Consider the following 288358-nt stretch of genomic DNA (forward strand, 5'->3'; position numbering starts at 1 on the left):
GATTTTTAAACTCCTTTGCCGTAATTAAGGTACAACAACCTGCAGGATTATGCCAAAGATTTGCCAAGCCCACCTTCAGTAGGGAGTCTTTGACAAATGTAACCAAGGGGAATTTTGTCACAATCGAGGATCTAACAATTTACTCCAGCCCGCTCCAATAGAGCATAAGTTCGGGAATTGCCCAAAGGTGAATCCAAAAAAGTTAGCCGATGGAGTTCAAGCTTATCGGAGATCTGTCTGAGGCTCGAGTCTAGCCTCAATGGTACTAGGGGATTGCTGATCGGTAAACACAAGAGTTGCCTCATAAACCTGTTTTCTACCATTACCGATGGCTTTAAGTTTTTATGTCCCCAATGCTCCGCACCGTAAAGGGCAACAGCGAGTGCCTGATATGTGTAAAGTTGAATGACTGGTGATACAAATCTGCAGTGGAACCCCTTATGCAGCTTCAACAGCCCCCAACTTTGTTGTTCCAGTTTTAATCTTCTTGATTCAGCATGGTGGGTCCAGTCCGACTTTTCGTCTAAGGTAATCCCCAAATAATCATAAAAGTGTACTTGTTCTAAGGGGACACCATCTAATGTGGAGTTTGGGCGTGTGGTAGGACAAGGGTTAAAGTCCATAAACTTTGTTTTATTGATGTTAATTTCTATTCACCTCTTCACACAGAATCTACTAAAAAGGTCCAGTAATTTCTGATGCCAGTAATTTCTGTAGCCCGATTGGTGATTTTGACAACAAAAGCGTATAATCGACGAACATGAGGCTGGAACCCTCATGCCTGCCAGTCGAGGGGCGTCATTGTTACAGCTATTTAAAAAATCAACTAGATCATTTAAACAGGGTAAAAAGGATATCTTATGCCATGCTGTACGAGAAGGGGTTTGGTTACTTCACCAAGCTTTCCACATCTCACTTATGCATAATTGCTCTGGCGCAGTCTCTCAATTATACTGCACAGGTAAGCTGGGATGCCATTTCAGCTAGACATTTCCGCAGCAGGGTTCTGGGGACCAAATTGAACGCTGCTCTGCAGTCAACAAAAATGGCATAAAGCATTCCCTTCTCAATACTAATGGTCTTCCAATATATCGTCTACATTCTAAAGACCTGATCAACAGTGGAGGTATGAGGTCAAAAACCCACTTGAAGGGGGCAAAGTATGTCCTTCTCTGCAAGCCAACACTAAAGCCTGCTGAGTATAACTTTGCAAAACAATTTTTGAGAGGTGTCTATTAGACTAATAGGGCTGTAATTAGATGGATCCAGAGGACTCCCCTTCTTATAAAGAATTTTGGCCCATGCCCACGTTTTGGGGATACTTGATCTATTTAAAATGGCAAAGGGTGTCCAAATGTCTATTTCTAATAAAAACAAATCTCCAGGAACCTTATTAATGATGGGGGCTTTACGAGGGGCTATCTTCCTGATGGCCGGTTCTACCTCCGTACACGTTATTGGGAGAAATCCTCCTGGGTCTCTCCCTGGTACGTTGTGAACAGAAATTATTGGAGATACTGAGAGTGTGCCATCATCAGGCTTTTTTTAATATAGGTTAGTAAAGTGGGCTATCCAGGCCTCAGCAGCAACATTATTTTCAATTTTAGATGTCCCTTCCCTATTCCAGGTAGCAATTAAGTTCCAGAAAAGGGTTTGGTTATTTCCCTTGCAGCTGCTAAAAGGAGTCCCCAGTTTTGACTGTCCCATTCCCTTTTTGTCAATGTAAGTACATTCTTGTATGCGGGTCTCTTAACTTGAATCTCTGCCCTCCTGTTGTTCTTGATGGAGTTAATTAGAGGGCATTTGGCCAGTCTACATTGTTTGTTGAACCAGGATGGCACACTACTACTTGGCCGCTAGCTTCTCTAAAGAAGTCCATCTTTAGGCTATTGAAGAGGGAATTATGTACATCTTCGACCTTTTGTAACACGGTCTCCTCATTTGATACTAAGACTGTAAAATATCTCCAAAGCAGAACCCACCTTAGTATATATGGATTTTAAAGAGTTCTCCGACCTGACAACTGTGGTCCAATAGATTCTGCGTTTGTTGTGAGTAAACTTACACCTACCGTCCAGCAGCTGGGACAGAGCTAGGTGGGTTTGAGCAGTAGGAATCTCCAAGCCCATCGTGAGTGTATTATGGTCACTGTCTTGCCTATGCACCACAGCCATGTCCGCTAAGAATGGGCAAATCCTAACATCTAAAAGAATATAATCAGGGGGCGTGGCCTGAAGCATCAAGATGGCGGTCACACAGTGCTCCGGACCCCTCCGTCATCCGCTTCATATCCCACCACCTTTGGCTGCCATCCATCTCCCGAAACTCACCGCCTCTATCACCCGTAGCGGGTCCTGTGCAGTGACAGTGCGAGTTGCTGTCTTGGTGAGCGGAAACGCCAGCTCTGACATCCGGACCCTGAGGCCTGTAGGCCACAAGATGGCAGCTCCTGCTGATCAGGTCATGGGGCCCTGACGAGAACTGTTTGCTGGATACTTGCCAGCGGTGCGGCTCCTACTGAGCTCGGAAGCCCCACCAGGGAGGAGGCCGTGAAGAGGTGGCATGTTCCCCAACTCCTCCGGTCCCCGGACAGCCTAGCGCAAGGCGGCCTCCCTCACTGCTGGAGGCGGAGTCTCGTCTATCCGGGATGCGCCCTGAGGCCGCAACAGACTCCCCCTCTGCCTGATTGGTGAGTTGTGAGGGTGTTGGGGGGTTCGGCTGTCGCATCCGGCAACAGGGGGAGGCTTGTGGCTGGGCCTTCCCCCCTGCTCATCTTCACGCCAGGGGCTGGATGTAGGGCCAGTCAGCTGCTTGGGTCGGGCAGCAGGTGTCTCAGGTGAGGCTCTCTGGCCCTCACCCGCCCTCCTTCTCATCTGGCCACGTCCCTCGTCTGTGCTGCTCCTGGGGGCTGGGCCATTCGGCTGCGGATGTCACGCAGCGGGGGCCTCATGAGCGGTGCCCCGGTCCCCCTTATGTGAGGCGCAGAGCCACTGGTCACCATGCCAATCTGCGGACGCACCAGACTGCCTGCCTTTGGGGTCCTGGGATCCACGGGCCGTTGCGTGCTGAGACTGGACTGCGCGCGGGGTGTTGTCCCCCACCCACCTACCTGAACAGTTGAATCCCCAAGGCCAGCTTGGAGGGAACTGACCATCTGGCCCCCTGGGATGGCCCGGCGGCCGTGACCCCCTTGACTTCCCTGCGGGATTGGGAGTGGTCCCGCTGCCGTCTCCACCCCGGTGGCTTTCCTGGCCCTGAGCCCACTCACTGGGGGTCCTGTGGTGGGCAAGGAAGGACTTTGCTGAGTCTTGAGGGGCCTACCGGCGTGTTGCTCCCCTGTTGGCCGGCCTGTATTGGAGACGTCTAGGACTGAGAGGGCCTGCCCGGGCTGGACAGCTGCTGTGGTGGTCTTGACCATGCTGTGTCGACTGCAGTGGGGGGCTCGGCTGCGGGGTCCCACAGCGGGGGGCTTTTGTAGGCTCCTGTGCCCCACCAAGATGGGCCCTGTGGATCCGGAGTCCTTAGGATCCCCAGAACAACTGTAACTCGCCGCCACGAGGCGGACCCCTGCACTGGTGCACCCCGGGCGAGGCTTGGAGGTCACTCAGAGGGAGAGACTTGGGGGCAACCCCCGGGTTCCAGCGCAAGCTTTCAGCTGGGAGGGTGGTGTGACCCCCCCCTGCATTAGGCCCTGGGAGTCAGCTCACCCTCGCATGCACGGACACAATTCTCCCTCCCTCTTTTGGATTCCATGATGGGGAGAGGCCGTGTCCCTAAATCAACCGCGGCACCAACGCAAACTAAAATGGTTCAGTTCACCATGGCTGACCAGGGCCTGGTAGGAGAGGTGCTTGGGCTCCCCCCCTTCAGTGGTCAGACCTCCCGACTATCCTACAAGCCATCGGAGCCTCTCAGACCTCGGTGGAGAATAAGATCGGGGAGGCCCTGGTGGATATGGCTCTCATTCGTCAGGACTTGCGGAACGCCACAGCTCGTATTTCCGAAGCAGAATCCTGAATCCCCACCGTTGAGGACGATCTTAACCAGCTGAAAGACCAAGGAGGCCACCTCCAAACACACACTAAGGAGCTACACCGTAGAGCTGAAGACGCGGAAAACCAGTCACGTTGTAATAACCTCCGCCTTGTGGGATTTCCAGAGGGGGTCGAGTAGCTGCCCTCGTAGAAACCTGGCTGAACTCCTGGATGCCCAAGGAAGCACTATCACCCTGGTTCGCTATCCAGCGCGCCCACCGCTCTCTTGCCCCTAAACCGCCTCCTGGTGCTCCACACAGGCCCATTATTACCATGATCTTGAACTTTAAGGACAGGGATGCCATCCTGACAGCGGCCCGGGCCCAGGGCACCTTGAAGTTTCAAAATCACAATGTGATGCTCTTCCCAGACTATACTAAAGAGGTGCAAGCACAACGTCGCTCTTATAACGAGGTCAAACAGAAGCTTCGTAACCTGGGCCTGAGGTATGGACTCCTCTTCCAGGCCCACCTCCGGGTTGTCTTCCAAGACAAGGCGCTCTTCTTCGAGACCCAACAGTCCGCATGGACTTGGCTGACCGAGGAGAGGCCCCTTTGAATCCGGTCCACATCCTCGGCCGGACCCTCCAGAGTGATGAGGGCTGACCCGCTCCCCCCAGGCAGCAGAGGAGGCGCACGCAGTCCTGCAGGGGGAGTGGACCGTATGAGGGGTCATCTACATCGCTTGTTTGAAGAGCTCGAGATATCACAGCTGAGGCGGGCCCCCCGTCTTTGCAGGACCGCAGCAGGGACAGCTACGTGGAGGCCACGCACCGTGATCCTGAACTGTCCAAAGACCCAGATCCTGCGGCCTTAGACACTGTGAAGTACTGGGTTTTTCGGAACCAACCCAGCGGTGCCAGGGGACACACCTGAAGACTTCGAGTTCTTCCTGTTTTAGACTACAGAAACACAGAGTCTTCTAGGTGAAGTCAAAGATCGTATTTATTCGCTGCAGACCAATCACAGGTATCCGAGAAGTACAGCACGGTGTATGTTCTCAGGAGACTGCCCCTGAACCAAAAACCAGTCTTTTCTTATATACAGAATATTACGCTCTGGGCAACACCGCCCCTATTTTACAAGTGGTCATTCACATATTTTCGCTTCAAAGAAAGAGCAAAGTCATGATGATAATCCCACATTTCAGCTCGGTCAGCCCATAATTATTTACCCAGCGAGGCTCAGAACCCTCATCAGATATCAGCAGACCCCAATAAAAACGGGCACCCCCTCCTCGTAAAACAAGCCATAAAGTAGGAAACAGAGTCAGATGTGAAAGAGATTAGTCAGGGTTCGTGTGGGATGCACGACTTTATGATGTGTCGGGCCCTGATGTTCTGAACAGACAATCATGCTGTTCAATCTCATCTGTGTCTGCTGAAATCAGCAATAATGTAGCTGGATTCAACGTGTTGCACCTCTTTATGTGCACATGACTCGCTAACAGTGTTAACTCATAACCTGACAATCGAGCACTAGTTAAGTGCTGTGTCTTGGTCCTGTTTAGCAACGTGTCCACTGCATGTGGAACCATTACAATCAACGTGTTATTCATTACTAACCCAGCAGACTGTCGAATAGACACAGCTGCTGCCACTGTGGCTCGCAAGCAACTCGGCAATGCCTTAGCTACCGGATCCAAAGTCGACGAAAAATACGCGTTTGTCTCCAAAAGACTGTGTCAACACTGACAATGCGCAACCTTCCTTCTCATAAACATACAATGTAAAGAGTTTACTGTAGTCGGGGGTACCCAACACAGGAGCTGAACATAATGCATTACGCAATTCCGAAAAACTTTTCTGACACTCTTCAGACCACGGGACGGGATTCGGTGTATCTTTACATGTTAATGCTATCAAAGGTTTTGCCAGCAAAGAAAAACTCGGGATCCACTGCCTACAGTATGAAGTAATACCCAAGAAAGCACGCACTTCTCTCTGTGTTCTTGGCACGCTCAATTGTGCAATGGCCTGAATTCTTTCTGGGGTCAGTTTTCTTCCCTCTTTCGACAAGAGATGACCTAAGTAGGTCACTTCTTGTCGACAATATTGCAGTTTTGAGAGAGACACTTTGTGATGAAAGGTAGACAAATGACGGAACAATGACAATGTAGCTTCTTTACAAATCTCCTCAGTATCCGCGGCGATTAGTAAACCGTCAACATACTGAATAAGGGTAGCACCACTAGGTAAAACAATTGCATCAAGCTGCGCTTTTAAAGCCTGACTGTATATTGATGGACTTTCACAGTAGCCCTGTGGAGCGCGTTTAAAACGGAAGCTTCGACCTCCTAGACTAAAACCAAAAATATCCCTGCTCTCCTCTGCAATCGGGATGCTAAAGAAAGCATTCTTTAAATCGATCACTGAGAACCAAGCAGCGGAAGCTGGAATCATAGTTAACAAGGCACTTATATCAGGGACAACTGGAAACTGTGGCACAACTATCTTATTGACCTCTCTAAGATCGATCACAAACCTGTAAACAGGTGGCTGAGAAGGGTCAGTACGTTTTAAAACAGGCAAAACAGGACTATTGCAAACGTTGCCTCTTGTCTCTTCAATTACATCCTTTTCAATCAAATCATAGATGATCGCTAACAATGCTTTCTCACCTTCATTAGAGATCTTGTACTGGGGAATGCGTGGCAATTTAACATTGGCTTTCAAAGTGACCACATATGGCGGTATTTCCAAAAGGCCCACATCATTAGGACCAGTAGCCCAAAGGACATCCGGAAGAGACGACAATTCAGCTGGCAGTTTATTCTTCGACAAATACATTGGAGAAATCACTTCCCTACCCAGTGTAAGTTGTACTCCTGAGGGAGAACAATATAATGTCGCATGTAACCTCTTTAACAAATCCAATCCTAACAGGTTTTCACCACAACCTGTCGTTAGGATAAGGGGTGCTTTCAGCTCACAAGGTCCAACAGAAAGAGGCATTGGACTAGAGATCGGGTTCCTAACCGGGGCGCCAGAAAAACCTACTGAAACATTCATTTCGCCAGACAAAGGCGCGCCAGGGAGTTTTGAGTGCATAATAGAACTCTTTGCAGCACCAGTATCCAATAGAAAAGGCTCTGACACACCCGCTGTAGTCACCTTGACATACGGTCCACTCTGATCCACTGGCACTGAATCAACTCCCTCTCTTTGTCTATGGCTGTCCTAGTAATCATTACCTTCCGCATTTTCATCTTCTGCATAATAGTCGTTATTATAGTACTGAGCCGTCCTACCAGTTGCATTGGCTTGCTGATCAAAACTATTCATCGTATTTTGAGGCGGAAAAGGACGCGCGTTCTGGGGAACATTTCCACGCCCTCTACCTCTAAGAGCTTGCTGACCACCTCTACCTCTTGTGCCATAAGCATTATTCGTACGCTGCAACAATATAGGACAACTATACTTAAAATGACCTTCTTCTTTACAATACGAACATTGATTGGGACCTACAGGAACACGCGGTTGGGAATATTCGAACCTTTGCATGTTTCTTTGAAACTGTTGAGGTTGCTGATAGTTACTCTGACTACCGCGTGGTGGGTAGGCCTGCTGTAACAGAACCTTCGTCTTTAATTCTTTTGTTTTCTTGTCTGCTCTATCCTTCTCATCTTTATCCCTATTTTCGTAATACTGTGCAGTAGCCAGTATTTGCGCTGAAGAGGAAACGGCCCAAGAACTCTCTGAATCTTTTAATTTCTTGCACAACTCAGGAAGCAAATTATGCACGAATTTATCAACATATAACCGTTGACCACTTTCCGTACTCATGTCTTGACCACTGTGGTCGATAAATGTTTCTTCAAACCTGGTGAAGAAATCAGACACTGACTCATCTTTCTTCTGCTTGCATGCGGATAATTTATCCCAATTCACGCGCATCGCGGGCATTAAAGTTTTCATGTAGGTAATAATTCTAGCAGGGAGTTGTGCTACTAAGGGCTCAGGTTTCGCACCACCAACTTGTCTAGTGTCTGCAGCAATGATATTAGCCCATGTGTCACCTAGTTCTGCAGCATGATCTGCATTATGAATCGATCCCCATAAAGGCTGCGGAACAACATTCCCGAACAACATATCTATGTCAGCTAGATTCATGACACACGATTCTGCGGTCTGTGATAACTCCTTATAATATCCTGCAGGGTTTTTACGGGGGTCAGGCAAGGTCTGCTTAAGGGCTAAAACTTCAGATCGCTTCCAAGGAACATGTACCCAAACACGCTGAAAATGAGCTGGCACAGCAACAATACCTCGAGCGGCATCAGCTGCAACAGCGTCCTTCCATACCGGAGGGGCTTCTCTCATCGGGTATTGTTTAACCTTTTTATCAGAGGAGTCATGTTCAAACAGTGACTGAGAAGGACCCTCTATCCTGAAAGACAATAAAGTCGCAACTGCTTTCTCAACATCTGGACCCACAATCATACCTTTTTCAAAATCAAACCGTACATGACACAACTCCTGCGGGCTTGAGTCTAAACCATGATCTTCCAATTCCTCACAGAGGAATTCACACATTTTCTAGAAAACGTATCTCTGTTTTGGTGCTTCCCATTGATGAAAAACATTTACAACAGACCTTACATCATATCTTGAAGGATAAACAATCCATTTATGTGCCATGCGGTCTAATACTTCTTTCTCTTCAGAACCAGGCAGCTGACTACGCAACTGCTTACGTTGTGAACCAGGGGTCGTACTAGATGACCCGAAGAGAGGCGATATAAAACTAGTGACCGCACTAGCTATTCGTTGTCGTGTAGAAGGTGAAGTTGAGGCAAGAACAGGGGGAAAGACAGAGGGAAGAAAAACGGGTGCAGATACAGGTACAGGGGTCGTATCAGGAAGAGCACCGAGAGAGGCAGCTGATGTACTAGGTAAAGTCGCAGGAAGCGCAGAAGTGATAGGTAGCGAAATCGGCGGCCCGTGAGAGGGCTGCGCTGTAGGGATAGGAGCCGGCTGAGGAGGAGCTGGCGGCTGCGGAAAGGCTTGCGGCAAATTAACTGGAGGCTGTACATTTAAAGGTTGCGGAGGCGCTGTAGCACTCTGCGCATACGGGGGTGGCGAACTCAGCAAATGTGACATTAGGGGATCTTTCTCCTTTTCTTTTGACGCATCTTGCTGAAGGGGCGGCAAAACTGGGTAACGTTTATCAATCACTAATTTACGTTGCCTTCGCAACTGCTCATTCATTTGTTCTTCTTCATTATCTTTAACCTGCAAAGCTGCTTGCATTATCGACATACCTTTCTCTCTTTTATTTTTCTTCGCTAATTTGATTTCTTTCTGTTTGGCTTCCTTTCGCCATAGGTGGAAAGAATCAAACATCGCCGGCCGGGCTTTCTTTTTAATTAATTTAACCTCTACATTATCCAGAATCTCTGTGTCAAAACTACCATATTGGGGCCATTTTAAATCACCATCTTTCCTGGTGTATCGGATCCATACTTCATTGTCCGTAATGGGACCCACGCCATGTTTCACATAAAGCTCATAAGTTGGAGTTCCAATTGGAGGAACCGGACACGAATCCTCTAATCGGGAGTCCTTATTACAACCCAGACAAAACAAATTTCCAAATATACTAGAACCAGGCATCTTCGCTCACTAGTCTAGTTTCAAACTTCAAAGGATTATCGAATACGATAGTCTCGTGAATACACGAGTCCTTCGGCTTTGGCACTTGCAAGTTCCAAATCAAAGCGATCCCAAAGGGATACCAAACTAAAAACCAAACTAAGGACTGGGAGACGCTCCACTTATACTTAACTGAGGTATCGATGACGTCACCAGAAGACTCGTTAAATCGTTTCGCTCTACCAAATCATCAAGGGTCCAAAACAGGGCGATAGTCAGGGCAGCAGTCCTTCGTAGCCGTCGGGACGCGGAGAACCTCGCAGTAAAGACTTTCGGACCACGTCGACATGCAGGGGTCGATGAAGTGGCAGCCTTCCTCCAGAATTTTCACACGAAGCTCCTCACGAACCTCTGGCTTGGACCGGTACCGCTGAAATCGCCCCACGTGGGGCGCCAACTGAAGTACTGGGTTTTTCGGAACCAACCCAGCGGTGCCAGGGGACACACCCGAAGACTTCGAGTTCTTCCTGTTTCAGACTACAGAAACACAGAGTCTTCTAGGTGAAGTCAAAGATCGTATTTATTGGCTGCAGACCAATCGCAGGTATCCGAGAAGTACAGCACGGTGTATGTTCTCAGGAGACTGCCCCTGAACCAAAAACCAGTCTTTTCTTATATACAGAATATTACGCTCTGGGCAACACCGCCCCTATTTTACAAGTGGTCATTCACATATTTTCGCTTCAAAGAAAGAGCAAAGTCATGATGATAATCCCACATTTCAGCTCGGTCAGCCCATAATTATTTACCCAGCGAGGCTCAGAACCCTCATCAGATATCAGCAGACCCCAATAAAAACGGGCACCCCCTCCTCGTAAAACAAGCCATAAAGTAGGAAACAGAGTCAGATGTGAAAGAGATTAGTCAGGGTTCGTGTGGGATGCACGACTTTATGATGTGTCGGGCCCTGATGCTAATCCCATTTGGCCGCAGTAAAAGGAACCGGCCGGACAGGACTGACCTCGGGCAGTGGAGTCAGTTTGCACAGGTCACAAAGAAGTCTCAGAAAGATTGCGTGTCCTTTAGGCCTAGGCATGGCCTTAGTGGGCAGCCTATGTGAGGGCAACCACAAAATGGTTACCGTTCTAAAATGGAACCCGAGGGTTTAATATGTAGTATTGTATACACGGTGAATTCATCGGTGAAACATGACAAAAACACTCATACATACCGCATTAGTCATTTGCGGTTCGCTGATACCAAAATCGGCATGGTAGGACCATGCTACCAACATGGTTCCGAAATTTACAGTGCCACAACTGATCTCTCCAAAAGTCTAACAATCTAAGGACTGGAACTAATGTCTTTAAGCTGAGTTCCAGATGCTCTTGACTGGCTGAGGTTGGAAAAGGTATATCCCACGGCCCATGTAGCCCATGGTGGCAGGACACAAAGACTGCAGTATCCGATAATGTGGAGGGGTCCACTATTGCCACACAATCGGTTAGGCGTTTCAGTCTAGCTTGTAGTTGTTGTTGTTAATTTTTCCTTTTCAGGGCGACAGATGCTTCAGTTCCGGAAGTGTAGGGTGGGGGTGAGGTGAGAGGGAAGGTGGGGACCATTGTCCTCTGGGTTGTTTTAGGTTTGGACCTGCCAGGGTCTCCTTTTCTAATGATCTGCAGCACTTCGGCACTTGTTCACTGCTCTGACACCGCACAGACACGTAGCACCCTACTCGCACTGTGTACACATGCAGGTGTTGCACCGCCCTTACATTGTTGGGGTCCACCACCATTGGTCTGTCTGAGTGTCATTTACACTCTGCTTTCAGCCATGATAGTGTACTGCATGGGTAGTGGTTCAGTCCACATCACTGGCTCTCTTACCCTGTTAATGCTGACATTTTCTGATCCCATGTGCACATCAACTTGAAAATTAGTGTACTTCAATGTCAGGGCTGGTTGGCCAGTTCTTTAGTTTTTAATTTTCCTCTTTTATAGTTCCCTTTTCATTAATTTGCTTTTCATCTTTTTATTTTAATGTGTCTTATGAGGTTACTACAGCTATCCATGAAGTGCCAACAGATCACTTGCTTGCCAATCAGTTCATCTATAGTGCGCCACATCCCATGTGGTCACTTTCTCTAAACCAGGAGACCATTACAGAGCACTCTAGTCAATAGTGTATGATTATGTTACCATTCCAAGATGTCCAACATGTAGATTCTTAATGTGGATGCTATGCTGGAACTTTAAAACTATAGATATTGTTGGAGACCTGCTGCTATGTTTAATTTCGTTATTGTGCAAGCATATACCCGTCGTATTTAGAGGGCAGTATTTTTTTTGTTTTTTATTTGTATTGTTTTAATTGATCTTGCATATGTTGTTGAGCTTGTGTGTGTTATATTGCGGTTGTGTCACACGGTGAATGCAAGAATGAGTCAGTGAATGGATGAATGGATGCCTCAGTACAAAGATGAGTGACAGAGTGCATGCATGATGACTTATTGAGTTCCTAAACCTATCATTGACACAAAAGGCCCTTTCGTAAGCCAAACCTATTGGCATTGCTAATGCTTTCTATGACCTGCTGTCACTGACTGATATACGTGGGTTAAAAATCTCTTTGTGAAGAGCTCTTAGAGGGAGCACTTCTGGGAATACATTATTTACACAAACGTTATTCACTTATTTTGAATTCTCAAATAGTCAAGCTGAAGGGGAGAAGTGTTCCTGTACTCTGTTAATAAAGTCGGGCACATGTGATAAATTGTATTCAGAAGAAGTCGGGTGCAGGACCGAAGGTAGACAGAGAAAAGTGAGAAAAGAAAAGGGATGCGCTTCAAGTGCGCAAATGTTCACAGGCTTTGTGGCAAATTGCCAGATAAAAGAAGTGTTAGCCCAGTGACATTACTGATGATACAGAGACAGGGTGCAGAGGAAAATGATAAGCACACATGAAAACTGTTATTTTGTGCATATTTTCGTGAATCCAGTTATAGACACTCTCAAATAAAGGAAAATGCAGTACCCTGTGAACGAACATTTATCGACAGACATTAGTCCAATGTTTCAGACAAAATGGAGGAACAGGAAAAACATCTGGCGGCGAAATCAGGTCAAAGGAATGTATTTTATTTAGGTCGGCGAAACCCAGGAGGGTTGGTCATGGCTGTTCTGTAGCCAGACACGAAATGAAAGGGAGTTGCTCCCCTTACAAAAACAATTGTATTCCAGTGGATGATACAAAGAATTTTGAAGGATTTGAGGTTCACTGTTAAAAAAAGTCAAATAATCGCATCCTGTGTTTGTATCAAGTCCATATAAACTGGCGCGTTTATACTATTGCAACAAAATTCCCATAGGGCTTAAATCGAAACTTAAAAATCTGCCTGAATTTACCCTCACTCACGTAAATGTGACCTTATGAAGCCAGCTTTGGAAGCGCTTGCACGACTTCTGTTAGATGCAAGCCCCAAGTCTCAAGTTCTCTGCACCATATTTAAGGCTTTTTCGGGCATAGAGCCTGGATACCTATAGGCCATTATATGCCAAAGGTGAACCTTTGCTCAGCACACAGATATCTATTCACCCAAGAAGTCTTCGAACAGATGGAGCATGGATCTCAAGACACTGAGATCTCTGGTACGAACAATAGAGTACAATGACTCCTAATGTAAGGACAGAACCGAATGGCACGCGCTTTGCTGAAGGCCTTAATCCCAAACTGGTTCAGCTCACTTTACAACAGAACCCCCCAAAAACTGGAGTCATGACTGAAGAATGTTGGACTGGGAGCCTCATTTCCCCGAATGGAACCTGTCTCACAACATACAGACTCTGGCATACACCGGTGCTCTGAAGTGACATACATGTCACTCACAGCACTGCACAACAGGGTATTTGTATGCATATAAAAAGGTGAAATTATAACTTTATTGTTCCCATTACTTTTATTTGACTCTGCATGCCATTTTCTATATTTCAGACCCTGTGCTCAACCCACTGCATTGGGTCAATATTCGTCCTTCACCCAGCCCACCGTAGGTGGCCAACACCTTCTACGTGGTGCACCTTCGGTCAATCCCCGCTGCCCACAACCTTTGTGGAGAGTGCCCTGTTTTTTTCGAATTTTATTTTACATTGGTATTTTTTTCAATATTTTACATTTTTTGTGCACTCGTGATTTTAATCATGTTTTTCAACACAAAATGGTGCCTTTTTGCTCTCTGCATAATGGTGGCAGCTGAAGTGTGATTTTACTAAAAATCCATGATTTTTACACCTAAAAATCTGTTTTTGTGGGCACATTTGTCCATGCCTCTGTATGCCCACAGCATTCACCCCGGTCTGGGACCCCTCATGGTGCCTGGCTCCTACCATGGCTCTGGAAATAATTTATCCAAAGCAGGAAACTTGAAATGTGTTAAACAAACGTGAATTTCAAAATGGTTAAACAATTATTTTCTCAGCACTTCTTCTTTGACAGTGTGGGGACCCTGGTTAAACAATTATATTCTCGGCACTTCTACTTTAACAGTGCGGGGATCCTTGTATCTAAGTCTTCGGGTGTAATAATTAAATAACCTCTGCCACTGGTTGTATTTTCCTTTGTTCGTCGCCAAGGAGAATTTAAAAGGAGCAATCATTTACATCAAATTTACGAATACAATTAAACCCACATAGCCTTTATAATAGTCAATAAAGAGAATTGGTGTGAGTTAAAGGGTTTTATTAACAATTCTAGTAAGTTTAAATTGTTTTATTGAGTAAATCTTAGTCTTTAATCATTATTACAAATTCAAATAATCTATTAGCCAGTATTTCAAAACAAGGCAAAATATCAAATTAGTGTAGACTACAAATAAAATAGAGATGATACAGCAAATGTGTACCATAAAGGAATTTCCCTAATCTAGATTAGGTTTAAGAATGACAATTTCTTATTTAAACCAAAGTAAAGGTGTCAGTTCAAAGACCCAATAAAGAGTTCTGAAGAGTGAATAAGATATATAAGCGTAAAGCTTTTGCATTTGACCAAAAGAATTTTCAAGCTGCAAAGTATTCTCAGCTATAAATCAGCAGACATCTTTTTGCAAGGAAAGGAGCTCAGTAAAGAGTCCAGAGTGCTCTCCAATGCTAGAAGCCAGGGTGCCAGCCTACTCTAGTAACACATACTAATATAAATTTGTTAAACAGAAGTTGAAACAATTGACATATTCCCTGTCTTCAGATCCCAATCAGATTTCAACAAACCCCGGCAGCAGGTAAACTCCCACGTTTCTTAGGTCTTTACAATAGACTACAGAACCAAGTCCTTTAGAAGGTACTTTGTTCACATCTCGCAGTTCAGACAGTTCTTACCATGAGTGATGCTTCCTGGCATCTCCTCTTCTCCCGGTAAAAACCTCAGTATCAGTTGCCTAATACAGAACAAATGTCTATTCACTAATTAACAGATGGATTCTGGAAAGTTACAGTATTTGCAGTGGAAGAGAAAAATATCTCGAACAAAAACTTAACGAATCCCCACAAAACTTTCCTGCCCTGCTGATTTTTCTACATTGGCAGAGACTGAAAAGTTTCATGGATATTGGTCAATGGGGTGTAAAGATAAAAGGGAGGTTCCAAACTGCGTTTTCAATAAGTACATTTTTCATAGACTTTTCTATCTTGTGTACCGCGAAAACAGCTGAACGGAGTTACATTAAATTAAGCAGTATTAGACTTTTTTTTTTTAACAGATTTTACTGCAAACAATAATCACACAATGTATACATTAGCCAGAAATCTCCTCTTGTAGCAGGATTAGACATTATGGTGTTCAGATGACCCTTTTAGGTACAACAAGTAAGTAGATTAAGTATTTTTAAGTTACAAGGCATTTTAACTTAGTGATATCTGTTGTCGCTGTATTTTTGAACTATTTCGTGGAAAAACTACGGTAGATAGCAATAACAAGTGATTTTGTGTTTGCTAATGAATGCAGCCATGTTGTTTTTAGGTACCCTTTGCCTGTGTTCTGCATTTCACCCTGAGATGTAGGTAAATATTAGATTTGATATTTCCAAGTTTCTATATATTTTTAATACTAATACTCTATAGTAGTTGACAAATATAGGGTACTACAGTGTATTTTCTTTTTTTAACATATTTAAATCTTTAATAATAGTCTACGGACTACCGCAGTAATACTTACAAATTACTGCTATACTAAAAAAAAAGAATTTTACATTTTGTGCAGTTCTCCCTAAACTACTTTAAAAATATATAGAACATTATAAAAACATTTTTCGACCTTTTAACACTTTGATAAAGTGGTATTATGTAGGAAACAACAATAAAACCTAATTCTTACCTAGATCTACGACCCTAACCCAGAACGCAGCAGAACGTAGCCAAAATGTGCTGAAAACTACATGGCTTCCTTTTACGTTCGGTTAACAGAGCCATTAACCTAACACATACTGCCTTATCATGAGCATGTACCGTGGTATACTGCAAACTTACTGCAGTATACCACAGCACAACAAATAATTAGGCAGAAATACCAAGGTCCAGGGATCCCAATTCTGGGGAAAATTGCTCAATTTTTTTTTTTTTGTAACTTATTCCTTGTGGAGGATGCCTCAAGACACTGGACCTCTATGGTCTCAAAAAAATTCTTGCATTCAGTTGTGAGTCAATTCACTCCTTCTCAATTAGGTTTAAAAGACAGGAAGCCCTGGCCCGATACTGAGCCATAAGGGTGAAACACGTGTCGGCTGTTTACTTCTGCTTCAATGTGCTTGTTCGTTTTTTGAAAAACATAATCCTGAATGATTGGATTACCTGAAACAGAAGTTATAGTTAGGAATTAGCATTTAAAAAACCTTGCAAATTCACTTAAAAAACCATAGGTTTCACACATGTTATAGTTAGGTGGACATTTCACTCGTAAAAAACCAATGAAATTCCCCCGTTATAGTTAGTTCAGATAACTATAACTCACGCACCCGCAATCCACTGCTCATGACGTCACATATTACATCACTCATGACATGGTCAGTGGCATCACTCAAGACATCACTGATGACATCATCATTTTGATAGAGTGGCGGTCGCGCGAGTTATAGTTATCTGAACTAACTATAACGGGGGAATTTCATTGGTTTTTTACGAGTGAAATGTCCACCTAACTATAACATGTGTGAAACCTATGGTTTTTTAATTGAATTTGCAAGGTTTTTTAAATGCTGATTCCTAACTATAACGTGTGTGAAACCTATGGTTTTTTCAGTGAATTTGTACGGTTTTTTAAATGCTAAGTTATGTATTTATTATTATATTTTTTATATATTTATTTTACAATAAACTATGTATGAAATGTGTTTTTTTTAATGGTTTTTCACAGTGCACGCACGGTGTGCACACCGTGCGCGCACCCCACGATTTTTGTAAAAAAAAATTTTAATGTTTTTTTCTGCCTTCGGGGTCCTTCAGGGACCCCCTGACAAAGGCTAGGGGGTCAGGAACTCTCTACCCTGCCCCCTTTTCACGTTCGCCACCTTCCTTTTTCACTCTCGCACTCAAAACAAACAAAATGGTGGCCGACACTTCCTGATTTCGACCGATTCGAACGTTGACTGACATGTAACCACCAATCAGAATTACGCTCGTGCATGTTAGGGTGCGCGCACCGTGCGCGAACGGAGCGCGCATGGTGCGCGGCTATAGATATTTATGTACTTTAACTGCAATTTTCTCAGGAACTACTGAACAGATTGACTCTATATATGCAAAAGGCACATCCCTGACCTGAGGACTACCTCTTTGCCAAATTTCAAGTAATTCTGTTCAGCCGTTCGGGCTGTACCTTCGACTAAAGGTCCTATGGGAAAATGCATGGGGAAAACGCGTTTTGGGACCCCCTTTTTTCTCGGCCCCCGCTTGATGGATCCCCCCGAGACTTTCAGGGTAGGAGCTGAGCGGAGCGCCCCATTAGTTTTGAAAATTTCACGAGGATTCGTCAACCGGCACCAAAGTTGTTCAAAATAGAATTTTGAGATTTCCTATGGAAACACGGTCCTAACAATAACTATCTACTGGCGACCGCCAGTAGATAATATATATATATATATATATATATCCAAACACAAAGTTGCCTGTGAAGAGATGACCACACTCAGGTAAGTTTCTTTCTTGCCACCATTTATTGAGCAAAGGCAGATGCAGCAGCAAACATTGTTGCACTTCAATCGTCCATCCCGACGCGTTTCGTGCGTACGAGCACTTCTTCATGGGGTTCTGGCGCTGCAGTGAATGAAACAGGCAATTTCCAGCTCTACTTTTCTATGATAATTCTCCCGCCCAGATGGGCGTGGCCGCCAGTGTGGCCTGATGGTAGATGTAGTGCTGATTTCTTACTACAGTGAGTTTGCCAAGCTTCAGTCCTGTATAATGAATTAGTCCCAAGTGGGTGTGCATACTACATGTCACGCAACTGAAATGCCGTTCATTTTGCTCAATCGCACTTGCCTGTTCCTCGTGCCGAATTGCCGGTTGACATCTCAGCAGGACTGCGACCAGTGCAGCGGGGTCACCTCGCGGCTCAGGAGGTGCCGCAAAATATCCAAACACAAAGTTGCCTGTGAAGAGATGACCACACTCAGGTAAGTTTCTTTCTTGCCACCATTTATTGAGCAAAGGCAGATGCAGCAGCAAACATTGTTGCACTTCAATCGTCCATCCCGACGCGTTTCGTGCGTACGAGCACTTCTTCATGGGGTTCTGGCGCTGCAGTGAATGAAACAGGCAATTTCCAGCTCTACTTTTCTATGATAATTCTCCCGCCCAGATGGGCGTGGCCGCCAGTGTGGCCTGATGGTAGATGTAGTGCTGATTTCTTACTACAGTGAGTTTGCCAAGCTTCAGTCCTGTATAATGAATTAGTCCCAAGTGGGTGTGCATACTACATGTCACGCAACTGAAATGCCGTTCATTTTGCTCAATCGCACTTGCCTGTTCCTCGTGCCGAATTGCCGATTGACATCTCAGCAGGACTGCGACCAGCGCAGAGGGGTCACCTCGCGGCTCAGGCGGTGCCGCAAAATATCCAAACACAAAGTTGCCTGTGAAGAGATGACCACACTCAGGTAAGTTTCTTTCTTGCCACCATTTATTGAGCAAAGGCAGATGCAGCATCAAACATTGTTGCACTTCAATCGTCCATCCCGACGCGTTTCGTGCGTACGAGCACTTCTTCATGGGGTTCTGGCGCTGCAGTGAATGAAACAGGCAATTTCCAGCTCTACTTTTCCATGATAATTCTCCCGCCCAGATGGGCGTGGCCGCCAGTGTGGCCTGATGGTAGATGTAGTGCTGATTTCTTACTACAGTGAGTTTGCCAAGCTTCAGTCCTGTATAATGAATTAGTCCCAAGTGGGTGTGCATACTACATGTCACGCAACTGAAATGCCGTTCATTTTGCTCAATCGCACTTGCCTGTTCCTCGTGCCGAATTGCCGATTGACATCTCAGCAGGACTGCGACCAGCGCAGCGGGGTCACCTCGCGGCTCAGGCGGTGCCGCAAAATATCCAAACACAAAGTTGCCTGTGAAGAGATGACCACACTCAGGTAAGTTTCTTTCTTGCCACCATTTATTGAGCAAAGGCAGATGCAGCAGCAAACATTGTTGCACTTCAATCGTCCATCCCGACGCGTTTCGTGCGTACGAGCACTTCTTCATGGGGTTCTGGCGCTGCAGTGAATGAAACAGGCAATTTCCAGCTCTGCTTTTCTATGATAATTCTCCCGCCCAGATGGGCGTGGCCGCCAGTGTGGCCTGATGGTAGATGTAGTGCTGATTTCTTACTACAGTGAGTTTGCCAAGCTTCAGTCCTGTATAATGAATTAGTCCCAAGTGGGTGTGCATACTACATGTCACGCAACTGAAATGCCGTTCATTTTGCTCAATCGCACTTGCCTGTTCCTCGTGCCGAATTGCCGATTGACATCTCAGCAGGACTGCGACCAGCGCAGCGGGGTCACCTCGCGGCTCAGGCGGTGCCGCAAAATATCCAAACACAAAGTTGCCTGTGAAGAGATGACCACACTCAGGTAAGTTTCTTTCTTGCCACCATTTATTGAGCAAAGGCAGATGCAGCAGCAAACATTGTTGCACTTCAATCGTCCATCCCGACGCGTTTCGTGCGTACGAGCACTTCTTCATGGGGTTCTGGCGCTGCAGTGAATGAAACAGGCAATTTCCAGCTCTACTTTTCTATGATAATTCTCCCGCCCAGATGGGCGTGGCCGCCAGTGTGGCCTGATGGTAGATGTAGTGCTGATTTCTTACTACAGTGAGTTTGCCAAGCTTCAGTCCTGTATAATGAATTAGTCCCAAGTGGGTGTGCATACTACATGTCACGCAACTGAAATGCCGTTCATTTTGCTCAATCGCACTTGCCTGTTCCTCGTGCCGAATTGCCGATTGACATCTCAGCAGGACTGCGACCAGCACAGCGGGGTCACCTCGCGGCTCAGGCGGTGCCGCAAAATATCCAAACACAAAGTTGCCTGTGAAGAGATGACCACACTCAGGTAAGTTTCTTTATTGCCACCATTTATTGAGCAAAGGCAGATGCAGCAGCAAACATTGTTGTACTTCAATCATCCATCCCGACGCGTTTCGTGCGTACGAGCACTTCTTCATGGGGTTCTGGCGCTGCAGTGAATGAAACAGGCAATTTCCAGCTCTACTTTTCTATGATAATTCTCCCGCCCAGATGGGCGTGGCCGCCAGTGTGGCCTGATGGTAGATGTAGTGCTGATTTCTTACTACAGTGAGTTTGCCAAGCTTCAATCCTGTATAATGAATTAGTCCCAAGTGGGTGTGCATACTACATGTCACGCAACTGAAATGCCGTTCATTTTGCTCAATCGCACTTGCCTGTTCCTCGTGCCGAATTGCCGATTGACACCTCAGCAGGACTGCGACCAGCGCAGCGGGGTCACCTCGCGGCTCAGGCGGTGCCGCAAAATATCCAAACACAAAGTTGCCTGTGAAGAGATGACCACACTCAGGTAAGTTTCTTTCTTGCCACCATTTATTGAGCAAAGGCAGATGCAGCAGCAAACATTGTTGCACTTCAATCGTCCATCCCGACGCGTTTCGTGCGTACGAGCACTTCTTCATGGGGTTCTGGCGCTGCAGTGAATGAAACAGGCAATTTCCAGCTCTACTTTTCTATGATAATTCTCCCGCCCAGATGGGCGTGGCCGCCAGTGTGGCCTAATGGTAGATGTAGTGCTGATTTCTTACTACAGTGAGTTTGCCAAGCTTCAGTCCTGTATAATGAATTAGTCCCAAGTGGGTGTGCATACTACATGTCACGCAACTGAAATGCCGTTCATTTTGCTCAATCGCACTTGCCTGTTCCTCGTGCCGAATTGCCGATTGACATCTCAGCAGGACTGCGACCAGCGCAGCGGGGTCACCTCGCGGCTCAGGCGGTGCCGCAAAATATCCAAACACAAAGTTGCCTGTGAAGAGATGACCACACTCAGGTAAGTTTCTTTCTTGCCACCATTTATTGAGCAAAGGCAGATGCAGCAGCAAACATTGTTGCACTTCAATCGTCCATCCCGACGCGTTTCGTGCGTACGAGCACTTCTTCATGGGGTTCTGGCGCTGCAGTGAATGAAACAGGCAATTTCCAGCTCTACTTTTCTATGATAATTCTCCCGCCCAGATGGGCGTGGCCTCCAGTGTGGCCTGATGGTAGATGTAGTGCTGATTTCTTACTACAGTGAGTTTGCCAAGCTTCAGTCCTGTATAATGAATTAGTCCCAAGTGGGTGTGCATACTACATGTCACGCAACTTAAATGCCGTTCATTTTGCTCAATCGCACTTGCCTGTTCCTCGTGCCGAATTGCCGATTGACATCTCAGCAGGACTGCGACCAGCGCAGCGGGGTCACCTCGCGGCTCAGGCGGTGCCGCAAAATATCCAAACACAAAGTTGCCTGTGAAGAGATGACCACACTCAGGTAAGTTTCTTTCTTGCCACCATTTATTGAGCAAAGGCAGATGCAGCAGCAAACATTGTTGCACTTCAATCATCCATCCCGACGCGTTTCGTGCGTACGAGCACTTCTTCATGGGGTTCTGGCGCTGCAGTGAATGAAACAGGCAATTTCCAGCTCTACTTTTCTATGATAATTCTCCTGCCCAGATGGGCGTGGCCGCCAGTGTGGCCTGATGGTAGATGTAGTGCTGATTTCTTACTACAGTGAGTTTGCCAAGCTTCAGTCCTGTATAATGAATTAGTCCCAAGTGGGTGTGCATACTACATGTCACGCAACTGAAATGCCGTTCATTTTGCTCAATCGCACTTGCCTGTTCCTCGTGCCGAATTGCCGATTGACATCTCAGCAGGACTGCGACCAGCGCAGCGGGGTCACCTCGCGGCTCAGGCGGTGCTGCAAAATATCCAAACACAAAGTTGCCTGTGAAGAGATGACCACACTCAGGTAAGTTTCTTTCTTGCCACCATTTATTGAGCAAAGGCAGATGCAGCAGCAAACATTGTTGCACTTCAATCGTCCATCCCGACGCGTTTCGTGCGTACGAGCACTTCTTCATGGGGTTCTGGCGCTGCAGTGAATGAAACAGGCAATTTCCAGCTCTACTTTTCTATGATAATTCTCCCGCCCAGATGGGCGTGGCCGCCAGTGTGGCCTGATGGTAGATGTAGTGCTGATTTCTTACTACAGTGAGTTTGCCAAGCTTCAGTCCTGTATAATGAATTAGTCCCAAGTGGGTGTGCATACTACATGTCACGCAACTGAAATGCCGTTCATTTTGCTCAATCGCACTTGCCTGTTCCTCGTGCCGAATTGCCGATTGACATCTCATCAGGACTGCGACCAGCGCAGCGGGGTCACCTCGCGGCTCAGGCGGTGCCACAAAATATCCAAACACAAAGTTGCCTGTGAAGAGATGACCACACTCAGGTAAGTTTCTTTCTTGCCACCATTTATTGAGCAAAGGCAGATGCAGCAGCAAACATTGTTGCACTTCAATCGTCCATCCCGACGCGTTTCGTGCGTACGAGCACTTCTTCATGGGGTTCTGGCGCTGCAGTGAATGAAACAGGCAATTTCCAGCTCTACTTTTCTATGATAATTCTCCCGCCCAGATGGGCGTGGCCGCCAGTGTGGCCTGATGGTAGATGTAGTGCTGATTTCTTACTACAGTGAGTTTGCCAAGCTTCAGTCCTGTATAATGAATTAGTCCCAAGTGGGTGTGCATACTACATGTCACGCAACTGAAATGCCGTTCATTTTGCTCAATCGCACTTGCCTGTTCCTCGTGCCGAATTGCCGATTGACATCTCAGCAGGACTGCGACCAGCGCAGCAGGGTCACCTCGCGGCTCAGGCGGTGCCGCAAAATATCCAAACACAAAGTTGCCTGTGAAGAGATGACCACACTCAGGTAAGTTTCTTTCTTGCCACCATTTATTGAGCAAAGGCAAATGCAGCAGCAAACATTGTTGCACTTCAATCGTCCATCCCGACGCGTTTCGTGCGTACGAGCACTTCTTCATGGGGTTCTGGCGCTGCAGTGAATGAAACAGGCAATTTCCAGCTCTACTTTTCTATGATAATTCTCCCGCCCAGATGGGCGTGGCCGCCAGTGTGGCCTGATGGTAGATGTAGTGCTGATTTCTTACTACAGTGAGTTTGCCAAGCTTCAGTCCTGTATAATGGGCGGAGACAGTGTTTGAACTGGTGTCTTAAATAATCAACATGCCTGCCTTCATTCTCAGCCAGTAGCCCATGAAGAAGTGCCGAGGGGCACGAAACGCGTCGGGCTGTCCTGGAGATCTGGCAAGAACAGTCAGCTGTTTGTTTTCACGGCATCTTTCAATAAATTAACGGCGATACTTACCTCCTTGTGTGGGCCCCCCTCATTGCAGGCAACTCTTTGTTTGGAATTTTTGCGGCACCCCCTGAGCCGCGAGGGAGGTCCCGCTACACGTTGTGCAGCCCTGTCACAGCGCCAACCGACGCTGAGATGTAAGGACAAGGATGCCATTGAAAGTATTTACGGAAGTGGACTGGCAGCTGCTCTGCACTCTGCAACCCATTGTGGATTTATTTTATTTAAAGATTGATGCGGCATTGTAACTCACTGGAGTAGGACTTAAGGCACCACATGTACCAGCAGGCCACGAGGCTGGCCACGCCCACATGGGCGGAGACAGTGTTTGAACTGGTGTCTTAAATAATCAACATGCCTGCCTTCATTCTCAGCCAGTAGCCCATGAAGAAGTGCCGAGGGGCACGAAACGCGTCGGGCTGTCCTGGAGATCTGGCAAGAACAGTCAGCTGTTTGTTTTCACGGCATCTTTCAATAAATTAACGGCGATACTTACCTCCTTGTGTGGGCCCCCCTCATTGCAGGCAACTCTTTGTTTGGAATTTTTGCGGCACCGCCTGAGCCGCGAGGGAGGTCCCGCTACACGTTGTGCAGCCCTGTCACAGCGCCATCCGACGCTGAGATGTAAGGACAAGGATGCCATTGAAAGTATTTACGGAAGTGGACTGGCAGCTGCTCTGCACTCTGCAACCCATTGTGGATTTATTTTATTTAAAGATTGATGCGGCATTGTAACTCACTGGAGTAGGACTTAAGGCACCACATGTACCAGCAGGCCACGAGGCTGGCCACGCCCACATGGGCGGAGACAGTGTTTGAACTGGTGTCTTAAATAATCAACATGCCTGCCTTCATTCTCAGCCAGTAGCCCATGAAGAAGTGCCGAGGGGCATGAAACGCGTCGGGCTGTCCTGGAGATCTGGCAAGAACAGTCAGCTGTTTGTTTTCACGGCATCTTTCAATAAATTAACGGCGAGACTTACCTCCTTGTGTGGGCCCCCCTCATTGCAGGCAACTCTTTGTTTGATATATATATATATATATATATATATATGTATATATTACCTACTGGCGGTTGCCAGTAGGTAGTTATAGTTAGGAACTAGTTTCCATAGGAAACTCGTTTTCTTTCCCAATAACTTTGGCGCCGGTTGACGAAATTTTCAAAACTCGTGAGGCGCTCCGGTCAGCTCCTATCCTGAAATGTTCGGGGTGATTTGGTAAGCGGGGACCGAGAAAAAGGGGGGTCCAAAAACGTGTTTTCTCCATGTTATTTCCCATAGGATACTTTAGACAAAAAAGTAGCCCTTGGTTCAGAAAGAGACCTTTTTGTTAAATGGTGTAAATCTGTTCAGTAGTTCCTGAGAAATTCAAAAAATAAAGGTACAAAAAGGCATTTCCCATATGAAACTTTAGACACGGCTACAGCTCGAACTGCTGAACGGAATTACACCAAATTTGGCAAAAAGGTAGTGCTTGGTTCAGAAAGCGCTCTTTTTTTAATATGGTGTAAATCCGTTCAGTAGTTGCTGAGAAAAAATCAAAAAATAAAAGTTTCGATATTTAGAGGCACGGAGGATCCGCGCACCCTCCCGACCATGAGCTTTGTTCTAATTGGCTGTCAACACTCCAAACCAGGAAGTGTTGGCAGCCACCTTGTGACTCGGTAGAACGAGTCACAAGAAAACAGAAAAACAATTGCGTAAAACAAGAAAAGGGTGCAGGGTAGAAAGCCCCTGACCCCCTAGGCCTTCTCAGGGGATCCCACAAGGACCCCCAGAGCCCAAAAAAGCATTTAAAAAATCCGGAAGAATTTCTTTTTTCAAACGAAGCACAGGCTCCCGCGCTTTGTGGTATTGAAGCCCCCGGGTGAGCCAGGTCCCGGGGGCAGGAACAAAATGTGTAGGGGGCCCCAATCCCCCCACATTGCCCTGGGGACCGCCACCTCACCGGGACTTGATTACATATTGCAGGGGGGAACGCAGCCCCCCCAGCCTGGGGGACTGCCACCCCTGGGGCTTTTATTAATTATTTGGGGGGGGGTACACGGCCCCCCACTGCCCTGGGGACTGCCACCTCCCCGGGGCACTAAAATGCAAATTTGGGGGTCTGTTACGGACCCACCGAGCCCCGGGGACCACCACCTGCTCAGGGCTGTGCTTTGGATGGGAGGGAGGCCCCCCTCCTGGAGCCAGTGATGGCCCTGAGGACTGCCACTCCCCAGGGCCTGCTCCTGCAGTGTCCCGGGGTGCCCACCCCCAGGACACTGCTGTTTGCTATGGCAGGGCGGGAGCCTCGCGGCTGCCGCCCTGTCATAGCAAACTGTGGTTTGGCCTTTGGAAGTTTCCTGCTCTCTCTTCCAAAATTCTAACCAGATTGCTTTTCCACACGGGGAGCTGCATGCTAGCAGCTCCCCATGTGGAAAAGCAATGCTGGCTCCCGCAGGAGGCGGGGAGCCGGCTGGGACCGTGGGGGCATTGGGGCTCCCCCCACGGTCCCCAGCGAGAGTCCAGGCCCCGGGGGATGGGGTCCCCGGGGCAAGGTGTGGCCTGAGGAGGGGGCCACGCAGCCCCCCTCCATAATAATAAAAAAAATGTGTTTGGCCATGCCCCGGGGGATGGGGTCCCCGGGGCCGGAATTGGCCACGGGAGGGGAGCCCGCGCGGCTCCCTTCCCGTTAATATATATATATATATATTTATTTAAATGGGGGTCAGGCCCTGGGGGTTGGGGTCCCCAGGGCCCAAAAAATATAAAAAGAAGGGGGGCCACACAGCCCCCCTTCCCAAAAAAATAATTATAAAAAAAGACGCGATCATGTCAGAGACCCCGCGCCTCTCTGCAACACTCTGCAAACGCGCCCTGTTGGGCGTTTTAAGTTGGGGAATTAATTCCCCTTCAATCCTGAGGGTGCCTGGGGGCCAACTAGCCCACCAGGTACCTCCAGTAAGCGCCACAGGACTGCGTTGCAGAGAGGTGGTCCAGGCCACGCCCCTTTTTACACCTCTTTGCAATGCAGCTCTGTGGCGCTTACTGGAGGTACCTCGTGGGCTAGTTGGACCCCAGGGACCCTCAGGATTCAAGGGGACTTTATCCCCAACTTAAAACACGCCATGGGGCGCGTTTGCACAGTGGTGAAGGGAGGGAGCGGGACCTGAGGTGACATGTGTGCAAACACGCCCTGTGGTGCGTTTTAAGTTGTGGAATTAATTCCCCTTCAATCCTGAGGGTCCCTGGGGGCAAACTAGTCCATCAGGTACCTCCAGTAAGTGCCACAGGGCTGCGTTGCAGAGAGGTGGTCCAGGCCATGCACCTTTTTACACCTCTCTGCAATGCAGCTCTGTGGTGTCAGTAGTGATGTCATTTCAGATGTCATCAGTGATGTTATCAGTGATGTCACTGACCATGTCATGAGTGATGTAATATGTGACGTCATCACCAGTGCATTGCGAGCACGTGAGTTATAGTTAGCTCAACTAACTATAACAGGCGAATTTCTCTGGTTTTATATGAGTCAAATGTCCAACTAACTATAAGGTCCCTGAAACCTATGGTTTTTTTCAGTGAATTTTGAAGGTTTTTTAAATGTTAATTTCATATTTTAATATTTATAAAGCCTATATTTTTTCACATTTTTTTGTAATATTTTGTAACTCTATTATTTTTTGTAATTGTTTTTAAAAATTATGTAATGTTTTATATCTTCAAAAAAAATATGTATATCTTTTTTTTTTTAGAAAACTGGAGTCCCGTACCGGTAGTGTACCAAGCTCCATCAGCACGCGAATCCTATCCGCCATATTGCTAAACTCGTAAATGATGCGCATTTCGTATCCGACACGTTTGTGGCACCGCGTAACATCATATCCGTATGAGGTCGCGCCAGCTGCTACTTTGGTATGTGATGGGTATGCAGTACCAATCCGTGCGTTATGACATGTACGTATGGGGTCGCACCCGCTGCGCATTGCGTATGCGACGAGTGCACGCTGCCAGGCTCTGTGTTCATCATAGACGTATGGTGTCACGCCGGGTACGCCATTCCCTCATTTTGTCTCAAAACTATATCTAAATAAGTTTCAAGTGTATATGAGAACAAGCGATAATCTAAAATATTTTTAACATTTATATATTTCTAACTGTAATAAACTTATATTCTGGTAAATATATTTTCTCAAAATCGCGTCGGGTGCGGACTCCTTGCGCGCTCGATGCACGATAGCCATGTGACCTTAAAGAAAAGTATTTGATTGGTTCAAAACATTTCCCATTGTAACAGTTGGAGGATCCCATCCATTCTCTCTACAGCGTTTGATGAGAGACTCCTCTTCTGCTTAGAGAGCTTTTTTGAAAACTTTTTGCTATGTACACATATCTGACACTACACACAACATGCATCCATCATCTTCATCAATATTCATGCTCTGTAAAGTAGCCTTCCACCTGTGATAGCCATGCATCTAAAAGTTACATACCCAAAGTTTTCCCCACTGCCAGAGGTAACATGGTTGCATTCGGTGTCCACAGCACAAGGTAATGTGGTACGGCCCAGGGGCAGTATCATGCATAGATAATGAACACACGTACACAGATAGATAGTGAAAGTGGGTACGGGCACGTGCGCTCGACTCCTTTTTATTACCAGGGTCACATATCCAGTGACGTCTGTGCTGGATGTGTGTGGGGTGAGTGTAAACCAGCTCTCAGGGAATGGTTGCAGCTAGCATCAACTACAACAGTAATCATTGGATCACACACAGAGATTCAATAATAAAAGGGTCAATAGTTTGTGCTTCAGTAAGGTAGGGACACTAGATGTGAAATTATACACAAAGGATTCTATCGTAAAAGAAGCATAACTTGTGGTATACTGAGATACAGGCAGTAGATCTGAAATAATACACAAAAAGATAGTATCATAAAGGGTCCATCAGTTCTAGTGCACTCAGATAGCCACATCAAAAGCATTCAACATGTGCACAGCCAGCGATGATCCGTACTGTGAGCGGGTCGTACTAGGAGCAATGTCTGTTGCCTACAGGACTGCCTCATCTGCAATAGCGACTCGATCTAAATTGTAAACACTGCTGTCTGCAGTGTAGGCCAGAGAGCGGTCAGCAAGGGACCACAGCCACGTGACATTGACTTGAGCTGTCCTGTTTGCAGTAAGCAAAGCAACAAAAACCGTGTGCAGACCATGCGGTGATGCATATGTGTAGTGCAGACAGAGCGCACTGGAGCAATGTCTTTTGCCTACAGGACTGCGTCATCAACAATAGCAACTCGATCAGAATTGTGAACACTGCTGTCTACAGTGTAAATTGAAGGCAGTAGTCAGCACAGTCATCCATGAATATTTTTTCTCACTCCTCTTCACAAAATACAACAACACAAATTACAAAAAACTCTGCAATAAATAAATCAAAACAATTCGAATTGCGATCTCTGCTGTCCACAGTGTAGACTGTTATTCAGTGTTCTTTTCCACTACCAAGAAGAATTTGGTCATTGTACTAAACCTATAGCTCATCTAAAAAAACTTCTTCAAGCAAGTATACTAAAAGGCAGTAGCGGTCCGTGGAGGGAGTGACGGTGGGGCAGTGAGGCGGGGCGGGGGAGGGGCAGGGTGGTGAAATGTAAACACCGGAGTATGGATGAACGGAGGTAAGTACACATTTAAATAAATAAAACGAATTCCTTTACGCGCGCTGCATCGCATTTTGCGATGCAGCGCGCGCAACGAAATTCGTTTTTTGAAAACCATGAACTTGAGTATTCGAGCAGTGGAGCAATGGCAGATGCAACGCAAAAAGGTATCGTGGCGGAATGGGATTTCTGCGCAGCCGCGAAAGATCTCTTGCAACGTGCGACCTTTGACAACATCGCAGATTGCCTGCCAACTCAAATTGCCGCTCCAATATTCGAGGAACATTACTGTCCCTTCGAGGATGTGAATTGGATCACTTTGCTTTTCTCACACGATGGCAACAATCACCTCTTAGAACATTACGCATCTCAAGCCGCTGAAGAACTTCCGGACTGCAATCTCCAAGACTTGTAAGAAATTCACTTTATTCTTGGATTGATTTTTTCCAACTTTTTTTACTTTTTCCTATAAAATGTTTTAATACACTTCAATTGAACTATTTTTATAAAATAACTTTCTAAGTATGCTTAGGCATTTGAACTCTGTTTTCATTATTGCCCCTTACCTCTCCAGACTAACCAGGGATGGGTGATGTATGGCCTATGCAAATACGCTATTTACTTGCTAAATTAGCCTAAACCCGACATCCATTTTGAAACCATGTCTATTCTTTCTGCACACGTCTCTCTGCCTGCCTGTTATCCATGAAGCCCTTTCCCACAAATTACCTCAGCCTCTGCTCACAAGCTGGCGATCAAGATAAAAAAACACGGCATTGTTTAGGAACTGGTTGGCACAGTGTGGTAATCGTATCCTACCTTTATTTTCATTATACAATTTACAGTCATTCATGTGTAATATGTATTGTTTATGTCACATGGAACTGTAACATGTAATGTGGAATTTACTGATACAGGAGCTTAGGTTTGAATACATTAGAAGCGGTTGGAGTTTGCCTCAGCTGGATGCCTTAGCTCTTGCACCAGTGGGTCCATTAATGGCACTTAAATAAAGACACTTTTTATATAACTTGCAGACTCCATCGCTTTATTATACACTGACACTTTCTTAAACACACCTGATTTCACCATTTGTCTTCTGTGGCATTGCAACATTCTACATTATATTCTTCACGATTATTTATATATTCCTGCTTGCTAAAACACTCCATTTGAGTCTTCAGACCGGTAGGGGTGAGTAGTTTGCTTCCCACTCCCGCTATATTCTAAACCCATACTAACACCACTTGCACAGCTATGCTACAGCGGCCAGTATGCTACAGCACCCAGAGCATATCAGTTTACAGCAATCAGCTCACGGTTTCATTCCCCGAGTGTACCGGCACCTCACCTCAACACCATCTCACTCTGGGCAAAACAGCACTTTAACACCGGTAACGATTAATACTTCGCTTAACACTCCCTGTATAGCACACCCTAACCACCTCACAGAGCTCACAGTGCTCCTACCCTCCTCTTTCCTACTTTTTTGCCCTTTTTTCCCCTTACCCGCTTCAACAGAATCACAAAATGGCTGCCAACACTTCCTAGTTGCAACCGTTCGCAGCAAATAACCAGCAAGCTCGTGCTCGTAATGCCTCAGCCAATCAGATGGCAGAATTCCCAAATATCAATATCTGTAAATTTCGATATTTCTCCAAAACTACTGAACGCATTCACACCAAATAAACAAACGTGTGCTTTTTAGACCAAGACCCTTCTCCCTGCTAAATTTGGGGTAATTCCGTTCACCTGTTCGACCTGTAAAGTTTCCTATGGAAATTGTATGGAGAAAACACGTTTTGGGACCCCCCTTTTTCTCCGTCCTCCCTTGATGAATACATAGGAGCTGATAATAACAAAGAATTAGTTTGTAAAATTTCATGAAGATTCATCAAACGATGCCAAAGTTATAAGCAAAACAACAAATGCTCTTCCTATGGAAACTTGGTCCTAACTATAACTACCTACTGGCGACTGCCAGTAGGTCATATATATATATATATTCACTGAAAAAAACATAGGTTTCAGGGGTGTTATAGTTAGCTGGACTTTTCACTTGTACAAAACAATTGAAATTCCCCCGTTATAGTTAGTTCAGCTAACTATAACTCGCGCGCCCGCAATGCACTGCTGATGACGTCACATATTACATCACTCATGACATGGTCAGTGACATCACTCATGACATCACTGATGACATCTCAAATGACATCACTGATGACATCACTGATTACTTCATTCAGTGAATGTCTGTTTTTCTGAAAATTAAATATATTTTATATATGTATATCTCAAGGTCGATGGAAGAATAAATGGGTATATAAGTGTCTAAATGGATGATTTGTTTTTGAAAAATTGATTGTGTAACTGACTGATTAAGTGTATCATAGTGAATACATGGCTTAGTGAGTAATGTTTAAATATGTAAATATCTGTATCAGTCTCTCACTTTGTGTATAAGTGGCTGCATGGGTTGGTGAGTAGCTACATGGGTGTCTATATAGGTTATTAGTTGGTTTTTTGAGTATCAGTCTGAGTTTCTGCATGGTTCGGTGGGGGGTATTACGTAGTGCATAGGTGCATGAATGAGTGACTCACTGTTTGTATGTGTTGAAGACAGCATGTGTGCAGGACTGTATGGGTGGATGAGTGTGTGTATGGGTGTGTTAGTGAGTGAATGACTGTCTCAATAGTGTCTTTATGAGTAACTACATATGTTTTAAACTAGTATATGTGACTATTGGTGTATATAAGTGAGTATATGTGAGAGTGAGAGATTGAAATAGTTCCTGTATGAATAAGTATGTGTTTCTATAAGTGATTGTTTAAAAGACTAAGTATGTGTAAGTTTCCGTAGAAGTAAGTGTGGTGGTGTGTGTATAACTGTATATGCAAGTAAATGTATGTTTGATTCTTTATTAGCATGAGTGACTATGTGTGTGAGTGACTCTATGGATGAGTGGCATTGTGTAACAGGATGTATAGGTGTATGAGTACATATGATGAGTGAGTACATGTATGAGTGACTGTATAGGACTGTTGGTGAATGAGTGGATGTGTATGTGGATCTTAGAATTACTGAAGAGGTTGTTGTAACTGGTATTGGTATGTCCATTGTTTTGAAAATTTTAGTCTCTATCTTTGAATGTGTGTATCAAAGGTTATATTAGGGTGAGAGGAGGTCTGCCACTCTATCACAAGGATGATGTCATCAGTGATGTCATCAGTGATGTCATCAGTGATGTCACTGACCATGTCATGAGTGATGTAATATGTGACGTCATCAGCAGTGCATTGCGGGCGCGCGAGTTATAGTTAGCTGAACTAACTATAACGGGGGAATTTCAATGGTTTTGTACAAGTGAAAAGTCCAGCTAACTATAACACCCCTGAAACCTATGGTTTTTTCAGTGAATTTCTGAGATTTTTTAAATGCTAATTCCTAACTATAACGTGCCTGAAACCTATGGTTTTTTCTGAGAATTTCAAAGGTTTTTTAAATGCTAATTTCTAACTATGCCTACAGAGATAGGACATGTGAAGAAAGAAGAAAAAATGCACAGAAAGAAAAAAGAAGTGCAGAAAGAAGCAACAGAAGTCCTCAAAGACGAAGAAAAGTGCAGGAAGAAGGATAACGTGCAGAAAGAACAAAAAGAAGAGCAGAAAGAATTCTTGTTGCAAAATCATCCTGTACCCTCAACTTTTTCAGACGGATACTGGTGGTAACTGAGTCTGACTAACCAGTCCTAGAGCCAGTGCTATGTTAAAAGACACTTAGAATACAGTGAAAACACCTACATACACTAGGGAACATTATGCGTTGGGGTCCCCCTGTGATTAGCATGACCTCCTCTGTAAGCCCCTAGTATATAATAGGGCAGGGGGAATAAAACTACCTCTTAAAACAGGCCACAGGGCGTTTTTGCACACGTTAACTCAGGCCCCGTCCCCTCCCTTCACCACTGTGTAAACATGCCCTGTGTCCGTTTTTAGTTGGGAGATTAAGTTCATTTGAATCCTGAGGGTCCCTAGGGTCCAACTAGCCCACTAGGTACCTCCAGTAAGTGCCACAGAGATGCGTTGCAGAGAGGTGTAAAAAGTGGCACAGCCTGGACCACCTCTCTGCAATGCAGCTCAGTGGCGCTTACTGGAAGCACTTGGTGGGCTAGTTAGCCCCCAGGGGCCCTCAGTATTGAAGGGAAATTATATCCCCAATTTAAAACGTGCCATAGTGCGGGTTTGCACACGTCACCTCAGGCCCCGTCCCCTCCCTTCACCACTGTGTAAACGCGCCCTGTGGCTGTTCTAAGTTGAGAGATTAAGTCCCCTTGAATCCTAAGGGTCCCTAGGGTCAAACTAGACCACTAGGTACCTCCAGTAAGCGCCACAGAGCTGCGTTGCAGAGAGGTGTAAAAAGGGGCTTGGCCTCAGAACACCTGTCTGCAGCGCAGCTCCCTGGCGCATACTGGAGATGCCTGTTGGGCTAGTTGGCCCTCAGGGACCCTCAGTATTGAAGAGGAATTAATTCCCCAACTTACAACTCGCCAGGGGGCGCGTTTGCAGAGTGCTGCAAGGAGGGGGCGTGGCCTCCGGCACGATGCCAGTCTTTTATTTATTTTAATTTTTTAAGAAGGGGGCCTTCTTATTCTAATTTATTGGCCCTGATGACCCCATCCCCCAGGGCCTGTCTCCTAATTATATTTTTTTACCCCAATCCCCAGGGCTGGCCACTGTTTTTTATTATTTTAAAAAAATATATATTTATAGACACACCTAGGACATGCTGGACAAACCGTACGTACCTATCACCATGACGATTTGACTGATATTCATTAAAAGGCGACTATGCATACAATGAATCCACGTGGAATGTATTTACACCACTAGTGAAGCTCTGACATGTCTGATGCCCTACCGTGCCTAATCCCGGTAGACACCCTTGTCGTTTATTTATACAAACATGGGTAGCTATTGACGGGCACATTTAATACACATGCACACCAAGCCATTCAAAGGGGATTCGACAAAAATTCGACCAAAACTATGTAAGAAACCCCCCTCACGGTTAATAAAACACACATCCACTGCCGGATGTGTAATACTTTTTATTTTACTCTCTGGAAAGGGGACGAACATCACTTGAGAGTCACAGCGCGCTCCTGGCAGAGCCCAATGCTGTGTTACACCCACCATTGCCTGCCGAGTGCCACACACCTCTGTGTTGTATTCCACCAGCTAGTGCATATGCTATGACACTCTCTAGCCCATGTGCACTGTAACACCACCCCGTGAATATGTCATGCCACACTTGTCTTTGCACGGGTTATATTGCCCCATCTAACGTGCCTTCCTCGATGCCTATGTTATAACGCACAGTGCTATGCCATACATATTACAATCTGGGATCCATATCTTTGTCACAGTGCATATGCAACGTTACACTCCCCAGCACAAATTTTATATTACAACTTTAGAGACTAGTTAGGTTACACAACACTGCCCTGTGCATATTACACTCCAAGGCGCACATCGCATAGCATGCGCTAGTGCCTGTGCTATCTCGCGCTCTCCAATGAATCTGTCATTGCGCACAATGTATTGCATATTATATTTCACGCCCGGTTCATCTTATATCACACTTTTTGGTGCATAGTTTATACCATACACTATATCTAGTTTTCATTTTCAATCGTGCTCTCAGGACTATGTTCTATATAACACTGTGTTCACCTACCCTTTTCACGGGCATTACATTTTGCGATGGGGGTGTGGAGGGTCAGGGGGTGTTTCTGCCAAGTGAGCCCGGAGTCACAGTCACAAACGTCCTCTTCTTCCTGAATAAAAGTGAGATTATGCTGCATACTTGTTCATATTTTAAGTAGTTCGTACAGACACACATTTTAAAAACAATAAAGTTCCTAATACCCACCTTCTCTGAACAGTTAGCTTGCTGCCCCATCCACCTCCTCCATATCCTCTGTTGTCTGAATCCATGGACTAGCCTCCTCCCTCCTGCCATGCATGGTCTGATGTGCTGCCACTGCCCTCCATTTAGCATGATGTACCAGTCCACTCCTCCTGCCCTCCATTGCCCAATTCTATGCCCCATCATTGACCTCCTGCTTAGCCTCTGTGCTTAGCTTGCTGCCCCTATTCTCCTTCCCCCTGCCCTCCAATGTCTTTGTGCATGCCCCTGCTCCATCCTTTTTGCCCACCATGTTCCATGGACCTGCCACTCCTATCTACTCTGAGTGTTCTGTTGAGCTGCCACTCCCCTCCCACCTGCCTAGCATTGTCAGATGACTGTAACCTGTCCCTGCCACATCCACCCTGCCTGTCCACATGCCATGCCCCTATCCTCTTCCTCCTGTCCTACATGGTCCATTGTACTGCCACACCCTTCTGCCCTCCCTGGTCTGTTGTGCTGCAACTGCTCCTCCTGCCTGCCCCGTGTGGTCTGTTGTGAGGCCCCTTCCCCTGAACTTTCTTGTCTGTGCACAGGTCCTCACCCTCCCTTCTATCCTCCATCGTCCTTTGTGCATGCCCTTGCACCCTCCTTCTTGCCCATCATAGCCATTGTGCTGCCACTAACCCTCCCACTTGCCATGCATGGTCTTCTGTGCTGCCATGGCCCCTCCCACCTTACTTGTGTGGTCAGTTAGCTGCCCCTGACCCCCTCCCACCTTCCCTCCCTGGTCTGTGTGTATGCCATCACAGTCTCACTGTTGCTCTTCATGGTGTGTCTTGCTTCTAGTGCCCATCCTGCCTGACCTCCATGGCTATCTGGCTGCTCCTGCCCAGCCCCCTTGCCCCCAGCCCTCTGTTTACATGTGCAGACCCCTACTCTCTCCCTCCTGGCTTATCTGTTCCATTGTAATGCCCCTGATCCGTCCCTCCTGCCCTTTATGGTCTGTTATGCTGCAGCTTTCTCTCCTGTCTGTCCATTATGGTCAGCTAGCTACCATTGCCTCTTGCCCCTCTGTTCTCTGTTGTCCATGTGCATGGTCCTGTCCCCTCCCTCTTGCTTTCAATGGATTGTTGTGCTGCACTCCCGTCCCGCATGCCCTGGGTGGTGTATTGTGCTGCTGCAAACCCTGATGCCTGCCATGCAGGGTCAGTTTGGTGCACCTCTCCATGTCCCTCCTGTCCTCTGTTATCCAAGTCCATGTCCCTACCACATTTCCTTCCATGGTCCAATGTACCATACTTGCGAACATTTTGAACTTGGTAAGAGGGAGATTTTGAAAAAAAACTGGGGTATTGATTTTCCCCTTTGAGTTACATTGAAAAAGAGGAGATTGTAGACAGGAGACAGATCAAATAAAGCCCATTTGAGCTTAAAAACATTGGACGTTTCCTGGCTGAATCGGGTCTGTTGGCATGTATGGTTGTACTACCATTGCCTCTTCCTTCTGCCCACAATGGTCTATGGTTAAATAGTTGCCTTTGCACCCTCCTACCTGCCTTCAATTTTCAGAGTCCGTGCCCCTGGCCTCTGCCTCTCAACAGTATCCTAATGAACAACTAGATTGCTAACATTCTATATTTATTACAAAAGTGTGGAACGCCTGACGTCATCTTGATGTAATCAAAACTGTAATACCTAGAGCATTTCCTTTAGAAATTACATATATGAGAGGGTCTTATTGGCATCAAAATTATGGTTAGTGCTCTAAAAAACTAAAATAAGGACATATTTTCTGAGTTTTCAAATAGCGACAAAGCACTTTTAAATTATTTGTTATCTTTATGTTTTTTTATCCAGTTGACCACTTGATTAAATGTTGTACTTAGGGGAGAGGATGTGGTGTTACTTCCAGAACTGCAGACTTTGCAACTGGGGAACCAGGTTGGAGTTTCTGCTTCAGCTCGACATTCTGTGATTCTGGTCAAATCAATTAGTCTCCCCATGTCTACAACCAAAATGAATTTGTTCTTGTGTGATGTAACCAATGCTCATGTAAAGCACTCCAATACCTGACAAGTCTGCACTATATAACACTGCAAAAACACAAAATAATAAATGTTTTGCACACTTCTGTCATTGGGCTATACTTGGGCTACATCTGGGTGATATTTGGGCTACATTTGGGCTCTTTTGTCTCTGGTGGCCATCTTGGGAGACTTATTTGTTATGAAGTTTCCTAATTTCCTCATTTACTGCAGTCTCCTCAGTAGGAAATACTTTCAGCTTTTTACTTTGATTCCATCAAGAAGGCATTCAGATATGTCACACATTTGCCATAAATTCAGAATGTTAGCACTCTTTTTGCTCATTAGATCACTGTAGTAAAGCTACTGCTCACCAGGGAAAACTGCTGCTGGTATTGAAAGTGCATGTTTCAGTCTGCATGTCAGAATTTTTTCATGAAATAAAAGAGGATTTCAGAAGTCAAAATGTGCCCTAGTTTTTCTTTCTGCAGCACTAATCATACTTGTTATGGAAAAATGAACCCCCTCATTTTGTTCCTTTTTAAATTAAATGTTTAAGAGTTACCACTTTAATCCAAGCAAGATGGCTTCAGGTGTGCCATACGTTTATCATAAGTAGGACTGTTAGCGCTCTAGTTGTTCTTTGGAACACTCTGGGAAGCTGCAGTAGAACACAAAGGAATCAACTGACAGTCTCTGCCCTTGTTGGATGTACATGTTTTACTGAGAATGTCAGACTTCATTCTCACATGACTGAGAAAGATAATGTGAATTTACAGAAAATAAGCTCTCAGTTTAGCTTATAGATCACCTTCCAAACCTCTGTGGGAAAAGCATGAGAAAATATTTTTCTCTCAATCATGATATCCCAGCAGAAGGCTTTTTCACATGGTGAAATCACCTTAGAACATACCACAATTCCTAAAATGAGTATGGTACCATCAACAAATGATTTATAATGTAACTAAAGTCTTAAAACCTTCTATTAACTGCAATGATTTTTAATGAGGTGCTATCATGTATATTGGTCCCAAGATGGGTGCCAACACTTCTTGGATGAAGTGCTGACAGCCAATCAGATCTCAGGATGAGATGTGTGGTTAGGCTCCGCCCACATATATATATGATTTTACTTTTGATTTTCTCAGGAACTACTGAACAGATTAACACCAGACCTGCAAAAGGCACTTCCCTGAGCTGAGGACTACCTCTCTGCCAAATTTCAAGTAATTCTGTTCAGCCGTTCGGGCTGTACCTTGGACTAAAGGTCCCTATGGAAAATTACATGGGGAAAACGTGTTTTGGGACCCCCCTTTTTTCTCAGCCCCCGCTTGACGAATCCCCCCGAGACTTTCAGGGTAGGAGCAGAGCGGAGCGCCCCACCTATTTTGAAAATTTCGCGAGGATTTGTCAACCGGCACCAAAGTTATTCCAAATAGAATGTTGCGGATTTCCTATGGAAACACGGTCCTAACTATAACTATCTACTGGCGACCGCCAGTAGATAATATATATATATATATATATTCACTTAAAAAACCATAGGTTTCACACATGTTATAGTTAGCTGGACATTTCACTCGTGAAAAACCATTGAAATTCCCCCGTTATAGTTAGTGCAGGCAACTATAACTCACGCGAACGCAATCCTCTGCTGATGACGTCAGATATTACATCACTGTATTTAGACACTTATTTACCCATGTCTTCTTCCATTAATTTTTAGCTATACATATATTACAAATATTTTTTTTTCAGAAAGACACATATGTCATCAGTGATGTAATATCTGACGTCATCAGCAGAGGATTGCGGTCGCGTGAGTTATAGTTGCCTGCACTAACTATAACGGGGGAATTTCAATGGTTTTTCACAAGTGAAATGTCCAGCTAACTATAACATGTGTGAAACCTATGGTTTTTTAAGTGAATTTGCAAGGTTATTTAAATGCTAATTCCTAACTATAACGTGTGTGAAACCTATGTTTTTTTCAGTGAATTTGTACGGTTTTTTAAATGCTAAGTTATGTATTTATTTATTTTTTTTAAGGTTTTTCACCGTGCGCGTACCGTACGCACACGGTGCGCTTCGTTACGCAGTTCGCGGAATTTTTCCGTTTCTACCGTACGCACACGCTACGCGCACTCCGCGATTTTTCGAAACAAAATTAAAAGAAATGTTGGCCCTTGGGGTCCTTCTGGGACCCCCTGACAAAGGCTAGGGGGTCAGGAATTGTCCACCCTGCCCCCTTTTCACGTTCTCCACCTTTGGTTTTCACCCGAGCAGACTGCGAGAGACAAAATGGCGGCCGACACTTCCTGGTTTCGACCGATTTGAATGTTTACTAAGATCTAACAACCAATCAGAATCGCGCTCGCACTCGCGCACGGCAGTGTGCGCGTACGGTAAGTTTTACCGTACGCGCACGGAGCGCGCCTATAGATATATATATGCTTTTAAATGCTATTTTCCCAGGAAATACTGAACAGATTTACACCAGACCTGCAAAAGGCACATCCCTGACCTGAGGACTACCTCTCTGCCAAATTTCAAGTAATTCTGTTCAGCCGTTCGGGCTGTAGCTTGGACTAAAGGTCCTATGGAAAAATGCATGGGGAAAACGCGTTTTGGGACCCCCCTTTTTCTCAGCCCCCGCTTGACGAATCCCCCCGAGACTTTCAGGGAAGGAGCGGAGCGGAGCGGAGCGCACCACCTATTTTGAAACTTTCGCGAGGATTCGTCAATCGGCGCCAAAGTTATTCCAAATAGAATGTTGCGGATTTCCTATGGAAACACGATCCTAACTATAACTATCTACTGGCGACCGCCAGTAGATAATATATATATATATATATATATATATATTTCCACAATGTTTGCGAACAGCCACCACACTCCTGATCAGCGGGCGCGTCGTCGAGCAGACCTCGCAAGCTGGGTCCGTAATATAAATAAGCACTCCTCACTCAGAAAAGGAATGACGACGCCACATCTTGACAATCTATATCAGATTTTAATCTTCGGCAGTGTCGGACGCGTTTCGCCTGAACCAGCAGGCTTGTTCACCAACGTAGGTGAACAAGCCTGCTGGTTCAGGCGAAACGCGTCCGACACTGCCGAAGATTAAAATCTGATATAGATTGTCAAGACGTGGCGTCGTCATTCCTTTTCTGAGTGAGGAGTGTTTATTTATATATATATATATATATATATATATATTTTTTTTTTTTTATAAATAAACACTCCTCACTCAGAAAAGGAATGACCGCCTCTGGGTAATAAAAAATATTAAATGAAACATATATAAAAGTGGCTAAAAGAAGAAAAAAATTACAGGTGAAAGGAGGGCGCTTATATATATACATATATATATATATATTTGATCTTATACCAATGTATATAAGAAACGGACATTTTTTGCGGATATTCATCCAATTAGTAAACATGTTTTGGTATTTTTTATAAAAATCAAAATGCAAATGTTGTTTGGTTCATATCAACACACAAACCTAAGTCTGTCTTCCTTTTCCATACCCTAATGATATCACGTGCTATACAAGGTTCTTCCTATTTAAGGAAGTGATGTATTTTCATTAGTTGTCTTGTGATCAAGGCTCAGGGAGAGCCGAAACGTTATGACGACATCGAGCAGTTGAGCAAATAAAACTCTTTGCACTACAGAAGGTGGTCCGTGTTTGTGTTGTTGCGCGGGGGCCACGAGGAGGCTGCCCTGCCAGGGATTCAACTGAACTAACATATATATATATATATATATATATATAGATATATATATATATATATATATATATATCTATATATATATATATTATCTACTGGCGGTCGCCAGTAGATAGTTATAGTTAGGACCGTGTTTCCATAGGAAATCCACAACATTCTATTTGGAATAACTTTGGTGCCGGTTGACGAATCCTCGCTAAATGTTCAAAATAGGTGGGGCGCTCCGCTCCGCTCCTACCCTTAAAGTCTCGGGGGGATTCGTCAAGCGGGGGCTGAGAAAAAAGGGGGGTCCCAAAACGCGTTTTCCCCATGCAATTTTCCATAGGGTCCTTTAGTCCAAGGTACAGCCCGAACGGCTGAACAGAATTACTTGAAATTTGGCAAAGAGGTAGTCCTCAGCTCATGGATGTGCCTTTTGCATATATGGAGTCAATCTGTTCAGTAGTTCCTGAGAAAATCAAAAGTTAAATCATATATATATCTGGGCGGAGCCTAACCACACATCTCATCCTGAGATCTGATTGGCTGTCGGCACTTCATCCAAGAAGTGTTGGCAGCCATCTTGGGACCAATATACATGATAGCACCTCATTAAAAAGCATTGCAGTTAATAGAAGGTTTTAAGACTTTAGTTACATTATAAATCATTTGTTGATGGTACCATACTCATTTAAGGAATTGTGGTGTGTTCTAAGGTGATTTTACCATGTGAAAAAGCCTTATGCTGTGATATCATGAACCATGTTTTAGAGAAAACTATTTTCTCATGCTTTTCCCACAGAGGTTTGGAAGGTGATCTATAAGCTAAACTGAGAGCATATTTTCTGTAAATTCACATTATCTTTCTCAGTCATGTGAGAATGAAGTCTGACATTCTCAGTAAAACATGTACATCCAACAAGGGCAGAGACTGTCAGTTGATTCCTTTGTGTTCTACTGCAGCGTCCCAGAGTGTTCTAAAGAACAACTAGAGCGCTAACAGTCTTACTTATGACAAAAGTATGGCACACCTGAAGCCATCTTGATTGTAATAAAGTGGTAACACTTAAAACATTTAATTTACAAAGGAACAAAATGAGGGGGTTCATTTTGCCATATAAATTATGATTAGTGCTGCAGAAAGAAAAACACATTTTGACTTCTGAAATCCTCTTTTATTTCATAAAAAAATTCTGACATGCAGACTGAAACATGCACTTTCAATACCAGCAGCAGATTTGCCTGGTGAGCAGTAGCTTTACTACAGTGATCTAATGAGCAACTAGAGTGCTAACATTCAGAATTTATGGAAAATGTGTGACACATCTGAATGCCTTCTTGATGGAATCAAAGTAAAAAACTGAAAGTATTTCCTACTGAGGAGACTGCAGTGACCTTAAAAGAACCTATCATGACAGAATACAAACTTGGCATGATAAAGGCCTACTTTCATGGGACGAGAGAAATTTCCTCACAAATAATACCCCCACAACTCCGACACTTTACCTTCTTCCGAAGGTACACAAAGACATGATTGAACCTCCAGGGAGACCTATCGTCTCATCAAAAAACAGTCTGCTTGAGAACACGAGCACATATGTAGATCACTTCCTTTTTCCCTTTGTCAAAGATCTCTCATCCTATCTTAGAGATACCACCGACTTTCTACTCAAAATCAAGGATGTCAAACTAGGAACAAATCATTGGATGGTTTGTCTAGACGTAGAGGCATTATACACCAGCATCAGACATGACGATGGTGTAAAAGCCTGTAAATTCTTTCTTAAAAAACGCAGAATAGAACTGCTAGAACACACCCTCATGCTTTTGGACATGATTAACATCTGTCTAAAGGAGAACGTTTTCATGTTTGAAAAAGAATTCTACAAACAATTGCAAGGCACTTCTATGGGCACCTGCTTCGCTCCCAGCTATGCCAATCTGATGGTAGGCTGGTGGGAGAAGCAGGTGCTCTGGAACGAACAAACTGAACACTGGACCCTCTGTGTATCAAAATGGCTCAGATACATAGACGACATCTTTTTTGTGTGGGAAGGAACTGAGGCAGAACTCAATCTGTTTATTAACTGTCTCAACCAGAACGATGTCAACCTTAGATTTACCAAACACTACAGCCAAGAATGTGTCGATTTCCTCGATCTGAAACTCAGTAATGACAATGGCAGAATCAGCACTAATCTTTTCAGGAAAAAAACAGCAGGAAACTCTATCCTGCATGCTGCCAGTGCGCATCCACCGAGTTTCAGGTGGGGAATTCCCTATAGTGAGCTTCTTAGAGCTAAGCGCAATTGCAGTACCAACCTGACATATGAAAAAACGAAGCATGAAATGAAAATGAGATTTAAGGAGAGAGGATACCCCAGAAAAGCGATACTACAGGCAGAAAAAAGAGTGGACAGTCAATCAAGGGAAGAAATTCTCAACAAAACCAAGCAGACTGACATCACTCTGAACACTCCCAAAAAAACAGTGAGATTTATAACGAAATTCTGCAGTCAATCCAATCAGATGCGGAGTATCCTCAAAAACAGATGGGACATCCTTAGACAGGACCCTATTCTGAGAAATGAAATAGGGGCTAGCCCGTCCATCACATATATGAGAAGTCCATCTCTCAGAGACATGCTGGTACATAGTCATCTACAAACAAAGGAAACTAGCTGGCTTCAGCAAATGAAAGGTTTCCGGAAATGTGGGAATTGTAAGGCCTGTAGAAACAGCAACAATGTATCAGAAGTCACACTAAAAAGAACGAAAACTCTCTGGAAAATACCAAAACTCATTACATGTAATACTGACTTCGTGGTATATGCAATAGTATGCCCCTGCCAGCTATGGTATATCGGATCAACCACCTTTCCGATTAAAAAACGTATCCTAGAACACTGGCGGGCAATCACAAATTGCGACCAAACTTACAGTACGGCTAGACACTTCTTGAAGGAACATGGGGCGGACTGGACCAAAGCCAAATTTTTTGGATTGGATACAGTCAAACCCAATGCTCGGGGTGGGAACCGCATTGCATCTCTACGCAAACTCGAATCACGTTTCATCCTCCTGGCAGGCACCAAATTCCCGGATGGCCTGAATCAGGACGAGGAACTTTATTCCCACCTACAATGAAACACCATGTGATACTGAAATAGTTCGACCTTGGTGGGCTACTCATGCCCTGCCCATATCTCTCTCCCCCCCTTAAAACCCCCCCCCTCCCTATTAACATGTGCATTTTTTGTTTTTTCTGATTACAATTTTTGAATGTACAGCATTGATGCAATTACTTGTGACCAGTGAATGTGAAATATAGTTTTGTCCTAAATTTATGGTTTTGTTGAACTATGGCATTAATTCAAACTGTCTCTTTGATTCTATACAGGAACATCGTTCTGAATTCACCTGTATCTCACACCAGTGATAGAATTACGAGCACCGGAGTTCTTCCGACTCCAAGTCACCATTTGGATAAGATGTTCAAAGGGCACTAGACCCTCCATCACCTTTTCGCCATATTGTTGTGAGAACTTGTCTCCATCACATGATATTGAAACTACACCATACGTGGGCACTTGGTTGTAACAACCGGCACTAGTCCTTTATGACATACACCTATGCACACTCATCACATGGTCACTGTTACAATCGTACAATGAATGAAATTGTATCATTTAATTATGTCCCTCACTTCTCTGAAATTGCAATTACGTTCAATCTGTAACTATTCAAATTTGTTATGTATTTCTTTTATGTCTATACTTTTAAAAAAGTGCACTTACCCTATTTAACTGGTGCAAATGGAGACTATGGTCATGTGACCAAGACCACGGACGTGGTCGAAACGCGTCGTCCTCTTCTGCCCTGTGAAGAATAAAGCTGCTTTTGATGATCGAGTGGGCTCGCGTGGATTCTTTTCTGCTTTTGAATCAACCTCTGTGAAATATATATATCTATATATATATATATTATCTACTGGCGGTCGCCAGTAGATAGTTATAGTTAGGACCGTGTTTCCATAGGAAATCCACAACATTCTATTTGGAATAACTTTGGTGCCGGTTGACGAATCCTCGCTAAATGTTCAAAATAGGTGGGGCGCTCCGCTCCGCTCCTACCCTTAAAGTCTCGGGGGGATTCGTCAAGCGGGGGCTGAGAAAAAAGGGGGGTCCCAAAACGCGTTTTCCCCATGCAATTTTCCATAGGGTCCTTTAGTCCAAGGTACAGCCCGAACGGCTGAACAGAATTACTTGAAATTTGGCAAAGAGGTAGTCCTCAGCTCATGGATGTGCCTTTTGCATATATGGAGTCAATCTGTTCAGTAGTTCCTGAGAAAATCAAAAGTTAAATCATATATATATCTGGGCGGAGCCTAACCACACATCTCATCCTGAGATCTGATTGGCTGTCGGCACTTCATCCAAGAAGTGTTGGCAGCCATCTTGGGACCAATATACATGATAGCACCTCATTAAAAAGCATTGCAGTTAATAGAAGGTTTTAAGACTTTAGTTACATTATAAATCATTTGTTGATGGTACCATACTCATTTAAGGAATTGTGGTGTGTTCTAAGGTGATTTTACCATGTGAAAAAGCCTTATGCTGTGATATCATGAACCATGTTTTAGAGAAAACTATTTTCTCATGCTTTTCCCACAGAGGTTTGGAAGGTGATCTATAAGCTAAACTGAGAGCATATTTTCTGTAAATTCACATTATCTTTCTCAGTCATGTGAGAATGAAGTCTGACATTCTCAGTAAAACATGTACATCCAACAAGGGCAGAGACTGTCAGTTGATTCCTTTGTGTTCTACTGCAGCGTCCCAGAGTGTTCTAAAGAACAACTAGAGCGCTAACAGTCTTACTTATGACAAAAGTATGGCACACCTGAAGCCATCTTGATTGTAATAAAGTGGTAACACTTAAAACATTTAATTTACAAAGGAACAAAATGAGGGGGTTCATTTTGCCATATAAATTATGATTAGTGCTGCAGAAAGAAAAACACATTTTGACTTCTGAAATCCTCTTTTATTTCATAAAAAAATTCTGACATGCAGACTGAAACATGCACTTTCAATACCAGCAGCAGATTTGCCTGGTGAGCAGTAGCTTTACTACAGTGATCTAATGAGCAACTAGAGTGCTAACATTCAGAATTTATGGAAAATGTGTGACACATCTGAATGCCTTCTTGATGGAATCAAAGTAAAAAACTGAAAGTATTTCCTACTGAGGAGACTGCAGTAAATGAGGAAATTAGGAAACTTCATAACAAATAAATCTCCCAAGATGGCCACCAGAGACAAAAGAGCCCAAATGTAGCCCAAATGTAGCCCAAATATCACCCAGATGTAGCTCAAATGTAGCCCAATGACAGAACATCCCAGAGTGTTCTTAAGATCAACTAGAGCGCCTACTGTCTTACTTATGACAAAAGTATGGCATACCTGAAGCCATCTTGATTGGAATAAACTGGTAACACTTAAAACATTTAATTTAAAAAGGAACACAATGAGGGTGTTCATTTTGCCATAGAAATTATGATTAGTGCTGAAGAAAGAAAAATTAGGGCATATTTTGAGTGACTTCTCAAATCCTCTTCTATTTCATTAAAAAATTCTGATATGCAGACTGAAACATGCACTTCTAATACTAGCAGCAGACTTCCGTGGTGAGCAGTAGCTTTACTACAGTGATCTAATGAGCAACTAGAGTGCTAACATTCAGAATTTATGGCAAATGTGTGACATATCTGAATACCTTCTTGATGGAATCAAAGTAAGAAACTGAAAGCATTTCCTACTGAGGAGACTGCAGTAAATGAGGAAATTAGGAAACTTCATAACAAATAAATCTCCTAAAATGGCCACCAGAGACAAAAGAGCCCAAATGTAGCCCAAATGTAGCCTAAATGTAGCCCAAATGTAGCCCAAATGTAGCCCAATGACAGAAGTGTGCAAAACACTTATGTTTTGTGTATTTGCAGTTTTATATAGTGCAGACTTGTCAGGTATTGGAGTGCTTTACATGAGCATTGGTTACATCACACAAGATCAAATTCATTTTGGTTGTAGACATGGGGAGATTAAGTGATTTGACCAGAATCACATAATGTTGTGCTGAAGCAGAAACTCCAACCTGGTTCCCCAGTTGCAAAGTCTGCAGCTCTGGAAGTAACACCACACCCTCTCCCCTTGGATGCAATATTTAATCAAGTGGTCAACTGGATAAAAAAACTAAGATTACAAATAATTTAAAAGTTCTTTGACGCTATTTGAAAACTCAGAAAATATGTCCTCATTTTAGTTTTTTAGAGCACTAACCATAATTTTGATGCAAATAAGACCATCTCATATATGTAATTTCTAAAGGAAATGCTCTAGGCATTACAGTTTTGATTACATCAAGATGACGTCAGGCGTTCCACACTTTTGTAATAAATATAGAATGTTAGCAATCTAGTTGTTCATTGGGATACTATTGAGAGGCAGAGGCCAGGGGCACGGACTCTGAAAATTGAAGGCAGGTAGGAGAGTGCAGAGGCAACAATTTGACCACACTAGGCAGGCAGGAAGGGCAGTGGCAGCACAACAGACTATGGAGGGCAGTGGAAAGGGGGGCAGGAGCTACAAACCAACAATACAGGACTGGCAAGAGAGGCTGTGGTGATATAATAGACCATTGTGGGCAGAAGGAAGAGGCAGTGGTCATACAACCATACATGCCAACAGACCCGTTTCAGCCAGGAAACGTCCAATGTTTTTAAGCTCAAATGGGCTTTACTTGATCCGGTTCCTATCTACAATCTTCTCTTTTTCAATGTAACTCAAAGGGGAAAATCAATACCCCAGTTTTATTTCAAAATCTCCCTCTTACCAAGTTCAAAATGTTCGCAAGTATGGTACATTGGATCATGGTAGGCAGGAGGAATTGGGGTAGGGACATGGACTCGGATAACAGGAGGACAGGAGGGACATTGAGAGGTGCACCAAACTGACCCTACAGGGCAGGCATCAGGGTTTGCAGCAGCACAATACACCACACAGGGCATGCGGGACGGGAGTGCAGCACAACAATCCATAGAAAGCAATAGGGAGGGGACAGGACCATGCACATGGACAACAGACAACAGAGGGGAAAGAGGCAATGGTAGCTAGCTGACCATAATGGACAGACAGGAGAGAAAGCTGCAGCATAACAGACCATAAAGGGCAGGAGGGATGGATCAGGGGCATTACAATGGAACCGACAAGCCAGGAAGGAGGGAATAGGGGTGTGTATGTAGGTGTTTTCACTGTATTCTGAGTGTCTTGTAACATAGCACTGGCTCTAGGACTGCTTAGGCAGACTCAGTTACCACCAGTAACCGTCTGAAAACGTTGAGGGTACAGGATGATTTTGCAACAAGGCTTCTTTCTGCTCTTCTGTTTGTTCTTCTGCACGTTATATTTCTTCCTGCACTTTTCTTCGTCTTTGAGGACTTCTGTTGCTTCTTTCTGCATTTCTTTTTCTTCTTTCTGTGCGTTTTTCCTTCTTTCTTCACATGTCCTATCTCTGTAGGCATAGTTAGAAATTAGCATTTAAAAAACCTTTGAAATTCACTGAAAAAACCATAGGTTTCAGGCACGTTATAGCTAGGAATTAGCATTTAAAAAACCTTAGAAATTCACTGAAAAAACCATAGGTTTCAGGGGCGATATAGTTAGCTGGACTTTTCACTCGTACAAAACCATAGAAATTCCCCCGTTATAGTTAGTTCAGCTAACTATAACTCGCGCGCCCGCAATGCACTGCTGATGACGTCACATATTACATCACTCATGACATGGTCAGTGACATCACTCATGACATCACTGATGACATCATCCTTGTGATAGAGTGGCAGACCTCCTCTCCCCCTAATATAACCTTTCATACACACATTCAAAAATACAAATTTAAATTTTCAAAACAATGGACATACCAATACCAGTTACAACAACCTATTCAGTAATTGTAATATCCACATACACATCCTCTCATTCACCAACAGTCCTATACAGTCACTCATACATGCACTCACTCATCATATGTATTCATACACCCATACATTCTGTTACACAACGCCACTCATCCATAAAGTTACTCACACACGTAGTCACTCATGCTAATAAAGAATCAAACATCCGTTTAGCTGCATATTCAGTTATACACACACCACCACACTTACTTCTACAGAAACTTACACATACTTAGTCTTTTAAACAATCACTTATAGAAACACATACTTATTCATACAGGAACTCTTTCAACCTCTCACTCTCACATATACTCACTTATATACACCAATAGTCACATATAATAGTTTAAAACATATGTAGTTACTCATAGAGACACTATTGAGACAGTCATTCACTCACTAACACACCCATGCACACACTCATCCACCCATACAGTCCTGCACAGTGCACACATGCTGTCTTCAACACATACAATCAGTGAGTCACTCATTCATGCACCTATGCACTACGTAATACCCCCCACCGAACCATACAGACATCAGACACTCATACTGATACTCAAAAAATCAACTAATAACCTATATAGACACTCATGTAGCTACTCACCAACCCATGCAGCCACTTATACACAAAGTGAGAGACTGATACAGATATTTACATATTTAAACATTACTCACTAAGATACACTTAATCAGTCAGTAATACAATCAATTTTTCAAAAACAAATCATCCATTTAGACATTTATATACCCATTTATTCTTCCATCGACCTTGAGATATACATATATAAAACATATATAATTTTCAGAAAAACACACATTCACTGGATGATGTCATTTGAGATGTCATCAGTGATGTCATGAGTGATGTCACTGACCATGTCATGAGTGATGTAATATGTGACGTCATCAGCTGTGCATTGCGGGCGCGCGAGTTATAGTTAGCTGAACTAACTATAACGGGGGAATTTCTATGGTTTTGTATGAGTGAAAAGTCCAGCTAACTATTTCGCCCCTGAAACCTATGGTTTTTTCAGTGAATTTCTAAGGTTTTTTAAATGCTAATTCCTAGCTATAACGTGCCTGAAACCTGTGGTTTTTTCAGTGAATATATATATATATATATATATAAGCGCCCTCCTTTCACATATAATTTTTTTCTTCTTTTAGCCACCTTTATATATGTTTCATTTAATATTTTTTATTACCCAGAGGCGGTCGCCACTGGCCAGTTATAGTTAGGTCAGCGTTTCCATATGAAATGCGTTTTTGTGTTGCTAATAACTTTGGCAGTGATTGACGAATCTCCACAAAGCTTTCCAAAAAAAGTAGGGGCCAAGACAAAAGGGGGGTGGTCTCAAAATGCAAATTCCCCTGCATTTTCCATAGGCTTCTTTGAGAAGCACTACCAAAAAAACCTCTAAATGGAATTGCACCAAATTCAGCAGAAAGCTAGATCTTGGTCCACAGATTGTGCTTTTTGTGGTTGAGGTAAATCCGTTCAGCAATTTTTGAAAAATTACGGTTCAAAAATAATTGTATATCTGGATAGTTGGGTCCTCAAGATCCTCGAGAGAGTCTAGCGGGAGCTCCATTTTATAACTAGAGCACTCTGATTGGCCCAGGAAGGTTTTTTCCCCTTGGCCCATCTCTCTCCTGCAGGAGCCAGAAGCCTACGGGAGTGAGCGCTCTGATTGGCTGCCAGCAACATCAGAAAATTTTATTGGCTGACATTACAGGACTCAGGGACTGAAGTATAACAGAAAATAACATAAAAGGGGAGAGTACGTATACCCTGCCCCAAGACCTCTGTAGCGGATCTGTATTGGCTGCCTGCCGTCATTGCTGCGGTTGGTGTGGATGCACAGGCTGAAGCCCTTCTTACGGAACACATAAGTTAGCGAGAAGGACGGTTTTACTCACCTTGGCATACTGTCCCCGCTTTGGATTACCTTGGAATCCTTACCATAGGAACGCTACACCTTAGAAATTCTTTGACCGTTTCCTTAATGAGAGAGTAGATTAGGTATCCCGTGCACCCCGGTCCTGAGAAGACGTATGACACCCCTTGGGGTGTGTGAGGGCCCTTGCTCCTATTGGACTTCTCCCCTTCCCTACCCGTGTTCCTTCTCCGACTTGTTGTCTTCCTTCCCCTTGACCTCCCATTGCGCCCCACTTAGGAACTGCATATTAGATTGTTGAACCCATTCCCCGGGGCACAGCAGTTTCCCAGCCTGCCCCAGCATGGACAGGGAAACTTGTGTTTGCTCCTGCCTGGCAGGAGCTTTTTTAAATCTCCCACCGAACTGTAGCAAACGCAAAGTCGGCTCCTAGCCGAGAGATGCTCCTGCTGGCTGGAAGAAGACTTGAGATTGCACCGATTAGGGCAGGGAAACAAATCAATGGATTGCTCCTGCCCGGAAGAAGCAACATTAATAGCTGCCCTCTATGGGCAGGAGTAATGTCAGCTCCTTCAGCATGGAAGGAACTGACTGAGGCCACTGGGGCCGTGGGGCTTCCCCCGCAAAATCTAACATTGTGCATGGTGGGTGCACTGGGTGGGCACTGAGGTAGCCACCTCTATTAAATGCACACCCAGGGCACTTTTTAAAATAAGGCCTCAGATGTGCACATTGCAAAGGGGCTCTCGTTACCGCCTATGTGTTTTTGACTTTTACTGCTAATGTATAATATGTTTATACATGTGTGATATTGCTTATATTCTTGTATATGGTATGTCCCTTTCTCCCCCATTTCTGGTATTGTACTATACCATTCTGATTCCTATTTTGAATGTATTCTTCTAATTTGATGGGAGTTGAAGCTCGTTGTAAATGGGAAGAGAAAAGAGTTTCTGTGTAGCTGTGGCTGGAGTTTCTTCACTGCCAAATTAAAGGATTCAACCAGTGCTCGTGTGCTCGCACTTTGTCTTCATCGCTTCATGTCAACAAGGCAACATCACAACAGACTATGCAACAGTAAGATAAAATAGAAATTCCATGACTTTGCAAATCATAAGAGTCTTTCTGATTTGTTGGGCAGGATGCTTTGATAAAAGCATGATATCTTTGAAAATTCTTCTCAACCCTCCACTAACAATAATATGTCAGTGGGTAAGGAGTACTCAAACTCTTGAACTGGGACATCTCTTAAGTGTAAGAGCTTAGGCGTTATAGAATAACGATTGTTTTGTGGTATCTGTGCTAACAGCACCAGAGGGCACCCGCATATTTTTTCCCAGGAAGCATCCTCCTACCATCACCAGGCATGTCGGAGCATATATTGTATGCTAGTTGCTCATACTATAACAGTATTCTAGTTGGCTCTGATTGGTTGGCCAGAAGACATTGGTGAATGAGTGAGAAGAAACATTTGTATGGCCCTCTCTCTGCATGTGTCAAGGGTTACAAATTCCCTTCAAGGTCACATGGAGTTAGACTTTAGTTAGGAAGTACGTGGTTGTAGAATTCCTAATATGATCCCAGTGAAGATGCATGCTGTGTCTGACAGGTTGAAGTTTTTCTGTGTCACCATTGTAATGACAGTGTTAGTTCGATAGGTTGACTTAGGTACTTATTTCACCTGTCTTCTGAGAGTCCAGGTGCAAGACGTATTTGATTTTGGTTAGCGAAGGAACATGTATTTTAATGGCATATGTCTGTGTTCACTCATTTTGTAAAACAGCAGGTGGTGCATAACCTATTTGTTAATGAAAATTGACCTGGTTTTGCTTTCATAGAAACGCGTCTATGATTTTTTTGTACCTCACTATATGTATATGTATTATGATCTATATTTGTTTCTTAAGGCATGTTTGTCTGTGGGCATGTAAAGCTGAATGTATCTCTGTGGTCCTCTGTTATACGTTCTCCGTGGATGCATCAGTTTGCATTTAGGTGCAGATCATCAAGTATGTGATGGATTTGGCTACTTTGGTTTCACAGTGATCTGTGTGTATAGGGATCTGTGACAGAGGTTTGTGGTAAGATGTCATTTGTTAGTTGTCAAGGGTTAATGGAATGATCGTGCGTGGAGAAGTATTTGTTCCACCTGAGAGTTTAAGGCATGAGTTAGTTGAATTGGCTCATCAGGCACACCTGGGTATTTCCAAGACCGTTAACAAACTGAAGCAATTTTATTGGTGGCCATCTCTAGATACTAACGTTAAACAGATGATACATAAGTGTCCTGATTATTTAATTTCAGACAAACTTCGTAAAGTTAAGGGGACACCATTATAACCTGTCCCATTTCCTGCAGCACCATGGGAAAAGCTGGGTTTGGATTTTTCCGGTCCCTTTTTAGGTCTCGGCTGCGAAGGCTGCGCTTGCGCAGTCTCGCTCCGAGATTTAATGACTTGGAGAAGAGGGGCTTGAACCCGCCCCTCTTCTCCCCTGTTCTCCATTGGCTGGCCTCGTAAATGCTGGCCAGCCACTGGAGAAGAGGTCAGTCACTCCCATTAGGCCCCGTCCTTTTCAGATCGGGGGGCGTGTTTTTTAAAGAAAGTCTCATTCTCTCCTCCAGCCAATGGCTGGAGGAGAGAAAAGACAAACACGCCCCCGAATCCGAAAATGCCACTGCCTTTCTCCGAGGCATTTCTTCTTGACCTCGGAGAAAGGCAGTGGTGTGCCTTTTACTCTGCCTTGTTTCTTCTATTTCATAAGGCTGAAAGACTGAACTGGGCATGCTAGGATTTAATCGAGTGACTGGTGGGTTACCCCAGATCCCGGGAGCAGGCTTCAACATAATGGGCCATATGTAGTGGTATGTGATCCTTAAGGAGTCGAACTTATGAAACAAAGTGCACCTTCCTGATGTTTTTGGATTTAAAAGATGGGAGACAACCTACTGACTTAGGGCGGTGGGAAACTCCGAGTCCTGGGATTTGAAATACGCGACGCTGGGCCCTTTCAAGAAGGAGCGGATGTGGCACCTATGCCATTTCCGCCTCTCCCTCACAGAACTCCTACTAAAAAAAATCTCACGGCTCTGCTTACGGAGAGTCCATCACCACCTCGTCTTTACCTACTAAATCGCCTTTACTCTTTGCTTCCCAAGTGTACCCCGAATAAAACGTCTGCTAATCCCCCCAGTGTCTGATAAAGCGTCCAATAATGGGGCTTATTAAACCCCTCCCAGGCTCGGCCTCTTCTCTTCTCACTGCCGCCCGAGCCCGCCCCTCTCCCTTGGTGCTGCTCCGAATGGCGCTCCGTGGCTCGCGGGACCCCGCTGAGAAAGTTACATCTCCCGGGCTCCAGGGCTGACCTGAGGAACTGAACTGATAGGAATTTCAAGGCCTGGTAGGCCTGCAAGGCCCATGCTGGGCACCTTCGGACACAAGGGCGATGCATTAAACTCCTATTTGCTGCACACCCGGGGAGGCCATGATGACGGTGAAAGGGCCAAGGCTTAGAATTGACCAAAAAGCAAAGCAAATCAAATCAGCAAATGGTAATTTACGGAAGGCAAGATTCGACGCACGAAAGCACAACTCAACCGACCACTAAAGGGATGTTAAACATGTTTTAAAAACATCTTTCGGATGCATAGTAGATTCATTTCATGCATAAAGTGAGTGGAAGCTTTGTCTACGCGATAGAGGTGGGCGAGCCAACAAGCAGGGGGAGCCAAGCCAGGGTTCTGGCTTAGTTAGGTAACCTAAAAATGTCTGTTATAAAAAAAGAATACAGCGGCCCCTACCCCCACACACAACCTTCCGGTGGGCCTATCCGTGCTCACCCCTCCCCGCTGCAGCCTGGGCGGACCTGGGGCCGCTCCTTCCTTCTCTCCTCCCCTGGCCCGAGTGTGTGCTGCCAGCGGCAGGAGGAGCTGCAGCATGGCGGCCGCGGAGAGCAGCCGAGTGTGCGAGACGCAGGGCTGCTGCAGCCAGGCCAAGCTGCAGTGCCCCACCTGCATCAAGCTGGGCATCCAAGGATCGTACTTCTGCTCGCAGGTAGAGGAGGGGATGGATTCGGGCCTGTGGGGGAGCAGTAGGGTGCGTGCATGTGAAACCCAAGCGCCGGCACTCACGCTGTCAGCAGTGAACACCCTGCCGGGGTTTGATTTGGCTGATATGCCCGGGCACGAAGCTTGCCTCGTCTGTGTAAGAGGGCGGCACCAGCTCCACTTTGAGCCGGGTCCTGCTCCTGTGCAGGTGCAGAGGGGCCTAGCCCGTAGCTGCGATCAGGTGGTGCGGGAGTTGGAATGAGTGCCGGCGTTTATTTATATAGCCCTTGAAATATGGGGTTTGACAGAGCAACCCTACACCTTTTATGCAGTTTGCGAGTTGCACATAAGCTCGCTCTTCGCCTTAATCTTTCTTAAAATGTAATTTTGGTTCACAAGTTTCTTTTAGGATTTTCTGCACATCTCTGATTCTCTATAAACCTCCATCTTTTTACAACTTTGTCCTGCTCGCCGCGTTGCCACAACCTCCGCTATCTGCAAGTCAGTCTCTCTGCACGTGGGTCCCATGCCTTTCTCTCCGTTTCCTGACTTTATTTCTACCAATCTTATTATTCTTTTATTTTTAGTGTATTTCAAAATGACCTTGCCCTAAAAAATAATTTGATATGTTGTACTGTTCTGCGGGGGGTTAAGTTAATTTTTTTTTAATTTTTATTATTTTTTATTGACCCTTTCCCTAGTCGTTGCCCGTTACTTACAGGGACGCTCTGTGCCACTGGCATCATTACGAAGATCTTTAGGTCAGCAGTAAAGTAAAGGACAGCCTTTCTTTCGGGTGTGTTGCAGGAGGTTTTCAGGCCTTCAGTAACTTCTGAGATTGACACATGACAGCACTTTATGCAGGGTTAAATATAGTTAAACGCACCTCCGTGTCATCACGCACTACATGAAAGCACTTCCCACATATGCTTAAAACAACAAGCATTTACAATGCAACGGTCTCGGCATTGTTAAAGTTAGAGCTATTGGCATTGCTCATGACAATGCCGTTTCTTTAAATGTTTTAGAAACAAAAACATAAACAAAAATAATGTCATGAGCAATGCCAATAGCTCTAACTTTACCAATGCCGAGACCATTGCATTGTAAATGCTTGTTTTAACTTCCATCTGAGATGAGATATCTAATTGTGAGTTTACTGAATGCCCCTCTACCAATGCTACCATTATGTTTTTGGAGAAAGTTTTAAATTGGAAGGCTCGCCTAAGGAGATTGTTATTGAAAATGGTACTCACCTGGTGTCTGAGAGTATACATTTGTTCTTTCAGCATCATAACATAAAACATCACAAGGTTGCTTGTAACAGGATTATGAAAGAAGGAATACAAACTGCAATAACTTCTGGGCAGGATGTAGGCAGATTTTTGAAAAACAAAGTGTGGAGTTATAGCATCACTCCCCATAGTACTACAGGGGGAGTTCTATTTACTTCATTGAGAAGAAGCAAAGTCCATACAGATTTGTTTCCTAGTTGGTTACAAGACAAAATGGAGAGAGATAAGATTGCACAGTCTACCGGGTGCATTTCACCGTCAGTTGCATTAAATCAAATTGAGATGAAGGAGCGCTTTTATTCAAAAAATCATCTCGATAACAAAGATTTGAGCATAGGACATTAGGTTACAGTTAGAAATCCAAGAGAAGTTAATAAATGTAATTCGAAATGTTCTCTACCAGTGCAAGTTGTGAGAGTTACAAAAGGTTCTATCTTATGGGAATGTAAAGGTTGGTGGAATAGAAAGCAACTGATCCAAATTTCCTCTGCACAAGCTATTATTAAATGTAGGAGATTCGTAGACAGTGATTCTGATTGGCAAACCTGGTTGCAATCAAACATGGAAGTGTGCAATCGTGATTTTAATGCTAAAGTACCTGTGATGACTGCCAACAATATATCTGGCATTATGAGTTTTTCTCGTTCATGGGCGGTCCGACCGACATCTGGTGCAGTAGTCCAACTGCTGAATCATGATGCATGGTGATCGGAGGCAGCGGGCTGAGGGACCGACTGGCGCTACCAACGGGCTCAAGGAGCCCGTCCGACGTTCAAAATGTAATATCCTATAATCGCCATAGGGATTACAATGTCCCTTTCATACAGCCTTTCAATGGAGGCCCGACCCCCATTGAGTGGCTGTCGGAAACCCGATTTTGGGGGCCTATAGCATACCCCATGTGCCAGGCACCACACAGGGCATGGATCTTTGCAAGCATCCATTTTTCCAATGTGGCTTGTGCTGCAGCCTTTTTCCGGCCGCAGCACAAGCCGTAGTGAATAAATTGATATTTCTGACCACCACATGGGCGGTCGCATCATAATTTGTCCAATGGAACCACCGATTACTAGTTGGTCGGTTTCCATTGTGAAAGGATGTCGGCCGTAATCAGGGCCTATGCATCGTATTAAGAGAATTGTTTCTTTTGGTGGGAGGGTTTGCTATAAAAAGGGAGATACTGCCAGAACATCAGGAGAGTTGGATGTGCTATGTTGTGGGACCTACATGTTGGAATAAAACGTACATTTCATGTGGCTGCGGCGGGGGATGCTAAGGACCAGTCTGGGCGTGGTGTTTTGAATGTTCTGCAGTTTCTTGAGCTGTTTCTATGTGAAGCCCACATAGAGTGTGTTGCCGTAGTCAAGTCTGCTGGTGATGAGTGCATGGGTGACCGTCTTTCTGGATTCTGTGGGGATCTATCTGAATGTCTTTCCAAGCAGACAGAGAGTGTGGAAGCAGGCTGAGGAAACTGCATTGATTTGGCTGTTCATTGTGAGCAATGAATCTAGTATGATGCCCAGAGCGGCTGGCCACTAGGAGTCATCCTAGGCTTCAGGGCAGCATGAGCACTTTCGTCTTGTCCAAGTTGAGCTGACACAGTTGCCTTTCATCCAGGTAGCAACAGCCTTCATTCCATTGTGGAAGTTGATTCTGACAGTTGTGGGTTAGTTGGTGAGGGAGAGGATCAGCTGGGTGTCGTCAGCGTAGGAGACAATGTTGATTCTGTGGCTTCTAACAATGGCTGTGAGGGTGGCCATGTAGACATTGAAGAGAGTGGGGAACCATGGGGCACTCCCCAGCTGATTTCTGTGGGTTCTGAGAAGAACGGTGGTAGTCTAACTCACTGAGTCCGTCCAATGAGGAAGGAAACAAGAGGTACCTCACAGCGCTAGGCATTCCCTCTGCTTACCAAACATTTTCAAAAAGTTGAAACATTGGGGCAGCATTGTGAGAACTGGGTCCCGGGCACTGGGACTTACACCAGCAGTTTAGGCCCTGCTCTACGGGACATGCTGCATACGCCACTGGCACCCCTCTCATGTTGCACCTGGGGCAGGTGCTGCATGCACAACCCTCATAATGAGCCTGTGCTCACAGACAAGAAAAGGTGCAGCTTGTGCCAGAGACTGGAGAGGTGGATGTAGACTGGTAAAAGTTGTTACATTTCAGAAAATAATTCAATGTTTGCCAAATGTAAAGAATGTTTTAAAATATATGAACAGTTAATTAGATCGAGAACAATTGGTGATACATTTGGCTTACTTGAATTTCATCCCAGGTTTTGAGGTTATTTCATACAGAAAATGCCAAGACAGTTAAATTGTCCACTGCAGTAGGAGGAAGTGAAAAGTGGACTGTCAAGAAGAAGTTAAAGGGTCTACCTTTTCCATACCTTGAAGGGGCCCAGAAATAGTCAATAGCAATGTTTAAGAACTCAGGGTTAAAGGTCTGTAGCTTTTTCTCTTGCATGTTCCATACAGCGTGCTCATAAAACCATAACCCTCAAATGTTTTCCGATGGATTTTATTCAACTCAGTCATGGACCTTTTATTAGTTGCCTGATAGGTACTTCAGTTTTTATAGCACATTAAGAAAGGTAGTTATGCAATAAAGCTACGACTATTAGATGGAGTTAAAGGGTTTTATTACAAACTCAGAAACAAGCTAATATATATCAGTCTGAAAAGCATATACAGATATAAAATGACCAGAAGAAATCCAAATCTTCTGATGAAATTCAGTCTAAACAATAGAATGCACACCAAAAAACTATGTGGTGGCGATACAGAAAATGAGAAAAAGAATCTGAAGATTTATTTGCAGAATTCGATACTCTTGCGTATTCATTAGTATCCATGATACAAACTAACTTATCCTACCCTATACTAACTTCGGTAAAACCCTAATCAAGCTAAGGGAAGCAAGGAACAGGTGTCAGCATAATGGAATCTTTTGTAAAAGTACTCCCAGTTTAAAGAGTATAGCACGAAGGCTCACAGTGAGAGGAATAGTCTAAGAGGTCTGCACCTCGTGAAATCCTAAGGGTCTCTGCTTTCTCGCTAACAATACAACTTCTATTATCCAACAAAGTGTTCAAGGTAACCAGTATCATCGTTCCCAGTACATTTCCATCTTTCTTGGTAGAAATTAGCAACATCCAGCTCTTCGCCCACACTTTCAATTGGGCATGTTCGATCGACCTTGAGCATCCCCTCTCAACCATGAAAACGCATCTCCCACTTTGTTAGCGCATCTTCTTGCCAGAAGGTTGCTCCCATACCTTACTATCATTACAATAAACCATTTCTTTCACTAACTAACAAAACCTTGTATCTGCACCTAGAAAGGAGAGAACATGCAAGCGAAACAATTCTCTCATGAAAGTTAAATATTGAATCCAAGGAACTTGAGGCCTGTAATTATACTAAGTTAGCATAGCAGTTAAAATGTACTTGACATTTTGAATATAGGTGCATGAACATTCACAATTAGTACATATATATGGAATATCAGGTGTAATAACTACATATGATGGTGAGTTACATCTTAAAACATTTGTATAACTATGAATGAGAACTACAATTCTAGTAATATCTTCAACATAAGTATGCACATGTTAAAAGATTCCATCAAGGTTTTATCATGGAGCATTTCAAAAATACATTCAAAATCCTATTGTTTATTAGAATGTTCGACCACATGAAATAAAACAATTGCCAATCTGCTCTAGTCAACGTAAATCAGTGATGTGTAAGAGTGAAACCAAAATTAAGCCGTTCCACCTATTTCCCGCTAAATTTGAACATACTGAGATTTTTCAGAACAGTTTGTTTTAAAATACCTGTCTATGTCACACGGTGAGGCAGAGATAACCAGAGTCTCATCCTTACTGCATTTTGGATGCTTTACAAGTGTTGCATGACGATGAGAAAATGTATGATCCAAGATCTCGTACTAAGTGGCATTCTATAATTCACCATACCAGGTTATTAAGAACCCTAGTGTTTGACATAAATGTATTTATACTTCTTATGTCCCCAGAAAAAACATCTAGAAATCCTGACTACCTGCGTTCATGAATGCTTCTCTAAGCATGCACACACACATTTTCTAAAAAAAGTTTTATAATTTGTCTTTCATTTTATTTTATAGAACACATGTTTTGTTAATATCTAGATTTCTTTTATTATATGTTCTCTCTTTTTAAACTAAGGGGTAGATTTACAAGACCCTTGCGCCACTTTTGCGTCACTTTTAACGTGGGAAAAGTGATACAAAAGTGGCGCAAGGGGCTTGTAAATCTGCCCCTACATGTGTAAGTTTTTTAATAAAATGCTAATTTGAGTTGTGTGGTATGTATTGTGTTATTCTAACTGCAGACATAGTAAAATTTGGGGGAACTGCTTGCAAACAAAATTAGGAGAAGTCATATAATTCCAGTAAACTTTGTTGACATGCAAAAACTCTTGTGATGCAATGATAAAGCACCTGATAAGGGGCAATATGTCACTTGCTTCGAGGGTAATAAGAATGTTGGTTCGGGTGTAAACTAGTCTTAAATCAGGATTCAAAGTTTTGCAGTAATTGCCACAGAATGCGATTTTGCCCGGACACATTTTAGCAGGAAAGATCTGGCAAAATGTGTCCAAATAAAATGTTTTAAGAACAGGCAAAAGAAGAGGCAAGTGGATGTGAAAACTACAAAACTTCATATTATGCCTCATTCTATCCTGCGGATACAAGAATGGCTGGATATAACCACAACTACTAAATACTACATCCTGTTGTGGTGTTATTCATTGTGAGCGGTACCACTACCCAAAATATTGGGCCACTCGGAATAAGGCTTATGCGTTGAACAAAATCTAGGACCTGATTTAGCGTTTGGTGGAAAGGTTAATCCCTAATAAACATGACAGATATCCTTGAATTATAGCCTATGGCACTTTTACTAAGGCCGATAAGATATATGTTTGTAACAGAGTACCCACCGCCAAACTCTAAATCAGGCCCTCAGTGTCTTGGATTTTGAATATGTTTTTAAATATTTTATTTCATATTTTAATGATTTCCATTTCTCGTGATCATTTTTTCCCATTTCAAAAAAATATCGTGTCCAACATACAGAAACACAAATATGAAACATTAACTAAAGCACATTGAAAGGCACGTGTTAGAAGAAGCCATTTTGCTGTATGGAATTAGCCGTCTATAGGTACACTGACAAATTTTCTAAATGCATCAATCATTTGAGAATAAAGAGAAGCTAAATCCCCATGAAGCTTAGTTGTCCACATTTTAAAATGATTCTGTCCTGCATTTGGCTGCTATTAGGAAAGGCAAAGGTGTTTCCGAAGATAAGGATATGTTATGGGCAATTCGAAAAGCAATGCATTTTCAAGTCAACACAATTATTTGCTGGTGGATGGGCATTGAAGTAAGAACAAACAAGATGGGTCAGCATTTTTCATGATAAAGAAAACTATTGGGTACCCCAGTCCCATAAATATTTTATTTCTACATATATTGGAGGCTACGAATGCAGCAGACTCCTCTACAGCACAGCAGAAACACAGATTACAGCAACTCAGGGCTAAAAGGCTGGGGGAGGACGCAGCCCAGCTGAGCGGTAGAAAAAGTGGAGACGATCGATGCTGCAGGGCAAAGATTTAGAAAAATCGTTTCTTTCGAGTTTTACGGAAGCATAGCCCAGGATGAGTGATCCAGACAGTACCCTCCTTTCTTCTGTTCTTCACATCACATCATGTATTTGTTCAAATTCATTGAGTGCACTTCAAAGTGTAATACAGATAGCAATTTTTATTTGGCCCACTTCTCTTGCCGTTTTTTGCTCTTCTGTTTCGTTTGCCAAACGAGACCTGCCTAACACAATAAAAACTGTTTTTACTGGATATAAAGTAAAATGTCATTGTTAAGTGTAGGCCCGAATTCATTTAGCAAATTCCCAGCATGCAGAACATTTCCATTTAGTGACTACTTGGTGACTAACTTGAATAGTCATTTTCAATTGTTGTCTTTGCTGTGACGCAAGGAACGCTGCCATCCTCTGTTTACAGAACCAAGGGGCATATTATCAAGAAACGGCGTTAAAATTATCGCCGCTTTAGCGGCAAAAAACTGCCGCTAAAGCGGCGATAATGGGCTTGATAATATGCCCTTGAGAATTCCCATAGAAGCCCATGTTCTGTTGTCAATATGGGCTTCTATGGGAATTCTCTGCGGCATATTAACAAGCCCATTAATTATCGCCGATTTAGCTGCAGTTTTTTGCCGCTAAAGCGGCGATAATTTTAACGCAGTGCTTGATAATATGCCCCCAAGTTGTTCAGATTGTTTACTTTAAAATGAGACCACATAACATTCCTCGTTTATAGTTTTTATTTGTTGTTTCGCTGCAGACAGCTTCAGCTGTTTGAGAGACCTAATGTAATCCGTAGCTTAAAAAAAAATACATTATATAAGAAGTACACAGTGTGAGTGAACTTTGGGTCAGTCACTGACTTTCATCTAATTTTTAGGATTTGGCCTTAAGCTCATGGCATTTCATGAAAGATTATAATGTCCTATTACTGTTACCATTACATTTTCATGATAGGGCTTTAAATAGTCTTTTATATCTCACTTGCTCCTTATCCTCGCCTACTCTTCATTGTGGGATACACCCAAAGAAACCGTATGTAAAATCTCCGTAGTGAACTCTCTTTTCATCCTCCCGAGCAGCGCTCCGCCGCCTTATTCTGCCACCTAAACCATGGATTCTGCAACCGGAACACAGACGGGTCCCCTGGAGCTAAATTCTGTCCTCCAATCTATCATCGCGGAGATATTAGTGCTGATGGCGTATCGACTTCACCGGGGCTCGTTTTGTCCCGAGCTAAGGGAGCAACTGGAGCACAGCACCATCGCTCTCTATTGAACAGCCGACTACCAAAGAGATTCACGGCGGAGGCACAGTGAGAAGACTGCCGGTAGGTTGGGGACGCTCACAACGCAGAGTGGAGACAACACCGATCCCTTGAGGATCCCGCCCGCCATTTCTAACACTCACCGCGAGATGGAAGACGGTGAGAGGGGACATTATCAACATCACTGGGAGCACTGAGAGTCCAGATGGTGAGGCCCGGAGGCTGGGGCTCCTGACCTTGTCCTCATTAAGAACTTTTGGGCAAAGTATTTTTAATCGAATGCCTCTTTTGTATCACGCCTGCCTCCAAAATGGCGCCTGCAGTCGATCGTCGGCAGGGGTCATAGCAACACCCGAGGGAGACCCCCCCATTTCCTTCTATAGCATAAAGGCTGCAAAATTGAACTGAAACTGCAACTATTGCTCTGACCTTTGGGGATGACCCTGATTAGCGCTATGAATAAGCGAGAAAGACACCGGTGGCACCCCACTTGACCTGCTAATGGCGGCTGTCTCTTCCACGTGTGGATATTCTCGACATCACGCGCCCCCTCTGAAGACATGCGGACCCTGGCTCTGTCCCCTTGTCGATCCACTGCTTAGCTTACACCCACTTTCCTTCTGGGTTATAGAGAATAATGGGGACAGACTGAATTGGAACTTCAAGGACTCATACCCCTTGCCTGACATCAAGATGGCTGCCTCAGTGGGACTCTCCTCGATGCTCTATCTCTCCTGGTCTAAAATCATTGGTCATCGTCCTGATCTTGATCAGCCCTCACCCAACCCTGTTCCTGCTCACCCACCAGGACATTTACTCTGAGAACTTTCCCTCGACAGCTGAGACCTAGCCATTTTGACTGATGCCCGGTGGAGCTACCTCGCGAGCTAAAGGGGAGATGGGCTATGGATTCCCTCCTTGACCATCACCTACCCAGCCGGTCTTTGGGCAAACTCTCCTGCATCTCTCCTGACCTTATCTCCCTCCTCCTTCTTCACCCTACCCCATACCCCTCTCCGCTCTACTCCTCCTCTTTCCAGCTATTGACCCCTGCCCCCACCCGTCCTTGCTCATAGCTCCCACCCTGTTTATCCACTGGACTTTCTTCTGTGATCTTTCCCTCGTCAGTTGAGACCTAGCTATTTGACTGATGCCCGATGGAGCTACCTTGTTTAGCTATAGGGGAGACGGGCTGTGGATTCCCTCCTTGGACGTCACCTACACAGTCGGTGTTTGGGCAGACTTCCTTTCGTCTCTCCTGCCGTCTTTTCCCTCATACTCCCCCTTCACACTTCCCCCTTCCCCCCTCCGCTCTGTGTCACCTTTCTTTCCTCTCTCAATGTGTTGCTTATTTTTGATGTAATTTGTAATTGTTATCATTTTCTGTAACATTGTGTAACCTAATGTAAAGCCCTCTGATACCTACGGGTCTAGCCAGCGCTATATAAAACTCATTAAATAAATAAAATAAATAAATATGTACTGTAGCCGTGAGCCACGAATGCCAGAAAGAGCCCACCTTTCGGTTATATATAAAACATATGCCTCATAGTCGAGGTTCCATTACATGTTTAGCTCGAAGCCGGGTTGTGAAAAGACTTCTTGTGGCATTCTGAAAGCTTCCCTGAGAATACATTCAACCGATTGCTTACCATTTGCTTGGTGGTTTGTAACTCACATTTTCTGTCTTTCTATTTGCCTGCTTTATTTGTTTTAGGCTGTCCAGCATGTCTTAAACCCTCCTGTAGAGCAAAGCCTGTTCGCCATCCTTGAATTTTTCATCTAGTGCTCTCTCTTTGTAAACAGGCTTTTAAATCTTGTTCTTATCTTTTCACATCTGCTTTGCATTCAAAGACAAAGGTCAAACGTCAGGCTCTGTCTTCCAGGGTGCTTGGTGTTAACTTTTCTTTCACTGCATTCAAAGTGAGAAGATTTATGTGATAATCTTGCTGGGTGCTGGGAAAGGAAAGTTTATTTTCTAGCACATAACAAAATTTACGTTTCTGTAAATGAACGATGCATATATTTCTGAATATATCTGAATTAGGAAAGGACAAATGAAGCACATTTTTGTAATAATGAAGTGTGGTGGAAACAAATATTTTAAAATGATCAAAACAAATCAGTACACTATGTGATGCCATTTTCCACACATTATTATTTGTGCCTTGAGTAGTTTTATCAGTAAACCCGTATGTGCACACTTGTGTTGGTGGGCCAAAGGCCTGTGAATGGGAAGGGCCAAAAACATAGGGATTAAGGGTATAGCACCGCAAATTACTACTTTTAAATTAGAAAAAAGTTTTTAGCTGTTTCTGCATTGGACAGCCACACAATCAAGGTATTATTTTACTTGGGAGACCAGGGGGAACTCGGGGTGGTAGGGCATTTGTGCCGGCACAGTGATCCCACACAAAAATGTGTGGGAAAAGTGATTTTTTTTCAGCTAAATTTGAGGTTTGCAGGGGATTCTGGGTTGGACAACGTTGGGGGATCCATGCAAGCCATTCTTCACTGGACTCCCTAGAGTGTCTAGTTTTCAGAAATGTGTGGAATTGGTAGGTTTCCCTAGATGGCCACAGGCTCAGGGCCAAAAAAACAGGTGTCCCCCCTGCAAAACCAAGTAGTTTTGTGAAAGGTAATTTTGAAATCACCACAGTACGATTTGGGCTATTTCCTGTTGCAGCCACTATGCCTACCCACACAAGTGAGATACCATTTTTATTGGGAGACCTGGGGGAACGCTAGGTGGTAGGAAATTTGTATCAACCCTGTGATCCCACAGCTTTCCCACACTGAGAAGTGAGTAAAATGTGATTTTTTCAGCTAAATTTGAGGTTTGCAGGGGATTCTGGGTAGGGTAACGTTGGGGGATCCATGCACGCTATACCTCACTGTACTCCCCTGGGTGTCTAGTTTTCACAAATGTGCGGGTTTGGTAGGTTTCCCTCAATGGCCGCTGATCCCGGAGCAAAAAAACAAGTCATTTTGTGATAGGTAACTTTGATGTCTCCACAATACGTTTTGGGCTCTTGCCTGTCGCGGGTACTTGACCCACCCACACGAGTGAGGTACTGTTTTTATCGGGAGATTTTAGAGAATGTGGGGTGAGTGGAAGTTTGTGGACCAACGCAGATTCTGGAACTTTCCATCACAGAAATGTGGGGATAATGTGTAATTTTTACAAAGTTTGAGGTTTGCAAGGGATTCTGGGTGACAGAAATTAGTGAGACCCACACAAGTCACCCCATCCTGGATTCCCCTGGGTGTCTAGTTTTCCAAAATATATAGGTTTGCTAGGTTTCCCTAGGTGCCGGCAAAGCTAGAGTTCAAAATCTACAGCTAAGCCCTTTGCACAAAAACGTTCAGTTTTTACAGTAAAAATGTGGTGTGTCCACGTTGTGTTTTGCGCCATTTCCTGACGTGGGCACTAGGTCTACCCACACAAGTGAGGTACTATTTTTATCGGAAGACGTTGGAAAATGTGGGGTGGGTGGAATTTTGTGGATCCACTCAGATTCCAGAACTTTTCATCACAGAAATGTGTGGAAAATTTGGTTTATTTGTTTACAAACTTTGAGGTTTGCAAGGGATTCTGGGTAACAGAACCTGGTGAGAGCCAGACAAGTCACCCAATCCTGGATTCCTCTGGGTGTCTAGTTTTCGAAAATGTATAGGTTTGCTAGGTTTCCCTAGGTGCCAGGTGAGCTAGGGTTCAAAATCCACAGCTAGGCACGTTGCGGGCACTCGGCTTACCCACACAAGTGAGGTACCATTGTTTTTGGAAGACTTTGGGGAATGCGGGGTGGGTGGAATTTTGTGGATCGACGCAGATTCCGAAACTTTCCATCACAGAATTGTGAGGAATATGTGTTTTTTTTTTACAAAGTTCTAGGCTTGCAAGGGATTTTGGGTAATATAACCTGGTGAGAGCCACACAAGTCACCCAATCCTGGATTCCCCTGGGTTTCTAGTTTTGTATAGGTTTGCCAGGTTTCCCTAGGTAACGGCTGAGCTAGGGTTAAAATTCCACAGCTAGGCACTTAGCAAAAAAAGGATCTGTTTTCACTGTAAAAATGTGGTGTGTCCACGTTGTGTTTTGCACCATTTCCTGACGTGGGCACTAGGTCTACCTAAACAAGTGAGGTACTATTTTTATCGGAAGACGTTGGAGAATGCGGGGTGGGTGGAATTCTGTGAGCTAGGGTCCAAAATCCACAGCTAGGCACTTTGCAAATAAAGGATCTGTTTTCACTGTAAAAATGTGGAGTGTCCACGTTGCATTTGTTTTCTGTCACGGGCACTAGGCCTACCCACACAAGTGAGGTACCATTTTCATCGGGAGACTAAGGGGAACACAGAATTGTAGAGCAACTGTTATTACCTATTGACTTTCAATGGATTTCTACCTTCCAAATGGAAGACAATGTGTAAAAAAGAAGTCACTTTGAAAAATGTCCTATAATTCACATGCTAGTATGGGTACCCACAATTTGGAAGATGTGCAAATACCTACTGTTTCAAAACTCTATATTTTGTTCCCATTTCGGAAATACATGGGTGTCTTTCATACCAATTTTTCACAGTTTTTATTTTCCCAAATGAATTGCTATATACCCGGTACACAATAAAAAACCATTGCAAGACGCTGCGCAGTTATTGGCTCTAGGTTCCTCAGGTTCTTGGTGAACCTACAAGTCCTATATATCCCCACAACCAAAAGGGCCCAGTGGATGTAACTGTATATTGCTTTCAAAACTCTGTCTTTCTTAGAAGAATTTACAGATGAAAACATTGGCACAAATGGCTGTTTTTTCAACTCATTTTCAATTCTTCCTATATTCAGCTGTTATTAAAAAACCTGGAAGGATCTACACAAATGACTCCTTGCGGAATGCAGAATTGTGTCTAATTTTCCGAAATGTATAGCTTTCCACAATCCATTATTGCTTTCATACCCCATTCTACCATTAACTGGAAGGAGGTTGAAAGCACCAAAAGTAGCAAAAATAGGCTATGTCCCAGAAAAATGCCAAAACTGTGTAAAAGATTTTTGGTTTTCTGACAAACGTCTGTCGGTCCCTGAAAGCTGGGAAGATGGTGATTTCAGCACCACAAACCCTGTGTTGATACCATTTGCAGGAAAAAAAAACAGACATTATCTTCTGCAGCACTTTTTCCCATTTTTCCCCAAAACAACTAAATTTAGCTGTATTTTGGCTAATTTCTGGGTCTCCTCCAGGGGAATCAACTAACCCTGGGTACCTTTAAAATCCCCATGATGTTGGAAGAACAAGGACGCAAAATTGGCGTGGATATCTTATGTGGTCAAAAAGCTACAGGGGCGCGAACTGACCCAAAAAGCCCAAAAAAAGGTTTAGCACAGAGGGGGAAAAGGCCTAGCAGCGAAGGGGTTAAATGAGACAAAGGCTTTTTAGTCTGGTGAACCCAACTTTAGTATCTGAATTCAGAGCACGTGGGTCTTCTCAGAGGCCATACATTGCTCCTGCTGAGAGGGGAACGGCCTATTGAGGGCCACATTATCTGACTGGTTGAGTTAGCAGAAAGCTGGTGTATGTTTTGGAAACATAGTCGCAGCTCATTTAGAAAGATTTTAAAGGACTATGTGTGGCTTTGATTTAATGGCGTAATGTGGCAATAATTAGGAATTCATGTCCAATGATAACCAATGACAGAGTTATTTCGTCACAGTTAAAGATGCTATGAGCAGGGGACTTTCGGATTTGGTCATGTACCACTAAACTGCAGCAAATGCAGACAGTATGTGGCACATCAAATCTACTGCAATCTGCTCAAAGCGCGTGCAGATGTTTTTAGCACCCATCTGGGAGAAATAAGCATTTAATGTATTGATGTATGAATATTGGAATTCCCTACCCCCTATGTAATATACAGTGCTCTGTTGCTTCCTAGCATGGCTCGCACTAATTAAATACCAATACATACATACTTCAAGAACGTCCCACATCTTGTGCCCTGACACCCTCAACACCAGAATGACAAAGAGGTGTCCCAGAGGCCTTGAATCTGACCCACAAGAACAAACGGCTTTATTACAGAAACCTCTCCTGTAAGCCATTTCATTGAATTAAACTAATTAATATGAACAATAAAGACATGCATTTAGTGGGTGGTCTATTAAACAAATGTTGTTTATATCAAATTATCTCTTCATTGTACCATCTGGACAGTCTTATCTGCTTCGTTAACGAAATAATCATTAGTCTGCGGTTCTGTTCTCCACAGGTAATTACCTTACATTGTGATCTAACAATATAACATACTTTCATAATTATCACCTTTACTAATGAACAGTGTTGGAAAAAATAGCTTTAACTGAACGGTCTCTTGGGACTAAGCTCATATGTTAATAGTATTTAACCTAGCAGTTAAATCCGCTTTAAAAAAATAACATTTCTGGTCTACCACTAGGATTAAACATTTTGTTCAGAGGGTTGCACAGAGATCTTTGCAACAAGGGCACTAACCCGCTGAGATTACAATTTCTAACATAAGCACAATAACACTGTGATGCTAAATGTATGAACAAAATGAACATTTCTATTACCCCAGCACTCTGATAATGCCTATTTGAAAATATTTAAACTTGAGTGGCCTTAACTGTTGGCTATACTTCCTGTATATGATGTGGTGGGTTGGTAACCAACATCCGGATAAAATTAAAGCTACCACTATTCTGATATTTATTGGTGCATTGTGCATATGTGGCCATCTCTCGAGGCCTCGGGGAATCCCAGGGCGTCTCCTGACCTGATGAGCATCCATGAAAGGCAGGTCGGGGCAATTGTCAAGATTCCTTGAAGCCTAGGGACAAGAAGAAGACGGTCTACTCTCAGGTGAGTGCTGGAGGGATCCACAGCCCTCTCTTGTCTCCCTGATTCTCTTCATGCCATACTTTACAACATGTACAGCTGTCGCAGCATGGAGAGATGTGGCCAGATGCAGGGATGCTGCCAGTGGTTTAGCATGATCGCTGCCTCCTCCCAGCTCAAATTCAGGTAGGTGGACGGAGTTTGGCTGGTAACTCTAAACCTGCCACATCATTTCCAGATACCCTGATTGCAGCAGGAAAAACAAGTGATATACACTGATTAGTCAGTCTCTGGTCAGTTTAACTCTATTGCGGCATTTAATGAAAGTTCTTCTCCGCGAAATCTAGCTTAGGTGGCAGCATGAGCTTTAAGGCCGTATTCAACAAAGTACTATCAAGCTGTGTTTTTGGGCCTGCATGGTGCAACATACTGTATACTTCTTGTTTATGGACCAATGCAAAATTCATGACGATGATTGCCAGCCACAAGTGTTATGGGTACACAATAACACCGTTAAACCCCTAGCATTGGATATGGGATCAGTTGATTCTAATCCCCACAGGAAAAGGCCCAGGGGGCCCCTTTGAACTCACCCCCATCCCCTTCAAATTCCACTTAGCTAGAATGGTATTTTTTAACATGGTGTTTCATGTAAATATGTATCGCCAGAAGATGCTTGGAGTTAATTTTGGGAGAGAGGGGCTTACATTTGTCTGTGCAATGGTCTTTTCACTGCATTTCAGGGACAAAGAGTGTGATTTAGACCCTGGCGGACGACTTGCCAGCGGACCAGGCTGGAGGCCTACCTGCTCAAAAAGCATTACCCGCTTCCTAGAGCTTCATTTCTAATGAAAATCCATATATTGTTCTTATACATAAATACTGTTCGTGTTGGGTTACTGGTTGAAGGGGTGAAACCCTACTCAACCAGCAACTACAGTATCCTTGTCTGGGTGAAACACAAGCAAATCCCAAATTAACCTATGTTCAACCCTTTGGTAGCTTGACACAAAAGCAGTCTGGCTTAACTCAGAGGCAATGCGTAAAGTATATATGGCATTGAAATAGTTATAAGGTGAAAGTACAACACAATAAAAATCACACACCCAAATATAAAAATAGAGTAAAATTTAGAAAGTATTTGAGAACAGAACAACAAAAATCCAATAAGTAGATTCGGAGATATGTAATATTAACATTTTAAGTGAAAATAGTACAAAGCGCAAACTTTGGTTATCTGATTGCACTGGACTGGGACAAGTTGAGAACGACCATGTTGGAGTGCAAGCCTGATAAAGGGACCAGGTTAGGCCTGCTGAACAAAGTACATTAAATCCTGTATTGTGGAGAATTGCAAGATCCCTCGCCAAGGATGCGTAGCGCAGCAGTGGTTCCGAAGAAGCTGTGGGGCTGCATTTCAGAGTCCTGTGTTGTCGTTGAAGATGCCATTGATGAAAGGCTTGCAATGGAAGGCGTGCGTCGAGGATGTGTTGCTCAGTGGCCGTTTTGAAGGAGTGGTGGGGCTGCGATGCAGAATCCTGTGTCATCATCAAGGATGCCGTCGACAAGGGGCTTGCAACGTGAAGGACTGCATCGAGGATGTGTCACACAGCAGCAGTTCAAAGGGGACTGTGTGATGTGATGCAAGGCCTTGAGTATGCATCGCACTATGCTGGTTCCAAGTGGAGCTGAGAAGAAATGCATCTCACTGGGCTGAGTCTGCCCACAGGACCAAGCTGAGCTGATAGAGCATACTTCCAAGGGTCCAGAACTTGGGTGACACCTCTTAGGGGAGGACTCACAGCAGACAGAGTCCAGGTGTTGGGCTCAAGGTGGTTGGGGCTTTTTCTGTCTCTGAGTCTCTGATCAGGAAGTCAGCCACCTAGCCCTTGGAGTCTCTCTGTTGGTTCTGGGTTCACGATGCAGGTCCAGTCCTTCCCTCTTGGGCAGCAGAGTAGCAGTCCTTCTTGCAGAGCAGGACATCAGACCTTCTGAGTCTTCCACAGGTCCAGAGGCATACTGAAGAGTTGGATCCGAGGGTCCAATATTCATACCTGGTGCCCACTTTGAAGTAGGAGAAGGTTCTGGAGGTGTCTGCCCCCAACGGTGTCTGAACGCTCCTGTCTTTTGCTCCCAACAGGCATGACCTCAGAAGGAAGTTATGATATTTCCCAAAAATAGATATAACAACTTGTTTTTCAGTAACTCTTAATTCCACACATCTGTCTTTTGTAGGAGTTGAGTTACTATTATCAAATGTATTGATACTCATTTTGAGCATGTCAGTGGGGCGGAAGGCTCAGTTGGCCTTGCTAAAGAATTTAGGGGCATATGCATCAAGCATTTTTGCCTTCGCAAACGGGATGATTCGCAGAATCGGCCCGTTTGCGAATGCAAAAATGCTATTCAGATGCAGCAAACCCCAATTTGCGATTGGGTAACCTGTTACCCATCGCAAAATGGGTTTGCGATTCGGTATTTGGAAGGGGAGTGTTTAGGGCGTCCCTTCCAAATACCGAATCATAACGGTATGCATGAATGTTTTGTGACCATGAATGCGATCGCAGAACATTCGCATATTACCACCTACTTCAAGTAGATGGTAACCCATTTGCAAATTGTAAGGGGTCCCCAAAAGATCCCTTCCCCTTTGTGAATGGCTGTGAAAGCATTTTTAAGAGTAGGCAGTGGTGCCACGGACCACTGCCTGGTCTTAAAAAATGAAAAGAAAACTTTTCATTTTACTTTTTGTAAAGCATCTAGTTTGCCTTTAAGGAAAGCGGGCTGCTGTATATAAAAAAAGTTTGCTTTATTTAAAAGCAATCACGGACATGGTTGTCTGCTGACCTCAGCAGGCCAGCATCCCTGTGATTTTTGTGATTCCTAGAAGGTCACAAATTGCGATCTACCTCATTAATATTAATGAGGTAGAGCGTTTTGCAACCCCCTAGGAATCGCAATCTGAAAATCTTTACGTTTCATGCATTGTAAATTGCGTTTACCTAATTGCGATTCTTAGGAATTCACAATTAGGTATTTGCAATTTACAATTTTGATACATGTGCCCCAAAGTCTTCACCCCCAGATCACCACATATATTAGCGGTGAGCATTTAACACAATGAGCCATCTTGCCAGCATTTCTTTTACCCTCGTTCAACAAATGGTCAAGAGTTCAGTGCCTGAGTGGCTCATATTTTCTTACAGATAAGATCCATTAGTGATTTTGTATATTCAACACTTCTTTGGAACTCAAATATGGGTCTAGACATTTTCAAATTCTACACAACCTATTACATCCTTAAAGGTAGTCTGTGAACAATGGCATTGAACCAACACTGTACTCTGTTAAAGATATATCAGTGGATTATCCCAAGGCACATATACGGGGGGTTGGTAAAGAAGCATTTTTGGGTAAGCTTTGTACAAAACCAACATACAATTCTATTTCAGATCGGGCATGCATGTGGGCTGTCATTCATATTGTGCATGTATGTATGCATATATGCGTGTAATTATGTGCACCCAGCCTAAAAGCAGGGCAGCACTGAGTCAAATTCAAGCATACAGTCAACGATTGATAGGAGAGATAGCTGGGTTCTGGGAGCAGAAGTTACATTGTGATATGTTTTTTTTAAGTGGTGTGATTGCAGATCTTTCGGACATTGCAGCAGTGTTGGGAAGTCCTGTGGATATAAGGATGTTGTTCCAGATCCTGGGTACTAAGATGGAAAAGACCTGCTTGCATGTTTTTACTTTTTTACACTTCTTAGTCTCCAGTCTGAGGGTGTCCTGGCTGCAGGTGTCCCAATAGTCATCAGAGTTGATGAGCTTGTCTGAAAGTTGTGCTGGTTGTAATTGCTCTGCAAATGTTGCAACTGGTTTTGTAAAGGGCGCAGGGCGTAAAGGGAAACCAACAGAGTTTCACCAGAATGGGGGTAATGCGGTTATATTTCTTCAGGCCTGATGAGACTTGCTGCAGGATGTAGGATGCTGTTAAGGGGGTAAAAATAGGAATTGTGGGAGGCCATGGAGGGGCACGTTACCACAATTTAGATGTAATAGAATAAGGGCCTGAGCAGCACTTCTGAATTTGCTTTCTGGGAGAAATGGTTTCACTTTCTTTGGAACAGAAAGCTGGCATCAGGCCATCTTCATTTTTTGGCAATGTGGTACTTGAGTTTGAGGTTGGTTTCCATAGTGACTCAAGTGGCTTGGCATGCAGTGAAAACTGGGGTTCAGAGCCATCAATGTTGATATAATGAACCAAGTGGGTGGAAACTGATTCACAGCGGTAACTGACCTTGTCATGAAGATGTATGACTCTCTCACTCAACCAACATTCCACAGCATCACACACACCAACATTCCACACCCCAGTCACACTGGCTCAACAGCAGGTATAACACATGCGTGGTTCTGTGCAATTAATTGGTTATGACATGTTACTTATTCAGTTATGCATCATGTATGCAACATGTTCCACCTGTTATTTCCATTCACTTTTATACCTTTATTATCTTTATTTGCAGTGGTAACATACATGGTCCTTTGCTTTTATTATCAATCAATCAATCAATCACATTTGTAAAGTGTACTACTCACCCTTGAGGGTTTCAAGGCACTGGGGGCGGGGGCGGTGCTGCTACTGCTTGAAGAGCCAAGACTTGAGAAGTCTCCTGAAGGTCAGCAGGTCCTGGGTCTGCTGCGAGTGGGTGGGGAGGGTGTTCCATGTCTCGGCGGAGAGGTGGGAGAATGATCTGCTGCCGGCGGTTGTGCTGTGGATGTGTGGAACGGTGGCGAGGTCGATGGAGCGAAGCTGGCGGTTCGGGGTGTAGAAGGTGAGCCGTTTGTTGAGGTATGCTGGACCGGTGTTGTGGAGTGCCTTGTGAGCGTGGGTAAGGAACTTGAAGGTGATCCACTTGTTGATGGGGAGCCAGTGCAGGTCTCTCAGGTGGGCTGTGATGTGGCTCTGGCGGGGGATGTCGAGGATTAGTCGAGCAGAGGCGTTTTGTCTGCGTTGAAGTTGTTTCTGGACTTTGGCCGTGGTTCCTGCGTAGAGAGCGTTGACGTAGTCCAGTCTGCTGCTGATGAGGGCCTGGGTGAGTGTCCTTCTGGTTCCAGTGGGGATCCATCTGTAGATCTTGCGGAGCATGTGGAGGGTGTTGAAGCAGGAGGAGGAAACGGCGTTGACTTGCTGGGTCATTGATAGTGATGAGTCTAGGATGAACCCCAGGTTGCATGCGTGGTAGGTGGATGTCGGTGCGGCTTCCAGTGTGGTCGGCCACCAGGAGTCGTCCCAGGCAGAGGGGATGGAGCCGAGGATGAGGACCTCCATCTTGTCCGAGTTCAGTTTCAGGCGGCTGTTCTTCATCCATTCGGAGACGTCCTTCATTCCTTCATGGAGGTTGGCTTTGGCGGTGGTGGGGCATTGGTGAGGGAAAGGATCAGCTGGGTGTCGTCGGCGTATGATATGATGTTGAGGTTGTGTGATCAGACGATGTTGGCGAGCGGTGCCATGTAGACGTTGAACATAGTTGGGCTGAGGGATGATCCTTGGAGTACGCCGCAGATGATCTTGGTGGCTTCAGATCGGAATGGAGGGAGGCAGACATTCTGGGTTCTGCCGGTGAGGAAGGAGGTGGTCCAGGGCTTTGTCACGGATCCCTGCGTTGTGGAGACATGTGTGTAGGGTGTGGTGGCAGACCGTTTCGAAGGCGGCCGAAAGGTCCAGGAGGATGAGGGCCACGGTTACGCCGTTGTCCAGCAAGGTCCTGATGTCATCGGTGGCAGCCATGAGGGCAGTTTCGGTGCTGTGGTTGCTGCGGAATCCAGATTGTGACAAGTCCAGAGCGTTGTTCTCCTCGAGGAAGCGTGTCAGTTGCCTGTTGACAATCTTCTCGATGACTTTCGGCGGGAACGGGAGCATGGAGATGGGCAGGAAGTTTTTGATCTCCTTAGGGTCCCCCTTGGGCTTCTTGAGTAAGGCGTTGATCTCGACGTGCTTCCAGCTCTTCGGGAAGGTGACGGTCTTGAAGGAGTTGTTGACGATTTTCCGGAGATAGGATGCGATGATGGATCTTGCTTTGTTGAAGATGTGGTGCGAACAGGGGTCGGATGGTGAATAAAATATATATCCCTAGGCAATGTGATCTAAACGTATTTAATCTTTCTATATTTATGCTCATCTAGTGCAATTTTGATTCCAAAAAACTGAGTGCAACCATTATGAAAACCAAACACTTATCATAACTTAAAAACATTCATTTAATGACATATTAAAAAACATATAGTAATATACTTTGGTATAGACTCATATATGAGATTTATAAAAACATGAAAATATTAAAACATATTATTACTCTTTTTTTATCAGAAAACACAATTGCAATTGAGAGCATTTCTTTGTGGCAGACAGGTTGAATCTTTTCGATGAGCGTTTCGACGCAAACTGCGTCTTCATCAGGAAAAAGCCACACGTAAACCTACAACATAATGTAACAGTTTCACTCCAGTTTATGATATTGTCTAAAACAATTTGACCTTCACCTTCACCTTAGTGAATTCATACTTTGATTAAGGTGATTCTGACATTTCCAATTTAGATAAAAGTTAGATAAAAGAGTTTCATTACATATTTGACAATGATTTATCTAGGGAAATCTTCTAAGTACTCATTGCTTACTTCTTATTTGTATCTCTTCTATCTTTCCAGCAATAAAAAATGTATTTCCTTCAGTATGTGCATCAATGTAATTCAACTGATTACTCGTGCTGAAAAACAATGGTATTTTATTTAATCAAACAATGATATTTTATGTAATCGAATTCCGTTAATTACTCCTTAATATTTTATGGGGAGTGACTTAGGCCTAGATCATTACTTACACTTTTATTAAAAAAGGTTGTAGATGTATTACTTTTTATTTTATTTCCAAACAAAGGTTTGTTATACGGTATGCGATCCAAAATATAAAGTACTGAAAAAGATAAAGAACAAACATCGTGATGTTTGATTCTATTACAGATCACCCTAATCCTTATTTTAATATGTTTGCGAATGTTGCCTGTTTGTATACGTTCCGTCTTTCAGTGATAAGTTATTTTATGATGCAACTCATGAAGAACGAGGTTTTAAATGGATAGCGATCTTTTGGACATAGCTGAAATAAATCACAAATGTCGATATGAGTTGTTTCTGTCTGACATCTCAATATAATGCCAATTAAAAGACAGTTTGGTATTGTACACTATAGATTTCTGATGTCAATACCTAATCATGGCTCGTTCTACGCAACTTATAATTATACTATCTTACTAAAATTCTCTAACATAGAGACCCGCTGTGCCAGTGAAGTTATTAGATTTATAAAGACTGTGTTATAAATCTGCCACGGTCCCCTAACTCCTTTGAGATGTTAAGATATTATCTTTCCCCAAATAGCATTCCTTCTAATCTAGAATGGAAATACTCGCTTTGAAATTTACCTTCGTATTTTCCCGTAGATACTAATACCGGCGGCGTCTCTGCGTCCTGCTCAGTCGTTTCGGGAATTTTTACGCTATCTTTAGGTTCATGCTTTTTAAACACTTAACAGCCATGCATGGTATCTGTCCTGCTCTAGTATAGGCTGAATTAAGTCATGTGATCGGGGTATTCTCGTTAAATTCCTCTTGTTCCGCTAAAATTATCTAACAGGGACTGTGATTGGACTTCCTGGGTCACATGAAATGGGCTTTCACATCCATTTCTTTTTTTTTTTTTTAAATGTTTTTTTTATTGAGCAGAGCAGAGCAACGACATAGCATCCATACAATTATATTGACAAGGTATTGCAAATACATCTATGTTCCTTCCTTCCTTCCTTTATGTTACTATACGTACTAATCAGAGAACTCAGCCTTGTTTTAGAAGGGACATAATATACTAAACAACAACAATAAAGTGCTATAGGGCAAGATATAATATCTGTAATAGTATGCAGCAATTACATAAAGAAAAGTGCTAGTGCTTCTCGAGTATAGTCATTAGAAAAACAAAAAGTGCTAGTGCGTTCATTTATAAAATATTGAATAACCTTCCCATCTATATTCCTTCCTTCCTTCCTTTGTATTACTAAAAGTAATGATCAAAGATCTCAACCAAGTTTAAGAAGGGACTTAATATCCTAGACAACAGCGGTAAAGTGCTATAGGAAAAGACATGACGTCTATCGTAGTGAACAACGATTACATTAGGGAAAGTGCTAGTGCTTTTCAAGTATAGTCATTTAAAAAAAAGTGCTAGAAAGGACTTAATATCCTAGACAGCAGCGGTAAAGTACTATAGGAAAAGACATGACATCTATCGTAGTGAGCAGCGATTGCATTAGGAAAAGTGCTAGTGCTTTTCAAGTATAGTCATTTAGAAAAAAGTGCTAGTACATCAATCTACAGAGACTACTATAATTCACAACAAGATAAAATTCAATTTCCTATACTTTACTCCTAAAAATGCCACAGCAATATTTATAAATTCTGTTGAAAATGTGCAAAAATCGCGAAAAAACCCAAAAAACAAACAAAAAACACTTGATTGTAAAAACTACTACAGTTTTAGAAACATAGCTGTACATTGTTCAATTTCCTTTATCTTTTTCTAAATCTCTAAAATACTTCCAGTTTTTCTCAAATTTCTTAATGGCACCCACCCGGCTTGCATATGCTTCTTCAAAATTACAGGTTCTTCTCATTTTCATCCACCATTTCAAGTGAGAGGGAGCATCGGTGGACTTCCAATTCTGTAGGATTAAGGAACGGGCAACCATACAAGAAATAAATATAAAGGTCTCTTCAGCCCTACTGAATATCGTTCTATTTTTAGAAATGCCAAACAAAGCCAATTCAGCCTCGGGCTGTGTACTCTTACCAATTGCCCTTCCCAAATCCACAAAAATTGTCTTCCAGAATAATTCTAGTTTCGGGCAAGAGAAGAAAATATGGTGCCAGCCACCCTGACCATTAGCACGACATCTAAAACACTTATTTTCGACTTCCGGGTATCTTTTCCCCAAGGCCTCCGGAGTCATATAGGCTAACCAACGTGATAGAAAGGCCATCCTTTTAAAGTTAGCCGCTCGTAGTTCTTTATTGCCTAGACGACAAATCGTTTCCCAGTCCTTAAATAGAAGACTGCATTGTGTCACGTGGTCTATTTTTCTTAGGTGGCTTACAACCAATGGCATTTGTTTCTGTTGATGTAGCAGCCTATACCAATTCCCTATGCCCATTATTTTGGCCCCGTATAGGGCTACCGCTAGTTCAGATGGAGAATTAAAGATACAATGTATTTTCCTTATAAAATATACAATTTGTATATATTCAAAAAAAGTGGGTCTATTCGGGCTGTTTGCTCTAGTCATCACCTCTTGCCACGAAATCATTCGATTCAGGATAAAGAAGTGTCTTAATTCTTTTAGCCCACAGTTTTCCCATTTAATTAAATGATTTTTGTTCAATTGGAGCCCGAGATCGAAACATTCCCTCAAATTCAGAAATTGCATGCCGTAGGAGTCTGTTTTTTTTTAAAAACACTGAAGTGTGAAATAATATTCCCTTAAGGTCTTGTATCGGGGTTTTTTGGGATATTTGGAAGTCTTTAGGAACACTTGTAAGTTGGAACCATTTTCCTGTAGCATTTTATCCAAAAAGGAGCTATCTCGCTTGAGTGTCGAACCCATCAGTCCCGCCACTATGTCTAAAATGGCGGCCTCATAATATATTTCCACATCTGGTAGGGCCAAACCGCCCTGTGCGGTGGATAGTTGTACTATTGGCAATTTAACCCTGGAAAATGTTTTCCCCCATATGAAACTTCTGAACATCGACTCTATTTCTTTAAAAAAGGAGGGCTTGATTCTTATAGGGATGTTACTAAATAAAAATATGAGCAGCGGAAGTATTGACATTTTAATTAGGGATACCCTGCCCAGAATTGAGAGTGGTAATGAAAGCCATTGATCGAGAAGCTTCTTGATTTTATCTTTCATCTTGATGTAATTTAATTCAAATAGCTGGTGGTAATGAGAGTTGATATAGATTCCTAAATACCTAATCGGATTGGACTTCCTGGGTCACATGACATGGGCTTTCACATCCATTTCTTTTTTATTGACAAAAAGAGTCTGACAATACAAATAATTGAATGTATGAAGTACCACGTGTTTATGTGGCCCGGAGGTGAATTCTATCTCATTTATCTATCATGAATCAAGTTTACATGAAAATTACTTCCAAGATCAGCAAGTATCTTTTTTAAACAGAGACAAATAAGATTAATATTTTCTTTTTTATGTCCTTCACTTTTACTGATTCTATTGGTGTAAAATAATAATGTTGATAGTTATCAAATATGTTTTTTTTTAATAATATATATAAAGCCCATTCTACTAATGAGTATATCAGGTCACCTATAATGAATTTTATACCTAAATTGCTCAGCTTATAACTTTTTAATTTACTATTAGATTTGAATATGTCTCTATTAATCTATATATAACCATCTTGATTCATATATATTTACCTATAATGTGTACTAGAGACCACTATTAAGTTACATCTGTCCTCTATATTAACGGATTCAAATCGCATTTTCCCAGGGTAACTCATTGTTGAGACCGCTGACTTCAGTATTGACAGAGAATATCCCAAAAAACTTCTCTCAATTTACGGATTCTGGTACTCTCATTCTCTCCTGTATTTTTAATTTTTTATAATATTCTCCTTTGCATTTCCTCTGGCTTATGTTCTAGTTCAAGGTAGTGTTTCACTAGTGGTGCAGTGATTTTGGCTGTGCGGATTGCTGATCGATGTTCCGTTAGTCTGATGTTAATGGCTCTGGAAGTCTCTCCTACGTGCCCCAATTTACAGGGGCATATGATTAAATAAACAACATTCTGTGTCTTGCAATTCCACATCTGTTGTGCACGGATAGTATGACCATTGAATATTAAAGTATCTCCCTCCATGACTGACTCACAGGATTTACATGATAGGCATTTAAAAGTTCCTTTTAAAGGTTGACTGCCATCAATGGTTTTCTGTACTAAGGTATTGGCCTTAGTGAAACGCGAATGTACAACGAAATCCTTGATATTCTTGTTACGTTTATATGCGTACAATGGTTTCGGTATAATATACTCTTGTGTTGGATCACTATTTAAAATGTGCCAATTAGAGTTTATTATCTGTTTAACGTTGGCGTTAAGTGTGGAATGTTTTGTTACACATACAAGTTGTTCCGATTTCTTCCTGGTAGTGCCTGTGAGGAGATGGTCTCTATCATAGTACCTGGCTCTTTTATAGGATTCTCTCACCAGCCGGTGGGGGTATCCTCTAGATATAAACTTCTGTTTCATGGATATAGCCTGGGTATCAAAATCTGCCAATCTCGTACAATTTTGTCTCACTCTTAAAAATTGTGAAAAGGGTATGCTTTATTTTTGTGTTCGTAGATGGTAACTATTAAAATGGAGAAGTGTATTTCTCGCTGTCGGTTTTACGAATAAGTCTACCTCTAATATTCCTGAATTGTGTTTTATTAGAATATCTAAAAATTCAACTTGTTGTGTACTGGAGTGTGCAGTAAATTTAAGATTGGAATCAATTAAATTTAACCAAGTTAAAAATTCTTCTAGTCCATGTATCTCATCTGTCCAGACAAAAAATATGTTGTCTATGAATCTAGACCAGTGAGAAATGGACTCGGAGAATGGGGCAATCTCATTAAAAATGTTCTTTGTCTCAAAAAGAGCCATGTATATATTTACCACAGATGGCGCAACGGAAGCCCCCATACTAACACCTTTCGTCTGTTTGTACAGACTATTTCCAAATTCAAAATTATTCTCATTCAGAACAATATCTAGACAGTCAAGTATGAAAGTTTGCGGGCCTGAAACCTCATATGTATTCATAAACCATTTTACAGCTTCCAGAGCTTCCTTTTCTGGGATATTACTATACAATGACTCTATGTCTAGAGTTTATTTTTTTTTTTTTTTAACTATGTCTGGAGTTACCAGTTTATTCCTCTCCGGGTTAAATTCAAGACCCTCAACTTTATTGATCATGTCTCTTGTGTCTTGTATATAAGACTGTATCTTAGGGATATAAGGTCTAATTTTGTGATCAACATATTGCGATAAAGGCTCAGTGACAGAGCCAAGTGTCGACACAATAGTGCGATATGGGGGATCTAGTTCATTCTTATGTACCTTTGGGATACCATAGATACATGGCATCTTCTCTTGAGAACTATTCAAATATTCATATTCCTTTTCACTTATATCTCCTAATTCACGAGCCCTATCCGTCAGGGACTTGATTTTATGACTTATCTGTTTAGTGGGATTAGATCTAATTTTAGAGTAGAATCTTGGGTCTTGAAGCATGTTAACCATTTTCTGTTCATATGTTTTTGTGTCAATTACTGCTATACCTCCTCCTTTGTCGCAGTTCTTGACAGTCAACATGTGGTTCTCACTTGAGGCTCTCAAGGTCAACCATTCTTCTCTGTCTAAATAATATATTGGTTAGGGGATAAATCTACATGCCTGGTTAAGACGTTTTAACACAGTGTGTTCAAAAACACCTACTTCTGGACCAATTTGATCAAGTGAAGGCGTAAAATTGGATTCAACATGTAGCTCATTTGTATTAGATAGCTCTACATGATTGTTTTCTTCACCAAATTTTTTTTTTAATCTGATCTTAGGGAAAAATGTGATAATATCTCTATAAAGCTCAAATTTATTTGTCGAAGTATGCGGGACATATGATAAGCCTTTGGAAAGAAGTGAGAGACTAGTAGTGTTGAGAGATTCGGAGGAGAGATTAAAAATAGGGATTTCCTCCCTCATCATCAATATTGTCTCTTGCGTGTTTCTAAGACATGTGGTGTCTGCGGTTGGTATTGATGGCTCTGATATTCTTCTCTCGACGGTGATTGGAAACTCACTCTTTGTCGGCCTCGTCGTCCCCCACGTTGGGCTAAAAAAGGACGACGTGTCTGTTGATTTGAATGGTATGATCTTTGCTGCATCTGAGGTTCATAATAGTTTGAACAACCCTCTCCTTCTGAATCTGAGGTGTCTGAGAAGGTGGTAACTTTTTGGTTTCTAGGGATATTTTCATTTGTATATTGATTTTTTTGTAAAAATTCTCTCCTAGATAAGTGTAGGTTTTCTCTATGGAGTAATAGCGTTTGTTTTTAGTTAATTTTTCTGTTTTACGTTTAGTTAAGTATTCAGAGAATGATGCAAGTTCTCTTTCTGAATTTTCTAATTTCTTTTTCGCTTCATCAAATTCATTAGATTTCTTGATTTTATCTTCTAATTCTATAATTTCCGGTTTAAGATTATTTACTAATTCTTTGGCTGTCTCTATTATTAAAATCATGAAGTCTCTGGAGCACCTATTCGCGATCATACTCCATTTTTCTAGGCATTGTCTACACTCTATGAAAAGACCAGGAATATTTCGTATTTATAATCCTTGTGGTATAATACCAATTTGTAGATATTCGAGCATAAAAGCCCCATGGGCTTCCATTCGTTTTACCTTCTTTTTCAGGTCTATAAGTTGATTAATATCTTCATTATTATGAATATTTGTTTTGGAAATACTGCCAAAAGTATTACTTGTTCCTACTAGGGTGGCGAACTCCTCGTCGGAAAAACCAAATGTTTTCAATTGTTCCATAATCGAAGGGAAAAGTCAGAACTATTTTAATAATTGATTATTTCTTTAAAAATGTTTTTAGATCAAGGCCGTCACTTAAGGGTAAAGTTGGTTTAAAATAAATATACCTGCTCTTATTAAAAAGAGTGATATGGTCTGTTTAAAGTGCAGACAAAACCTAAGGTACTCCAGTTACAATCTAAAGAGACAACAATGTAGACAAAACCTAAGGTACTCCAATTCCTGTCTAGCAAAGCAATGGTAATACAAATTTCCAAACTGAATTGATAACAATGATCGTATCTTTTTAAACAATGCGTTATATCTCACAAGAAATGTCTATAGCTAAACATTGTTTTTATGTATAGCTTGGAAGGTCAATCATGTTTGGCAAATGTTGATAAAAAGTTAGCCCCATACAGACAGGCTGTGGGTAAATTTCACAAAAGGTAAAAGGGGCCCCTGTCTACTGAAAATAGCAATTCCTAGGGCAGGGTACTATGCAAATAGAATATATATCCCTAGGCAATGTGATCTAAACGTATTTAATCTTTTGATATATGTGCTCATCTAGTGCAATTTTGATTCCAAAAAACTGAGTGCATCCATTATGAAAACCAAACACTTATCATAACTTAAAAACATTCATTTAATGACATATTAAAAAACATATAGTAATATACTTTGGTATAGACTCATCTATGAGATTTATAAAACCATGAAAATATTAAAACATATTATTACTCTTTTTTATCAGAAAACACAATTACAATTGAGAGCATTTCTTTGTGGCAGACAGGTTGAATCTTTTCGACGCGCGTTTCGACGCAAACTGCGTCTTCATCAGGAAAAAGCCACACGTAAACCTACAACATAATGTAACAGTTACATTCCAGTTTATGATATTGTCTAAAACAATTTGACCTTCACCTTCACCTTAGTGAATTCATACTTTGATTAGGGTGATTCTGACATTTCCAATTTAGATAAAAGTTAGATAAAAGAGTTTCATTAAATATTTGACAATGATTTATCTAGGGAAATCTTCTAAGTACTCATTGCTTACTTCTTATTTGTATCTCTTCTATCTTTCCAGCAATAAAAAATGTATTTCCTTCAGTATGTGCATCAATGTAATTCAACTGATTACTCGTGCTGAAAAACAATGGTATTATATTTAATCAAACAATGATATTTTATGTAATCGAATTCCGTTTATTACTCCTTAATATTTTATGGGGAGTGACTTAGGCCTAGATCATTACTTACACTTTTGTTAAAAAAGGTTGTAGATGTATTCCTTTTTGTTGTATTTCCAAACAAAGGTTTGTTATACGGTGTGCGATCCAAAATATAAAGTACTGAAAAAGATAAAGAACAAACATCGTGATGTTTGATTCTATTACAGATCACCCTAATCCTTATTTTAATATGTTTGCGAGTTTTACCTGTTTGTATACGTTCCGTCTTTCAGTGTTAAGTTATTTTATGATGCAACTCATGAAGAATGAGGTTTTAAACGGATAGCGATCTTTTGGACATAGCCGAAATAAATCACAAATGTCGATATTAGTTGTTTCTGTCTGACATCTCAATATAATGCCAATTAAAAGACAGTTTGGTACACTTGGTATTCTCCGAGTCCATTTCTCACTGGTCTAGATTCATAGACGACATATTTTTTGTCTGGACAGATGAGATACATGGACTAGAAGAATTTTTAACTTGGTTAAATTTAATTGATTCCAATTTACTGCACACTCCAGTACACAACAAGTTGAATTTTTAGATATTCTAATAAAACACAATTCAGGAATATTAGAGGTAGACTTATTCGTAAAACCGACAGCGAGAAATACACTTCTCCATTTTAATAGTTACCATCCACGAACACAAAAATAAAGCATACCCTTTTCACAATTTTTAAGAGTGAGACGAAATTGTACGAGATTGGCAGATTTTGATACCCAGGCTATATCCATGAAACAGAAGTTTATATCTAGAGGATACCCCCACCGGCTGGTGAGAGAATCCTATAAAAGAGCCAGGTACTATGATAGAGACCATCTCCTCACAGGCACTATCAGGAAGAAATTGGAACAACTTGTATGTGTAACAAAACATTCCACACTTAACGGCAAAGTTAAACAGATAATAAACTCTAATTGGCACATTTTAAATAGTGACCCAACACAAGAGTATATTATACCGAAACCATTGTACGCATATAAACGTAACAAGGATATCAAGGATTTAATTTTAAATTCGCGTTTCACTAAGGCCAATACCTTAGTGCAGAAAACCATTGATGGCAGTCAACCTTTAAAAGGAACTTTTAAATGTCTATCATGTAAATCCTGTGATTCAGTCATGGAGGGAGATACTTTAATATTCAATGGTCATACTATCCGTGCACAACAGATGTGGAATTGCAAGACACAGAATGTTGTTTATTTAATCATATGCCCCTGTAAATTGGGGTACGTAGGAGAGACTTCCAGAGCCATTAACATCAGACTAACGGAACATCGATCAGCAATCCGCAGAGCCAAAATCACTGCACCACTAGTGAAACACTACCTTGAACTAGAACATAAGTCATAGGAAATGCAATGGAGAATATTATAAAAAATTAAAAATACAGGAGAGAATGAGAGTACCAGAATCCGTAAATTGAGAGAAGTTTTTGGGATATTCTCTGTCAATACTGCAGTCAGCGGTCTCAACAATGAGTTACCCTGGGGAAATGCGATTTGAACCCGTTAATATAGAGAACAGATGTAACTTAATAGTGGTCTTTAGTACACATTATTGGTAAATATATATGAATCAAGATGGTTATATATAGATTAATAGAGACATATTCAAATCTAATAGTAAATTAAAAAGTTATAAGCTGAGCAATTTAGGTATAAAATTAATTATAGGTGACCTGATATACTCATTAGTAGAATGGGCTTTATATATATTATTTAAAAAAAAAAATATTTGATAACTATCAACATTATTATTTTACACCAATAGAATCAATAAAAGTGAAGGACATAAAAAAGAAAATATTAATCTTATTTGTCTCCGTTTAAAACAGATACTTGCTGATCTTGGAAGTAATTTTCATGTAAACTTGATTCATGATAGATAATTGAGATAGAATTCACCTCCGGGCCACGTAAACACGTGGTACTTCATACATTCAATAATTTGTATTGTCAGACTCTTTTTGTCAATAAAAAAGAAATGGATGTGAAAGCCCATGTCATGTGACCCAGGAAGTCCAATCACAGTCCCTGTTAGATAATTTTAGCGGAACAAGAGGAAGTTAACGAGAATACCCCGATCACATGACTTAATTCAGCCTATACCAGAGCAGGACAGATACCATGCATGGCTGTTAAGTGTTTAAAAAGCATGAACCTAAAGATAGCGTAAAAATTCCCGAAACGACTGAGCAGGACGCAGAGACGCCACCGGTATTAGTATCTATGGGAAAATACGAAGGTAAATTTCAAAGCGAGTATTTCCATTCTAGATTAGAAGGAATGCTATTTGGGGAAAGATAATATCTTAACATCTCAAAGGAGTTAGGGGACCCTGGCAGATTTATAACACGGTCTTTATAAATCCAATAACTTCACTGGCACAGCGGGTCTCTATGTTAGAGAATTTTAGTAAGATAGTATAATTATAAGTTGCGTAGAACGAGCCATGATTAGGTATTGACATCAGAAATCTATAGTGCACAATACCAAACTGTCTTTTAATTGGCATTATATTGAGATGTCAGACAGAAACAACTCATTTCGACATTTGTGATTTATTTCAGCTATGTCCAAAAGATCGCTATCCATTTAAAACCTTGTTCTTCATGAGTTGCATCATAAAATAACTTAACACTGAAAGACGGAACGTATAGAAACAGGTAAAACTCGCAAACATATTAAAATAAGGATTAGGGTGATCTGTAATAGAATCAAACATCACGATGTTTGTTCTTTATCTTTTTCAGTACTTTATATTTGGGATCGCACACGGTATAAAAAAACCTTTGTTTGGAAATAAAACAAAAAGGAATACATCTACAACCTTTTTTAATAAAAGTGTAAGTAATGATCTAGGCCTAAGTCACTCCCCATAAAATATTAAGGAATAATAAACGGAATTCGATTACATAAAATATCATTGTTTGATTAAATAAAATACCATTGTTTTTCAGCACGAGTCAAGCTGTATTCCCTGAAAATAGTCCCTGCTATTTTATATGGTGCTGAGATCTGGGGTTGTAGTAATCTGTCCGACTTAGTTCTGGCCCAAAACAAATTTTTAAGATCAATTGTGGGCCTCCCACGATCAACTCCACGAATCCCTCTTCTGTTCGATCTTGGTTGCAATCCCATTGAGGATATTGCACAGCTCAGAATGTTGTTCTTCTGGAGAAGGCTATGGTCTACTCCCGAACTACATCGATTCGCAAAGGCCCTGTCTAAAGTAAGGGGGTTGGACCACTCAAACAAGATAATATGGTTAAAAACTATCAAAACCCTACTTACTGATATGGGGATGAGGGATTTGTGGGTATCTCCGGAGGCGGATGATTTTCCAACCAAATCGGAATTCAGAACAGAATACTGGAGTTTAGTCAAATTTAGGAGATACTCTACTCTGGTAGGCTCTCCATTGACCAGAGACTTCTGGGATTTAAAAGATGAACCATCCCTCGAATCTTATTGGGACCTAATTACGAAACCTAGAGACCGTAGGTTGTACCATCAGTTTCGGGTAGAAACGCTCCCACTTAGGGAATTTACCAGGAAATGGAAAACTGGTAAGGGAGATAGGTGTCCATTTTGCCCTAATTGTATAGAAAGTGTAAGCCACCTCCTTTATGTTTGTCCTGCCTATCATTCAGCTAGGAGTATGTGGCTTAAACCCCAGAGCAGAACTCTTGGTACGAATTCTGCTCTGACCGCCAAAAGGTTATTGAAAAATGGCGATAACGAAATAATTATTATAGGGGTTGCCAAATTCCTTAGCTGGTCTTGGGCTATTCGTGAAAGAAATGGTGGACTATAGTAGTTTGTGGATTTTTTTTTTTTTTTTTTAGAAGAAATTTTAATGGCTATTTTAAAAAATTTTCAAGTATTGTATTGGTTGTGTAAGACTATTAGATACTATGATATTCAAACTATGGTCGTGGAATATCACACTGTTTTATCTGTATATATATGTCTTTTAAGATGAATAATCGTAATAAAGACTCTTTTGAATTGAATTGAATTGAAAATACCATTGTTTTTCAGCACGAGTAATCAGTTGAATTACATTGATGCACATACTGAAGGAAATACATGTTTTTATTGCTGAAAAGATAGAAGAGATACAAATAAGAAGTAAGCAATGAGTACTTAGAAGATTTCCCTAGATAAATCATTGTCAAATATTTAATGAAACTCTTTTATCTAACTTTTATCTAAATTGGAAATGTCAGAATCACCTTAATCAAAGTATGAATTCACTAAGGTGAAGGTCAAATTGTTTTAGACAATATCATAAACTGGAGTGTAACTGTTACATTATGTTGTAGGTTTACGTGTGGCTTTTTCCTGATGAAGACGCAGTTTGCGTCGAAACGCTCGTCGAAAAGATTCAACCTGTCTGCCACAAAGAAATGCTCTCAATTGTAATTGTGTTTTCTGATAAAAAAGAGTAATCATATGTTTTAATATTTTCATGTTTTTATAAATCTCATAGATGAATCTATACCAAAGTATATTACTGTATGTTTTTTAATATGTCATTAAATGAATGTTTTTAAGTTATAAGTGTTTGGTTTTCATAATGGTTGCACATATATCGAAAGATTAAATACGTTTAGATCACATTGCCTAGGGATATATATTCTATTTGCATAGTACCCTGCCCTAGGAATTGCTATTTTCAGTAGACAGGGGGCCCTTGATACCTTTTGTGAGGGGTCGGATGGTGAGACGGAGTGGATGGTGTTCATGATTTCTCTGGTGTCGTCGTCATTGAGGTGGGTCCAGGAGAACAGGAAGTCGGTGTGGTTGGGGGACTGTGAGTCTGAGGTGTTGGCGGCTGTCGGGGGGCCTGGTTGTTGAAGCTGTCGTGGATGTCTGTGATCTTGCGGTGGGAGAAGGTGGATAGGGAGTCGCAGAGGTCTTGCAATGGCAGGATGTCGTTCGAGTTGGAGCTGGGGTTGGAGAGTTCCTTCACGATGTTGAACAGCTCTTTGCTGTTGTGTGCATTGTTGTTGATGCGTTCCTTGAAGGAGGTCCTTTTGGCCGTTTGGATGAGTTGGTGGTGTTTGCGGAGAGCGTTCTTGTGGGCTGCATTGTTGTCCGGTGTCTGTTCGTGGTGCCACTTCTTCTTGAGTCTTCGCAGGTCTGCTTGGATGCCTGGAGGTTGGCGGTGAACCAGATGGCTTTTCTGTCGATGTGTCTGTTTGAGGGTTTCTTGATCAGGGCGAGGGTGTTGGCGCAGTCGTTGATCCATTGTCTGAGGTTGTGGGCGGCAGTGTCGGGGTCGGAGGTGTTTGTTGGTGGGTTTCGGGTGAGGGTGGCGGTTAATTGGTCTTCGGTGGCCTTGTTCGAGCTGCGGTGGGGGGTTCGTTGTGGGTGGTGGGGAGTTTCTCGAAGGTGAAGTGGATGCAGCGGTGGTCGGTCCAGTGGAGTTCGGTGGTGTGGCTGAAGGTGACGTGGTTGCTGGCGGAGAAGATTGGGTCGAGCGTGTATCCGGTGGAGTGGGTGGGCGTTGTGGCAAGCTGTTTGAGTCCGAGGTTGGCGAGGTTGTTGAGCAGCGTGGTGGAGTTGCTGTCGTTGGCGTTCTCGAGGTGGAAGTTCAGGTCTCCTAGGAGGATGTAGTCCGTGGATGCAGGGGCGTGCGTGCTGACAAAGTCTGCAATGGAGTCACTGAACTGGGGCCAGGGGGGCTGTAGATGAGGGTTCCCCTGAGGGTGGTTTTGGGATCAGTGTGGATCTGGAAGTGTAGGTGTTCGGCGGCACTGAGGGTGTTGTCGGTGCTGGTCGAGATTCTGAGGGTGTTCCTGTTCACGATGGCGATTCCTCCTCCTGCTTCGTTGATGCGGTCCCTACGGGTGATCTTATAGCCGTTCGGGATGGCTATGGTGATGTCGAACGCCGAGGAGGGGTTCATCCAGGTCTCCGTCAGGAAGGCGACGTCCGGGGAGGATGAGTCGAGTAGGTCCCAGAGTTCGATGGCGTGCTTGTGGGCGGAGCGGGTGTTGAGCAGTATGCATCTGAGGTAGTTGCATCCTACCCCGGTGGGCGAGGCGGTGGCTTGGAGGCTGGTGAAGCTGCAGCTCTGGCAGGAGAAGGGTCCGTGGGTGCACTTCAGGGTGGCCAGGAAGCAGGTGGATGGTCAGCCGGGGTTGAGTGTGTGGAGGGTGCTGGTGTCATAGCGACGGTGGGCGTCGTGTCATTCGCGGGGGCCAGGGGGTCTGGTGCTGGGCGCGGTCCAGGCACAGATGAGCGCAGACGGGCTTTTCTTTGGCGCGCCGCCATGCAGCAACCGCCATAAGAAGGGGAGGTGGGAGGGAGGAGCAGCTGGGAGGCGTGGAGCGGGAGCGAATGGGCGAGCGAGGAGGGCGGGCCACAGGGGATGCAGCAGCGGGAGGGGGAAAGGAAGGCTGGAATGCTGGAAGGGTTACAGGGAGAAAACGGGCAGAAAAACAAAATACAAAAACTGGAATTCAGCAGCAGAACAGATTACAACAAAACTGATTACAACAAAATGAAATACACCATCAGACAAGTAAACGTGCAAAAAAGGGACAGAGCAAGCAGACAGATACCTACAGAGAAGGGCCTCGAACGCGCGGCAGCAGCGAGGTCAGGGAGCAGGGACACGGGCACAGGCAGGTGGAGCTGTGCGGCGTGGGGAGCGACCTGCTTGGAATATGTAATGACATGTTGGTTATTCAGTTATGCATCATGTGTGAAATGTGTTCCACCTGTTATTTCCATGCACCTTTATTGCATCTCATTTGCTATAGCGTAAACATGCATGCAAGAGTTTCTAATGTTATACTTTGTAAAGAAGGGAGATGTGTTATACCTGCTGCTCAGCCAGTGTGGCTGGGGTTGTGGAATGTTGGTGTGTGGTGATGGTGATGCTGTGGAATGTTCAAGTTCTTTTTAAAAGATATGGACCCAGGGAACGACCGCATTGATGCTCAAGCCATGGCCCAAGCTTTGATTGAGGACACTAATCAAAATCAAACTGTAGCAATAATGCTACAGAATCTGCAGTTAGAAATGCAAAGATTAAAAGAAGAAAATACAGAGCTGCGTAATGAGTTAATATGATACAAACCTAGGGAATCTTTATGGGACAGTCCCTTTCCTAAATCCTTCAAGACCTATGCAGAAACTGGTGCTAGATCTAAAACGTCGAACACTTTCATGGCATCTGGTGCAGCATCATCGCCAGTACATGTAAGAGTAGCAGTTCCTTATGTTGTACCTTTGGCTGCACCGGAACGTTTCTTTGGTGATAGTGCTAAGTTTAATGTCTTTATTAGTCAGTGCCAACTAAATTTAATTTGTAAGCCACAAGCTTTCCCTACCGATGCATCCAGAGTGGCCTTTGTGCTGTCTTATTTGGGAGGCACAGCCACTAATTGATCTATCCCATACATAGATAGGAATGACCGCATCTTGTATAATTGGCAGTTGTTTAAAACCACCTTGACCAAACTGTTCGCTAAGCACACATATGTTCAGGCTAGCAATAACGAGTTATTGAATTTAAAACAAGGAAGTAAAGACCTGTTAAGTTATTTAACCACCTTTAACAGGTTACTGAGAGACCCAATGGTCAGAGGAAAAACACACTTCCCTATTCTATAGGGGATTGCGGGATGACTTGAAAGATGCTCTTGCACATATTTTTGAGTTACCAGAAGAATACTCAGACTTCGTAAATGTAGTGGTAAAACTAGATCATCGCCTTGGAGAACGAAAAGGGGAAAGATCTAGAATAGACACTCGATTGATTGTGGTTAAGAATGACAAGAAAGATGTGGAAAGCAAATTACCAGAACCAATGCAGATAGGAGGGATCAAGGGACCATTATCTGCAGAAGAAAAGGATAGGAGATGTAAATTAAATTTATGCTGATATTGTGGTCGGTCTGGACATTTTGCCAGAGATTGCTCTTTTAAAACAAAAGTACCTAAAAAGATTAATGCCACAGCTTCCATTAATACAGAGCAGGAAAAACTAAAGAGCTTGTCAGGATCGGAGGTCGCCTTGACGAGGGACACAGTTTCACAGATCTGCCAACATTTAGCCAACACAGTGGCTCATATACCCAGACATTTCATCATTCAGATGACATTGATTTTAAGTACACAAATCAGACATTCAGTTCCAGTTCTTTTAGACTCTGGAGCGACAGGAATCTTCCTAGATATCCGATTAGCACAAAAATTGCATATTCCCTCAGTATCTAAGGCACAACCAGAACCAGTTTGTGCTGTTGACGGTTCTGCATTGTCATCTGGATTAATAACCAATCAGACTTGTCCCATCACTATGGTCTGTCAGAATGGTCACACAGAAATAATAAGCTTTGACCTCATAGACACACCCACCTTTGGACTTATTTTAGGTGTACCGTGGTTGATGGTGCACAACCCAAAAATTAATTGGGATGTAAGAACAGTGACTTTAGACTCTTTACATTGCCGGTCACATTGTTACCAGGAAGCATACACTGACTCCATGACGGTGTTACACTGCGCCAACACCACAACATCTTCGCCTACTATACCTAATGAATATCAGGAGTTTAAAGACGTTTTTGAACCTGTAAAAGCTACTACTCTACCCCCACATAGATCATACGATTGTCGTATAGATTTAATCCCAGGAGCTCCGCTTCCCAGTAGTAGAGTGTACGCTCCTTCAGAGATAGAAACACAATACCTGCGAAGTTATTTGGATGATCTATTGGCCTTAGGCTTTATCTGACATTCTACATCCCCCGTCTCTTCGCCACTATCGAGGGATGAATAAAGCCACTATTAAAAATAAGTATCCGTTACCATTGATCTCAGTCTTACTTGACCAGCTGCATCACTCCACTGTGCACACTAAATTGGACCTTCGCGGGGCTTACCATCTTATACGGGTCAAGGAGCATGATGAGTGGAAGACAGCATTTAGAACCAAGTTTGGTTTATTCGAATACACTGTCATGCCCTTTGGTCTGTGTAACCCCCCTGCGGCCTTTTAATATTTTATTAATGAGGTCCTAAGTGAATTTCCTGACATCTGTGTAATAGTGTACATAGATGACATTCTCATTTATTCAAAAAATAAGGAAGAACATGTGCAGCACGTAAAGGCGGTGTTGAAAAAATTACAAGAAAACCACCTCTTTGCGAAATTGGAGAAGTGCATATTTAATATTGATACTGTAGAATTTTTAGGGTATTGTTTGTCACCAGCTGGCATAATGATGGATCCAAAGAAAGTGAGTGCCATATTGGATTGGCCAGAACCGACGTCTGTTAAGGAAGTATAACAAGCATTAAAAATGCAATAGGTCTCGTCTTTTATTAAGTTAAAGCCTTTTGCTTTGCTATACAATACCAATAGCAAAGCAAATGGCTTTAACTTAATCAAAGGCGAGACCTATTGCATTTTCAATGCTTGTTTTCCATGCACTGATTCTGCTGAGTAGTTTCGGGGAAGGGGAGGGGCGGGGGGTTCGAATGGTTGACGTACCATGGCTGGTTGGGCCCAATCGTTATTTGCTCCCAGCTCGGACCGATCCAGTGAATCTTTTCTTGCCAGCCTGCAGGTACCGCCCCCTGCTGCAACAGATCTCCAGCACGTCGTGGAGCGCTACACAATTGGCAGTAGTAACCATTTTGCCAACTTATTTTGACTTCCTCTGCCACTAAATATAAGCCCTGTAAAATATTCAGATCATAACACCCCTGCCCATCTTTGAGGAAATCTGACCCTCACAGCGCCTGTCCTGAAGCTTGTTTCTGGCACTGAACAAGCTGTTCCCAGAGTCAAAACATTACTCACCAAAGCCATTGATTCGCTCATATCACTGAGACGTGGCTCTGATAAGTGCTCCAACAAAGATTTGTCTTCCATGAAACGAGAAACAGGATTTGGCAAAGGCGCAGGTGCAAGAGAACTAACCAGGCAGATAAGGTACATTAGCTCCAACACGTGAGCCCCCATTTAGAAAACAAAGGGGGGCTTCTGGCCTGCCCTCCTTCCGGAAGCCAATTTATCTAAGGAACTATTCAAGAGCAGGAACCCCTTGAGCACCTGTCCAAGCTCCACAGCTGTCATCAACTCTGGGGCAGCGGACTTCAAAGCCCGAGGCAAAATTTCATTTTGCCATTTGGGTGCTCACTGTCCCATAGCGTTCACTGTGCCATTTTGCTCGTCGGTACTCTGTGCACCCTGGAGAACATAAAGATACTTTATTTGGCTACTTTATGGCCTTCAGACAGATCTAAGAGCCTGCTGTTCTCCGAGTGCCAGGCCTATTCACCTAAAGATGTCAACTGGTCCAAAACATTTAAGGCTTGTCTTTCAGCCAGTCATGTGTTTTGCTATTTAGGGCAACAAGCATGGAAGAGCATGTAGATTAACTGTACAAGTATGGTATTGTATAGCATTTCTATAGTGATTCATATCGCTTACGAAGCGCTAAAGCACATTAGAGGATAGGTAGCACAGTACACCATGGGGGAGTGGTTTGTTAGAAGTGAGTTGGATTGCAATGTGGCCTATGGGGACGTGTTTCGGAATGTGAGTGAGCAGAGTGGTGTACCGACAAAGCAACTAATACACATAGGTGGGTGGTCGAGTGTGGGATGGAACACATGAGCTTATAATACATTCTCGTGTTTGGTAGAAAGGGTGTGGGTTGCGAATGTAGTCTATGTGGGGAATATTTTGGTAATGGCACAGGCATGTCTTGTTACTGCCATCCTGTAGTTTATCCTTGGAGTGAATGGAGATGTATTAAAGACATAGGGTGCCTACAATCAGCAGGATGCTTAGTGCTGTAGACTGAAATACAGCAACTGACAGAAGGGCACCCTTATAGCTTGGGACCGCTGACTGTTTACCACTGTGGCCAACAGCACCTGGGTGTATGCGTCGAGGTGCGCTGCACCTTAGAGGGCAACCAGGTCAGACCCTGGATAATCCCTGCACCAAGGGTCCTGGTCTGCAGCACATAATCCCTGCCCTAGCCCTTCAGGTACATTCAATCATTCAGCCCATGGCCAATGGATATCTGTGAGACATGGGAGACTGGGGCCCTCAAAGGGGGAGGGGGGCATTATTGCTCTATGCCACTGAGGACAACCAGGACTAAGATGTCAGCTGGCAACTTGTGAATCGAAAGAATTACAGTCAATCCATGTTATGCTGCTAACAGAACAGACGAGCATGCTGGGATTTGTAGGTCAAAACAGCTCAGTGTAAGTCAGTGTTATTGGCTGCCGGCCCGATTTGTGGCATTGGGCTGCCTGACAGCTCTATGTTCCGTGCGCTCCACGGGGTGGCCAGGGTGTGTTTAGTGTTCAATGATTATAGAGGTCCTACCTCCTCTGTGAACCTCAAAGCACCGCCGTGTCTGCACACCCCTCTATACCGCGCCTGTCCTAGAGAACAGCAGGGCTCACGCCTCACCTTGCAGGAAGGAGTCCAGGGGACTGCAGCTCCAGATGTCCCAGGGCAGGCTGGGCAGGAAAAACTTCAGGTAGAACAGCATGGGGAGCAGGGGACACTGACTGGAATCAGTGACAGAGGAAGCAACTCTCGGAGCAGAGGAGGTGAGACCGGTGCCCTGCGGGTAGAGGTGCGCTCTGCTACTGGTGTTCTCTGCGCCGGGTCGGGCAGGGAAACAGCTCGCCCAGTGTCTGAGCTGTAGACGCAAATCTCCATGTTCAGCGGGTATCGGCTGTTCGTCTCCTCCAGAGAGAGATACACTGTTTACAAAGCCTAGTGACCGAAAAGGTTCAAAGGTCAGTATGGATAAAAGCGACGTGCGGTGGAAGGAGGAGGGGTAGTGGATGCAGTGCAGGGCGATGGGCTCCGAAGGTTTCCAAAAAGGAGAGCCGGGGAGGGTCAGCAGAGACCCCTAGACTGTTGGGTAGGAGTGATGGTTGAGTCACTCAGGCTCACATTACTAGTCTCACACGGAGTTAGGTTATGGGCTTGGCCTGAAAAAGGAGTGAAGGGGTGAGTTGTAAGCCAGGCACTCCTAACCTTATCTTACAGAGTGAGGTCATCATAGCTGCCAAGCCATGTATGCAGCATTCAGGTATTCCTGCTCGTTTAGTCAACTGCAGGTTGCATTCTGGGACCTGTAGTTTTGCTTTTTCGGGTAATTTAGGGGCTTACAACTACACAGTTTGAAAAGTGCTGTTTTCGGCCAACTAGCCATGTGTGGATGAAGATGGCACAAATGACGTGAGTCATTTAGGCAAATAGGAATCTGCAGCGAGTGGTTGTGAAGTCTGACTTTCCTCTTCTATATCAAATAGGGTGAGGGAGGTTTGGATGAGAGGGTGAGGCAGAGAAGGGATTTGGGGTGAGTAAATAAGGGAAGAGGGGGGTCGTGGTTGTAAATAACCTCATACCCTGTGTATTTCTTTCAGCTAGCCCTGGCTTTCTCGCCAGCTTCACTTACCATTCTGGGAGCGGTTCCAGTGTTCTCATTGTAATTATTTGCCTAGATATCCCAGCATGCAATGCGCTGTCACATTAAACTCTAGCCGTGGGGCATTACATCCTGCCACTTTGCAGTGGCTCCTACCCAACAGGTGTGAGGGGGTATGAGAGCACTTTATAATTGGGATAGGTGGGGTATAGCAGTGGGAAAGGACAAGCATGACTTAAATATGCATAACACAAGCAAGATCAGTGTATCACAATTAGGGTAGGACGGATACAGTACAGAGAGAACATTTGATACATATATGAGCATAGCAGGAGAAGGCTGGGATTCACAGGTGCACACCAATCTAGTAGTCAATCAGGTGGCAGTAAATAAGCAGTGGGGCCACGGAGTTTAAGGCAAAAACTTATAGTCATAAGGATTTTCCTATTGTAGTGGATACGCTTTGAACTTGCATAAACTTTGCCTCGGGTCCTGTGATAGAAAATAAAATATTCTAGCTAGTGTGAATAAGAATTCTAATTCAATTGAGGTTGCTGTAGTGAGTGTTAATTCGACCTTGTTTAGGTGGTTACTTTGTTATTATTGATCACAGACATTGCCTTGCAATACACTTTGTATATTCTTTTATGCACAGATTTTCTTTTATGCAAGAAAAAGCTTTTCTTGTTTGTCCTACTCTGGTTTAATTGCCTGGTTTGGGCATGTTTACTGATGTATATTAATCTGCTGTCATTTCAGAGTTGAAGCAGGAATCGTGTAGTGTGCCTCAAAGTCCCTTTCCACGTTATCAGCTGAAAGAAAGAGGACGTCATCAGAAGCCAAGCACTGTTCTGAAGGACTACCAGTGTTGGTTGGTTACTACATCTCTTGGAACATGCAGTTATTTTTCTACTCTTGTCGGGATTTGTAGTTTTTATTACTGTTTTTAGACAATATTGTTGCCAGCTGTCAAAGGCAAGAAAGAGAACTGCACAATCCTCGAGTTTTAGGGGGCTTTCTACTAGCAGAGAGGATGCAGTCATGAAACCTCTTCTAACACCCTTAAGCTAAACATACATGTGCGACTGATGGACATATTCTGTAATCATGGTCAGGCGACATGTCCCTTTTACCCTTTGCACAAAAAAAATGTGAAACGTTCTTCCACGTCACTCATTCCGATTTTTAGGAACATTAAAAAGTTTGGGGATAATCAGTGTGTGCCCAAGAGCATCCCTTTACCTAGCTGAAATGTCTCCTTAAGGTTTTACGAGTCAGACACCATCGTGACGAGACGAAACACACACATCCAGGAAGTGAGGAAGTGATAACGAATGACACTTGCATTCAAAATGAGTAAAGGTACGTTCTCAAGTGGAAACTCGTTTGCCAATAGTGCCCTGTTGAGAAGGTATTCATAATAGGACAAAAATAGTGTTTTTGGATCATAACAGGTTGAGGAGCATGACTGCTGGACATGTGAAGAGTGGACATTTCTGGATGACTAGCACTACATCCAAAGAGACTTGACAGCAGTTTTAGAAGTTGAGCCATCGCAGGGCTCGAATAGATCACACTACCGCAGCACAGTATTCCACACAGCATTCAAAAACAGACCTGGAATCTCTAAAAAAAAAGCGCTCGCCATGACGTTTTCGTTTGGCTTTTTCTACCGTGGCCTCGCCTGCTAAAAGATTTCTTATCTTTATGGGGCCATGTGTTTAGCCCCATAAAGATACGAAACCTTTTACTTCAGAAGGAAAGCAGGCGAGGCCGTCCAAGTGGGACGGCAGAAAAAGCCGAGCAAATACGTCATCACCAACTCTATTCCAATGGCTGGCCACCGTTTACCATAAATGGTGACGCCAGCCAATGGAAAAGAGGGGCGGGGCTTAAAGCCCTTTACCAAAAATACCCATAAACATTAAGTCTCGCCAGCGAGAATGCGCATGCGCGCAGCCTACGCCAGCCGAGACCTAAAAACTGTTGGGATTCGCCAACTTTTATAGGCGTTTTATCCCTCAGTTTGCAGAGACTGTTGCGCCTATCACTAAACTGTTGCAAAAAGAACAGGCTTTTTCTTAGACAGACAAGGCAGCTCAAGCTTTCACCGGATTGAAAGAAAAATTTATTTCAGCACCGTTACTGAGACATGCTCCCCTTCTTTGTGGAGGCGGATGCGACACAGGTTACAGTGGGAGGAGTTCTCTCCCAGAGGGATTCACAGGATGGGCAATTACATCCTGTAGGGTTGTACTCCAAAAAACGACTTTCTGCTGAGCAAAACTATACTATATCAAACAACAATGTCTCAATGTGGGTTTCATTTGGGGAACAAATACGATAGGCAGAGTCGAGTTGTTAAAGATTCAATCAGCATAGGGAAAAACACAGGGAGACATGTATATGTGGGATTTTCTGTATTTAGAATTCACTTAAAACATGTTGCACATATTCAACATCATATGTCCAATCACATGGAGAGCAAGCACTGCGTTACATTACTGGAAATGTAACCGACAGGATACTGTGCACAAGTGCTCGTGAAAATTGTGACGGCACAAATGACACGTGAAGTGGTACATGCAGCGGTAGTGAAGGGCGCAACAAGAAATGAGATAGTACAATAATTTTTACAGATTTGGGACAACCAACAGTCAATGATAGGTAAATTACAAGGAACAATGAGTAGGATGTCCGTAACAAGGGGGCGCCAGGAGTTACGCTGTTGGAGTCGACGGCGTTTCGGCCTGTGGAAATCTAGGCCATCATCAAGACTGGTTACATACAATTTAAAGGCAGTGTGCGGTGAGACGCGGTGGTATGATCAAAATCGCGGGCCGCCAGGTAGGCCCGGCAGCTGAGTTGGTGCAGGTCCCGTGTTAAGGCAGTAAATGGGCAGGACGGCGGTCCGGAACCCAGTATATGGGTGATGATTAGGAGGTCGGAATGAATCACAGGAGGAGGAATCGGGATGTGCACCGAGCTGGCGTTAGTCCGGTAGGGTCTTTGTGGAGGCGGATGCGACACAGGTTACAGTGGGAGGAGTTCTCTCCCAGAGGGATTCACATGATGGGCAATTACATGCTGTAGGGTTGTACTCCAAAAAATGACTTTCTGCTGAGCAAAACTATACGGTGGCTGAGAGAGCTACTAGCAATTAAACTAGTCTTTACAGAGTGGCGACATCATTTAATGGGTACTCGATATCCTGTGACCATTTTTAGTGATCACAAGAATTTGCAATTCTTCAGTACTGTTAAGGCACTTACACCTCGTCAAATGCAATGGTTAAATTTCTTTAGCGCATTTGACTTTGTCATTACTTACAGGCTAGGCTCAAAACAAATCCAATTAGATATTCTGTCACGTTATGGGTATACAGCTGACTTAAGGAAAGAGATGGAAAGCCCTCCTAATATTCCTCATCACAAAATTGTAGCACCTATTGTACAACAAAGTTTCATGGCTTTGATACGAGAAGAACACATTAAGTTAATTATACAGGAATGGTTAGCAAATCCAAAAAACACAATTCAGGACTGGTTATTCTACCATATTAGTCTTTTATTTGTACCCACTACTAAATTGCAAAATAAAGTGTTAACATGGAATCATAAATCAGCCTTAGCAGGTCATCCCGACTATCAAAAGACCTTAGATAATTGTAAGAAACAATTTTGTTGGTCCTCCTTGTCAAAAGATGTTCAAAACTACATAGCATCTTGTCCCATTTGTGCCAGAAATAAACCTTTACATAAAGCACCAGCAGGGTTATTACAACCTTTATCTTCTCCCCCAAGCCTGTGGCATTCTATTAGTTTAGATTGTATTACTAATTTACCAGTAGCCAATGGGTACAACACCATCCTTGTGGTTGTAGATTATCTGTCAAAAATGGCGCTTTTTGTGCCATTACATAAAATACCAACTGCAGTAGAATTTAGTAACGTTTTTATGACTAATATTGTCTCCCAGTCGGTTAGAATCATGCCTCTACTCTCAGGGAAGGAGCGAAATGTTCAACTGCAGACCTCGAGTGGGGTGGTAACTGGTCCCTTGGATGCATTTTTAATAAAAGCAACAGGAATTCTAGAGAAGGAGATAGCCTTTGCTGAGAAACGGCTTTCCATCGATCTTATTACAGGGAAACGCTCTTCCTGAGGCCCTATTGCCTCAGTGGCTAGCCCCCAAATATCTCTTATGAGATCTAATGCTCCCTTGGTCACAGTTTCGGTGGATGATCACCCTGAGGTTGAGGGCTTGTCATTAAATTCCTTCGATAGTGATTTAAATCCTAGAGATTCTGTTGATGATAGGGGTGGGGGAAGCGTGTTATTGGCGAGCCCACCGCTATTGGACTCATCCTCCAATGGGGATTCTCCGAGGAATTTGCCCCGTAAGAGGAAGAGAAGCAAGGGCCGCCAGAGGGGTGGAGTTCCAAAAATTTCTAAAACAAATAGTACATCACAGCCATCTGTTATCCCCGAAACCATCACTGGTCCCCAGTCTACATTGGCCATTAATACTTCACTGCCGCCCTCCCATGATTTACCCAGGATCTTAGATTTCTGCTTTGGAAGCAATAGTAATGTCGATGGATTTTTGGGTAAAATGGAAGTATTATTAAAAAACCTTATGCTTCCCTTACTGGAAAGAACTAGACTGATGAATTCTAAATTAGATGCACTTGAAAATGTTGTTAATACTAACTCTGGAATGTTAAATAAGTTAGTAAATGCTCAGGTTGCATCGTCTACTTCCACTCCCTCTAGTATTCTTAAACCACAGGGACCTGTTGTTACTGTTAAGTGGCCCCATTTAGTCTCTGACATACCAACTAATACCCGGTCTGCCATTAACAATGCAGGTTTCACGGCCCTTAGGGGTGGGAGTTTAAATAATGAAACTATGCCCAAACCGGTTACCACTGCCCAGGCTACGAATCAAATGAAGGCTAGTTCTAAATCCACACCTTTGTCCCAGCCAAGTACCTCTAAGTATACCGATGTTACTTTGGCTCAGGATTCTGTGAGGGGCGGTCATAAACCAACTACACAGTCTAAACCAAGTATTGATGCATCGGGGAGTGTTATAAAAAATTCTTCCACCCACCCGCAGAATGTTACCAAGCTGGCTCCCCTCAGTAATGACTTACCCCTAGAAGCTACCCCCTACACTATCATTCTAAAAGGTGTAGCTCCAGTTTTGGGGAGTCTACCGGAGTCCCACGGGGATCTCAAAAATAAAGTTGTTTATTGGTTAAACAAAAATAGACCCCTTCCACCCTCCTCTGCCACGAAGATCCTGAGTGTGAGAAGAGTAAACTGGGTGGGTCATTGTCCGAAGGACCTGGAGGGGGATTGTGTTATCATAAACTTTAGGGATCCATGGGTGGTGGATTTCATACGCAGGGAAGCTAGGTTTGAGAGATTGGGAGACGTCCAGTCACTGGGCCTTAGATATTTTTATCCCAAAAGACATGGTGTGCCACATAATAACCCTTTAATATCTCGAAGAGCTGCCGGGAGATTACCAGTAGACGGGGTTCTATTTTCTCCTTTTTCCCCCCAACTGTGTAATCGTTTCGAACCCTTATCTGGTTTGGAGGGCATCGATTGACTTAATCCCGTATCTGCTGGAGGGAGTCACCCTAGCAATCATGTAAAGGGGGTAGTTGGTGTATACAGTATGGTTCGTCCAACTAGCCAGGAGGGTGGACCCTCCGAGAAGGGGCTGGGGATGGCTATTGTGAGTGATGTAGATGGCAACACGATGGGTGGCTCCTATTCCTCCAATGGTGGGGTGATAGGTGTAGAGCCGAGTGCCCTGAATCTAGTAGTTCCTGCTAGCCAGGATACGGTACTTAAAATGGCCTCATGGAATATTGCTGGGCTGAAGGGGCGGATTGGTTCAGAGGACTGGGCAGATTTTATCGATACCTTGGATATTTTGGCTTTTCAAGAGATTTGGGCCCCTGATCCAATATTTAGGGCAGGCTTTCTAAATTTCTATAAACCAGCCATACAGGGTACAAGAGGCCGAGCGTCAGGGGGCCTGGTAATCTGGGTCAGGCAATCTATCAGTTATAGCCCGACAGAAATTTTAGTGAATAACCCGGACATTTTGGGGATTAGGTTATGTAGGGAGAACCATCGGGCCATTATTGTTATTAATGTTTATGCCCGAGGACGATCAGGCGGGTGTTCACCGCAAATCATAGAGGAGTTGGACTCGTACCTTGAACTGCTTGGGAGAGACAAAATAATTCTTATAGCTGGGGATCTAAGCTGCACCTTTGAACCCTTATTATGTGAGGATGCGAGTCTGGGATCTGATGAGGATGCAGTGTGGAATATCCCGTTGTTGTCTCTGAATAAAATCAAAAAGGGTTCAGAGGCAGCATTGCACTGGTCAGGATTGTGCCTGGAGTGGGGCTTGAGAGCAGCTAATGGTCGTACCCCCTCGGATAAGGCTGGCCTCCCGACTTTTGATAATGGGGTTAGCAAAAGTCGAATTGATTACATCTTGGTTAAAATGGAGTATTGGTCCCTCTTGGAGGACATGGAAGTCGTGGTTCGTCCGGAGAGCGACCATAATCCATTATCTCTAAGGCTTAAGCTTCCAGGTGGCCCTAAAAGGTCCCCTGTAGCCCAGTGTATTACTGCAGAGGCCATTTTGACCAATGATAGGAGGATTAAATGGTGTAGGGTTGTGGCGGACCCTGCCCTGTTAGATGACATTTCGCTGGAAGTTACATCTACTCTGAGTGCCATATCGAATTTATCCCCCAACCTGGAGGCATCAAATCAGATTTGTAATCTACACGAACAGTGCTTTACTAAGCTTAAGGCCCTCTTAACTCTTCCTATAAAGCAAGGAAAAGCTAAAGCTATAGGTTGCCGCAAAAATTGGTATAATAAAAAATGTAGGGAAGCACATAATGGGCTAATAAAAGCTATTAAATCCAGGGTTAATTGTGATATTAAATTAGCTCGCCAAATGTACAAGAAGGCCCAGTGGGAGGCAAAGAGGGAGTGGGATGAGAACCATTGGACCAACCTCTATGAGGCTTGTTTATCCTCAAATCAGGTTAAGTTCTGGAAGTAGTGAAATGGGGTAGGAACCCCGATTCTCAATCCCCAATAAATTATGTCCCTGTGGAAGCATGGGTGGATTTTTTCTCAACCCAGTTTAAAGATTCTGATCTAGAATCTTATAATGTCCCAGGGAACAGGATATCTCCACCCACCTCCCCTGGTAATTCATTAGTGTTTACGAATGCTGATACGGAGTCAGCCCTACGTTTGGTCCAAGCAGGGAAAGCTCCCGGGATGGACTGCATCCCGGCAGACCTTTTTAAAATAGATCTCCAACTCTGGATTCCCTACTTAACTCAGATTGCAAATGCCATAGCGAGGGGGGCTAGGATACCAGAGTCTTGGAAAGGAGCGGAAATTCTTCCCATTTTTAAAAAGGGGGACCGTTCGGTCCCGGGGAATTATTGCCCTATTAGTCTTATCGACTCTTTGCAGATAATTGTTGCTAGAATGGTCCTTGCTAGAGTTCAAGGGTGGATGGAGATGGAGAACATTCTCTCCCCATTGCAGGCTGGCTTCAGATCAGGCACTAGCACCATCGACCAGGTTTTCAGATTTACTCTGATTTACTGGAAGGTGGTGCTGTTGGGCGGAGGGTCCATCTATGCCGCCTTTGTGGACCTTAAGTCCGCTTTCGATCTTGTGCCTAGGGCCAAACTGTGGGCAGTCTTGGGCAACCTAGGTTTGCCGTTGGATCTCCTTGAACTTATTATTAGATTGCATGAGGGCAACTTTGCCAGGGTGAGGTGGGGAGCCCAAGGGCAGGTGACGGATAGTTTCCCCATAACGCGAGGTGTTCGCCAGGGGTGCGTTCTGGCACCCAACCTTTTTCTATTGTTTATTGACCAGATGGTGAAGTTTTTTGTTAACACCCCGACTGATGCTCCCATAGTGGGTGGGACTAAATTCCCTATGCTCATCTTTGCAGATGACACTTTACTCCTCTCAAAGACTCGAAGGGGGCTGCAAACAGCAATAAATAGGTTTGAGGAGTTTTGTGAAGTTAACAATCTGCAAATTAATGTGAGCAAGACTAAATTTATGGTCCTAACGAAAAATCGCCCTATCAAAAGCCACATTAGTATGAATGGCGTCAGTCTTGAGCAAGTGGAACTTATGACCTACCTTGGAGTAACCTTAGATTATCGTCTACGCTGGAAACCCCAGGTTGAAGCTCTTCAACTAAGATTCGCCCGCCTTTCGGGCTGCCTAATCCAGGAGCAAAAAACGTCTTTAACTAAACGGGTTACACCTGCACTTAAGATCTATGAGGCCAAAATTATCTCTGCCATTTTGTATGGGGCTGACTTGTGGGGGTATATGGATTTGACCCCCTTGGTAAAAGTCCAAAATAAATTTATGCGCAAACTGGTAGGACTCCCCCAATCCACACCGATCAAACCCCTCTTCTTAGATATGGGCTGTAAGTCCATTAATGAGATGGCTCGATATCGGTTAGTCACATTGTGGAGACGGCTCTGGACGTCGCCGGATCTCAGTCTCTTTGCCAGTGAACTGGCGGAAGTTAGATCATTTCTGGGTTCTGGGAACATGCCTTGGCTACGTGAGGTGAAGATATGGGTCTCAGCCAACTTTGGGTTTCCCCGGGTTCTACTGTATTCCACCCTAAACAAGATTTTAAAGCACTTTATTGGGCTTCTGTCAGACTTCTTTCCGTTGCGCGGTCAGATGCTGTTACCCTACCAGGTAGATTTTTGGTATATAAAACAGATCCCTTCTTGGAAAACTATTGGGACATCATTACTAAGAGTTTGGACAAAAAACTATACCATCAGTTTAGAGTCGGTCTTTACCCGTAAGGTCCTTCTCCAGGAAATGGTCTGGTTCAAATGAATCTTGTCCATGGTGTAGTGACCACAAGGAGAGTTTGGGACACTTCTTTATTGCATGCCCTGCTTATCATGCCCCTAGACATAGATGGATTAGGCCTATTTGTCAAAGGCTGAAAATGAGAGGGAGCTCAGAGGCTTTGTGGACTTTGCAAACTAATACCTCGGAGATTGTGGTAATAGGTGTTGCAAAGTTCCTTGGGTGGGCTTGGGTTATCAGAGCCAGACTCCAGGTATTCTGATTGTTTTCTTTTTTGTAAGGGTTTTCATACATTAAGTCTATCATATATTGTTTAATGCTTTCTTAATGATGAACTGTATTGAATATAGGTGGGCTTTTTAAAAAAAAAAAATGTAATGTAATGTAATGTATGCATGTATTATTGCTCCTTTGTTGTATTTTCTTTTATGATATTAAATCGAAATAAAGACATATGAAACCTGACTAATATTGTCCGTTTGCATGGCCTGCCATCTAAGATTATTTACGATTGTGACAGTCAGTTCACATCCAGGTTTTGGAAAGAACTCTGTAAAAACCTAAAAATGGAAATAGCTCCATCTACAGCCTTCTATCCAGAAAATGGATGGGCAAACGGAAAGGGCAAATCAGACACTAATTCAGACCTTACGTTGTCAAATGACTGACATTACTAGTGAATAGGATAAGGCCTTGCCATTAGCGGAGTTCATTTATAACAACAGCGTTCATTCTGCAACACATTGTACCCCGTTTTACTTCTTAAATGGATATCATCCCAAGGCCTTGCCAATTTCTGTAGAGTCTTCCCTTATTCCTGCAGGCACTGATCGTTGGCAAAATGTACTGGACATTCAAGAAAAAGCCAAAACATATTTAAATAACTATAAAACTTTAATGAAAAAACAAGCAGATAAACACAGAAATTCAGCTCCATGTTACAACATTGGAGATAAGGTCTGGTTATCCACTAAGAACCTTAATATTGTAGGCCCAATAAAATTACAGCCATGTTATATTGGACAATTTTCAATAAATAAACTCATAGACCCTGTTACAGTTCAATTGGATTTACCCCCTGAATACCCTGTACACCCCACCTTTCATGTCTCTCTGTTGAAAATGTACAATCCTGAAACTAGAAAAGAACCACCACCTCCACCCATTCCCATTGACGGACATCTAGAATATGAAATTAGACATATTCTTGATGCTAAAATAATTCAAGGTCGGCTCCATTATTTAATAGCCTGGAAAGGTTATTCCGATGCAGAGAATTCATAGGACCAGCTTCCTTTGTCCATGCCCCCAAATTGGTTCGACAATTCCATCTACGATGTCCACAAAAACTACGCCCATATGGCGTCCTTTGAGAGGGGCGACTGTTAGGATTTGCGCCATAAACATGGCTAATCATCATACTGTGTATTAGAATTGACCCAATATATATATAGCATGTTCAGTCTTTATTTCTGGTTTGCTATATTTTGGTTTGGTTTATGGAATTGAACAAGTGTGAACTTTCATGCTTTTATTTGTTCCTGTATAAACTGGTATGGTATGCTGTAATACTGTTATAAACATGAAGTCGTTCTTGGTATCTGAATCCATTTAGCTTGAAACAACTTTATTCAGCAGTTAACATGTGCCTGCCACACCCGCTTTACAGTTCGCAATTTGCATTTCTGTTAAACCACCCCACCCACCTGAAGCCTATAAAAGGCTTGAAAGCAGAATGAGACGTGCTTGCGCCCGTCTTCATGATTCCCCACTTACCTGATTTCTTGATTTGCGGCCAGCATTCTTCCTCTTCGGCTCCAGTCAGACCTTGGTGGTTTCCAGGACAACTCCACAACTTCCTCCTTCGTTCCATCTAGGAAATAACTCCGGCCTGCAAGAAAGAAAGAAAAAGCAGCGCTCAGTCAAGTAAGGCATTTCTAATTAACAAAGCTTGCAGTGGAAGCACGTCAAAAATTAAACAGGTACTTTTCTGTTTTATTCCAAAGGCGGATAATTGACGACTTTTGCTCTCACAAAGGAAAAGCTTTAAGGTTTATTAAATTATAGTTTCATCATATTTCAAGACTGAGACAATAAGACTTTTCAAATTAAAGAGAGACAGACTCACTTCCTACTCAGAAATAAGTGGACATTTTCTGCTGAAACTTATTTTGTGTTGTATTACTTTTATTTTATGATATTCTTGAAGACAAGAAAAGGGTGTTTTTGTTAGTAAATGTTTAATGAAACATTTGAATTTCAGTTATTGGTGTGTTATGCTGAAAAGGTGGCAAGGTGTTCTTTTATTTCACTACAGAGAACAGCATTATACGCATGTGTTTAAGAACGACACTTTAAGCACGTGTTGCATCTGATGATAAACGGGAGACATTATCTCTGCTATATGTTGAGCAGTAAATTAAAGTGAAAGGTATCATCTTTATGTGATATGTAAATCAGTATACTAGTGGATGTGTTCAGCTAAGTAGTTAAATGAATGTGTATTGATCTTTATCGTTTGTACATAGATATTTTCCCAGAAGAATTGCTGTGTTTACAGAGTGGTTAAGATATCATGATCAGGGCCACAGTCGTGCCAAGATCTGAATCCAGCAGAGTGTTTTCTTTCTGTTCTTTTTTATTTTGTCCCATTTTCCCTTCCCCTGAAGATCTGTTCTTGTTAAGCTGTGTTATACAAACGGTTTGACAAGCGTAGATTTTTGGGGGCGTAGAGAACAGCGTCTCATCTCTCAAATCAAGCATCCTGGATTTCAGGTGAGTGGAGACTTGACAAGCAGCTGCCACCTCCCTGTCCCGCAGGGCCACTGGATGACTTTGACAGTTGGCAAATGTGTTAATTTTTATTCTTCCTGCCCCTTCACTTCTTTCCTGCACCAGCTAGTATTGAATTTTGTTTGGATCATGAATTATGTCTGTAGTTGTGAGGATGGTGTTGTATGTTGGTCCCAGTACCAAAAGCATCATCCAAGGGCCGCCATCTTTAGTCCAGGCATTCAGGTGCCCCTAAATGTAGTAGGAATTTAAAATGAAAGCAATAAATACAAAGCTAAATCTGTTCATAGTTATTTATAACAAAACTGCATAATCCACAGAATTTAGAATACAATCATAAATAGTTCAATTTGACTTTAAAAATTGTACAATTGATTGCAATGTTTAAATATGTCAGGTTGATAAAGCAAAGGTATTGCTCCTAACCAGGTTGCAATCCCACTTGTAGCCATCATAAGAGTTATATAGCGCATTTGCGCAGGGGATAAACACAGGCAACATAATTTTGCACGCACCAAATCCTGAAGTGGACAGGAACAGAGATTGCATTTCCATGGCGAAGGCTATGAAAAATGGTACCACAGTTTGTCAGATATTTGTTAGCTCTGAGATAAAACTACATCCAATGATCAGGCAATACTTACAAAGCAATCCAATACGTCTGACAGTGGTTGAAATCATGTAAGCGACTTTTGATCTTTGACAGCTTATTTTAAACATTTTCTAGATATAGTCATGAGCATCACAAAATCATAATCAAATGCATCAAAACTGATTAACACATCACCAGCAGCGTGTTTTTTACTGTGTGATAAAAAGCAGATTAGAATACAATTTAGATAATTCGTCGTAAACATGACACTTTAAATATAATGCTACATTTGTTCTTAATGACAACCATGTCCGGATTATTTGACCTTACCCCGGTATAACCTTAATGCTTTAACAGGGCAGCCTTTCCTTATCATCAAATAGTGTTTCCAAAGTGGGCTTTCTACTTCTGATAAGATATGATAATCTGAACTTTTATAGCATTCAAAGGCATAAAGTTAAATACTAGGGATCTGGGCTGTGTAGACCTTTAGAAGGGCACCAATGTTTAACCTGCCTATGGAATTGGAGAATCAAAGCAGCCAATTGCCTACAATTGTGGCTTTAGAAGCCTTGACTTTTGCAATATCCTTAGTTAAAGTTAAAGTATGTGTAGAGCGCATGGCTGCCCCAGCAACAGGGCATCCCGGCGCTAAGATGAGCCCCAAGAGAGACAACAGAACATAAGAAAATTAGATTTGGGAGAATAGCCATGTCTTCACCAGCCTTCTAAAGGTGAGGTGGGCAGGGGTGCTGCGAATGTGAATAGGGAGGGAGTTCCAGAGGGCAGGAGCTAACCACATGAAAGAGCGCCCGCCTGCTCTGGCCCTCTGTATCCGAGGAACTTAGTAGAAGAATTATTTTGAATTAAAACCTCTCAGTAAATGCAGTGAGACTCTACTTCCAGCAACTATTTGTAGAAAATAATATCGTTTGTGTGACTGGCAATGAAGGTTTCAGTCCAAGAGGGGCCCTGACACTGCACATCTAGATGTTTTAAATACTATTTTTGACATTCTGGATCACAGCTCATCTGCCACGCGCATGTGTCATCCTTGATGAATCATTGCTTCTTGTTACAGTGCCTTAGCCAATTAAAGAGGTAGTAGGGGTGGGTCTGAGAGAGACACGGTCTTGCTTGCAACACATGGTTGAAATTCAGTATTTAGGCATTTCATACCAGATGTGGCTTGCAGGATCCTTTTCTAGGTTTAGCCCATTTTGCCTTGTTGTGGCTAGATGCTCAAAACCAGAAATTCTATGATGAGGCCCAGTCATGTAAAGGCTCTTTCTAACTAGGACAGCAGAATTGTCTAACTGATATTTGCCAATATCCAGATGTGGATGGGACCTTGTTCGTTACACTAAATTGAATCAAGGTGGAGAATAAACTCTTTGTTTCTGAACAGTAATGTCCAAAACTTTAAAAATGTAATAGATACAGATAGATGTGTGAAGTGGTGAATGTATTGAATGAAATCCATAGAAAATTAGCTGAATTCATTCTAGTTCTCATGAATCTCGCTCATTACTATATAGGAGATGGTGATTTCTAGAATAAATACATAGAGCGCCTACAGTAATAATGTTTATTTGCGACACATTCGAGTAGTGTTTTGCTGCAGACATTGACAGAACATATTTGAAATCTTCAGATTCTACAGAATGCTGTGGCCTAGATAATTGCAATTGTTTTTGGATAGAGCATATGTTCCTTGTCCTCAAAAGACGAATAGATGATGGCTGAGATAAGGCAGCAGGTTAAGATTCTCACACTGACTCCTATGAAGATAAACACCTACATTCAACAAAACCCCCTCCAGGTGGCGAGTCACCCCACCCTTTTCTTGCCCGTTTCTATTAAACTGCGTTCCTGTTACCTTAAATCACCACTGACAACGTGCTTTTGATGCCTTAAAAGGTCGCAGTTTATTCGACATCACATGTTTATACATTTGCAAACTTCATGGTTATATCAACTGTACATTTATTGTTCATGCTACATCTTCACATTAACTGGTCTTGCCCTTGTTTAGCTCGCAGTATGGACCCAGCCTAATCAATTACCCGGGAGCCCCTGTCTGAGCCTCTAATTTATGGATCTAGGCTTCAACTTGCTACCGACTTGGAGGGCGTCTGTCTGGACCTGCTCGGGCTGCAAGTGCCGTCTCGCTCGCCCTTTGCCCTTTAGTGGGCCCTGCCTGCTCCCTGGGGTCCCTGCCGTGTGGCATTCCAAGGACCTTACTTGAGCATCTACTCTATCTTTCCTGAGGCTGAGTCCTTGTATCTTTCTCCCTCGGTACCCCTGCTGTGAGGCATCCCAAGGGTCTTGCAGGAGCATCACGTCTACTCTTTCTATGGCGGCATGCCGCCCCTTGGCACCCTCAGTGCCTCTGCCATGCGGCATCCCAAGGACACTGTGAGAGCCTTCCATCTACCTTTTAGTAAGTTTTCTCTTTTTACTGCCTTCCTTGTGTTTTTTTGCCACGCTACCTACGGTCTCATGACCTGAGGGAGCTCCCCCTACCCCGGCCTCCCTTTTAGTAAGTTTTCTCTTTTTACTACCTTCCTTGTGTTTGTCCTGCTTCACCTCTACCCTTGCGACTGCAACACCCACTTTTTTTGGTGTGGGTGGGTGGGATTCTTCTCTCTCCTTGGTGAGGGGGGGTGGTTGTGATTCCTTGCGGCCTCCCTTTTCACTCTCAGTTGAACTCCATCTGTTCCAGCACCCCTACAATATTCAGTAGGAACATATCCATTCCTACCCCAGTAAGGTGTACCCCGTTCTCCAGGTGATCACCCGGGGACCTCAAATTTATGAAACAGTGCCTAACGAAACTCCACCCATTGGCCCTACAAACTTTTGCCATGGTGATATTGAGTTTCCGTCAGGCCTGCCGCAATATGATTTCTGAAAAAATTACTTCTGCTGGGCTTATCAAGCGTGCCAAGGCTGTGAGGCTTTTCTGCATATTTTCTACGAGAGCCCGTCTGCCCAAAGCCGCCAAGTCATTTCCTCCCGGGTGGACCACCACCGCATCCGGTCTGCCACCTTGCCTCAATGCTGCCCGTGCCGCGGGTAGCAGTTGGTCCCATTTCATTCCCGAGCGCCCTCAGCATTGTACTTAGGTGTCCCGCAGCCATATCCCGCCAAATTCGCGTCTGGCCCTTGCCCATTTCTGTGTCCACGTCACGTAGGAGTGCCCCATGATCCACACCTTCATCCGTGACTCGCTCGGACCGAGAGGGGAGGGCGGGGAAAGGAGAAAACCGGACTCAGTACATTGTGGGGCATACGTAGCACTTAAATGCGCCGGATGCCCAGCGTCCTATCCCCTTGATCCACTCGTTATGCCAACCTAGGCCTGCAGCTCTTGTGGCGTCCCCTATTCCGAAAGAGTGGGAACCAAACTCTTTAGCAGGGAGACCCATCGCCTATAAGGGTCTTCCTCATCACTGCTATGAACTGAAAGTGGTTGAGGAATGACCCGTCCATGTGCTTGAAGAGTGGCCCATTGCCGCCTCCCCCAGGCCCCAAATATTCCTGCAGCAAGCACACCGGGCAGCAAGCTGCGCCCCTAATGCAATGTATTCTGGTCCATTTCCCCTTGCCTGCCTGATCCGGCTTGAACCGCCGTAGCAGTATGTCCATGCACCCTTTGCCTTTTTCTTTGTCCCTTCTGTTGATGCACGCTACTCCAGGGTCCCTGACTGATGGAGCTTCCAGCACGCTGACCCTGTAAGCCCCAAAGAATGCCAATGCAAATGTTGCTCCAAAGAGCTCTGTCTCCTGTCTCGAGGTGCATACTCCCGTTAGGGCCCCCAGCATCCCTTGCAATAGGATGTATGACGTTACAACGCACACTTTTACAACGCATGCACTTACAACGCATTTTTTACAACGCATAATCCATTACAACGCATGACATTACAACGCATGACACTACAACGCATTTTTAAAAACTACCTTTACAACGCATTACCATTACAACGCATAATATTAAATTGCATTTAAGGTAAGTATTAGATACTATAGGGGTAAAAGTTACTTTTCTAACTCCAGGGGGTGCAACAGTAGGGTAAGTGTTGGATAGTATAGGGGTAAAAATTACTATTCTAACTCCAGGGGGTGCAACAGTAGGGTAAGTGTTGGATAGTATAGGGGTAAAAATTACTATTCTAACTCCAGGGGGTGCAACAGTGGGGTAAGTGTTGGATAGTATAGGGGTAAAAATTACTATTCTAACTCCAGGGGGTGCATCAGTAGGGTAAGTGTTGGATAGTATAGGGGTAAAAATTACTATTCTAACTCCAGGGGGTGCAACAGTAGGGTAAGTGTTGGATAGTATAGGGGTCAAAATTACTATTCTAACTCCAGGGGGTGCAACAGTAGGGTAAGTGTTGGATAGTATAGGGGTAAAAATTACTATTCTAACTCCAGGGGGTGCAACAGTAGGGTAAGTGTTGGATAGTATAGGGGTAAAAATTACTATTCTAACTCCAGGGGGTGCAACAGTAGGGTAAGTGTTGGATAGTATAGGGGTAAAAATTACTATTCTAACTCCAGGGGGTGCAACAGTAGGGTAAGTGTTGGATAGTGTAGTGTAATATTATGCGTTGTAATGGTATGCGTTGTAATGGTAGTATGCGTTGTAATGGAATGCGTTGTAAAGGTAGTTTTTAAAAATGCGTTGTAGTGTCATGCGTTGTAATGTCATGCGTTGTAATGGATTATGCGTTGTAAAAAATGCGTTGTAAAGGTAGTGCGTTGTAAAAGTTGCATTGTAAAGGTTGTTCCCCCTTGCAATATGCTAAAGTGGATGGGGCGCCTTGCATCTTTCTTTGCTTGCTGTAGCCTGCCCCAGCCTTTCATTGCCATTCTGCATTGGAAGGTCTTAGTTGAGTCCTCCCTTGCCACCATCTTTGTGTAGTATGCCACCGCGTTCATGTGCGCCTGGGCCCAGGTTTTTGTCTTGCCTGACGTGAATGCTCATTTGATGAATGCTAGGACTTCCTCCTTTCTAACCCCCAGCCCCTTTCTAACCCTATCATGGCCCTGAATGTCTCCCAGCACTTAAGATAATAAGTGTCTGTTTTTGGGGCCAGTGCATTGTTCAGCAGTGTCTTCAACCCAGGTCCACTCATGCCCATGCTTCTTCTGGCATTGGGGTCATCCCTTTGTCTGCTTCTGGGGCAAGCTCTTGGAATGTTGCCCACTGAAAACGAGAAATGGCATCAGCAACTGAGTTGTCTATCCCAGGGATGTGTCTCGCACTAAGCAAGATGTTGCCCCTAAGCTGGCAGACGACCAGTCTCCGCAGCAGGTTGGCCACCACTGGGCATTTTGCCGACCCTGTGTTAATAGCCTGCACTACTGCATGGTTGTCAGACCATAGCGTTATCTGCCTATTAGCTAGCCGCTGGGTCCTAATGTGGAAAGCTACCACTATTGGGAACAACTCCAATAAGGATATGTTTTTTGTGAGTCCAGCCCTCTGCCAGGCCCCTGCTGACCATGCGGTCCCCAGAACTGCCCCGAACCCCCCGGCCGAGTCCGTGCAGAGCTCCAGTTCGTCTGCCTGCATCCAGGGATCTCTCCAAATTAGGGTCCCATTGAATTCTGACAGGAAATGTTCCCATTGTGAAAGGTCTTCCCTCACACCTTGCGTGATGTGGACCCTGTGGTGCTTCCCTGTCATGCCCCTGGTCAACCGCGCCAAGAGTCTCGCGAAGGTGTGCCCTGCGGGGATTACCCGAGTGGCAAAGTTCAACTTCCCTAGCAGCTGCTGTATTTTGCCCAGTGTCGCCTTTTTCTGCTGCCTCAGCCTCCCTATTATGTCCAGTAGCTCGGCTACCTTCTCTGGCGGCAATCTGCATGTCCCAGCCACTGAGTCCAACTCTATCCCAAGGAATGAGAGTTTTGTGGTTTGGCCCTCCTTTTTGTACTGCGCTAGTGGGATGCCCAACTCTTGAGTCAAGCTTAGGAAATTGTTTAGAAGGTTGTCACATTCCCCTGAGCCTGCCTTCCCAATGAAAAGGAAATTGTCTAGATAGTAGACCCGCCCTCCCATCGGGGCCCTTGTACCCAGCCTCCACTCCAGGAAACTACTGAACACCTCGAAGTACGCACATGATATCGAACACCCCATTGATAAGCATTTGTCAAAGTAGTACTGCCCCTCTAGTTTGAAGCCTAACAGGTGGTAGCTGTCTTGGTTACTGGCAATAATCTGAATGCTGACTCTATTTCTGATTTCACCATCAGGGCGCCTTTTCCCCCCTGTCTAATAAGATCCACTACATCGTCTACTGATGCGTAGGCCACCGTGCATGTGCCCTGTTCCAACCACTCTTTAATGGACTACCCCTCAGGGTGGGACAGGTGATGGAACAGCCGGAATTTTCCGGGCTCCCCTGTGGGCACCACTCCGAGCGGTGATACCACCATATCATTCATTGGGGGGGTGGCGTAAGGGCCGGCCACCCGCCCCAGTTGCACTTCCTTCTCTATTTTTTGTTTTGCCACCCCAGGGTTGTCTCTCACTGATGTCAGATTCCTGCTCTCCCGGGCGCCCCTGGGTCCTGTGTACGGTAAAGGGAAACCTTGTGTGAAACCTTCTGCTAGCAGCTGTCTGTCCTTTTCTTTGTGATAGTCTTTTATCAAATACAACAGCCTGCCTGCCTTTACGGGTGTCGGTAGCTTCTGTCCCCGCCCCTTTATCCACTGCCCCCACTTACATTCGTCATTTGTTAAACTTCCAACATGGCTTACTTGATTTGCTACTGGCCTGGTTCTTCCCTTTGAAGTCTTTTCCTTTCCCATCATATTTGTCCTTAATCCCGTAGGGACGAAAATTACTCTCTTTTGCGCCGACGCCCTCCCTGGCTGCCACCAGGTGTTTCGTGAAACCTTCCATGTCCTGACAGTCCCACCTCATTATTGGCCACACTTGCATTTTTTGCCTAAAACCCTCAACGTATTTTAGCCATGCATTGCCCTGATACTGCTGCTGCGCCTCGTGCGCTTTCTGTTCGTATAACAACAGTGCCGCTGTGCTTTGAGGGAATTTCTCAATGAAGAAGCATGCCAATGTTCTGAATGCTGTTAGCCAATTTTCTATGGATCTTTCCACTCTGGGTTTCCGGGAAGCCCTCCTATCATCATCCTTCTTGTCTTGGGTCGCTAGGTCTAAACCTGCCTGGCGCACTTCAAGTAGAGAATAAAAGTCCTTTCTCCATATCCTCTCCTTAACTGTTAATGGTATGAGGTTGGCCAGCTCTAAGAGCTTTGTGGTCGTGGGAGGGTCGCTCGGGATGGGCGTAAGTACTCGCTGGCCAGCTTTCCGTTAGTGTCTTGCCCCTTTCCCGTCTTGCCTGCACTTGGATTGTTCGCCCCAGAGTCCCCCGTAACCCCCTGTGTGGGTGCCTCGGTTCCTGTCCTGTCCCCCTGGTGCGCCTGGTTTGCTACCCCTCTCTCCTTGTTCATAGACCCTTTTGAGTGGCTTCTCTTGTCTGCCCTCTGTCCTGCTGTCTGGCTGGTCCCATGTCCCCCTGCGCCCCATGGGGTTTTTCCCGGGAATGGAGCTCCTACACCCGGCTAATGCCACCAGGGCATCCATGCTGTAGGCTGAGCTGCCCCCGCATTCCAGGCCTCCACCTGGAAATCTTGCAGCCCTAACCTTGTCTGCCATGGGGGGAGCATGGGCCTTGCGCCTTGCATTGCTAAATTGCTTACCCCCATCTGGGTGCCCATATTTACAGTTTGGCCCTGGTTCCCTTCTGCCCTTTGGCTTCTCCGCACCCCCACTTGCCGCTCATTGACCCCTGCTTACCACTTTCTCTGTTGCTCCTGCTATCTTTGCTCCTACACTTTTCCTGATGGGCTGCCGTGCTGGCCACAGACCCCTCGTCATCACTGCTCCCTTCCGCCTCTGAGTCAGACACCAGTTCTGGGGATGCAGCTCTGCTGGTCCTGGCTTGTGAGGGGGTTCTTTCCCCCTGTTTTGCTCCCTTCTTGGCTGTCGCAGGGGCCGCAGTTTTGGTTGAAGACCCCTTGCCCCCCGCCTTCCTAGGGGGCAGTTTGCTGGGGATGCCCGCCATGGTCTCTTCTCCTTACCCTGGGCCCCATCCTTGATTTGCTGGTCCACCCAGCTCTGCCCCTTCAGGACAACCAGTGCCCTGGCTTCCTCCAACATGGCTTGTAGGTTGTCGTCCAGCTCGGGCCCCGAGTCTCTGCCGCGTGTCTCTTGTCCTTTTTTCCCAGTTTCCTGCTGAGCCTGGTCTTCTCGGAAGCGAGCCGGGGGCTGTGTCTTTCTCCCGGCTGCCCTCCACTTGCTGGCCATTTCTGCATGCTCCTGTGATGCCCCTTGTACTTTTCTTTTCCCCAGCTGCTTGGCACCTACCACTTTTGCCAGTCCTGCTCAGGGTTTCTTAGCGGCAGCAGTGCATCCTCCCAGGTGCTCTGCTCCCTGCTTGTCCGCTTTACCAGCCGTTCTGTGTATCTTTATGGGCTGCTGCCCTTGCCCATTAGCCCTGGACACGACAAGTGAAATTGACGATGTCTGCCACACTGCTCGCTCCCTTACTGTGCTCCTGGGCTGCACCGGCTTTGATTTGTCCCCCGCGTTATGCCGGCTCAAAGGTAAGTGCCCCTAGCGCTGCTCGCTCTTAATTATTCCGGAGAGGCAACCAGAGGCTTCTTTTTCCACCTCTGCCATCATGGAGCCTTTCTTGCTGTGGCCCAGAGCAAAACAAAAACAAAAACCGAGGTCCGTGCACGCTTGCGGCCACTCCTGAGCACCGACAGAGCCCCTTTGCTGCCCTCTTTTTAGGCCAGATCCTGCTCGGCCTCCAATGCTCCGACACCCTTCCTTGGAAAGCCAAAATGCCCGCCTGTAGCTGTTCCTGCGAGCCCGATGCCAGCGCAGCCTCCCACGCCCCTCTCGGCTGGCGATGGCCTTTGCTGGTCGTGTCGGGAATGATCAATCTGGTAAGGTTGAGAGGTTAAGGCAGCCCTGCCAGGATGCGAACTCGTTGCTTGCGGGTCACGCGCAGCAGATATCGCTGGGCTCCCAAAGCCGCCTTGCTCTTCCTGCCTTGCAACTATTGGGGTGTATTAGCTTTCTTGCATGTACAGGTTTGTGTGTTTTGGCCTAATAATTGTATTGCATGTGTGACTGTGTGCCTTTAGTCAGCACATACAAATACAATTTAATCAGGACTAGTGCAAATCTGAATTTGAATTAGCAAATAGCATATATTTATATTACTAGAGCTTGATTGCGCATGAATACTCCTGTGTGTGCAAAGTACTGCTTTTGGTCATTTGTACAAAAAAGGGCATGTTTCTGGTATTCACGGATTTATATATCCCCTTTGTGCTCTTCTTCAGGCAGAAAAGGCTGCACAATGTTTTACTGGCAAAGAGAAAAATCATCAAGGCCTATCCTCAAGATGTTTGTTTCACAGCTTTCAAGAAGATTGCCATTACCAGCATACTTAATTGGTGACTGACTGCATTACTTAACATTCACACTGCACGTGTGACTTGTGATGGCCAATGCAGTCCATATTTGAGAGTGCAGATGCCTGCAGACATCTGGAATTCATTTGTTTGCTGCAACTGTATTGGTATAATCCATGAATCGATGTAGCTGTTTGCAGGGTGTCACTTTATATTCTTCTCGCGCGGTCCCTTCTAGAGCACTTTGTCTGAGTGGACTGTGTCTTTGTCTTAGATTCAGCCTTATTCATTTGTATGTAATTATTAGTTGTGTTTGTGTAGCATGGACCTGGCCCACAAGTGCAGGGATTTGCTCCTTAGGCCTGACAAGAGAATTACAACATATTAGAGGAGAGGAGAGGTGTGGCTCACTGGTTAGAGGCGGCAGACCCGTAAGCAGAGAATTGGCCAGGGACCAGGGTTCAATTCCCGACGCAGCAGGGTCGTGGACCAGGGTCAAAACGGACTCGATAATTCTCGCCTCGGTACCTACTCTAACCAGGAACACACTCGGCAACTCTGGGCATTAAGCTTGCCTCATCTCAGACGCCGGTTCCCCAGTGGTCTACAGCGCCGGGCAGCTGTGCGCTTTACAAGTCTACAACATTTACATAACATTTACATTTAGAGACGATCCATACAAAATATTACAGAGTTAACGTGAGAAAAGCAGGTGAGCCTTGGAAGGGCGACTTCACAGAGTGCCAGAGGGCTCTGTGTATAGCGGCCAGAAGGGAAACTCCCAATGTGACGCACGATGGAGGAGAGACCTCGACTTTGTCTATCATTTGTTGGATTTTCCATGCGACTGCGTATGTGTGTGTATCCTCAAGGTGCGCGAGTGGAGACAGATAGAAGGCGGCATTAGGCACGAATGCAATGCTGGAGGAGAGGCAGCCGTCCAAGGGGTCAGCAGGGAGCAGTGATTTTTGACAAGTGAGAGTTTCAGAATGAAGGATTCCTTTCAAAGGAGCTGGTGTGGGTTTTCACAATCCAACTGAGATTGTAAGATTGAGAGGGTATAGGAGGGAGGGGAGTGGGAGTCGAGCAAAGCTCTTGTATTTTGACTAATGCCGTAACCAGGGAGGTTCAAGGATTTTTGGGGCCCTGGGCAGAACCAGCATGTACGAAGCTCTCTGGTTGGCATATACCGTGCCCCATTCATGGCTGCTGCATCTCAACAGATGATCCTGCCCAGAAGCTGCTTCCTGCAGACCTCCCCTGCTTGCAGCTCCCCCCTCTCGCCCACCTGGAGGCCCCTCTTTTACAGCTCATGAAGGGCCCAAGGTGTGAGAGCTGCTGATCACGGAAAGGATTCAAACTGCGGGCCAGTGTGCGCTCTGCACTGCCACTGTATGGGCAGCAGATTGATTGCAGGAGAAAGGTGGAGAATGGGTCTCCTTGCAACTTGGACCCGAGGAGGGGCCCCTCTCCCCTACACAATAGCAACGTGGCCTGGAGAAGGCCCCCTTCCTGTGGGAACAATTGCAAAAAGAAGATGTGGTCTGATGGCTAGACTGCCGACTTAGGTGCTGGAAACCAACGTTCGAGCCTCGGGGTCGCGTCCACATCCTGTGATTCTGGGCAAATCACTTCATCTCCCCGTGCCTGAATGTGTCCTTGTGTAACTTAATGGGTGCTCATGTAAGGCGCTCCAATACCTCCAGGTCGAGTTCGAGCTATATAAATCTGCATAAAAAAACTTTAAGAAAACAATTGCTACGAGGAATCATCCTCTCTGTTAGATCAGGGGGCACAAGATGACGATGAGGCCTCTGGCTGTGGTATACTGGGTTGGGGCCCCATATGGGTGGGCTGAGTGCGAGGCCCTGGCCAGCTGCCGCAATGCCTCCCTCCAGCCCTGGCCCTGACATTCTGTAGATGGGTAAGGAGATGTGGGTACGCCTTCCCCACCCGCCCCATCTTTCCAAAGTGGAGAGGAGTGTCTCTGAAAAGGCACCCACATTTCCTGGGCGGAGGTGGGTGAGGTCGCAGCGTGCATGGCAAGCCCCTGGCCTCTTCACAGCTGCAATGGCAAATCTAAGGCCTGCTACACATGGCTGCAGTTGAGCAAACCCAAAGGAAAGCCCGGGCGTTTCCAAACCTGAAAAGAGGCTGCCATATTCCCAACCAGACTATCCCAGCCAGAAGACCGAGATCCACTTGTACACAGGGAATAGACTAGCAGCAAGTCCTGCCATGCAAAGTGGTGCCGGGTGTAAAGACTGGACCAGCCAAATGTGCGAAACCCGTACTGACTTGATGGAACGGGCCCTGGATCGCAGACAAACAGATGCACATGGTTTCTGGGTGTGTGGCCAAGTGTAAATGTCTTCATGGGAAGAACAGCGCGCGGACGTTTAACGTTTATCAGACCAGCCTGTTTCCCAGACAATATTTCACTTTCATAAACAACGACTGGCAAGGAAGAGAGGACGTGGCAATGTCATATTTTTTTTTTTTTGCGGCAATATTTTTCTTTCCATTTTTGTTGTTGTTAATTTAGAAAAACATACTTTTCATCGAATATATTCTTCTATATTTTGAACGTTTGACATAAAAATGATTTCCAGGCCTCGAGGTTTCTTTGGAAACAGGGTGTTCCTTTTCATTGCAGCGGATAATGCGCTTAACTTTAAGTCTGGGCTGCTCAGGTTCTTGTGCAGTGTCTGATGTGGTGGTGCTGAGGGAAAATGGAGGCCAAAGAAGTCCTTTTAGCACAGAGTCTAATTACCATGAAACTTTTCGAGACCAGCACAACTGGTGCGTGCCGGATTATGCATCTCCGAGGCGCGCGAGGGAGCAGCTTTGACTTTGAAGTGCAGATCTGTGATCATATTTAATAATGAGATCTTTTTTTGAGAGAGGCTTACTGAGGGATGTTGATAATTATTCTGCATCACTGATAGCGACTCAGGCACGCGAGAGTTTCCAGCAAAACCTGGCCTAATTTATATGCATGCGGCATAATTAGCATGGTGCACCGATTTTGCTACTAAATTGATTTTCGTTTTAATAGAGAACGTTATTATGGGAACGTTAGGAGAAGCTGGCTGCACACCTGGAAGAGAATACTTCTGCACCTCTTGTGGATACTAAAGAAAGCAGGCCAGGCATGTGAAATGCTTTTAATGAACACTGAAGCCGAAGGATGCGGGCTGGGCTGCCATTTTAGCGTCAGATTCACAAAGGTTTCTCTGGGCATAAGTTACAGTTAGGCAGAGGCATAGCGAGGTTGCCACTGGTCCTAATAAAAGCAACGAAATTGAACCCCTGGCCCCCTGATTTGATAGTAAAGCATGCCCTAATTGAGGCAAATGGGCCCTGACTTGGGCCCCTCACACCATGGGCCCGGCGCCACAGTACTCAATGCACTATTGATAGCTACATCCCTGGAGGAAGGCCTGAATTACATGCATTAGACACTCATTTACTAACTGTGCACAATTCATAGCACTATGCAAGGTACAACTGAAGGACTGTGCAGGTGCACATTTTGAACATCTGTGCAAACCTGACTTTATTGAGATTATTTTAAGATCACAAGATGGCACCAATCAAAGATACTAGAATGTGATTTAGTGAGCCATTGTCAATTTATGAACATTGCTTTGGTGTATCATTGTGAATATAATGAATTCATCTTATTCAAAATTACCAGCTAGACCCAATATGTTTTCACTTACATCTTGGAAAAAGGATGAATTTGCAAATGTGATGAAGGGATCTTGTCTGATTTCAAACTTGACTTTATTATATATGCAATAAAAGATGAAGAAGTGGCCCTTCAGTGGACTCCCTCAACAATGATTAGGTACATAAAGAAAGTGGAAGGGGAGTGAACCCACTCTGAGCACTCCTGTCTCCCTCTAGTGGTAATAGAAGATTTTGCAACCCCCACCGCTGGTTCACGGGAAACAACAAAACTCAACCTCATTCAAATTCCAAACGATTGCAGCGTCCATCACCTATCTGAAATCAAGGGATACTGGCAGGGCCGGACTGGCCGTGGAGGGCATCGGGCATTTTGTCGGAAGACTTGAAGGGTGGGGTCCGGTTTTGCAGCAGTGGGGGGCTTTTTTGTTACTGGGGACCAGTTTTGCAGTGGTGCTGTAATATTGGCCCCAGTAACAAAGCAGCAGCGCTTCACACTACACTCCCCCCCCACCCCCCTCACCAGGGCTGGTCCTACAAAATCTCCAGGGCTGCTTTGGGTTCCCAGTCAGGCCCTGGAGACTGGCATGCAAGGAGCGAAGGGTCCAGTGCTTCTGGCATTAGAAGACAGAAGGCAGGACATCCAGGGGGGCCAGACTTGAAAGACTCGGAGCAGCATCCGGCCAGAAGACTGGCCTCCAGATCACGTGTCTTGTCTGCACAAACATGCCAAAGAAGGAGGGCACAGTCTTACAAGTTTATATGTTTATCAAGAAAAGCATGAAAGCAACACCATGACCTTGACGTTTATATTGATAAACCTTGACATCTTGCAACTATACTGCCAAGAAGGAGGGAGAAAGAAATTAACTCTACGGCAGAAAGCGTATCTTGTCACACTTTACGCTTCTTTGAGTTCCGCTGTTGAACCTCGAGTGACAACCATGGACAGAACTGACTAAACAAGTATTGTTCACAATAATATTCTTGAACTGGGGAAATTATTTTCCTAACACTAGAATAATTGGTAAAAGTGCACTCTGAAGGGGCAGTTTAAGAGCACCGGGCAGTCACTCTTCTTGACAGTCCACTCTCCATCTCAGTTTGCTCTCCTCTCCTTTGTATCTGTGCTTTCCTCCTTTTCTCTTCCTCTGCCAGGCTCTGCCACCTCTTTATTTGCTTCCTTCTTACCTTGGTGCCTGTACAAGTGTCCATTTCTGCCTGCTCCTCATCTCATCTGTACACTGGATCCATAGGGGGCAGGACACACCAAACCCCCTGAAAAATATGGATCGTTGACGGAATATCGGAAACAAAAATATTGCGTGGACAGAATATTGTGTCAAAAACATTGAGGACTAAAATATCAAGAAAGTAAGTGCAAATAGGTAAGTATAGGTTTACTATTCTTAACTCCACATATACGTACCTTGAAGATCTGTTTATCATAAATGCACATGTATGTGGAGTGTTATATAAAGTAAAACTTTGATCACCTATAGACACTTACCTTAGCAATATTTGTGTCCTCTATATTCTTCACAGAATATTTTGTCTCATGATATTTTTGTTTCTGTTATTCTATCTACCGAAAAGTTTACATGCAATAAAATATAATCTGCATATTATTAAATAACTAAGCAAGGATCAGATCCATGATTTGTGATAAATAAGTGATAAAGAGAAATAGATTAGAGGAATAAAACAAGGCATACAAATGGTGGGAAAAATAGAGTCTCCTAATGTCAAAACTGTTCCATTTTCCATGGGCGCAAAGTACTTCTTTGAGACCCTAGATACTTCCTTGCCTGGCAAAGACCCACAGAAAAGTATCCTTGTGCATAGAATTCAATTCAAGAACTTCTTGAAAACAGAGATATAAAGATGAGCTGTCGACATGGTATCTTCCTGATCAAGTGGATTAACTGAAGAATGGAGGACCTAGAATCAGTTCCCCTAAACTCCCATGCAGCTAGACTCTAAATCCCTTGACCTCTTTCCTCTCTTTACTCGGTGTGGTGTCTCCTAGCGCTCTGAAGTAGCTTCTATGCAATGTGGGACTTTATAATACGGCCTAGCAATGCATATGTAATACGGTTTAAAATGTTCGAAGTTTATCAATTGCTGCTCTCAAAATGACCTCCTAATACACAGCAGTGCTAGCCCGTTCCATATTTTAGGCTGTCACACACCCACATTTTTTGCAAGTGCTTTTGCAAGTGGAAAATCCCAATCGACTTCATAATTTAAGGCAATTAGAGATGTACTGAAATTTGATAGAAACTCCCAGACCCACATCTCCCATATACGTTTTAAAAAGTGGGATGATCACTACTTCTTTGACAGGATAAAAGAATGAGACATACAGAAAGAGTAAAATGTTCAGTACAATGATTGAATTAATCCAGCCACTGGTAATCACTTTGCTTTTACCTAGTATGCCATTCCAGACAGGGACCAGCTGTATGCTATTCCGACTTGGCACAGCTTCGATAAAAACAATCCAACCAGACCTGCCGGGCCAACTGCCCCCTTCTCCCCAAAACATAAGCAACCGCAGACATGTTTCAACCTCATTGTACTTCATGGGTTCAGTGACATAGTGAGCAAGGGTCCCAGGTCTGGCCATACCCATCACTCTTAGCTTGGCATCCTGAAACTCAGAAGTGATGGATGAATGCTTACAAAAGTCTCAGCCACTATCAATCACTCTGGTGTGCATACCCAGCCCATTGTTTTTTTGCACACTATACTCTGTAAGACCGGCTCTTGGATTCTTGACTTGTGTCCAATGAGAACAGTCCATCCCAAACTGCCATTCTAGGTTCCTTGTAGAGAGGAAGCAACCAATTCCAGTCCTGGTTTGGCTTCACAGGGCTTCATCAATGTGGTGCAGTGCGAGTCCTCTGACCCAGCAAGCACAGAGCCCATGTCTGGGCATCATGTCCGGCGAACAATCCACGGGGCCCAATCCACCATACTTGTGGACGGCCCACATTCATAAGTCCGATCTGCAAACATAAGTGCCCACTAATTCAGAGTCAGAGGATTTCCACTTCACATATAAGTTTCACCTAAATACACAAAGCTGTGACTCTAGACCGTTGTGCATTCATGGCTGAAGTAAGGCCCCCTCCTGTTATATTCTGCGACACCTTGGAATGCCTCAGTCTGAATCAACTAGTGCTTTCATCGCTTTGATGGAAGGTATATGCTATATTATAGGAATTATTTGAATCACGCAATTGTCTGCAAAGCAACACGAATCTATGCAGTAACACATATGTATACAATCACAATTTGCAGCAGCAATATTGTGGGTTAAATAAGTCAGTTGTGTGCAGCGATACCATTGAAGGGGCAGTAGCAGTTTGGTGCACAGTAAGGTAAACATGTAACAAGTGAAGTGATAGAAGTGAGTGCACTAGATAGCAGGTGCACCCAGTTACCCAACTGCGTTGACAAAACATAGAGCATGAAGTAAAACACGTGTGTACATCAATACATCTGTGCATGGTAACAACAATACATGCAAGTGTGGTATCCAGTATCCGAAATGTGTACAGCAGTACAACTGTTTGTACAGTAGCAACATTTTTTTGCTCAGTTACACTGTGGCTTCACAGTCACACGTGCGCGTGTTTGCATGCGTGAGTCTATGGGTATAGTAACAGAACTGAAAATAAAATTCAAGTTCGTACAAATATAAAGTGACAATAGAAGCAAAACACAGCTTCAAGGCCCATCAACACATACCAAAAATAATCGAGTCCGAACAATGTGAGCACAGGTCTCTCTGATGTTATGCTTTCCGGTTTATAATTCTCATTGACTGGTGTGAAAATACTCCACCCTAGTTACTTTTAGTGTCCTTTGAATTTGTGAACGGGACATTGTAAAATAAACAACTTTGGGGCATATTATCAAGAGAATTATCGCCGCTTTAGCGGCCGTTTTCGGCCGAAAAGCGGCGATAATTCTATCGCAGTATCAACAAGGGCACGCTAGCGCGTGTTTCCTTGTTTAAGCAGCCCTTTCAACGCCACTTTGCATGTCAGCGATGAATATCGCTAATGACATGCAAAGTAGGCGTTCCTTTCCATTGCTCAATGGAAATCCGCACTGACACTGCAGCACAAGATTATCAAGCCTCGTGCAAACCCACGATGCAATAAAATAAACCACGCTAACCGCGGTTATCGCAGGTTTGTAACGCCTGGTCAGAAACTGACCTAGCCATACTTTTAATGGCAGGTGGATTGTACGGCTGAGGCAATGGGGCATATTATCAAGGAAACACGATAAATATCGCATTTCCCGCTTTGCGCAATTCTGTTTCAAGCCGCAATCGCTGGATTTAATCGCCGTGGAGATATGCATTGATAATAATGCGATATCTCAGCGAATAAATCCGGCGATACGCGGCGTTGAACAGAATCGCGCAAAGCGGGAAATGCGATATTTATCACATTTCCTTGATAATATGCCCCTTTGTGCTTTCGCCATTGTGCAATGAGATGGTAATTTGCAGTACTTTCAGCACCACGAAAGTGTGGCGTAGAATTCAGTGGCATAGTGCAGTGGAGTAGAGTGATATAGAGTGGCGTAGAGAGCAGTGGTGTACAGTAGAGAGGTCTAGAGTGTATTGGTGTAGAGTTCAGTGGCACAGAGTATAGTGGAGTGGCACAGAATGGAGTTGTGCAGAGTAGAGTGCAGTGACCTAGAGTAGAGTGGCAGAGAATGCAGTTTCGTAGAGTACAGTGGAGTGGAGTAAGGTGCAGTGGTGTAGAGTTGCGTACAGTGGCGTGTGGTTTAGTGGATTGGTGTAGAGTGCAAGGGTGTAGGGTAGAGTTGTGTAGAGTAGAATGGCAAGAATGCAGTGTTGTAGAGTGGAATGGTGCAGAGTAGAGTGGCATAAAGTGCAGTGGCATAGAGTAGATTGGTGCATAGTGGAGTGCTGAAGAGTAGAGTGGCATAGAGTGCAGTGGCATAGAGTAGAGTGGTGTAGAGTGCAGTAGCGTAGAGTAGAATGGTGCAGAGTAGGGTGGCATAGAGTGCAGTGGTAGAGTAGAGTGGTGCCGAATACAGTGCAGTGGCATGGTGTAGAGTTCAGTGCCAAATATTGCAGTGGTGCAGAGAAGAGTAGATTGCCATTAATTGCAATGTCATGCAGTTGCGTAGAGTGGAGTGGTGCATTGTAGAGTGCAGATGATATTTGGAGGTAAAACATAATGTTGCTGCATTTATTTGGAAGTCACACAGAATCACAATCACATTTTACAGTTCAAGGACCAGCACATTTTTGCTGTCATAGATGAGCTTATTTGCTTACATTGTTGGGTACAGGGTGGGAAGGAAAGAAGCAACATGGAAGGGGGTGGGTGGGACGGAAATAGAAGCTACATGGACGGGGATATGAGAGATGGACTAAAAACACAAGCACTCATATCGAGTGCTTGAACTGAAAAAAAGCAGCTAAAAAAAACTGAAGAAATGGAAGGACACAAGTATGTGGGTCCTGCTCCAGGGGAGGGCAAAACACAAGAATAGGACATGACGCAGGCATGCCCAGATGAAGGGGAACGAAGGAAACAAGAGTGACGGAGAAGCTAACAAATGGTAAGCATGGGTGGGCTGTAAGACCACTGTATATAAACAAAATGTCTTGCAGAGCAGCAAATGTGCTTTCTAGTTGAAACCTTAAAACCGTCTCACCTGATAATAAAACAGGCCCATAAACAGCTATGTATTGAGCAGGTGTATTGCTGCTTTGCCATAGAAGGTTCATCTGCTTGTTGTATTTCATGAAATTGAGATCAGAAATTCTTCTTTGAATGAAGAGCAATTTCTCGTTTGTACACCAAGGTTACATAAATATTACCGTAAAATAAAAGTGCTGAGAGGATACATTTTCGTCACAATAAAGCGTTTGCCTGCACATGATTGCATTTATATGTGCCAGTGTAGAATAATTGAATTGCAGGCACGTTTTCATTTTTATGTTGCATAAAAATGACTTCAGGAGCTCCGCGTAATGGGACAGTGTTTTATTAATATTTTTAATCATTTCTGTGATTACGTTCTAATTACATGCTTGCGAGTTGCAATAAGTTGCGAGTCGGACGCGTGTATTTGTTTTCTGCTGCAGTAAATGTCAGGAGCAGGCTGGGCGCGCGGGTGATTATGGGCCTTTTTATGGGTGGCTGGCGCGCTCTGGGGGTCAATAGAGCGGCCATGTCACTGCCACCTTTTATTTACACCTCTACTCAATCTGTTCTCGGCCCAGAGGTACAATAAGTGACCCAATCTATCAGCTGCTCAATAATTTTACAAACTGGAAGTGATGAGGTTAATGGCCGCTCACCTGCGCTCAGAACGGCCTCTGATTGAGATTCAGTGTCACAAAATATGAGGGTCATTTTTACGCCATGACATGCCTTACGGCTGAGGCATCTCCCTAGCGTTCCTAAAGCATAAGACATAGGCCAGCCCTGGACAGGTGCGGGGTATGACTGTGCTGCCTAAATCATGGCACAAGGAAAGGATTCTGGAACAGTCTCTGGTCGGGGAATAGCTATAGAAATGTTTATATTCTTTATGATAAACCCCGCTATATTGCATGCATTATACCGCATGGCATTTACATTGAATTCACTACATCTATCCAAGCAGTGCATCACAAACAAAATATAGTGAGAACATGTAATAGTTAATACATCTATCCAAGCGGTGCATCACAAACAAAATATAGTGAGAACACGTAATAGTTAATACATCTATCCAAGCAGTGCATCACAAACAAAATATAGTGAGAACACGTAATAGTTAATACATCTATCCAAGCAGTGCATCACAAACAAAATATAGTGAGAACACGTAATAGTTAATAGGGTTAAGTAAAAGATGCAAAGGTAAAAACTGTTTACATTGTTGATGCGGTGATAGGAGATATATTGGGTGCCCTTTAATTGTCCTTCAATAGTACCGATCTCGATATAGTGTTACACCAACATTTCTCAACGAGCTACTAAAAAATCAGAGTTTACTTGAGATGGAGTACATTTATTTAATTATATTTGTTTTTTAAGTTTTTTATCTTGGGTGTATTATGTCTTTTCTTGGCCGCAACCAAACACATGTCTGTGATATTGAAGAATGAATCTCTGTTGCGATAAGCAGTGCAATTGCTCATATAGTCCGTAAGACGCGTGCTGCGGAGCTCAGAAATTGGTGGACCCAGACTGATTAGAGGGTAAGGTGGACATGATATGATTAATTTGATATGTTTAATTTGATGGTGTGGTGTGGTAAGAAGACCGCACTTTGATCTCTACTGACAATAATGAATCACAGCAATAAACCTGCTACATTTTAACAAACGCTCTGAATTCAAAATTTGCGAACATACGTGACAAGAATTTTCAATTCTATTAAGGACACGGAGGCGAGGATTATGCTTCTCATTTCTTTACTAAGAAATTGCTCAGCAGCCAATGATATTACAACAAAAAAAACAAGACTACAATACCCATGAACCCACTGGGTATGACGCAACAACCATAGAGTGTCTTCGTATAAAAGGTCACCAAGAGAATACCACATCCTCTTTCTTTGGTAGTTAGAACAGTTAGAGGAAGAAAAACAGTTCAACATCTGGGAAGAGCATGGAAGAAACAACGTAGCTCGATCACTGCAACAAGAGACCAACAGGTCGGAACAGCTGTCTTGATGCTTGAGTCGACATCCCAAAACCGGAACCAGCAGGTATCCAAAAGATAATCGAAGAAAAAAGTAGAAGAGCGCAACTCACTTCGGACAGAACCTGAAAAAGATATAAAGTCGTAATATACCATTCCTAAATGAAGGAAAAAAGGTATAGATACTAAGGGAGGGAAGAAAAAACAAGGAATTCATCCAAATTACATCATAACAATACACAAGAAATATAGAATGGAAAACTACCGTATGCAAAGATATATATGAAAAGAACATGACAGAAAAAATGGGTGGGATAATCCTCGCCTCCGTGTCCTTAATAGAATTGAAAATTCTTGTCACGTATGTTCGCAAATTTTGAATTCTATGTCAGGACCGGAGGCTCCGATTATGCTTGTTCAAAGCTGCGCCACCACAACAGAAGCAATATCCAAAATAGGTTTATAATAAAAAGTTTTAAACATAGAGTCAGTTGACCAATCAGCTGCTTTCATAATATCCATTAAGGTCACTCCCATAGAAAAAGCCTTGGAAGCCATTGCTCCACGAGTTGAATGCGCACCAAAAACTGTAACAACAATACCTGCCTCACCCATGAGCCATCTGACCCATCTTGCTAAGGTAGCCGGGGTCACAGGGCGAAAAGGTTTCTGCAACGCAATCAACAATTGACCATGCATATCTTGTCGAAATTGAGCAGTACTTACCTCATAATCCTTAATACATTGCACTACACAAAGTTTTGGATTATTGGGAAAACTCGGGTAAGTGACTGAGGCAGTATTACACTTAGTACGTCTGGAAATAGAAAAAGAAACTCCTTCAGGTGAAAAGGTACGACCTGCAAGATCTAGCGCGTGAACATCAGAAACACGTTTGCAAGAGACCAGACATAACAACATAGTCAACTTTGCAGACAACTGCTTGCGGGCTAAAGAAGCGTAAGACAATAGACACATCCCATAAAGCAACATATTTCGGACAAGGTGGTTTAACCAACCTGATACCCCTGAGTAACCAAAGGATGTTCACCAGCAGGTTTACCATTAACAGGAATATGTCCTGCAGAGATGGCAGAGCGGAAATTATTGACAGTCCTATATGCAAGCCCGGAGGAGGCAATAGATGCAAAAAAATTTACAATCAAAGAGACATCTAGTGAAGAGGGATCCCCTTCCCGTTGAGAGCACCAATCACACCAACGTTTCCATGCTGCGGCATAACGTTTGTGTTTGTTGGGAGACCAAGCTTCGTTGATAAATCTGGAAGCGTCTCGCGAAAGGCCTGGGATTTGCCAGCAATCCCCGAAACCCGCCATGCCACCAGAAAGAGTTGACCGGACTCTATTAGAGGATGAGGATTGCTGAGAGGATCCAATAACAGATTCCACAGCTGGGGAAGAAGAAGTGGCACTGCACAAGACATCTGCAGAAGAAGTGGGAACCAAGCCTGAGCCCTCCAGAGAGGGGTGATCAGAATCAACTCCGTCTGATAAAATTTCATGCGTGCCAGAACCCTGGATATCATGACAAACGGGGGAAAGGCATAACACAGAAGAGACGGCCATGTCTGTAGAAATGCATCCGTGGCCAAAGCCTCCGGATCCGGACGCCAACTGAAAAACCGAGGAAGTTGAGTGTTGAGTCGAGAGGCAAAAAGATCGATCTGGCAGGAGCCCCATATTCGAGACAGGTATCTGAACACCAGAGGGTGAAGTCTCCAGTCGCTGAAATCCCGAAGATGACGAGAATTCCAGTCCGCCACCAGATTGCTGTGACCCGGCAGGTACTCTGCAATCACCGTGATGTTTCTCTGAAGACAGAAGTGCCAAAAATCCTTGGCTATCTCTGCCAGAATCTTGGAACGTGTCCCCCCTAACTTGTTGACATATCGAACCGCTGAGACATTGTCCATGCGCAGGAGAATGCAACAGTTCTTCATGCATGGAGACAGACAACGGATCGCAAAAGACCCCGCCAGAATTCCAGACAATTGATATGGAGAGATAATTCCTCCAAAGACCACCGGCCTCCCGTGGACATTGGACCGCAACGGGCTCCCCATCCCCACCGACTGGCATCGGATTCTATTACCACCTCCGGGGACACTCCGAATAGGGCTCGGCCATTCCAGGACTCCATGTGTTCCAACCACCACAACATCTCCCACCTCGCTTCCTCTGAAAGAGGAATCTGATCCGAATACCGGAGGCCTTTCTGGAGATGACGGATTTTGAGTTGCTGGAGCACCCGATAATGGAGAGGACCCGGGAAGATGGCCTGAATTGATGAAGCTAACAGACCGACAATCCGAGCTATAGATCTCAACGACACAAGCTGTTTGTGTAAAATCAATCTCAACTCCCGTTTGATCATTCTGATCTTCTGAAGGGGCAAGAGCAGTTGGCAAGAGAGGGAATTGATCAGAAAACCCAGAAATTCCATCGACTGCGAGGGACGGAAAATAGACTTCTGAGGATTCACTAGAAATCTGAGTGACTGTAAGAGATCTATTGACCATTCCAAATGGAGCATTAACAGACGGGGACAGTGAGCCATGATGAGAATGTCGTCCAGATAGATTATCAGACGACATCCCGAGCTCGCAGTGACTCCACCACGGGCCTCAGAAGCTTCGTGAAGCACCAAGGTGCTGACGAGAGGCCGAACGGGAGAACCTTGAACTCGAACCAGACACCCTGCCATTGGAATTGGAGAAACCAGCGATGAGGACCGTAAATGGGAATCGACAAATACGCATCCTTCAGATCGAGACGGACCATCCAGTCCCCTTCTTGAAGAAGATCCCTCAAAAGATGGATGCCCTCCATCTTGAAGTGGCGATAGACAATCCAGCCGTTGAACTCTTTTAGGTTGAGAACTAACCTGGAACCGCCTCCTTTTTTCTGAACTAGAAAGACATTGCTGGAAAAACCCTGAGGATGACGGGAAGACCGGACAATAGCCCATTTCCACAGGAGGGAGTCTATTTCCGCGGAAATAATCGCTTGATCGTGAAGGGAAAAAATTAGGGGAGAAGGAGGGAAGGGTTGACTTGGGCAACTGAAAAACTCTATTCTGAAACCTTTGACAGTCTCTAACACCCATGCATCGCTGGAGATCAAAAGCCAATTGGGAAGAAAAAACTGAATCCTGCCCCCCAACACGACTTCTGTAGCCGAGAGCAAGCTCACCTGAAGCGGAGGAATCGTGATGTCCTCCTTGATTACCGCCATAGCGTCCTTTCCGGAATTGGTGTCGACCTTTACGGGATGGGTAGAAGGAAGGCTTGTTGGTGGTGTAGTTGGGATCTTGACCTCCTCCACGGTGGGACTGGAAACCACGCTGGGTGGATTGGTTAAAACCGCGGCCGAACGATCGTCCCCTATATCGTCCGGCCCATCCAAAAACCGAGCGAAAAGTCCGTCTAATAGAAGCTTGAGCCTTGTCAAGGCCACTGAAAGTGGCCACAAATTTCGTTAGTTCCTTAAGGAAAGGATGCCCGAACAATAAACCCTGCACCAAAGGACCAGATTGAGAAGTGGAGAGTTCGGAGAGTTCAGCCAATTTTGGGTCCAACTTCAATAATATAGAACCTCTGCGCTCACAGGACATGGCACAATTGGCGTTTCCCAATTGGCAAATAGCCCTTTGAGCCCAACCAATCAGGTCATCTGGGTCAATGGCGGAGGAAGACTCCTTGGCCCGAAAGCCTAAGTCCAATATTTTTGTGAGTGGTCCCAGTAAGTCCAATAACTTATCTTGACAAGAGCGCCATGCTCTATCAATGCCTCTTTTTGGGTCCTTGGCATATTTTTTTTAAGATATGTCACCATAGTGGGATCCACCTCAGGAGTATCTGCCATTTGTCTGCTAAATCAGGCCGTGGACACTCAGATCGGAGACGGGTACGCACCTCCTTGTCAAAAGGTTGACAAATGTGTGTCTGGACGTACTCCGCCACCTCCTGAGACGGGAGCCAAGAAGAAGAATTAGGATGCATGATGTCGGAAGGCTCAAAGCTAAGGACTTGGGGATGCGACTGCGCATCAACAAAATGCTCCTTCTGAGCCCTCTTACAAGGAGGAGGGGAAGCACCCTCATGGTCAGAGGAGGAAGAAGGAGAGGTACCATCATCGTCTGTCTGGCGAGCCGGAGGGGATGAAGGCTCCCTGGAAGGCTGACCATAGGAATGCTCAGAAGAGAGGGCCTCAGCAAGCTTTGCAAAATCAGACTTATGCGGATTAGCAATTTTGGAAGATTTAGAAGACCTGGAGGACTGTGAAGATTTCGAAGATTTAGAAGACTTAGGCAGCCAACCCTGCTGCACCGCATATTGGGACAAATGACGTTTTAAGGGTGTAATAGCGCGAACCAGCGCCTTATTCACAGACTTTTGAACACCCGCGTCAAGAGCCTCTACTAAATCCTGTTCCATAGAGCCAGAGGCTTCCTCATCATCATAATAATAATATTCATCTTCCTCAAAAAATTCAGCCATGGCAGTACCTGGCGGTAATAAAGCCCACAAGAGGAAGTAATAATAACAGGAAAATCAATATGCCAAAGCACAATAAAGGGGGAGCGGCAGAACCCCGTAGGCAAGACCAAACAACAGGTGAAATAACCTGAAATATTTAAATGTGGAGGGAGGGCTTGCCAATAATTATAAGCCACTCTAGGCAGTGCCTATGCAAGATTATCCAGCCCCAACTGTGTCAAATATACAGTAGGACGTCAATAGGGGCAAGAAAACAGGCTGTGGGCATACGAGCAAATGAAGCGCTGCTCTCGCGCTGATTTTCTGAGGTGAAAACAGTGTTTACAAACAAAGAAAATGGCCGCCGCGCATGCGCGGTAACGGCCGCCTGAATTCATCAAAGGAAAGGACTACGCGACACGTGCGTAGCCTTTCAGCTCCGTTTTCTCCCGCTCCACGTAATTAAAGAGGCGCGGGCGCACCGCGCCCAAACCGGGGAGGCAGACACACGCTCCCTGCAACGTTGAAACGAAGAATGCAAATCTAGTTATAAGTACAAAACTAACTGTGAGTCTATAGGGCTAGGTGAACTTCATACAACAGCACTATCAAAATACGTTCCTACCAAGATATCACTTTGGATATATGCATGCATTATGAGATCGTATGAATGCATCAAAGGTTCCCATCACCCACATAGAGTGGCTTGCCTCATCATTTGGGAAACCAGGGACTTTTATCTAAGAACCGGATGCCACCAGGTTGTCATGAGGCAAGGTTCAGGATACGTCCCGGATGCTCGTATGGCAATGTTGTAAAAATGGGAGGATCACTCTAGGACATTGTCTGGGGTGATGTGTGCAGTGCAATAAAGTGAATGTGTATAGTAAAATTGGGAGCAAGGCACAAAAATAAGTTTAATAAAGTGCTGCCTTGATACCAAATTAAAACAGTGCTAATGACAGTTTTAACAAATAACTGTGATGGAAGTGGTCGACATGTTTCAGCCTTGGGTAAATATGCCCTGGCTTTCGTCAGGACCAAGTAAGCTACTGCAACTATAATTGTGAAAAAAAGGTAAAACATACAACCTGCACCTGAAGTAGGTGTGGAAGAAATTACCCAAATTAATCTGGGTATTAGCCTCACCTCACCTGGCAACTGCTCAGGAAATAGGAGGCCCCGCTCTCTCCGTCGGTACCTCGGGCAACTGCTGAGCCGTCAGTACCTCCGGCTCAGCAGTTGCCCGAGGTACCGACGGAGAGAGCGGGGCCTCCTATTTCCTGAGCAGTTGCCAGGTGAGGTGAGGCTAATACCCAGATTAATTCGGGTAATTTCTTCCACACCTACTTCAGGTGCAGGTTGTATGTTTTACCTTTTTTTCACAATTATAGTTGCAGTAGCTTACTTGGTCCTGACGAAAGCCAGGGCATATTTACCCAAGGCTGAAACATGTCGACCACTTCCATCACAGTTATTTGTTAAAACTGTCATTAGCACTGTTTTAATTTGGTATCAAGGCAGCACTTTATTAAACTTATTTTTGTGCCTTGCTCCCAATTTTACTATACACATTCACTTTATTGCACTGCACACATCACCCCAGACAATGTCCTAGAGTGATCCTCCCATTTTTACAACATTGCCATACGAGCATCCGGGACGTATCCTGAACCTTGCCTCATGACAACCTGGTGGCATCCGGTTCTTAGATAAAAGTCCCTGGTTTCCCAAATGATGAGGCAAGCCACTCTATGTGGGTGATGGGAACCTTTGATGCATTCATACGATCTCATAATGCATGCATATATCCAAAGTGATATCTTGGTAGGAACGTATTTTGATAGTGCTGTTGTATGAAGTTCACCTAGCCCTATAGACTCACAGTTAGTTTTGTACTTATATTGTGGATTGGGATCTTTTCTGTTTGAGTCTTTAAACTTATATCCCGTAGACCCCCTACTCTTTTTGAGATTCTTTTTATTGTTGCAAATCTAGTTAGACACGTGACCACAAAGGAAAACTGAATGCGCGCAGTGCTATTAAAGCAAAAAACACAACGCTGAGTACAATAATAACAATGTCGCGCTGCAGCAAGGAAATACAGAGAAATAGTACTGGAATAGAAATAAAAATGCACTTAACTGGCTGCGGAGCAGCAAAGAAAGAGGATGTGGTATTCTCTTGGTGACCTTTTATACGAAGACACTCTATGGTTGTTGCGTCATACCAAGTGGGTTCATGGGTATTGTTTGTTTATTATTTGTTTGTTGTAATATGATTGACTGCTGAGCAATTTCTTAGTAAAGAAATGAGAAGCATAATCGGAGCCTCCGGTCCTGACATAGAATTGTGATATAATTGGAAGGAAAAAGTTACATTGTGAGATGGGACCTGCGAGGCACAGTTTTTTGGGATGACCTCAATGCAGGCTGCCATCAGCGGTGTTTGTTTATGGAATCCCTCTTCAAGGCAATGCTCATCTTCCTATGGGCAGTACACTTTCCCACATCTTCCAAGTCAAAGTAGCAGGGAATACTCCAGGTTTTCAGCGGAGTTACAGAGTTGCAGGGCAAACAGCACCTAGCACAGTCCTCTCTCGGACAAGCATCTCTGTGAGCAGGTGCACAGTCCAGGTTATGGTTCAAGATACTGGTCAAAGGTGTTCTAGTAGGTATCCTCCTTTGGGGGCACTGGTTGGAATCCACTTCCAACTACAGTTCAGCTTACTGGTAGAATGTTAATGCTCCTCAAGTCCGAAAACAGTGCTCTATAATGGCCAATCTTTCACCTTCTCAGGCATTTGCTGAGGAGAGGGAACCGGCTGGCATGAAATAGTCAAAAACCTGTATTTAGCATGAGAGAAATCTGATCATGTCAACCAGGGCTTACATTTCATTAGACAAAAACCAACCCAGTGCAGGGGGGAGGAAACCTGGGTATCTGATGCTGAGTTGATTTGCTGGGTCTAACAGTCACACAATGCACATTTAATATGCCATGAACATAGTAAAGATCAATGGCAGGTTGTGAGAAATGGGCGCTACTCCATTAATCTTCCAGACATTTTGATTTGTGGAACCTGGTTTATGTATTTCTGATGTGCGTGAAACCCACTCACTATAAGCTCTGTTATAATGAACTGAGCAGGACTCGAGTCGGGGTACCACGTGGGTGGACGGCGTCCCCCCACTTATTTTACCAGGAGCTCGATAACTGGAGCAACTGGAGCCACACATTCACTCTGTGGCCTCTCTGGGGCGAGATCGGAGCTCATTCAGAACGCTGCTCACACGCTGGCTTCTCTGATGCAATCGCATCTACGGGGTGAGCGAAGGGAGGCAATGAGTCTGATGGTGCAAGCCACCTTTCGTGACGTCACTTCCTGTCGTGACGTCAGCATCCCCCCACTTCTTTTTTTAGGAATTGTGCCCTGGAACTGAGAGTGCTAACTGCCAGTGTCTGCCTTTTAGGATACGGTCCACTGCTGCTGAGTTAGTCTCACACCAGATCCTCCTAACTCGACTCCACTCGATTGGCACTGGGGGGCTGGTCTGGAAATGGCTAGCCTCCTTCCTAGAGAGGAGAGGGAAGGAAGCATGGTGCCATCCGCACTCGGCAGGGTCTCGCAGGCTGAATGTTGGTGTCCCGCAGTGCTCAGCCCTAAGCCCTACCTTGTTTAATGTCTACCTTGCACCTATGGTTACAATGGTAGAAGCCTTGGGATTGTGTCCTACGCTGATGACACCCAGCTGCTGTTCACGTGGAAGAACAGCGAGCCCTGCCCTGGCAAGGTAATTAGTACCTGCCTCCCAGCGGTATTTGGGTGGATGGCGCAAATCAGTTGAAATGCAATGCAGGGAAACAGAGCTACTTTGGCATGGATGCAGATCCGCCACTGCAATCCTTCTGACCACCAGACACCCCCACCCCCGTCATAAAAAAATCAGGCTGTGAAAAACTTTTTTTAAATTTGCCAACCTATTGCTGTTCCATACCCAGGTAAATTCAGTGGTGGGCACCTGTTTTGCCTTCCTGCGTCTTGTGAGAAAGGTTTTGTCCTTTTTGTCTCTGGCTGCAAGACAGCAGGTAATCCAGGCCCTGATCGTATCTTGCCTCGATTACGGAAACAGTCTCTACTTGGGCATGCCCGGGTATCTGTTGGACAGACTTCAGCTAGTCCAAAATGCAGCGGCTCGAGCTGCCTTTGAGCTCCCTCGCAAGGCTCATGTGTCCAGCCTTCTGAGGAGTCTTTATTGGCCCCCAGTAAGCAAAATAATCTTATTTAAGACTGTACTTATAACTCAGAAAGCCCTATACGGGATGGGCCTTGTCTATCTTAAAAGCAGAATCGCATTCTACGTCCCACCTAGAAATCTTCGGTCTTCTAACCTCCTCTTGGCCAACACTACTCGTATTAAAAAAGCCAGGTTTGGGGGCAAGGCCCTTTCCTTCCTTTGTCCATCCCTCTGGAATTACCTACCCCTGTCCCTCAAAAGCATCAAGTTTACGCCCCTGTTCCGGAAATGTTGAAAACGTGGCTTTTTCCCAGCCCATAATCTCCCCCTGTCTCCGGTTCCTTGCTAACTTTCGGCATCCAGCGCCAGGACACTCCTTAGAGTAGCAGTTGCGCTTTGCAAATACCCCCACATAGACATAGACATAGTTAGGGGAAGAGGCTGTGAGCTGGTTGCATGTGAACACATGCAGACATGTGCGTGTGTATAAATGTACAGTCCAACCATGTGAGACGCCTGTCTAACTCAGCCAGGTATTTGCACACAGGAAACCTGCCGCAGAAGGTACGCTTCAGGATTTGTTGCTGGCCTGTGCAGGCTTTATGATATCAGAGGGCATTAATAGAGCAAGTATGTACATCTGTAGCGCTTTATTGTATTACATACTAAGGTCGCATTCTGCACCAAAATACAGAGTTGAGCCTGATGCACCAATATTATGGTAAATCAGGATCACAAAGGCAAATCTGACATTCATTTCCACATATCTGCACTCCTTGTGGCTCTTCAAGATTTATAATTTTTCTCAGACTTAGAGCCTGACTTAGTGTTTGGTAGGCAGGGTACTGTGTCACAAATGAAATAGATTACCCTGCCTGCCACACCATTGATCCTCCAACCTTACTTAGAGACATGAGGGCCTTAAGTATTCAGTCGACAGAGCTCCCATTGGCTCTGTTGACGGAATACTTTCTACTACGACACAGCAGAGTAGGGGCAGATGGAGGCAGACCATTACACTACGTGCCCCATTTACAGCGGAGGTGTAATATCTCTTTTTTTTCCTGCCTGTCACTGCCAGGAAAATACTGTTAGTGAGAGATAGAAAGAAACCTTAATGACCCCCCCCCCCACACACACACACACTGGGGAAACAACTCCAAGGGTGTTGGCATCATTAGTTTTGTGTTTTCAAAAATAATCTTTTATTTTGGGAATTTGTTTCTCAAAAAACAAAAATAAGTCAAATGTTTGGTAGATGGCTGTCAAAAATGATGGTGGGCATCCACCAAACTTTTAGTACATTGAAAGGAACAGCCATGATGGCGATTTCCTTCAAAAACAGAGATGATCTCTGGGCCGGAGGTCATCTTTAACCTTGGCGGGCAGTAGCCAGTCAGGGTGGTGGAGGGAATTTTCTCGCCACCCTGATAGACTGTAGCTCTTCTGCCAAACTCTAAATCATGCTCTTAGATACTAACGAGATTCGAGACTTAGAATCACCCTGCTGGGCCAAGGGAGGCTTTCGATTTTGGAACTGAGGAACCAGATTCGAGTCTCGCTCTTGGGTTAATGGCCTGTGATTCTGGGCTAATTACTTAATCTCCCTGTGCGTCAACAGAAATGCAATTTGTGCTGACGTGAAACGCTTTCATACCTTCGGTTTGAGTTTGCGCTATAATAACCTACAATAAATGAAAATAAATACTGTCATGTGTCCCGGTTGGGCCTAGAAAGAAGCACTACCATTTACATGCATACCGTTTTTTTCCTAAGTTGCCTTCACTCTCTTATAATGAGTTTTGACACACATTTGCATCCATGGCAGTGCGGATTACTTTCCATCAAGCTATACTTGATTATAAAATCAACTTCGCAAGAATAATGTCATGATACCTTGAACATCACGTACAAGGTCTAAACATACATTGTGCAAATGTGATCATTTGTTTTCGCCCATGTTGCAACCCAGCTGTCTACAGCACATTAACAATGATAGCCTAATGGGGGGTGTGGTCTGCAGCCCAAGATGGAGGTCGCATAAACGTCGAGCTCCGGGCCGGGGCAATCTATCCATTACTCTATCCGACGATCCCCACCTTGTCCAGCAGTGAACTGGGAGCGGCTGGCGTGCTGAGTCGGCGGAGCAGCCTGGTCAGAGTTTTCCGGCGGTTCGGTTCCCCGGAGGGCGGCCCCTCTGCCTGTGACGTCTTCTGGCCCTCCCGGGCCTACTGGGAGCCGGGAAGCGGCGGACTTTCCTGAGGCCAGGCGGAGCTGCGGGGGCTGCTTTGGCCGGGCGGCGCCCGCGCGAGACCCCGGCTTTGGGCCTGGATATGGCCATTAACGCGGATTCCTCGTGAGTGGTGCTCTGCCCGGGGGTGCTGGAGAGCGGAGGGCCCTGGCTGCGACCTGCTGCGAGGGGTGCTACAGGTACGACAGGTACGACCAGGAGCTGCGGCGACTGACGCAGGGTGGAGTTCCTCTGAAGGGGCCCCGGGCGATTGGACAGCACAGCGAAACTGAAGGGGTCCCTTGCCGGATCTCGGCGGTGCTTTCAGGCCGTGGCAGATCGAGGGCCAGAGGGGGACTGCTGTGTTGCTGCACCCTCCCCCCCTTTCACTACAGTGGAAAGATCGTGGACGGCGCTGTGAGTAAGCGCGGAGTTAATCTCGGCGGTGGGCTGTGGGTTTCCTCCCCCCCGAGTGGGGTTGGTACTTCTTCGGCTGGAAGAACTGGACTGATGGCGTGCATCTGCTGGTCGGTGCCCTGCTGGTCCTCATTGCCACGGGGGTGCCCTGTCCGGTCCGGTGGCGGCTGGAGGAGAGATGCGCTTGGGGATGCATTGAGCCTGGCATGCATTGGTGACTGGGGCATGCGAAGCGGATATCTGGCTGTGTAGGGGACGGTTTGAGCTGCTTGGCCTACATGCTACGGGAGTTGCCTGGGCTCCGGAACTAGGCCCTAGACGTTGTGTCTGGACTGGGGTGCTAAAAGGAGCTCACTGGCCTGAAGGAGTGCGGCTACCATAGTCACTGCACTTGAATTACTCCTGTGCACGACCCGGGGGCCTCCTTAACATAGCCTTGGATAATTGACCCGAGGGGGACGCATGTACAGACACTAGGCGTTGGGTCCTGACACCGTGCAGACTATGGGAAAGGGAAGGCCTAGGGTGCCGCCGCGGTCTGGTGGAGCGGGGTCTCTCTCACCGGCATCGGGTCACTCTTCGGCCATGTCCCATCAGACGGAGGGGGCAGCGGAGTCCGATCCGCCCGGAGACAAGCTGGACATGATTCTGCGGGAGATTCGTGATTCCCGTTCTGTATTGGAGGCACAACTGGGCATCATCTCGGTGGATCTTAATCTGTTAAAGGACGATCATAAGAAATTGGCAGAGAGGGCCCGCACGACTGACCAGAAGGTCGATGCCATGGTAGCCCAGGTACAGGCCCATCACGAGCAGCTCCAACACATGCGCCAACAGATTGACTCCCTTCAGGCGCGGGCTGATGATGCAGAAGGTCGGGCATGCCGGAACAACCTCCGAATCATAGGGATGCCGGAGGGGACGGACGGGGCTACGCCTACAGAATATGTTAAGAACTGGTTACAGTCGGTTGTGGCCCCCACCGGACTATCTGCACACTTCACGGTCGAAAGGGCGCATCGGGTCTCAGCACGTCGCCCAATACCTGGAGCTAACCCATGTCCTATCCTGGCCAGGATTTTAAATTATAGGGATCGGGACCATCTATTTCGGGCGGCACGGGAGCGTGGCCCTCTGCAGATCGAGAATACCAAGGTTTCAATCTTCCCGGATTACACTCTGGCAGTTCAACGTAAAAGATTTTCCTTCATGGAAGTGAAGGTAAGGGCTCGAGCGGCGGGCCTGTCCTTTGAACACCAATCCTTGTTTTTCGACACCCCTGACAGCGCGTGGGAGTGGCTAGACAAGACATTTCCCGATGTACATCCCATGAGGCGCATGGACTCCTCATTGCCCAAATCACGAGGCCCACCTCGCAGGCGCAAGAAGGGTCTCTGACGCCTTGGATCACCAACAGATACTGGAAGGCAGGCGGGGGGCCCTCCGTGCTGCCTCCTCTTTGCGTACTTCTCGTCCTGACATCAGCACTAGCCAGTCTGAGGGTTTGCATACGGACACTGACTCTGATGGCAGCATTGCATTGTTTCCTTCTGCGGCCTCGCATAGACCGTGACCACCGTTATGACAAGAGGGAACAGATGAGTAAGTCCCTGGCCCGGACCCCGTACTGGGCTCTCATATGTGTGCCTTACTGCTATTACGTGACTGGTAAAGGTGTTAGCGACCTCCCCTCAAAGGCGGTAGCATTGGTTGTCTGTGTAGTGCACTTATGTTGTTTGCATGGTTTGGTCGAACGATGTTTGGGCGTTGGACCCAGTATTGGGAATTTGTTAAATTTGTTGTAGTTATGCCGCATGGTCTGAAGATCCGGGGGGTGTGGGTGGGATTGGGTGGGTGGGGCTGGGATCGGGGGGATCCTTTATTTTATCTGATGATGCCTGCTGTTAATTCTTATACCCTGGTTTCGTGGAATGTGCGAGGCATGGGTTCCATGGCTAAGCGTCATAGAATAGCTGCGCAATTGCATCGCTGTAAAGCCCACATCATTTGTTTTCAAGAGACGCATTTACTCCCCACTGAAACCGCGAAGCTACACCGGCGATGGCGTGGTCAATTTTACGCAACAGCATACTCAGCCTTTTCCCGGGGGGCTGCCATCTGGATTAGGGCGGGGGTTCCCTTCTCTCTTACTGAATGTAAAGTGGATGAACAGGGCCGGTTTGTCCTTCTGCTGGGTGCGTTAGATAGAAGACAGGTTGTGCTGGGGTCCCTCTATGCACCCAATATAGACCAAGAAGTATTCTTTGCGCGGGTGTCCCGGGCGCTTGCTGGCTGGTCCCATGTACCGTGGCTCCTGGGTGGTGATTTAAATGCAGTATTCGATATTGGCTTGGATCGTTCCCATCCTCCTTTACTTAACACGGCAGCGAGAGCGCAAGCGGCAGCCTTGACCCGCTGGGTGAGGGGTTGGGGTTTATTAGACATCTGGAGGGCACTACATGCGAATATGAGGGAATATTCTTTTTATTCTTACCCCCATAAATTACACACACGGTTGGATCATTTTCTTTGTTCTCCTGAGCTCGCCTCCGCTATAACGCATTGTGAGTTTCTGGGCAAGACAATATCCGATCACAATCCGCTTGAAATGCGACTGGCCTGGGGCCTTTCCCCGGCTCCTATTCCAGTATGGAGGATGCAGCCTCTACAACTTGAAGATCAAGTCTATCAGGCGGCTTTGTCTACAGCTGTGGACACATTTTTTGTTTGAAAATGAAGGTTCGACCTCGTCCAGGGCTATTGAATGGGAGGCCTTCAAGGTGACGATACGTGGGGTTGCCTTGGGGACTCTGGCGGGGTCTCGGAGGGAAACGATCAGGGACATCACTGACCTGGAGGGGAAGCTGCAGGCTCTGGAGGTAGCGGCCGAGGGTGGCGAGGACAGTGCGGAACCATTACAGTCGGCTAGGATTAAATATGCGGAGTTGTTAGAGCGCCTACGCCTGTTGGACTTAGCTGATTATACACAGCGCATGCACTCTAAGGCAGATAGGGCGGGCACCTTACTGGCACGATTGATCCAACCGACAGTGCGCCCTACTCCGGTACTGGCAGTGAACACGGTTCATAATGTTTTGGTTACATCCCAGGGAAAGATTAATGCGGCGTTTCAAGAATACTATGTTCCTTTATATGCGGCCCCGGGTGTAGATGTTTTGGCTCCCACCCTTGCCTTTCTGTCGGAGGTTCAGCTTCCTACGGTCTCAGATATAGTGGCCGAAGAGCTGGCTGCTCCGCTTACAACAAACAAATGATGGACGGAATGCTGACAATGCATACATTCTCCCCCAGTCAAGAGATCTGGGTTAAATCCATCGTTCTTTTGCCCACTACACCACCCCAGTTTAGACATGGCCATATGCAAATCAGTCTTGACCCTGTGCCTCATGGGAACAGTCCAGCCCGAACTGCCAAGCCATGTCTTCCCTGGACCGGAATCAAGCATCCTCGGACCGGTTTCTGGCTATCAGCCGTCATCAGCCAGGATAGCTTGACTCCAGTGGCGTAGTGAGCACGGGTCCCACGTCTGGGAATACCCATCCCACTTAGGGCGAAAAGCGTTACAACAAACAAATGATGGACGGAATGCTGACAATGCATACATTCTCCCCCAGTCAAGAGATCTTGGTTAAATCCATCGTTCTTTTGCCCACTACACCACCCCAGTTTAGACATGGCCATATGCAAATCAGTCTTGACCCTGTGCCTCATGGGAACAGTCCAGCCCGAACTGCCAAGCCATGTCTTCCCTGGACCGGAATCAAGCATCCTAGGACCGGTTTCTGGCTATCAGCAGTCATCAGCCAGGATAGCTTGACTCCAGTGGCGTAGTGAGCACGGGTCCCACGTCTGGGAATACCCATCCCACTTAGGGCGAAAAGCGTTACAACAAACAAATGATGGACGGAATGCTGACAATGCATACATTCTCCCCCAGTCAAGAGATCTGGGTTAAATCCATCATTCTTTTGCCCACTACACCACCCCAGTTTAGACATGGCCATATGCAAATCAGTCTTGACCCTGTGCCTCATGGGAACAGTCCAGCCCGAACTGCCAAGCCATGTCTTCCCTGGACCGGAATCAAGCATCCTAGGACCGGTTTCTGGCTATCAGCCGTCATCAGCCAGGATAGCTTGACTCCAGTGGCGTAGTGAGCACGGGTCCCACGTCTGGGAATACCCATCCCACTTAGGGCGAAAAGCGTTACAACAAACAAATGATGGACGGAATGCTGACAATGCATACATTCTCCCCCAGTCAAGAGATCTGGGTTAAATCCATCGTTCTTTTGCCCACTACACCACCCCAGTTTAGACATGGCCATATGCAAATCAGTCTTGACCCTGTGCCTCATGGGAACAGTCCAGCCCGAACTGCCAAGCCATGTCTTCCCTGGACCGGAATCAAGCATCCCAGGACCGGTTTCTGGCTATCAGCCGTCATCAGCCAGGATAGCTTGACTCCAGTGGCGTAGTGAGCACGGGTCCCACGTCTGGGAATACCCATCCCACTTAGGGCGAAAAGCGTTACAACAAACAAATGATGGACGGAATGCTGACAATGCATACATTCTCCCCCAGTCAAGAGATCTGGGTTAAATCCATCGTTCTTTTGCCCACTACACCACCCCAGTTTAGACATGGCCATATGCAAATCAGTCTTGACCCTGTGCCTCATGGGAACAGTCCAGCCCGAACTGCCAAGCCATGTCTTCCCTGGACCGGAATCAAGCATCCTAGGACCGGTTTCTGGCTATCAGCCGTCATCAGCCAGGATAGCTTGACTCCAGTGGCGTAGTGAGCACGGGTCCCACGTCTGGGAATACCCATCCCACTTAGGGCGAAAAGCGTTACAACAAACAAATGATGGACGGAATGCTGACAATGCATACATTCTCCCCCAGTCAAGAGATCTGGGTTAAATCCATCGTTCTTTTGCCCACTACACCACCCCAGTTTAGACATGGCCATATGCAAATCAGTCTTGACCCTGTGCCTCATGGGAACAGTCCAGCCCGAACTGCCAAGCCATGTCTTCCCTGGACCGGAATCAAGCATCCTAGGACCGGTTTCTGGCTATCAGCCGTCATCAGCCAGGATAGCTTGACTCCAGTGGCGTAGTGAGCACGGGTCCCACGTCTGGGAATACCCATCCCACTTAGGGCGAAAAGCGTTACAACAAACAAATGATGGACGGAATGCTGACAATGCATACATTCTCCCCCAGTCAAGAGATCTGGGTTAAATCCATCGTTATTTTGCCCACTACACCACCCCAGTTTAGACATGGCCATATGCAAATCAGTCTTGACCCTGTGCCTCATGGGAACAGTCCAGCCCGAACTGCCAAGCCATGTCTTCCCTGGACCGGAATCAAGCATCCTAGGACCGGTTTCTGGCTATCAGCCGTCATCAGCCAGGATAGCTTGACTCCAGTGGCGTAGTGAGCACCGGTCCCACGTCTGGGAATACCCATCCCACTTAGGGCGAAAAGCGTTACAACAAACAAATGATGGACGGAATGCTGACAATGCATACATTCTCCCCCAGTCAAGAGATCTGGGTTAAATCCATCGTTCTTTTGCCCACTACACCACCCCAGTTTAGACATGGCCATATGCAAATCAGTCTTGACCCTGTGCCTCATGGGAACAGTCCAGCCCGAACTGCCAAGCCATGTCTTCCCTGGACCGGAATCAAGCATCCTAGGACCGGTTTCTGGCTATCAGCCGTCATCAGCCAGGATAGCTTGACTCCAGTGGCGTAGTGAGCACGGGTCCCACGTCTGGGAATACCCATCCCACTTAGGGCGAAAAGCGTTACAACAAACAAATGATGGACGGAATGCTGACAATGCATACATTCTCCCCCAGTCAAGAGATCTGGGTTAAATCCATCGTTCTTTTGCCCACTACACCACCCCAGTTTAGACATGGCCATATGCAAATCAGTCTTGACCCTGTGCCTCATGGGAACAGTCCAGCCCGAACTGCCAAGCCATGTCTTCCCTGGACCGGAATCAAGCATCCTAGGACCGGTTTCTGGCTATCAGCCGTCATCAGCCAGGATAGCTTGACTCCAGTGGCGTAGTGAGCACGGGTCCCACGTCTGGGAATACCCATCCCACTTAGAGCGAAAAGCGTTACAACAAACAAATGATGGACGGAATGCTGACAATGCATACATTCTCCCCCAGTCAAGAGATCTGGGTTAAATCCATCGTTCTTTTGCCCACTACACCACCCCAGTTTAGACATGGCCATATGCAAATCAGTCTTGACCCTGTGCCTCATGGGAACAGTCCAGCCCGAACTGCCAAGCCATGTCTTCCCTGGACCGGAATCAAGCATCCTAGGACCGGTTTCTGGCTATCAGCCGTCATCAGCAGCGGAAATCCGAATGGTGATAAAAGCACTGGCCCGTAATAAGACGCCAGGTTCGGATGGCCTTCCAGTGGAGTTTTACTTCACCTTTGCAGATAAATTGGCTCAGAGGTTGTTGCAACTCTATACTACCTCCCTGGAGAATGGGGCGCTGCCTCCTACAACCAAGGAGGTGATCGTTACGTCATTGTTGAAACCGGACAAGGAACCGACTGATCATCTGTCCTACAGACCCCTCTCTATTCTGAACACAGAATATAAGATACTCAGTAAGGTCCTGGCATCGCGGCTCCTTCCACACCTGTCCCGTTTAATCCACACGGACCAATGTGGATTCATACCCCACCGCAGTACCTCTTTGAATATCCGGCGACAGGTCATCTCTTCCTCGTATTCAATATCCCGGGGCACACGTCAGGGCTGCCCCTTATCCCCCATGTTATTTGTGTTGGCTCTTGAGCCGTTGGCGCAGCATCTGCGACAGACTATGGTCCCATATGGCATTCTGCTCCGTGGGGAGGTTCATTCCGTATCTTTATACGCGGATGACATGCTATTATATTTTCGTGACTTGGGGGTGAATAAACACTTAATAGCTGCTACCTTTTCTAAATTTGGGGACATATCGGGTCTGGGCCTTAACGCTACAAAATCGATAGCCTTCGCCTTTTATAATACTGTGGCGACCCCTACACTCCAATTTGGTGACTTGCATTTTAGAGTTGAGCCTATTACCTTTAAATACCTGGGGATTCAAATTTATAGATCAGATGCTGATACCATCGATGTTTGTGCCATTAACTCGTTGCGCACCCAGATAGCCTTTTGGACTTCATTGCCATTGACGGTGGCGGGCCGAGTGGCAGTGTCGAAAATGGTCATGTTGCCCCGCCTCCTTTATTACTTTGTGAATCTACCAGTGGTCCTGCCAGCCTGGATTTTTAAATTGCTAAATAAGTTATTATTGTCCTTGGTATGGAGGACGGGCAGGCGTTGATTGGCGCTGGCTAAATTACAACTGCCCACCACTGTAGGAGGCATGGGGGTGCCGGATTTTAAGTCCTACTGCGTAACGGGACAATTACAGTGACTGGCATATTGGTTGGCGGGTAAGAACTTATTCGAAATTGGGTACAACCCGGAATTGTTAAAACGAGGGCTTCTTCAATCACAATTATGTCCAGGTGCACAGAAGTTGCGTGATCCTCCTTACTTGTTGCAAGTTGCGTTGAAGTACTGGACACAGGCAAAACGGATGGCTAAATTACCATCGCCGTACGCCCTGAATGTTCCCTTGTGTGGTTTGCCGACTAGGAGTGGTGTATTAGCACTGCATCAACTGCAGGGATGGACTCGGGAGGGGGTAGAGACAATCGAGGATTTCTTTCTCGAGGGCCAGCTGATGCAGCACGATGAGTTCACACGTGCTAATTCGGTGCCTGAAACTTTATTCCTCACGCATGCGACCGTAGTGCATTTCATCCGCACCCACTGGTACACGGATCGGGTAGAACCCCCAACTTTCCAACTGTTGAGGTCCTTACACATTATGGGGCACGGCCGATACCTGGTGCGATGGCTTTATCGTGGCTTGAGAGGGCATCTGTATGTTTCATTGCTACATCTCAGGCAGCAATTGGAATTGACCTTGAGGCGGAATTTGGATGATAGGGAATGGACACAAATGATAGAGCATCCCCGAAGAGTCTCACGGAATTGCCGCTTAAAAACAATCCAGTTGTTTATCCTCCATACAGCGTATCTTGCCCAGCGACAATACGTATGATGTACCCCACGGCATCCGCGGCGTATCCGCGATGTCAGACACCTGACGCTGATTTCATTCATATGATATGGCGCTGTCCACGGCTGCGGGGGTTTTGGTCGGTGGTTGTTCGAGAGCTGGCGGAGTTAACGGGGCGTACCCCATGGGACACCATCGAGGCCTGTCTATTAGGGCTATACCCCCTCCCAAAAAAAGCAAAGTTGATACGCAAATTTGTAGAGTTGGCTCTGATATTGGCAAAACGTATGATAACAAAACGCTGGAAGTCTACCCAAGCGCCGCGAGCAGCCGCCTGGCGTGAGGTGTTGGGCAGGTGGGTGGTGGCGGAACGGGAGGCCTTATACCAAGAAGAATATAGGGGTCAGAGGAAACGACCGCTTTCGCTGGACTGGGCACATGTAGTAGAACAATTCAAGGCCATGGAGGAATTGGATCCCGTAGTATCGCAATCTGGTGAGCGAGAGAGTGGGGCAGACGGGTAGGAGCTAATGAACTCATGTTGGCCCGTATCCTGCCTGGGTGCCTTCCTAATACTCCCCTTTCCCTGGCTGGGTTTCATATTCTCCCCCTCCCTCGTACCCTCTTTTGTCTTTTCTTCCTCTTACTCTTCTCCTTGTTCCCCCCCCATTCCCCCCCATACAGGCCCCTTGTTGGGGTTCTTCGGCATGGCGCACACCGGACGCTGATACATCGGCGGGGTGAGTTTGCCATAGAGCGGCACTTAGGTTAGTGGTTTTGTTGGGATAGGGTGGGGGGAGAGTTATTGTGGGTGGGGGGAGAAATGGGTATTGCAATAGATTGCATTTATTGGAATCGTTCCTAGCTGCCTGGGTTAGCAGTTTGCTCATTTCTACTATGACATGTTGTATTCTTTGTGAACTGCTGGTACTCTTCGATTGTTGGGGTACAACAAATGAACATGATGCCTTCCAAAGGCCTTTTGGTAAGGCTTTCAACAAGCTTACTACTAGTACTATGTAATTGTGAATCATATGTGATACTCAATAAAAATATTTTAAAAAAACAACAACAATGATAGCCTGATTAGAATCTCGGCCCAGGACAAGTATGCTTTCTGTTTTAAATAAACAAGCATTTTCATCTTGAACCAGAGGAGCACTTGCTGTCCTTTGCGAGGTCCAGCTGTTAGCTGATCCCCTGATGAGAGATGTCCAATCCATGACCACTACGGAGACCTACATTCTTTCCCTTCAGGTAACTACGTTGGATCATCCGATGGGGGATTTCTGGCAGAGCACATACATACAACTAGCTGTGGTTAATTTGTAAAACAAAATAAGCGCCATAGCTCTCATCAGGAAGCAGCTTGCACCAACCCCTTTCTCCTGACCAAGGAAGTGGGGAGAGGACGTGGCGTATTGGCCAGAGCTGCCGACTTCAGAGATGGTGAATCTGGTTTGAGTCTTGGTGTCGGCTCAACATCCAGTGATTCTGGGCAAATCACGTAATCTCTCTGTAAATGAATGTGTCCTTAACTGGGGCTCATGTAAAGCGGTGTTGATAATTAAGTCCCAGTGCTGAGCACCTGAAACCACTGGCTCAAATTAAGCACTGCACCCTAGGCATTTAGGTTAGGGAATGCATAGTAGGAGTGCACTATATATACATTGTATTAGCAAGATGGTGGAACTTTACATCCTGTTCACTGTTGTGGTATTACAAATCACTTTCATTTGCTTCTGTCTATTGATCATTGCAGAACATATATTTTATATATGAATCACTTTGGTTGAATAAATATTGAAAATACTCCACTGTGTATTACTTGTATACTTCTCTGAGAGAAAGACAGCACAAGTGACTGTGCGAAAGGGTTCTAGATCTGATATCATAATCACTGGGAGAGTTCAGGGTTGTCATGTTCTGTGGTTGCTAAAACCGTTTGCCGCCCATCTATGTTTAGGGGGGCTTATGGTGGCCCTGTGGGCTAGCTGGTCTTTAGGACGACATATCTTGCAGGTGTGCACAGAACCAGTCTGGCACCATCCCTACATTCATGTTGCCCAAAAACCGCACACTTCCTTTTGGGAAGTGGGGAACTACATGACATTACTTTGCTGGCAAACTGGAGGATCAAAGTTCTCCCCACACAATAGGGCCAATAGACAGTAATTAGGCCTTGTCCTGGGAGAGACAGGGTCATATTGGAATATCCATGTGCTAATTTTCACACTGCACCTGGCCTCGGAGGAATCAATACCACAGAAACAAAGGAGGGTATCTAGACCTTTGGTGTAAGACACAGGAGGGGTTGCCCTTTGAAGTTCCAGAGGGAAGGGTCACGGCCTAGGCTCTCAGAGAAGGTCTCTCCATAGACCAATTGATGGGATCAGCTTGGCAATTCCCCAAATTCTGCGCAGGAAAGTTGGGGCAGGGGTGGAGTGATCATGTGCTCTCCTTGGATTGGGTAGTTGTCTACCTTCTGGGACCTTCTCATCTACCCTTAAAAACACATGCCGATGGGAGTCACTTTAGAGATCAGCTTAGTTCTGGGGTGACCGACCCTGGAAGGATGCCCAGCAGGAAGGGAAAAGACAACTGGACCCATACGTAGATTGACTAAAGATCTTATTATTTCAGTTGGCAGCATGAGACTAGGATTTGTTTTTCCAAGGCCAGTAGTGCTGCCGTCCTTACACTCTCTGGGAAACAATAGAGAGATAGCCTCTTTCCTCAACTAGCGCTGGGATGCTCACCGGTCGGTAGGTGCTCTATAAATCTTATAGCAAAGCATAGAGGGATGGACCTGGTGGGTATGACCGGATCCTCGGCGGACCAGTCTTGCTGGAGTGTGACCTCCAGAAGGAAACAGCCTTTGAAATTCGCTCACTCAGATGCTCTACATGTGACCGAAGGAGGCCAATGGACCTGGAGGGTACAGGCAGGGTGGGCACTCTGCTTGAAGTTGTCACTGAGCAAGACCCCAGGATCAGTGCCTCCTGGCAAAGGACAGGTCCTGTGCAAGGGTAGAGAGCAGTAGAAATCTGGCTCCCCAATAATTGCATAATACAGAGGCCAGGAGGCCTGAACACACTACTCCTAGTGATGGGAGCATGGCACAAGGAGTAAAACACTACTTTTGCCATGCAGGGAATCATTACATGTATTAATGAATGTCACTATAAGATTGTGCCTTCTTTAGTGATTTTAATGGTTTTGCATTGGTTTATTATGACACATTTCTACTTATATTAATGTGGTGACTTCCTGCCAAAACCAGTAGGCTTGCCAGTTTTGATAACTACACCCCATTGTATTGTTTCTTGTATATATGGGTGTATTGTGGTTATATGGTTAAGAATTCCCTAGGGATTTGAACTGTTAAGGGTGTCAAGATAGGTATTTCCACATGCCATTATGTATATATTTGTAAATTAATGTGTAGTATTGAGTGGTGTGTAATAAAGTGCTTTTCCTTTTCATAAGTAAAAGCACCAACTGGATAATGATTTATCGGGTGGTTTTGTTGCTTACCGGGATTACTAGCCCATACCACCAAGGTCAAACTGGGACAGAAAATAGGATGAGACACCAAAATAAAAGTGACCCAAATTAATAAATTAGAAAGCTAAAAAAGTGATCACAGAGTGACTCATGATTGCCGAATTGGGGCAGTTTTGAACTTGTGAAGCCACGCTGTGTAAGTGTTTTGCAAGGTATGGAAGACTGCGAGGATTTCAGCTTGCTGCAGGAAATGTTTGTTTTAAGGTCAGGGAAATCACAGTAAAAACTGGTAGGCGGGGGGGCGTAGCGAGGCTCAGTGAGGAGGAATGTTTACATTTCTCCTTGTTTTTTCCTCTTTCTAGGGGTGCGGCATTTTGCAGCACACATAGGAAGAGGAAATCACCTCTTTTTATTGTTTTTGTGCAGGAAGGTACCCCTTCCTGCACGTAAACAATCTCCATGCAATGCAGGCACCCTTGCACCATGGTGCAACGGTGCCTGCATGGCACATGGCAGCTGATTGTGCGCCAGTGCAGGGGAACAATCAGGGATGCGTTGTATTGTAAATACGATGCATCCCTGTGCTTGAAAGGCCGCAGCGTGGCGCAGCCAAAGGGCTTGCAGTGCACGCTGCAACATTTTCTCGTAAATGAGGCCCATAATGCATTTTTCTAGTGAGATGGCTGCAGAAAGAAGGCAAAATAACGAAATTGCTAACTGTTATGGGCTGCAGGCTAATGGTCACAGCAAGTTCTCCTTGGACATGATGTGGAAAAGCATGTATTTTTATCTTTATTACTGTTGTGGGAAGAAGTGGTAGAGTTCTCAATGAACATGTGTTATAATTAAGTCCACATGCCCTCTCTCAGAAATAAAATGCTCAAATATCACTTCTGCCAGAATGTTGCAGTTTTATAGCCTATTTCTACAGTCTCTATGGTTCTGAAGTTTCTGACTTCTTAACCAAAAATATGATAAAACCAGGGAAATTTTTGTTACAATTGAAACATTATGTCAACAACTACAAATATATGCAAATAGTTAAATACTAACAAAGCGATTGTAAATTGAAATATATTCATACAACTCTTGTAAGCAATATTAATGAACGTTAACACCGTCAAAATTGAGCTTTAGTCTTTTAGTGTACAAAATCAACTTTGTACAGAAACAACAAGAATGCAACATTTGACCCCATTATTAAAAATCCCAATTTAAGTGGGGGGATAAGGAATAAAAACACTTGTTAACTTCAGACCAGTCTCCTCATTCCAAGCATTATATGAATAGAAGTTGTTACCTTGGTAACACGTTGGGCACTTAGAATAAGAAACAAAGCTCCCCTTCTGATCAGCCTGTATTTCACTGAGGTAATGAAGAGAACTGATTACATGGGTAAAGGTTCATTGATGCTGTTGTTGTTCTAATTATATGTGTGAAAAATAGGAAAAACCTGTTTGCAGCATTAATCAAATCAATTAGAATGAATGAAGCACATCTAAAGTCAAGGACTCGGAGAGGAAATAAAACAAAGCAATTAGTTGGTTGGAAAAATAATTTAACACATCCTGCTTCAGTGCAACCACAACAACAGAATCTGTCCCGTCTCCTCCTTAAGTAGCAATGCAAATTACACATTATTAAATAAACAACGTATTTCTAAGAATCCGCTTGCACATGCGAGCCTTACATCTTGTAAAGGTTTTCCTTGATCTCTGAGAGAACTATCAATCTGATGGGGTACATTATATTTTGGGGGAAAATTTATCTTTATACGAGGAAACAATTGTAGGTCAGATAATGACAGGCACTGGTTTGGTTTAATGGGCCAATATGATCTAAAAGTTTTCAGTTTGGATATAGGGTTTTGAGTAAAACAGGAAGCTTGGCGCTCTGGCTGATATGCGTAGTGTATGTAATTCTGAGAGTGAGAACGGTGCTACCAGGTCAGGGGAAATACCCTGTAACCCCCGTAAATGTGTGAGTCGCGAAACCCACACCTTAAATGAGAACAAAGTCCTGGGCACACGTTATGAGGATAACACACTAGTGGGAATGTCTCGTATTGTACCAATTCTAGTGGTCGACACCAGAATGTTTGTTCAAAAGTATTTATTCAAGCAACAACAAACAAACAACCAGCTGACACGTGTTTCGTCACATGAGGCTAGAGCAGACCCCCCCACCCGCAACTCCCAAAAAGTTGCTATGTCGCCGTGGGTGGCATACAAAATGACAAGAGCTTTTTATTTATTTTTTATTTACCTATCTGAATGTGATCAGTAAATGAGTAGCACAAAAGCATTTTTTTCCCAGAGCGGTGGGTGAAGCAAAGCGGAGGGCAGAGGAGTGACAAGCCAGACTTTACAAGCAACAGCTGCAACAGAGTCTCGAAGCATTCAGATACTGCTTAGTCACAGCAGTAACAAAATGTACTTGAGGGGGTACAGCTGCATGTGTGCCAAGCACTCATTATGGACGCTGAGAGTGATCATCCGGAGACGGGATTAGCATGGAGTGACTGGAGATGGAGATCCAAGCAACCAGAGCGAGAAGGACCACATAGTGAGATCAGCAAAGTGTACATTTTGTTTTGAAATTTTTGCCAGTGATACAGCTTATTTGGTTAATATGAACTCTGTAGATATGTGTAATCCGGATGTTAGATTTTCAACCTTCAAGGAAGACCTCCATGCCCTCATAATCAGATATTTTTGCATCAAACAGGTCACATTGTATGGATTGATGAATGGAAAATTGGTGTATGAATGTTTCCTGTGGAATAAGAGAATTGATGGGTATGTTACCATCTATGTGACACACAAGAGGGATTCATTACTGTTGCAAAGTATTTAAACCCTGTCCCTTTTGTCGGAAGGGTTGCTCTCATATATGTACGAAAACAGGCAATTTCAAACAATTGTTGTGGGACTCAAACGTGCTGAGTGGCAGTTGAGAGGGGAACACCTCCAGCCTATAGTTTGATTAGCTACTTTTTGGGGCATTTCAATGCTGTGTTGGTCCCATCATTCTCAGGAGTAAATTAATCTAAGAGTCGGTACATGGAGATAGAAACAGCATCCTATCAAATAAATATAGATTTAAAAAAAGTAATTTGAGGAAAGCAGCACTTGAGTTAACAAAAGTTAGCAACCAGAGTAATCTTGGTTTTTGAGTGAAATATCAGAATGGACGTGTGATGATTAACTTCAGTTCTAGAGTTTGTAAGAGAGTGTCAGGAGGGACTTCTTTTTCTTTCAACAGGTTTTATAAGAGGCTGCTATTTTGTAGCTAAAAATAAAAGATAGAACGATTTGTATTAATCAGTTAATAAAGAATATAACCATTTCAAACTTGTGATATTTGTTCACAACACAAAAATAAAATACGAATTAGCATTTACTGGCTGTCTAATGCAGGAAATAAACAACGACAGACCCAAGGTAGAATGAATTAATGAACCATAGAGCGTAGCGTCAAGGGCTGCACTGTTCTGCAGTATCAATATGCCAATCAATCCCTTGGACCCAGTTGAGGTATGAGAAGAACGCTGTGTGCATCTGAATGTTTATGTACAAACAATAATAATGTGATTGTGGAGAGTTAGAGTGGCATCAGCGAGCTCTGTGAAGTACCTGCACGGTTGAATCGGAGTCAGTGCAACCAAATGTTCTTCTTCTGATGTAAGTGTTTTACAAAGCATCACAAACGCTCAATAATGAAAAGAGTCGGACACTCCAGCTTAGGATTTCCGGGTGTGTTCTGAATAAAAGAAAAATTGTGCAATTATTCGTTCCAATCATGGTTTACTGCTCTTTCACGCAGAATAGGTTCCCCATTGTAGTTATTTTGAGAAATACATTTCACATGGACTAACACTCCTCTAATACATGTGAAAAAACGCATTCCTTATATGTGCATGCAAGTGCCCGGATCTAGCATGATGATGAGCTGCATGTGCAGACACATGTCGAGCCTCGCGACTACTCAAGGCACCATGGGCCTGAATACTATCTTGGCGGACAGGGTTACTCCATCACAAACGTGACAGATATCCTATCCGCCAAATTACAATTCCATTATATCTTTTGGAACTTGTAATATGGCGGATGTGATATCTGTAATGGTTTTGACGGAGTATCCCATCCACCAATCAGGCCCTATGTAGTTAATGTAGAAAACTATAATTTAAATACCTGACTGGGAAAAGAGGGGAATAGGGCAAGGGCAAATTACACACAGGTAGCCTGTATTGAACACACCAGGCCTTCTACCATAAGAGCATTTACAAAAGATAATACACAACAAATAATTGGTGTTGTACCTGGAAGGTGTTAGATAGGCACTCTGGATTTACAGTGTCCAGGACTGCTGAAACTGGCCATTCCTGGTGAATTCCCAGCTGGATGGCAGGAAGGTTGACATTTTTGGAACAAAAAACCCAGAGGTTGAAATACGCAGTTTTACCACACACATAATAAATCCCTATAAGGATAGTTTTTTCACCAACCAGTACAGTCCAGACTCTCAAAGCCTTTTCTTAATCAGGATTCTTTTGCAATATTCAGAGCTGATTTTAGCGCTTTGAAACTTCCCAAAAATCAAAATTGTGGTCTTTTCCAAGTTGATGCAGAGCTGGTTTTCCTTACTAGAGGTTGCTAAAGCATGTAATTGCCTCTGCAGACCAATTGGAGTACAGTCCAGTAATACCAAATCGTCTGCATATAGCAAGCAGTCAATATGATGTTTTCCAACTTTGGGGGAAAAGGACTTGGATTGAGAGATAAAGGCAGGAAGGTCAACTAAAAATAAACTAAAAAGCAGGGGAGCTAAAACGCACCGTTGCTGGAGGCCTTTCTCCATGGAGATTCTTTGGCATAACCGACCTGACTTGTCTAGCTCCACCTGAGCCCAATTACCAGAAAGCAAGGATTGGAGTACACTCAGAAGGTTTAACAGGAGCTCCCAGGCAACAAGTTTCCTCTACAGGATATCCCTATCCACAGAGTCAAAAACTGTCCTGAAGTCTAAAAAACAACAGCACAGCCTTTGATTTACCTCCACTGACTTCCGGATAATGGCCTATAATGCAAAACAATGATCTATAGTGGAGTGACCCTCCCTGAAATCCCCCTGTTCTATTGGTATTTTCTTAGAGTCAAGGGCCAAGTCTTCAGATAAAATAATCTTAGAGAAGATCTTTAGTGAAATATCCAGGAGGCTAATAAGCCTATAATGTTTGGGGTCTGTACCACTCCCTTTTTAAAAAATAGGTTTTACTATAGACCCCTTCCAAGAAGAAGGTTAAAAGCCAGACTTGGCAATCCAACTAAACAGGGAGGAACGACCCGTGGCCCACCAAACATTATTTGTCTTAATTATTACTGCCGGGATATTCTCGGGGCCAGCGGCACAGGAGAGCTTTACTCTTGCGATAGCAGCTTTTACCTCCTTAACTGAAAACCAAGTGACAGGGAGTTTTAGCCTAGGAAATCTCTGGAATCCATCTGAACCAGAACAACCCTATACAGGTCTGTCAAATAAATGGCCCACTGCTCTTACGGGATAACACAAACAAGGGTATCCCTTTGGGGGCACTAAACTCGTTAACTTTAGCTCAAAACTTTTGCTGATCTTTGACGAGGATAATTCTCTGCATCTCCTCCCACTTATTGTGGTAGAAGGCAGCTTTTTTTGCCTGCACAAAAGATTTGTATTGGAGTTTAAGCTTAGTGAGCTCCTGAGAGGCTAGAGAACCTGGGTGGCGCCTAGCGCTCCTGGCTCTCCATCTAACAAATTGCTTCAGCTCTTGGCAGGTGGAATCAAACCAACACCCCCTACAGGGGCGGATGTCTGTGCGCATACCCTTCTCCCTTATGTTTACTGTGATACAACCCAGAATTTGGCATACAATTTTATTGTATCACACAATGACATCATGAACATAATTGGGGTGGATATCCATCTTCTCCTCTAGTTGGAGGGTGGCTAACTGTTGGAGATGAATAAAGTCCAAGCGTGTTGAGAGCCGCTCGGATAGGACATTCCTAGAGGCAATACCCTGTCAGTGGACTCTGGCTCGCACAAGTCGGGAACTGCAGTAGTTGCCCAATGGTCAATACCCTCATACTTTGCCACCCAAAAAATCAAAAAAAATTTGAAATGCCAAAAAGACATAAATATAATGGGGCAGATTTATGTTCCCTGGCGCATCCCTGCAAATCAGCATGGATGCACCAGGGAAGATGCGTCACGCAAGTTTGCCCTTGCGCCACCGCAGATGCGCCGCATTTACAATGCGGTGCATCATGGCACAAGGACAAGCAGATGCGTGACGTATCTGCCAGCGTAAGGTTGGCGCAGTGCTGAAGTTGTGTCGCAAGCGCGACGCAACTTCAGCACTGTTCCAACCTACCCCATACCTAACATGGTGCGTCAAGCCTTACGCCTGCTTCAAGCAGACGCACGGTTTTGACGCATCAGCGTTGGGAAAGTGACTCAGTGAAATCTGCGACGGAACGCCCCCCCCCTACGTGGAAACGCCCACATGAAACCTGATGCAGGTTTCATGTAGCGCTGGGCTTTACACCGTGACGCATCTCCATAGATGCATCACGATGTAAATAGGGCGCAATGTGGCGCAGGGTTTACGCCACCGCTGCGTCACAAAAGTGACGCAACGGCGGCGTAAAAGTGGCGCAACTGCAACATAGATCTGCCCCATAGTCAATAGGGCCTGAGGACTGGCCCTGCCGGGAAGTAGCTGCTGCTGGCGAAACATTTTTAAATCATCTGTTTAAATAAATCAGACCATGATTCGCCAACCATTGACTCAAAACGTTGGCCTAATTTTTTATGACACCAGAAGAACCTGCACTGGGGGGTATGTTATAAGATTCCAAAACGTCCTCCAGCTGTAGGTCCAGCTGTTCGGGGAAAAGACGAGCATTGACATCCCCGGGCATTATTATGACTGCTTCTGGATATTTTGCCAAGGGGTGGTGAAAAGAAGATTACAGCCACCCTTTCATTTTAAGAAGGAAGAATCTAAGAATGTTATTACTCAAGCTCAATTGAACTACTGAGAATTGCATGCCATTTGACACATGTATAACCTCCTTTAAACTCTTAATCACCTTAGTGGAAACTAGTGTCAGGACACCTGCAGATGCTCTCCCTCTACCCCTGCTCAGTCCTTTGCTATTCAGTATCATAAAACCTTCTAGAGTCTGGCACTCTCTCAGCCAAGACTCCTGAAGGAATATCAGATGGTAGGGTTTTAGATTTTCTTCCAGTTCACCACTGTTCCTCAAATGTTCAAACCCATGGATATTCCAGCTCAGGATTCTCAGGTTTAGAGAGAACACCTCATCCTAGGGGGAAATGGACCTAATATTCCACTCATAATCCTCCACGAAATGCTGTAGGTGAGATAACCTATTACCCTGACCCCATACTAATTGTTCAGGTTGCTTGGGTGGTCTATTATTACTATAACCACTCTTAGATCATTTGGGGGCTGGTTGCTTTGCCAAATACGATCGGGCCTTACAGGCAGATTCCCAGGGATTAACCACTCCCATTGGGTGGCTGTTAATCTACAATGTTTGTTTAAAATGGCGGGAGAGGTACGGCCCGACTGGGGTAAAAGTGGGGGAGGGCTCTTTTTTGATGGACGGAAAGCTTGTTGACCTGCTTTAGCTAGGTCATCCTCAGCCTTAAGCACTAAATGCGCAATACAAGGCGAGATAAAGGAAACTCTTGAGATTTCTCCACCTTGTTCGCCATGTTGAAACCTAACTAAAGTTAAGTCTAGCGAAGATATTCTTGAAAGGGAGGGAATTTGGTGGAATATATGGAGTATTTTTGAGTGGTTTAAAGGTCAAAGTTTCTTTGCTTTTTCCCTCAGCGAGTAATATCCAACAATAGCTCTGAAGGCCCTGGTTGCAGAAGGGAGTTCTTTGTGGGTTTTATTCTGAATCTGAAACTTAGGCACCTTACTACGAGCTAGATTGGAGCCTTTATTACTTGAGGTGGGACGAGCAGCCGAAGGTGAGAGAGTAGGATCCAGGCTAACTTTACAGTGAGATTTTACAATTGGCTTTGCCTTATTGTTGGAGTATGCACCTATAACTCTACCACTGAAGGGCCTCAAGTATTGATCTTGAGAGCGGGCACTGTTATTAGCTTTCCCTTCATACTCAACACCTTATTTTTACCTGCACCTGGGGCATAAGACCCAGATGATCTTTTCCGGATACTTGCCCTCTGTGTCCAGCTATACCTTAAGGTAAATTTAAAAGGATGTAAACGGTGATACTTTTTCCTTACAAACATAGGCCATTTGGAAATATAAACAGACCCTTTCTAAACTGATTGACCTTCAATTCCCCCTGTAATAATACATCCCTGAGGCTCGGCAACCATTATTACAGCCAGTGGTTTAGTAATCCTAATTTCGCCTGCATTATTTTTGAAATGCTGATGGTCATGTCTTATGTCTTTCAGAACTTTTGATTGGTCCATCTGATTTGTCCTTATCAACACCAATGCTTCCAGGATACCATGTAGAGTAGTTTGGATAAGCAGCATTACATCCAGCAAAGATAACGAGGTGGTAGGCTGGATGGTTATTGACCTTCCCTGTGATCCAAAAGTTGAATTTGGTTCCCCTACCAGAGGAGCCATGCAGGGTAAAATAATATTTTGGTTTGAATAGACTTCTCTACAGTTCCTCTGTGAAAGATCAAAATCCCTGGAGCTTGTTGATGATAAGGAGATATCTAAACAAGGTGAAGAAGGCAGTTCCAGACTTGTGGCCTGTATAGAAGACTCCAATAGATTGTCTGTTTGCACTTCATCCATTGCTGAGCACAGTACGTCTATTGCTAGATCCGAAGTACTTGGTGGCTCATGGGGTATCATAATCCCCTCCTCCGATAATGGATGGGCTCCATTATGAAAATGTTTAAGGACAAAGTTCTTTATTGATGTAACCAGAGGTGAGCGTGGAACTTCCTCATTTGTTAATGCACTTTGATCATGTTCGGCTGACATCTTTTTCCCTCCTATTTTCCTCTTTTTGCAAACTTTTTGGATGGACCATACATTTACATTTTAACACTTTTCATGGGTCGGTTTGATATTTTGATGGTATGCACTTACAGACAACAATGCAACATGTGGCATGTCCTAGAGTTGGATACATGTGCTCTTATAGGCAGCAATACACATTGCCACAGACAAACCAACATCTCAAATACTTTGAGTACTGCATGTGGGGAAAGTAGATAGAGAACACATAAGCAAGAGCAGAGTTGAAAGCAAACGGAACATTGTGATATTGTGGCAGTTATTGCAGTGCAACCTACAAGAGTCCACACCTCCCCCCCCCTATTCCTGTCATGCCCTCAGGATGCAGGATGACCAAGACATTCTCCTGTCAGGGCAAGAGTTGTAATGGTGCGCTGGGAGGATCCCTGCCAGTCCTCTGAACCTCCAGGTGATGACTGTTGTACTTGGTACGTACCCTCAGCCTGAGGTTGTTCCACCTCTTCCTTATATCACCCTGTATATGCAGGCTGGTACCAACAGCACTCAGTCTGTTGACTATCTCGTCCCATATTTAATTATTCCTACTGAGAGGAGTCTGCTGGACTTGGGCTCCATAAATGTGCGGCTCCACTCTAATGATTTTATCCACAATGACTGTCAACTCTTGCTCAGTAAAGTTTGTTTTTTTCCCCAGGCAAGGTGAAAAAATTAAATGTGATTGAGTATATGAATGAAAAACAAACAAGTGATAGAGGTAAAAAGGTGCAAAACAGAAATTACAGGTGGTGGAGAGTGCTAAATGAGAAGATGAAAAAAAGTGGGCCAGTTTCTAAAAATGCAGAACACGCTGATGTCTGTCTTGTGGGCTGCAGTTTGGAAGCAAAGGATGCTGGTCTGTTTTATAGTATGATTTGTAGGCATGTCCACTTGCCAAAGCACATCAGGTGTGTAGTTTTTAAATGTATTCAATGGTCACTATTGTGTTGCTTTTTTTGGCACTAACCAAGGCGGTCAACCGCTGTTGGGTAAACACTGTTTGTTAATCACCGCTGTTAGACCACGAGTATGACTGTGTGGTCGCAATATGCTCAGCGGGTGGATCGTGGACCTGGCGACTGTGGTGGACACACTGCTGATATTGCAGACCTCTGCAGTCCCGCTGGGTCGACTGCCGTGGCCGCGGTTAGCGTTTCAGACAGCACAACTTGTAATATGGCAGTCGGTAGATCGCTGGCGCAGCGGTGTCATAGACGACACGGACATCGTTCTCAGGCGTTCGGACTGCCAAACTCATAATATGGCCTTTAGACTTCATAACACCTGATCTTTTGCCGATGTGTGTATAGCATTGGCCGTGGTTGTTGTGAGGGCCAAGTTAAGAAGCACAGCCGGCCTTTCACAGATAGATAATTTCAGTCTAGCGGGAAGCTCACATAACGTACCGTACTCCTGTTAAAAAGGCATTCCAGTCAGAGGAGTGAGAAAGAGGAAGATGCGACACCCAGGCACAAGGCACGTGACATTTAGTGGATAGAGCAAAGTGGATACTACAGCTGACCAATGCTCAGATGAGCAAAAACTTCCAACTCCTTTCGTTCATTGTTACTAATAAATCAATATCATGAACACAAAAGACTACCATTCCTACTCCGGAACACTCTGCATTACTAATGCTATAGTTGTGGGACTGCAGAGCGTTCACACATTTTTGTCATGGATTTGCTGACTTTTTAAAGAAAGCTTGCTGCAGAGAGAGGAAACGATCACTGGCCAATACCCGACCTGCCAGCTGTAGGAAGTTTTGATGAAAGCTTGAGTAAAGCTGAGTGTGTTCTCCACAACCAATAAACACTTTGGTATTCTCTGTGACGCAAGTAAGCTGAGCTGGGGTGCCATTATTTCTCCAAGCCTAAGTCACTTTAAATTTTAGCAGTGCCTCCCCCCAGTAAAGTGTGTTAAGCCATGGGAATGGTTGTCACACAACCTGGAAGTACTAACATGACGGCCAAATGACATTTATTGAAAGAGAAACAACAGACTAGTGCTAAATAATTCCGCCAGCGGAGCGGCAGAATTTTTTAGTTATTGCGTGTTACAAGAGAAAAGCGGAGTTACTAAATTCCTCCAACTCCGTTGGTGGAATTAAAAATACCGCGCACACCTAGGGGCTCATTACGATGGCAGAGGGACCGCCACCGCCAGCCGTGCTGTGGCTGGCCCTCCGCAAAGTCCGTCCACCATGTCACCGCCAAAGGCAATCGTACTGCCTGACAGACGCTGCAGGGGTGCCTAAAATGGTGGCGTGCCTAGCATGCACCGTCCACCATATTAGGATGTGGTCAAAAATGGACTTTCGATGGCGGCGATGCCGCCATGGAATGACTGGAGGGGATTGGGTTTGGGGGGCCATTGCGGGCCCCCCTTGTCTCAGGGGGAGGTGTTGCTGCACTGGTGCATTTCCCTGCACTGCGTGGCAGGCACCGCGTGGTGCCTGCCACCCAGTGCAGGGAAATGCACTGCATCTTTTTTTAACATTGCGTACGGTGCTGCATCCAGCAGCACGTCCGCAATGTTAAATGCCCTGGATGCGCCTGCCAGTATGGCGGGCGCATTGTAATTGCAGTGGTGGGACCACCGCATGTCTGGCGGGTGGTCCCGAACACCGCATTGATGGCGGGCGGACTCAGGTTCACCCGCCAACGTAATGAGACCCCTAGTCATTAGTCATTGGAACAAGTGAAGCTGAAGGAGTGTAGGCCATTCTGATTGATATGCCCATTAGCACTTCATGGGGTGAGAGACCAGACTTTTTAACTGGAGTAATTGCAGTGTTCATCAGGACATGGGGAAGAGCATTTGTCCATTTCAAGCGAGTGAAGACACACACTTCGGCCAGCATAATATTAATGGTTCCATTCATCCTCTACATTATGCCAGATGATTGAGGATGATAACTACAAGGGAGACTGTGACCAATTTGGAAAGCTGTGCAAATCAATTTAAAAAACTAATTTTTAAAATGGGAGCCACGGTCTGTATCAATACAAGTTGGCAGGCCAAAACGCATTAATAATTCCCTTAAAAAAGCTTGGCAACTGTCATACTCTCCGGTCTTCGAGTGGGGTATGCCTCAGCACTTTAAAGATGGGTAACCATTCGGCTATTGACTCCTGCATGATAAATAAAGTACAGGCATATACTTCTTGGAACTTGCCACATAGAGTGCGCCGTTTTTGGTTACTATTGAGGCAGTGTATGCTCCCTGTAAACTCTTTATTGGCAAAATGGTATGGTTCATCACTGATTTGTAATTTGTGCAATAACGGCCTGCAAGATGTTAATCCTGTATTATTTATTTGCCCAGCATTACTATTGTGTCGATGAAAATGGATGAGACCAATATGTCTACAGCTATCTATTCTTTTGGTCTCAGCATTAATTGAATCTCTTTATGAGCCGCCAAATGAAATGCTATGTCATAGAATTAAAAAAATAATGTAAGTGTCTTATAAACTTGTACTAAGGTTCATTTGGTATGTAGGGAGTAGCTGTTAATACTTGCTCTGCATGGACGAGTTTATTCTTTATCTTGTGATGGTGTTTTAGGGTAAATATATTATCTTATGTTATTTACCTCCTAAACCTTTGCACTAAGGGCATGAAGAACATTTAATTATTTTGTACTGTACATTATATTGCTATGTTTTTAATTGGAAGACTTTTTTAATGTTGGATTCTGCTTAGGAGTCCCTGATGTCTTGTTGGGAAGGAATATTTTTCTGTGTTATTTTATCATCAAAATAGAATCCTTTTTATTGTGTTGTTGGTTTCTTTATAGTTTATTTGAAACTCCACGGAGTTCCGTAATCATAAAAAATAAATAAATGAACAATGAAATTCAATGATGTATGCCTCAGCCCATTGAGAGAATAAGCAGACAATCACAAGAATGTATTAAAAACCATTGCAAACTGACATCTCAATGAAATCTACTTGAAGTCTCGTAATGTCACAACTCAAGACTACAGTTTGTACTCACCTGTAGTCTCTGAACCCATCAAGAGGGATGAGAAGTTCACCAGGTAATTCAGTTTACAAGTAACCTATTAAAGGTGGTAAGGTATGCGAGTAAATCTTGTGAACCTTGTTTCAAGGTAAGTAGTTCCTTGTCTAAGGATACGGTATGGGATTTTCTGTCAAAAAGCTAAAGATTTCAGCATCTCAGTGCAGAATGTTCAGAAATTGTATAGTCTAGGATTGTTCTTTTCTATTAAGGGGATAGACCAGGTGGCTGCTTTGCCACCCAAGTAGGATAGGGTGAAGGCCTTTTGGACTGCTCATCAGGAAAGGCTGCTGGCTTACAGAGAAAGTGTAATTAGATCTTTTGTATCCCCATAATACAACTTCGGAGGAGCCAGTGTTATCTGAGGAGTTATGAACAAAGGAAACTCCTGAGCACTAAGAAGGTCAGTCAACAAATTCCAAACGTGTAAGAGATTCAAGATTTTTTTATTCCATTTTCATCCAGTAGTTCTTCAAATGTAGATATGAGAACAGGCATTCCTGTCTAACACCACAAAAACAGCCAACACATGTTTCGTCAAATGTCAGCTTAGCCTTTGACTTCCTCAGGGCTGCAATGTAAAATTATAAATAACCAATATGAGAACTGCCAGTTTATTACATAAGGACACAACATTCCTTGTGAATAGAAGAAGGTGTGAGGGAGTTACACCAGACCTAGAATCGTCTTCTCCACAAGCAAGCATATTGTGCAAAAACATCACCATAGCATGGAGTGCTAAAAAGAAATGCTCAGTGTATAGTAACATCTAGAGAGTACCTAGAATGATATAAAATATTTCAATACACTAGACCAAACAGTCTACAACCATCAGTGCAGCCTATTTTAAAACAAGAACCTCTAAGGGCAATACACAAAAGGAGGAGGAGAGAAAGAAGGCAAGAGTGGAAAAGAAAAGAGGCAACATGTAAAAAGTATATATTTTTTTACAGGGATACATTTTTCATTTTTAACCTGCAAGTTTGTGCTGTACAGAGTCTGGTTCAGAAGAGGCCAGTAATGCCAAATAAATTAAAGTCGCCAGTCCTTTCCTGTATAAAAATATTCATTATCACAGATTAAAGTCCAAGAACAGATACACAGTTTTTCTCATCATTCTACCATTGTAGTGCTGCCAGAATATAGTAATAATTCATTCACAAATGCAGTTCACCAAAAAGCATGTTCCGCTCACACATGGTCACAGGAGACAAATCATCCCTAAACAGGCTCCAACATCTCAAATAAAGACTCTGATCATGCATCCCTATTAAAACGGATACTGAAGACTCACTGCTTGAAAGTCAGAAATGTGGCAAAGACAACAGAAACAAGAATATACAAGAGAAGTAACCTGCAAACCTGCAATGTCCATCAGTATCTATACCAACTGTAAGCAATATGTTGGTCATCAAGGTCGTGGTTTCAATTCCCAGATAACGCCCTGTTAAACAATATACATATAAAAAGATGAATGTATGATGATACAACGCAATCATTTAGATCGCGGTGCATTACATCGCTGTTTTTACAATGCAAGTCATTACAATGACTTGCGCTGGAGGGCACTGGACTTAGGAATAGTATGATTTACTATTCCAACTCCAGCCTACGTAAGAGTAGGGAAGGTGTTGGAATAGTAAATCACACTATTCCTTAGTCTAAAATGCCATCCAGCGCAAGTCGTTGTAACAACCTGCGTTGTAAAAACAGCGATGTAAATGTATTGCGGTGTTTTGACCGCGTTGTAAAGGTCGTTTTCCAAAAAGATATGTCCATTTCAAGGTAGTTAGCAAAAGGGTCTTAAAAAGTGCAAGTTATGGTCAGTACGTAAACCACCCCGGGCAACACAGAAAAATGCCCATAGGGATATGGTCATAAGTTATCCTGCCGCAGATCTAGTTTGTGCAACATTAACATCCCGTACCAGATTCCCCCGACACACAAGTATACAGACTTATTAACGATCTATAGTCACAAAGTCCACAGTATCCGCTAGACCACTAATAAAAGGCTATGTGCAAATAGTGCTTACCAATCTGTCTGACTCCCGAGTATACAGGCGACCTGTCGGAGAGTACTCCACACAGCATGTCACGGAGTTCACCTTGGGCACCATCTTTGCCATCACTCAAGTACCGGATATAACAAGTCACATGACCCGAACCAACTTCACGGCAGTCATACTATAATGTAGTTAAAACCATAAAGAGAAAATCGTATAGGGGAAAACATTTATAAAAAACATCCAAGCTATATTAAAAAAGGGGCAAAGTATAACGAAAATCGTATTCCCATGTTGCTACATGAAAGTACACATAATCTCCGATCCTTAAGAAATTTATATTTATTTCCCGGCAAACATCTAAACAGCTCTTGGTAAACTACCCGTCCAATACCAGCGATAATGAGTAGCATATCACTAAATACCCAGATCCAGCGACAAACAACAGATTGGCCCATTTCACAATAAAAACCGTAGGATCGACATTTAATCAATAAAACACAATTTTAAAGCCTTAAAGCCTTCTTAAGAGCACATCATCCCTGCAACCCGTAATCACACTATAGGCACTATATCCCGCATACAGAATAACTCATAAAGTACAGAGAAAAACAAGGAATAAAGTTCCAAGTATGGGAGCAATGCCAATCAATCAATCAATCAGGTGTTTTTTTAAGCGTGACAACTCACCCGCAAGGGTCTCAAGGCACTGGGGGGGCAGGGGTGGTCGCAGGTTCCAGTCCATCAAAGAGGGGGTCTGTCGAAGAGCCAGGTTCTATTACCCGCATACAGAATAACTCATAAAGTACAGAGAAAAACAGAGAAAAACAAGGAGTAAAGTTCCAAGTATGGGAGCAAGGACAGAGAGTTAAAGAGGCCAGGTAAGAGTGTGAGCAAGCACCCAAAGTAAACAGGTTATGTAATAATGGTAGGTCATACAGGTAATCTAAATTTCATTAAATAGATTGCAAAAGTACTGGCCATACTGAGCAAAGATAACACATATAATTATACTATGTTGGTAACATAACCACTTGAGTATATTCATCGAGACAGTGCTAGCCATACAGAGCAAAATTAACACATATAATTGCTAATATTTCTAGCTCCAAATATACTAAAGCGATTGTCAAGATACACATAAAACAAATTTACAGACACTAGCTGTATGCATACAAAACCATCAGTACAAACATTTGCTAAGTAATTGGTTTGTGTACCAGAATTCCAACATCCATAATATGTATAGAAATCTAGCAATATTCTAGGGTTCCAATACTAGAAAAGCTATTTGAGGAGGTTGGACTACATGACTAGCAGGCAACGGATTAACAGAAGAAGTCATGGTATAAGCAGGGTTATTTGAACAAAATATCAAATCAAAAATATTGTGTAACATAAACATTGTGTCAACAATATCGTGATGAATTAATATCGTTGTTATGAATATCATTGTCAAAAATATCATTTTAAGTGCTGTTTGAAATATTGATTTAAATAATATCAATATATTTATATTGTTATAGTGGTAAATAGTGTGTTATATGTTGTACTTTTGTATGATATATATATGGCTATTATTTATTTTAATGTTCTATAATGTTTAAATATGTTTTATTTATAAATATGTTTACTTTGTAATTTAAAATGTTTTATGTTGTTTTTGACATGTAGAAATAGGTTTTTAGTAGCAGGATGTTGGGTTTATGGGGGATAAGGGTGAGGAGATGTTTTAAAATTATTTAATATATATTGTTATTAATAAGTAAAATAATATTTTTGTAAACAAATTGTTGAATTATTTTTTTTAAAAACCTTAAACAAAATCCTTTTTTTCTAAATAAACGTGTAATTTTAAGAAATGTATTGGTTAAAAGTATAAGAATCAATAAAATAAATATTACTTTTTAATAAAAATATTTTAATATTCAAAATGTTTAAAACAATTTATTATTTTTATGTATCAGTATGATTTTTTTTTCAAATTAGAAATTCGAAAATGTATAAAAAAGATTTTTAAAGTTTTAGGTATTTTGAAGATTGGAAAAAAATAATTTTTATTTACAAAAATTATAATTTTATTAAAACATATTTTCTGTATATAGTACTATTTAAAAATTATCATATTATTTTTCTTTTATAATTATATAGTTAATAGTAGTTTTAAATAGTGTGTTTCAATATGAAAGTGTATTAACAAATAATAACATTAAAATTGTATAACGTGTAGTATACAATATATATAATGAATTTGGAAAAAATATTATTGCAGGTAAGGATGTTTGTTTTCATTTTTAATTATTTTATGTGTTTTTTAAATGTTGTCTTATGTTTCCTAAGTTTGTTTATTTTGCAGTGGGAATAGTAAATGTTACCCTTTAATGTCCAATGCTCTCCCTGAGTTTGTTTGCATTGTAGTGGGAATGGTAAATGTTCCCCCTTTAGTGTCCAACGCCTTCTCTAAGTTTTTTGGAAGTGCAGTGGGAATAGTAAATTTTCCCCCTTTAGTGTCCAACACCTTCTATGCATTGCTTTATAGTGAAGTGGGAATAGCAAATGTTACCCCTTTAGGGGCCGATTCTGATTCCGGCCGCAAAACGAACTGACCGACACGGACCCGGACCGAATACCGACCGACACGGACCAGCGCCGCACGACCCGTGCAATACGATGCAACGCGTGTGAATTACAACCGATACGTACAAGCCGTACAACCGAGCCGTAAAGAAAATAGTGATCAGGCTGGAAAACCGATGCGATTATCACCGACCGACATGAACCCGGAATGAACCCGACCGACCCGTACCTGCGATGTACGATTCGCGCAGTATGATGCAATGCGTGTAAAACCAGACCGACTCGCACGGAGACCAAGCCGCACGACCGACACGCACAGAAAACCTGGCACACAAGCAATAGAGACCGCCGTGACCGACGCGTACCAAACACAGAAGATAGGCAGCGTCCGTTTCCGTCACATGAACGTCTCCTTCATGCCTACAAAACCCAAAGGAAAAAAGACAAAAAAAGGACCAAACAAGCAATGACAAAGCCAATAAATACCAAAGAAAAAAACATGGGACAAAGACACACCCACAACTCCAACTATATAAAGGACTACAATCACTACCATCATCCCTTGCAAACAGGAGACACAGCCAGCAGCAAACACCAGTACACAGCAACCACAGACACACTCACAACTTCCCATCACACAACTCACACACCATCAGCACCTCATACAAAAGCACACACACATACACCCAGCAAAACCAACACCAAACCACCCTTACTTGCACCCTTACACACACACCCCTCACCACCACCACCACCCATCCCCATGCCCCCAAAGAAGAATCCAAAGTTCACAGATAGTGAGATAGAAGTGCTGGTAGACAAGATCATCAGAGAAGAGCCACATTTGTTTGGTACATTGGTCCAAAGGACCCCCATCTCACAGAAAACCAAGATGTGGGCGAGGATTGTGGACAAGGTGAACGCCCAAGCACCAGCAAGGCGCACAAAGGACGATCCAGAACAGATGGTATGACGTGCGCAGGAGGGTCAAGAAACTCATCGAAAAAGATCACGTCCTGAGTCAGTGCACCGGCAGTGGCCCTCCTGCCAAACCAGTCTACTTCAGGACCTGGGACGAGAAGGTGCGGGACATCCTACCACCAGAGAGCGTCCATGGCCTAACAGATATCCCAGAGCCTGGTGAGTACACAAACAACATACCCAAGATTGTGTGGCAAGGGGACAGTGAAACCATGCACCGCAAGCAAAGCTACACTAACCAATAGATAATCAACCCAAGATGTGTATGCCAGTCAGACAAACACAATACCTGCCATCTCATAGTGACTGGGAACTGTGTCATGACATGCACCAACCTACAAACAAATAGAGCAAGCCAGTGGCACAAAGCCAAATAGACCCTGCTAGACAGTTTGCCACCACAAACACACCACCTCACAGTGCAGCTGACTGTCAGGAAGGAATAGTGGGGATGCAGGTGAAGTGAGTGTAGCCAAAAGCATGATTGGGCCTGTAGTCACAGATAATGCTCCCCCTCCTGATTGGCCCATTAAGACCTCTCTGAAACATGCCCACATCACAGGGAGTGTAAAATGACTGACAAGATAGCTGACACTGGGTCCTGCTGTGGGGAGCACAAGGCCCTGCTCGGGGTTGTGTGCAAATCAGAAGCAGGACACCAATGATTGGCATCCTGAAAGACAACTTGCACACCCTACAATGGAAGCACGTTTCATGATGGGAAGGAGGACTGACAGTCCTGACCATACTTACCAGCATGGGGAGACACCCCCCCTCAACACAAACTCTACACAACTCACCGGGTACAGTGCATTGACACACACCTCATTGAAATATCAGCAAAAGATACCCCGTACTGGGTGCTGCTGTGTGAAGCACAGGGGCTCACTTTGCACTTGTAGCCAAACAAACACCAGGATTTCACAGTCAGCCATCTTGCCACTGCTGTCACACCCCCTCACAGGGAAGCAGAGTCAAGAGGGAGGAAGTATGGGCATGCTGGGAAGGGGTGTAGTCAAGAGTATGATGGGACTCGCAGTCACAGACAATCTACACCCACCCACATGGCCCAGCAAGATCAAACTGAACCATACACGCCTCACAGGGAGTGGGAAGGGACTGACAAGATGTCCGACACTGGGCTCTGTTGTGGGGAGCACAAGGCTATGCTGGGGAATGGCCAACAACAATATCAAACTCTGTCCGTGACAAGTAGGGAAAAAGCAGTGTACAGGCAGGCATCTGTTCGAAAAGTAGAAAAAGTCATGTTTGTGAGCCATCGATGCATGTAGAAACATAACTCACATTGTGTGTTTCTTCCAAACAAAGGTGGTGCTGGGCACCCAGCACCAAATGATGAGGATACCCAGTCCCAGACTCTGGCGGACACTGAGCTCTCTGGTCTGACTCTCTCACTGTCCTCTTCGGATGACGACGACCAACCTGGCCCCTCCAGTGTGAGCCATCATGCAGCAGCATCAACATCTGCACCCCCTGTACCCACACCTCCAGCATCTGGATACCGACAGGGCACCCCCACCAACACGGAGAGACCAAGGTCAATCAACACCCACAGCACAGGGACACAGGACCCCCTGGAAGCTACAGCAAACACCACCAGCAACACCACCCAAGGGGTCACAGTGTCACCTGTGCTTCCCGCCGCTGGTCCTGCCAGTGTGGATAGGGGTGCTGGGAAGGGTGGGAGGCAGAGGGCGCGCCTTGCAGAGGGGTCTGGACTGCATGATGACCCCCACCTGGCACGCATCTTAGATGCGTACCAGGATAGCACTGGAGGATTTGGCCAGGTAGTGGGGATCCTCAAGGACATGCAACACGAGCAGGTCGCCCACCATGCCCGCATGGAGGCCAAGTGGGATGCCATTACTGCGGTGCATCGGGACATACTCCAATGCCTCCGCCAGATCAACACCAACCTGTCCACACCTCCCTGTGTGGCCACAACATCTGTCGCAACACCATCTGCCAGCGCCACAGGGAGGGAGGAAGACTCTGGCGGAGAGTCCCCTGCACCGCATAGGCCTGCACCTGAGGATCCCCCCCCAGAAGAGGAGGGGTCGTCCGAAGAAGGACATTTGAGAAGCAGATGTCCCAGCACATTCCCCAGGGCCTCTAAACCTGTTCTGGAAAATGTTCCGTGTGCGCAACCCGTTCACCTTGTCCAATCGCACACAACTCGCCCACATGACATGGAGGGTTTATGTTGGGCCAATGTAGCAGATGACTGTGGACTTTACTCTGGACATTTCATCTACCAGCACTTCCAACTCCAATGTGAACTTTGGATTCCCAAACCAATGTACAGCACCCACCATCCTGTGCACTTCCCACACACATGTTTGTAAATAAACTTACCAGTACACCATACTTGCCTCTGTTGTGATTCCAACTTGTCATGTTCAGGAAAATGTCGATCTGCTACACAACACAGTGCATGCCAAATACTGCAACAATGTGACCAAAGTAAGGTGAGTCATGGTGATGTGACACATGTGAGGGAGACACACCACTATGGCAACACAAAACATACTCACCATGGCCATGTTACTCATCACACACAATGATGTTGACCTGAAACACATTGGCATGCACAGACACAACACCAACCCCAGTCAGCGGTAACAAGTCCACAGGTGAGGTAAGCAGATGTCACCCAGATGTGGGATGACAGACAATGCACATAACAAAGCGTAGCACAGGTTCATTACACATCAGCAACACGTTTATTCCACAATAGTTGCACGGTAATTCTACGTAACTGTGGACACACGCTCTCAATGTGTTGGAGAATGGAAGTCCAGGGATGTGTGGTACATCACTCGATGGGAATTGTCAACTTCCACACTGGTGTTGGCTTCTGGGTGTTGGGGGTCAGTGTTGACCACACAACAGGCAAAGTACCCTGGGAAGGACAGACAAGATACAGTCAAAGGCACAGAAGAACAGGAGAGAAATGCAATACACATGCACAAAACATGTTGCAAGACACCTACACAAACACTAGTTAGCAGTACTACCCTATTATGGAGTACACACCACCTGAATGGACACATCACAGCACGCATCCAGTCAAGTGGCACACAGACACACTCAGACAGCAACAGAGCTGGCACAACACATTCCAGGCTACCTCCATACATTCACATAACAACCCTGGAAACTCACATTCAGGTGAAAAAGTTGTTGATGAGCTGTGAGGGGACGTCACCATCATCTTCATCATCACTGGCATCTTGGCCCAGGCCGGGATCCCCCACAGGTGCCGGATGTTGGTCATCGTCATCGTCATCCTGGATGAGAGGCACCTTCTTCCGCACCGCCATGTTGTGTAGCATGCAGCAGACAAGGATTATTTTGCACACCTTTGCAGGCTCATATGGGAGGACCCCTCCGGTCTTGTCCAGGCAGCGAAAGAAGCTTTTCAGGAGACCGAATGTCCGCTCAATCACCCTCCTGCTCCGACCAAGTGCCTCATTGTAGCGCAGCTCGGCTGGTGTCACGGGGTTTCTGAGGGGTGTCAGCAACCACGGCATGTTGGGGTATCCGGAGTCACCTACACACACAAAAATGAGCAAGTAGCTGAGTTTTGTAGGAGTGCGGAAGACAACATTGACAAACACACACAATGAGAAACAGTCAGTACACACCGACAAGCCAGGCATGCTGAGCTGGCATCTGTGACATCAGCATTGCAATGCGACTACTCCTCATAATGTAGGCATTGTGCGCAGAACCAGGAAACCGTGCACACACATGTGTGATCGACATGTCAGCAAGACAGACCACTAGAGCATTGATCGAATGTTAGTGCTTCCTGTTACGGTATGCCTGCTCATGTGCCTGTGGTGGTATCAGGGCAACATGTGTCCCATCAATAGATCCAATGACGTTCGGCATCCTCCCCAGTGTATAAAAGGCATCCTTTATTTCAGGGAGTTCAGCTGGGCTCGGGAACTTGATATACAGGTCGATGAATTGCAACATCCCCTCCAAGAGTAAACATCGTTTGCGACATCCCACCAGCAGTAGCCACAGTGTACTGGAAGGTACCAGTAGCAAAGAAGTGCAGGGCTGCCATCACCTTCACCTCTGGGGTCAGTGCTGTAGGGTGTGTCCAGCCAGGTAGCAGTTGTGGCGCCAACTGCTCTGCCAACTACGCAATCAGTGGCCTGGTGAAGCGGTACCGTCTGATGCAGTCACGTTCCTGCATGGTTGCAAGGTCTGGGAACGGCTGATGGACAGCTGGTGCCCTGCAGTACAGAGATGCACAAAGGAAGATTGTCAGTTCATCCACCCATGTGGCCATGACCACGATCAATATCACATGCTAGATCATGACATTACACAATGTACTGAGCTGTGTGCTGTTGGGCATGGACACATATGTCACCTACAAGACCACCACCTCACATCTCAATTCCACATGTCCACATGAGTCCCATGTAGTGCAATGGCCAATCATCTGGCTGTGTCACCCAACCTATGTGCTGCTGCAACGTTCCAAACACACACCACAGTGACAGGTGAGGCCTCATGTCTCCCAGGCACCACAGATCATTGCCATACAGAAACCCAGGGTCCCTGTATTGCCACATCAACACAGCAATGGACATGGCGTAGCACGTACACATCACAAGGCAAGCTTAAGTCCTACAGGTAGTGGCCACTGTTGTTCCTGCCGGCCCTACATGTATGTCTCTTAGACACACACCCCATCAAGGGTGATGCATATACCACATGGATGTGGAGACTGTCACCCATTGGGCACATTTGATCAGATACATCTGAGACACAACATGCACACAGACTGTGGGTGCACATCAGTATTGTGGCTACAGGTCTCACTGTGATGTACATGCCATCACCCCCAGGACTCAGGGTGTATGTGACCTGTCCTAAACATATCCAACCTGACACTGTGTCCGTGACTCATGCCCATTACTGTACAATTGCACATCACAGTGGTAATGTGCACAACACACAGGATTCTGCCCCCATGTACACGTGCACAGCCTGGGAGTGGCTGCACAAAGTGCCAGCCAAAAAACAGATGTGCCCCCCCCCCAAACACCCAGGGAATGCAGCCTTACATGCCATGGGACACTGTGTGGCCAATGCTATAGTGTGGTAGGTGTGTGCAGGAGTCCCTGGCCAGTATATGTGTGTTGCATCTGTATAATAGTCACACTAATAAGGTCCGACGCGGGTGACAATGCGTACGCATTGCACGGGTCATGACCGAGCGTGCGTACGCTTTGTCATTGAATGCAATGAGGTTCGAGGCGGGTGACTATCATGCATACGCGTCGGACAGGCATAGTCCGAGACAGGTGTACGCGTTGGCCATTGAATCGTATGGAGACGGGTGCACGTGTATATTCAAAATACGCGTTGTACAGTCACTTGAACGAGCCGGGCGCACCCATTGGCTCCGGACTGTCATGGAGACGGATGCGGATTCAAAACTTGTACGAGTTGTGCACTGGAAATTCAGTTGGATGCCTACAACAATGTTGCAATTTCAAGTGTTCCATGAAGGTGAAGATTTGAACAATGCGGAAGGCGTGTACGAGTCGTACTTTTAAATGGATTGGCCAGATTCATAGAATGCAACCGTGTTGGACCTGTCACTTGGGACACATGGCACAGATTCTGACTCTGCAGCACAGATATAAGGCTGGCTGGCCCCCAGGGAGCTCACTTGCCTGCACTCCATGCTACTGGACCACATCCCTGCTACCACTGCTGCTGTCGCTGCATCCTCTGGCTCTTGCTATGGCACGTACTCTGGAGAGGGCCCCAGCTTTCACTGAGGAGGAGAACCAGGCCCTGCTGGACGGGCTCCTTCCACAGTACAGCAAGCTCTATGGGAAACCAGGGGAACAGGTGAGTTTGCAGTCCACTGCCTTCCTAATTATGCATGTTGCCTGACTAGCAGTACTAGCAGTGCGTACACCAGTGGCAAGCATTCTCACTGACTACTTTCATCCCCCAAAGTGTGTAGGTACATGTAATGAATAGGTTTCCTGCTGCTAAAGTGCATTATTGCAAGCTTAAACTATCCAGGCATTGTTAACATGTCAGACATGCAGGTGATTTTTCCTTCCCCATGGTTGCACTACCTGTGTAATTCATTTCCCTTTGTGATGATGACATGTATATCCAAATGTGTGCTGCACAAATCTGGGGCATGTGTGTTAATGTACTTTTCACTTTGTCATCCTCACAGGTTGATGCCCACCAGAAGCAGGAGATCTGGCTGACCATCGCCCGCGCTGTTCGTTCTGTGGGGGTCTACAAGCGCTGGATCCACAACTGCCAGAAGAGGTGGCAGGACCTTCGGGCTGGACCCGGAGGATAGCTAGAGTCCAGCGGTAGCTGTCACCTCCACGCAGGAGGGGCGGACACCGGACCCTGACTCCCCACATGCTCCGTATCCTGGCGGTGGTCTTCCCAGACCTGGATAGGCAGCTGAAGGCCAGACAGCAGAAGGAAGGGGGTAAGTCCATGCCTGATCTGTGTACTATGTCGGACATGCTAGTAGCAGTCTTTTGGCCTGGTCACACTTCCACATTACGTAGGTCTTGTAGTCCAATACTCAGGTCCCTCAATGGTGTGATGCACCCTCCTCATCTGTTCCACAGGTGTAGACCCTACAGTCTGTTGCTTGTGTCACTAGGGCACTGTGTCCCTGCAGTCAGCTATGCTTCAGCTACCGGTCAGCATCTGTTCCCGTGACTCTGTTGTGTGTTTCATGGGTGGGTCAATTGTTTACACAATGCCTAAGATCTGACATGTGATCTGTGTGTGCCCTTGAGATGTGTACCAATTGCTGGTCTGACTCGCAACATGTGGCTGGGGTATTCCAAACAAACCCATGCAGCAGGGGACTCCAATGTTTGGGCCTCAGGAGTATGTATGTCAAGTATGTCACACTTGCTTAGCCACCTGACTACTGTCCAGGGCCAAACACTGTTTCACGTAGACCTGGCCAGTCATGCCTCCTCAAGGGCATTTAGAAACACTCTGTAATCCCACTCCTGTGTATGAAATTGCAGGTTGTGCTTAGTGACATGTGCCCTCAGGTGTCTGTCTCTGTGTCATTAGGGTGTGGCTTGTTGTTACGTACAACTGGGGTGTCCATGATTCAGAGGGTCAGCATGACATCTGAGATGTGACTGTGAGAGACAAGACCTGTGTGACATATAGGTGTGTGATCATCTGACAGCGCACAATGGTGTATGCAACTGTATCCTTCATGCAGCTGGGTTACATGCATGGCAGACTGTGATGTGTTAATGTACAGGGATTTGTGTTTGCAGAGACTCATATGTATGATTTGCATGATGTGGGGTCTTCTGGGTCCTGGATATGTTGTTTGCATGGGATGGGCAAGTGTGCCGGTCATCTGCACAGTTAGCTTTACCCCTGAGCTAGGATTGTGAGTCAGTACATATTGTTGTTTTCTGGATACCCTGCCCCTGTGACAGGAGACAGTGTTGACTGACTTTCAGGGCATCCCAGTGCCATGGCATTTAACTTGCTAGGAGTGATCCTGCATTGTGTTCAAGTGTGCACCATGCACCCCATTTTGGCATTGTCCATCAGGACATGAGTACATCATAGTGTGTGTTGCTGGCATGCATCACAAGCATGTGAAATGAGTCTCTGCCCATCCCTTCATCCGGACACCTGTGCTGAGTCAGTAGCAAGAGATGTGCTGTGTGTATAGTGACATACTCCTACATGTTCACTTGCATGTACAACTAATGTGTGTGTGGTGCATGTTGGCACATTGGGGTGTTAGCATCCAACATGCAACAGACATATGTGTGAAAGTCAAGGAGGGATATGTGTGCCATGGTTGATGTTGAGAATGACAATTGTCTTATTCTAAACAGTGTTGGAACTTTGAGCTGTGTTCAGCTGATGATGCCAGGGCTTTCCCTGTGATGTGATGTACTCACTGTGGTGTGTGCAGCCGGTGCAGGTGACTGATGTTGTTCTCTTACTTCCTATTCCTATCCAGATACATCCACGGCCACAGGAGGGGACAGCTCCACGGAGACCAGGAGGAGCCACAGAGCCTTACAGGGACAGAAGGAGAGGAGTCGGGTGGACCCAGTGGCACGGAGGGCGAGTGGAGCCACACAGAGGAGTCGTCAGCACCATCCCCCCAGCTGAGGGCCACAGCAGCTCTGAGGATGACTCCCTTGTGGAGGCGGGTGTCAGCAGCCACCAAACCCCAGCTAGTGAGGCTGTCCCCGCCACTGCCACCACCACCCTCCCATCGGCTCCCATCCCAGAGGTCCCTGTGGGCTCCCATGTTCGTGAGCATGTCTCCTTTGTGCCAGGCACCGCACCCCCTGCCCCTGTGTCCCCTGCTGCCCTGAATGAGGAGTCTGTGGACTTACTTAGACAGATCCATGTAGGGCAGACGTCGATGCTGAAGGTCCTCCATGCACACACAGGTCTGTTGACACAACTGGTGTCATTCATGGAGGGCATTTCCTCGGGCATGTCTGCCCTACAGAGGACCAATCAGACAGCAGCAGTGTCCCTCCTCCAACAGTCCTCCACCCCTCCTACCCCTGCACCACCCACGATTCCTAGCACCCTACCTGTCCCAAGCACAGAAACACCCAAACCAAGGTCTAGAAGTGCACACAAGCAAGCGCAGGGGACTGATACCACACTCACAGGGGCTGGTTTGCAGACACACACACAGTCATCCACAACCACTCCGCAGTCCTCCGAGACCTCTCCCTCCCAGCCCCCTTCCCTTGCATCACCTGCAACCCCATCTCCCCAGAAGCTCTTCCTCTGTGACCTTGGCCTCTTTCCCACCAACCCAGCAGATCCTGATTACAAGGGGAAGAGGAAGTCCCCACGCACAGAAGGGAGTGCCCCTCACATCCGGACACCCTCCCCCAGGTGCAGTCAGACAGAGACCCCCACCCGCAAGTCCCCCCGGTGCCAGAAGAGCAAGACCCCCCGCCACCACGCAGCTCCAAGGCAAAGTCTCCGTCCTCCATCCCCCAAGCCACCACTCCAGAGGTTCCCCCGCCACTCCCTGCCCCTGGTACCCCCACCCACAGATACACCATCCCCAAAATGCTAAGGCCATCCCCCCTAGCACTTGCTCCTCCACACCTGGTCAGACGGTTAGTGCCACTGATGTGGGGACCGTGTCCCCCCCCTGCCAACCTCACCTGCCCCCATTCCGCTCCCATGGATGTAGGCACTGCATTGGAGTCCACGACCACCCCGTCTGACTTGGGCACTGCAGTGGTGACCCAATCCACTCCATCTGACCTGCCCACTGAAGTTGTGCCGGCACCCACCCCATCTGACTTGTGCCCCACCACTTCAGTCAGCTCCACTGCAGTTGCAAGTGTCTCGCCTGCATCCACCACCTCTTCACTGCCTCCTTCTGCTGCGCCCTGATCCTGTCCCTGCGGTGCCTGGCCTGCCCCCATGTATGCCCCTCCGAGGGGGTGACCCCGGTCCTTAGCAGTGCAGGCAAGCAAGGTGTGACAGTTGTCACTCTACTTCACTCCTTGGCATTTGGACATGGACTGGCCATTGGCCTTTTGTTTGAACAGACGTTTAACTTTTAATATGCTGAATAAAGCTTTTTTCTTTATCCCTGTGAACTAGATTTAGCTGTATATTATGTTGATGATGTTTAACATGCCCTTGCACCTGTGATGCTTTGTTTACAATGTTGAATACTGATTTGTTGCTGTGAGGTACTCCCTGTGGTCCATGAGATATGTATCCTATTCTGGTGGGTATCCATGTCATCCTTTGCAGCTACCTGGGTGTGTCAGGATCAACTATTTGTGGACATCTCGTGTGCGCATTTCATTTTCATGGTCACATCTCCGGCTTGCACCCCTGCACATATGATGTGCTTCCCATTGTCCAATTTGTCACTTCCACAGACTTTGTGCTCATCAACACTGGACCTACAGGTGTGGGCATAATTGGTATAGAAGCAACTGGGTCCTCTGTGCAACTTGCTAGACATATGTTTTGGGTATGTGCAGATAACTTAGGGGAGACTCACGTACCCAGGCTGTTGTGACCAGAGCCTTCATTGTGTGGTAACTGGTGGCTGACTGACCAAGTGTTCTGCAGACATGAGTGAGTCTTGCGGTGAATATGTTTGGCACAGCTGGGCTTCCACAGGAGTTGGGTCCCCTCAAGTAAGTGTGTTGTCCAGTGACATGGCCTGGGCCCATGGTGTGTGTTGTATGAGCATGTGTGTGTGTCCACTTCCCTGTTCATACACAGACAGTGTTCTCTTGATAGGTTCCTGTTGTTGATGCTTGCTGAGTGGTACTGGGTTCATCCCACTACTTTTCCAATGGGCTACCAGATGTGTGGGTGCATGACACACTACTGTTAATTGGTGTATCATCATTAGGATTTGTCAGTTCTGAGTGGTGATGATGTTGTCAGACACAGATGGGACACAGTCAGGGTTCCTCAAGGTACCTGTTTATTTGCTAAATCATGTAGTTGTCCCTAGGTGGTGCCTTTCAGTGATTGAGACATTTGTATGTGTGTGTGACTGCTCCCACTTGTCGGGTTCATGGCTGCGATGCTGGCAGGTGTCAGCATGTGTGCCTTGTGGTTCTCCTTGGCTTCTGCATTGTCCTGGGACTGTGGCAGGGATTCTGAAAGTTATGTGAGCTTTGAGGTCATGGCCATGTACCACATACTGTGCAGTATGTTTGTCATTCCCCAGGGTTGTAAACTGTCCTTGTGTGATGTGTCTGTGCACCTTAGTTCCTCCCAACATTCCTGTGTTTGTCATGGGTGCATGTGCAATGTCACCTGTCCATGTGGACTTCACAAATACACATTGTTGCAGTTCAGGGTATGTGGTGTTGACGGTGGACTGATGTGAATGTTTGCATAGATGGTCCCCTAGCTCCCATTTGTCCATGGATGAGGGGCCATGCTGAGTGATTTGTGTTTGTGTATGTGTGATGTACGTTTGTGGCACAGGACACATGTCTGGGTTTCCCAGTTTGTACAACATCTGCCTTTGTCATCACAGTGGAAGTGTCATGCATGCTTGTGTCACCCCAATGTCTGGTCCCTGGGGGTAGTGCTGTTGTGTGTCAGTCTCTTGCTGTGTTAGTTGGTTTACATTCCATCTTGTGTCACACGTGTCTGCTGTGCTTCCTCTCATCTCCCAATGCCCGATTGCCCACTGAGGGTGTCCCAATGATGGTTTAATTTTGTATGGCACTGTGTCCACATCTGTGTCACTGTGGTTCTGCCCCCCTCATGTGTTGTGCAGTTGCCTGGGGATACTGTGACACACACACACACATGCTGTGTCAGATGTGCAGTGTGAGTTTGCCTGTTTGGGTTTGTGCATCTGCACCAGTGCATTGGTATTGCTGTTGTGGGCCTTTGTCTGGATGCTGTTTCTGTGATTTTGCCTGCTGTCCTTGATGTTGGGGGGATGTATTTTGCTGACATACCTGATGTTGGAGTATGCTGGATGTGTTGCGCCTCACCCATCCTATGGCTGGGGGTGGCAGTAGTGATGGGCAACATAAGCCCTATGGCTGGGGGTGGCAGGGGTGATGGGCAACATAGTCCCTATGGCTGGGGCTGGCAGTAGTGATGGGCAACATAAGTCCTATGGCTGGGGTGGCAGGGGTGATGGGCAACATAAGCCCTATGGTTGGGGTGGCAGTAGTGATGGGCAACATACCCCCTATGGGTGGGGGTGGCAGTAGTGAGGGGCAACATAAGCCCTATGGCTGGGGGTGGCAGGGATGATGGGCAACATAGTTCCTATGGCTGGGGCTGGCAGTAGTGATGGGCAACATCAGCCCTACGGCTGGGGGTGTCAGGGGTGATGGGCAACATAGTCCCTATGGCTGGGGGTGGCAGTAGTGATGGGCAACAGGTCCCCTATGGGTGTGGGTGGCAGGGGTGATGGGCAACATAAGCCCTATGGCTGGGCGTGGCAGTAGTGATGGGCAACATATGCCCTATGAGTGGGGGTGGCAGGGGTTATGGGCAACAGGTCCGCTATGTGTGGGGGTGGCAGGGGTGCTGGGCAACAGGTCCCCTATGGGGTGGGGGTGGCAGGAGTGCTGGACAACAGGTCCCCTATGAGTGGGGGTGACAGTAGTGATGGGCAACATAAGCCCTATGGGTGGGGGTGGCAGGGGTGATGGGCAACATAGTCCCTATGGCTGGGGCTGGCAGGGGTGATGGGCAACATAGTCCCTATGGCTGGGGGTGGCAGTAGTGATGGGCAACAGGTCCCCTATGGGTGTGGTTGGCAGGGGTGATGGGCAACATAAGCCCTATGGCTGGGGGTGGCAGTAGTGATGGGCAACATAAGCCCTATGGCTGGGGGTGGCAGTAGTGATGGGCAACATACCCCCTATGGGTGGGGGTGGCAGTAGTGATGGGCAACATAAGCCCTATGGCTGGGGGTGGCAGGGGTGATGGGCAACAGGTCCCCTATGGGTGGGGGTGGCAGTGGCGCTGGGCAACATAGTCCATATGAGTGGGGGTGGCAGCAGGAGTGATGGGCAACAGGTCCCCTATGGGTGGGGGTGGCAGGAGTGCTGGGCAACAGGTCCCCTATAGGTGGGGATGGCAGTAGCGCTATGAGTGGGGGTGGCAGGAGTGCTGGGTAACAGGTCCCCTATGGTTGGGGGTGGCAGTAGTGCTGGGCAACATAAGCCCTATGAGTGGGGTGGCAGTAGTGATGGGCAACATAGTCCCTATGAGTGGAGGTGGCAGGAGTGCTGGGCAACAGGTCCCCTATGGGTGGGAGTGGCAGTAGTGCTGGGCAACATAAGCCCTATGAGTGGGGGTGGCAGGAGTGAGAGGCAACAGGTCCCCTATGGGTGGGGTGGCAGTAGTGCTGGGCAACATAAGCCCTTTGAGTGGGGGTGGCAGGAGTGCTGGACAACAGGTCCCCTATGAGTGGGGGTGGCAGTAATGATGGGCAACATAAGTCCTATGGGTGGGGGTGGCAGGGGTGATGGACATCAGGTCCCCTGTGAGTGGGGGTGGCAGGGGTGATGGGAAACATGAGCCCTATGGCTGGGGGTGGCAGTAGTGATGGGCAACATAAGCCCTATGGGTGGGGGTGTTAGTGGTGCTGGCCTTGCAACCCCTATGGTGGGCTGTTGTTAGTGGCCAGGATGTGGATCCCCTGTGTGTGTGTGCCATTTTGCGGGTACGTGTCGTTTGTTTATGTGGTAGGTGTCTGACTTACCGCCTGCACCGTCAGCGTCGGTTCCTGAGCCGGTCATAGATGTAGAGTACTGGTATGACCTGCGCGATGGGATTCATGATGTGTTCGTGTCGTACACGCTGCTTGTTGCAAGCTGGTTCGTCTCGTAGCCGTGGATTGAGTTGTGGCGCGAATCGTAGCTGATATGCTTGTTTTCCGGATGCTGTGACGTCCCGTACGTGGCGACCCATCCGGCACGTAGGAAGTACGCGTCGTACTTGTCATGCCGGAAACTGCTATGGATACTGCTTCCGGGCGACTCGGTTCAGCGTTAGGAGTTACGGCTCGGACGGAGAATGGAGCTTCAATCACAGCCTACGTGTTGGTCGGGTTTTTGGCAGTTATGCGCATCGTACTTACTCTACAGGACAGACCGGCTCCGGGTACGTGTCAGTCGCACGGTAAGGCTACGGACAGCTGTCCGACCGGCTATCGGATCGGCCCCTTAGTGTCCAACACCTTCCCTGACTTTGTTTGTAGAAGAATGAGAATAGTAAATGTTACCCCTTTACTGTACAATACCTTCCCTGAGTTGCTTACCCCATTAACTATCCTTACATTTTAGACCCAACACAGTTCTGGCATTTGAACTGAACCAAAGTTTGAATGGAACTCTGTAGGGTAATCAGCCAAAACTGGCTGGTTCTCAGTTTTTTAGATGTCAGTAGTTTTCACTAGGATATATCCCCACAAAGTAAAATGGTTTGCATCAGCAGAACGCATACATATATATTGTATATAGCAAAATCATAGAATTTGCTAAAGCAAATACTCAGCTATAATCCATCTGAGTAAATGCCTAAACACAAAAATACTTCCCTGAGTTGCTTTGTAGTGGAGTGGGAACAGTAAATGATACCCCGTTAGTGTCCAACACCTTGTCTGAGTTGCTTTGAAGTGGAATGGAAATAGTACATATTACACCCTGCCAGGGGCTACCAAAGTCACTTATCATCAGGCTTTTCATGTCAGAAAGCCTGACATGAAAAGCCTCTGACCTGTGGTCGGAGCCTTTCTGGACGACATCCAAATGAGCCACTTAGTGTCCAACACCTTCCCTGAATTTGTTTGTAGTGGAGTGGGAATAGTAAATGTAACCCCTTTAGTGTTCAACACTTTCTGTGACTTAGGGCCATATTACGAGTTTGGGGGTCTGACTGAATGAACACCGTGACTGTCAGGAGACAGCAGCGCCAGCGGTGTTCTGACGGCTGTATTACAAGTTGACTGTGGTGCCTGCAGTGTGGTTGCAGAGATTTTGCAGCAGTGGTGATTAGTTTTCCATATGCATCGATGACTGTGTGAGCATTTTCACTGCATATGTGTCGCATGCACACATATGCATGATACATGTGGAAAAATACCAAATCCCATTTGCCGGAGTCAGGCCCATATGTGGGCAGTCTAGGCAATGGGTACATGGTACAACAAGCATTTGCAATGCATTAGGTCTTGCATTTGTGAGATTTTGTGCTATTGGCATTGTAAATGACAACGCCTTTTATTTATGTGTTGTTTTTTAAACATATAACTAAAAGGCATTGTCATTTACAATGTCAATAGCACAAAATCTCGCAAATGCGAGACCTAATGCATTGCAAATTATTGTTGTTGGTGCATTGGAGCAAGTCCTTGCCCCAATGAGTTGGAAATCTGACTACTGTGACTCTGGGGGGACTCCTGGATCGTGACAATCCTACACACTACTATTCTGGGATACAGCAGGCTGAAAAGAATAGTATATCCACTGATTCTGTCTGTGTTCCGCCGTTCATTCAGAGACAACAGTCTGGGGTGACATCTCTTGATTTGGCCTAGCAGATAACTCCCAGCCCTCGCCACGCTAGTCATTGAAAATACAGTGGATGGCATAAAAATGTGATCATTTCCCTGTAGGCCAGTGAGCCTCAACAGTCTGTCCCCTGCCCACCCGCGTGCCTCAAGGTCACTTTCACAGCATCAGCGCGGGACGCATCAGTCTGAGCGGCCTTCCCGGGGGATGCTGCTGCCTCTGCAAAGAGTTCAAACAAAACAATTAGACACAGGTGAGCTGCACTTTAAAAGTGCTCGTTCAGATGCGACCATGACATCAGCATCACCAAGGAGATGGGAGAGCGGGAGCGATGAAGGAACAGGGCAGGGGTGGTGTGTGCACGAGGCTGGAAAGGAAGGGAAGACAAACAGAGCTTGAAGGGGTAGGAGATGGTGGGCAAGGGTGGAGCCGAAGACATGGTGAGGCGAGGGGTGAGTGTGAGGCCACAAAAGCTCAAGAAACAGGGATTATTGGACGAGAGACACGTTGCTGGAAGTTTGTGAAAGTACCCGAGAAGACAGAGGATATAATATAAGACGAATAACATGTAAGGTTCAAAGGAAAGAGTGGCGGGCGATGGGGCAATGAAGGCGTAAAAGAGTGAGGCCCAAGGCCTGAAGGACTAAAGAAAAGACACAGAAGGGAGGGCAAGTTCGGCGAAATCAATAATGCAGCAGGTGCGTTGGTGAGGGAGTCCAGGGGCATAAGGGAGCCTCTGTATCCGATTATGGTTGAATATCTCTACTTAAACAGATGGGGCAATGTCCTCAGATGGGGCGATGTTCCTTGCTTGCAATGGACACACCGTGAACGAGGGTGAGTGGCCGCTGGTAAAGTGCTAAGATGATGAATACGGTAAATGTCAGTGTACGGCACGAGAGAGGTGGTGAAAGGGCAATGGGCTAAATGTACTGAGTTGAGAGAGGTCCGAGTCCGGAAGAGCGGGAAAGGAACAATTGCCCTCACGGATGTGAAAGGGCACGATCCATAGACATTGGTAGGTTAAAAAGAGGGAAGGCAGGGGGACGGTGAGACGAAAAAGTAGGTGCACTTGAGGTCAGACAGGCAGAAAGAAGAGTGCTCCGTTGACCAGAGATTGAACAGTCGACGTGAAAGACGGGATGTGGGACCGCGGTAGAAGAATGCCGCAATCAACAGAATACGGAGATATGATGGTAGAGACAAGCAGAAGAGTTAAATACTGGGAAATTGGAAGTGAAAGTGATCGTGAACAGTCGACGTGAAAGACGGGATGTGGGACCGCGGTAGAAGGATGCCGCAATCAACAGAATACGGAGATATGATGCTAAAGACAAGCAGAAGAGTTAAATACCGGGAAATTGGAAGTGAAAGTGATCGTGAACAGTCGACGTGAAAGACGGGATGTGGGACCGTGGTAGAAGGATGCCGCAATCAACAGAATACGGAGATATGATGGTAAAGACAAGCAGAAGAGTTAAATGCCGGGAAATTGGAAGTGAAAGTGATCGCGATTACGATCGCGTGCTACGGAGGAAAGACACATGGCGCTGCGCGCGTGCACGTTCACGTGCACTGAAGCTTTAGGCCACGGCAGCACTTTGAAAAGCCTGTATACAAAATGTCTCGGCCAGATCAGCGCAAGCGCTGGATCAGGCGAGACCTAAAAAGGACTCACCTGTATACCGCTGCATACAGGGTAATAATCCTGGGGGTGACGATGCAGTTGTGAAGGGGGGACCTGAAGAGCAGGACCCACGTAAAACTCTGACTGAAAGAACAAGAAAGGGGTGAGTATGCACCCCAAATCCTTAGTTTCCACTGACTTGAAGCTGGCAGTCTTACCACCGCAGTCAGCTCATGGAAAATTCAATTTGTAGTACAGACGGCTGTGTAACTGATCTGTACCACCTTATGGCAGCTGCTTTTCCCCAACCGTGACCCCAGCGGTCTGTGGTGTGCTGGCGGTGTCGGTGGTTCAGCCGCAGTCTTTTCAAATGCATTCCGCACAACTCGTCATATGGTGGTCAGACCGCCAAGCTCACTGCGTTCGGACCATGGGTACGGGGATCCACTGACCATCAAACTCATAATTAGGCCCTAAGTTTGTAGTGTAGTGGGAATAGTAAACATTGCCCCCTTTAGTGTTGAGCACATTTCCCTTGTCTGTTTGTAGTGAAGTGGGAATAGTTGGTGTTATACTTCAGTTTAAAATAGCTTGGAAGAGTTTCCTTGTATTGGTATCTGACTATAAATTTGATTTTTGTGCTTTTATTATTTATATATTATTATGTATAGTAAAATAAACCACACATATATTTTAAAATCTTTGCATTCTTTTTGCGCTTAAATACATTTGTTAAAGAAAATAGTAGTAATTTGTCATGTAAATATATTACATATTTTTTAAAGTTCGAAAACAAATGCAAAAAATAGTCTTTATTACTCTTTAATATATATATTTTTTCTTCAAATAATGTACATATTTTTTGCATATTGTTTTAACACTTTTCTTATACATTTTGTAAGTGTTATTTACTATAATTATTAGTAAATAGTAGATAATTTTATATATGTTATAGTATTATTTAATATGTACTTACAGTTATGGTAATATTTTTTATAACATTGTTTTACATGTTTAAAATTGTATAATATATATATATTTTTAAATGTAAACCTTTTTATAATATTGTTAGTATTTTCCCCATTTATTTCTGTGGGGAGATAGTGCTTTTTTCACCTTCATTAGGTGTTTTTTCAACCTCTACCTATATTTTGTACTCTATTGTTGTTATTTAGGGTCGTCTTTGGAAGAAAGAAGTCACGGTTTGGTGCTGCAGTTCATTGGAACTGGTAAGTCACTTTTTATTGTTTTTTAAAGGTTTCTTAGGTTGAGGGATATAGTACAGTTGTGCAGAAGATGTGTGTGTTGTTATATAAAAGATTTTTTGAGTATTTTATTCTGTATTTTATACTATTTTGTATTGTGTTCTTAGATCGCATTTTTTATATGGAACGTTAATGAATGTGGTTCTTATTATTCATCTTATTCATTCTCCCACATACCAGCCAGTTTGTTTTGAGGGGACATGTCCATTCAATTTGTCTTCAAATGCATAAGTCGTTTCGATAAAAGCTATGTTTGTTAACTTTCTTCAAACGCAATGTCTAGGTTACTTACCGTGCACTACTATGAAAAGGCTGAGCCTAATAACCAGTGGCGGCTCCGCGAGGGAGTGCTGTGAGGCGGGGCGGGGGAGGGACAGGGTGGGGGGTAGTAAACTCCGGAATTGGGCCGAACGGAGTTGAGTAAAGAAATGCATTTTAAAAAACAAATTACATTGCACGCTGCTTCATCGATTTGGCGTTGCAGCCCGCACAATGTAATTTGTTGTTGTTGTTGTAGTACTTTATTCGACATAGACAAAATGTCATAAAAGTTCAGCACGATATATATAAAAACAGTGTAAAAACAACCATTATACAACAAGCGACTTCAGTTCATACAAAGTTAAAAAGGATACAAAATTTCATATATGTACATATTATATTCATGTGTCCTCTATCATTAATAATGTAAACAGAATAGGTTGCAAATTCAAGGAGGTGGATGGTATACTTATAAATGGTGCACCTTGAGCAGCCTACTACGTCTTAACCTCCAGGCCCAACCCAGGTATTTGGCGGTCCCACAAATTACACTTGGGACAGATGTTTCATATGTCAAAATGCGCAGTGCCACCCTTGCAGACCTTATACCCAGATTTTTGCAGACAGGTTTAAGCCACCTTAATCTGGCTTGCCTGTACGCCTGGCAGGCAAACATAAAGTGGCCAATAGACTCTGTGGGCGAGGCACAACCGGGGCAACCTGTTGGGTACGTGATTGCCTTGCTCCAACTAGATTGGAAATCATAAAGAGGGAGAGTACCATACCGCAGTTTAAGATATAGTGATCTGTCATGAGGTGATTCAATAAAATCCAAAAAGGGCTCCAGATTGGGAGCCGGTTTCATGTCCAAAAAACGCACAGTGAGGACACCCTTCTGACTTCTTAAGTTTTCACCATGACACAATCCCAATAAAAATTTTTTAGCATAGGTTTGGGGGGTGGGACCTGGGTCACCCAGGCTTCTTCCAAACCAATCTTCTGCAGTTGTTTTTTCAAGTTCATTACCCAGGGGATCTTATGATCTGCTCCCAGATTTAATAACTCATCCAGGGCTGAGGCGTAGTGGTGGAGTTCGGGGGACCTTCTGATCCTCGACCAGAATAAAATGGGACGCAGCCTAGCCACGTTGCTGATGTTTTGTCTGCCAAAGTCGCTACGGAGTGGGACTAGTGGGGTGGACAGGGGAAGCGAGACTAAGTCTCTGAAGAACTTGTTCTCAGATCTAAGTAACTCTGTCAAGTTTTCAAAACCCCACAGTTCCGCCCCGTAGAGGGCTGTTGACAGTGCCTTCCCCTCATAAACCTTAACGGCCGCCGCTATTGGCCTACTGTGTGAGAGCCTCTGATGTTTCGATATTGCCCCTGCAGCTCTTTTGTGGGCAAGGAGCATTTTAGAAAGATGGGGAGCCCATTTGAGCTTGTAATTGACCCTCACTCCAAGGTAATCAAAGGCGACCACAGATTTCCAATAGATGGTACAAAATCTGAAGACCTGGTCAATAGTGCCTACTCCCTCCCTGAAGCCCGCCTGCAGGTGACTCAAAATACCCTCCTCATCTATCCAGGCCTTAATCCTGGTTAGGAGGACTCTGCCAACCACTTTTTGAATTACATCGATTAAGCTAATCGGTCTGTAGTTGGCAGGGTCCCCTCTATCCCCTTTCTTGTATATGGCCACCACCTCCGCCCCCTTCCAGGAGTCCGGAATTGGACAGTCTAGGGCAATTTTTAAGAAACCGAAGGATGAATTCTGCTCAGAGGTTTTTCGTGGAGCAGTAGGTCACCTGGAAGTCCGTCAGGGCCAGCTGCTTTCCCCGGGGCAATCATATTTATTGCAGAGAGGACCTCAATTAGAGCAAAATCGGGCTCCGGCTCAGAAGGTTCCGGATACTCCGATTCAGGCACCTGCTCCCCATGGCCCACTCTTTCCCTAGATGAATAAAGGTTTGAAAAGTGTGAATACCATTGGGACCCCGTTATATGGTTCGGGATTGGATCAGCCCCACCCCTCATGCTAGTGTTTACGAGGTTCCAAAAAGGGGATGAATCTTTTAGCAGGGCTGCGGCCTTTAAATCTTGCCAATGGGATTCATCCCACATACGCTTTGCCGTCCTTATAGTGTTGTAGTACATTTTCCGGGCATTAGTAAGGGCTAATTGGTCCTTGGATTTAATGGCTTGAGATAGAGACTGTCTCATGACCCTGCAGTCTTGTGAAAACCAGGGGTTTTCTGTTTTTGGGGGGTGGCTCTTTAGATCCCCCTTTTCCTGTATCACAAAGAAATTCCCAACCCTTGCTATCGTTTGTTGGTAGACTTCTAGGAAGTCATTGGTGAGGAGGGTCTTCGAGTGGCAACTAGTGAGCAAGTCCATTGCTGCAATACCATCTTCGACTGAGCTTCTGATTTTACCCAGGTCCATCTCACGCTTTGCCACCCTGGGCCACTTGAGACGTCTATTACAATTTGTGAGGGCGACCTCTCTAGCCCCGGGCCTCTGTTCAATCGGATGCTCGATAAAAGTAGTGGCCAGGCGCCTCCTGAGTTGCAAAAACAGGGGGTTGTGATCGCTCTCGGGCCTATCGACCACTACCATATCAATCAGGTCTGGCCAGATCTCTATACTCAGAAGGATATAATCGATACGTGAGGGGGCACCGGTTCTCGTAAATGTAGGGGCACCCAGGCCATCTGAATGGGTTCGGCCATTTGTGGCCCTCAAGTTAAACTCCAAGGTGAGAGCGTTGATTTGTACTGCTCTTTTAGACCAATTCTTCAATGGTGGGAGAGTTAGTTGGGGTATACCCTGTTTAGAGTCAGTATCACCAATACCCAGAATGTCATCGCTGCTCAGGGGCTCAAAAGTACAGTTTAGGTCCCCGGCGACTATGACGCCCGCCTTGGGGGAGATTGCAGAGAGTTCAAACTCAAGAGCTGAGACAGTTGGACTTGCTTGTCTGCCGGGAGTACCCCTAGCATAAATGTTAAATATTTCAAGGGGAAGTTGATGGACTGACCCTTTAATAGAAATATGCAAGAGGTCATGAGATGGAGTTGGATGCCACTTAACTGTCCAGTTCAGACTAATATTGATCCAAATTAAAAGACCCCCAGAGGGTCGACCTCGTGTGGACCTAATCGCTGGAACGGAAAAGGTAGAAAACCCTGATCTATGCAGGGGGACCAAACTCCAGGTTTCCTGAAAGAGGATAACATCGAACTTGTCAATGAAGTCGCTCCAAACAGGGTCTGTGAGGTTCCTCCTTAGACCTGCAGTGTTCCATGATAGCAACTTAATAGCACCCATGGAAGGTGGCGTGGAGGGGGTCCCTGTAGCTACAGGCATACTGACTTGGGAGCTCACATCGGTTGCCAAGCTATCAGCAGCTTTACCCCGAACATTTGAGGGCGGGTAAAGAGATGGAATGCTATTCGAGGATGGGCCCATGACAAAGTGGGGAGAGAGTGTATATAGGGGAGGACCTGTAATTGCATTGGGTAGTCAATCGACTTGTCTTAGGCCAGAGTCCTCTCCCTCCCTCTGGGAATTCCAAACAGGAAACTTACGAATCTGGATAGAAGAATGAGCTGGTGGTAAAGTCCTATACTCAAGCAGGAGTAGGTTTTCAGCTAAGACAGGATCCCTGAAAGTGATCTCTATACAATCAGTGCCTGCATCCGCCCGAGAAAGCCTCCTTACCCTTGTAATATCCTCTCTGATGATAGATCTACATCCTCTTACGTATCTCAACCAGTGTATAACTTTGTTATGCAGGGATTCACTGCTTTCAGGAACATAGCGTGATTTCAATTTTGGAGCATGAGTCATGAAAACAGAGAAGCCCCTGCACACAGGATAAGGGATTCACAAAGGAGCTAGAGAATGAGATGCAGAGTTGTCTCGACTAGATAGAGGAGGGCTGAGAGTGCATCTAGAGAGAGGAACTACAGTGGATAAGCTTGATGGTATAGGGCTTCTCAGCAAATCTAGGTGTAACTTAGGCTGGTCATTTTCTCTGGAAATGTTCCCCTTATTATGAGGGCCCATGTTTACATTACCAACATTAGATTTTAGGGGAATTGTCTTTGATGAGTCAGACTTCTTCGTAGGCAAGACTGTCCCAGGAGCAGATGGAGAGGCCAGGGAGGTGGAAGGAGAGGCCTTGTGCCTAGTAAGACTCTCCACTCTCTTGCTAAGTTCGGCCACCAACTCCTCTAGTCTCACAACTCTGCCATACAGCGCTGAGAAATTATCGACATCAGACCTGGTAGAAGTCAAGGAATCCGCTATAGGCGCGGCGGCCTGGCTAGATGGATAAGACAGGTCAGGGTCGAGAGAAGCGAACCTGTTGGTGCATAATAGGGCTTGTAGAGCAGTGTCCGAGTTTACTGGAACTACTTCTGAAGTATTCGTGGTAGTAGTAGCCGTGGGTTGTGAAGAGGTGTGTTGCAAGGCAGAGGTGGAGATATCGGAGGCGGGGTCAGACCTTTGTTGTTTTGTCGAGCGGTGAGTATGAAACATAGTTGGTATTGTGCCATTTATCTTAGGGGCGACTTTAGCTGTCTGGTTCCCCGCTTGCTCATCAAGCAGCGTGTCCTCACAGTCATGCACTATCTCCTCTATTCTGGTCAGGACACAGTTCATGGCGGCATGAGTATTCTTCTAGGACTTTTTCACATTCTTACCAGTACTCGTCTGCCCTCCCTCAACGGCTTTCCTTTTGCCCATAACTTTATCCAAGCAGCGATGATATAGCACAAGCTGTACGGGAACAACCAAGTAAATAGCAGAAAGCAATATCACAATCCACTGCAGCAAGCCAGATAAAACCCAGGTTACCAGAAAGGCGATTTGGCGTAACACAGTACCTTATCGTTGACGTGTAATGATGATGGCAGTATGGCCTCGAAGGGGGGGTGGCCCAGCCCGGCCTCCTCCGTCCTCGGACGGCCTCAGACGGCCCGCCCTTTGCCCGGGCTTAGCCCGGCGCCGCCCGTGCGCGATCCCGCGACGCGGGGAGTGATGTCGTATTTAATGCGCCTCCGGGCGCTAGACAGGTGACGCTGTGTCCGGTGTGGGCCCGGGGAGTCTGGGTGATGTAGTCCACACTCACCCTCCCTCCACGCTGCGGCCACGAAGGTCTGAAACGCGGCGGTGGGAGGGGGGGGAGGGACAGTGCAGTAGCTGCGGGATGACGAGGAACAAGGTCAGCCAGGTATGACCAGGGGCAGCCAAGGGCGACAACAGAAGAAACACCCGCGGGGCATGCAAAGAGCCCTGGAGTGTAAGTGCGGTGATCGGGAGCCCACCCCGTACCTGCGGTGGCCGTCAATGCATAGCGGCACCTAAACCAAAAGATTGCTGAGACTCCGGCGTGGCGAAAGAGGAGCCGGTCGCGAGCCCTGCCAACAACTTGCTGAGCCCCAACAGAGGCACGAGCCGAGCGGAGCCCACCCACATCGGCCGCGATGATCCAGCGGACACAAGGTGAGCCTCCAGGGAAGCGAGGGAGAAGGGAGTAGCTGCCCGCCCCAGCAAGGAATAGACATTGAGCCCGCAAGGGGCCAGCTGTCGGTGGTGCCTGCTCAAGCCCCCAGTGCAGCGCATGCATGATAGAGGCTGCTGCGGGCGGGGAGAGAAAGAAGGAGACAGCGGCCGGCAGAAAACTTAGACAAAAGTCTTCATCGGGGTGCACCGACAGAGTATGGAGGGCCGTGTGAGCGACCGGAATGCTGGAAGGGCGCGGTCAGTCCGTGGTGTGATAAAGACCCCGCTCATGGGTAGCAAAGACAGGCCCCAACTTTCAATATAAAAAAAAAAACGAACTTTATAAAACTTACCGCGCTGTGCACGATGGCCGTGGAGCCACAGGGACTGCTGGTGCGATGCACTGGAGCCCGAGAACGCTCAGGAGTGTCTGCAGCTCGATGGATATTGGCCGTGTAGAGGGGAACACTCAGTGCGAGTTGCCCGTTGGTTCGTGCCTGCAGAGACACGACGAGCTGCCGCAACAAGTACCCGATCAAGGTTCCAGGGTGAAAGTAGACTGCCCGGGACAGCGTTAATAAGCCAGCAGCACCACCTAGTGGTCAGAAGTGGTACCGCACTGAAAGGACGACCTCATTGTTTTCAAACCCAATAGACCAAGGAAACGGACACTGGCCCAGCCATTCCTACAGCCCCACAATCATTTACGATACAGCGACCCCAAAAGGGCCCTCATTCTTAAAGGAGATGAGCTGCCCGGAATGAAATAAAGCTGGTCACCCCTAGCAAACAGTAAAAGCACACCGAGATGCAACAGGAAGCACTACACCCTCACTCCAGAATTGAGGAGGGAAGTAGGATAAGCACATTCAGGGCAGCCAAAACAACTATGCATAAGGAAAGGCGGCAGCAAAAATAAAACAGGACTGGCCCGAAGAGCATGCTGCACCATTCTCCCTCACCAGACCCAGGCACCCTGAAACACCAAAATATAATTTCACAGTGGCACAAAGGAAACAGAGAGGGTGAGGAGAGCGTCGTGCACGCCACCTGTCATTGGTCTGCCACCTAACCCCAAGAAAGTTGCCAAGGGTCCCATTCTCAAGAGCAGCCATCTCGTAAATCCTAAGGAGAGCTAATGCACAACTGCACCAGAGTGAGACAACTCAGGCTGTTTTTCTAAAAGAGAGGCGGTGCAGATGAGCTCAGGTGGAGTCTCCATAGAGACTACTAACTCTCACACCTGACTGCTAGGCCCAACGTTGGCAGCCAAGAAAGCTATCCTAGCAGTGAAAAGGAAACTTAGAAATTTTCCCTCCTACACGAGGGGAAGACCACGTTCATGATCCTGATAGCAGGACGCAATCACTGCAACAAAGAACAAACTGAGCAAAAATGCATATAGACAAGAGAAGTATCGAGGGGCCAAACAAGGTCCAGTGCAGGTGACAGGACTGTGAAATAATAAAGCCCAAGCAGACATGGCGCACAGGAGAAACCCCCAGGCCGGTGGAGAGAATAGAGACCCCCAGGCTGGTGGAGAGAGAAGACGAGCCCCCAGGCTGGTGGAGAGAGAAGAAGAGACCCCCCAGGCTAGTGGAGAAAGAAGAAGAGACCCCCCCCCCAGACCGGTGGAGTGAGTGAGAGACCCCCCAGGCTGGTGGAGAGAGAAGACCAGCCCCCAGGCTGGTGGAGAGAGAAGAAGAGACCCCCAGGCTGGTGGAGAGAAGAAGAGACCCCCCCCCCCAGGCCGGTGGAGAGAGAAGAATCCCCAGGCCGGTGGAGAGAGAGAGACCCCGACCAGGAGAGAGAGAGAGACACCCTGATGCCACTACCAATGCCTCCAGTCAGAGAATTACCTACCCTGAAAAGCTGAAAGTGTAGCGAACCGAGAGAAGAAGTCACGCAACAGTGACAAGCTCTAATGAAAAATGCGAGCATTTGCACGCTACCTGGCAGAGAATGGTCCCCTCGCAGTAAAGAGAACCTGGCTGATATTTCTCCGAAAAGTGATAGACAAGTATATACACTAGCTGTGGCAAGTGACCACCACAGAAAGAAAAGCAAGGATACAGCACCACTGCTGCCAGAGCAGAGGCAAAGAAAAGAGGAGACGCAAGGGCGATTACCTGCCATCTGCAAAGCACCAAGGAAATTCCCAGAAGGGAGAGGGGCCCTGTGTGGTCCGAAAGCAGGAGGAAGAGAGATCGTAATCACCCATCCTGCATCAAAATCGCCCAGCAGGGAGCTAGAGATTATTCAGGGAGTGCCCCGATTTTGCCTTAAAGACTGTGGTGTGCAACGGTCCATTTGCAGGCAGGAGGAGAGTCCAGCGCTCCGAGTGGCGCGTCACCACTACTGACGCAAGAAAAGGGAGATATTTACCCCCTACAGCAACCCGAAATCACAGCCGAAACATACGGATCCCTCAAAGCATGCCTACTCCCACAACCATCCCTGAAGTTGGCGGACGCACCTGAGAAGACGCCCAGTCTTTTTTCTGACCGGACCAGACCGGTGAGTGGTCCGTGATGGGGGCAAATGCAAAGCTCAGAGAACACGACGGAGTGAGCAGGAGATCCGTACAAGTTTGCGTGGCCTTCTCGCCACATTATTCAGAAAAGGACGGTAACAGTCCTAGGACAAGAAAACAGACGGCAACTGGTGCGCAGTGAAAGTCAACAAAGGGACGCCGTTCACCAGAGTGCACCTTCTAACACACGTTAGCCACTTGGGTGCGGGGACGTCATTCTTTTCAGTGACCGTCAGCCACCTGTCACCGGCTGCGTAAAGAAAAAGGCATCCCTGTTCTGCTTACACAAATGCCAAATCAGAAGCGCTGCACCAATTGTCCGACGAGTATCATGACTGCAAAGATTCGCCAGTCATCCCTACTCACTGCCAGTCATCACCACATGTTGTGCGAGTCGTCTCATGGCATCCACTCCATCATCTGTCATGTGCATCACTGCCATCCTTGGAGCATCAAGAACAATAACTGGAGTCCTACACCACTTGCCAGAACCAGCGACGATCCGAAAATACAGTGACCATCTGTTTAACCGGCGCATGTCCTGATCCTGGTAGCGAGAGCATGTTTCTGGCCAACACCCATCCACCCCTAAAGTTTGCACGAGTGACGAGGCAGTGGCTCCAGAGTCAGAGCCAATATACAGTCCCGGGGCAACTCATCCAAGGGGCCTCCCAGAGCGTGAGAGATGGATTTTACTGCGCCCCACCAATGGATTCCAGGAAGTACCCAGGCCATCCAACCGAGAATTTCAACAGGTCACAGAAGGCCAAGACTGTCGTCAAAGGATCAAGCGACACAATCGTCTGGTGTGTTACAGTGGACTCATCTATACGCTCCTGATGCACCCATGTTGAACAATAAGACACTGATTGCCTCACAGCAAGAGTACGCTGGACCGATGAACATCACGTAGGTGGACCATCCCTCAACTGAAGCGAAGCTGAAAGGTCCGGATTTCAGCAGCATCGTGTTCATCCCCAGATATACCTGGTTAAAGTATGGACATGTGCAAAGACGTCCGGGTGCTCCCAGCTGCACCTGTCCACCGCTGTCCTGCGAACTACATCTCTGAACTGTGGGACTTCCATTATTTTAGTTGTTTTCTCATTCCTTCCCATAGGTTAGACTTTTGTTTGTTGTTTTTCGTTTTATTAAAATTTGGGAGGAATGTTGTGTCCTGCTGGACACAGTCTAGTGTTTCTGCCAGCCACTCCCCCGAGGGCTGGCCCACACACACACCCCCTCACCCATCCAACACGGACGTCACCAGTCAGGTGACCCCGCTAATAAAAGGGCCCGAGTGCACGTGCTCGTGGCTAGTCATCCGTACCACCCATCCAGGTGTCACTGTGGTCGTTCTTCCATTATGTGGGCCTAGGGCCCAGAACATAACACTAACTATGCTCAATCCTGCAGACTAGAGCAAGGTGCCACTGGCTGTTCTGAAGAATTGGTGATTGTTTGTGCTTTGTAGCAAGACGTTGCAAAAAGACATTCTGTGATAGAGGAGATTTACCTACTCAATACATACATTTCTTTTTATATACAAGTATGTATGTCAGGTGGAAAATAATTTTTGAATATGAGAGCGCCGACTGGGCGATAGCCTCGCGCCCTGGGTGCTGATGTAGAACTGTGCTCCGTCTCATCAATCGGGTCCAGAAACTTCAAATTTGAGCATTGAGGGTTTGTGTTCCCGAACCTTCTGGCAATTAGACAAAGAGTGTGGTGATTCTCGTATACAGCAAAAGACAATTAACATCCTTGCAGTGCATGACTGACGTTCATAAACTCGCCCGGATTGAATCAACATACAACGCCAGTAAACGCGCGCAAATGGCAAAGGTACTTGCCATCAGGGAGCAAAACATTCAGCATGTGAGAAAATCTGGTGCGTAGTTTCCATCCTAAACACAGAGGGGCAGATTTATAAGCCCCTTGCGCCACTTTTGCGTCATTTTTCCCATGTTACAAATGACGCAAAAGTGGCGCAAGGGGCTTGTAAATCTGCCCCAGAATATGTAATAATCTAAACACAAACCGAATTAACGATTAGTGGCTAAATTCTGTTACATTCTGTTTTAAGCACGTTGGGAATCTAATAAGAAAATGCTGCATCCGTATTGGCTCGGCAGCTGCACTTGCTTAACTGGAAATGTAAGCAAAGTTCGGCTGCTTTGGTAACATGCTGGTGTGATAAGCTGGTCACGAAGCCATAGCTCACTGTACCTGCGTGTGTGTGTGTGCGTGCCACCTGCCCTTTTCACAGTATGAATAACAAGGGGACCCGATATGGGTAGCTTTGGCGCTCGGGTAATTACGTATTTTTCAAAGAACAAGGGTCCTTAGCATAAACATAAATGGTGTAACTATATCAACATAGACTTAGATAAGACCTATGCACATTCTTCCAGTGTCCAGCCGGACAGGGAAACATTTATTTAGAAAATTACAAAAGGTTTAAACAGGATGAAAAAACACGAAGAAATGAAACAAGGGCACAATCCTGTACCGAGTTTTAACAAAGGAAATGAAAGGAAGAAAAGAATAACAGGCAAAAACTTTTGGAGCAAAAAGGGAGGCTTACAATACAATAAAGAACTCAAGTAAGCTCAGACCAACAGAGACCACAATACATTTTTCACAATGGCTAAATTGTGGTACTGTTATGAAAAGTCGACATTTCGATCCCTAGCTCCTAATACAGTGGGATCATCCTCAGGACTACAAATGAAAAGTTGCCTGATTTAAATTATGCGCCTGTTGGAATGAACAAGGGAGAAGAGGGAGACAAGAGAACATGGTCTGCCGTTACAATAAAGAAAGGAAGGAAGCCTGTCAACATTTATAGGCATCATACAAAACAACTGTAAAGTCCTCAATTAAATGGGAACGTAGAAACGTGACACATGCACTGGCTGTTGAATAATGGAGTTGCAACAGTGAGCAAGACAGAAACTTTGTGAACATAAGTGAGCCGATGGCGATGAATACGGCGCAGAACGATAACCGATATGCTGGCCATTGACGGGTGAGAATCGACAGTAGAGATTATGCCATATTTGGACGGTCATATGAGTTTATCGGGACTAGGACGTCAGCAGTGGTGAGGGGGTGAAGAGGGTGATGGTGTGTTTGTAGATTGCTTGCCAGGATATATTCGAGTGCTTAACGGTGGGGAATCTTTTGAGTGCGAGGCGTTGTAGTAGTAGTAATGGAGATTATGCCATATTTGGACGGTCCTATGAGCTTATTGGGACTAGGACGTCAGCAGTGGTGAGGGGGTGAAGAGGGTGACGGCGTGTTTGTAGATTGCTTGCCAGGATATATTCGAGTGCTTAACGGTGGCGAATCTCTTGAGTGCGAGGCGTTGTAGTAGTAGTAATGGTGATACGTGCATTCGCAGGTAGCTAACCTTCAATAGGGTAGTGGAGTACGAGGCGTCGTCGTGGTGGTGTGAAGCATGAACGTTGGTGGTTGACCTTGGATTAATCCTCACTTGGCAAGGTGGTGGTCTAGGTATTGCATTGATATTCCTTTGGAAAAGGAAAGAATTGTTGGCCAACTTGATGGTTTGGGCTTGTGACACGGGTGAAAAGAAACGGAGACTTCAATACCTTGGGGGGAGGTTGGTGTTCGCGTCTGGGGGATAAGATTCACGGCCTGGATTCAAAGCAGGGAGGCTTCTGCATACACGGAACGGGATGGAAGGCAGCAATCGATGGCTGCTGGTATTTAGGCGGTGCTGTGGGAGAAGGAATCTCATTAAGGGGGGGGGGTTTGGCAGGGTAGGGGATTGCCTGCAGTTGCAACATTTAGTAGCGGGCTTACCTCAAAGGATTCTCGATGCACCGGATCGGGTGGTCATCCGAACTGTGGTTGTTAAGGGTAGATAGCCTTGGTCGGGGAATGAGCCGGTGCACGCTGTCTAAAAAGGGACCACAAGATTGGGTGGACATTGAAGAAGGACTGTGCATTCAGTCAGAGTATCGGCGCAAGTATGGGGGCCATTTTGGAGTGGGGAATTGTGTTGGAAAACCTAAGAGCAGTGTGGGGGCCATTGTTGGTTGGGTAACTGTACTGAAATAACGCTTCGGCAATTGCCATGAGGGTAAAGTCGGTGAAGGAAGTGGTTGTTAGTAAAGTGCAGTTGGCATAACCAATTTAAAAGGTATTGGTGTAATACCTGTATATTTATAATAATAAAATTGTGAAATTAATAGAAACATGTAAAACAATTGATTACAACTTGGGAAAAAGCAAAATTCGGGCAAAGCATTAGAGGAGCAGAGAACATGTATATACATCTTACAATAAGGAACAAAATGGCGCTTGTGAGTTGCACTGTTCTGTGGCACTTAAGGTGCATGTTTAAAATTCAAGGTGGTATAGGAAAAGGACACTGTTCTGTGGAACTAAATGTACACGTTTGCAAATCAAGGAAGTGCACGAAAAGGGACACTGTTCCATAAAGATGTTAGTAAAAGGACTGTTCAGCTTTCTTTCAATTTATCATTGTACTACTTAAAGCAACTTTGTCCAGTCCTCTGTTCTATTCAGACCGTTTCGTATTGAGTCAAAGAGGATGATTGATTTTAGTTCCTCTTTGTTCAACAACTGAGCCATATTCCCACCACGTTGGGGTAATTTCAAAACTTTAAGAACTGTCCAACGAATGTCATCCTCATTGTGATTGGCATCAGAGAAATGGTCAACGAGAGGCGCATTTGGTGTCCTGCAGCGGATCCGGCTATTATAAATATACAGGTATTACACCAATACCTTTTAAATTGGTTATGCCAACTGCACTTAACTAACAACCACTTCCTTCACCGACTTTACCCTCACGGCAATTGCCGAAGCGTTATTTCAGTACAGTTACCCAACCAACAATGGCCCCCACACTGCTCTTAGGTTTTCCAACACAATTCCCCACTCCAAAATGGCCCCCACACTTGCGCCGATACTCTGACTGAATGCACAGTCCTTCTTCAATGTCCACCCAATCTCGTGGTCCCTTTTTAGACAGCGTGCACCGGCTCATTCCCCGACCAAGGCTATCTACCCTTAACAACCACAGTCCGGACGACCACCCGATCCGGTGCATCGAGACTCCTTTGAGGTAAGCCCGCTACTAAATGTTGCAACTGCAGGCAATCCCCTACCCTGCCAAAACCCTCCCCCCCCTTAATGAGATTCCTTCTCCCACAGCTCCGCCTAAATACCAGCAGCCATCGATTGCTGCCTTCCATCCCGTTCCGTGTATGCAGAAGCCTCCCTGCTTTGAATCCAGGCCGTGAATCTTATCCCCCAGACGCGAACACGAGCCTCCCCCCAAGGTATTGAAGTCTCCGTTTCTTTTCACCCGTGTCACAAGCCCAAACCATCAAGTTGGCCAACAATTCTTTCCTTTTCCAAAGGTATATCAATGCAATACCTAGACCACCACCTTGCCAAGTGAAGATCAATCCAAGGTCAACCACCAACGTTCATGCTTCACACCACCACCACGACGCCTCGTACTCCACTACCCTATTGAAGGTTAGCTACCAGCGAATGCACGTATCACCATTACTACTACTACAACGCCTCGCACTCAAGAGATTCGCCACCGTTAAGCACTCGAATATATCCTGGCAAGCAATCTACAAACACGCCGTCACCCTCTTCACCCCCTCACCACTGCTGACGTCCTAGTCCCAATAAGCTCATAGGACCGTCCAAATATGGCATAATCTCCATTACTACTACTACAACGCCTCGCACTCAATAGATTCGCCACCGTTAAGCACTCGAATATATCCTGGCAAGCAATCTACAAACACGCCGTCACCCTCTTCACCCCCTCACCACTGCTGACGTCCTAGTCCCGATAAACTCATATGACCGTCCAAATATGGCATAATCTTCACTGTCGATTCTCACCCGTCAATGGCCAGCATATTGGTTATCGTTCTGCGCCGTATTCATCGCGATCGGCTCACTTATGTTCACAAAGTTTCTGTCTTGCTCAGTGTTGCAACTCCATTATTCAACAGCCAGTGCATGTGTCACGTTTCTACGTTCCCATTTAATTGAGGACTTTACAGTTGTTTCGTATGATGCCTATAAATGTTGACAGGCTTCCTTTCTTTATTGTAACGGCAGACCATGTTCTCTTGTCTCCCTCTTCTCCCTTGTTCATTCCAACAGGCACATAATTTAAATCAGGCAACTTTTCATTTGTAGTCCTGAGGATGATCCCACTGTAGTAGGAGCTAGGGATCGAAACGTCGACTTTTCATAACAGTACCACAATTTAGCCATTGTGAAAAATGTATTGTGGTCTCTGTTGGTCTGAGCTTACTTGAGTTCTTTATTGTATTGTAAGCCTCCCTTTTTGCTCCAAAAGTTTTTGCCTGTTATTCTTTTCTTCCTTTCATTTCCTTTGTTAAAACTCGGTACAGGATTGTGCCCTTGTTTCATTTCTTCGTGTTTTTTCATCCTGTTTAAACCTTTTGTAATTTTCTAAATAAATGTTCCCCTGTCCGGCTGGACCCTGGAAGAATGTGCATAGGTCTTATCTAAGTCTATGTTGATATAGTTACATCATTTATGTTTATGCTAAGGACCCTTGTTCTTTAAAAAAAAAAACTGCCCTTTTCACATCACACAGATCTCCGCTTCAGACACAATAAATAACCCAGGGAGCTACCTCCTGCCTATAAGTGTAGCCTGCCTTACAATCTAATTAGTCGTTGGGTTTCGGTAGGCCTCAAACAAGAAGAAGTTGTCATTTTTCAGCCTGTTGGGAAAGAAGAAAGACTTGCTCTAAAGTGGGTGTTACACGGCCCAGACATGCTGATATTAACGATGGCGTTGTGCATGTTAAAGTCTGGCATCTCACACATAATGTATGGAGTGCAATGTGTTTTTCATAGAAGCAAATACCATTGTGTTGGCACAATATTTTAAGACATTTTTACAGTAAACATTTACCAACTCTAGCAGTACCTTAGTGCTCTGGATGAATGTGATTTTTATTGGTAACAATATGCAGATATGAGAAATGTGTTCAGCAGATGAAAACAAGGATAGCATTGCAAGTCTACCTTGGTTCTGGTAGACTGCCAGTGCCAACTAAACAGAAGCACGTTGCCTATCCAGCTGGGGAGATGTATTTGCTTTGTGGTAGATGTGTATCCTTTTAATAGTCAAATTAAAGCCTTTCCCAAGGTGGGGCGGGTGGGGTGTGGTCCAATAACGTAAACAAAATGCCACCTCTGCATAATGCTTATTTCAAAGAGAAAAGCGCTGAGATTAATTCAAGTATCCCACTTATCACATTTTGTGTTATCTACCTACTGCGTGCTCAGATGTGGCCTTGAGCGTGCTGTGTCGTAGGTATCAGGCCTCATGGCACTGCTGCGGTCCCACAAGGCGGAGATCCCATCCAGGGGTGCCCAGCTGCCTCATGACACTGCTGAGGTCCGACAAGGCTGAGATCCCATCCAGGGGCACGTTGCCTGCCCCATGGCACTGCTGCGGTCCCACAAGGCTGAGATCCCATCCAGGGGCGCCTAGCTGCCTCATGACACTGCTGAGGTCCCACAAGGCTGAGATCCCATCCAGTGGCGCCTCGCCTGCCTCATGGCACTGTTGAGGTGCAACCAGTCTGAGATCCCATCCAGGGGGCGCCTTGCCTGCCTCATCGCACTGTCGAGGTCCCACAAGGCTAAGATCCCAGCCAGAAGACTGGCAAGAGGCAGTGTCCTTCCCTAGAATAGTCGCCATTCCATCACGCCTTAGGTTAGTGCAGCTTAAAATCCTACACAGAACATATCTCACCGGGCCCCGTTTGAAGCATATGGGGAGGTCCGACAATGGTGAATGCAAACGGCGTTGCAGCCATATGGGGACATTTATGCATATCATCTGGGAATGCAAACATATCAGTCCCTACTGGAGCAGAGAAAACAACACAATTAATGCGGTGCTGCATGTCCATCTCCGCCCAGAAGTGCGTAGGTGTCTCCTGAATATATGGGAGCCCACGGACCTAAACACTCATCAGACACAGTGGACTGCACTAGGGTTCATGCTGGCTAAAAGAAATATAGCACAATTGTGGGGCGCAAATCATCCACCCACACTTGAAGCCTGGGAAAAACACCTTGATTGGAGCATGTTTAGAGAGAAAACTGTGTATCTAGCCAGGGGGTGCCCCAAAAAGTGGTCCCGGATATGGAATCCTTGGAATACGCACCACGGGGAGATTTGTGTACCGCCCCGCTGTGCTGAACAAGATGACCTCCTTACCCCGTAACGTTCCCCTCCTATGTGATGCAATGATGTGACACTTTTTCCTCCTGTGGATTTTTATAATGTATAACCTGACTGATACCTCTGTACTGTTTATTGGAACCGATGCATGTTTAATAAAGAGATTTATAAAAAAATATATATATAACAGCACAAACGAGCTAAAATCATTGGATTTGGATGTGGCCCAGAGGGATTAACAGTCGCTGAGATTAATTAAGACATTTTACCCATCTCCTTTGTGCTCCCTGATTTTCCACTTAAGACTAATCTAAAATTTGGAAAGCAGTGCAAGCATTATCACCCTTCCAACTTGCAGATGTTTATCAGCCTGTTGTGTGCGCTTGTGACTTGACCTAGCATCAGACATTTCACCTGCTCCCAAATATTTCTAGCTGCAGCGTCGATGTGTGCAGCTTTTCTCATCTTATAATCACACGTATGGATGCTGCTTTCTTTCACTCCATCTCAAAGGTTTGTGATGCTTTGGAATCGGATGCCAAGAGCCTACCCGACAACGGTAGGGATTATTTAAAGCAGAATAATAATTTTGAAAACTGAAAGATTACTCACACTCTCATGGACTTCCAAGGCAGTCAGTAAAATGTATTGAGGGCTATAACACAACGTGAGAGATGGCTCTGGGTAATAAAGAAGCAGCCTCAGATGGCCAAAACCCTCCAGTTAAAAGTCCAGAAAAACCTCCTATAGATGGAATCTCAGAAGAGGCTTAGCCTGATTGGTGGTGAGAATTCACCACATCTGTGACAGAATACTACCCCAGTATCTCTGGGTCAAGAACACCCCATCCCTAGCTGACACTCATACCACAAATCATCTTCACAAATAAAGTAATCAACACTCCTTTCCTTTCATACTCTGGGGCCAATCACAATGTCGTTAGAAAGGGCTCCGAATGGGATTCAATATTGTCGAAACCGATTCGAAACCCTTGTTTCCTACCGAATCGGACACCTTTCCGGACAACCGAGTATGATGCAAGGAAGTTGTCCGGGCTGTCCGAATCGGTTCTAAATGGGATTAAGGCAGCCCGAGTCATTAGGAGCCGAATTGTACAGCCCAATGGAGACCATTTCTGAATGAACGAATACAATGACCGATTCAGACAGCCGTTCCGAATTGGTTTGACCAAGACAAAACGGCTAGTCTTTGGAGGCCCATTTCAGGCCCCCTTCACCCGGAGGTGACCAAATGTGGCCTGTGGGTGTACCCAAGGGACCCCTCTTCCCAACAATGCACAATATGGCAGACACAATGGGGTGCCCAATCCAGGGTGCAAGGTTTTCCCCACCCACCCCTTTTTCCAATGGGAGCCTGTGTTCTCGTACGGGACACAGGCACCCATTGAAGTCAATATGAGTCCGACCAAACCGAGTCCCCAAGCATCCAGACACATCGTAATCGATCAGTAGAACTCCCTGAATACAAATAGTTTGGAAACCATTCCTCACCCGATTCGGTAGGAATGCTTTCCTAACAAGTAACAACATCTTAATCGGCCCCTGAGTAGGAGCTTCCTTGCCACATCTGTTCATAAAAAAAGGAAGTTCTTGCCATTACGGCATATGTCTTTTTATATGGTCGCCCCATTTATTTGACCTGATTTTGATGGGTTTTTTTTTACTCTAGGCACTGCTGCCCAGGCCCTAGTGCATGCGCTCTGACCCCTCAAGTATGTTGAACTTGGCTATACAAAGCAAACACAATAAGATGATGGACAGAGCGCTGCAGCTTTTCAGACACTTACCTCCAGTCACTATTAGATCTCGGTTGAATCCATCATATTCTTTTGCTCACTTCGCCACCCCAGTTCAGACCCATCCATATGCAAATCATTCTTGACCCTGTTCCAACTTGGCTATACTCCTGATTGGCAAATTTGACTTACCTATACTGGGCTAGTATACGGTACAAATGTGTACCCAGGGCTTGTAAGTTAAATTTAACTAATGAACTGCATTACATAGTGTGCCACAACTGAAGTTACAATGCAAAGCATGCCTTCAGGCCTGCCCCTGCAGAATGGATGTGCAGTTTTAAAATTGCCAAGTCGACCTGGCAAAAAAACCTTTTGACAGGCCTAAACCTTCCTTTTTAATACATATGTCACCCCTAAGATAGGCCCTAACTGCCCATAGGGCAGGGTGCATGGTATTTAAACATTTGGACATGTGTATTTTGTTTTACATGTCCTGGCAGTGAAAAATCTCTAAAATAATAATTACTGTGACAAGGTTGGCTCTACCCTAGGAAACCACAGGGTTATATTATAACACTTTATAATGCATAAGTTTCCATTTATGAGTAGCTAGAAAAATGATTCAGGGACTTGTTGACAGTGATCTTTTCTCCATAAAAATTTCCAAATCCGAAGGTAACCCTTTGGGATCTCTGACATATTATCGACAGACACATTATCAAACTACACAAATATCGCAACAAATATATCGACATCAAAAATATCGACATTGTATACTTATTTAAAAAACTACACTAATATCGACACTACAATATCGTAATACAATTATATCGATCACACAAATATCGCACACATTAATATCGCAATACTAAATATCGACATAAGTTAATAAATATGACACATGTCACAAATATCGATAACCAAAATATAGACATCAATAATATCGTTTTTTTAAATATATCGACAATTCTAATACTAATAAAACCAATAATTTCAACAACATAAAGACAATATTTTACCAAAACATACATTTTGAAATGAGATTCTACTTAAACATAAACATAACATTTATAGCGATCTCAATATTTAACAACATAATAAAAAAACACTAAAATAATTATCACATTGGCATGTCGAACACATTTAAATAAAATTACTACACATTATAAACAATCTTTTTATATATAATAATTTAAAACTCTCCTCCTTTAAAACTAAATATACTCTTACTTAGCATTTTCCATAAAAGGAAACCAATTAACTAAAAAAAATTCAAACCATCCAATAGAAAGGCCACATACAGAAAACAACCAATAACATTCAAGAAACAATTTGAAACCACTATATAAACCAATTAAAACAAGTCTTCCACGGTGCCTTAAACCAAAGCATTGAACGAAGAAGAAGCAGCTCTACTAAACAGAAGAAACCTACATCCTATTACTATTCTAAAAACGTAAGTAAATAATCTTTTCTAACTAAACTGCCAAATTAAACTAAAACACTAATTTACCTTTACTCAAATAAATAACTAACTTATATATTCCATCTCTTTATGTTTCCACTACAGATATTACTCCAAACAGCTAAAGAAAATATTGAAGATTGCCAGAAAAGACTCACTAAAAAGTAAGTATACTATCAAAATACTTTATAAAATATTAATTAAATCCTACTCAAACCCCAAAACATCCTAAACCCCTAAACAAATCCATGTTCTCTTTTTTAAATTGTAAAAAACCTGTATAAATTAACACCTATAGTCTATACCACTGGGCATGAGGGTAGGCTCTGTTTGCTTAGTGAGAGGTTAGGCTACTGCATCTTATTTATTAGGCAGGAGGGGCACATAGTAAGAGGGGTAGGAGACGGGGGTACATTGACATGTGGTGGGGGAGGGGGGGTAGAGAAGTGGGTGGAAAGGTTGTTCATTCTCCTGAATAATTGGTCTTGATGATAAATGTGTGGTACTTCCGGGACAGATGAAGGTGGGGGAATGTTTTTTGAATTGTTAATTTGTAAAACAATAAAATAAGTTTCTTCAATAAAAATATAGTCTATACCAAACAGCAATACCACCCAACTTAAAAAACTAAACCAACCACAACAATAAATGTTCTTTAACTTTCAGAGACTAAATCAACTAAACAAGATTTTTGCGACAAACAACATCTTCATTCAAATACAACCAAAAAGACTTGGTAAGTATATATAAAAAAAATGCTTTTTTGCTAATTTCATATAAAGATATAAAGTACTATAGCATATATTTTCATATACATTTTTTCCAGAATTGTAACACATCACGATGACAGAAGAAGCCCAATTTATAACTTCGCAGAAAGGAAAATTCCTATTGTGTTACATGGGTTACACATACACCCAAGAAAAGCAGACGGACCGAAAAGTGAACTGGAAGTGTACTAAATATTATTCTAACAAATGCTACGGCCGAGCAACAACAAGAGAAACAACTGTACTATATACAAGAGAGCATAACCATCCACCCAATCTCTCTGAAATAGAAGTCAGATCAACTCTTGAAAATATCAAAGAATTAAGCACAGGTTCACAAACTGCTACAAGTGTAATCCTAAAAGAACTATTACCTAGAGTGCCCAAAGAAGCAAGAGGCCAATTACCATCAATTGCTTCTAGAAAAAGAACTATTGCTAGGACCAAAAAAGCAACCACGACAACTATACCATCCCCTAAAACTTTTCAAGAGATCATCATTTCACCAGAATTAAGTATCACCCACAATAATGAACCTTTTATTTTTTTTGATAACAAAAGCCCAGAAAAAAGAATCATAATGTTTGCTACTGCAAACAATATAACTAAACTGCAACAATGCCAAACATGGATGATGGATGGCACCTTTACAATATGCCCAAAACCATTCTATCAGCTTTACACAATACACGGTCAATATCACAACACTTCCATACCTTTAATTTATGCACTATTACCTAACAAACAAAACACAACATATAATGAAATGCTAGGAAAAGTAAAACAAGAATCTAATGATTTTTACCCTCAAACAATTATCATAGACTTTGAGCAAGCCATGATAAATTCCATTCTAAAACTGTACCCCCATACAGCTATCCAAGGATGTTACTTCCATCTTAACCAATGTATATGGAGACATTTACAAAAATCTTCACTAAGTGTAGAATACGCCACTAACATAAGTTTTGCACATCAAATTAAACTTCTAACAGCCCTAGCTTATGTACCAACCACAGATGTTGCAGAACATTACAATCTTTTATTAGAAAGTCCATTCTACAAACAAAATGAAGTAAAGTTATCTCCCCTGTTAGATTATTTTGAGGATACCTGGGTGGGGAGACTGCACAGATCAGGCCATAGACGTCAGCCCAAGTTCCAAATACCTTGGTGGAATGTATATGTAAGTACACTCAACCAACAAGCCAAAACTAACAACGCCGTCGAGGGCTGGCATAATGCATTCCTAACTTCTACTGGGAGAACAACTCCAACACTACAAAAACTACTAATTGCCATACAAAAGGAACAAAGTTTTCAAGAATTAAGAATGCAACAATCTGTCCTACAATTAAAACCAAAACAGTCTAGACAAACTACTCAAATGTATAATTACCTACAACAACAGGTACAGCTATACCCTTCCACAAGAGGACTTGAGTACTTAAATATAATAGCTCAAACTCTCTTCTAAACCCTTTTCTAAATATTAACCCACAATTCTACTAAAACAACTATCACAACATAAATAATCCACTTTATTATATCACATATTTAATTATGTGGTCTAAAATATATACATGAATTATCTGGACATATATTTAGACAACATAATTAAACAAACCAAATACACAACAACAATATTAAGTATATAAGGTTTGGCCACCAACAATAAAAATATTTAAATGAACTTACCTGTGTAGTATCGCCAATGGGATAATAACATTCCTTCCAAATAAATCCAGGGAGTTCAAAATCCATAGGTATCCAAAAAATGACTATCCATTAACCATAAAAATCCCGAAAAATATTAAAAAGGTAAATAACCGCTCCTGGAAACCCGAACAATAAAGGAAGTGTTAAATAAATATTAGTAAACACAACTAATACACACTTCCTTTTAAAAAAATAAGGTGTTTGAAACCGACGAAAATATCTTCTCCGTAAAACCTACAAAACAGAAACAAACATTCCCACCCACCCACAAACACACAAAACGCACGTACAAACCTCACTACAAACGTTATTCAAACACTATAAAACTTTAACACACCGAAATAACAAAACACTAACAAAGCCACAAACACGGAACACAACGTTAATTATAAAACTGTATACAAACTATTACTAACACCCTAACTTCTAAAACATCAATCAATACACACTTATTACAACATAACTACTTCCACAAAACACTTAAAACTATTTAATAATAAAGCAAATAACTCTTACCTTCTCAAACGCGAAACAGCTCCGAACCGCGACCTGGATTCGACCAAAATAACCCAAAACAACAGCGAGCGGTTACAAAATAAAAGAACCAAACAAACATAGGAAGTTTGGAAATTAAAGGAGCACGGTTTTAGGTGAATTCTCAGCCTGGACTTTTCACTTTATCAGTAACGATAATATTGCCCACCTCAAATGGTCAGCTGCTCAAATGACCACCAAGACAACAATTATCCACAAGTATTAGAGGCAACATATTGGAAGAAATGTAAATTAATGTCAAAATAAACTTTTGTGTTTCGAATCCACACAGTAGTTGAGTATTTGCTTGAATTCCTTTATTCCCAGATTTAGTGAGACCAGATCCGCAGCCAATGCATTTCGCCCAAACATGGGATTTTCAAGGCGAGTTTCAACAATAAGAAATATTTACACGTCAAAACGGGGGGTAGTATGACGAAATCGGCAGGACCCAGAGTTCAATCTAGGTAATAGGTCGATAGCTTTAGACAGTTCGTATGGTATATATCAGACATGTTTATTTCAATGATGTTATTATTAAAATATGCGTAATAATAAACAAAATTTTCTCTCGAATGAATATACATTCCAACAACTATAAAATAAATATTATTTTCCTATGTACTATTTAATTTAAAAATAATTTTGAATTTGCATTCTGATATAACTTCTATGTTTTATCCAACCCAAACTAAAATCTACAGATTTTTTGTCAAGTAAATCCAATAAATTTAACTATTCCTATTCAACTCTATAATTAATTGTAATATTTGCGATTTACCAAACTTAATTAACATACTACTCCCACTACATACTGAACTTAATTAATTTACTATTCTCACTCCAACCTATATTTAATTAGGGTAGGTGCTGGACACTGAACTAAATTAATTTACTATTCCCACTCCACTCTATATTTAATTAAGATAAGTGCTGGACACTGAACTTAATTAATTTACTATTCTCACTCCAACCTATATTTTATTAGAGTATGTGCTGGACACTGAACAGAATTAATTTACTATTCCCACTCCAATCTATATTTTAGTAAGATAAGTGCTGGACACTGAACTTAATTAATTTACTATTCTCACTCCAACCTATATTAAATTAGGGTAGGTGCTGGACACTGAACTAAATACATTTACTATTCCCACTCCAGTCTATATTAAATTGAAATAAGTGCTGGACACTGAACTTAATTAATTTACTATTCTCACTCCAACCTATATTTAATTAGAGTATATGCTGGACACTGAACTAAATTAATTAAATATTCCCACTCCAATCTATATTTAATTAAGATAAGTGCTGGACACTGAACTTATTAATTTACTATTCTCAATCCAAACTATATTAAATTACAGTAGGTGCTGGACAATGAACTTAATTAATTTACTATTCCCACTCCACTCTATATTTAATTAAGATAAGTGCTGGACACTGAACTTAATAAATTTACTATTCTCACTCCAACCTATATTAAATTACAGTAGGTGCTGGACACTGAACTAAATTAATTTACTATTCCCACTCCAGTCTATATTAAATTAAAATAAGTGCTGGACACTGAACTTAATTAATTTACTATTCTCACTCCAACCTATATTTAATTAGAGTATGTGCTGGACACTGAACTGAATTCATTTACTATTCCCACTCCAATCTATATTTAATTAAGATAAGTGCTGGACACTGAACTTAATTAATTTACTATTCTTACTCCAACCTATATTTAATTAGAGTATATGCTGGACACTGAACTAAATTAATTAAATATTCCCACTCCACTCTATATTTAATTAAGATAAGTGCTGGACACTGAACTTAATTAATTTACTATTCTCACTCCAACCTATATTAAATTAGGGTAGGTGCTGGGCACTGAACTAAATTAATTTACTATTCCCACTCCAGTCTATATTAAATTAAAATAAGTGCTGGACACTGAACTTAATTAATTTACTATTCTCACTCCAACCTATATTTAATTAGAGTATGTGCTGGACACTGAACTGAATTCATTTACTATTCCCACTCCAATCTATATTTAATTAAGATAAGTGCTGGACACTGAACTTAATTAATTTACTATTCTCACTCCAACCTATCTTAAATTAGGGTAGGTGCTGGACACTGAACTAAATTAATTTACTATTCCCACTCCAGTCTATATTAAATTAAAATAAGTGCTGGACACTGAACTAAATTAATTTACTATTCCCACTCCAGTCTATATTAAATTAAAATAAGTGCTGGACACTGAACTTAATTAATTTACTATTCTCACTCCAACCTATATTTAATTAGAGTATGTGCTGGACACTGAACTGAATTGATTTACTATTCCCACTCCAATCTATATTTAATTAAGATAAGTGCTGGACACTGAACTTAATTAATTTACTATTCTCACTCCAACCTATCTTAAATTAGGGTAGGTGCTGGACACTGAACTAAATTAATTTACTATTCCCACTCCAGTCTATATTAAATTAAAATAAGTGCTGGACACTGAACTTAATTAATTTACTTTTCTCACTCCAACCTATATTTAATTAGAGTATGTGCTGGACACTGAACTAAATTAATTAAATATTCCCACTCCAATCTATATTTAATTAAGATAAGTGCTGGACACTGAACTTAATTAATTTACTATTCTCACTCCAAACTATATTAAATTACAGTAGGTGCTGGACAATGAACTTAATTAATTTACTATTCCCACTCCACTCTATATTTAATTAAGATAAGTGCTGGACACTGAACTTAATTAATTTACTATTCTCACTCCAACCTATATTAAATTAGGGTAGGTGCTGGACACTCAACTAAAATTAATTTACTATTCCCACTCCAGTCTATATTAAATTAAAATAAGTGCTGGACACTGAACTTAATTAATTTACTATTCTCACTCCAACCTATATTTAATTAGAGTATGTGCTGGACACTGAACTGAATTCATTTACTATTCCCACTCCAATCTATATTTAATTAAGATAAGTGCTGGACACTGAACTTAATTAATTTACTATTCTCAATCCAAACTATATAAAATTACAGTAGGTGCTGGACAATGAACTTAATTAATTTACTATTCCCACTCCACTCTATATTTAATTAAGATAAGTGCTGGACACTGAACTTAATAAATTTACTATTCTCACTCCAAACTATATTAAATTACAGTAGGTGCTGGACAATGAACTTAATTAATTTACTATTCCCACTCCACTCTGGTGCCAATTCCGATCCGGTAAAAACCGGGTACGAACCGTCGGACGGAGCCTTTTCTCCGTCCGACTCGTACCCGGTGCGAAATCCATCCGAAAATGCAAGTACGAATCATACGGAAACACCATTTCCGTACGATTCGAACAAAACACCGACCGAACAGAAACTAAACACAATTCCGATCCTGAAAGGAGCCGACGTGACGTCGGTACGCATCCAGCCTACGTTTCACGAACCAGGAAGTACGATTCGAACCGACGTCATCCCGCACGGAAAATATTTACCGGCTGCCAAAAACTGCCGGGAAATCAGGACGACACACGCAAGGAGCAGCTGGACGCGACGAACAGACATGGACCCGAACCTACGTGCCATCCCTGCCCTCCTAGCAGTCCACCTGGCGTACAGGAACCGACGCAGACGCCGCAGAAGGTCAGCACAACAACCAGGGGCAAAGGGGGGGGCAGGGGCAGGACACACAACACCAACACATGGTACCAAATCACACATGGCCTGGACATACCTGACCATCAGGGCCTGGTCACTTCCAGGGGGTGGGGGCAAGGCCAGCAACGCAAGCGTCCGCCACAACGGAAGTGGATGGTCACGCGAACCGGTACGTACCCTACCCAGGCCGCAAGAGCGTGGGTACGGAACGTACCACGCGTCCCCCTACGTCACTCCAACAATAGCGGTACGGCCCGTACCCACGTCAGAAAGGCCTTGGTACAGCTCGTACCAGCATTGCTGGGGTCATGTAGGGGTACGCGTGGTACGACCCGTAGCCACGCCCCCAAGGCCTGTGTACGGTGCGGACCCCACGGCCCGCAACAATGGTGGGACGCACCGTACCCACACACCAAAGGCATGGGTACGGCCCGTACCCAGGCACGCAGAGCGTGGGCAGGGGTATGTACGGACCGTACCCCCACCCGTGGAAGTACGGCCCGTACCCCCACCCGTGCATGTACGCCCCGAACCCCCACTCGTGTATGTACGCCCCGAACCCCCACCCGTGTATGTACGCCCCGAACCGCCACCCGTGTATGTACGCACCCAAGCGCCACCCGTGTATGTACGCCCCGAACCCCCACCCCACCCTGGTATGTACGCCCCGAACCCCCACCCGTGTATGTACGCACCCAAGCGCCACCCGTGCATGTACGCCCCGAACCCCCACCCCACCCTGGTATGTACGCCCCGAACCCCCAGCCGTGTATGTACGCACCAAACCCCCACCCGTGTATGTACGCACCAAACCACCACACCAGCCGTGTATGTACGCACCAAACCCCCACCCCAGCCGTGTATGTACGCACCGAACCACCACCCGTGTATGTACGCCCCCTAACCCCCCCCAGCCGTGTATGTACGCACCGAACCACCAGCCGTGTATGTACGCCCCCGAACCCCCCCCCAGCCGTGTATGTACGCACCAAACCCCCACCCGTGTATGTACGCACCTAACACCCACCCCAGCCGTGTATGTACGCACCGAACCACCACCCGTGTATGTACGCACCAAACGCCCACCCGTGTATGTACGCACCAAACCCCCACCCCAGCCGTGTATGTACGCACCGAACCACCACCCGTGTATGTACGCACCAAACCCCCACCCCAGCCGTGTATGTACGCACCGAACCACCAGCCGTGTATGTACGCACCAAACACCCACCCGTGTATGTACGCCCCCGAATCCCCCCCCCAGCCGTGTATGTACGCACCGAACCACCAGCCGTGTATGTACGCACCAAACACCCACCCGTGTATGTACGCCCCCGAACCCCCCCCAGCCGTGTATGTACGCACCGAACCACCAGCCGTGTATGTACGCCCCCGAACCCCCCCCCAGCCGTGTATGTACGCACCGAACCACCAGCCGTGTATGTACGCACCAAACCCCCACCCCAGCCGTGTATGTACGCACCGAACCACCAGCCGTGTATGTACGCACCAAACACCCACCCGTGTATGTACGCCCCCGAATCCCCCCCCCAGCCGTGTATGTACGCACCGAACCACCAGCCGTGTATGTACGCCCCCGAACCCCCCCCCAGCCGTGTATGTACGCACCGAACCACCAGCCGTGTATGTACGCACCAAACCCCCACCCCAGCCGTGTATGTACGCACCGAACCACCAGCCGTGTATGTACGCACCAAACACCCACCCGTGTATGTACGCCCCCGAACCCCCCCCAGCCGTGTATGTACGCACCGAACCACCAGCCGTGTATGTACGCACCAAACCCCCACCCCACCCGTGCATGTACGCACCGAACCTGCTATAAGAATGGGGTGTGCAAAACACCCCCAGCAGTGCCCAGACACAGGAGGGGTGGGTGCAGGGTCCTCCCAGCAGTGCCCAGACACAGGAGGGGTGTGTGCCTATCACTCCCAGCAGTGCCCAGACACAGGAGGGGTGTGTACCTATCACTCCCAGCAGTGCCCAGACATCGGACAATATACCCCATCAACAAGTTCAGTGACCTACAAGGGTGATACCCCAGATGCAGGCGGAGACATCGCTGAGCCAGCATGGCTATATTGAAAGGCAACCCTCACACATCCAGGAAATGTAGACACAGCACAGCACAGCATTTGGGAGACACCCTGCAGGAAAAATGGGCTGGGCCACAGAGGACGGAACACACCTTGGGACAATGTCACCATACAGTGAGAGCAAACATGACCAAATACCATTTGCAGAGACCTTTGTGATGGCACGCAGATGGCAGGGTACACCCCATGAGCAGCACACTCCAACATTTCACAGACCCCTAACACATTATCACCACCCCAACGCAGGGAGCACCAGCACCAACAGCAAGTCCAGGAAAGCATCAGTGTGCAAAACAAAAAGAAAAGGCTTTATTCAGCAGGAAAATATATCAGAGAAAATGTCCACTATGTACAAGGGCCATGGGCCAGCCCAGCAGCAATGTCCGGGGGGGGGGTACACATCGGGACGTGTGTCCCCTAGCTTGGCTGCACAGTTCACAAGTCCATTTCATCCACAGAAGAGGGGGCATCAGGGGGGAGGGTGGAAACAGGCACCGCAGGGACAGGAGGGGAAAGGGTAGGTGTTGTGGGTGCAGGGAGGGATGAATCTGCCACAGGGGGGGTGCCAGCGCCAAAGGTGGAGGACAGAATGGCGCTGCACACGTCGGCAAGTTCCCCCAGCGACTCCCCCGTACCCAATCCAACCACAGGCCCCAAGGAGGGGGGGGGGGCAAAGGGATGGGTCGCAGCGCCACTGGGGGAGGGTGTGGACAGGGTGGGGGACTCAACTCCCCTGGCCGGGTCCCGCCTCCACCGCTTGCGGGGTGGTGTCATCCTGGGGCTGGGGGGCACACTCGCAGTGGATGATGCTGTCACTGACTGTTGGCCAGGAGAGCTAAGGGGAGTGGATTTGGAGGGAGTGGGTTGTGTGGAATGCGGACTCCCACTGTGGCTGCGTGTTCTACGTTTCCCCCCCGACCCAGTGGGTGTGCCTTCCTCACCCTGTGTGTGCGTGACAGGAGGTGTGCGCTTCGACTTCCCTGGTGGTGTGGTGCCTGTGTCTGTTGGGGTGCGTGCACGCTGACGTCTGGATGTGCGTGGGACAGGCACGGGAGTGGGAATTGGGGATGGGGCAGGGGTAGGGGGTGTTACGCAGCGCTGCAGGAGATCCAGTGCTGCAGTCAGTGTGGAGTCTATGGACCTCAGCAACTGCCGTTGGTCAGACTGCGCAGCCGACATGCCCTCCATGTATGCCTCCATCTGGGTCAGCACCTGGGTGTGGGCATGGAGGACATTTAGCATCGCAGTCTGACCAACCTGCAACTGCCTCAGGATGTCCACAGACTCCGCACTCACCGCAGCAGTGGTGACAGGGGCAGGGGGTGCGGTGCCTGGCAGGAAGGAGACATGTGGGGACCGAGCACGGAGGGAAGGGCCACGAGCATGTGGGAGGCCGGTGATGGAACCTGAGGTGGCGGGGGGATGTGGAGGGCTGCCATCAGCTGGGGGGGCAGACTCCGCCACCTCTGGGAGCTCAGCCTCGGACCCGTCTGCGTCATAGTCTGTGTTGGCAGTCAACAGGTCCTCCGCCTCACTCCCTTCGGCCTCCGTGCCACTCCATGTGCCAGACAGGACAGCACTGCTGGTACTGGTGCTCAATCTCTCCTCCCGGTCCGTGCTAGTGTCTCCTTCCGTGTCCCCCGGCGATGCTGTGGGCAAGGTGAAGAGACAGGAGAAAATCAGACACCTGTACACATATGTCACATGAGTCAAATATACATAGGTCACATTGCATAGCCTGAAAAGCAACAGGAGTAACACCTACAAAACAATGTACACATGTAGGCCATGGAACACACAGTTTTTCTACCCACCATGCCACTGAGACACAATGGAGATCATGACACAACAGCAAATCACTGCACCTGAAATTTTAGAGAGGAGTCAGCCTCTGGGGACAAATGTGCACAGCACCTGCACCACACTGCGTCGTCAAAAAGGGATGAGCATGAATCATATCCATTTACTCTTGCCGCATGCTGCAAAGGCAATACATGAAACCAGGCCACACATGACAGGGTCACTGCACCTTGAGCGTATGTCCAGTCAAACATCACACACAGGCTAAACCCAGCAAGGAGGATGAAGCTTCTGACATGTAGGCCTTGTACGCACAAACCACCCACACCTGAGACAATCTCATTGAGACGGAGAAAGTATGTACACCTCTTACTCTGGGATGGAAACACATGGCCTCCACTAATTCATGACTGTAAACACACAGCCCCTGGTGGCCATGTCCACACATCATTGACAGGCAAACATCATCAGATTGTCTCAACAACACACACAGGTAATGCCCACTGTGAGTATGCACAAGCAAAATGGGTCCCCCTGTACAGTGGACACATGTAGCAACCTGTAGGTCCTAACAGTTGAGCCCAGGGTACAATGCCACCCTACGCAACCCATGGCAAAGACACAGTGAATGGCCATATTGTTGGATGACGCACATGATACCTAGGAAGAGGTGCCCCAGGGCACAGTAGTGCCCACACTCCTCCATGGTCCAGGATGGACATGACTGCAAATTAAGCAACCGTCCCTGCACTTAGCAGGCCTCCCACTCAGGCACATCATGTCAGAGGGCACACAATTGGACATGCATGCTGGAAGGCTGTACATTTTGGAGACACACCCCTATGTCGTGATTCACAATCAGTGCCAAGTGACATGGACACCACAATGACTGAAATTGGCCATGGCACACGCAAGGTCCCCATACCTGTGGCACATCACCCCCACACATGATGCTGATAGCATAGGGCACCTGCATGAACTGCCTGCCTAAATAACCGTGTGCAAGAGTGGCGACAGACCAGGGAACACATTGCAAGGAGGGGAAGGGAGGGAGTGAGAACAGCACTGTGCTACTTTGTGGAGAAGTTGACGCACTGCACAATCAAACCCTGGCAGTGTATCCATGCAACTGCACACTTACATTGGCTGGGGACACACACCTGACACACATGTACCTACCCCCTTCCTGCTGCTGCCTCTCCTGTAGGCGCCTGTCCATATCGGGGAAGACCACCGCCAGCACACGCTTCTGGATGTGGGTCAGACGACGGCGGCCACGGTTCTTACGGCTCTCAGGTGAGTCCCCCAGCAGGAGCCGTGCAATCCTCCTCGTCCAGCACCGGATGTCCTGCCAGCGTTTCCTCACCTGAGACAGGCTCCGCCTCCGACCCTCTGTACCCCTCACGGCACTGACGGCTTCCCTCCAGATCTCCCCCTTGGCAATGGCGCCTACCTGTGAGGATGCAAAAGAGAGAATACATTAATCCACATGAGCAAAGACACAGAGACACACATATAGAACAATCCTCATTATGAACAGGCCATGGTATGCATGCAACTAATTGCACCTTTGTCATAGGGACATTATCCACTGTGGAAGGCCAAATGCACTACGTGCCAGTGGAAGCACACGGGTGGCATGAGGGGTACCACACACTCACTGACCAGGGATCACACTGTGCCTCACAGGCTACACCAGGATTATGTACAGCACCTCACAGCAGTCACCTGCCCCAGCACACTGATGCTACCTCAGCAGAGTACACAGACACACACAGGTACAGGACAATCACATGGCATTGCCAACTGCGGGTACACACCTCACTCTGCCCATGTGCCAGTAGACGGGGGTGTCACAGGTGTGGGGCTGGCTCAGCACGGCATGCACACAGCACTGCTCCCTGCTCACATCCGATGGCCAGGCCATATCCATCCCTCATGCTGCTTGTGTGCAACACTCCCCATATGCACTCACCCACATGACAGGGGACTAACACACACACCAATGTGCAGGGGACGAACACGGCCTTTGGACACTCACAGCACAGGTACACTGAACAAACACACATCCATGGGTACTGACACCTGTCACACTGGGGGGAACACAGGATCACATCAGGACTGTGGAAACAACATCCCCAGGAGGAGTATGCAGGCAGAATGTGGCATGCACCTTGCATTCATTGTCACAGTAGGCACTATGCAAGTGAGGAGTGCACACAGGAAACACAGCATGCTCTGCATGGGTGACATGAGGCCTTCCACACCCTGGGACCCACTCCAAACAACAGTGCATGTCTGTCACACATGGACACAATGCCAGAAGTCACTGTCACACAAAAGGGGCACAGTCTAAGCTAGTGGAGTCTGCACTCACCTGAACCCCTGGTCGACCATACAGGCTCTGGAACTGTGGGAGGATCACATCTATCAGGGCAAGGTTCTCCTCCTGGGTGAATGGCTGTGACCTCTCCACAGTCCTGGACATGGTGCCAGAGGAATCACTATCAGCAGCAGTGGTAATGGATGAATGGATGTGCAGGCAAGTGCTCTCTCATGGGACCTGGCTGCCTTATATATGCCTGGCTGGCCTGTTCATGTATAGGAGTACAGATTGATTGGTCAGTCACATTAGCATCCTACGTTTCATCCAATCCCTTCAAACCTACCCCAGTGTGTGGCTTTGCATGGTTTCAGTTTTGATAATGATGTCAAGTCAACATCCACATTGCAACAATGTAGATTCTTTCAAACTGACTTCTGCTGTGCACCTGGTGCTCAAAATCAAAAATTTAACTCAGTCTCCATGGCAACCATCAGGCATTTAGGCCCTTATACTTGTCCCTCATGTGTCCCCTATGTGTTTTCATACATTTACACACAGGTACGGTGCGTTCCACGCCCTAGGGCACCCCACAAGCAGTGATACCGACCGTACATGCGCTTGTACGGTCCGGATCACAATATGGGCGCTGGCGTATGCGTACGCCACAGTAGTACGGACTGTACACGCGCTTGTACGGTCCGGATCACAATATGGGCGCTGGCGTATGCGTACGCCACAGTAGTACGGACTGTACACGCGCTTGTACGGTCCGGATCACAATATGGGCGCTGGCGTATGCGTACGCCACAGTAGTACGGACTGTACACGCGCTTGTACGGTCCGGATCACAATATGGGCGCTGGCGTATGCGTACGCCACAGTAGTACGGACTGTACACGCGCTTGTACGGTCCGGATCACAATAAGGGCGCTGGCGTATGCGTACGCCACAGTAGTACGGACCGTACAAGCGCGTGTACAGTCCGTACTACTGTGGCGTACGCATACGCCAGCGCCCATATTGTGATCCGGACCGTACAAGCGCGTGTACAGTCCGTACTACTGTGGCGTACGCATACGCCAGCGCCCATATTGTGATCCGGACCGTACAAGCGCGTGTACAGTCCGTACTACTGTGGCGTACGCATACGCCAGCGCCCATATTGTGATCCGGACCGTACAAGCGCGTGTACAGTCCGTACTACTGTGGCGTACGCATACGCCAGCGCCCATATTGTGATCCGGACCGTACAAGCGCGTGTACAGTCCGTACTACTGTGGCGTACGCATACGCCAGCGCCCATATTGTGATCCGGACCGTACAAGCGCGTGTACAGTCCGTACTACTGTGGCGTACGCATACGCCAGCGCCCATATTGTGATCCGGACCGTACAAGCGCGTGTACAGTCCGTACTACTGTGGCGTACGCATACGCCAGCGCCCATATTGTGATCCGGACCGCACAAGCGCGTGTACAGTCCGTACTACTGTGGCGTACGCATACGCCAGCGGCAATATTGGCCCAGGGACCCTATACACGCGCTCCGAGCGTATGTACGGTGCGTATTACAACTGTCAGTGGTGACAGGCGGCACACAGACAGGAATGGAGCGGACAGGTATTGCCAAGGGTGGACACCAATGCATTGTCTGTGCAATACCACCTGTGTGTGACACAGGTGTGTCAGGATGTGATGTGGCACTTTACCCCTGAGGTGTGGGCAAAGCACATGTACGATGAGCTGTGTACACATGTCGTGTGTGATGGTGCGCATTGTACCACACATCCCCTGCACTCCTTTGACATGTGTGCATGTCGTACACACTAGTGGAGCCATGAGTCACTTGCATGTCCCAGTCACGGACACCCGCACCTGTCCCCTGATGCCAGGTACACGGAATATTACATATGACACGTGTATGGCTGCGTTGCATGCTGCAACCATGTCATGTGTGTGGCATGTCTTTCCATGATTTTGCTGTAGGTGTGTGATTCAATGTGTCAGCAGTTGCTGCTGCCAACATGTGTCTGTGTGTCGATGGGCATGGCACACTGTTCCGCACACCAGCCCACATATGTGATTTGCCATGAGGTGTGTATGTATCCAACTACACGGAGTATCAACACAAGTACATATCCACATGCTCCCTATGTATGTTCTGTCTCGACATGTACTCCTCAAAGGCAATGTGTGTGGCCTGTCCTATTCCTATGACATGTGACCAGTGCATATCGCATCCAACTACCTGTCTGTACCATACGCATACTACTTCTGCACATGTGTGGATGTCTGTGAATCCTGTGATGCGTGTGCATGTTCACTTACACTGGCCCACAGCTAGTCTCATGCCATGTCATCGTGATCTTGCCCCCCTCCGTTAGTGGCTGTCCCTTGGTAGGAGTGTAACCTGACTGGCGTTCGTGTCCAGGAACTGTGGCACAGACCTGACTCACAACGTGGCATATGTGTATTGGCTGTGTAACATGTGCTCAGTGCATTGACGATGTTGTTGTACAGTGCTCACTCTTAGGTGTTCCTTCCATTTCACTGCAGGGCTCCGCCTCTCCCTCGACGTATGCCAGACATTGCTGCCCTGCATGAACGGGACTGTATACGCCGCTACAGATTCAGCCAACGGTTGATTGATGAGTTGACTGGCCGGCTGGAAGCACAACTCCTCCCGCGCCACAGGTATCCAAGTGCACTGACACCCAAGTTGAAGGTGATGGCAGCCCTACATTTCCTTGCCACGGGTACGTTCCAACATACCATTGCTGATGTCGGGGGCATGTCCCAGACGATGTTCAGCCGTGTTCTGCATGATTTCTTAGAGGCCATGTTGTTTCACCTGGATGAGTACATTAAATTCCCAAATCGTGAGCAGTTGACAGATGTCAAGCGTGAGTTCTATGCCCTGGGAGGGATGCCCCATGTCATTGGGTCCATAGATGGGACACATGTTGCGTTGGTACCACCACAGGCACAGGAGGTGGTGTATAGGAATCGCAAACATTATCACTCCATTAATGCCCTTGTGGTGTGTCTGTCCAACATGGTGATTTCACATGTCTGTGTTCGCTTTCCAGGATCAGCACACGATGCCTTCATCATGAGGCGTAGCAGGGTGCCAGAAATGATGCTGCAGCTGCGGAACGAGCGAGCATGTATTGTTGGTGGGTAGACTCTGGCAGTTCAGTGTTTGGCGTCATCTTCCAATCTCACTGCCTGTGCTGACACACTTCTGTCCATGATGTTTCCTTGTAGGGGACGCTGGCTATCCCAACATGCCATGGCTGATGACGCCTGTCCGCAACCCCAGCACGGCTGCCGAGCACCTCTACAACAACGCACATGGGCGGACCAGGAGAGTCATTGAGAGGACGTTTGGACTTCTGAAGAGCCGATTCCGGTGCCTCCACAAGACCGGCGGAGCACTCCCATATGCCCCGGTGAAGGTGTGCAAGATCATCATCGTCTGCTGCATGCTGCACAACATGGCAGTGGAGGAAGCTGTTCCACTCATACTGGATCAAGATGACCAGGACCATCCACCCGTGGAGGATGAAGGGCTTGGTGACGGGGCAAGTGATGTGGAGGAGGAGGAGGCTGTGGAGGACATGCGGAGTCGGCTCATACGCAACTTCTTTGCTTAGTGGTGAGTTCCAGTGTCTGAGTGTGCACGCATTGGGCCGTGTGTGGCATGTGTTGCAATGTGTGTGTCCATCTGCATGTCTGCCAAGTGAGTCAGTGGTGTGTATTGAAGTGTCACTCAAGTGATGGCGCAATGGAAGGATGTTGTCTGAGGGTCATCATTGTCACCTGTCATGTTAACAACATGATACGTGTTAAGTACATGCTTGCGGATGTGCTCCTTTGTGCTGAATCCTTGTGTGTCTCTCTTCCACAGGTCCATGTGCATGCTGTCTGCTGGTGGCATTGTTGTGCTCCTGCTACTCCTCATGAACACAGCGACATGTGCTGATTCAGCGTCACATGCACGGGCAAGTGTTGAAATCTCCTCAGGGTAAGGGATGCCTCACGTCGTTTTGGGTGTGTGAATTGTTTGTAGTCTGTGTGCACTTCTCCGGTTCATGTGTGTTCCATTTGCATACATGGTGATCCTACATGGGGAACATGACATGGGGCAGGCTTCACCTGGAGCCATGCTCAGACTTGGTGACTGTCATGTGGCAGGGGATTGGGGATTGTGATGAGGCCATCATTGTGTGTAACACTGGCCTCGGAAACATACAGGTTGCACCGGGTTGACATGGTGTGTGATTGCCCCATCAGGGCCTCAATGGTGTATAGCGGCCTCTCCGTGGCAGCAGGGGGTGTTTAGCTGTTATCCGTCACTTGTGTGCCAGGTCAATGGGATGCCAGCATCTGTGTTGCAATGGGGGGTGCCAGTGTTGCTCCCACATGTACATCCACATGACCTGTGTATGTGTTGACAGAGTATCATTGTCATTCCAACACACATGACTAATAAATTTGTCCCTCTGTCTCCAAGGTGCCTCTTCCCTGTCAATGGTGCCCTGTTGCCACTGTGCGTGCCGCAGGTCTGGCATAGTTTTCATAGGTGGTGCATATGTGTCTATGTGTAGAGTGACAAGATGCTAGGGGTTTGTCAGGGAGTGGGAACTGTATTATGCACAAGATGCACAGTTCCATCCACCTCAAGGCAAGAGAGACCATCCCCCAGGGAAACTACAACATCTGTGTAGAATCCTACCCTGCAGTCTACGGACATGTGCCTCACGACTCCCATGGTACTTGTCCATATCCGGAGTGCATCTGCACAGCTCTGCTACTGCGTCGGGCAACCAGGCCACATCAACGTCCTAACGGGATGGGGGGAATGTTTCACAGCCAGCTGCAGGATGACCTTCTAGATCCACGCCCACACTCATGATGCAGCCCACAACCCCAACACAACCATGTGGCACAGTGATCCTAAACTGCATTCTGGCATCTCCATGCATCCAACCTTGGCCTAGCCACCATTCTCAACATCCGCCTGACGCAAGCATGCTGCACATTGTAGGGACACATGTCTAGACATACCTGGGAGCGGCAAGCCAGGTCACTCCACATGATCCCTGACCTCTGCGCATGACTGTTGCTCCCCTGAATGTGTCTGTTGCCACAGTTGTGCGGGAACCACTCAGCTGGTTGGGCCCAGCACAGGTGAGTTTGGTACTCCATGTCTGTATCAGATGAGACATTGGGACCCATGTGTGTCCTGGGCAAGACTGCGACCCCACGGTTTGGATGGTTGGAGTTAATTCTGAGATCAGGCATGCTTTGACTGTACGACACACACATGTATTGTAATAATGTAGAATCACGGCATCATCTTGTAAGTGTGATTCATTTATTTGTGGTGGGGTACGGGTTTGTGGGGATGACAAGAGGTGCACAGCGGGAGTGTAGAATCCAGAGTTCACTGGGGGAGTTGGTATCCTTGTCGTAGCAAAATGTCAGAGTCCATGCCACAGTCTTCGTCAACATAGGTCAGACAGTGACCAGCAAGTCCATGTGGCAGAGAATGTCATGTGCTGCTATTGGGCCAGAGGGCCAGGTGCCAGGCCAGGTGACCTGGGAGATGGTGATGTTCTGCTGACTCTCACAGTCTTTTTCGTGGACGACCCACCTTCCTGCGGGGACCCTCGGAAGCAGTCCGTGACGATGTCTGTGACGCTCCGTCGGATGAATCCTCCTCCTCCTGATCCCTCCCTGTGTCTGGTAATGGCCTTCGCCTGGTGCCACAGGGAGGGTTGCCCATGTTGTCGGCAATCCGACGGAGTACACCGGTCATTTGGGTTTGCACCGCCACGAGCTCAGCCTGTCTATCCTCCATCCTTCCTTGGTGTTGCAGTTGACAGGCATGTTGCTGGGACTGCAGGGTCTTCATCTCCTGGAGGGTCCCCTTGATGTCATTGAGGGTGGACGCAATCTGGTCCATGCCCCTGGTGTCACGCCGGTATGTATCCAGGATGTTGCTGACCTGGGACACTACCGGGTCCTGAGCTGCCTGGTCAGGTTCGCGCCTCCGCCGTCCTCCACTCCCGCCACCCCTGCCCACGTGCACCTGGCCTGCCGTTGTGGGTGCATCGGGTCTCCGGGACCCCTGAGGGATGGCATCTGCGTTGCCGCCTGCCTCCTCCTGGGTGCCCGGAGGACCGTGTCCCTCCTGGGCAGACTGGCTGGGTGGTCGTGTGCGGGCAGGGCTCCTGGACGTCTCCTGGGATGTGGCAGGAATGGGGGTGGTGGTTGGCACAGTTGTACCTGACGCAGGTGCTGCAGGTGGTTGGACACCAGAGGGGCCAGGTTGGTCTGGGTCATCCACGGAGTGGTGAGAGTCATCGCTGGCGGTGGGGTCATCATCCCGCGGAGCCTGGTCCTGTGTGACTTCCCCCCCAGTGTTGGGGGGTGTTCGTCGACGTTGACCTGTGTGTGAGAGAGACAATGTTAACAGTGTCACATGTGGCATCCATGTTGCATGCATTTCTGATTTGGCACTCTTCCTCTGGGTAGTTGGATCTGTCCTGCATTCCTCTCACAGTGCACTTGTGCATGGCTATGTCCCTTGGCCACAGCTGTCAGGGCTTTACGCATGTGTGAGACACAATCTTAGTTGATGCATCTATTTGGGTACACAGTCAGCAGTGTGGTGTGCGGGCGTAGCGAGCCATGCAGAGGCGCCTTACGTGTTGCACTGTACGTGGCCAAATGGTGTTTTGGCAAGGCAATTTGATGTTGCAGGTAGGGGACTGAAGCATTTGTGACAGGGTTCTTACCGACACGGTGGGTGGGTATACTGGGTGTGTGGTTAGGTCTGTGCCTGCAGCACGGATGGACTCGTGCACAGATTGACACATGGACCGGTCTTCATCTACGGAAGGGGGGGTTGAGGCACTGCCAGACCTGGTCTGCATGCACACAGTCCACCGGCTGACGAGTGGACATGGCCACACCACCCAAGGGTGATTTAGTCTCCCTGTGTCTCCCTTCCTCCCTCCCTCTGTCACCCTCCTCCCTCCCTCTGTCGGTCTCCCTCTGTCACCCTACTCCCTCCCTCTGTCTGTCTCCCTGTGTCCCCCCTCTGTCTCCTTCCCTCTCATTCCCCCTCTCCCTCCCTCTCTTTGTCACTCTCTGTCACCTCAGGCCAGCTTCCTGGGCACACACAGTTAGCCGGTCTTTGAATGGCCATTGGCTTGTTCATGTGAGTTAGTCCCTGTTCTCCGGGCACCCATTGGGCAGTGTGTCTGAGTGTAGGCTGCTGCTGTGGCGGTGTGTGCTGAGACTCTATCAGAGCGATGCATCTTCATTGTCTGCTGTTATGTGCAAATTGTGCCTTCAGACCCATGGCATCCTGCATGGCAGCCATCATTTGCAGGCAAGACAGTACTGTGTGGGTACACACAGTTTGTATGGCTGTGCCCTGGGCCATATGGGCTGAGGGCATTGTTGTGTGCTTGTGAGTTGCTCAATGTTAGTTTTGCTGCCCCCACTCCCAGCATCGACCACATCCTGTGTTGTGTTGGTGTTTTGTGTGGCCTGTGACTTGGCATGGCCCTGATTGATGCATGGGGCATGGAGGTGCCAGTGGCATGTGTGTGTTTGTGGAGTGTTGTTGTGTCCGGTGGTGGCTTGGGGGGGGTGGCATGCATGATTGATTGTGTATGGCATCCCCCCCATGTGAGGTGAGTTGTTTGTGTACTCACCAGGGTCTGGGAGTCCTGGCAGTCCGTGTAGTCCCTCCACCGCCAGCGTGGACATCACCTTCTCCTCCCAGGGATGGTATAGTACCGGTCTGGGGGGCGGCCCTCCTCCAGTGATGTTCCCCTGGTTGTGATTGTCAGTCATCTTCCTCTTGACCGTCCTCCGCAGATCGTACCACCTGGATTGGCACTCGTGCCTGGTCCTTCTGGTTGTCCCAACAGCATTCACAGAATCGACGATCCTCTGCCACATGGCGGTTTTTTCGGATATGCTGGTCTGTCTGACCAATGTCCCAAAGAGCTGTGGCTCGACTCTGAGGATTTCGTCGACAAGGATCTCCAGCTCCTCCTTTGTGAACTTTGGATTCTTGGTGGTGGACATGGCGTGGGGTGTGGTTGTGGGGGTGTGGGTGTGGATGGCTGTGGGTGTGTGGGTGTGGTAGTGGAGGTGTGTGTGTGAATGTGATGAGGGGGTGTTTGTGTAGGTGGTTGTGTGAAGGTATGCAAGTGTGAGGTTCAAGTATGGTGGTGTGGGTCGTCTGTGGGCTCTGGCAGCAGTGGGTCTGTTGCAAAGGCTCATGGTTTGTGTGTGTGGTCCATTTTTATTGGTCCATTTGTGGGTGTGGCTGTGTTTGAAATTTGTGTGGGTGTGTTATGAGGAGTGATTGAGTTTTGGGCCTCTGTTTGGCAGTTTGGCAGTTGCAGGTGAGTGTATGTGATGTTTGTGGGGTTGTTGGGCCTGTTTGGTGGTGTGGGGAAACTCTACTTGACTCTCCTTGTGTAAATATGGTTTGTCCGGGTTCAGTACGTGTTTTTTTGGCGTCAGTACGGTCCGTACATGCACTGGTGGGGGTGCGGTCCGTACATTCCCTGGTGGGGTGGTGGTTAGGTGCGTAAATACACGGCTGGGGTGGGGGTTTGGTGCGTACATACACGGCTGGTGGTTCGGTGCGTACATACACGGCTGGGGGGGGTTCGGGGGCGTACATACACGGCTGGTGGTTCGGTGCGTACATACACGGCTGGTGGTTCGGTGCGTACATACACGGCTGGGGGGGGGTTCGGGGGCGTACATACACGGGTGGGTGTTTGGTGCGTACATACACGGCTGGTGGTTCGGTGCGTACATACACGGCTGGGGTGGGGGTTTGGTGCGTACATACACGGCTGGTGGTTCGGTGCGTACATACACGGCTGGGGGGGGTTCGGGGGCGTACATACACGGGTGGGTGTTTGGTGCGTACATACACGGCTGGTGGTTCGGTGCGTACATACACGGCTGGGGTGGGGGTTTGGTGCGTACATACACGGCTGGTGGTTCGGTGCGTACATACACGGCTGGGGGGGGGTTCGGGGGCGTACATACACGGCTGGTGGTTCGGTGCGTACATACACGGCTGGGGGGGGGATTCGGGGGCGTACATACACGGGTGGGTGTTTGGTGCGTACATACACGGCTGGTGGTTCGGTGCGTACATACACGGCTGGGGTGGGGGTTTGGTGCGTACATACACGGCTGGTGGTTCGGTGCGTACATACACGGCTGGGGGGGGGTTCGGGGGCGTACATACACGGCTGGTGGTTCGGTGCGTACATACACGGCTGGGGGGGGTTCGGGGGCGTACATACACGGGTGGGTGTTTGGTGCGTACATACACGGCTGGTGGTTCGGTGCGTACATACACGGCTGGGGGGGGGATTCGGGGGCGTACATACACGGGTGGGTGTTTGGTGCGTACATACACGGCTGGTGGTTCGGTGCGTACATACACGGCTGGGGTGGGGGTTTGGTGCGTACATACACGGCTGGTGGTTCGGTGCGTACATACACGGCTGGGGGGGGGTTCGGGGGCGTACATACACGGCTGGTGGTTCGGTGCGTACATACACGGCTGGGGGGGGGTTCGGGGGCGTACATACACGGGTGGGTGTTTGGTGCGTACATACACGGCTGGTGGTTCGGTGCGTACATACACGGCTGGGGGGGGTTCGGGGGCGTACATACACGGGTGGGTGTTTGGTGCGTACATACACGGCTGGTGGTTCGGTCCGTACATACACGGCTGGGGGGGGTTCGGGGGCGTACATACACGGCTGGTGGTTCGGTGCGTACATACACGGCTGGGGGGGGGTTCGGGGGCGTACATACACGGGTGGGTGTTTGGTGCGTACATACACGGGTGGGTGTTTGGTGCGTACATACACGGCTGGTGGTTCGGTGCGTACATACACGGCTGGGGGGGGGTTCGGGGGCGTACATACACGGCTGGTGGTTCGGTGCGTACATACACGGCTGGGGGGGGGATTCGGGGGCGTACATACACGGGTGGGTGTTTGGTGCGTACATACACGGCTGGTGGTTCGGTGCGTACATACACGGCTGGGGTGGGGGTTTGGTGCGTACATACACGGCTGGTGGTTCGGTGCGTACATACACGGCTGGGGGGGGGTTCGGGGGCGTACATACACGGCTGGTGGTTCGGTGCGTACATACACGGCTGGGGGGGGTTCGGGGGCGTACATACACGGGTGGGTGTTTGGTGCGTACATACACGGCTGGTGGTTCGGTGCGTACATACACGGCTGGGGGGGGGATTCGGGGGCGTACATACACGGGTGGGTGTTTGGTGCGTACATACACGGCTGGTGGTTCGGTGCGTACATACACGGCTGGGGTGGGGGTTTGGTGCGTACATACACGGCTGGTGGTTCGGTGCGTACATACACGGCTGGGGGGGGGTTCGGGGGCGTACATACACGGCTGGTGGTTCGGTGCGTACATACACGGCTGGGGGGGGGTTCGGGGGCGTACATACACGGGTGGGTGTTTGGTGCGTACATACACGGCTGGTGGTTCGGTGCGTACATACACGGCTGGGGGGGGTTCGGGGGCGTACATACACGGGTGGGTGTTTGGTGCGTACATACACGGCTGGTGGTTCGGTCCGTACATACACGGCTGGGGGGGGTTCGGGGGCGTACATACACGGCTGGTGGTTCGGTGCGTACATACACGGCTGGGGGGGGGTTCGGGGGCGTACATACACGGGTGGGTGTTTGGTGCGTACATACACGGGTGGGTGTTTGGTGCGTACATACACGGCTGGTGGTTCGGTGCGTACATACACGGCTGGGGTGGGTGTTAGGTGCGTACATACACGGCTGGTGGTTCGGTGCGTACATACACGGCTGGGGGGGGTTCGGGGGCGTACATACACGGCTGGTGGTTCGGTGCGTACATACACGGCTGGGGGGGGTTCGGGGGCGTACATACACGGGTGGGTGTTTGGTGCGTACATACACGGGTGGGGGTTCGGGGCGTACATACGCGGGCGGGGGGTGGTGGGGTGTTCGGCGCGTATGCGGGCACATGTCTCCATGGTTGCTATGGGAGTTCGGTTCGGACGGTGTTTTTTGCGTACGGTTGTGAAATGGGGAGGACGGGAGGGATCGTACTTGCGCAGTCGGACTTTATTTTTCCGCACGGTGGGTTTCTCGCCCGGGGACGTGTCGGTGACTTTTCCCGACCCGAGGACGTGTGGGGAAATCTTCCCAATGCGATTCGTATGGACTTTTTTCCGTTCGAATCGTACTTGGCAGTTTGTACGCTACTTTGACGATTCGGACGGAAAAAAATCCGGATACGAGTCGGACGGGGAATTTTTTTACCGGATCGGAATTGGCACCTCTATATTTAATTAAGATAAGTGCTGGACACTGAACTTAATTAATTTACTATTCTCACTCCAACCTATATTAAATTAGGGTAGGTGCTGGACACTGAACTAAATTAATTTACTATTCCCACTCCAGTCTATATTAAATTAAAATAAGTGCTGGACACTGAACTTAATTAATTTACTATTCTCACTCCAACCTATATTTAATTAGAGTATGTGCTGGACACTGAACTGAATTCATTTACTATTCCCACTCCAATCTATATTTAATTAAGATAAGTGCTGGACACTGAACTTAATTAATTTACTATTCTCAATCCAAACTATATTAAATTACAGTAGGTGCTGGACAATGAACTTAATTAATTTACTATTCCCACTCCACTCTATATTTAATTAAGATAAGTGCTGGACACAGAACTTAATTAATTTACTATTCTCACTCCAACCTATATAAAATTAGGGTAGGTGCTGGACACTGAACTAAATTAATTTACTATTCCCACTCCAGTCTATATTAAATTAAAATAAGTGCTGGACACTGAACTTAATTAATTTACTATTCTCACTCCAACCTATATTTAATTAGAGTATGTGCTGGACACTGAACTAAATTAATTTAATATTCCCACTCCAATCTATATTTAATTAAGATAAGTGCTGCACACTGAACTTATTAATTTACTATTCTCAATCCAAACTATATTAAATGACAGTAGGTGCTGGACAATGAACTTAATTAATTTACTATTCCCACTCCACTCTATATTTAATTAAGATAAGTGCTGGACACTGAACTTAATTAATTTACTATTCTCACTCCAACCTATATTAAATTAAGGTAGGTGCTGGACACTGAACTTAATTAATTTACTATTCCCACTCCAGTCTATATTAAATTAAAATAAGTGCTGGACACTTAACTTAATGAATTTCCTATTCTCACTCCAACCTATATTTAATTACAGTATGTGCTGGACACTGAACTAAATTAATTTACTATTCCCACTCCATTCTATATTAAATTAAAATAAGTGCTGGACAGTGAACTTAATTAATTTAATACTCTGACTGAAATCTATATTTAATTATGGGATTAGTTAAATGCAAAAATAAATTTACATTTTCTAAATATTAATATTTTTTAAAATAATATATAAACATGTTAAATTAACTTCCCACCCTTATCCCCTATAACCCAACATTCCGCTCCTAAAATTATTTGTAACATTCTAAAAAAAAATTAAAATTTCAAAATTAATTTTTTTAAAAATTAACAGATATATAAACATTTTTACAACACTTCCCATGCTTATCCCCTATCAACCAACATCCCGCTCGGAAATATATTTGTAAATTTCGAAAATTTATTTCCTATTTATAAATATTTTTAATAAAAAATTAACAAATATATAAAAAAAAATTAAAAACTTCCCACCCTTATCCCCTATAAACCAACATCCTGCTCCTAAAATTTTATTTAAAATGCAATTTTTAATTTACAATTTCTAAATTTTTTTTTTTTTTTTAATTAAATAATATATAAACATTTTTAAAACACTTCCCACCCTTATCCCCTATAAACCAACATCCCGCTCCTAAAATTTTATTTAAAATGCAAATTTTAATGTACAATTTCTAATTTTTTTTTTTTTTAAATTAAAGAATATATAAAAATTTTTAAAAAACTTCCCACCCTTATGCCCTATAAACCAACATCCCACTCTTAAAATTTTATTTAAAATGCAAAATGTAAATTACAATTTCTAAATTAATATTTTTTTTAAATTAAATAATATAGAAACATTTTTAAAACACTTCCCACCCTTATCCCCTATAAACCAACATCCCGCTCCTAAAATTATTTCTAAAATTCTAAATTAAATTTACAATTTCTAAATAAATTTCAAAAAAATTCTAACAATATATAAACATTTTTAATACACTTCCCACCCTTATCCCCTATAAACCAACATCCCGCTCCTACATTTTTTAATAAAATTCTAAATTTAATTTAGAATTTCTAGAATTTTTTTTTTTTAAATTTAAAAATATATAAAAAATTTTAAAACACTTCCCACCCTTATCCCCTATAAACCAACATCCCGCTCCTAAAAATATTTTTAAAATTCTAAATTTAATTTACAATTTCTAAATAATTTTTCAAAAAATTCAAACAATATATAAACATTTTTAATACACTTCCCACCCTTATCCCCTATAAACCAACATCCCGCTCCTAAAATTAAATATACAATTCACATTTTAAATTAAATTTAATAATTAAATTTTAGAATATATTAAAAAAATAAATTAACTTTTTTAAAACACTCCCCACCCTTATCCCCTATAACCCAACATCCCGCCCCTAAAACTATATAAATATTTCTCATATTACACAAAAACGATATTTTCACATGTCGATATTATTACGAACGATATTACTTACATCGACATATAAGTAAAAAAAAAAAAACGATATTTTTCACATCGATATTAACTATTTCGATATTTTGGACATTCGATATTTTTGACTCGATATTTATGTCCCTCGATATTAAAAAGTCGATATAATAGACTGCTCACCAACCCTTTGACCTGGATCCCGATGGGCAATGTATGCAACCGGCTTTCCATTGCGGTAAAATCTTTCCATTGTCCTGGTCTAGTCCGGCCAGTTCCTCTCAGTTGGCGCTTAGCGCTTTTTGGCTCTATTTTTATTTAACACTTTAAAAATTCATATCTCTAGTTCCCTTTTTCTATTCGATTTCTATCACTTTAGTGTCATTTTGTTCATTATACTATTTTCTATTTATATAAATGAGAGTGGGATTATTATTGTGCTGTGTTTTTTTTTTTAACTGTTTGGTACTTTTAAATGCTTTACACATTTCTTCTACCAGGGGTTGAGCTCAGCTTTAAACTACTGAAACATTTACAGGACCTAACAAGAATGGTACCATTATTACTTGAAGTGGACCACCATTCACCCCAGCTAATATTCCACTTTCTCAAAACATATCCTTAACTAAAATGGGAATCCCGCAGAAGCCCCCACTCATTTGGTAAAGAGATCTTTCTCTAAGTCCAAAAGTTCTAACTCTACCACTGTTATCGCTGCTACTGTTTTCATTATCTGTTTTGAATGTGCCAACACATTGCTATTTACACTGCTTAAGCAAAAAAAGATCAGTGCTATCAATATCTTTAAAAGAACGATGTCAGTGCTTCATTCATAAGACTTGAAAAATCGAATTTATTTCTTTATCACTTGCACATTTTTAATTGAGCAATACTTCTAGTTTCTTCCAGTTTCCTTGACATGTGTGCAAGTAACATGTTTTCCAAAAACTCTAGATATAATTGCTTGGTACAAAGTGGCACAAACATAGCTTCCTAGAAAATGTGGGCCCAATTCACAATGAAAGCAGCAAATCGCAACTCACAGATTTACACCTACATGCAAGCATTGATGTACTTGTTTCTGGGATTTACAATCATTCCCCGGAATCCATATGGAATGCTGCGACAGGTGCAAGATTCCATGCTAATTGCTGGAATGTCATGTCACATTCCAGCACGATCCTCTTCCTACTGTGTGGAGGTATCCATGGGGAAAAACTCTGCACAGGGGAATTAGGATCCCCAGTGCTAATGCAAATACATTTTTCTCTACAAGGAAAATATTTGTACCTGTGTGTGGAGAAAGCCCTTCTCCTACATCCCAACAAATCTGGGATTGATCATCCGTCTTCGTTCCAACTCTGGAAAGGGTTTTAGTTCCACAGATGTCCAGGGTAGAGCATTTTCTCTAACGTCCTAGGCTAACCACACCGTGGAACACACATTTTCATACCCGCTGAATAATTTTTACAGATGCAGAGAACTCTGTATTTGTGGCAGAGTTTTCGGCACATGTAAATGGGTTTATGCATGCCAGGAATCCCTTTGAACGATATTCTAATATATGGTAAGGAAGGATGTGAACATGATGACATTTTGAGGAAAGTGGTTGGCAGATAAAGGTCTCACAGTGAAAAGCAAAAACATAGAATTGGTGTAAAGTCTGTCACCTATCTTGGCCATGTCATATCGGGGGAGGACATTCAACCCAAATTGGAGTAGGCAGACAGTATTGAATGATAAAGATCGGGTGAGGTCATTTTTTGGACTCGCTGAGTTCTGTTCCAAGTTCATAAGAGGATTTGAAAGCGTGGTTGAGCCCATTAGGTTGATCCTAAAAAATGGAACTCAGTTTGTGTGGTCGGATGCATATGATGCAGCATTCATGGATGTTAAATTGCAGATCAGTAAGATGCCTAGCTTGGGCCATTTTGATGCTAGGAAGACAACCGTGCTCACCACTGATGCAAGTCTTAAGGGGTTGTGTGCTGTACTCACCCAAGTGGAGGATGATGAAGTAAAAGTGGTCACATTTGCCTCTAAGGCACTCAAGAAAGTGGAGGAACACTATTTCTGCATTGAAACGGAGGCCCGGGCAATAGTGTGGACAGTAAGTCATTTTAAATTCTATCTCTGGGGCATTTCTTTCCTGATAAGGGCTTATCAGCGGCCGCTTGAGCAAGGTTTTTCTTGCAACCTTAGTGAAAGGTCGACTCCCAGATTAAAACATTGGAGTGAGGATTTGGAAGAATATAAAATCCAAGTACAGCATCATCCAGGGATGGTTAATAGGGCAACCAATTGCCTATCACGTTTACCAATAGAGAGCAAAGAGGAGGTGATTATTGGTGGCTCAGGTTCTGTGAGCTGTGTCAAGGAGCCTGCGATTATAAAAGAGGAATGGGATAAAAGTAGTGAAGAGGATGTGTTGTTTCTCAATATGCAGTACAAGGTTGGCTTGATTGGATTTGGATCTCAGACCATTTGCGTCAATGAGAGATGAGTTCACATTGCACCAAGATCACCTCCTGAGAGGTCATAGGAACGAGGTCTAAAATACTAAAATTGCGTAATGAGGGGCATCTTGGCAGGAGTCTCACCAAGGCTCGCATCAGGGAGAGATACTGGTGGCCTTGAATAGATCACCAAGAGGACGAACTAGTCAAAGACTCCCATTTGTGTGCTACCAGTGACAGGTCTTGTGTCACTAATTCTATTCCCATATCGCCAGTATCTGCATCTGAGAAACCATGGACCACGTTAGGATTGGATATCATGGACCCCTTTGAATTGCTGCCATCCACAGAGAGATTTGTGATATTATTGGTAGACTACACATCAAAATGGGTGTCTACCAGGTGTGTGAACACCTAGAGTTTCTAGAGTTTCTCAAGGATGAGTCTGCAAGTGAAGGGGTGCCCAAGTCCTTAGTTATGGATAATGGGGTACAGATCATCTCCCATGATATGCAGGAACTTTTAACTGATTATGGAATAATTAATCAGAAAACAGCTCTTTATGCACAGCAGGTCAATGGTCCTGCGGAACGCATGAATACCGTGGTGAAGGCCTGAGGGCAGAGGGCTATGGGGCGCAGAACTCCACTCAAAGGGTTGCTCAGAGAAATGCGGTGGGAACATCGTTCTGCTATCAAATGTGTAACACTTAAGTCACATTTTGAGTTCTTGAATTGGAGGGCAGCCATTTCTCAGCTGAACCATGAGTGGCTACCAATCATGAGAAATGTCAATTTAGATGAAGAAGAGAGGTAAGCGAGAATCAGGTAAGCGAGAATCAGGTCATATCAATCAGGTCAATAAATATCTGTTATTTATCACCTAAATAGCTACGTGTGAATGTGCGCTTTACAAACACGCATGTTATGTTATCAGCAAAGATAAGAATGCAGATATGACTAAGAATTCGGTGAATGCCAAGAAGTGGAATGTGGGGGACCTGGTCTTAGTCAAAAAACCACGGTGGAAGAGGAAGGGGTTAACTGAATTCATGGGTCCTTTTGTCATCTCGTCAGTTATGAAGAATGTGGTGACAGTTAACACTGGAAGCAGATGGAGCATGTTTAGATTGGTGAAGTACTCTGGAAACAAGTTGCCAGTTGGGAACGATGGAGGTGTCCTGCCAGGTGCAAGGACACAAGGGGGTGCTAGGAACATTTCAAATGATTCCTACGGGAGCAATATTCTTGACAGTGTTCCCCCAGTCAAGTCTTCCGTGAGACAAAGGAACGTGCCTATTTGTTTCAGTTTTTAAGTTAATGCTGTGGTTAGAGTTTTTCTCTGTTCCTGCAAAGCATTTCATGCGCCACTTTTAAGAAAATGTTTTTTGTGCATGTTTTCTTCATTATAGGTGTCCTTTCTCCTTGTAATGGAGGTGACTTTTAGGTCACAAGTTTATGTACATTTTTGTTTTCTTTTTCTTCATTTATTATAGGCGGGGATTTATTGTTGTTATTTTTTCCGCTAAATGCATAGCCTGTCTTCATGGCAGAAATGTTCACAGTCTCCAGCAGGCGGTATTCTATTGTGTGCCAGTTGGAAAAGGGGAGCTGATTGGGAGGCTGACTTTCTGGAGTCTAGCTCATCTCAATAGTACCTACTTTGACACATCTTGGACTTTGTGGGTGTTGTGTCCTTACATCAGCATTTTAATCAAAAACCTTCAGTCTGCATTCAGGGCTGGCTACAGCACTGAGTCCACTCTGCTTGGAGTCACCGAACAGATTGTGGCACCACAGCTTTGGTTCTATTAGATCTCAGTGCTGTGTTCAACACTGTCTCACACCTGCTACTTGTCCAAAGACTGGAGGACATGGTCATCCAAGATCAGGCCCTCGTTTGGTTAAGTTCATTTTTACAAGACCGCTCCTTCCAGGTCTGTACCAGAACTCATACTTCCAATTCGTATTCTCTATCTTCCGATATACCACATGGTTTGGCTCTCATCCTGACCCTTTTTAACATTTATGTGAAACCCCTGGCTGACGTAGTGGATTGGTGTGGTCTCACTCTGTTCTGCTACAGGGATGACACCCAGATTATTGTCTGTCTGTCTCTCTCTCTCTCTCTCTCTCTCTCTCTCTCCCAAATTAGAACATTGGAATGTTGGGAGCTCCATTGAAAACAATGGAGTGCTCCGGGCTTCTAATGGCTGGTAGAAGCATGGAGCTACATAATTCCATTGTTTGACTTTGATCACAGCTCTTGCTGTGAACAAAGGCCTATCGGAGCCCGAGGGTATTTAAACCCCCTCGGGCTCCGAGAGACATTTGTTTTTCCTTATTAGAACATTGTGCCGTCTGGGGCGGAATGTTCTAATAGCCTTAGAGCCCTCCATAGCTGGCTCTATCGACCATTAATGGCCCGCTCCCATTTTAAAATCCCTTGCCTTCGGCTCAGGCCTCTAACGCTGGAGCGGGCCTTAAATGGCCGATAGAACCCGCTACGGCGGGCTCTAAGGCTGTATTAGATCTCAGCTCTGATATTCTTGAAACCTGTCTCATGATAGTAGCTGCTTGAATGAGCAACAACTCTCTCAAACTAAATAGAGATAAATCTGAAATTCTGTTGGTGGATAAGCAACCTCATCTTTTAGTTTCTCATTTCTTGCCTGGAGCTCTTGACACTACTCCTGCCCTTGTTTCAGTAGTTAAGAACATAAGGTTTTGGTTGGATGATAAACTCTTCATAAATCATCAAATCACCACGGTAGCCTTCACCTGCTTCTGTGTTTTAAGATGGTTAAGAATAATGCTTTGGTTACTGCCGATTTCTGCTCAAAGAATGGTAATGTAAGCATTACTCATCAGTAGGTTGGACTATGGCAACATTCTTTATCTTGGGGCCTCATTCAGGCACCTTCAGGCAGTCCAGAATGCAGCTGCCATCTTCCTACGTACTCCTCTGCCTCGAATCTTCTACAAGACCTTCATTGGCTCACGATTGAAAAGCAAGTTCATTTCAAAGCTTTGTTCTATATGCTTTAGGCTCTATTGAAACTCAGGCCCACTCTACATCAGATTGCTGGTGGCTCCAAACCATCCCAGCCATTCCCTTCAATAAAGCATTTGCAACCTTTCTACAGTCTCTGAAGTTAGGAGAGCCCAACAGGGTGGCCCAGTCTTTTTACTACCTGGGTCCCAAACTATGGAATTCGTTACCTGCCTCAATGAGATCCTGTAAATTCTTTTGTGTTTTTCTAAAAATTTATAGACCTTACTTTTCTAACTATCTCTTTTTTATCTTTAAGTTTCTGTTGTCTACCTGCATTTGCCTAGCACTTTGGAAACCCCGTTAGAGTAGCGATGTGCTTTACAAAACTTTTATAATAATAATAATGATATTGATATTGATAAAAATAATAATAATAATGTGTACTATCTAATTTAAGTTTTTGACTAGGACCCCATATTATTTTCTTCAAAACAAGTGTTTAGATACAGTAGCTGAACAAACATGTCATTATAATCTGAGGCAGCGTATTTTGCAACAACTTTCAGCTCATTACCTTTCACTTTCAATTATTCTCTCTTTTTAGCTGCATCATAACTAATAATGGTGCTCCTTATAAATGCTTGACCGAATGCCACGCTGTTATTAATTCCTTCACTGATTCTACATTCTTATTCCAAAAAATGTCTGCACTACTACTCACCACTGTCAGAAATGGGCTATCTTCCAACAAAAATGTTTCTATCTGGGCTCAGTCTTTAAACAGAAATTTGACTCTGTGGCCCAGCACCATATAACATGTGCACTCACTTACACTGATTACCCACCAGTGGTACAATTACATTCAATATACAGCATAACGTGGGAGTCACCTCATAGAATAATATTCTTAAACAAATGAGTAGTATTTCAGTCCACCAAGTGGTAATGTCCAAAACCAAAGGGATTTTATAAAGTAATTCTACACAAGTTATGTTATGTTATGTTATGTTACTGGGTATTTGTAGAGTGTGCAGCTACTCATGAGAGTGTCCCGGTGCTGGCATGACCCCTTGACAGAGCAGTGAACACAACAGCGGGTGCCTCATCTAATGTTGGAAGAGCCATGTATTTAAATTTCTCCTGAAACTAAGGAGATCCTGCACCTGTCTCAGGGAGGGCAGCAGGCTATTCCATAGCTTAGAGGCTGTCACCTGGAAGGAGCGTCCCCCCCATACGCGAACGAACGAACTTTGGCACGATCGCCAAGCGCTGGGTCGAAGACCACAAGGTTCTGGATGGTGCATAGGGCTGAATTCTGTTCCTAATGTAAGGGGCCCCTATGTTGTGAAAGGCCTTAAAGGCCAGCACCAGGGCTTTAAAATGTACCCTCTTCAAATGAGAAGTCATATGTGTCCTGGGTCCCACCATGGGCCCTTGCCGCCACATTTTGTACCACCTGCAGGCGGCTTAGTAAATAACCGGGGAGGCCAAAGTACCGCATGATGACATAGTCCAACCTTGACGTAATCAGGGCTTGGACCACTGTTTTCCTATGCGAGACTGGGAGCAGGGGGAGAAAGTTCCTCATTGTTTTCAGTAGCCCAAAGCATGTACCGGCCACTGATTGAACCTTGGACTTCATGGACATATCAGCGTCCAGTTTCACCCCAAGGTTTTTTACGTTGGTGACTGGGCTTGCTAGGGGGCGGGGGGGGAATTCTGGAGTCACCATTGGCACCATTCATTGCTTAGGTTGTATCCCCAAAAATTAATTTCAGACTTTTCTGAATTACATAGCAGTTGATTTTGCCTAAACCAGGCGAACATCTTTGCCAGGCAAGTTTTTATTTCGCTTCCTCTTTGCGCATCATCCTTCTCGCAAGTAAACAACAACTGTGTGTCGTCGGCGTAGGATATTACTTTTGCCCTGTGTTCTGACTGCCAGGGGTTCAAGGGGAGCCATATATATATTATACAAAGTTGGGCTCAGAACAGAGACCTGTGGCACTCCTACTTTCAATGGGGAATGAGGGCAGAAAAAGGGGGAAACCATACTGTTTCCTGGTTGCTTTCCAAGAGGGAGGAGAACCACCTAAGGACCGTGCCACCAATGCCACGGTCCTGAAGTCTGTGCAGAAGTAAATCATGGGGCAAGGTATTGAAAGCCGCCAAAAGGTCCAGTAATATCAATACAGCTTTTCCCCCTCTATCAAGAGTAGTTTTAATAGTATCTTGGAGAAGTAAGGCAACAATGATATTGGTGTATAGTTGCTGACTACCGAAGGATCTGCTGAAGGTTTTTTAGAAGCGGGAGGATTTTCCGTGTTTCCAACTATCAGGCATCAATCCCTCAGACAAGGAAAGGTTCAGAACCCGGTTGACAGCTGGATTGATCACCTCGGCGATGGATGCCAATATTTTGGCAGGACAAGGGTCAGAGAGAGAGCCGGATTTCAGCGCCAGAGAAATAGGGAGGGGGGGGGGAATCCAGGAGGGTCTTGTCCAAGTTGGAAGAGACAGGGGGGGCAGGCCTGTGTTGCCATTGCCAGCTATAGGCAAATCTCCAAATGAATCCTGGATGGTTTTTATTTTATTATAAAAGTATTGCACAATATGGTTCGTCCATTCATAAGTAGGGGTGAAGGGGGCTCTTTATTGCATTGGGGGAGGAAAAGTCCTTTACAAAGTTGAACAATTCCCTGCTGCTGTTCCCAGCTTCTTCAATTTTTGAAGCCAGAAAAGATTTTTACCCTCACGAACTTTGGCACTGTGGGCCTTCCGCGCCAATTTATAGGTGATTTTATTCCCAGGGTCAAAGTTCTTCCTCCATCGTCTCTCTAGGCATTTACACACGCTTTTACTTTTTCTTCGTGTCTCTGAGAACCATGGGGCTGAGGCTCTGCAAGATTTGGCTACTTGAGTTTTGGGCGGGGCTAGTTGCATAGACCACTCCTGGAGCCAGCCTTCAAGTGAGAGTACATAGCCCTCTAAAATGCAGTTAAAGGGAATGGGATGCTGACTAAGTATAGCGGCTAAAGCCTCTGACGTAAGCTGCTCAAAAGGCCTATAGCTGCTGGCCCGCAGCTTGCAGTAGGATTGAGGCCTTCCTGGTTCCTTGCATACCTTAAAAGTGAGCAGGAAATTATCAGACCAGATAATGGGCAGGGGTGTATCTATTTCAATCCTGGTCGTTGAAAAAATCTGGTCAAGAAAATGGCCCTTTTCATGAGTGGGGAGCGAGACATCGGGAGTCAGGTTGAGGATGCTAAGGAATTCACACAATTTCATGGACTCTGGGTCAGCCAGTTGGTCCAGGTGTATATTAAAATCCCCAAGAACCAAACACTGGCTGTATTTGAACACAATAGGGGAGAAAGCATGGCCAAGGGACTCCAAAAACCAGACTTCCGGCACCGGTGGTCGATAGATTACCACACCGGCAATCGACTGGTGAGCTGACACAGTCAGATGGAAACCGAGGCCCTCAGCCCCCTCTAACTCTGCAATGAGTAGTGCTAGGCAAGAGAGGGAGTTCTTATGTATAATGGCCACGCACCCGCCCCTACCACCTGGTCTATCCTTCCTTATTATCAGATACCCCGGAGGGATCGCATTAGCTATGGTCGGGTTGGAGCCCTCATTAAGCCATGTCTCGGTGATAAACATAATATCTGGCTTAATATCAATTTCTTTTCATACAAGTGTCGTTCTGTATTGTTCCCTGTTCAGTATATCTGGAAAGATCACAATGGCACCCCACTCACCTTCTCAAGGGCCAATTTGAGTAGGCAGCCTTTTAATCTGCGTCCCAGTACCCTCTCGGTTTCGGTTTTTCCTGGACTAATTCGATTATGCTTCCCTTTAATCTTACACCCAAGCATCCTCTAGGTCTTGGCCTAAATTCATGATTTCTATGTTGGTGCTGAGTTGACCACACGCCTCTATGATAACTAAAGGCAATGATATCAATTCCTATTCTCGATACCGCAGCGCAATTGAGCTTTTCCTTGGCGAGATGGCACAGCGTAGAGTCACTCCATGGCATACAGGTACACTCGCAACAGGCAAATGCTAGTACAAAGCACTGGAAAAATTTCGGAGAACAGATTATTCTGGACTATATCAAGAGTGCAAAATCTAAGTATAAAAATTAGCTCTTAAAGGGTATATAGCCCAGATAAGAACAGCTTGCTCAACATATTGTGCCTCAAAGATTGAACCCTCCCTAACTTCTGTAATCTATTTTATGATAGTTAATGCCCTTGCCTTAGTGTGAGGCATTTTGTACCACAGTGACACCTTCTCAAGGACTTTGTGACTTGCTATCTGCCTTCATTCAGATAAAAGTAATCTACTTTTAATCTTAATTCTTCCAATGGCAATTAATGTAAATTCTATTACAAAGTTTAATCCTCCTTCTCCTGAAAACACCAACCTTCTAGATTTGACTGTTAAATCAGGCTCCCATATGGGTCGATGCCCACCACCTGTTTACCATAAAGTACTTGATAATGTATCTCGATTTATTGCAGCTCTGTACAATGCTTCTGTATAGGCTTCAGTAGTTTCTGTAGAATAGAAGAAGGCTTTGGCACCATCACTTCTTGAAAACCATTCTAAGGATCCCATGGTTTTGATTACCTTTCATTCCATCTCTCTTCTTCCTGTCACTCCTAAAATCTTGGAAAAGAGAGTTAATCACCGTTTGTCTTTGTTTATAGAGAACTACAACTTGCTTTACTAAATTCAATCTGGATTTTGTCCACTTCCTGGACCTGGAACAGCTCTTTGTGTAGTTACAACAGGCCTCTGTGAGTTATTGGATCAAGGAGGTCAAGATGAATGAATGAATGAAATGCCATTTATAGAGCGCCTGGTTACACCAACGGTGTGTCCCCATGGTGGAATCAGACCATCCAGGATCGAGCATAAGGACAAGATACAGCAATAAGACCTAAAACAGAGACCTAAATAGCCAAGTCTTTAGTTGTTTTCGAAAAGCTTGTTCTGCCCAGCATGCTTTCAGTGGGGTCGTTAGGGAGTTCCAAACTTTAGCAGCCAAATAGAAAGAACGAGCAACCATTCTAGCTTTCCGGATTCTGGGAACCTTTGCCTGCAAAGTTCTGCATGGCCTGAGGGTGCGATGTGTTTACTCTTTTAAACTTGAGTGCTAAGTTTGACACAGTCTCGCACAAAGTCTTGATTTGTTTTTTTCTTTTATCTTGGATACGTGTATACCAACCATGTCTCTCCTGACTGTTGTTCTTTTATAGATTTACCTTGTGGGTTTCATTTGTACATAACCCCACTGGCCTTCATTATTAAATCTTTTGGCATTTCCTTAACATCCAATACTGACAATTTGTGGTCTTTGCCTTGCTTATCAGCTGGTGAATACTGGAAACGAAATAGCTCCTCATGAGCATTCATTTTTCTTCCAATCATTGGCTTTTTATGGCCTGAATGGGGGTCTGGATACAATGCGGACTGGAGACATTTCTGACACAAATCTCTGATGAGGGGTTTTTGGCTTCAAAAATATGCAAAGAATGTTTCACTGGAATATACAGCAATGACAGAGTGGGCCATATAATGTCTCACTAGTGTAAAATTATATTGCAGGATGTTCAACCTATGCTCAACTTTTTGTGACCCTACTGCCCTGCAGTCACTGAACAATCAAATGCCAACAACAAAATCAGTGAACAGGAGCATACCATTTTTTAATCACTTTTGTTCATATTTCATATGATTTTATATCCACATTCGTTCGTTGTTAATGTTCAATCAAATTCTTCTAAAACCGACTTACAAGCATCCAGAAGTATTTAATTGAACATTAACAACGAACGAATGTGGATATAAAATCATATGAAATATGGTTAATTGAACCAAAGTATTTTATAATTGTATGCTCCTTTTTATTGATAATGTTTCACTGGAGTTTGGTATGGCTACTTTGTAGGCATTCAAAATATTTTTACACATATTTCTGCATCTTCTGACAATGCCTTTCTTTAAGAGAATACCTTTACAACGCGGGTATTACAACGCAAGTCATTACAATGACTTGCGCTGGATGGCGCTCTAACCTAAGGAATAGTATTATTTACTATTCCAACACCTTCCCTACTGTACGAAGACTGGAGTTGGAATAGTAAATCATACTATTCCTAAGTCCAGCACCCTCCAGCGCAAGTCGTTGTAACGACTTGCGTTGTAATGCCTGCGTTGTAAAGGCATCGCGGTGTAAACACCGCGATGTAACGTCATATATTCGTTCTACAATAGCATGTTTAGTCAAGATGACCTATTGGTGGGTGACTTTGATGAGACTACAGTAATAAGAGCAGTTGTCAGTCAATCAATAAAGTCATGATCACTATTATTTATATCCTTCGTTAAACTTACTGGACAATATTAGCCTTTGTCAGCTAGAGGCCAGAGATTCTGAACCAGACTCTATTGATGGTGGAATCGTTAGTAGTTTCAATATCTTACTGATAGGAAAATTCTGTGAGAAAAAGAAGGGTAACATGATCCATCCACACAAGGGGTTGGGTGGAGTAGATATTAATCCACTCGGGGAAGTAAAAAGTAAGGGCCATATTTATTAAAGGTTGCATCGCTTTTGCGGCACGCAACAGGGTACAGAAGCTTCGTAACCCTTGAGATGCAATTTATCAAGCTACGCAAGGCCACCTTGGATGGCCCTGAGTAGCTAGATAAATGCAGAGTAACGTAGCACAGCACAAACAGCTGCATTGCGTTGCTCTGCCCCAGGGAGGCGTTCCATGGATGGTGCATGGGTGTTCCCACGCAAAACTCACAGGTTTTGACGCATTCCCAGATTTACCATAAATGTTAGACCTGGGAATGCACCAAAACTGCAACGCCTCCCAAGGTGGGGCATAACGAGGACAAATGTGTTTATTTCTCCCCTTTTTTTCCTCTTTCTATGTGCAACATACACAGAAAGAAAAAAATGCCTCAAGTGATGTTTTTTGTGCAGGAGGGTGCTCTTTCCTGCACAAAAACAATCCTGCTAACAATGCAGACACCCTTGCACCAGGGTGCAAGAATGCCTGCATTGGTGCTAGGCAGCACATTGTGTGCCAGCACTGGGAAAAGGCAAGAATGGGCTGTACACTGTTAAGTACAGTGCATTCCTGCCCTTTCACTATCACGCAGCGTAGCTGTGATGTACTGTATGAAATAATGATAAATATGCACCTATATCTATAGCACTGTACTTGCTTCCAGAAAGTCAAGGAAATCTATTCAATGTCAATCATCAATCCGGATGCTAAAATCATCAAAAAAAAGAAACTGAGACGCTTGTAAAATGAAGGGTGTAAGGCACTCCATTATAGATTAACTAAAATTAGGAGAAGAGCCGTGAGGTCTATATATCTGGGAAAAGTAATGTAACATTTTTATTTTTTTTAAAAGAGTGGACTGCCATATGCATACTTTCAGCCAAAGGGAATTCTGGGGCCTTTATCAAAGAAACCTTAGCATGTTCTTTATGTATGTTGGCAATCCTTCCTCCTTTTTTCAGATCAATCTGCATGCATTACTCTATACACTGGGGGACCTACTAAATTAAGGTCTGATCCAGAGCACTCATGCAACCATGTTTCTGTGATAAAAATCAGAACATTTAAATATACCCAAAGTTTATATTCATTTGATTTTAAATGTGCGCATGTATATTAAATGTGCCCCATTGAGTTAATTCTTTAAATTGTCTTGAGTTTGATCTGAGCATTTATTAGAGAAAGAACTTAATAGATTTGCCCAAACTACAAAGAAGAGTACCACGGTCCAAGTCTGCTGAAGGAGCATAAGAAGAAGAAGACGGAGTACGGCTAAGGAAGTCTCATGAAGATCATTTTACATACTTTACTGGGAAAGGACATTTGAACTTTGCTTTGCTATTTGCTCAAGTGGAAACTAATTGAAAGACTGTACTGCAATCTTCAATTTAAACGTTCTGTTATCAGAGAACTCATGGAGCTTAACCCAAATACTAGTAGACGGAGATGCTTATATGTAGGAGTATTTCTTGTTGTGACATTAGTTTTAATCGCATTACTTGTAATTTTTAGTCTACCCCATCCTTCACAAGTAGAGGAGCTTTGGTCTACACGTGACCCTCAAGCACCACTTCCTACTGACAATAGTTTACCTGCAATAGATGAGAAAGACATACATGTAGATTCTTCTGGCGGAGATTATTTGTTGAATGTCTATTCAAAATTGCTTCATGAGTATGTTGACACAATGGATGCTCAGGATTTGCATGCAATTGCCTGCATCAGTTGCTGAGGGGATTACATAGCATCATCTCCCCTTGACATATGGAGTTGCCTGTAGCTTATTGCTAAGCTTATTCTATGGAAAGGGTAATTTTCACTACTAATACTCGAATCATGACTTAGTTTTTTCAGACGTTCCTGTGCTGAAGCACTTGAATCAATGATAAAAATACTGAGATAGTGGCACATTCCTTTAGACCCACCATGTCATTAGACACTGCTTATGCACATAGGCATAACTTAAATTGTTCCTTAACACGTGTGGAAAGAATGTTATAGATTCTGTTGAAGACAAATGAAGAGACATATTGGCTAAAACAATGAATCATTCAAAAGTACCAAAATGGGCTAAAGATGAAAGTGAACATAGATAAGGGAAATATGGCAGCATTAGCTTTAGATTGGCAACATAAAGGAAAATTGTGCATATTCATTAGGAAATCCACAACTGACACACATTTTGCAGGTAGCAGTGAATATGATCATACTTTTGAAATTTGAGGAAATTTGGGATTATACTTAGATGGAGCAGATCCTTTTTTTCCCTGGAGTTTATTACATTTGTGGGAAAATGCATTTGATAGGTTACCCAAGAGATGGTATGGAACATGTAACATGGGGATAGTTTTTCCTAAGATTTATTATGTGTAACAACTTGATGATCCAACAAAGTAACAACATGTGAGTACAAAAAGAAGTGCTAGCACTAGTGAAATTGTAGGATATATTTTTGGTGCTCTGATACCTTCTGTAGGAGTGATACTCAACTCACACAAGATCAGAAAACTCACTACTGTAGTTCATAAGGTATCCACCAGTAAAGCTGGAGGATTTTTAGTAATAGATATTGATATGGTTGCCATAGGATCAATGGTTTTGCAGAATCATCTGCTGTTAGTTGAAGAATAGGTATATTGCTGTGCTCGTGATAGAGCCTGAGAAGACCTTGACAAATGAACATGGAGAGCCAGAGTGTTAACTTAAAGGCCCATTCAGCAATGTTACAACCTAGCATGAGTGTGAGAAGATGAAGTCGGTCCCATGTCCAGTGTGAGATACTTTTTGAATGTTGCAGTCTGCAACGTCAGAATGGAGGAGGACAACGGGTCCCTGATGATGCATACAGAAGGATATTGCTCTCAGGATTCTGATGGAAATAACTATTGCTAACACCGTCTGAGCTTAGGCTACTTTCCTTTGGATTTTGAGAGGTACAAACCTCAATGCTTCTCTTTTGATTCTTCTTGAGTGTGTCTTAGTCAAACACATATCCCCTGACTCCAGAAGACTCTTGACCGAGCCTCTGAAATACTGACACCTTCCTACTTAATTTCTCCTTTCCTTGTTCTAATTTCTTTCTGGAATTTCCTAGATTTTTTTATATTCTTTAGGTTCCAAAGCCATCCTCTTAGCATGGACTCTGATTTAGGAGATTTAGATTTACTAAAGTATAGATGAGAAAACTTGAGATTCTTCTCTGAGCATCAAATTCTTGTGTAAATCTTTTGTATTGCTGTGACTGAAGTTCTTGTTTGTCTAATACTGGTCATCCTCCATTTTTTCTGGAGTTTGGGCTTTCCGGTTGTTATTCTGCACCATTATAGCATGGTGCTCTAAGTCTTGTACCTGAACTTGATTGGTAACTTGTAATAAATCGTCTTAACTATAGTTACCAATTCCGGGTCCTTATTGTGTAGCCAAATGGGTACACTGTTAATTGAAATTAATTGATGAAATGTTAACTCTCTTCACCACTCGGAGCGTATAAAAAAGGTCCCTCAGAGGAGGATAGATGGTAAGAGGTAGGCCAAATTACACTGGATCACCACTCAGTAGCAGTAGTAGGATCAGTAGGAGAAGAGGGAGTAGGCCGATCTGTGCCTGGAGTTTGATCTATGAGCACTGGGCTCATGGGTCTTGTTATGCCATGTTTATTTAGAGCCAGCAGTTTGTCTGTTAAGTAGGGTATTTCAGAAGGAAGTTTCAGGGGACCAAGGTTTCACGCCTCTGCCCAGCCCGCAGGTGGACAGATGCAGACAAGCTTGTTTATGGTGCACCAGCGGCACACTGATAAAAGTTGACGTATGCGTTACATGCATCATTGCCTGCCGAATCAGCACACTGCCTAATGACAATCACAATTGGAAAAAAAAGGGTGGAGAAAGGAAAACTGCAGCCCAGCACTCCAACTGAAACTGAGGAAGCTCTAGTGACTGGGAAACAAATACAGGTTAAAAGAAATCTGTGAGAAAAAAAAATGAATAGAAGATGACTTAAAATAATGAAGTGTCCTTGTTCACAGCTAAAACAACAACGGGTAGAGTTAGGGCCAGGTCCAAAATAATGCAAGGCAAAAGAAATGTGGTCAAAAAAGTATTAACAGTTTTGTTTCTCTAAAATAAGCACAGCAAATGTTGACCTGCATGCAGAGCCGATAAAATCCAATGACTCAGTGCCGGCAGTGGTCAGAACCTATATAAGTGCTATGCTTGTCAGATGGTCAGAGGCATTGCCTGTCGTACCAGTATGCTAACCAAGGAGAATTTAAGGGGTGGAAAAAAGAAAAACACTAATTGAAGCTTAGCCACTCCCATCAAGGAGGAAGGCCCTATTGCTACTAGTAAACAAAAATGAGCTGAAAGAAATGTGTAAAACAAATGGAAAACAAGCTAAATAATAAAGCACCTTTGTGTAGGGCTAAAACAAGCAAACATAATAAAGGTGAAAAGTGGAGCCAGGTTTTAAACAATACAAGGGGCAAAAAACCATGTCGCCAAATAAACGTTTTAATTGCTTTTTTAAAGCCCACCAAGTGCTCACCTGCAAGCAAAGCAGATTACATCTCTTTAAAATTTTAGGGAGATATAGCCAAACACAAAGATCCATTTTGGAAAATCGGACTAGTCTTCGCCCAAAGCTAAACAAAGACAGTTCCCATGGCTTGAAAACCATAAATATGCCAAAAATGCAGCGGCCACACAATTGCGTAATTCCAGTGGCTTTGGTCTAGGGCAAGAGACAATCACAGTGTTCTGGCTTTTCAGTCAGTAGCACATTGCATTCTGGGACTTGTAGAATGTGCATAGAACTAACAGTATGAAAAGTGCTGTTGGATACAAAGCTCAGACTCGCAGTGCTATATCGATATCAGGACATTTGCCAACTAACAATACGCCAGGGCGTAGCTATCATTGGTGCAGCAGGTGCAGTGCACCATGTCCCAGAGTTCTGTGGAGTGGATTGAACCCTGGTGATTGCTGTATTTTTGATACTGCAACCAAAGGGGGCATTTTCCTTGCTTGCACCAGGGCCTGTGGGGGACCTATGCTTGGCTGTGGCAACAGGGTGACTAACGAATATTGGCACTACTAATGTGTGGTGGAAAAGGATTATATTGGCAAATGTGCTATGGGATACGATTACTGGCACAATAAATGTCTAAGGCTATGCTGTTAGTGGCAGAATATGGAAATAGTAGGTCAAAGCTTGCGAGGCGAAACTTCTTGCTGTACTCTAAAGATGGGATGCCAATAAACATGAGCAAGCCTATTGCTACAATAGTTGTGTGATGGGGCGTGGTTACTGGTACAAGCCTAGTAAAAGGGAGGTCCGGTAACCAAGGTCTATTAAATCATAAGGGTGTTAGAGGTGAGTCTTCTATCTCTGTTCCAAAAAGTGTTTTTTAGAGCAAAGACCCTTTAAATGAACGGAAGTGCATTGCTACCTGTAGACAACTTTTTAGACGTAAAAACAAAACTCCCAATGTGTTTGCCTGGAACAAAAATCCAAGAGGAATAAAACAGATAATGACTAAAGAGAAAAAAACACGAAGCGGGATAATCTCAAGAACGTGTGATAACTACCGCAAAAGTAGCTTAACGCAACTCTTCACATCGCAGTCTATCGTGGGGAAAGAACATTGTGTTAACGTGGTATTCCCAACACGGCAGCACCATGCGATAGACCCACCACAACGCATCAAATGAACGTGTTAAAATCAACACGACGCCGCAAAAATGCGAAACATGAACATGAAAAAAAGCGGCGATGACGCAAATCGCGATACAAAAATCAGCGAAAACCAACCACAGGCCTGCAATCCCCACGCGACATGTGGGCAAAATGCACTATAAAAGTAGGGAAAAGAAACACATACAAAAGCCAAACAACAGCGAAGCACAATGGAGTCAGCCGGAGCAAGTGCAGAGGACAACCAGATCCCCACAAGCCCCCTGGAGGACCAGCCTGGGACCTCAGGGGCAGGGAAGCGCAAGGAGAAGAGTAGGAAGAAAAGGTTCAGTCCGCAGCAAAACAGGATCCTGATAACGGAGGTGGTAGAACACCATCAACTACTGTTCGTCACCTCCACTGTGTCACTGGCAACTAAAAATGGAATATGGCAGACCATCGTGGACAAGGTGAATGCAGTCGAAGTGCTGAAGAGGACAATGGAAGAGGTCAAGAGGTGCTGGAATGATGTCAAGTGCAAAATCAAGCAGAAACTCATAAACAACCAGAAGGCAGCAATGCAGACTGGAGGTAGCAGTCCAGCGCCACAGGAGGAGCTGGACGAGATGGAGGAAATGGAGTCCACAGTCATCAGTGGGGAGTGGCAGGATTTGGGGGACCGGACACTGCTCAACATGACCGGACACAACAGCAACAGGGTGAGTAACGACCAGGGACTGGGAGGACGGGGAGAGATGGGCACAATGGCACACATGCACAAGTAAGTATATCACAGCTGCGGACAAACCATGCCCCAGACCCCCAACTCCCACCAAGAGACCAATGCACCCAAGTATACAACATCTTAGCACTCTATAAGCACAGAAGCCGGAGGCACACCGCATGTAAGGGATAAGGGGAAGCTAAATCAGAGCGGCAGAGGCGACTCCCCCAAAATGTGACACACACACATCACATGCAGAGCACATCAACATTGACAACGACATGGCACAATCCACAACACATCCACAAGAGAACAGAGGAGACAACTGGTGCCGCTTGTGTGCAGAAACTGGCCAATCACATATCGCATCGCAGGGAAATGTGAGTTGACAATGTACAAGTACAAACACACATCCGTGATGTTGTCGAAATGTCCACTGTCCCGCATCATGTAGGCAGCTCCCCCCAAACGGCTACAATGTACACTGTCATTCAGCCTGAATGTGAACATGTACAATGCATCAACACACGTCAACACAATGTCAAACTGCATCTCCCCTTCACATTGCAGAGGGAAACTCAACACCTCCTACAGAGCAGTACCAACCTCTCTTCTCTGATGACATAGAGGATCACCACACCTTCGATTCCGACGCCCTCCAACAGCTCGTGGAGAGCCTCCGCAGCCCACATCCAGGAGCAGGGCAGCCCAGCTGCTACGAGGAGAACTCACTCCCTGCACAGAACACACAACACGCAGCACCCACCACCACGGCTGCCTCCCAGGACCCCCACGACGAACACATGGCCTTCCAACGCCATGTGTTGGGGTGCCAGAATGTAGGAGAGTAGGATCTGCTTCACATGGGTACCCTCACTTTTTGCTGGTGTTTCACTGTTTTTCGACCTTAGTCTGGCTGTGGCCCTGCTAATCAGGACCCCAGTCTAGTTGCTTCCTCTCTAAAATGGTTTCCATGTACATTAGGTACATCTCTAATTGGATTCTGGAGTGCCTTATAAGTCCCTAGTACATGGTATACTATGTACCCAGGGCATAGGTACCTCAGAGGCCTACCAGGGGCTGAAGCATGTATTATGCCACCCCTGGGAAGCACTCCAAAATGACACCACAGGTCTACCTGCCCCTGCCTGGGAAAGGTAGTGAGTGCACCACTTACTGTGGTATAGGCTACCTATATCACTACCATTGCACACACATATAAAATCTATAAGTCACTGTGGGATTCAAGTCAAATATGTGTAGTTAGCATAATGTATCTTAGACTGTACCTCTATTCCATATGCATCGAGAACTGCTTTATAAAGTAACTCTTCTGGTCTCTGTGTCTTGCATGATAGAAAGGGCCGAAAAGCCATACTGTGGCCATCTTGGATCATGAACGGTCATGCTTCAGATCACGTGTCTCTCTCTCTACCCACCGTCTGTATGATTTAGCTCGTACCAGCCTAGAGACAGGGTGAATTGTATTTACGGCCGAGGCCCAAGGTCACATCTGCAGTAGGGAGTACTAAGCGAAATTCCTCTGTACCCGAGACGAAAGGGAGTCACCCGGCTGACCTTCTCTGAACCAGATAGTAACCTTATACGGGCAGATGGTATGAGCTCATTTAGGAGCTCTAGGGCTAACTGGTGTTTTTCCACTTACAATGCTTTGTATGCTGAACCTGTTATGTATATAAGTGTGATCTTGTCAAAGAGCCAGCAGTCTTCTTCGGCGCACCTGATGGGTGAGGTTCGATGAGGCTCCTCTATGTAGAGTTCTGTTGTGGCCAATAAACGCTTGAACCTTCTACGTTGCCAACTGCTTATTATTGACTTGATATTGCAGGCCACTGGTAAGTGTGGCCCCTGGGATTACTATTAGATTACTTCAGTTGGCGACCACGAAGGGACCCCGTGATAGGGTCTTCTCCCTCCCCGTAAACGGGTGAGAGGATCGGGGGCGTCTTGGCCGGGTGGGCGGAGGGGAGTCTACGTCCGCTCCGCGCTCCCGCTCGGGGTACCCTCTGCTGCTAGTGACCCTTCACCGGGGTCCTACGGGCTTGACCCAGGAGCTGACCGTATTGGTGGTAAGAAGTTGGCAGCGGAGAACGAACATTCGTACCTGGGTGCACCCGGTGAGTAATTTGTTTGTTTGAAACATGCGCTGTTGAGCGGTGCATTTGTTTGAAGCACGCGCTGTTGAGCGGTGCATCTGGAACAATTAACTGTATTTGATTTGAGGGGTCGTGAGTACCCTAGGAGAATTACGGAGGTCTTGCAGGGTGGTCCGGTAGGGACTGACTGTAGAGACGCCGCGGATCCTTTGTGATGTTTTGAGATACAGATCAGATGCCTAGTTGTTACTTGTGAGTAATGCACGGCCGGATTGCACTCGGAAAAACCTGCGGCTATAACTGGGTAGCCATGAGACATATTTGAGGTACGGCTTGGTCTACATCAGAACAGTCTCAGTGGTGAACCAGGGAGGTCATGGGATGGTCCGTAGTCCAGTCCGTGGTTACCCCTGTCTGATCGTCTCCTGCCAGTCTATTGAACAATGGCCTGTTGTGATTTTGTTGATCCTTTTTGAATAATTCTCCACGAACGGGAGTCGACGGGCTCCGTTCGTTTGTTTGGATGCATCAAATTTGGATAGGTTGAACTGCAGAGAGTAATGTCGACATACATGTTATCTGTGGCATAGAGTCTGTTATATGTTATTTGTGTCTGTCTACTAACCAACATGTCGTGTTTCAGCAAATTGAATTGTTTTGGTTGTTGTTGTCGGACCAGCGACTCTCGGTTGGCCGAGAGTCAGCCTGCCCCACCGGAGGGCAGCCCTAGCCATTTCATGTATGTGAAGCACGGAATTGCCCCCATATTGTTCAACACCCTGTGGCATAAGTATACTAAAGGTAATGAAGAGTTGCAGTGGCCGAAGACTGGTTCCTTTGACGAAAAGAAAGTTGCCTTTCTACAGGAGCAACTATTCTCCAGGCGCAGTAGGCAATCTATGTTTGATGCCTTAAACGCCTGGCAGAAAGAGGCCAAGCAGAGACGGATGAAGGGGGAGAAGCTGGCGAGAGCCAAGGCGGGACAGACCGTAACTCAGAAAGCTGTAGCCTATGGCAGAGCAAGGGTAGAGAAAGGAATCGATTGTATGAATCGGGAGTTTAGATTAAAAGTTGATAAAAGTTATGTGGCCCGACCCAATGCAGAGGATGAAATAGAAGACCTGCTGGACATGTGACCACCGCCCCCGTATGTTCCGCAACGGTTGTACCCGGAGGTAACAGCTGCTATTGTATCGGCTGGAGCGAAGACCGTTGACTCCATGCCGGCGCCAGTTGCCTCTACAGCAACTTCAGTCGCATCAGCGCCTCAGCCCCCGTCCCTTGTGCCTGTCATTGATCATTCTCGGCTGTCCTCCTCTGTCTCGGAATTATGGCCTTATTGCCCAATTTGCTGTCGGCCTCGACAGCTGAAGCTCCACAGCTGTCACCGGGGGCCATGTATTCCCCTTCCGCCCTGACCTCCTCTTCCGCGAGTGCAACTCCTTTCACAGCTGTTTCAACTCCAGTACATCCGACCGGTTCATTAGATGGCAGGAAGTTGTTCACCCGATCAGCCTTAGGAACCGAGGAGAAGGAGGTCATTGCAGTCCAGGCATCCCAGTGGATGCGGCAACCTATTTATACCCTGACTGACATATGGAACACCATGCGAGATTATGAACCAGTAATGCAGCAGCACGTGCTGGCCCATATGGCCCAACGCCTCATTTCATTGTGGGAACAAGCCTATAAAGGGGAAAGAGCTCCGGCCATACTATATGATATCCACACTCAGGCCCATAGATCTCAGCTAAGTCCAGAAGCGGTGTACGGGAATGTGAACACTCTGGTCAGTTACAGAATGCGCCTACACGCAGCTAGCCCTGCAGGGGTACAGCAGTTCCCAATGTGTGAGGTGCACCCTATTTATCACCCCGAAGTAACCGAGATAGTAGACGCACAAGGGGCGGTTACCCGCCCAAGAGTAGACGCCCGTTTCCTGGAACAATGGGTATATACCCCCTGGAAACGTAGTGAGGTACTTTCATTGAAAACCCAGTTGCCTGACCCCAGAAAGAATCCTACCGCATACTATAAGGAACTTACAGAAGCCGCCTCCTCGGCGGTGATGACACTGGCTGACATCGAGCTATTTTTTGCTCTATTGGTGCCGGTGGACATATGGCGGCAGGTGCATGACCAGGATCATGTGGCTGAGTTTGGGGGAACATGGGAACAATTGAGAGACTGGGATAGGGATCGTAAGCCAGGAGATAAACCTAGAACTGAGATATTGACTTTGCCGGAAAAAAATAATAACCTATATGCATTCCCTAATCCCTCCTAGGAAGGTGGATTGGGACAAATTGACTGCGTGCAAGCAGAAGAAGGACGAGAACGTGTCCGACTTCTTCACGAGGTTCGAAGGAGTTTTTATTGATTTTAGCGGGCAGGATCTGTCTAAGGAGGGTGGCATACGTCTGTTTGTTAATAGGTTTGTAACTAACCTGTTGCCCGAGATATCAGCCCGACTTCAGGCTGCGGAGAGTACCTGGACTACATCAACCCCCTCGACTATTCTAAGTATGGCTCAATACTACGAGCATCGGGAGAACGAGAGTAAGGAAAAGACGGAAAAGAGATCGAAGGACTTGAAAACTAGGGTCTTGTTACAGCAAGTTGAGAGGGGACGCGGTAGGGGTCGGGGAACACAGAACTTCGCCCCGCGAGGGGCGGGGCTCGGACAGGGTGTAGGACGAACGGATTTAGGAATCAATCAGTGTGCATTCTGTAAGCAGGAAGGGCACTGGCGAGCTCAGTGTCTGTTGTTGCAGGCGCAGACCGGCGTTCCGAGGGGTCAAGGGAGAGGCCGTGGCAGTGATCGTCGAGGTGGATATACGAGACAGGAAGGAGTTGGGCAAGGTGAGAACAGCCAGAATTGTTTCGACCATGGTCAAGGAAAGCAGTATTATAACGAAGGATGTGTAACTAACGACTCGGCAGGCTATTCTGAGGCATAGGAGAGCCGAGGACAGAGTGGGGGACACGTGTCAATTCCGATCGATCAAAACGGACCTTACGTACATGCTCGTCTAATGGATGCATCGGGTAAGTTTCTAGTTGACACGGGGGCTATGAATAGTTCCGTTTCACACGCCCTTGTCCCTGGGGCTGCTCTGTCTGGCCAGAATAATGTGTCTGTAGGTTTCTCCGGAACTCCAGTGGTAAGCCCCATCGCCCAACCTCTTTCTCTTAACTTGGGGCCGATTTCAATTGACTCACCTTTCCTTCTGACTTCACAATGTGGTGAGAATCTTTTGGGAATGGATATACTGAAGAGGCTGTTTGCCCGCATCTATTGCTCTCCAGACGGTGTTTACTTGACTATTAGGAAACCCTTACCTCCCTCCGCACAATGTTTCTCTAAAACGGACCCTCTGCCCCCTGAGCTTGCAAAGATTCCACAGAGTCTCTGGGCTACTGGAGATACTGATGTAGGGTTGTTGAGCATACCACCCATTTCGATCACTCTGAAACAAAATGCTCGATTACCCAGACTTCCGCAGTATAAGATTGCCCCCGCAGGGAAGCGGGCATTACTGTCCATTGTTCACGATTTTATCCGCACCGGGGTAGTGGAAGAGACGGCTTCTAACACGTGCAACAGCCCTATTCTTCCTATTCTTAAACGGGCCCGATAGATCAGAGTCTTGATTATGCTGATACTTATCGTTTCGTGATTGACCTGCGTGAAATCAATAAGATTGTCGTACCCCAATATCCTGTAGTGCCAGACATCACTACTATCTTGACAATGATTCCCCCGACAGCTAGATTTTTCTTTGTCATTGATTTGAAAAACGCCTTTTTCAGTATTCCCATACATCAAGATAGCCGTTATCTTTTCGGCTTCTCCTTAGGAGGTCGCAGCTTCAGATTTTGTCGCGCCCCACAGGGCTATACAGAGAGTCCTAGTATTTACAGCCAAGCGCTTAAAACGTTGTTGGACACATTAACCTTGCCACCCGGTAACGTTTTAGTGAAGTATGTGGACGATCTTCTCGTGGCCTCTGATACTGAGCATGGTTGCCGAATGGTGACAACTGCGTTGTTACAGCACTTGGCAGACCATGGTAATACATTTTCGTTGTCAAAGTTTCAATATTGTCGACCGGAGGTGACCTATCTCGGTCATCTCCTGTCGAAGGAGGGACGACGGCTAACCCCTGATCGTATTCTAACCATATCTAACATGCCTGTTCCTTGCACGCAACGTGATGTCCGCGCTTTGCTTGGCATAACTTCTTACTGTCGCCAATGGATCCCTAACTATTCCTTACTGACTAAACCTTTCCTGCATCTAACGACTAAAGATGTGCATGAACCTTTACCTTGGACAGCTGAATGTCATAATGCTTTTGTTTCTCTGAAATCTGCTCCTTGCTCTGCCCCTGTGCTTGGCACCCCTGATTACCGGAAGCCTTTTGTACTCTACGTGCATGAGGTGGACGGTTGCTCGCTTTCAGTGTTAACACAAGGATTTGGTGGTAAGCAAAGACCTTGTGCATACTTTTCGGCGGTATTGGATAATGTCGCCAGGGCACTTCCCAGTTGCCTGAGAGCCACGGCTGCAGTTGCGATCCGACAATCGGAAGGGCTCGTCCTGAATACGGACCTGACAGTGATGGTGCCCCACGTTGTGGACGTATTGTTGAACAGGACACAGACTCAGCACTTAACTAGTGCGCGTCTTACGGGGTACGAAATGACCCTGTTTGCACCACACATCACTATCAAACGATGTGTCACCTTGAACCCTGCTACGTTACTACCCCTCCCTCCGGAGGATCACAGTCAAGATATACATGATTGCATATTTCGGACAGAAGAAGAAACGAAGGGGCGGATAGATTTGACAGATATTCCCTTATCTGACCCTCAAGGGGAATTGTATGTCGATGGCTCATGTTTTCGGTTACCCAATGGCACTACGACCGCTGCTTATGCGATCACCACGTTGCAAACAATAGTTGAGACGGCCAAGGTACCTTATCGATCGGCCCAGGCTGCTGAGTTAGTCGCACTACTGAGGGCCTGTGAATTGGGTGAAGGGTTGAGGATAAATGTCTACACCGATAGCCAGTATGCTTTCGGCGTAGCACATAGCTTTGGAAGATTGTGGGCGGAGAGAGGTTTCCTTACATCCCATGGTCAGAAGATACAGAATGGTCAGTTGGTGTTGAGGTTGTTAGCCGCCCTGACCCTGCCCCAAGCCATAGCTGTTGTTAAATGCAGTGCTCATAAAGCAATAGTTGATGATGTAGGTAAGGGTAATTCCTTTGCGGACAGAATCGCTAAAGAGACTGCCCAATCCAATACCACATCCATGTTCGTAACGAGTTCACATAAAGGGATGATAGAAGCAGAGGTATTCAGTAACACTATAGACAGCGTAAGAGAATTGCAATTAGAAGCAACCCCTGAAGAACTAAAATACTGGCAAGAGCAGATAGGAAAGCTGGATGACAATGGATGCTGGATTGATCTATCAGAAAGATGTAGGTGGCTGCTGCCGAATGCATTTGTGAATGCAGTCGTGTCCATGGCACACGGTCCTGCACATGTGGGGATTCAAGGTATTTGCGCAATACTGGATCCTGTGTGGTATAATACCAACATCCACAGGACTGCGAAGCAACTAGTTCAGAATTGCATGATTTGTCTACAGCATAACCCAGGGGGTAGCATCCCTGTTTTGACTGGTAGCTTTGCGCCACCCACCCTACCTTTTGAGGTGCTACAAATGGACTTCATTCAGTTTGAACGGGTTAACAATCTTAAATACATTTTGGTGGTGGTTTGTACGTTTAGCAAGTGGGTGGAGGCGTACCCTACCAAGGAACATACTGCCCTAGCCACCGCGAAGGCCCTAGTAAAAGAGTTCTTTCCTCGCTATGGGGTACCCCGGGTGATTTGGAGTGACAATGGGAAACATTTCAATGCTGACCTTGTTGAACATGTTTGCAAGGGTCTGGCAATACAGCAGAAGTTTCATGCGGCTCGCCATCCCCAATCAGCAGGATTGGTGGAAAAATATAATGGGATCCTGAAATTGAAATTGGCTAAGCTGCAGGACACCACAGGTCTAAAATGGCCCGATCTCTTACCTCTGGCTTTACTATCTGTAAGGACCACTCCTCACTCCCGCAGTGGAATATCGCCATATGAAGTGATATTTGGTAGGCCCGCTAATGTATGGGGTGTGCCGCGACCAAAATCCCTTAGAGACATCGAGTACCCTATGTTGGCAGACTACCTTTATGCACTAACTAAAGATCTTCGTTCCATTCACCAACAGATAGCAGCAGTGCTGCAGCCTCTGCCGGAGGGTCCTGGACACGGCGTGGAGCCTGGACAGTGGGTCCTGGTTCAGAACTACCAACGGAAATCGAGTCTAGACCCACGCTGGACCAAGCCTTTCCAGGTGCTTCTGGCCACGAGGACGGCTGTGAAGGTTGAAGGGAAGCGGCATTGGATCCATGTGTCTCATCTAAAAAAGGTCCCGCTTCCCTTGCCGGATGACCAACGGGACCAAAGCGAGGTGTTGAGACACGAAAGCGATAAATCGACCGAAGAGTCACCTTCCCCAGAAGCCCAAGGAGTAACAGATGGGCGAGCGGAGGGTGTCGTGAGTTCGGCGACATCTGTAAAAGGTAATCAGGCATCTGGGGTTGCAACAGGTGACAGGGAAAGTCACACACTCAATCCTTTACCTGACCCCACTGTGCCTGTTCTTTTCATTAATCCTGAAACACCGGGTCATGTTCGCTATAACCTGCGGCCCCGGCCGAAAGCAATGATCCCAGGCTCAGGCTAGAGAATGAAAGTGAGAGATCTGAGTAGCCTCTGGGAATAAGTAAAAACACTGGACTGAACCCGTTGAGAGCCTGGAACTTTTTGATATTGCTCTGTTCAGAAAGAAGATAGAGACATTGGTTGATTGGTGGGGGCCCAGGTGGAGTTTTCCTTTCTACAAGAGTTGCGCCAAGTACAACTCCGACGCGAGAAGTTTTTGTGTTCATTTTCCTTTTTGTGATTACATGGAACAATAGGAGTCTGCCTGTGAGGCTCTATAACGGACACAGGAAAGAAGCACCCTCCGGCAGGTTGGATTACTTATAGATTTTCTGTTTCCCCGAGCTTATGTTTGGACTTTTAGTGAGAATGTACCCTTTTGCTCGTTTTGTCCCTGAAGAGGAGCGTCCCATAGTACACCGCCCTTTGCATCCACATTTGCCAATGTTTTCTACTTGGAGTTTGCGTGCCAAGATTGTTTTTATTGTCATAATAGTTGTTTCATTAATGTTATGCTTAGGAATGTTCATTTATCTAGAATTCTGCTATCCTGTGCATACCCTGATAGCTACCACCCCCGTCCCTGAGGAGCACCATTTTCAGACTTTTGCCCCGCATAAAGAAAGACACCGCCAGACCTATGTGAATAATGCTTTCATTTAAATGTTGCATCAAACCCACAGTTCAACGAATACCACAAACTGCTGGGTATGTGGGCTCCTCCCTTCAGTAATGCACAAACATGACCTGTTCATTTCAATGCCGTTGTCATATTTAGGCAGTTGTGAAGCATGGTTTAGATTATTGTCGATGATGTATGAACATTATGCAGTTGATGGGCACCGATTTTCAGAAAAAGATTATGATCTGATTCTGGCCTATAAAGAAAGACATCAGGGATTCACTCCAAATGCCGAGGGTACGGACGGTACCCTGGATCCTACCACTTGTATGAATGTGTATACGGAACATGAGAATGACACCTGGTTAAGGGATGAAGTATCGGATTTTGTGTCCTTCAACTATACCGAGTATTTTAGATATTTCCAGGAGCGAAATGTGTCAAATGAAAGAATCATCCCGGTCCCCGTGTTGAATAGCTCATCCTCCTTTTGCATACATGGTACTGGCCATTTATTTGTTGGTTATAGTAGATGTAACTATACCTATAGATTACAAACCTTTAGCAGCCCACCTATACTCACTCCCCCGAATGTATATTTTGTGTGTGGAGAAAATGCTTACACTTGGCTTCCCAGAGGATGGTCAGGTAAATGCTACTTATCCTTCTTATACCCGCCTGTTTATATAGCGCCTTCTGATTACCACCGATCCCACTCGCTGAATCGACGAAGTTTAGACTCAGTAAAAACAAATGGAGATGCCACTGACCAGACTGATACCCCTGCCCAACATTTTGTTGATGTAATAAAGGGAGTTCTGCCTATGTGGGGACCCATTTTGACTAGTAAAGGAATTAGAAGACTTTCCAGGGTAGTAGAGGGAGTAGTAAATGCCACTGCTGGGATACTGACCAATATCACAGTCGAGCTTCAAGCGACCCGACTTGTGACGCTTCAGAACCGCCTTGTTTTAGACGTTATCCTAGCTGATCGCGGAGGAGCATGTAGAGTGATTGGCAGCTCCTGCTGTGTATATATACCTGACTCCGCCCCCTCGGTCCATCTGGCCATACAGAAGTTACATCGATTGGCATCCGAGATTCACACGGAGACCGAAACCTGGTCTATTTCAGGCTGGTTCTGGGATCTCCTTACCACCTGGGGTTGGAAAATCTTCATGGTCCTTCTAGGAATAGGAGGTTTCCTTTTCACTTGTTGTGTCTGCATCCAATGTGGGCCCGCTTGTTGCTCCTATTGTGCCACCCAAGTTCGCCTTGCCTTACCTACTCCTAAAGCAAACCAGGGTAAGGTGAACGCTCAATTAGTTCAGAAAGAGATACACGACATAATGCAAATAGACGAGGGAATTTTCGAAGAGTAGTTCCATGGATAGCTACATTATGCTAAAAAGGGCCGTTCTGTGGGATTCGAGTCAAATATGTGTAGTTAGCATAATGTATCTTAGACTGTACCTCTATTCCATATGCATCGAGAACTGCTTTATAAAGTAACTCTTCTGGTCTCTGTGTCTTGCATGATAGAAAGGGCCGAAAAGCCATACTGTGGCCATCTTGGATCATGAACGGTCATGCTTCAGATCACGTGTCTCTCTCTCTACCCACCGTCTGTATGATTTAGCTCGTACCAGCCTAGAGACAGGGTGAATTGTATTTAGGGCCGAGGCCCAAGGTCACATCTGCAGTAGGGAGTACTAAGCGAAATTCCTCTGTGCCCGAGACGAAAGGGAGTCTCCCGGCCGACCTTCTCTGAACGAGATAGTAACCTTATACGGGCAGATGGTATGAGCTCATTTAGGAGTTCTAGGGCTAACTGGTGTTTTTCCACTTACAATGCTTTGTATGCTGAACCTGTTATGTATATAAGTGCGATCTTGTCAAGGAGCCAGCAGTCTTCTTCGGCGCACCTGATGGGTGACTTGAAATTGCGGGCCACTGGTAAGTGTTGTCCCTGGGATTACTATTAGATTACTTCATCACTCATATGACAGGCCTTAACAATCCTGAAGGCAGAGTGCTTGGTTTTTATGTGAGAGGGTGCCCCTGCATGAGCAGAGCCCCTCCGCAGCGTTCGGAGTACCTCCTCTGATGCTGTTTGTGGTGCAGCCTGACCATATACTCTTAAGTGCATTATAACCTCGGGGTAAATGCTAACTGTGGACTGGCTGCACGGAAACATGTTGTGTTTGGTGTCAAACACTTTGGAATACTACCCGCCTGCCAGTTCTGGCGGCATGGGTAGCATTCCACCTTTCTAGAGGGAGAGACATGTACCCACTGGTCTAACCGGTAAAGACTTTCTAGAGCTCTGGCATCACAAAATGGATGCCACTGTCACAGACACGGGTCTGGCCTCCTGCTGCTGAATGAAACTCCGGCAGGGGAGGCCTGGACAATAGGTTTCCTGTCACAGGGAGGTGTAACCACCTCCCCAGACAGGCAGATGTGTATTGGGGCTGGGCAGGACCACTCTCTGGTGCTTTGAAGTCCTGCACTGGGGGCACACTTGGTGTCCCTGTGCATAGTCAAGTTCAAACCAGTTGCAGGGGCTGTGCTAAAGTGCAGATAACTCGGCGATAGCTCCTTGAGAATATGCCCCGAAGAGCGCAAGATATATTTTTAACAAAACAGGTTGGTCATCCCCAACTTCCTTTAAATGTTGCTGCTTTGCTCCAGCGGATAGGCCCACTGAAAGTTAAGGAATTTCACACAGAACCAGTCCAGACACGAAGATAAATGGGTGGCAACCACCCCACTCAATCAATATTGTAATACTCTATCTCGATTTCGATGGATTATTGGAGCTAATCAAAAAATAGTGGGTGCTGATCGTTTTTTGTTTCTGAAATGGACATTATGTATCACAAGCGCTTCATTGGGAAAAGGGGATGAACCCCTAGACTCCATCGACTCCAAATGCAATAAGATTAAGGGTGTAACAGTTAAGATCCACAAGAATTTACAGATGACCAACAACATAGAGAGGGTGTGCAAGGATGATGCAACAAGTAGCATATTGTGGGCTCCAACACCCAAACCTTGCTATAAGCAGTTTTGTGGGACTCTAAGTCACATTTCATAATTTACATGGAGAAACGATTTTATGTGATAGACCCCCACAGCATTGTATGACTTTGTCCACGGTGAAAAATCCAAAATGCCAGTCTCCTTTCTCTGAATGCATGTTTTGCTTTCACCAAAAAGCTAAAGGAGAATGTGCCCTTCACATTCTCCTTTAGCATCCCTTACGTTATCCCTTCAGAAACCATACAATCAGGCACAAAATTGACCTGCGCTGGTGCATTGATCCCTTTCCTTTATCTCACTTGCTTACCACATATATCCCACCTTCACTTCCTGTTGGAAATGACCATCGTTAGTGTGGTATTACTCCAGATATTTGCCTTCATCACTCCATGTTTGCTGAACCTCTTTTTGTTGGCCTTAGGACTCTCCTGTTGACCAGTGGGAAATTGCTTGTGCTCTCGCTTTTAAAGATGGTAACATTGGAAACATGGTGAAATACAGCTGATTGATACATTAAGTTACTTATAAGTCACCAGTATATGCTGCTAAATGTACACAGGGGCTGTATATTACATGCTACAAGTGGGCTGCAGCACCAATTGTGCCACCTACTACAGCAGCTCTGCAAAACATGCTTTAGGCCTGCCACTGAAGCCTGCACTGCAGTTAAAAGCTGCCATTGATTTAAAATCTTTTCAGTGGTAAAATCGGTTTTTAAATTACTATTTTGCAAATGCCAAATTTAGAAATTTTCGATTTTCCTGTCTAACCCAAATGTGCTTTTTGGCCTGGTCGGCCTTGAGCGCAGGATGTACCCAGTGCAATAGTGTTTGTTGGTGCCCCCCCAATGACAACCTCCCCCACTGATTCCCTTACTACCATCCTTTAACAGTGCTCCTAATGTTTCCATAACAGCTCCCTCTCAAATGCATTTAATTCGTTTTATAGCGCCACCACCACTCATACCAGTGTAGGGTGTCAGAGCACTATACATCACACACACTACACAGAGACAATCAATCATAGGTTTGTAAATCACTGTATAGAAAATGTTACATAAGACGGAGGACAATAAGGTGTACAAGTCACATGTCATCTATACTGGTAGGCATGATAGTGCTTGTTCTGGAGAAACACAAACTAAGAATTTAAAACGTAACGCCACGGTTCTCCTTAATCAGAATTGATTTCTATCCAAATGAAATATTTTTCCAACATTAGGATAAGGAAAGACTGGGAAAAAAATCATAATGCTCTAATCTATACCTTGCAGTGTGCATGCAGCTCTTTGATGACAGTTAATAGCTCACTGTTCTATGTGAGGATTATAACTTATAAACTTCAAGTAACAAAGGATCTCTCAGACAAAAGCAGTAACCCACCGACCTATTTACATTATATGCACTTTGTGATGTGAATGGAACACTTTCTTTGCAGCAGGCATATTAACCCTCTGCGCTACCTTACCAGGAATCAAAACTTCCACTAGAGAAACCTCTGATCTCGCTCTAGAATGAACATTAATCACTGGAGTTATCTTGACATTTTTATTGTTGCCTGAAAATTACTGGAGGCCAGGAACAGGTCAGCAGGTGCTTTTAAAACCATATAATACTTTAAACATGACGCCCTCACCCGAAGTCAGCACCCCGATGAGGTTGCACCAGTCGCATCGCCCTAGAACCAATCCTGGTTTTGGCAGTGCCCAGGGTCACCTGACTGTTAATGGCTCTCCTGTGGTGTGATGTGCATTCCTCCCAGACAGTGGACAAATGCCATGCGTCTGATGAGCAGAGGGACCTCCTGACAGAATGGCTGTGAAGTAGCTGATCTCCTGCTCTGATTTGCAACTCAAAGAGCAGCCTTGGGTTGCACCCAACCCTTCCTGACATCAGAAGTCTATCCTGTCACTGGCAGATGCAGCTCACCCCTGGTAATGCCTGCCCTTTGTTTCACTAGCTAGGCTGGAGCCAAACCCAGGGAAAAGGGAAAACCTAGCCAGAATAGTTAGGGTTAGACAAAGGGGGGGGGGGGTCCCACACCTACAGGCTGACACAGGGCATAAAAGTGCCATCCCAGAACCTGAAATCAGAACACGCCTCGACATGTGAAGATCAGAAGAAGGACTGCCCCGCTGTATGAATCCTGAAGGAAGTCTGGAACTGCTTGCCTTGAACCCAGGATCTCAGAAATGACTCCAGGGGTTAGTTGGATGACTTCGGGGCATATTATCAAGCACAGCGTTAAAATTAAAATTAAAATTATAGTGGCAGAAAACTGCCGCTAAAGCGGAGATAATGGGCTTGATAATATGCCACAGAGAATTTCAATAGAAGCCCATGTTGACACCAAAAAATGGGCTTCTATTGGAATTCTCAAGGGCATATTATCAAGCCCATTATCGCCGCTTTAGCGGCAATTTTCTGCTGCTAAAGCGGTGATAATTTTAACGCTGTTTCTTGATAATATACCCCTTCATCTTTGAGGTACAGGGACACAACAAGCTTCCAAAGACTTTTCCTGCTTTCCAGCTGAGCAGACCCACCTGTACTTCTGCCTGCTTAACTTAAGTTTCACAGGATCCAAGAGCCCCACAGCTCCTATCTGAAGGCTTCACCGGACCCGACACCAAATGAAGCAGTGCGCCACAGAGACCGCCTGGAAGCATTACCAGAACCAGTGCAGCACGACGCAGAGCCCAGCAGAGCCGCACCACACAGTTCCTCACAGAAGGCATCACTTAGTCCAGGGAAGAGCTACACAGAGCTCCTCAGAGACACACAGTAGTCCGATAAAAGCCTCATAAGTTCCAACACAGCACGACAAAGCAGAGCCCTGCAAAGTCACTCAGCTTCCGACTGAAAGCCTCACCAGATCCAACAATGCTTGAAGCAGGCAAAAAGGTCCCCATTTTGTGACTTTGTCTCGGTCCGGCAAAACCAGATATTTGAAGTTGGTGCTTCACACCATTTAACACAGTTTTTGCCTAAAATATTAAAAACTCATAACTCAGTTTCTACTGAGGGGATTTTTGGCATTGTGGTCTCATGTTAGATATTAAAGTTTACTCTATTTTTCTGAATAGTTTTTTTTACCATTTGAGTGCTGCATAAATACGTAACACATTGCCTCTAAGTTAAGCCTGAATGCTTTTATGCCAAGCTACCAGAGGGTTAACCACAGGTTTATTTTGTGACTTTTGTGGTTCACCATGACAAGGATTGTGATTATTATTTGAAGTGGGTTCTCACCCTCTTCAACTAATAATCCAATTTGTTACACTCCCTTTGTTAGTTCAATGCTGGTTAATGCTTTGTCAGTATGTTTCAGCTCATAAGACTTGTACTTGTGTTATTTGACCTGATGCCATGTGTCTTTTTGAGTAAAATATGCAATAATGTCAGGATGCCTGGGTTGAGAACTTCTGGCCAATAGCTTAGGACAACGTGAAAATCTTTGAGCCCAAGTCTTGACCATCTTGGCCCTGTCTGAGGTACGGGTGACCCCTTCCTGTAGCCACGTTGCCGCCAACACTTTTAACACCTAAGCAGATAGTGCCTTCCAGAAGGAGCCCCTAGAATGAAAACCACAAATGGAAAAAATCCCAGCTGATGATGGTAGGCTCCCAGATGCTGAGGGTAGAGACCAAAGGACCCAGCAGACTGGAACTAGACACAGGTGCACTAGTCGGAAGATGGACCTCCAACAGGAATGAAAGCCCCAACAGAAGTGAGGAAGAACTCAGGGGGGAAACAAGAGCAGGCAGACTGGAAACATCCACAGGAATGAGGAGCAACAGGAGCATGGAAACACACTTACAAGACCAAAGAAGTGTTACAACGCAAAGAGGAAAGGAATTACGCTCCTAATATATCCCCAGGAAAGGAAATTACATCAGAAAATAATGCTATCATATTGGATTGGGATAGCAATTCAGTAATGAATGAGTAAGCCACCATGATGGATTGAGGACTATAAAACTCCTCCTCAGGAAGTCTGGGAAGGAGAACTATGGCGGCTTCCAACATGGCCCCCAGGGAGAGGAGCAACGGAGATTGCAGCAGTGGACCAACCACCATGAAGAAGTACTCCTGAAAGCCTGCAGTGAACTGCCTGCACAGCCATCACCCTACAGTTAAAGAATCAGTGCATCCCACTGCACAGAGCTGGCCATGAGGGAAGCTGTCGGGCAGGATGCAGACTGCAATACGGCCCTCGGTGTAACACAATACAGAGCTATTCATTCAAATATGTATTGATGGCATGCTTATCTATACAGCTTTAAATTGTTTCTTTCACACACACTACATGAAAATGTAATCAGTATTTGAATGCTTAACTATTTAACGTTGGGGCAGGAATTTATGCATTAAATGTGTCATTTTCAGAATCTTGATTACAGATCTCAGTGCTGGGGTGATCCAGTGAACTTTTAGTGCCCTATACACTAGTGTATTATATACATGTTGTATGATAATCATGTTAATGTGTGTGGATTGCATTAATTAATTATTAGTGGGTGGTTATGTGCATTTTAGTAAAGGCCACACATATATTCAAAATGTAATCACAACAAATTTACTCATGTTAACTATACATGTTTGGAATCCATTTTGAATGTTAAATTAGTCTAACTGACATGAATTCATTGTATAAATTACATTGCAAGTGCCTTATTTTTTCTCTTCTCTGCAGGTGTCTTATCGTGTTCCTCGTTAAGTTATAATAGGCTAATTTTTCATTGAATTAGGCTGATAGGCAACTGAACCTTAATTAGAAGTTGGCCTTGGACATAGAGACTAAGATGCTGGGAATGATCCTCCTCTACTGCTGTTACATCCAAGGTTGCACAAATGATTGCTCGTTTGTTGAGAGATGGTAAATTAGGGAGTCTACCTGCTCCAACAGAACACTAGCTTTGGAGTGGTTTGTTTGGTAGACACTGATATGGAGAAGCCTTCTAGAATCTTCTTTCATGCTGTGTTCTTTAGAATAGCAGAGAAAACACTGTCCCACCTTTGCTGAGAGAAGACTTCTTCTAGTTTCTGATGATTTCTCATGCTCAGACTGTTGAGCTTCATGCTTGAGCACGCAGACTTTGTCCCTTGAACCTTGAACTTGGTTCAACTAGTGCTAACACTTTCTTCATAGAATTCCCACTTGGCACTTTCAGTAGTTTATTTAGAACACGAAAGTTCCTTCTTGAAACCTGCTTGGTTGATATTTTGCTTGCTGTATGCAATTCTATTGTGCATCTTTTTCCTTATAATACACAAACTCAGATTTCATGCTCATTTAAATATGTGTGCTCTTGCAATGTATTTTCTTCAATTTTGCAATGGATTCAACTTGTAACCTTAACTAAATTGTTAATAAAACCCTTACGTTTGGACACCATCTTCTCTGTGGTTTTTATGAAGCCACATTGGTTTCACTGTACTTGAAATGTATTGCTGATACTAGTTCCATTCTTACACTGCAGATCGACAACCAAAGGTCTACACGACTAATGGTGGATTTTCTTTGATGATTTTATTAAGAAATTGAGATCCAAAAAACCTCGCTCTATCAGGTGCATTTGGTCCTGAATTACTTGTGGTTTTGCAAAGCTCAAAATCTAATAGGAAAATTGTTGACTGACTACGGTACAGTGAAACAGATATATGTATAGAGCCCTTCATAATGTCAGAATGTTTAGAGAGTTCTCTGACATTGAAAAGTATACATTCTACAGTGTAGGGGCTTGAATTACAAATCTTTGGTCACCCATCCAATAGAACTTGCACTAAAGGGTCTAAAGCATCCATAGCCACATGATAAGAAGTTTAATCATAGAGCAGATGGGCATATTTATTCAGATGGACATATTTATTCAATCAGACATGGGAGTCACGAGGAAGATGCTTAGAAAAAAGTAGGCCTTCCCTTTTTCATAAAGGCATCTAATGACATTCTTGCAAGCCTTAGAAATCAAATTTAAATTCCTGATACCAAAGACCATTTGCATGGCTGCATCAGAAGTTTGAGGGTTAAACAATTTAATATGCCAGCAGCATCAAAAAAAGGGTCTTGGCATAATCCAGTGTGATAGTGATATGTGCTTTTGTCCTTTAATGGCCACTTTTAATTACACCTTGCTAAAAAAGTTGAATGATATGTCTCTGCTGGAAAGGAAATGGTCCCCTGCCTGGGTATGGAGAGAAAGCATATGTCCCTGACTATAGACAGGGCCACTGGAATGATGCGGCAGGGGAGGGCCAAATTATGTGGCAGGGCTGAGTAAATTATGCAGCAAGAAAAGGCAAATTATGCAGCTTCATAGCTACCAGTTTCAAAACCAAACACAACAATAAGCTACAGAGAGGTTACCAGGCAACCTTTGCAATAGGCCTTCCATTGCGCAGCAACTAGTGTCACCGCATTTGTTGTAACTTTTGAACCGCTTGAACCAGAAACAAAATGTTTTTTGTTAAAATCTGCAGATTTTGCAGCAGATGATGGATTATGTGGCAAATGCAGCAAATTTATAATTATTTATAAAAATTATTATTAACTATTATTTAAAAATTGCTGCGGCAACACAATCACATAATTCCAGTGGCCCTGCCTATAGTTCACCTTAGAAAGTTCAGTAGGCTTTTGAATCTTTCATCTCATCATACGCAACAATCATGCCAGTGCACTGAGGGATTCCAATTACAGGAAATGATACCCAGAGCAGAACCCTCTGGTCTAGAGGGGGCAGACCCTGTGCACCCATATTTTGCTCAGCATGTCAACCATCAGATCACCGGCTGGTGATAGCGACAGATTATAGTGGCAGGACAGCTCTTTACCTCTCCTGCCACAGAGAGTTGTCTACTGTCTCCTCCTGTACTTTTTTTATTGATCTGCCGGACTCCCGCAACCAGACACATTGCTCCATTTATGTGGGACATGGATACTGTGTACATATATGTATAACTGCTGTGTCTAGCGATTGCACTTGAAGTGCACGTTACATGTGGTTGTTACTACAGAGGAATCCATGTTGATTTCTTGAAACCCAAGTATTTAAAGTCTAGAGACAGCACCAGAAAACAATATGACTTACAGAGCTCATCCAGGATATTGCTAAGTTCATTTGCAGTGGACCAAACTCTATATGGTGGGGAGAGTAGAGAGAGGATCTTGTGAAGTATAGGGAAAGTTCCATGAGTTGTGGAAAATTCTTAAAACATCAAAGCTCGCTCTTAGTGTTGCACTTGCACAGTATATTTCTGTCTTTCTTGGTTACGCGGTTAAGTGGGGCAAACTCTACCTCTTTTGTGCTTTAGTTTTGAGTCTCCCCTCGCATAAGGCTCCGAACTCCACCCTACCTTCCAGATGACATGTAAACACAAAGAGTGAGGCTGGACCAGTGTATGATAAATATGAAAAATGCAGGAACTACCCGAAACCTATCCTGGAGCTAGGCTGTTAGAATTCACAAACCTTAGTATTAAGGTGGGACAGAAACTTTCAGCCAGTATGAAAGGATTCCTGTTCCATTATCCAGGGTCGGTTCACAGTTGTGATTGAGAAATTCTTTAGTGCACAGGAGTTGGGGTATCAACCACCAATCCCCTTTTGGGAGATTTCTGGAAATCTGTGTAGCTCTACAACACTGTCAGGAGCAGCTGCCTTGGGGCCTAATTTGAAGGAAATGGCTGCAGTAAACAAAAAAGTGATGCTTGAATTAATCTCAGCCACTGACAATTAGATGGGCCGTATCCCTGTCCATCATTTTTTTGTCCACCATGCCACATTATTTTACACCCAGTCATAAGCAAATCAGTCTTGATCCTGCTCCAACATAAATAGTCCAGTCCGGACTGTTAAGCCAGGTCCTTTCTGAACCAGAACACAAGCAACCCAAAACCGGGTTTGCCCTTGTTGGAGCTTTTCAGTTGAGTGGAGTTTAGTTCCAGTGGTAAAGTGAGCACGAGACCCATGTCTTGGCATGCATGGCAGTTCATGGATGAACTGTTCCCATAAGGAGTAAGGTCATTATTGATTTGCATAAGGGGGACCTTGGTCTAGAGTGGCACAATGGTCTTTAAATGATGGACTGAAAGACGGCCCAAGCGATCGCCATTAGCTAAGATGAATTCAAGCATTCCATCCATCACCTTGTTGTTGTTGCAGTTTATGCCCTAAATGTGATGTCTATCCCCGAATGTGTGTCCTGTGTACACTGCCCTACTGAGCTCAAGCTACACCACAATGAGCCTCAACTAGGGCAAAACCGATCTAGAGTTGCGTGTTGTCTCTTCCAGAGGAGGCTTCGCTTTGCAGTTTGGAACTGACTTTTCCCATGAGGAGCAGGGTTTGTACTGATTTGCATAAGGAAGTCATTTGTCTAGAGTGGCAGAGTAGGTGAAAAATGAAGGACTGGAATGCGGCTGCGTGATTGCCATTGTGACTTCTTTCAGTGGTCTTGACTAATGAGCCTGAATGCCAAAAGCCAAGTCAGATAGAAATGTACTATGCTAGATCGACACTGAGAGGGAGCTTTGTGGGCTAAGAATTCCACAACCCAGGGGACATTCCCTATACAACTCATGTGAAGGGGTCATCTGGGCACCCAGGAGCTTCCCGTGACCACCACCACAATTGAACTCCTCTTGAAGGGATAATGTCTGCCCTGCATTGAGCTACCACTTGACACCTGTCCTAGAGGAGTAAAGGCTGTCTACCAAAGCACCATAATTATAAGCTATTAGTATACCAACTGAAGTGTCCTCTGATGATTATGTGCAATATTGTGTTGTGCGTTATAAGTAAGGTACCTTTTCTGTTACAAGTAAAAACATTGTCTGGACACCAATTCATTCATTGATAATGGATGTTCTACTAAGTGCTAAGCGTCTAATCCCTCAATGCATCCCTGCGTAAGCCTTGGACTGCTCGACTCTGCTACCTTGAAGGTCAAGGGCTAAAGGGTTGTACTTGGTGTTAGAATCTGGGTCTCTAGTTAGTCGTGGTTTACACCCTGTCCAAGTCAGGACCCTCACTCTAGTCATGGGTAAAGGAGTCACACCAAGGCGGGACTCTCACTCTAGTCATGGGTAAAGGAGTCATACAGCTAAGTCAACCCCTGCTGACCCCCGTGGTAGCTTGGCATGATCAGTCAGGCTTATCTCAGAGGCAATGTGTAAAGCATTTGTACATACACACACAGTAACACAGTGAAAACGCTACAAAAGGAGTCCACACCAGTTTAGAAGCATAGCCAATCTTTATCTGAAAAAAATAAGACCACAATGACGAAAATCCAACATACACAAGTACAGATTTCACTTTTCAAAGGTTAAGTAAATGTTGTCCATAGGAATCTATGTATGCGTCACTTTTAGCACAAAGTACCTGAGGTGCGTCAAAATTCAAAGATGAAAACAGGCGCAGGGGAGGTGAGGCACCGGAAATACAAAGCGATGTGTTGGTTGCTTACTACCAGGGGAGGTAATGCATCTGTTCCTTACTGCCAGGGGAGGTGATGCGTTGGTTCCTGTCAGTGGAAGTTATACGTCGGTTTCTTACTGGCAGGGGAGGTGATGCGTTGATCACCGGACACGTGCTGCCTTTGTTCCTCACTGCTGGGCAATTTTGATGGAGAAATCAGCGCCCGGGGACGATGTGCCAAAAATCCAGACACACTGTGTCGATTCCACAGCGATGATGCAGGCGCTGCATTGGAGTTGGAGCAGTATGTAATGGACTTCAGTGACGCGGTGGTCGAAACTCACGCTGCTGCGGTTCTTCTGATGCATTGTGTCAGAAAGCTGGGGTCTGCGGTGAAAGCCGTGGTTGATGCGCAGATCGGGAACCACGCTCCGGTGCTGGCAGCGGTCATGCGTCGAAGTTCTCAGCGATGCGTCAATAAAACCAAACACTGGGAGTCAATGCGTGGATTCTCAGTTCACCAGATTCCACTTCCAAGAGCCCAGGGACTGGATTTGGAAACACTTGACAAGTCAGGACTTTCAGCACAAGGCCCAGGCACGGGTAGGTGACACCTTTGATGACCCTGAGACTTCTTAACAGGAGGCAAGCACACACAAACCTTTGGAGAACCTTTGAAGCAGTTGTTTCACTCCCAGGACAGAAGCAGCAAGCAGCAGGCCAGCACAACAAAGCAACAAAGCAACAGGCAGAGTGGCAGTCCCTCCTACAGCCTCCAGAACTTCTTCCTAGCAGAATGTCCATGGTCCAGAAGTGTCCTGATTTTAGTGTAACAGAGGTCCAATACTTATACTTCTTTCTGCCTTTTAGGTGGGCAAACATCAACGCAAAGTCTTTTAGTGCACAAGACCCTGCTTATCCCTGACCTGGCTACAGACACACCACGTGGGTGAAGACAGTGTTGTGTGAGGACAGGCACAGCCCTATTCAGGTGTCATTGAAAACTCCTCCCACCACTCTAGCTCAGGAAGGCCTATCAACCTAGTGATGGTCCACCAGGATATGCAAAGCATACCCCATGACTGCCTAGAGTGAATTCACAAGAGCCCAACTATCATCCTATCTCAGACGTGGATTCTATAGACCGGCAGAGGCTCAGAATGGTTAAACAGAAAAATGCCAAAGTGGCATTTTCAAATATGCATTTTAAAAACCAAATTCACCAAAAGATGTACTATTAAACTGTGAGTTCAGAGACCTCCAAACTCCAAACTTCTATCTGTTTGCAATGGAAAATTAGAAATGTAATTATATTTCAAGTCAATCCCCATGTTACCCTGTGGGTGAGAATGAAGTTAGCAGTATTTCACTATTAGGACCTGGAAAAAAACACACCAGTATATGCCCCACCTTTTAAATACACTGCACCCTGCCCATGGGACTACCTGGGGCCTACCTTACGGATGACTTACTTGTAATAACAGAGAAGGTTTGGGCTTGGCAAGTGGGTGCACTTGCCTGGTCGAAATGGCAGTTTAAAACTGCACACAGAGGCACTGCAGTGGTACGTCCGAGACATGTTTGCAGTGCTACTCATGTGGGTGGCACAACTAGTGCTGCAAGCCCAGTAGCAGCAATTGATTTACAGGGCCCTGAGCACACCTGGTGCACTTTACTAGGGACTTACTAGTAAATCAAATATGCCAAACATGGATAAACCAATCAGCAGTACAATTTACACATGGAGCACATGCACTTTAGCACTGGTCAGCAGTGGTAAAGTGTTCAGAGTCCTAAAACCAGCAAAATCCAAATGCAGCACACAGTCAAAAAATGGTCAGAAGTTTAAAGACAAGGGAAATAACGCCAAAGATGTCATGAGTAACAATTGCTGCTTAGTTTTGGGGCACAGTAGTAAGGTAAAGTCACAGGACAGAACAACTAAAAGGCTCAGATAATCACAATCCAATCTCAGTAAGTTCACAGTCTCAAATGGAGAAAGTGGGGGGGGACTGAAAAGAGACCCAATTTAGCCAATATTGATCTACTGTTAATGTGGTGGTCTTTTTTGTGTTGTGGTGTTTTTGTGCTGCATTATTACAAAGCAATGTTGTGCCGTACTCTGGTTGTTGTGTTGTATTCTGTTATGATTGTGTTGTTGTGCGGTTATGTTTTTATTGTGCTGTTATGTTGCTTGTTTATGTTATTATGTTCTGTTCTGTTGTTTACTTTAAATATGTCCAATGCAGGAACATTCCCAGCCAAAAGCTGCACTTGCCTTGACAAAATGTTACTGTGACAAGCAATCGTTGACAACTCTCTATAGTCGTAAAATACCACTACTCCAACTCTTCAACTATGTAAGAAAACTAGTCAGCCCACACATTTTCGAATGTAGCAGCATGTGTCAGTACATCTAAATAGCTGAAGTTAACAGGAGAACATAATACAATTATATGCACAAAGTAACAAAACAACATAATTATGACTGCTTCACAACAAAACAATCAGAACACAACACAACAACCACTATACAACACAACAAATTCATACTGGAATATTGCAGTATAAACAAACAGCAGTGCAAAAAACAAAAGGACACATCACAACCACAACAAAATTCACAACAAATGTATACATGTGGCCTTGTTACACATTACCACCTGCAGAATCCTATTTTCACAATACAGTGGTAAAAGATGTCTGCAAGCACTCCTTTAACTTAGCACTAAGGACACAAATTAGCGATAGTCAAAAACGCTTTGGGATCCACCCTTGTGTCTTAAATTAGCACTTGCAGTGCTCACTTGATATGATAAGGACTCTGGTCTCAAGGTTTATTGTTCCTCTTTCATGCATGCTATAGCTGAAAATGGGCCCGGTGCCATTGCTTTATCTCAAGTTGGTTTGTGTTTGCGAATACATGCGCGGCCTTTGGTCGCTGGCTAGGATGATGCTTAGAATAAGACTCCTCTTTGTTTCAAATGCACCCACGTAAATCATTTGCATGTGCTCTAATTTAGAGCATATTAACACTCTGAGGCACATTCACAAAATATTCACAAAGCAATCAAAAATCTATACCCATAGATGTACACCTAAATTTGAAACAGATTTTCACATTAAAAAAATACATCTTTTAGATTTCCAGGAGAACTCCTGGGAAACTTGCTCAGTTATACATAGCTTTTCAGGAATACTCACCTGTACAATCAGTTACATGCTTGTAAACCATGTAAGTGTACATGGTGTATATGCATACGTGTTTAAATGTAAATCCGTATTTGTAAAGCTCAAACTACTCACCCTTACGTGTCTCAAGGGGCGCAGTTAGCTGCCCTGGCCGCTGCGCCACACCTTAAATGCTCAGAAAAAGTGAATTTACAGGTGGTAACTATTTTAGTTTGCGTGAATAATTTTCCATGTTGAGAAATGTCTTCACCTGCACCTCCAGGTTAAGGAGGTTTTCCTTTCCAAATCCCAGCTTTCAATAAGGAACATGTTCACTCCTGGGTCTGAATAAACAGATGTTTTATTGTTACCTAGCTCAATAATAGTAATTTGTAGACCTCAGAAGGATGAAAGGTTGAGTGGAACTGCCACGATTTAAACCGTGGCCATGAAATCAAACACAGATTTCTGAGCCGGATGCATTACTAAGCCACAAAGTAAATTGATTTAAGAATTAAACATTCACATTTACAGAACTGTGGTTAGCAATCCACGAGCTGGCTCCTTGGAGATGGGAGGCCTTCAAAAGTACAGATGGGTCAATAAGATTTACCTCGCAGGCTCCCTTTCCGTCGGTGATACAGCGGACACACGTTCTGAAACATGCTCAGCAAGCATTGATTTCCCAGGCCTTCTTAATGGAAAACTACCCCCTCCGAATTAGATAAGAGAATTGACTCGGTGGAGAAATGGCGAGGGCTGCGCCGGGCAGCCAGTGCTGCAAACGATGTGTGAAGTTAAAGGAAGCATGTACTTCCGGTAGGGACGTTCACTGTGTTATGCATTGGCCTGTCGGCGGTACAAAGATGGAGTCACCTATTAGAAATCCGCATTATTGGACATCACCTTGCAGAGGTCCCGGAGTTCACACCGTGTACCATCGATTGTCCAACAAACGGGCAATGCTTCTGAATTTGTTTTCAATTTTGTCGTAAGGACGTACAGCTATACACGTACTTTATGGAGCGTGACTGCCGCGCGCTCAGTCGCGCCGAACCACTTCCACTGCACGGCTTCATTAAAGAAAGCCATGTGATTTTTGATCTGCTATTAGATGCTGTTTGTGAAATCTTTTCAGTAATCTTTTCACTCGCCCCTCTGCTAACTCGAAGTTATTATCATTTTATTTTTTTCTCGTTGCCGTGTCTTTGTGGAGCGGGGCTGCTGTCAGAGCAGGGGGGAGGATGAGTTTGCACTTCCTGTTCTGTTTCTCCCCTCGTGGTAGAGGGTGGGGGCCTGCAGCGCCTGCTTGCACCTGTCTCTGGCCTAGCGCGCTCGCAGTGCGCAATAACTGGAGACCCACACGCTACTAATGCTGGGCGCGAACTGCCTGGCTGTTCGCCCGCCCCTTTATTAAATATACACGTGCTCACGTCCGTCGACGTGAGCGCAACTTGCGTATTGCCCCCTCGCGCTCTAGCCCGAGACTAGAGCGCTAACTGCAACATCCCTCTCCAACTTTAGTCCTTGACGGCAGTTCAGCTTCTAATTCGCGGCGTCACTTACTTGACACGCAAAGTCTCTCAACCGGCTGCTGGGCCTGGGGTTCTCTCTCAGCCCATACCTTCAGGCCCCCCGAGGGGCCGGGGCTCGGGTTGCTGGTGCAGCTTCTTGTCCTGGTTCGCCACCTGGGTGTTCGGTATTGTCCAGATCAGTCCCTGGGCTGCACCGTGGGACGGAGCTGGGTACACTCGCTGGGAGGGCCCCGGAGTCATGGTCTTCGTCGACTCCTGTAGCCTCCTGGTCGTCAGCAGGCCTCCTCACCACCTTGAACCATGATATGTTCCGGGTGACCAGATCTCTCCCCCGGCGCGCCGTCACCATGGTCCCCTGCCGATCGACTACTCTCCAGTAGCCTCTTTCGTACCGCGTCTTGAACTTTCCTCCGGGCCGTCGCTCTCTTAGAACCACCGTATCTCCTATGTGGATCTCTCGCGGCGCGGCTCTTCGCGCTTTGCTGACTCAGTCATTGCGTTCTTGGCGCCTCCGGAACGCCCTCTCCTCATTGAATGGTGGTGCTGTCCAGCCTGGGGCGATTGGTAGTCCGTCCCTGCGAGTTCCGTTGAACATTAGGGCCCAGGGCGCCTGGCGGGTGGAACAATGGGAGTGCTGCGGTATTCCCCCAAGAATCGCTGCAGTTCTTGCTCCGGGTCTACCTGTTCGGACACGGCGATGCGCAGTATTTTGTTGATGGTACGCATGAACCGATCTACCTCCCCATTGGCCTGGGGCCACTGCGGGGTGATGCGCCGATGGCGGATGCCATGTGATTTTACGAGTTCCTCAAACTCGTGTCCTTGAAACGGGGGCCGATTGTCACTTCGCAGCTCCTCCGGGCATCCGAACATCCCAAACACCTTTTCCAGGGCTGGTCCCACGTGCACGAAGGTGGTGGACGGCAACGCCTCCGCTATCGGGTACTTCGAGTAGCTGTCGATGATTACTAACGTGACTCGCCCGTCAGGCAGGCTCCCGAAGTCCACGCTGATTTTCTCCCATGGGCTTCGTCCGTGCTCTTCGGTTATGATGGGAGCTGGTGGTTGGGCTCCGCTGGTTAGCTGGCATGATTGGCAGCTGCGAACGGTGTCATCTACATATTCGTCCATGCTCGGGAACCAGACTTTCTCCCTCATCCTGGCCTTCATCCTCTCTGTCCCCTGGTGTCCTTTGTGGGCTAGCTGCGTAGCTCTTGTCCTGAGGGCAGCTGGGACGACAATTCTGGAGCCTCTTAGGATGAGTCCTCCTCTGGTTATGCTCAGCTCGTGGCGTACTCTCCACATGTGTTGGAGGTCGTCTCTGTTCTCGTTTGACCATGAATTTGCTGTCTGTAGGAAGTGCTGCCACGAGCCTTCGAGGATGGTGCTTTTGACTTCGACCATTACCGGGTCGTGGGCGGCCGCCTCTTGAATCTCCTCTAGAGTTAAAGCACGGGGACACGTCAGCGCAGCCACCATGTCGAGGTGACCTTCCGCCTCCTCTTCACTGTCCATTGGCGTGGGCTTGCTACCACTCTCTGGGTGTCGGGACAGGAAGTCCGCTGGGTTTTTAGGCCCTGGCCAATATACTACGCTTAGGTGATACTGTTGAAGGCCAATGGCCCATCGTTCTATTCGTGGGGGCGGGTGTGGCGCTGTCCCTCGGAATAGTGGTACTAGCGGCTGATGGTCTGTCACCACTGTGAACGGGTGTCCGCATACGTACAAATGGAAGTGGCGGCAGCTCCATCGGATCGCCAGAGCTTCACGCTCGATTTGGGAGTATCGTTTCTCTGTATCTGTGAGGGCCTTGCTAGCATACGCTAGAGCTGCCCACTGGCCTGGTTCTTGTTCTTGCGTTAGGACCGCCCCTAGCCCCACAGGACTCGCATCCACCAGGATCTCGGTCTTTTTCCTCGGGTCAAAGTAGACCAGTGTGGTTTGGTCCAGTAGTGCCCCTTTGATCGCCTCGAACGCTGCCTCCTCGGTGTTGGTCCACTGCCACCTTACGTCTGTCTTGGTGAAGTGCCTGAGAGGTTCTGCCAGGGTGGCCAGATTCGGGATGAATCTCCCACAATAAGTGGCCATCCCCAGGAAGCTGCGGACTTCGGCCACTGACGCAGGGGCTGCCGCCACCTTGATGGCGTGGGACTTCCGGGGATCCACTTGGATGCCTTCTTTAGTTAACACGTATCCGAAGAATTCGATCGTCTGTTGAAACAGTTGCCACTTTTCCCGGTGTAAGGTGACACCGTGCTCCTGTAGGCGTGCTAGGGTGGCACGGACATGTCTGTAGTGCTCCTCCACTGTCTTGGAGTAGATGAGGATATCATCGCTCACGTTTAGGACGCCAGGTAAGCCGATCAAGATGTCTTTAATGGTATTTTGGAAAATTTCGGCAGCTGACGAGATCCCAAAGTTTAGGCGTTTGTACCGTCTCAGCCCTAGGTGCGTGCTGAATGTCGTAATGTACCGGCTCTCTTTCGCTAGGGTGAGCTGGTGGTAGCCCGCGTTTAGGTCTTGTTTCGAGAACCATCGGGCACCGTTTACATCCGACACAATGTCATCCATGGTCGGAGTGATGTGCCTCTCCCGTTTGATGGCTTTGTTAGGGAGGCGCATGTCGATGCATAGCCGGATCTTCCCAGGTTGTCGTGGTTTCTCAGCTATCACCATTGGGGATACCCACGGTGTGGGCCCTGTGACCTTCTCAATCACTCCTTGTTCCTCCAGCCTTTGGAGCTCCTCCTCTACCAGCGGGCGTAGGTGGAATGGAATTCGCCTGTGTCTGAGGGCTGTCGGTTGTACCGCGGGGTCGATGTGGAGGCGTATCGGCGGCCTCTTGATCTTCCCCAGTCCTGAGAATAGGCCTTGGAATGTTTCCAACAGGTCTTCAACTTGCCTGTCCTGGACCATCCGGAGGAACGTGATGAGCCCTAGATCCTCTGCGGCGTGCCCGCTGAGCAATGTGTCCACTTCTTGGTCGATTACGTGAATGTCAATGACAATTTCTGATTGTCCCGACTGCACCGCTACCGTCATCTTGCCTTTTAGCGGGAGCGGCGTGTCACTTCCGTAGGCGTATATCTTGGCCTTGGATCGTAGGAGCTCAGGCCTTGGTCTGAGGCGGTTATACTGCTGTACACCCATCACTGTTACGGACGCGCCTGTGTCGATCACGGCATTCACTTCCGATCCGGCTATGAGTACGTCGCACCGTGGCTGCGGTCGTCTGGTACTCTTTAGGGCTTTGGTGAACGACACAAGGTACGTTTCGTCTTCATCGTCGGACTCTGTGCTTGAGTCTTGATAGCCCTTGGTCTGTCCCCTCCTGGGCTTCGGCTGTGATGACAGCGACGTGTGTGAGAGCTGTCTCACCAGCTTCCTCAGTGGCCTGTCTCGCTTGAGTCCGCTTCTCTGCGCTTTCCTCCGGCAGACTGACGCAAAGTGGTTGTCGATGCCGCAGTTGGTGCACGTTTTCCCTCTAGCCGGGCATGCTTTGAGTGGGTGGTCGTCATACCCGCAGTATCCACACTGCCGGGCTTGAGCCGGGGCCCGCCGGTCCCGGGGCTTCTGTGGCCTTTCTTTCGCTCGCACCGCGTCCGTCTTTTCTACCTTCAATTCTACGCCTTTGTCTGCACCCTTGACTAGGGCTTGGTCCATCTCTTCCGCTCGCGCCGCTGACAAATCATGTGTTCTGGCCGGGACCAGGATCTCGTTCATCGTGATGTTGGGTTGGCGAAGTATCAGCCCTCGAAGCGTCTTACTCCTGATTCCTAGAATTATTTGCACCCGGATCTCTTCTTTGGCCCTGTCCCCTATGAGGTGCGTGTCTGCGAGGGCTCTCAGCCTCGTGTGGAAAGCATCCACCGATTCCCCTTCGCGCTGCTTCGCTTGGCGTAGTTTAAAGTGTTCATAGTCCGGGTTGACCTGGGGGTCGAAGTGCGCATTCAGAGCCGCTACTGCTGCCTGGTAGTCATCTGGGTTCCCCGTGTTAGGCAGGTGCTTGAACAGCAGGTACACTTCCTCCCCCGCGTAGTGGAGGAGGAGAGACCGTTTCACCGCTCCATCCGTCTCCCTTGACCCAATAAAATAGTTCTCTAGCCTGCCCAGCCAGGTCTGCCATCGCGGGGCAGCTGTCGTGGGGTCAGCGGCTTCGCTGAACGGAGGCAAGACCCCTGACGCGGGATGATGGGGCAGCACCCTTGCTGGGCCGGCCTGTTCAGTGTCGCTCATTACCACGTCGAAATACCACCCACGTGCTCGCCGTGACTGCAGTGGTCCTCCACTCACGTTACTTGCCGGTGGCTCGTTCCAGGCAGGTTCAGTGCGCTGCGCCGCCAGGAGAGACCTTCCCAGGCTCGAGGGGTGTGTCTGCTGCTCAGAGGCCGGTGGCATGGGTTTTCAGGGCTGCTCAGATCCCTGAAATTGAAACCGGATCCCACCCTCGTCGCCAGTGTTCTGTTTCTCCCCTCGTGGTAGAGGGTGGGGGCCTGCAGTGCCTGCTTGCACCTGTCTCTGGCCTAGCGCGCTCACGGTGCGCAATAACTGGAGACCCACACGCTACTAATGCTGGGCGCGAACTGCCTGGCTGTTCGCCCGCCCCTTTATTAAATATACACGCGCTCACGTCCGTCGACGTGAGCGCAACTTGCGTATTGCCCCCTCGCGCTCTAGCCCGAGACTAGAGCGCTAACTGCAACACTTCCTATGTGAGTATGAGTGATTGGCTGCTCCTTTCGGGCTTGCCAAACAGTCGTGCGCACTGCATGGAGAACATGCCCAACCATCCAACCTCTGGGGGCGCTCAGACCAATCACAACACTTCATTGCAGCATTGTGATTGGCTGCGGGGAGCAGGGACGGCTTCTCCACTAGGAAGGGGGGGCGTCACCCCACTGCTTTCTCGCAGTGCAAGAAGCAGAAACATAAAATGGTAATAACTACTATTTTAAGTTTCTGCTTCTCGCAATGCGAGAAAGCAGAAGGGTTTTGTTGCAGGCAGGTGAGTGGGCAGGGCTGCTCTGCGAGCAGGGGAGGAGTGGCGTGCCCACTCTTGAGGGTGCAATGACTGTTTGGTTGGCAATGCAGCCTACATGGAGAAAATGGCCTCCCCGCAAGTCCCTGGCTGGGTGGCGTCCCTACCAATCACAACGGGTTGTGATGGGCTTAGGGGAGGGGAAGGTGGTACCGAGAAAACCCGGGACCCGGCCTGGGGCCAGGTACTTTTTAAAATTATTAAATTAAGCCCTCCCCCTCCCGACCCTACCCAAACTACCCCCCACCTCCCCACTCGTGATTAATGCTGTCCGTGACTAGCGGGGAGCGTGGGAGCCCTGGTGCTTACTGCTTCCTGTTTCCCCCAAGAAGCCAGGAAGAGGACAGAGGAGAGGCGGCAGGCTGGCCGGGAGTAAAGTGATTTTGTTTTTAACCCGATCCCCCCAACCCCTTCTCCCCACCCTGCTGCTTCCGGGTAGCAGCCGCCACTGCAATTGCGTTGTTAGTCTATCTGCTATCTGTACAGGGAAGTATGGGATTATTTGTCTTCACTTTATCAATGCTGTAGATTTATTACACAACTTCAGAAATACATTGATTAATTAACGATAATTTTCATTACACCCTCCCTTTCCGCAGTACTTACAATGTGAGATTTGCCCATCCCTATAGATACCACATGAGCTACCTAACACAAATAAACTATTTTCTCCCTTCCTCCATTGTCCTCTGGGTCAGGTTCTTCCGCCTCACTATTATCAACAAGCACTAGGAAAGGAGTAAGGGTCAGGAGCACTGGCATGAGGAAAGTTAATTGGAATAATTAAGAATACCAGTAAGTAATCAGAGCATTGCCTCTTCAAACCATCTTTGTACCAGTCATTGCAATATTAGGATAAACCATTACAGCAAGCCACAACATCAATCAATCAATCATTTGTAGAGCGCGCTACTCACCGTGAGGGTCTCAAGGCGCAAAGGGGGAAAGGGGTTGGGGCGCTGCTACTGCTCGAACAGCCAGGTCTTGAGAAGTCTCCTGAAGGTCAGCATGTCCTGGGTCTGTTACAGGTGGATAGGAAGGGTGTTCCATGTCTTGGCGGCGAGGTGGGAGAATGATCTGCCGCTGGCGGTCGTTCGGTGGATGCGTGGAACGGTGGCGAGGGCGAGGTCAGCGGAGCGGAGCTGGCGGTTCGGGGAGTAGAAGGTGACTCGTATGCTGGTTTGGCGTTGTGGAGTGCTTTGTGAGCATGGGTGAGGAGCTTGAAGGTGATCCTCTTGTTGACGGGGAGCCAGTGCAGGTCTCTCAGGTGGGCATTGATGTGGCAGGGAATGTGGAGGATAAGGCATGCGGAGGCATTCTGTATGCGTTGAAGTCTTTTCTGGAGTTTGGCCGTGGTTCCCGCATAGAGGGCGTTGCCGTAGTCCAGCCTGCTACTGACGAGAGCCTGGGTGACCGTCCTTCTGGTTCCGATGGG

Source organism: Triturus cristatus, chromosome 4_1 (genome assembly GCF_964204655.1).
Source record: "Triturus cristatus chromosome 4_1, aTriCri1.1, whole genome shotgun sequence".
NCBI lineage: Eukaryota > Metazoa > Chordata > Amphibia > Caudata > Salamandridae > Triturus > Triturus cristatus.